The sequence below is a fragment of the Sus scrofa genome, chromosome 4 (assembly GCF_000003025.6).
Source record: "Sus scrofa isolate TJ Tabasco breed Duroc chromosome 4, Sscrofa11.1, whole genome shotgun sequence".
Lineage (NCBI taxonomy): Eukaryota > Metazoa > Chordata > Mammalia > Artiodactyla > Suidae > Sus > Sus scrofa.
The window spans coordinates 17,902,414-18,146,206 of record NC_010446.5 but is presented as its reverse complement, the minus strand read 5'-3'; the positions used below and the strand labels follow the sequence as shown (position 1 = coordinate 18,146,206).

Sequence of the window (243,793 nt, the reverse complement as noted above, 5' to 3'; positions counted from 1 at the left end):
AAAAGTGTATATATATATATATATATATATATATATATATACATATTTCCTTTTCAGGGCTGCACCTACAGCATGTGGAGGTTCCCAGGCTAGGGGTCAAATCAGAGGTGTAGCCTCTGGCCTACACCACAGTCACAGCAATGCCAGATCTGCAATCTATACACCACAGCTCAGGGCAATGCCGGATCCTTAACCCACTGAGTGAGGCTGGGGATCAAACCCGAAACCTCATAGTTCCTAGTCGGATTTGTTTCCGCTGCGCCGCAACGGGAACTCCAAGGTTGGGAAATTAGAGAGGAAAGGAAGAGGATGGTTAAGAGAGGCTGGGGAGAAAGCAGGTATGAGAATGGGTCAAATTCTAGGAACTTGGAGAGTCCTGACCATTTCCAGGACTGCTCGATTGAACATAAATATATTCATTATTTCTTGTAAGAAGCAAGGCATTTCCCCGTTCCTCCGTGGCCTCGGCAGTGAAGGGCTGAGCGTTGCAGTATTTTGTCCCACGCGCCGACCCATCCTCTGGCGGACGGAGGCTGCGGCAGCGGCCCTGGAGGTGGTGGCAGCCTGACAGCCGGAGCGTTGGAGGAGGCCCGGGATAGTTCGGGGTCCCTGGAAGCCTGCAGAGACGGAGGCTCCGCCGCCCTTCCAGAAGCAGAGGGAAAGAGCGGATGCCCAAGAGCTCCGCCGGGCCACCGGGGGAAAAAAAAAGTACCCACCTTTTAAAGTGCGTTTTTGGGTAGATACATAGTTTAAGGTAGGGCTAAGTACAGTATCTCTGGGTGCACAGGGGATTGATTTCAGGACCTTCTGCAGGTCCCAACATCAGGGATGCTCAAGTCTCTTATACACTATGACAGTACAGAAGGTGCTTTGCATCCGTGTGTTCTGTGACCTCAGATCCGAGGGCGAACTGTACCTTGACCAAGGCCATTTAACTAGGAAGTGGCAGAACTGGGTTTTGATCTTTCGTCTCTGGCTCCAAAGCTCATAGTCTTTCTACTCACTCCTCAGATGCCTGGATTTAAGCCAGTGTTATTTTATTGTAGTCCTTGCACTTAATCACTTCTCTATTTATACCCACACAACCACAAAACAGATTTGTGCAGCCTCCATTTCTACCCGAATCAGTAAAGCCTGTCAAGTTAATTGGTTGTGACACTCAGCTTCCAGAATGTGTAATCATCAGTTGCATTGAGTGGGAAGCTCAGATGACAGTTAATAGTACATGTAGACAGAAATCTGTGTGTTGCAGCAACTGAAGAACAAGCCAAGAATGTAACATTAATCAAAATGTCAATGTAGTGTACCAGAAAATTTCTGTGTGGAAATGCAAGCCAGAGATATCTATAAGCATTCCTATTTAAAATGCATGATTAATCTCTGTGCATCTTCTTCTCCTTTTAACCTTAGATATGAAAGACCAGGCTATCTTCCTGGGCACAGATGGAAAAATACCCCTACCCCAGCTTCGAAATGAAACCAAAGTTTCAGTGCCTGATGCCTGCAGCAGCTGATCGGTGAGTGTGGCTGATCAGTCAGCCAAGCAAATTTTCAAATATGAGCAGCCACAGCTCTGGAAATAGCTTCAGGCACCTGATAATGTGTGAGGAGTTCCTATACCACATGCAGTGGAAGGAATTTTGCAGCTTAGACAACCTAGTTTGTGTTCTGATTTTGCCACTTGAAACCTGTATGATCGTGAGCAAGTGGCCTCCCTGAAGTCTATATTCTCATTGGTAAGAATAAGTAAAATAGCTCATAGTCTTTAATCCTGGCTGCTCCTTAGAAGTTTTTAAGAAATCACCAATACAATGAATAGTTTCATCTGCTCTGGGCCAGTTATCCATTTGGGGTTGGGGAGAAGAGGAGGGTCCTGGATATTGGCATTTTTGGAAAGCTTAATACATTTTATAAAGTGGGTCAGAACTACTGCTTTGTGGATAGTTGTGTGACTCCTGTACTGGAAGAGAGGACCTTACAAAAGCATCTGTGTTGATTCTCTCTTTTATGATGGGAAAATGATAAAATCATGGGAAGTGCAGTGACTCAGCCAATGTCCAACAGCCAGTTAAGCAGCGGAACGGACTCAAGACCAAAGGGGTCCTCACCTCTAGCCTTATACTCATTAGAGAAACACTGAATATTCAAACTAAAAAAAAATAAAATAAAATGACTTTTTGGAAGAAATAGTATACCTTCTCACTTTTGAAAGTACCTGGTTTGGATGATAAATTATACGTTACTTATATGTTTTTGTCTTTTTAGGGCCACACCTGAGGCAGATGGGGGTTCCCAGGCTAGGAGGTCTGTAGCCGCCAGCCTATGCCAGAGCCACAGCAACGCCAGATCTGAGCCGCATCTAAGACCTACACCACACTCACGGCAATGCCGGATCCTTAACCCACCGTGGGTGGCCAGGGATTGAACCCACGACCTCATGGTTCCTAGTCGGATTCGTTTCTGCTGCGCCATGACAGGAACTCTAAAAAGTAAGCTTTCTGATGACACTTATAAGGGTAGTAATCCCATCATGGAGGCCCCACTTTCATTTCCTCATCTAACCCTAATTACCATCCAAAGACCTCATCTAGCAAATACCGTTATGGTGGGAGTTAGGACTCCAACATACGAATTTTAGGCAGACACAAACATTCATTCCATAACAAATAGTATGTGAATATCCTTATTAGAGCGGTTTGCTGGATCACAAATTAGGTCTGTTATCCTGTCGCATTGAATATTATAATACAATCCTATGTTAGTGATTCTCAATCCTGGATGTAAATTAGACTAACCTAGGAGCTTTTACTTAGTGCTAATCCTTAGCACCTGTTCTCCCAACAACTGAATCAGAATCTTGAAGAGGAGTGGGAACTAGGGCTGAGGGTTGCAGCTGAGGTTGAGAGCCACTGATCTCCAGGCAGCTGAGCCTTGGAGCAGAAGGAGGTAGTCAATGACTTGTCACCTAGTGACAAGAAGGAGTGAGACTTATATGCCATAAATGGTTGAATGTAAGGGGAGAACTTTCTCCAAGATTTCCCTCATAAAAGAGGAGGGATTTTGTTCCAGTCCTTTTAAAGTTTCTCATGTTATTAGACACTCTCATTTGCTATGTTTTGTGCCACACTGATTTTACATCTGTCTTAATGCTGTGCAAATCCTAAAGCTTGGGACTGCTTTATGTATATACATATATAATTTACATTATCACCAAACTTCTTTTCTCCCCATCATACTCTTCAGCTTGCATATTAACGAGTTATGGACTGGTCCACAGACTTCTAGGACCTTGGGCAAGTTACTTCTCCCTGTTTTTTTCATCTCATAAAATAAGGGTGTTGAGCAAGACTTGGAAATTGATAAAATGATAGAAGGCCCAATCTTAGTGATTCTAACTCTGTCCCTTTATCCCTTCCACACACATGCCTTGGGCAAACCATTTATATCATTTTATTTTCCCTTTCTGTTTGCTATTGTTTGGTGTGGCAGGTTGTATTTTATTCTGAGTACTTGCTACCCCTCCTTGAAGGCTGCTATATGTTCTCACCCTGCTGAATTCAGGAGTGGATATGGGGCTTGCTGTAGCCAATGAAATATGGGCGGAAGTGACTTGCATTATTTCTAAGCAGACTTTTAAGAGCCAGCTTGTATTTTTGCAACATCTCTTTTTCCTTTGCCAGGAAATCATCAGTAGCCCAGATAAGGAAAGTGTCATATAAGTTATTGTCCGAAACAAGCATTTTTAAAATCGAGAAGATGCACTATTGAAAGTGAAAAGATATGCTATTGATAATTATTCTGGGGCAATAGACATAAACTAGGACCATGTTGGGTAACTTGGGTGTGCAGTTCAGATAGAGGCTGCTTTGTCATCTTGGTTTCTGCAGAGAAGAGGACCTGGTACAGAACCAGCTCCAACCCGTATTGAACACACACGAGAGATAAATCATCCTTTGTAGGTCACTAAGATTTTGGGGTCCATTGTTATTACAGCACAGCTTAGCCAACTAATAACAGAAGTTTTTATCAATATAGCTGATTGATGAGAAAACTCACTGAAAAGTGGCCTTCTGTTGGCTTAAGTAACTGGGTCGTTCAAGTGACTGCTGAATGCTGAAGATATGTTTAGAGGTGGAGTTGCCAGCAGCTTCTTCCAATTTAAAACAAAGAAAGCTTTCCCTTACTAAGTGGGTCTTGTGGTTATGTCCTGGAGAGACCAAATTGGAGAGTACCTGCCTCACCCAAAATAATTATTCCAGTGGGTTTATTTTATAAATATCAATGTTGATTCATTTGACCATTTTACTCTGGCCAAAGCTAATAGAATCAGGGTGGAGACTCAAGTGTGAGCCATCTGCAGGCTGGCCAGCAACCTCCCTCATGGCATTGAGTATACATTCTGATAATCAGAGAGGGTGTTACCACGGGGTATGTTAAGATCCTTGCTAGAAAATATCTGATCTAGATATATAAGTAGATAACACATGAGTTTGCAGAAGTTGAAAGTCACACGGAAAAGGGGCAGAGGACATAATTGGATCATACTAACAGTGGATAATAGAGCATGGTTTAGCATGCTTGGGCTGCTGAAGATACAAGCAATTTATGTGACTGCCAGAGATGTTGCTAAGTGAAATCTGTGTACATCCTGATCTTGGTGAGGCCATCATGGTGTTTGTCTCTGGGTTTCCATGAAACTTGACTTTCCCTCTTCCTTGCCCTCCCTAATGCTGACAGCACAGATAAGATCCTCATCAGCCTTCCTTTTATGTGTCCTTTCAATGCCACCCCTTCCCCTTTCCAAAATATGAGCCAGTTTATCCCTGTTCTTGAAATCACAAAATGTTCTAACATTGGCCAAAAGATAACAAAGGCTAATTACAAATACCATAATTGACAATAGCAAAACCACACATGCAAAGTTAAAATTCCAGTCCATTTTGAGTGTGGAGCTTCTGTGTCCAGCTCAGTATGAACCTTGTACCATTTGCCTTCCCCTAAGTGAAACTGCTTTGCCTTGGAACGGACTCTTAATTTGTTGGAGTTTTGTTTTGTTTGGGGGGGATTGGCTTGAATCGGCTCATAAAAAAAGTATTTCCTCTTACTTCATGTGGTTTGTCCCACATCCAGAGTGTCCTTAGTATTTTGCTTCTGAGCCAGTGTTCCTTTTTCTTGTTTTAAAGCTGTTGCTTAGAAGTGCTGTGGCCTTTCCGCCTGGCCTCAGTTAGGAAAAGGATTCTTGTGCCCTAGAGCTTCATTAGCATGAATTAACTCTTACAATATGCAGAGAAAGACTTAGGTCATTGGTTAGCCTGTTTGTCTCTTTCAAGTCCTGTATTATCTTCAAATAGGGACTGTATATGAGAGATCCCTAAGGAAGGAGAGAGGAGAGGTAGAAGCAGAGGGTCTGGTTGTGAAGATGGTACATATAAAAAAGGGTGAAAAGTTCCAGCTGTCCAAAACTACCAGTGGTTGGTAAAGTTTGAGGCCTGGGCTGAACTTGCTCTGTCTAGAAACTCTGTCTTGAATCAATGTGTTGTGGGTTGAAGGGGAGAAGAGAACAAAGGATAACTCTGAGGATACTAATTTTAGGCAACTGGGTAAATGGTGGCAGCAGATTGTGAAAAAAAGGAATAGAAAGAGCAATTCGATCTGGGGCAAAAATAATCAGAGGTTTAGACGTGTGCCAAAGAATATGATGCTGAAGTGGTAGCTATAGTCATTTGATTCCTATTTGCTGAAAAGGGTCAAGATAAGATCTGGAAGGAAGGAAGCAGAAATTTAGCATTTTAGCATTAGTGCTAACTTTAAAAGGAGAGAAATAGACACTAGAGTGTTCTTCCTAATTGTCCCTGTTAGGTCACATAAGGAGGAAGGCATAAAGGAATTTCGGGTAATTGGTATGACGGCTAAGAGCATGAAGGATCTTAACTTAAAGACTGCATGATCTTTAAGTTAATCACCTCTCCACAAAATATTCCAGGACTGTTGTGAGCATTAGTAGAGAAATCAAAAAGGAAAATGTATTAGACGAAGTAGGCCTTGCGCCACTGTGGTAAACAAATAAAACTCCCCAAACTGTAGTGGTTTACGACAACCAGTGTTGCCTTTGACTCAAAAACTTTATTATTTTTTTCTTTTTAGGGCATATGTAGATTTCCAGGCTAGGGGTCAAATCGGAGCTGTAGCTTCTGGTCTATGCCATAGGCACAGCAACGCCAGATCTGAGCCATGTCTGCAACCTAGACCACAGCTCACGGCAACGCTGGGTCCTTAACCCACCTGATCAAGGCCAGGAATCGAACCTGTGACCTCATGGATACTAGTCAGATTGGTTTCCGCTGAGCCACGATGGAAACTCCTTTTGACTCAATAACTTTATGGAAAAGATAGTTTAGGAGTTCCCTTCATGGCTCAGTGGTTAACGAATCCAACCAGTAACCATGAGGTTGCAGGTTCAATCCCTGGCCTTGCTCAGTGGGTTAAGGATCTGGTGTTTCCATGAGCTGTGGTGTAGGTCACAGAGGCAGCTCGGATCCTGTGTTGCTGTGGCTCTGGCATAGGCCGGTGACTACAGCTCTGATTAGACCCCTAGCCTGGGAACCTCATATGCTGAGGGTGCAGCCTAGAAAAGATAAAAAAAAAACAAAAAAAAACAGATTATCTTCATCTTCTGGATAAAGAAACAGTTGTTCAGGGGCATATATAAGAGGGAGAGCTCTGAGATCTCTCATTCTCCAAAATCTGCATGTTCCCTTTGCATTGCATCATTCAATAATACCTCTCAGAAGGAGGACACCCCCCAGTCTCAGACTATGTGCTCCTGGCCAGCATGGAGCCCTGAGACAGGAATGTCTGCACTATTTCTGTCTATCTCCTAATTGTGAAGTTCTTCCTTGGAGAGAAAGGAAGGAGATAATTTGTCTCCCACTTCCTATGTCTCATTGCCTCCCAGGGAAGAGAGTAGGTTATGCCAGTATCCACAGAGTTGATGTGTTCAGTTGACATATATGGGTTTTAATCCTGATTCTAGCCACTTGTCAGCCATGTGGACCTAGACACAATACTAGAAACAAACCATTACCAGAGAAAGCCGAATTGCAGACAATAAAAGTTTTTTTTTTTTTTTTTTTAAAAAGTTGTCTTGTGGGTATGGAGTATGAAAATGTTCTGTGTTGGTGGATGAATTCCAATCCTACTTACCAGTTTATCCTAAAGTCATGGAGTTCGTAATTCATGAGTCATAATTAGTGGTATGAAGAAGGATGTGGATGTCTGTGTATTTTTTTATGGATGTATGGACTATATTTGATAAACTGACCAAATCTTCAGTTACAACTTGGTAAATTTTACAAGAAATGAACATACTTGTGTGACACAGAAGTGGTGTCCAGATAAAAATAGAGACCATCACCAGCACCAGCACCCCCCATGCTGTAACCACTCTGTTGGCTTCCATTACCCTAGATTAGATTTTCACCCTTTGAACTGTATAAAAAGGGAATCATAGAATGTGTATTTTTGATCAGTACTATATTTTTGAAATTCACCTGGGCCATTGTGATTAGCTGTAGTTTATTCCTTTTTTATTACTGTTTGGTATTTTATCATATGAATCAATTTTATTTTCCACCATTTATGAACTTTTGCATTGTTTTCATTCTTTTTTGGCTATGACAATGACTACTTTGAACATTCTTAATACATCTTTTCCTCTTATATGGATACATATACATTTCTGTATATATACCCAGGAGAGGAATTGCTGGGCTGTAGACTATATCTATTCAGGTTTAGTAGATACCATCAAATAGTTTCTAAAGTAGTGCCAATTTTTTTTCCCACCAGCAGGATATGAGAGTTCCAGTTCCGCATACTCTTTAACATTGATACATTATTTAAAAATTTTACCATTCTAATGGGTATACAGAACTTTTTCACTGTGATTGGAATCAGTGGTTCTCTGATACCTTGTGATGTTGAGTATCTTTTCATGTTCTTATTGCCATTAAAAGTGCCTCCTTTGGAGTTCCCATAGTGGCTCAGTGGTTAACGAACCTGACTAGTAACCATGAGGTTACAGGTTCGATACCTGGCCTCACTCAGTAGGTTAAGGCTCTGGCGTCGCCCTGAGCTGTGGTGTAGGTCACAGATGCAGCTTGAATCCCATGTTGCTGTGGCTCTGGCGTAGGCTGGCAGTGTAGCTCCGACTCGACCCCTAGCCTGGGAACTTCCATATGCCGCGGGTGTCGCCCTAAAAAGACAAAAGACCAAAAAAAAAAAAAAAAAAAGTGCCTCCTTTGTGAACCATTTATTGAGTTATTGAATTTTTTGCTTATTTGAAAAAATTGGGTTGTCCTTTCTTAAATGTAAAGTAGATTTTAGGAGTTCCCGTCGTGGTGCAGTGGTTAATGAATCCGACTAGGAACCATGGGGTTGCGGGTTCGGTCCCTGCCCTTGCTCAGTGGGTTAACGATCTGGCGTTGCTGTGAGCTGTGGTGTAGGTTGCAGACGTGGCTCGGATCCCGCGTTGCTGTGGCCCTGGCGTAGGCCGGTGGCTACAGCTCCGATTCGACCCCTAGCCTGGGAACCTCCATATGCCGCAGGAGCGGCCCAAGAAATAGCAAAAAGACAAAAAAAAAAAAAAAAAAAAGTAGATTTTAAAACAATTCTGAATGTAAGTTCTTTGTCGTATTTATGTAATGCAAGTATATATTCATAGATTTTTTTACTGTCTTGGTATCTTTTGGTGAACAGAAGTTCTTCTTACTAAAGTTCAATTTATTAATATTCACCTTTGTAATAGTGTTAGCTGTCCAGTTTCGTACACTGGATAGCAGATTCTTGTGAAACAGCTATGGCTGTAGATGGGTGATGAGAATAAAAGGGAAGTGATGGAAATGTTTGATTAAACTGAAGGGAGTGAAGATATACTTTTGAAGTCAGGGAAGGAGACCATCACAGAGACCAGAGGGGTCGTGGTTTGCAGGGAGTTTATATTAGAACAGGACAACCTTGAAGAGATTGCAGAGGTCTGATCTGGGCCAGGATGTGATTACTCCTTTATTTCGTAGAAGAGAGGCATTTTCTCACACTTTAACTTCAAGACAAGACCCTTGATTTTTCTCTTTATTTTTATACTGGTGCCCAATCTGTGGCAAGGTGGGTACACTGCGGATTCAAAGCTTCTGAAGTCTGAGAGGTTGCAGATGGTGTAAAACCAAATCTAAATTGCTCTCAGGATCCAGGGAGTTCGCAGAGGCTCTCCATGCTTTCATGCATTCTATGCTTAGTAAATGCCTCTTCCTTTCCTTGTACATAATTATGTTAAATAGCAGCAGGAGTGATTTAGAATTGTGATCGGATGGGGTTCGCTTGTGATGCAGTGCATGAAGGATCTCATGTTGTCACTGCAATGGAGTGGGTTCAGTCCCTGGCCTGGGTGGCTCCAAAAAACCAACCAAAGAAAAAAAGGAGTTGTGATTGGGCGAAAGCCCAAATAAGATATTTGTATGTTTATGTGTTCTTTTGTTTTGTTCTATTTAAAGCATGGACCATAGTTTCCCTTTTATTTTAAAAAAGAATCTCACATTTATTTAATTAGAATTACATTATTTATTTAATTTTACATGTATCACTTAGGTGCTTTCACATAGGTTACCTCATGTAATCTCCACAATAAAGGGCATGTTATTATCACTGTTGTACAGATGGGGAAATAGAGGCTAAGCAAGATGAGATAATTTACCCCAAAACTGTTGGCTGGTAAAAGATTTAAGAGTTAAGATATAAGCTATAATTTTATTATGAAAGTCCTTGTCACAGTTTTGAATTTTAGGATTAAGAATTATGCACTGTGGAGTTCCCGCCGTGGCGCAGTGGTTAACGAATCCGACTAGGAACCATGAGGTTGCGGGTTCGGTCCCTGCCCTTGCTCAGTGGGTTAACGATCCGGCGTTGCCGTGAGCTGTGGTGTAGGTTGCAGACGCGGCTCGGATCCCGCGTTGCTGTGGCTCTGGCTTGGGCCGGTGGCTACAGCTCCGATTCAACCCCTAGCCTGGGAACCTCCATATGCCGCAGGAGCGGCCCAAGAAATAGCAACAACAACAACAAAGACAAAAAGACCAAAAAAAAAAAAAAAAAGAATTATGCACTGTAATGAGCTTCTATATTATTTTATTTATGAATAAAACTTATAATTTCAATTATTTTAATATTCTAATACTGTTAATACATTATTTTTCTGTTTCATAGGCTCCAGAGTATAAGCATGAATGTTAAATAAAGCTTCACTATATAAAATATAGCAAGAACAACTTTTAAACATATTCTGAGCTCAATGGTAGCCATATATATACATGGACCGGTAACTTTGTAGGAAGATAGATGATTATAGGGGAAATTTTGGAAGGGTTCTTGTGCTTTACTTGGGACAATAGGGATAAATGTAATAAACTAGTGTGATTAAGGTCAGGCGTGGTTCTGTAATTATAGGGACACATATAGTCCCAATGGTCGCAGGGCTGACTTTCCTCTAAGTAAAGTAGTCATGCTGGATTTTGGTTGTCAACTTTCCACTGCTGTCACTAACTTCTAAGGTTTTCTCTGTGTTCAAGAAGTGTATTTGAACAGGATTTCTTTATAAGGTAGTTTTAAGCTTTTCCAGTGATAGGTATTTAAACAGTATTTGGAAGGCGGAGAGGGACAAAGGCTTTTATTCTCAGGAGATCATCAATACTTCATATTCATGATGGTATCTCAGACATCTTTTTCAACTCCTGGTTTGTGGCTTGGGTGATCAGGCACAGTACCTCTATAGACTTCTCTCTTCAAGCTACCGTTTTGCTCTTTGGTGGCCAGATGTGGAGGCATCTCCAATTTTCCTATGAGCCCCCACTTCAAGGACACTGTAGGCAAACACAGCAGCTATTCTGATCCGGGCATTGGCATGTCTACCTGTGCCTATGCATTAGTAATTCTCTCTCCACTACTTTGAGGAAGTCTCTATTTTAATGCACCCCATTTTTTATAATTTTTTAATTGTTATTTCCCCATTGCAATTGTTTTCCTACTGTACAGCATGGTGACCCAGTTACACATACATGTATACATCTTTTTTCTCCCGTTATCATGCTCCGTCATAAGTGACTAGACATAGTTCTCAATGCTACACAGCAGGATCTCATTGCTAATCCATTCCAAGAGCAATAGTTTTCATCTATTAACTCCAAGCTCCCAATTCATCCCACTCCTCCCCTTCCCCCTTGGCAACCACAAGTCTCTTCTCTAAGTCCATGATTTTCTTTTCTGTGGAAAGGTTCATTTGTGCCATATATTAGATTCCAGATATAAGTGATATCATGTGGTATTTGTCTTTCTCTTTCTGACTTACTTCACTCAGGATGAGTCTCTAGTTCCATCCATGTTGTGGCAGATGGCGTTATTTTGTTCTTTTTTATGGCTGAGTAGTGTTGCATTGTGTATATATACCACATCTTCCTAATCCAATCATCTGTTGATGGACATTTGGGTTGTTTCCATGTGTTGGCTATTGTGAATAGTGCTGCAATGAACATGCAAGTGCATATGTCTTTTTTAAGGAGAGTTTTGTCGGGATATATGCCCAAGAGTGGGGTTATTGGGTCATATGGTAGTTCTATGTATAGTTTGCTAAGGTGCCTCCATATTGTTCTCCATAGTGGTTGTACCAGCTTACATTCCCAACAGTGCAGGAGGGTTCCCTTTTCTCCACATCCCTTCCAGCATTTGTTATTTGTGGACTTATTAATGATGGCCATTCTGACTGGTGTGAGGTGGTATCTCATGGTAGTTTTGGTTTGCATTTCTCTAATAATCAGTGATGTTGAGCATTTTTTCATGTGCTTGTTGGCCATCTGTATATCTTCCTGGGAGAAATGTCTATTCAGGCCTTTTGCCCGTTTTTCCATTGGGTTTTTGGCTTTTTTGCTGTTGAGTTGTATAAGTTGCTTGTATATTCTAGAGATTAAGCCCTTGTCCATTGCATCATTTGAAACTATTTTCTCCCATTCTGTAAGTTGTCCTTTTGTTTTTGTTTTGGTTTCCTTTGCTGTGCAAAAGCTTGTCAGTTTGATTAGGTCCCATTGGTTTATTTTTGCTTTTATTTCTGTTGCTTTGGGAGACTGACCTGAGAAAACATTTGTAAGGTTGATGTAAAGCGTATAGGAATGGTGACCAAGAGTTTGAGTCCTCAGCTAAAATTCTCAGTTGCTGACTTGCACTGACTTAACTAAGCTCTTAAGGCACTGCATTTTCCTTAATTATTGAAAGATAAAATAATACCTACCTTATAAAGCCATTCTATGTTTGTTTATTCTTTCATTTCTTTTTTATGCATATGGATGTGCATATGGATGTGCTTTCACGGCATTGCCATTGAGTTACAACTTGGTCAGACTCCTCCTTAATGTAATGCTTTGTGGTCTAACAGGTTTAAGGTCCCCTTTTCTCTCCCATTTCCATCTCTCCACTCAATCAGTCAGGAGTCAGTCTTAGGTCACATTTAACATGCTTTTCCATATTTTCAGCTTCTGTCATTCATATCCTTTTTTCTATTATCGTGTATTTTTTAAAACCCACAATTTTTTGTTCTGTTTTATTTAGAGAATCAGTCCTCTTCAACTCTTAGTCTGTATCATTTGGGCAGAGATGACCCCATCCTTGAACTCCAGCTGTAAGTACACGTCTAAGCCCTGACCAGTCAGAGCAATGGCTGCATGATCTTGGGCACAGTGATTGGTTCAGGGATGGGCAAGTGACACAGTGGGACCAGGTAGAGGACATCCAAGGATTTATTAGCAGGAATGATTGGAAACGAAGTTTCTTTTTCCACTGGGCTTGCTAAGCTAATAGAATAAGTTTGAAGCTACTGGAAACCCCTTTGCTGGCTATGAGAACCAATCTGAGATTATAGCCAAGTGCCAAGGAATGCTGAAGCAAGGCTGGAGAGACAAGGCTGGAGAGACAATGTCTTGATCCCATTTTTTGTTTGATTTTTTGAGGCATTAGGTCCAGTACTTCTTAAAGTGATTCTTAAAAATCTCTTAAATGTATCACTTATAAGAGCAATCTTTGTTTTAGCCAATTTAAAAGAAAGCTTTCTGTTTTGAAACCGAATGTATTCTATTTGAACTCTAAACTGGTGTGCTGCTCTTCATGAACTCTGAGATGTCCCATTTCAAGGCCTTTATTCTCTTCATATAACATTTAGGAACCCAGTGCCCACTGATGTTACTATGCTTTGCTCAGTGGGTGGGAAAACTCTATCTGAATGATTATAAGCAAAGGATGCATTTATAATGCATGTCCCTGGCTAAAGTTGGTGGGAGGCATGGTTATAAAGTTAGACTTAAAATGAACAAGACTTACCCAAACTATAATTGGATTTAGCCAATTCCAGTTCCTTGCTCAATTGCTTGTTTAATACTCAAATCTTTGAAAATAAAAGGCGTCAACTGTTGGGTACCACGTACAATCTGTTGTGCAATCTGTTGTCCTACAATGGCACTTCTTACCTTTTAGTTTGTAACTGGGTGTTAAAAATGCAGTCAGAGTCTCAGTTCATCTGTTCATTTAGTCAGCATTCACTAAATGCCAAGTTGGTGCCCTGGAGGCACAATGGTGATACGACATAGTGCCTGCCCATATGGGGCTCATGTTCTGGTTATCACCTCTTACAGAGTTTCATGCAGCAATTGTATCTCTGTGTATGTAGGTCAGTTTGCATTGTCAAAAATTTATGTTGAGACAGGGATTTTCAAGTCACTGACTTAAATAATCACAGTCATCCTAAAGCTCCCAGACTCTGGCCAGTGAAAGACCTACAGAATAGATATGGGGAATCCTCTTGCTGCTGCAGTAGCTTTGTCACCAGGATCTGTCTCTGCCTTTCATAGAGGGAGTATTGCCTAGTTCTTAAGATTGAAAGCTCCCGGAATAGGCTGGATTTAGCTCTTAGATCTACTGCTGACTAGATGTGTATACCGAGGCAAATTTACCCAATCCCTGTTAACTCTCAGTTTCTGCCTTTGCAAACTGAGATAAAGTGTCTAGTTATTTGTTGGTCGTAAGGATTAAGTGAAGTCATGCACCTGACCACTTTGCACTGTGACTGGTGTAGTCAGTCCTCTATAGATGACAGTTACTGCGTTATTCTCGCTATTCTTTCTTTCTTTCTTTTTAGGGCCTCACCTGAGGCATATGGAAGTTCCCGGGCTAGAAACTGATCAGAGCTGTAGCCGCAGGCCTACAGTGATACTGGATCCAAGCCACATCTGTGACCTACACCACAGCTTGCGGCAAAGTAAGATCCTTAACCCACTGAGTGAGGCCAGAGGTCAAACCCACATCCTCATGGGTACTAGTCAGGTTTGTAACATTTTGAGCTGCAAGGGGAAGTCCTGTTCTTACTATTCTTATCATTTGACTAGAAAGATGCTAGTCTACTTCCTTCAAGAAGCCGCTTAAATGCACTATCATTTTAAAAAGAAATTTAGTTGTAAATTTAGTTGTTTAATCATCATTCATCCTGGTCTTACTTTTAGTATAGTGGATATATATAAGGATTTTTCCATAGCTCTTCTTTCTTCACAAAATGGGTACAGTGTCTTTGTTGTCACTTTAATACCAGTACTTGAACTCATGTATAATTGTGGTAGACATTCATTCATTTTTAAATTTAATGGACACGTAATTTACTTGGAGAGGTGAGAAATAAAATATTGCCTGCCATATCAGTGAACAAAGGATGTTACAGACATCAGCAATTGCAGCTCCTCTCTACAGTGAGAGCTGAGGGAATTCAGGAAGGAAACAAAGAATACCTGCCATCCAGCAGCCATCAGACTGCATCCACCCCCAATGGACGTTAGCCCTCAGGATGTGAAAACACAAGATATAGGCACCAGATAGCTGGGGTGCGTATGAAAGGCATGATTTCAGTGAGCCCTGACTCTTGCATCTTCCCATACATAGAAAAGTGCTAAATTCCTTAACTTGAGATATCTAGTGTTCTTTATTAGTAGTAATCTTTTGTTCTACCTGCCTGCTCTTTATTGCAAAACTCCTATATAGCCTAGCTTCCCCCTTTCCTCCTCAGAGCAGCCTCCAAGAATTATCTGTGATGCTGCGTACTGGGCTTAAGTGCTGTTTTCTCTACCAGATAAAACATAACTCTTAACTTTTATTTATTTATTTATTTTTTTGTCTTTTTGCCGTTTCTTGGGCCACTCTTGTGGCACATGGAGGTTCCCAGGCCAGGGGTCCAGTCGGAGCCGCAGCCATTGGCCCATACCAGAGCCACAGCAATGTGGGATCCGATCCACGTCTTCACCTATACCACAGCCCACAGCAACGCTGGATCCCCAACCCACGGAGCAAGACCAGGGACCCAACCCGCAATTCTGTGGCCCCCAGTCGGATCCACCAACCACCAAGCCACGACGGGAGCTCCCAACTCTTAACTTTTAGGTTGTGAATATTTTTTTTAGTCCACAAAGGATTGCTCTGACTGTTGTGCATGGATTTCAGTGGGTCAAAGGCTGAAGCTTTGAGGGGACTAGGTAGATTACTGCACTGGTCCAGGGAGACGTGACTGTAGCACCAGGGGCGGTGGAGATAGTAAATGCTGATCATGTACTGGATATGCTTCGGAACTAGAGCCATGTATTTGGAAGAAAAAGAAGAATGAGAATAATAAAAAAATAAAAGAATAAAAGTAATGAGAAATAAAAGAAAAAAAAGCCTTCCTGTTCTATGATGACTACTTCCCAGAGTGAGTTTTGTTTGAAGGTAAATTGATTTGGCCTGTAGATGGCTCCATTTTCCTAAAGAAACTTAAGGATTCTTTTTGCGTGCGTGCGTGTGTGTGTGTGTGTGTGTGTGTGTGTTCTAGGAAATTTCAGTGCTGTTGCATATTTGGTTTTCCCAGACTGATATTATGGCTTCACTGTAAATTAATAAGCACTTTTGACTTTCTTTGTTCATATAGGATTATGTGCATCGGCTCACATTTCTAACATGAATTCTTCATTTTTGAACAGTATTTTAAGAACCACTAAGAAACTTGAGATGCCAGGGAAACCTTATGTAGGTTGGTTATTTTAATGGGTTTCAAAATATTTTCATTTACTTATTCATTCATTTATTTATTGAATGACTTCTGTGCTCCAGGCACAATGTTAGAGGCAGTGAAAATATTACTATGAATAAAAACATTTTTTTTCTGTCCTTCATACCATTATTACTTAAATAAAAACACCAAGATACATGTTTTTAGGTAATATTTACCAGATGTAAGATACAGTGTCTTAGCATTTTAGACACATCCTTTCACTGAAATGTTCAGAACAGTCCTATGAAGTAAATGTTGTCTGCATTTTACAGATGAAAAAAAAAAAAAACCCAAGGAAGAGATAAGTTAAGTAGCTTGTTCAAATTGAACCTAGGATTTTTATTGTGGAAACCAGTCCTAATTTATCTTTCTCTGAGTCTTTCTCTCTGAGGTTGTGCAGACCTGCAAAGTCTCAGTAGCAGGGATAGCTCCTCTGATCAATCCTCACAGAAGCTTGACTCCCTTCATCTGTCCTTCTGTATTCCTTTTGCATTCAAGTCCTACTTCTTTTGTGAAACTATTCCAGATTATGTGACTTATTCTCCCCTCTCTGAGCTCCTCTGAGCTACTACTGCACATGTGCAGAAAAGCCTCCTTATCTGTGGTTTGCAGGTCTAACTAAACAATGGAGAATGAATCTAATCATTGAGACCTCCAAGTGGCAGATGGGCTTCTCTACAGTTTGGGGAAGTGTCCTCTTAGAAGGCAAAAGGGAGGACTTGGTATAGAGGGAACTCTTCCTAAGGAACTTGCAGAGCATCAGCCTGAAAATCAGCTCAGGAGCAGGTCCCTACCTAATCAGTTACACTGCTTCTCTCTGCGAGTTCTTTACTCCCGTTTCCTCTCTTGGCTCCTGTTCTGACCTGATGGGTAATGATAAAAGAGACTGCTGATTCGCTGTCACTACACATCCCCTCTTCTTCTTTAGTAATAGAGCATGCTAGACACATGGCTACACAAGTAGCATCGACATTTTCTTACTGTCCTCGCAGCCTCGTGTGGCCATGTAATAAGTCCAGTCCAGTTCGATGAAAATAGAAAGTACATATTTCTGTACTTTATCATTAAAATGAGTGAGCCTGTGCTGCCTTTGCCCATTTCCTTCTTTTGGTCACTTGAGTGATGATAAGAAGTGTAACTTTTCATCAGTTTTAGACTTGGAGTTGAGGAGCTCCTGTGTGGCTCAATGGGTTAAGTATCTATTGTTGTCACTGCAGTGGCTTGGATTGCTGCTGTGGCTCAGGTTCGATCCTTGGCCAGGGAACTTCTGCATGTTGTGGGTGTGGCCAAAAAAATAGACATAGAGTTGGAAGTTACACATTGAAAATGCCAAAGCTACTCAGTTGAAGGACTGAACTGCTATGTAAGAGAAATGAGCTTGACTTTTGCTTAAGCACTGTATTTTGGATCTCATGTAATTGAATTTGTTTTCTACAGTTAATATGGAAATCGATACTTAGAATTCACCCACTGCCTAATATTTAGTTTAGCATTTGGTCTTAAGCCAGCAGGGGTGGTGGGGTGGGTAGGGAGGCACACAGTAAGTAGGCTAGAGAGCTGTTGATCCGTGTTATGCTTTAATAAGATGTTTGATTAAACTCTTATATGCAATACCTTGGAAGGCAGACTGTATGCCAGCAGAGTCTTTATCTAGCTAAACTTGTAAAAATTTACACTGTTGATGTGTCCTGGCTTCTTTTTGCCACATTTGGCAAAATTCTATAACAGGGAGTTGAAGTTGGGCTAGTTATTAGGGGTTGTGCTGAGGAAATCATTTTTGTAGGGATGGGTCTCAAGCCTTTAACACTTCTCTACCATTGCATGTCATTGAGAAATTGACAGACAACCCAGTGTCAGAGATCAGGTAAATAGTATTGACTACCCAGATAAACCCATTGTTTTAGATCCTTTTAAGGTAGATACAATTATACTGAGAGAAAGAGAAAAGGGAGCTAAACTTCTGGCTGTGGCTACTTATATAGGAACCACCTGGAAACAAATAGGTCAGATGCCTACAGAGATTATGAGGGAGTATTCCTACCAAAGAAACCAGAAGCCTGGCCTAAAAAGCCCTGTGATCCTCTCATGATGAGGCTCCCAAAGATGCACGATCTGTAGTTAGATTGGGACTGATATAGAAATGGAAGTTCTTATAATACATGCCATTTAAAAATTATAAATCTAGATGACAAAAATATTAAATGGTGCTTTTTCTATTCTCCTACCTTGAAAAATTTATCTTCATAACGATCCGGATATCCAAGTCAGAATTTAGAATCCTGAAGCTCATTTAGAGTTCCACTGCAGCAGCACATGGATAGCCAGCCCATGGCCCACAGCGCATACCCCTACTCTTCCCAGTCTTATTTCTATCCTGTGTCAAAAGGCCTTGCAAGCACATGTGTCCAAGATCCATACACAGTCCTTGTCCCTTCTACCACCACAAATAGCTTAAGTGCTTATTAGCAAATTACTGTTAATGGTACTTGTATGGCACACATTTCTGAATAATGTCTCAGGGCTACTTATTACACTTGGGTTCTTCCTCTTTCTTCCATTCTACTTCTTCCTTCTTGCTGTTACCACCACAGCTATCAGCATCAAAAAAAAATGCATTTGTTCTCCAAGGGGCTGTACACGTTTATCATACAAAGTTTTGTTTACACATCTTCGTATCAAAAACATTTGTTTTACATATCTCTAAAATCTGTGAGTTACCCGAAAACAGGGATAACAGGCATATTCATGCCATAATTTTGCAGGCTCCACTCTCTTGTCTTACGCAAAGTGGTCAGTGAGTACTAGTTGAGAATACATGAGTAAGTGAATGAATGTGTGAATGAATGAATATGTCTCGATACTGATGACTCTATGCAGTAAATTGGAAATGTACCAAGATGTTTGGGGTTTCCCATCCAAGAGAGACCACACTAAAATTTGGATAACTAGATTATATAGAAGGTTTAGAAATGTGTCATCCATGCAAAGACCTGAAAAATGGGCAGCCCTGTTTATATTTCAAATTGCCCAGAAATATTTGGTTTTGCTTCAGTTCTAGGAAGGGCTCAGGTTTGGAGTGAGGTCACATTTTTTATCAGCAACAGTTGACTTAATATTGCTTATACAAACTTTCTAAAGCAATGACTAGAGCATATGTTTAGACTTGCCCAAGTGTTTGGGCTAAAGAAACCATATATATGTTAGTGCAGTGATTCTCAGTAGTTCTTCCAGAGGCTTCTAAGGTAAGAGGATCACATTATATGGTTTAGTAACACTGAACCTTTTCCATGCCTGCTTGTCATTTTATCTTTGTTCTCTTAGAAAAACTCAGAATGGTACGAAACATATCTTTATTTTCACATTTCCAACATTACTTTCTTTATACACATATACTGAAACCATCTGTCTAAATTGTGGCAAAATCTGCCAGTTCCAGATTGGCCTCATTAGTCATTTGAGAACACATAAACAGAGGGATTATGGAAAAATAAATAGATCTTGGATAAATCATCCTGGTCTGGGAAGGTTTTTCTCATCATCAGCATCATTGCCAGACATGAAAAAAACACAGGTTTACATCTTTAAAACACTTAGAGGGGTTTTTGCTCTCAAAAATGAATAAAAAGGTTTCCTGGTGACCCACATGATATCCTTGGTCATATGATCGAGTCCCTTCAACCAAAGGGAAAAACAGGCATCTTAAGGAACTGGCAAGGTCTTTCAGAGTGAAATTTTATGAGTGTTTTTCTAACAGAGAGGAATATATCTAAGTGGTGAGATGAGAGAGAAGGAGAGTGTGAAAGTGCAGGAAAATACATTTGGAACATTATCATCAGAGATAGTGTTTTTCTAGCTAGTTATAAGCTCATCTCCCTAGATGTCTGCATGTGCTTCTACTAACCATCTCTTCTCTGTGAATAGTAGTAGTTTGATTGTGAAATTGAATTCTAAGAAATATATACTGTAGAGCAAATCTCGGCCACAACAGAAAGTCCATTCATCTGTATTTTCCTTGGAACTGACGGAACCCAAGGGAGTGATACGATATCATCAGGAAGATTTTCTAGTACGTAGGGAGAAGACTGGTAACATGGTTTAAAATGAGGGGGAATTTTCTCCTCAATCCCCAGCACAACGGCAGCAAAAACCTCTGTCATTAGACTTCTGTCATGTCCTGTATTTCATTATTTGAGAGTCATTCTTTTTGTTCTCTAAGGGTTTATTAGTCAGGATATTTTCTATTACAATGTTTAAATCTCAGTGACTTAATAGAATACAGGTTTGCTTTTCATTTGTTTTCAGAGTTCAATGAAAATCAAATAGTTTTCCTTCAAAACCCCCTAAGGAGTTCATGGACCTTCCCTTCTGTGATACTGCCGCCTTTAGCACATGCTGTTGCTGGGGCAGAGGAAGACAAATGACAGAGTATATGCTGCACCTAGAAGTGCCATGCATCCAAGCCCTTAGATTCCATACCTAAAATGAGGCTAGGAAATGTAGTTTTTTTTTTATGTGCAGAAAGTGAAAGTAGGATTGGCGAATATCTAGCTGGTTTCTGCTACAAAGACAATTGGATTTATGGTCAATTGGAAGTATAGGCATAATACTTTTCAGCCCTTTCCATTAAGAGATGAAGGCTATAACTCTTCAATGCAGGCTACTATTCCTTCAGTGCAGGCTAACCTTGGTGTCTTGTCTTTACCAATAGAATGGAGTTGAACTAGTGTTTGCTAGTTCTAGAACCTAGCTTTCCAGAGGCTTTGTGGCTTTTGTCTGTGTTCTCTTGGAATGCTGACCTGGAACTTCCATGTAAGGAAGTAGTCTCCTGGATGATGAAAGAACAAGGGCAGGATAATCAAATCACTCCAGCCAACATCAAGCATCAGTTTTCATGGGTGAGGCCAACTTGGACCTTCAAGCCCAACTGACTCTCCTTCTGAAGGCAACTTAGTGAGTAATTAAGGTGAGTAATTAAGCAGAAGAATTGCACAGCAAATGAGCAGAATTGTGATAAATAATCATCATTTCAAGTCATTTGAGTTGTGTGTGATTTGTTATGCAGCAATAGGCAACTGATACAGGTTTTACATTTTTTAGATTAAAATGGAAGTGTCCATTTTATAAACCTGGATCCTACTTCAGTGTCATTTCTGGATTTTTATTTTTTTCTATTATAGGTGATTTTCAGTATAATGTATTTCTGGCATTTCTTTTTTTTTTTTTTTTTTTTTGTCTTTTGTTTTTTTGTCTTTTGTTGTTGTTGTTGCTATTTCTTGGGCCGCTCCCACTGCATATGGAGGTTCCCAGGCTAGAGGCTGAATCGGAGCTGTAGCCACCGGCCTACGCCAGAGCCACAGCAACGCGGGATCCGAGCCGCGTCTGCAACCTACACCACAGCTCACGGCAACGCCGGATGGTTAACCCACTGAGCAAGGGCAGGGACCGAACCCGCAACCTCATGGTTCCTAGTCGGATTCGTTAACTACTGCGCCACGATGGGAAATCCTATTTCTGGCATTTCTAATGTGTGTGCAGTCCCCTGATTGTGTACATGTTAGGTTGGGCTTCCCCAGAAGTCTACCCTGAGGAAAGGATGTGGGAGTGGGTGGTTTATTTGGGTGCACTATTGCGTGACTGGGAGGCAATATGAGGAAAAGAAGGAAGCTGATGTAGGTATATTATTGAGCTTGTTATTATGCAGTTAGGTCTCAATTCTGCTGCAGAACTCTGGTGGATGGAGTAGATCTTACTTCAGAGTTGCCCCAACAGAGGGGTGAGTTGCTGAGCTATCCATCCACCAAATCCCATTGATTTTTGATCAAGGGCATCTGAAGGGTGAAGAGGGTGTCTTAACTGCTCAGTCCGTCTGGTCTACCATGTGTACGGGCTGAGTGGGTGCCTATGATTAGAGAAAGCCTTCATGGGAAGAGTTCTAGGTCTCAGGTTTGGAAAAATTCCAGTTGGCCTTTTTAAAAGTATGAGTGATTATGGCATTTAGGTGGGATGCCAGCACTGACATTTGAATTTATTGTTCATATCTGAATATTCTGAATATCTAAATATGTAAAGTTTTTATCTCAGTAAATTGTCAAGATAGACATAACTTGTAGCGAAAAATTTCCTTAAAGTGCTCTACTTGTTGAAATTTTAAAAGTCCAGTGAAATATTAATGTATTTAATTATTGCAAAACTAAAATGCTACAGATAAATTATAATGATTTTAAGGTGTGTTAATTTTAGGTCAAAAATAATTATTGAGGACTTTAAGATAATTAAAAATAAAATACTGGAATTTAATATGAACATTGAGAGTATTTTGGCTGGGTAACTTGGAAAATACTATTTTTTAGTCAAAATGTATGCGAAACTTAATACAAAACCAAATAATAGATTATATAATATCTTAATCTGAACTTCTAAAATTATTGGGTCTATTAGTATTCTGAATGTTAAACAGTAAACTATTGAGAACTTCAATTTTGTTAATGGGATTTTTCCTTTTTTTTTTTTTTTGGTCTTTTTAGGGCCGCACCCACAGTTTATAGAGGTTCCCAGCTAGGGGTCAAATTGGAGCCACAGCTGCTGGCCTGCAGCACAGCCACAGTAATACCAGTTCCAAGTTCTTCTGCATCCTAGACCACAGCTCATGGAAGCTGGATCCTTAACCCACTGAGCAAGGCCAGGGATCAGACCTGCATCCTCATGGACACTAGTCAGATAGGTTTCCACTGAGCCACGACAAGAACTCCTAATGAATTTTTTTAATTAAAAAAAAATCTTGGAATTATTCACAATGAAAACAGACTATCAACTTAGCTATCTAAAATTTTTGAGTTGGAAAGACCTTAAATTCATTTGTAAGAACATCTAGGATATACATCTTTTATCCCCAGATAATAAAAATTGCAAAGGAAGGAAGAAAAAGTTCTTTATTTCTTGAAATTGTAACAGTTCCTTGATACATAAATGTGTATTCATTGTTATAAAAGTAAAACCTGCAAGTTTTAGAGGAAAGGTTTATAATAAAACACACACTAAAACACTTTTTGTTCACTCAACTCAAACTTCAGAACAAGTTTCACACGAATGCTTTTAGAAGGAAATTTCTTACTGTTTTGAGTCTGTGGAGGCTTTATTTTGGTTATGATGGAGAGACAGAAAAACCTAATCACTTTGTGGCAACCTACCATTAGCAGCACTCTGTACCATAGAGCCAGCCAAGCTGCTCCCTCTCCAAGGCAACGGAAACTGCACTTCTGTTTTGTCTTGTTAAAGTGCAATTCAGTAAGCATGGGTGCAGTCAGGCAGCTGACAGGGCTGAGAAATCATTGTTCCTGCACCACAGTGTCAAATCCATAACCTTGACCACCACTACAATTTGTAGTAATCAAATAATCATAATGACAATGAAATTTTATATCAAATTCCAGATTTATTTCTGTACTCCAGAGGTTCCTTCTGTGATGGTGGTTCAACTCTGGTTAGGCTGTGGTCCAATACTGACTTTAACTCTTTGCCCTTTGGCACTCAGGCAGAAAGTGTATTCAACACAGCTTTACTTTATGTATGCATGTGTGTACATGTGTTTTATAACAATAAGCTTTTATTCTCTCGGTACAAATTGGCAACTATAAGTTAACTGATGTGGCTTCATCTAGCTTCCAGGTTTAATGTTACCCTCAGGTTAATGCAGTAGTTCTGATGTTGGACATGGAGGGTCTTGTCCTTGTCCTCCGAGTTCTGAAGACTGCAGTTCACCATCAAAGTATTGGCAGGTTGGGCTTCTTCTGAGGCCATTCTCCTTGGTTTGTAGATGGCTACCTTCTCACTGTATCCTCAATGGTTTCTTCTCTGTGAGAGCATGTTCACAAAAAGAACGCTTTTTTGTACGTCCAATGCCCTCTTCTTGTAAGGACACTATAGTCAGATTGGATTAGGGCCTGCCCTCACCACCTCATTTTAACTTAATCACCTCTTTAAAGGCCCACAGCATTCTTATAGTTTCCCCTCAGACATGGCATAGGTCACATCTACTCAAATGCCGTTGGTCAGAGCCAGTCACATGAGAACGACTGGGGATGTAATCCTCTGAGGAATGTTATAATTTCCAGAATCACCTCGGAATTAATGGGATGGATCTGCAGATTTGTTGCAAAGGGTCTCTGACTTGGTGTTTGAAGAAATATTTTCTGTGTAGCGCATTAGTAATAATACATGTTCGTGCAAATTATTAGTAATTATAAAATATTTCAAACATACAGAAAAATATAAGCATATAGAAAATAATGCAAGACACCATCTGATACCTACCATCCAGGCCTAACACTCTCTCATATTCGCTCTAGATCCCTCTCGCATATCTTAATGCTTTGCTGTATTTGCTTTATCAAGTATCTGTTTACCTGTCCATCCCTCAGTACATCCATCATGCCACCTTTTTTTTTTTTTTTCTTTTTCGGCTGCCCCAAGGCATATGGAGTTCCTGGGCCAGGGAACAGATCTGAGCCGCAGTTGTGACCTGTGCCCCACCGTGGCAATACCGGATCCTTAACCCACTGTGCTGAGCTGGGAATCGAACCTGCATCCCAGTGCTCCAGAGATGCCACCAAAGCTGTTGTACCACAGTGGGAACTCTATGCCATCATTCTTCAAAATAAATTTAAGACATCAGTAAAAACATAGCAAAATAGTTCAGCATACATATCATTACTAATATTAGATACTTGTTTATGGTTGTTTTTCTGACATAAGATTATTTTTTTAAAAAAAGGAGTTCCCTAGTGGCTCAGTGGGTTAAGGATCCAGTATTGTTACTGCTGTGGCTCTGGTTATATCCATGGCATGGGTTTGATCCCTGACCTGGGAGCTTCCACAGGCCATGGGCATAGCCCCCATTTTTCTTTTTAATACAGTGAAATGTATAGACCTTAAATATACTACTAGCCAGTGAATTTTGACCATCACATAAAACACTGTACCCCAAACCCTTTCAAAATATAATCATCACCCCAGAAAGTGCCTTTGTACCCTTCATAGCCAGTCTTTACCTCATCCACCCAAGAGGTAACTGTTGTTCTGAATTTTTCATTATAGATTTTTATTTGGCTATTCTAGAATTTATAAATGGGATCATATAGTATTTACTCTTATTTCAGGCTTTTTTACTTAACATAACATTTCTGAGATTCAGCTATTAGTTGTTCATTTCTTATAGTTGTCTAAGTAGCATTCCATTATTTGAGTGTACTGCAGTTTATTTTTCCATTGTCTTATTAATGGATACATGTGCTATTTCCAGTTCTTGGCCATTTTGAATTAAGATTTTGGTAGATACATGTTTCCATTATCTCTTGGATAAATACCTAGAAGTTGATACCTAGAGTCACAGAGGGAGCATGTAGGTTTTCAAAGAAACTGCCAGAAATTTTCCCTGAGTGGCAGTACCATTTGATATTCCTACCAACAATGAGAATTCTGGTTGCTCCATATTCTTGCCAACATTAGAATTGCCAGTCTTTTCAGATCATTTTGGTAGTTATATGTGCTATCTAATTTTTTCTTTTAATTTTTATTTTCCTGATGTCTAATGATGTTTAACAGTTTTCTATGTGCTTCTTGTCCATTCATGTATCTCCCTTTTTGAAGAAACCATTTAAAACTTTTGCCCATTTGCACCTCTCCATTTTTTGTTTTGGCTGCACCCACAGAATGCAGAAGTTCCCTGACCAGGGATTGAACCTGTGTCAAGCTGTAACCAGAGCCACAGCAGTGACAACTTGGGATCTTTAACCTGCTGAGCCGTGAGGGAACCCCTTGCACCTCTACTTTTAATAGAGGAATTGAATGTTTTATTGAATATTGATGAACTGATTGAGATTTATTTCTTCCCCAGTTTCTACTCTCCATGTTTTGAAAGTTATGTATCCTATTTTTAAAACACTGAGGTTGTAATATTGTAATATTGGCTTTATGTATTTTCAGATCACTGGTAGAGAAAACTATTTTAAAATAACAAAATACTGGTATTTTTGTTATTGTTGCACCATTTTTTTTATATTTAAAAACCTATATGGTGGAGTTCCCGTCGTGGCGCAGTGGTTAACGAATCCGACTAGGAACCATGAGGTTGTGGGTTCGGTCTCTGCCCTTGCTCAGTGGGTTAAGGATCCAGCGTTGCCGTGAGCTGTGGTGTAGGTTGCAGACGCGGCTTGGATCCCATGTTGCTGTGGCTGTGGTGTAGGCCGGTGGCTACAGCTACAGTTGGACCCCTGGCCTGGGAACCTCCATATGCCGCGGGAGCGGCCCAAGAAATAGCAAAAAGACAAAAAAAAAAAAAAAAAACTATATGGTAAATCATGTATATCTTGAGATGTAATTGAGAGTTGTATATTGAATTAAATTTTTTTTTTTTTTTTTTTTTTTTGCCATTTCTTGGGCCGCTCCCGCGGCACATGGAGGTTCCCAGGCTAGGGGTTGAATCGGAGCTGTAGCCGCAGGCCTACACCACAGCCACAGCAATGCCAGATCCTTAACCCACTGAGCAAGGCCAGGGATCCAACCTGCAACCTCATGGTTCCTAGTCAGATTTGTTAACCACTGAGCCACGACAGGAACTCCTGAATTAGATTTTTGAATCAACTCTTTCTATTTACACTTTTGGTCAGAAGTATTCTGACTCATATCTCTCTTCTGTTGAAATCTTTTCAAGATACATTATTACCATTGGTGTTTCAATTACCATTTATATAAATATGCTTGAGATTCATATTTGTCTGTTCGAGTTGCTGTGAGAAAATACCATAGACTTGGTGGCTAAAACAATGGGGATTTATCTTCTCACCATTCTAGAGGCTAACATCTAGGATCAAGTTCAACTCATTTAGTTTCTAGTGAGATTTTTTTTTTTCCTGGCCGGCAGATGTCTGGCCTTCTTTTTGGCTCTCTTCTCACATGGCCTTTACTTGGTGTGTGTTTGTCAGTGCAGGGGTTGGGAAGGGGGCATGTAGAGTTGGAAAGCTAGCCCTCTGGTGTCTTTTCTTTAAGGACACTAATCCTGTAGTATCAGAGCCCCATTCTTATGACCTCATTGAACCTTGATTTTGTTCTTAGAAAGTCCCACCTTCAAATACAGCCACACTGGGAGTTAGAACTTCGATATATGAAATTGGTGGGCAGGGGTCAGAGGATAAGAGTGGCGAGGAGGACAAACATTCAGTTCATGACAAGGCTTATTAGTCCTTCTTACTTACCAGATAGGTCCTGGACCAAGTCTTTTTGGTGTGAGATATCTATGAAAGGAAGTCAAAGATGTGACAAGGGATTAGGAGATGAGAGAAGAGGAGGGAGGGAGATTCCTTGGCCCAATTCTTAGTCTTTCCTGTAGAGCCTGATCACTTTCAGTTATCAAGGGCTAGATTTTCTCTATTTAACTCACCCTTCTTTAAAATTCTAAGACCAAATTAATTCTTTTAAGAGCTGACTTTTCCTTCCCATTGGATAATTTATTTTGCCCTAGAACTTCTTTCCCAATCATTCTGCCTGGAAAAGCTCAAGGAGGAACAAAATATTACCCTTAAGTGTGGGTATGGGTCCTATTTCAGGTGGAGAGGTATGTGAAAGCAGAGGGTGAATGATAACCATATCATATATTTATAAAATATAAAAAAATAAATTGCAGTGCAACAATTCTGATGTGTTTAATGTCTGTCACCGCATGTGTGTTTCTGCAAAATATGTATCCTCTAATTTTAATTATGTTATTGGGTATTTTTAATTTCCATAAATATTGTAACATTTATCTATTCTTCTTCTTCCTCTCCTCCTCCTTCCTCTTTCTCCTCCTTCTCTTTCTTCTTTAAGCAGCACAGTGATGTTAACATCCATCCATTGGATGGTGCCCTTTCCCACCTTATATCTATTATTCTGACAGACAACCTGATAATCTCCAACTCCCTGCCTCCACTACAGTTTTACAATGATCATCCTCATAGGTCGTCCCATTTAGGTGACGGTGTCTTTGGGATGTAGATCTGAGAGTGGAAATTCTGAGTAACAGGGAAATGTCTATCCAGTTTGACCAAGTTGCACTAGCTTTCCTCCAGAGTGGCTGCACTAGCATTTCATCTGCACCAGCAGGGCTCAAGCACATCTATATCCCACCATCCCTCAGCATTAGTCAGCTTTCTAATATTTGTTAGTTTACTGTGTGCCTGGTTATTGTCAAAAACTGATGGTTCTTAAGGGAGAGTTTCATGAGCATAAAGCAAAAGGAAAGTCATTAAACAGGAAAAGCATGGCAAAGTGCCATGGTTTGTTTAAGTATTTATCTAAAAAATACAATTTATAAGTTAGCCCATGGTCATAGGGATGCAAATTAATAAATTTCTTTGAAGAATGCCTGAAGTGAAACATTTTCTTACAGAAAGTAAATATGGGATCAATAAATTGGTTAGACAAGGAGGACTGACTTTTCCAGTTAGGTTATATAGTGGATAGTTTCCATAAACTGAATGGGTTCAATTTGTAGTGCCAAGGGTTTGAGGAAAATATATGTAAGCCACATGATAAGACAACATTATTTTATTCAAAATCAGCAGTGCCGAAAGTATATTGAAAATAGCAACATTTTGATTTTCTCAAACCTTTCTGAGGATATTGGGTTAAGCAAGGTGCCGCCGTCTGAAAGACCAAGAGTCATTTAATAAGACTTGGTAAATCCTTTTTGGTATGTTTCCCAGAAACTGAGAAAGTGAATGACTTTCATGACTGGATAACAAATCATTTCACAGGTCAGGTACTTTCCAATTCTTGGCTTTCAACAAAATTGAAGAAGGAAATAACTAAGTTGTCAGTTGAGAGACTATTAAAAATAATTTTAGATGATAGATCACTATATGAATTTTGGCATATAACTTGGGGAAAATTCAAAGAAATGGGTGATATGTAATAGAAAAGCTCTTGCATGCCATTCAGTTTATTGTAAGAACAGATTTTCTCAGAATTTACATCTATAAAAATGAAAAGTAAGACTAGACATGGTAATGAAAACTGACTCAGTTTAGAAGCATCCATGAACACATGAGCTAATTGCAAAAAACAATTGTTTTTAGAGATAAATTTAAAAAATTTATTGTTTTAATGAATTTCAAAATTTTAATTTTTTTTTAACTGTAGACTAATGACAATTATGACAGGACTCAAATAAGATTTAATAGTTCAAACCTAAAATCTTTGCTTTAAATTTATATAAATTTTTTTGTTGTAGAGTATGAAAAATATGACAAATGTGATAAAGTGAACTTTTAAGCTTAAAAGTATATTATGCTGGAGTACTCTGTGTGTGTGTGTGTGTGTGTGTGTGTGTGTGTGTGTGTGTGTGGAGTGGAATGGGAAATAAGTTCAAGGAGAAAAGAAATGAGATAAAATTCCTGTTACAGAAGATTTTTTTCACATATGTTTTAAACATGGAGTTCCCTGGTGGTGCAGTGGGTTAAGGATCTGACATTGTTGTTGTTGTGGCTTGGGTTGCAGCTGTGGTGCAGGTTCGATCCCTGGCCTGGGAACTTCTGCGTGCTGCATGTGTGGCCAAAAATTTTAAAAAATAAATAAAATAAACATCTGATGGCAAGTATCTACCATTATTATTAGATTTACTGGACACATTTAAAAAGGTGATGTAACCATATTATTCTAAAATATCAATGTTTACAGTTTACCAAATATCACAGACCTTGTGCCTATTTAAATTTTTGATATCAAAGAATTGAGATACCAACTTAAATTTCATGCATTTTGGGGTGAATATAAGTAACATATTTTGAAGACCACTAGACTAGTTTGCACAAGTGGCAGTAAGCAGAAAGGGTATTTAAAGCCAGATTTTTTACTCCAGATTGCAACATTTCATACCTCTATAATTAAATGTCAGTAGTAGAAAGCAACTTTATTTATTTGTTTCATTAACCAATCAGAACTTGAAGACAGGCAAGCATGGAATCAGCAGGTAGAGAGATCTGGGGAAAGATTGTCAGAGTCACACATTACATGCATGCTTCTGCTTAGCACAGCGCCTGCCACATATTACCAAGTATTAATAACAGTTTGTTGAGTGCATCAGTACCTGTAGAATCTCGGCTTTTTCCATTAATTAAGAAAGTTTCCTTAAGGACAAGCATTTCAGCTTATGATTATGTTTTTAGATCTAAGACCAATTCAAGGATTACTACAGAACTTGTTGTATTACAATAATGACAAAAAATAACCCAAACAAATAACAACACCAACAAAATCCCTGACACTTTTCTTTCCAGACTGGTGCCTATTTTTAAACCCAATCTTTATCAGAATTAAAGGTAGTACCTTTAGTGAATAATACTAAATTACTAAATGAAAGCCATATCCGCCCTATATTCAGAACAGGGTCAACTCTGTCCTTAAATAATGAAGACAGAGTATATCTAATTGACAAGAGGACTTTGCTACCAACTCTTGTTTGTTTGTTGTAAGTGGAAAAGGGCTAGAAGTGATTGCAATCAATCCGTAATCTCAAAATAATTTAAACCATATGCCTGTGTATAAACAATTCCTTATCCTTCACTTCTTATTTTATTTTATTTTTATATTTCTCCAACTTTTATTTTTTTAATTGTTATTTCCCCAATACAATTTTTTTCTACTGTACAGCATGGTGACCCAGTTACACATACATGTACACATTCTATTTTTGTGCATTATCATGTTCCATCATAAATGACTAGACATAGTTCCCAGTTCTACACAGCAGGATCTCATTGCTAATCCATTCCAAAGGCAATAGTCTGCATCTATTAACCCCAAGCACCCCATCCATCCCACTCCCTCTCCCTCCCCCTTGGCAACCACAAGTCTGTGCTCCAAGTCCATGATTTTCTTTTCTGTGGAAAGGTTCATTTGTGCCATATATTAGATTACAAATATAAGTGGTATCATGTGGTATTTGTCTTTCTCTTTCTGACTTACTTCACTCAGTATGAGAGTTTCTAGTTCCATCCATGTTGCTGCAAATGACATTATTTCATTCTTTTTTATGGCTGAGTAGTATTCTATTGCTTCACGTCTTTTTATTCTTCCTCTTTTTCTTTTCAAAGCCAAACATATTAGGTTGAATTTTAACTATTCTAATTTATCAGAACCATTTTTGGAATTAGAAAGTTTTCAGACAAAAATGGATTTACTATGAAGATACTGACTCTTAAGCTTTAGCCTCCCTCACTTAAATGAGATCTTTTCCAGATCCTGGGAGGGTTCCTGGCAATATCTTCATATGTATATTAAATATATCTACACACACATAATCTGAAAAAAGTAGGATATATTTAATTGGAGTTTTTAGTTTAATGGGCTATATTTATGTGATTTGCAATCTCTTCTAGGTATTGTTAAATTATTGCCAAATATCTCATTATAGGAGTGAATGGTTTTCTCCACATTTGACAACATAAATGTTTATATATAAAATTACTAATAATATGTGGAGAAACTGAAATAAATTTTTTAAAATAATAAACCATAAACAATACAAATTTTGATCAGTGCTGGAGGAAGGACTGAATTGTCTTTCTCTTCTCTCTGTAGATAATAGTATTACAAAATTATGGTCAAATGAATAGTCCAATCAAGACTGTGCAACAAAAATTAGTATTATAGAGATTGTGCAGGCAATTAATAAAAATATTTTCAATTTTTTCTATTTTTGTGATGTCTGTAGTATTTGTCAACATTTTAAAATTAGTAATTTGTTGTTATTTCTTACTATAAATAAATGTTTTTATTTATATCTAAATTTGTGTTCATAATTTTGAATTTATTTTTATTGTAAGGAGCCCCTAAGTTGTATACACTTCAGTCCTCATAAAACCCAGATTTGTCTCTGGACTTAGATATTATTTGGTACAAGATTCTTATTATACAGATGAAAAAAAAGCCTAGAAATAATTTTTTACTTCTTGGAATCACTTGTTAAGGATTTAAAGAGAGGATTTAACAATAATCTAGGTCCCCGGGCAGTGAGTCAAATTTTTCACTATTCATTTATGGATAGAATAATTTAAGTTTTCTGTATGTATGAATCTACACCTAGAATTTTAGCTGAGGAAATAGCTAACCCTAACCCTAACCCTAACCCTAACCCCTTATAGAGCTCTAGGACTCAAAGTCTGCTATAGATACAGAGATGGTGCAGAGAAAAATGTGAGCTCTTGTGCATGGATTTCTTAGAGAAAAAGGCGTTTGTCAAAATTGCTAGAAATAAGGAGGGTATCACTTTATGGTTCTGCCAATTATTACCAGCCAGAAGGTCCCAGAAATCTTGGCTATGAAACTCTGAAATTTAGAGATGCAGATTCAAATGGGGTGCAACAGTATTGTTGAATAAGGCAGAAAAGAACCAGATAATATGAGACTCATTTGTTACTGATTAAAATGACATGGACTGTGTTTGTATTCCCTGAGGCTGAATTCTCTCCGAATCATAAACAAGGGAAACCAGAGGCCGTTTCTGAGCTTGGAGAGTGAGAGGGAATTTCATTAATGCAGGTCTGTCATTACCATCTCACTACAAATGTGGTCTAGAAATCCCTTTTAATTATATTCTGTAACTGTCTCTGCACAGCTAAACTGAACGTGTATTTGGGGACCTCCAATTACTAACGTTGTACAGAGGGCAAACAAAATGTTGGTTTTGTTTTCTAACAAGGCAGACACTTTGAATGTGAAAAGCAAATAAATCAGACTTTCTTATGGTGATGAAGACTAACTGGACCATAATAGAATTTAAACCTATAAGCAGTAGTGATTTACTAAGAAGGCTTACAGTGGCCGTCCAGAGGATATTAGATTGCCATTAAAGACCTGATTTCCAGCCTAAGCAAAGACTTTATAGCAAGAGTACTATACGACCTTCTCAAATTTCAGAGGCAATTTGAAAGCACATTTAAATGCTAGGTCAGACACAGCCCCTGATGGAGGCAGAGCTGTCTAACGTTTATTCCTTGTCTTCGAATTCAGGGAAAGAACTGGGTGTTCACTCTGTTTCTGTTGCTTTAAAGACAACTGGTCCCTCCAAACATCTCCATGTCTCAGGTGTTCTCTTGGTACCGAGACGTCACCTCTCCCTGCCTCAGCTCAAGGTTTTGTAAGAACTCTTGCCTTTGCTTGCCTTCCTAGAATCCTCTGTTATCACTGGGGAAATCAGAGCAGTGAAAAGGAAAATAAAGCAAATCTTAGTAGAGGTAGTTAAAAAATTATAGTGGTAAGGATTTATACCATGGAGTAGAAGCCACAAACTGGTTGGCTGTGGGTGAGTCAAGATGGTGGATGTATTGTTTGGTTTGCATATGATTTTTAAGAAAAATTTGAACTGATCTTTTAAAATCCCAAATTGGACATAAAAAAGTAGATTTTCATTTTCTCTAGAAATGTTTGGGCCATAGCCTGGGCACACACTTATTAGTACTCTGGTTTCTTAGAGCTACGGTTGGTAATTCAGATTAGATTTGCAAGAGTGACAGGGAGAGTGAGCTCCGGGAAGTTGAAGGAATGTGATTAGGACACTGATTTGACCCTTTGAAGGAAAGAGGGAAGGAAGAAAGTTTGCTTGGGAGGAAGAGCCTAAGACAACAATGCAGTTCTAAGAAAGCTCAGCAAGGCTGATTAAAAGTCTTAGAAAGTTGCCTGCCCCAAAGTCCTATGACTCCCACTAAAGGGGCTTCTGTGGTATTCATGCAGCAGCCAAGGCTGGGAGCAAACCTTGGGAGACCGCTGATGGATTTGCTTTGGGGGTGCTCAGTTCATTAGCTATCCATCAGCAGGGATATGAGCTGGGCGTTCTCATAGCCCCCATACCTTTGTTTACTGCAGTCCTCCCCCCTGCTCACTCACTGTAAAGAAAGTTTGATTAGGATCCTAGCAGTTTAAGTTTCCCTTGTCCAACTGTTTCCTTATTCCCCAAGCCATTGCTGGCATTGTATTTGCTTCTTTTGTTTCAAGCCTGAGAATTTTAAGGCCATGGTAACTATGTTCTTTTGTTCCTTAAGCTATGAGAAGGTAGAAGGGGAAAAAAAAGCAACAATTAAACAATAAACATTTAAACAAAAATCCAGGTGTTATATTTATACTGTGATTATTATCATCGTTGATAGATTTAGACTCATTCATTCATTCAACAAATTTTGAATATTTAGTATGTATTAGGCACATAGAACACACATGAGGACTTTCAGTTTACCCCTTGAAGTAAGTACCGTTAGCCTGTTGGTTTAGAGAAATACCAAGGTAATAGAATTCACCAAGTTAATAGAATAATGCTGTAGTATTTTTTTTTCAAATATATCAATACCTAAGAAATTTTGCTACCAGAACATTTTCCATGCATGTGGACAGCTTTTTCTTTCCTCTCAGTTGAGAGGTGACCCAGAAAACTCCAATAGCGCATTTTTGTGCTGGGCACTTCCAGAGCTAGTAATGATGTGTAGTTTTATTTCCTCTTCCTGTTTCTCTGGGAACAGTTTCCCTCATTGTATCACTTCACATTGTTTTACCTCCCCTCTTTGGTACTGGTTTTGTTTTCAGCACTCCCACATCTTTCCACGTTATACCCAATAATTGGCAGTTGGTGGGAGCCAGGCTGTATTAAGATTTGTGGGTGATCCCAGGTCAGGGGGTGGGCATAGGCCCGGGGGGGGCGTGTCCCTGGACATCCTGCTATTTACAACTGTGGCATCAGTCAGTCCACACACTGCCAGCATCATGGGAAACAGAGAAGAAAGATGTCATTGCTCTGCCCCTGAATCCAGAGAGGGGGAAAAGAAAATTACCTAGCATGTCCTAAGATCACTTCAGATTGTAAATGAATTTCGACTTCTAAATATGAATTTTAAGTCCAGAAAATATTTAAAATACAAAGTTTCATTTACTGTTCCCGTTTTTCTTTCTTCCCAGCTGGAGGCCGCTTGCATCTGTCAGCTTGCATTGGGAATGAACGCATGGTCATTCTCTCTTTCACCTTTACCCCCACTAACTAGCTACTGCTCTTGCCCATCTAAATAAGGAATGTAAGGAGGGAGTGGAAGACAGGGAAACTGAACTAATTCTTGAATTGCGCTGTCAGAATATCGCTTTGCCCTCTCTGGCCTTGCAGATGTGTGAAGCTCACTTTCTCCCCTCCACCCCCTCTCCTTTTGTGGGCTCCCATGTGGTAGTTCTCCTGAGAGCTTCCAGCTGCAGCTCCTCTGTTTCAAGTGCAATGCCCATTCTTTGGATGCATCCTTAAAGTCCTCAGTTCTTCAGGGGACCTTGCCTCAGCTATTATTATTTTGGAAACCCAATGTTCCTTCTAGAAGGCCTTCTTGGGTAGAACTTTAAAAAGGCTGTAGGCTCATTTTCTCTTCCTTAAGGTTGTGGTCCTTGGGAAGCATGCCATGCTTTCAGACCACCTCTCAAAGGGAAGTGCAGTTTTTTTGCAGATGCACCTGATCAGAGCTTAGCTTAGCTAGTAATGTAGCTTGCTCACCCACATAAACTGCCCTCCAGCCTCCAGGACAGGAGTCAGACTTCAGCCTGTCATACCTACCAAACTCATCTGAGGCACTACAGGAAGACCTGGTGAGGTTTCTCTTGCTAGGTCAAAGGTGAAATGGTGACCCCTATGTGAATCAGAGATGGTGGCAACTCTTTTTAAAGCCTCTTTCTTAATTCTCTTTAACTTTTACATAGTCATTTTGGGGCAAATGTCATCTATTCATGCAGGGGCCAAGGTTTGAGAAACCAGTCTAGAACACTAATCTTGAACATTTCCATTTTGGCCTGGCATTTTGGAATGTTGTATCTGCTTATCTTGGTGTTTCCATTGAAACATCAGTGCTGTTATTCTTTTATGCTACCTGTAAAGTTTTTGGTGAGCTAGTGATCTTTTCTCAGTTTCCTCATTTATAATCTTGGTATAATAATACCAGCCATGTGAGGAATAGATAAATAATATAAGGGAAGCACCAACTAGAGTACCTGGGACAGAGGAGGGATTTATAAAAGTTAATTTCCTTCCTCTCATTCTTCTACCCTCCCCCACTTAAATAAAGAGACATAATATTTTGTTAGACCAAGACAAGTTTGGGGTCAAAGTTATTTTATAAAAATAGTCAAAATTGGCCTTTGCTCATGATTCAGGGATACCTTTTCAACAGATTTGTCCTTTAAAAATATTCAGTGTGTGGCTATATAGTGTCAGGTATAGTGATGGGTGTCTTTTCTAAAAGCAGTGTTGCTTAGTAATTGGCAACAGGATGCAATGAAGATTTCAGCAAAGAAGTGAGAATTTGTGCTCAACAGACTTAACTTTCTGCAATCTAATTTGCTTTTAATCAGATGATAGTCACAACACTACTCAGCTGATGGTCAGCTAAAGTAGATTTCTATTTTATACAGATTGGAAAAGTTAATATTCCTAAATATTTATGAAGAGTAGTGGGAGCTTTTTTTTCCATTTCCATTATATCTGGGTCTATTTTTCCTTGTACTACTTGGGATGAATATTTTCATGACAATTAATCTCTTTCATGATCTAAAACTGAATAATAGCACATGAATTGCTACTTTTTTTTCATTTTGTATAACTGCAAACATAGATTCTGTTGACTCTAGGGAAGGCAAGAATTATTCTGTTTTGTAGGAGTGTACATACACTTTATATCTATATCCAGAACATGCAAAATAAAAGATGAAACAGCTGTTTCATTGAATTATTTCCTTCTCAATCATTTACTGTATTAATCTTGGCTTTTTCAATATATCTGTTACTTTCCAAAAGCATATAACCTCCTTATTTGACTGTTTCCTTATGCTAAAATTTGATGTGGCCAAGCTGATGAATTACAAATGAAGTTCACAAAAAATTTATTGCCCCCAAAGAGTATTACTTTATTTCGGATTGAAACACATCAGTAAATACCCTTGCGGATGTCTATGAACTCATTGTTTCTTTTCCATTGCATTTAATTTTAGTATAAAGAATAATGGCCTGTCTTCTATGACTCTGAAGGCTTTTCCAACTTCTTGGTTCTAGATAGTTTTTCAGTTTAATTTAAGGACAGTTTAATCCTTGTAGTTCATCACCGCAGAAATAAAGAACTTGTAGGCTGACTGATTTGGAAAAGGTAGATTTCAAAATGTTTTGAGGATACATATCCTTACTTGACTAGAAAACCAAAAAAATTGAAGAAATTTAAAAAGAGAAAATCAGAGTTCCCTTGTGGTGGGGAAGGGTCGCTGCTGCGGTGTGGGTTCAGTCTCTGGCCTAGAACTTCCACATGCTGCAGGTGTGGCCAGAAAGGAAAAAACTACAGCAACAAAAAAAAGAGAGATCAACAAAAGGGAGCATGGAACATGTCTGTATGTCAGTAAAATATAGTCAATTTAGCCAATAATTTGAGTCAAGCCAGATGATTGACTGATTGACTAAAATAAAATATTTTTTGTATCATAAAAACATAAAGTTTGACTTGAGATATAAAAAGACAGTTCAATATTATTATACTTGTAGAATAATCAGAGCAGCAAGTTGTTTATTTTTTTAGTCTTATGGCCAAACCCACGGCATATGGAAGTTCCTGGGCCAGGGCTTGAATCCAAGCTGCAGCTGTGATCCATGCTCCAGGTGTGGCAACACCAGATCCTTTAACTAACTATGTGGAATTGGGAATTGAACCTGCACCTCCACAGTGACCTGAGCCACTGCAGTTGGATTCTTAACCTATTGCGCCACAGTGGGCACTTCTAATATATGTATTGTGTGTACACACACACACACACACACACACACACACATGCACACACGCACGCACACACACACACATCGTGGTGGTGGGTAGAAGAGGAGGGTAAAGAGACATTAATTCATTTGCAATTCAGTACAGTGTGACAATTTTTAAAGTAAACACCTATTGCATTCTATACCTTTTGCTAATCTCAGGAGTTGAGTAATGTTTAAATCAAATAATTTGTGACTGGATTTTATAGTTTCAAACAAATTGATTTTGTTTGAAGAGAGCAAAGGAATTCTGTCCTGGGACAAAGATATCAAGTATGAAATCACACTATGACCCACTTTACTCCATTAAACTCATGTGCCTGTTCTCACACAATCCAAATTCACTGAGCAACTAGAATCCATTACATCAGCTTTTCCTCCCTGTTGAGAGAAATGCTGGCCTGAGTGTATTCTTGCTGGATAGTCCAATATGAGATGACATTGTGTAGGAGAGTTTATTATTTTAGGATGATGCCAATAGTGAAATTCATAAATAAAGTTGATGGAAGTACACTTAAAAGAGGAAGATGGACTTTGCTCCTTTTCTGTTTCCAAACATTCAATGTCATTTAATGGTCTACTGTGTAAATATGCACATCAAAATTGATTCTTTTCTCCCCTAAAGACATCACAGTTATCTGATCTTTCCTGAGAAAATTTTTCATTCATCGCTTTCAATGGATTCCCCTGCCACATTGGAACAAAATTTGCTGCTGTTGTTGTGGCCAAGACAGAATTATTTGAACTTTAAGAATATGCATATCCTGTTCTGTGTCATCGGTTCTGCTCCATACTGATCTATTTTCTTCTATATGTACACACTCTTGGAGTATTTATTAGAGACAAAGATATTAGTGCTGTTTGGGATTTACAGAGATGATTTAATATGACCTCTGCTCTGTAAGAGCTTACTATGTAATATGTATGTGAAGCCCTGCAAACAAACCTGTTTAAGCAAATAGAGAGGCTCACAGTGCTTTGAGAGTGATGAATTCCCACGAGAGTGAGAAAATCTTCCTACACAAGCAGCATTTGCGTTTCTTTTGAAGGATGGCAGTTTCTTTTTTATACTCTCCAGTTTTCTATATGTGCAGATGTGGAAGACATTGACTAGGTGGATGATATTTCTGGTGGAGCGCTGAACAAAAGCGTTCAGGTGTGAGATGCCACTGAGGACACTTTTCAGAAGTCTTACGTGGCTGAAAGGCAGGAGGCATGGGACAGGTTAGTTGGGAAATCTGTCTAGAAAGGTAGATTGGAACCACATTATCATCGATTTTTCTGGAGTCGATGGATAGTTCCTAAATATCGAAGGAAAACATCTGCCTTGGCAGCAATGTAAAAACTGGATTAGATTGTTGCGGAACTAGAGACAGGAAAACCATGGCATTAGTCCTTGGAAGGGATAATGAGGGCTTTAATTAGGGGAGGATGAACAAAAGCAAGAAAAGAGAGGTGTGAGCCAAAGGTATGTAAGTTTGTGTGTAAAGTAGTGTTTTCCAGAAACAGTGAAGAAACGGAGATGATCCAATTCCGTAAAGACGTTCTTCTTGAATCTCCACCCATGAAAGTGGAGAGGAGTGTCTTTTCCAGGAGACCTTGGTTTACACTGGAAATATGAATCATTCTCCACTCATGTACAAATTACAGCCAAAAGCAGTATTTTTCTGCTCACATGTGTATTGTTTGGGTACCTGCCTGCAACCAACAGTTATCTCTAGCTAGTTTAATTGAAACAAAAGGAATTTGTTGAAGGCCATTTAGAAGGTATGGAGACATGGACTCTGAAGCTATGAAATCAGGCACAATATAGGACAAGGTGGCTGGATCTTCTTGAGATCATGGCTGTCCGTCTCCTTTCACCTGGGACAGAATGCAGGACATCCCACCAACTGCCATTTCTGAAGAACTAAATATTTCTGTTCCAAGTTTGCTAAAAATCAGTGTCCCTGAATGAAGCTTCTCTAGATCATTGTTTCAATCTAAATTCAAGAATGTCTCATATGGTTGCATCACGTTGGAAGGACCAAGTGCATCAGGTTTGCACTTGTACTGAAAGGATAGGTTTTGAATTCTACACAGGAAGAACAGAATTCATAATGTGGAGAATGATTAAAATACAGGAAGGCTGTTCAATATATAATCCACAAATGAAATATTATTATGTATTAGTAACTCACAAGTGAAATATATCTATTACACCCACCAGAATTAATCATTGTCATGCAATGGTCTTTTTCACTTTTGGAAAAATTGAAGTGGCATTTCTCTGCATATTTTATTAAATATAACACTTCTCCTATACATTACTGATCAATTTTTCTTTTTTGGTCTTTTTAGGGTCTTGCCTGTGGCATATGGAAGTTCCCAGGCTAGGGGTCTAATTGCCAGCCTACACCACAGCTACAGCAACACCAGATTGGAGCCACATCTGTGACCTACAGAAGGTAGAAGTGGCAAACTTCATTTTAAGCCTCAAATGGCTAGTCTTTTTTAATCTAGGTTGTTGGCTCTCTTAAAGTGATAAGCTATTTTTATTTATTTTATTTCAAGAAGGCACACACAAGATTCTTTTTGAAACATATTTCTGTACCTCTCTAGATTTAGTTATAGGTAGCTCAAGCTTATTACATCTCTGTGGGAGAGCCACATCTTTTTTTTTTTTTTTTTTTTTTTTTGCCTTTTCGTGAGCCACTCCCGCGGCATATGGAGGTTCCCAGGCTAGGGGTCTCATCGGAGCCGTAGCCACTGGCCTACACCACAGCTCACGGCAACGCTGGATCCTTAACCCACTGAGCAAGGCCAGGAATCGAACCCGCAACCTCATGGTTCCTAGTCGGATTCGTTAACCACTGCACCACGACGGGAACTCCTGAGAGCCACATCTTTTATCTCTTTTTCTGAGCTGTTTTATCCACCTGAAATGTCTTAATAGGAATTATTTTAATGAATTGATGGGTTGCAAATACAGGCATGTTTTTCTCACTCTTGTATTAGACATTACCATGAGGTTGAGTCTTCATTAGTCTTTGTTTCTCATAGTATTTCTCAAATTGATCTTATTCTAGTAGGTGAGAAACAGTTTCACATTGCAACTCTGCTTTCCAGCTGGCCAGTTCCTGCCTTCCTTCCTTCCATACTTCTTTCTTAAATGCAACTTAAAACAATTAAGTAAATCTAGTAACATTCTCTTTTTTAATCTCTTTTCTTAAAGCCACAGATTTTTTGATACATTATCTTCCATTTTTACAGACAGCGGTTCAGTTTATCACTATGTAATGAGTTATCATTTTTCTAGTCTTCAGTCAGTTTCTTTTTCATGTATTCCTTAAAGAACTAATACCCTTGTGAGTTCCCGTCATGGCTCAGTGGAATCAAATCCAGCTAGTATCCATGAAGATGTGGGTTCAATCCCTGGCCTAGCTCAGTGGGTTAAGGATCCTTTGTTTCTGTGAGCTGTGGTATAGGTCTTAGGCATGGCTCTGATCCTGCATTGCTGTGTCATAGGCTGGCAGTTGTAGCTCTAATTTGACACCTAGCCTGAGAACTTCCATATGCCCTGGGTGCTGCCCTAAAAAGACAAAAAAAGAACTAATGCCCTCTATTTTAGCTTTCCTATCATAGAAGTACCTTGCTTCAGGCTTTTTTTATTGGTCAGCTTTTTGTAGGTTATGCTGCTATAACAGATAAGCCCCATATGTCAGTGTCAGACGTAGATGCTTCACCAGTCTTTCCTTCAGAGCTCCTGAACTGAAGGGGAAATTCCATACTAATCTTAAGGAGGTGGAAAAAAGAACAATGACAAAATGACCTCATAGCTCTTCAAGTTTCTGCTTACATGCAGCTTATGTTGCTTCCACACTTCTTTTGCCAAAGGAAGTAAAATGACCAAGTCTGATGGTCATGAGGTTGAAACATATAGTTCTTTTAAGAGGAGACAGCGCATACATAAAAATATTACCCACCATGTATATCAGCTTTCTAAAACTGACTTTTTATTTTTCTATTTGTTTGGGAATAATATCTTTTTTTTTTTTACAAAAGATCAGTTGAGATAGGAGGGCTAATTTATTTGTGTAAATGTATATATCAGGATCTCTCTGGAAAAAAAAAAGTGCCTGTGCTTAATACGGATGTATAATGTAACAAAAACCATGAATTTGATTCACACAAACCTTATAAGATTATTCAGAGGAGATAAATCAACAAGCAGTGTCAAACTTTTTGAGAAATATGGTTATTTTAAAAATGAATTCTCTCCAAGTTGAACTACATTAAAGTATTAATAATAACCATGATGCAATTATAATAGTATCTCTTGAGTGTTTACTGTTCCAGATGATGTCTTTAATTTCATATCAACTTTATTTTAAATAAGAAAATTAAAGTTTGACTCATGTCCTGCAGCCAGAAGGCAAAGAACAATAATATGATGTCAGTCCTCTCTGACTTAAGAGACCAGGTCCTAATCATTGAATTTGGATATGCAAGTTGTACATATGTATTCTTATTTAATAATATATTTCAAATCTAAATTTAAAAGTATATATTAAGTGGAGTTCCTGATGTGGATCAATGGGATTGGTGGCATCTCTGGCAGCACTAGGATGCAGGTTCGATCCCTAGCGCAGCAGAGTTGGGTTAAAGGATCTGAAGTTGCTCCACCTGCAGCATAGTTCGCAACTGTGGCTTGGATCTGATCCTTGGCGTGAGAATTCCATATGCTGTGGGGTGGCCAAAAGAGGAAAAAAAATGTATATTAAATGGAATGATCAGTAATGGATTCTGCTTGGTTAGGTTGTCATTCATCTAGTGGGAGACTTTTGAACCCATTCTAGTAGCTGAAATTCTTAGATACTCTGAGTAAGCAAGGAACTAAAAATAGAGGCAAACATTAAAATAAGACTTCAGACTTTACCTAAAAATTATCAGCCAAAGAACTGAATATGAAAATTCTTCCTACTGCTAAGAGGTACTATAGGATCAAAATATGATGGTCTCAGAACCAAAGCTACACTCTCATGGTCACACCTAATGCTGCTCTAGAGACTACACGTGGAACATTTGGCAGTGTTATGGAGTCTGGGACTCCTGCTTTGTTCAAACTGAACCTTCTGTTACCAGAAGATGAGTTATTTTTGCTTACAGATGCTATTGCACAATCATTTGCATCTGTAACACTCTGGTTTATGATGTTTGAATAGAAAATGCAATCCTGGGGATTCTACTTAATATCTGTTCTTAGCTAGGTAGAAATGCCTCCAGGAAAAGCTTAGCTCCCTCTAATCCTTAACTGATTCTGAGACCCCAAAGAGGAAAACGCAAGAGGCAGGCAACATGAAAAGGGCCCTGCGAAAAAGTTTTACTGGGCCTTTTTGTTATTTCTTACTTGGATGTTTTGCTGGAGTCAATTGAAATTTCCAGCCCAGGTACAGTTTATCATTTGCTTGCCAATCCAGGCATATGAACCTGGAACTCTTTCTAAGCTTGAGAGGGAATGAATTGGTGGAGATTTCTTTCTCCTATTCCCTAGCTTTATTGAAATGTAATTGACAAATAAAATTTAACATATTTAAAGTGTACAAGAGGCTGCTTTGATATAAGAACATGTTATGAAATGATTCCCACAATCAAGTTAGTCAACACATCCGTCACCTCACATAGTTATCATTTTTTGTTTTTGTTTCTGATGGGAATGTTTAAGATCTACTCTCTTAGCAAATTTCAAGTATACAGAACAAGATTATCAATATAGTCACCATGTTATACATTAGATTCTCAGAACTTGTTCACCTTATAACTGAAAGTCTGTCCCTTTGACTATCCTCTCCCCACTTCTGCTACCCCAAAGCCCCTGGCCATTTTACTATTTCTATGAGTTTGACTTTTTTTTTTAATGATTCCATATATAAGTGATAACTTACAATATTTGTCTCCATCTGGCTTATTTCAATTAAAATAATACCCTCAAGATTCATCCATGTTATCACAAATAGCAGAATTTCCTTCTTTTTGAAGGCTAAATAATATTCCATTTATATATAGGCTCATATATATATGTGTGTGTGTATATATGTGTGTGTGTATATGTGTGTGTGTGTGTGTATAAAATCTCCTATCTATCTATATGTGTCTATGTTTACCTTTAAAAAATCCATTCATCCATCAGTTGACATTTAGGTTGTTTCCATATCTTGGCTATTGTGACTAATGCTGCAATGAATGTGGGCATGCAGGTATATATTTATGATAGAGATTTTTGTGTCTTTTGGATAAATGTTCAGAAGTAGTATTGCTGGATCATATGGTAGTTATATTTTAAATTTTTTGAGGAACCGCCATTCTATTTTCTAGTTTCAGTAAAGTAGAAATTCCTTTTGGTTAGCTGCCAGAGTCAGTAGGATCAGGCAAAAGCCCACTAAATTATACTAAAAAAAATCTGTAGTCACTTTTAGCTACCTCTGTGTGTGTGTCAGTGTATGAGTGTATGTTTGAGAGACAGAGTATTCTTTGACATTTTGAAGACATAGTGAGCTTGACATTTGGTCTCTGAGGCCACTTAGATTATTTGGTTGGACATCAGTAGCCTTAACTTGACCTCTTCTGTCAGCCATTTAATTTGAATATGACATACCCATAGACTCTATAATATTTTATGGATTTCCAAAGCAAAATATTGGAATACATACATTTCTTTGCATTGACTCCTGCTTTCTGCCTGCATGTGCTAGGAAAAAGAATAGGCAATCAAGTTCAACCCACAGCATGGTTGACATAGCAGCTAGGAAGATGTTGAAACATGGATTCAATATTTGGGATCCAGATAGTGGTTTGTCTCTTTCCAGCATGGTGAGTATGGGTTCTGCCAACTGGGCTAGAATGCAAGATTTTGTTGCATTGATTTCTGAGTTTTGGTCTGGTGGAAGTGCTTTCCTTTTTTGGTACTTCAGGTTGTTAGCAGATGCTCTAGAGCTTTGTAGCTTTTAATTTTTCTTGTTTTAATATCTCATTATACTTACAACTTAAAAAGTCAAATTGGGCCTGAGAAAGAGTACTTACTCATTGATATGAAAGTCAGTGTTCCCTTTCTGCCTCTTTCCCCATTTTGTCCTATCCAAACACAACAGCGTTCAAGTATTTTTTACTAATTCTTTTGTACTTATCTTTGTATCTCTGTATAGTTTGTTTATACTGCTTTTTGAAGTTTTAGTTTTAGGAATTGGTAACTGGTTTTCCTATCATGGAAGATGGGGATTTAGCTTTATTTCCTTCTCCTTTGTTTTTTATACATTTTCTTTCTCTGCCTTCCTATCTACCTGCCTCTTAATATAATTATGTTTCATTTTAGTCAATTCAGTAGTTAATGCTTACATTTTATGACATGAAAGTAATATTCAGACTGAATTTGGGTTTGATAGCCTTTGTGTGTTCCATAACATGTACATAACTTCAGGAACCATCTGGAGTGAGAAATCAAGACAAAATTTTCTGCATTATAGTCTTTGGTAACGTATTTCCTCCTCTGAACATTTTTTTTGTTTTTCCCGAAGTTTTTCATTTATGCATTTTTTTAGTTTTCTGTCTATCCAGTATAATATAACCCTGCATTAAACGCTGGTATTCTACCATTTTGAACTGTTAATGGAATTTTTTCCCGAGCATTCGTTCTGCCTTAGTGAAGACTGGTCTGGCCCTCAGCCTAATTCACAGCTCTCTTCACTCTTCACTGTCCCTCACTGGTTTCCTTCATTTCCTTCCTGTGTTGAATCTTTCACCTATAGGGTCATCTTGACTGATTCTGTGTCCCTAAATTGATTACTCCCAGATGTGTCTCTGACCCAATTTCCCAGTCTCTCAGAATTGACTCCAAGATTAGAAAAGCCTATTTGTTTATTGGAGATCTCTGGATTTCCCTAAGACTTTTTTTTTGATGGAGTTAACATATACTTCACTTAATCCTCCTCTATTTAGAATGATACCTCTGTTCACAAATGTACCCTATGTTCTTCACAGAAAGGCTATTTATCCTTGCTTGAAAATAAATCTCCAAATTTGGGCCAGTTCCCATCTTTGTGAAATTACGGACAAGATCTGGATATCTTTTCCTCAAACTGACTTTCTATCAGCTGTCCTCATTATGTCGTTCTCTTTCTTCTCACCTTGAAAACTGTTAGCAATTTCTATCTTTTAGGGAATTGTGAACAAATTGCAAGGAACTTTTTCCCAGTTCTTTGTTAATGTTTAGTTTTCTTGAATTCACTAAGGCATTTACTACCAATCTATACACTTTCCATCTTATTTTATTATCATTTTCTCCTCTGTTGTTTCTCCTCACATTTGTGGATTTATGCATTAAAAATCCTTTACTGGCATTTTATTGGAGTTATGGAGAAGAGCAAAAGTAGATAAGTATATTCATTTTCAATCTTTTCTTAGAGACTCATCATATTTACATATTTTAAATGCACTCTTTTCAATCAAAACAACTAAAGCAAAAAATTTAAATCTATCTTCCTTCTCTCTCTTCAAACAGCCAACTTCAAATCTGAATTGCTGCATAACCACAAAGAAAGTCCTTTCCGAAGATATTTTTTTAGACTTGAAATATTTCTTGTGTCAATACAAGATATTAATCATTTCAAACTACGTGTTCTTAATTATAAAGATTATTAAATGACCTCTCCAAATAATCACTTGGGGAGGCATTACAAAATATTCTGCCTGGGGCATACTGGTCCTTTTTATTTATTTTTATTTTTATTTTTTTTTTTTTGTCTTTTGTCTTTTGTTGTTGTTGTTGTTGTTATTGTTGCTATTTCTTGGGCCGCTCCCGCGGCATATGGAGGTTCCCAGGCTAGGGGTTGAATCGGAGCTGTAGCCACCGGCCTATGCCAGAGCCACAGCAACGCGGGATCCGAGCCGCGTCTGCAACCTACACCACAGCTCACAGCAACGCCACAGCTCACGGCAACGCCGGATGGTTAACCCACTGAGCAAGGGCAGGGACCGAACCCGCAACCTCATGGTTCCTAGTCGGATTCGTTAACCACTGCGCCACGACGGGAACTCCCATACTAGTCCTTTTTAAAAGGGATTTAAAATTTTTTTTATTCTTTGGAGAGAAGGAATGTCATATGTCATATATTATATAATGCTGAAGATGTAGAATGGATTTTTCAGTGGGAAAGTGAGTGCCACATCACTGCAAGTGCTGAAAGAGAAGTTGAGTGACATTTATCAGATACCACAATTTGGTTTCATGTGAGGTTAGAATAGTAAAAGTCTAAAATCCCTTTGAGCATCTGCGCATCTGTAAAATCATGACTTTTGGTGAAAATTTCCCTCAAATTTGCATCCTTAAACATTATGGTGAGATGGCCTTATGTTATGGTTGGAGGAACCAGCTGTTCTTAGATACTTGGTTCCATGGGACAGTTCTGTGTCCATTTTATGTATCACTCTGTCCCTAGTGGCTAGCATTTGTGATTGCATGTATAGGATGCTTAAGAAATATTTAAAGGAAGAAGAAACAAAAAAGAAAGAGAAAGAGAAGAGGGGAAGTGAAGGATAAAAAAGTGAGAAGAGAAAAGAATTAAAAATTAAAGAATGTATATATATATATATATATATATGTGTGACTGGGCCACCTTGCTGTACAGCAGAAATTGACAGAACACTATAAACCACCTATAGTGGAAAAAATAAAAATTGCTGAAAAAAAAGAATGCTAATGCATTCCAGAAAAATAGCAGCAGTGACAATAGTGTTGGTGAACTATAGCATTTTATTATAATTTTGGCTGAAGGTAGGGTCATTCCAAGAGAGAAGGTCATGAGGTCCAGCATCAGTTTTAGAGCGTCTGGTGACGGCTTTTTTCCTAGTTCTCCTTCTCCCATGTAAAATATTTTAATATGCGTAGAGATAGAATAGCAGTCAAATCTCAGTATTGACATTGTGCTTATTAACTTTTAGAGCCTCTTCACCTAGCCTTCTATTTTATAGATGAGATCATTGAAGCTCACAGAGTTTAAGTGATTTGGTCAGATAAAACTAGAGCTCAGAAGTTGAGTATTATCATATTTGTTTCCTCATCATGAGATTTTTCTACAGTCTTGTCTTCATTGTCTTTTAAAGTCAGTTTTGCAGGGGAAAAGAAGAAAAGAATTCTTAAGATAGTCTGAGGGCGGTATGGGATATTGACTTAATGATTATGGTGGTAGTGATGGGAATCAAGCTGAGGTGAGTTGACTTTGTGTTCTGTTGTGATGTGATTATTTTTTAAAGCACTATCGGGTAGGTAGCCAACACTGCCTCTTCCTCTGCCTGCAACTGTGGAATGCCTTTATAAACCGTGGCCTCTTCTCCATGGAGAAGTTACAGTTGGGACTTTTAGGCCCACAAGCTGGTGACATATTCTAGTTTTGAAGGGAGATTCTGTGAGGAGGAAGTAGGAAATCCTTTTCATTGTCAGAATAAATCAGTACATGCCAATGACATATTTTAGACAACTTCTTCCCTTGTGAAGGATAAGTCATTGTGTACCTATGTATTCATATAGGAGTGAAAGAAGAAGTGAGAAGGATTGAGAAAAAGGTGATTTGGGCTTTTAAGGATAACTTTTATAATGATATCTATCTTCATAGGAGACTTTATAGTTAATATACCTGGGGATGTTGTTATCCCATAATATTCCCTATAACATTTTATAGGGTGTGTTAATCAATAAAAGAACCCCAGATTTTTGAGAATTTTGAAGTCTCTTCAATAGCCTAAATTTGATGAAACTTTGAGTGTTATTCGTTAAGAACTGGATCTTCAAAATCTTAAGCAATTATATTTGGGTTTCCCCTAATTTTCCCAAAGACTTGCAAAACTTGTCTGAATGCAAGTTAGGGCAAAAAGACTTTGGCTTGGATAAGCCGAACCAGGAAATCCCCATGATACATTATTTCCTTTTGTTTTTATTGTGTTGTCTTCATGTGAAAGTTCCCTTTATTTATAAAGTATTAATTGAGAAGATTTTTATTTCTGTTAAATTGTCCACAACCCATAGTAAATGTTAAACATAATGTTACTCTTGACTTTTTTTTAGCTTATCCAGTTTGGCCAATTTGGACAAAGCTTCCTTCAAGGCTCTTTTTTCCTTTCTGCCTTCCATATTTTTGCCAAGAACATCATCTCTTTCTCGTTTCTCAGGCTCAGAAATTGGACTCTTCTTTTGTCTACACATGGGTGCTTTTTTAATCTTTTTATTTTTCTCCTAAATAAAGGTGCCATATTAATTCCCTCCCTTTTTAACTCCTTTGTTTCTGTTCTTGTCTAAATCCTCATCTACTCAAGCCTAGGCTATATGACAGTATCTTTTTTTAATTGTTTTTTTTTTCCCACTGTACATCATGGGTACCCAGTTACACATACATGTATTCATAATTTTTCCTCTCATTGTTGTGCTGCGTTGTAAGTATCTAGACATAGTTCTCAGTGCTACACAGCAGGATATCGTAAATCCATTCCAAGAGCAATAGTTTGCATCTGTTAACCCCAAGCTCCCAATCCCTCCCACTCCTTCCCCCTCTCCTCGGGCAACCACAAGTCTGTTATCCAAGTCCATGATTTTCTTTTCCGTGGAAAGGTTCATTTGTGCTGTATATTAAATACCAGATATAAGTGATATAATATGGTATTTGTTTTTCTCTTTCTGACTTACTTCACTCAGGATGAGAGTCTCTAGTTCCATCCATGTTTCTGCAAATGGCGTTATTTCGTTCTTTTTTATGGCTGAGTAGTATTTCATTGTGTATATATACACCACATCTTCCTAATCTAATCATCTGTTGATGGACATTTGGGTTGTTTCCATGTATTGGCTATTGTGAATAGTGCGGCAAAGAACATGCGGGTGCATGTGTCTTTTTAAAGGAAAGTTTTGTCTGGATATATGCCCAAGAGTGGGATTTCTGGGTCATGTGGTAGTTCTACATATAGCTTTCTAAGGTGCCTCCATACTGTTCTCCATAGTGGCTGTGCCAGTTTACATTCCCACCAGCAGTGCAGGAGGGTTCCCTTTTCTCCACACCCCCTCCAGCACTTGTTCTTTGTGGACTTATTAATGACGGCCATTCTGACTGATGTGAGGTGGTATCTCATGGTAATTTTGATTTGCATTTCTCTATGTGCAATTTTCCATGTGCTTGTTGGCCATCTGTATATCTTCCTGGGAGAAATGTCTATTCAGGCCTTTTGCCCGTTTTTCCATTGGGTTGTTGGCTTTTTTGCTGTTGAGTTGTATAAGTTGCTTGTATATTCTAGAGATTAAGCCCTTGTCCGTTGCATCATTTGAAACTATTTTCTCCCATTCTGTAAGTTGTCCTTTTGTTTTTGTTTTGGTTTCCTTTGCTGTGCAAAAACTTGTCAGTTTGATTAGGTCCCATTGGTTTATTTTTGCTTTTATTTCTGTTGCTTTGGGAGACTGACCTGAGAAAATATTTGTAAGGTTGATGTCAGAGAGTGTTTTGCTGATATTCTCTTCCAGGAGTTTGACGGTCCCACTCTTTGGCATATATACAGAGAAAACTTTCCTTTAAAAAGACACATGCACCTGCATGTTCACTGCAGCACTATTCACAATAGCCAACACATGGAAACAACCTAAGTGTCCATCAACAGATGATTGGATTAGGAAGATGTGGTGTATTTACACAATGGAGTACTACTCAGCCATAAAGAGAATGACATAATGCCATTTGCAGCAACACGGATGGAATCAAAGACTCTCACACTGAGTGAAGTAAGTCAGAAAGAGAAAGACAAATACCATATGATATCACTTATATCTGGAATCTAATATAGGGCACAAAGGAGCCTTTCCACAGAAAAGAAAAGAAAATGATGGACTTGGAGACTTGTGGTTGCCAAGGGGAAGGGGAGGGAGTGGAATGGATTGGGAGCTTGGGGTTAATAGATGCAGACTATTGCCTTTGGAATGGATTAGCAATGAGATCCTGCTGTGTAGCACTGGGAACTATGTCTGGTCACTTATGATGGAGCATGATAATGTGAGAAAAAAGAATGTATGCATGTATGTGTAACTGGGTCACTATACTCTAAAGTAGGAAAAAAAATAATGTATTGGGGCAAAATAAAATAAAATAAAACAAAATATTTTATGACATTATATAATTTCCACACAATCCTCTGTTGAAGACAATCTTATAACCATTTTACAAACAGCTAGGTTAAGTCACTGGCCAGAGCTCACATGTAGAGGTAGAGCAGCCTGTTAGGTAGCTGTATGGGCTCTGGAGTCAAGGAAATCTGAATTCCAATCTTAAACATATTCCTTGTTAGCTCTGGGGCTTTGAGCTTGGGATTTAACTTCCAGAAACATCAATTCCTAATTTGCCACTTGAGGATAATAATAGCCTTATTAAAAGAGCAATATATGAGTGAAACAACATCTACATGCTTACCAGAGTTCCCTGCCACATAACTGGTGCTCATTAAGTGCTAGCTTAAAAATGCTGAAAAAAAAAATAGTGGGACAGGTATTGAAATGCAATAAATAATAGCTTATATACAGTGTGCATTTACAGCATTCTGCTTAGTGCTTTGCATGTAAATTCATGTTTATGATCCTAAAAACACTGTAGGCAGTCAGTATTATTTCCTCCATTTTAGAGATTATGAAACAGGGGTAGAGAGAGATTAAATACTTTGCCAAGGGCACACAGCTGAACTGAGGCACAAGTGATGCCCTTAGGTACTCCAGTCTATGGCACTTTCTCACATATAATCAACACTGATATGAGACATAGAGATGATGAAAAAGGAAAAGCCTAAATACAGGCTATGGTTAGGATACTGTTATATACAGCTGCATGGAAATCAGTGAAACTAGAACACATCCCACACCATGCATGAAAATAAACTCAAAATGGCTGAAAGACTTAAATATACGACAGGACACCATCAAACTCCTAGAAAAAAACAGGCAAAACACTCTCTGACATCAACATTATGAATATTTTCTCAGGTCAGTCTCCCAAAGCAATAGAAATTAGAGCTAAAATAAACCCATGGGACCTAACCAAACTGACAAGCTTTTGCACAGCAAAGGAAACCAAAACAAAAACAAAAGGACAACTTACAGAATGGGAGAAAATAGTTTCAAATGATGCAACGGACAAGGGCTTAATCTCTAGAATATACAAGCAACTTATACAACTCAACAGCAAAAAAGCCAACAACCCAATGGAAAAACGGGCAAAAGGCCTGAATAGACATTTCTCCCAGGAAGATATACAGATGGCCAACAAGCACATGGAAAATTGCACATAGAGAAATGCAAATCAAAATTACCATGAGATACCACCTCACATCAGTCAGAATGGCCGTCATTAATAAGTCCACAGGAGTTCCCGTCGTGGCGCAGTGGTTAACGAATCCGACTAGGAACCATGAGGTTGCGGGTTCGGTCTCTGCCCTTGCTCAGTGGGTTAACCATCCGGCGTTGCCGTGAGCTGTGGTGTAGGTTGCAGACGCGGCTCGGATCCCTCGTTGCTGTGGCTCTGGCGTAGGCCAGTGGCTACAGCTCCGATTCAACCCCTAGCCTGGGAACCTCCATATGCTGCGGGAGCGGCCCAAGAAATAGCAACAACAACAACAACAACAAAAAGACAAAAAAAAAAAAATAAGTCCACAAAGAACAAGTGCTGGAGGGGGTGTGGAGAAAAGGGAACCCTCCTGCACTGCTGGTGGGAATGTAAACTGGCACAGCCACTATGGAGAACAGTATGGAGGCACCTTAGAAAGCTATACGTAGAACTACCACATGACCCAACATATTTGTTTTAAAACCTGTAAAATAATAGCTCCTCAATAAATATTGTTATTACTGTTATGCATTGTTACTATTGTTACCTCAATATTTTCAGTAATAGAAAGAAGTAAACTATCTTTAATGTTAAATATTATTATTATTAGTATTACTTCTTTTTAGGGCTGCATCTGTGGCGTATGAAAGTTCCCTGGCTAGTGACTGAATCAGAGCTGCAGCTGTGAGCCTACACCACAGTCACAGCAATGCTGGATCCTAGCTACATCTGTGACCTACAGCAGAGCTCGCGGCAGTGTCAGATCCTTAACCCACTGAGAAAGGCCAGAGATTGAACCTGCATCCTCATGGATACTATGTCGAGTTCTTAACCCACTGAGCCACAATGGGACTCCTATATTAAATATTATATTAATTACTCTTTTGTATTTTCCCTATTCACATCAATTTATTCTTCTAGCTTAACTTTAAAATAATTTCAACAATCTCTTACCCCCTCTCAAAAAATGTATTGTTAGTTTGTTCAGAATTGTGTTAAGAACAAACTAATTTTAGAATAGGTGACATCTTTATAACAGTTTTTTTTTAAATCAAGGAACATGGAATGCATTAAAATAATAAGAAATATTTCTAATTATTTTATTCTTTTATGACTGCAATAAAATTTCAGAGATCTCTTCATTACAGGTTCTCCATCTTTTCTTAATATATTGATAAGTATTTTATGTTTTGATTCATATTTTAAGTGCTATATTTGCTTCATTTTTTTTTTTTTTAGGTTCTGTCATCTTTACTGTTTTTGTGTACATTACTTCAATAGCCTATGATTTCTTCTGCTCTGGAACTGCACAGGTAAGGAGTCAAATGATTCAAAGGTTTCACTCTACTTGTATAGGGTGCTTCATTTATTTTTAACAGATATGTTATATATCACATTTTTCAGACATTTATGTGCATTTGTCCACTGGCTCACATGCTCTTTTCTCCGTTTGGTTGATAAGGTTGTATATGTTTGAGCATGAGATTGAAAGTCAAACTTTTGCATACTTGGGCTTTGCTAATAATAAATTTAGGAAATGGAAATTTTCTTTTGCTGGATGTTGAGGAGGCTCTGTGGAAGCGGTACATTTTGAAACTGGTCAGAAGAAACCGATAGACTTTAATGAAGAAGAAATGTCTTGAGGTTAAGGCACAGAGAGAGGGAGAGGGAGGGAGAGAAAGGAAGTGAGAGATAGTAATGAAGCATATGATTATGAGTAGTTAAGGAGGCATAAGCTAGAAATATAAGTATTTTATGTGGTTAAACTCATGCCTTAGGGAAAAGATGGAAAATAAGTTCTTGTGTCGTTCTAGAATGACCCATAGAGAAGGGTTGTGTTGTGAAGGATCCTGAAACGAAGTCTGGGTTCTATGGAAAAGATGCCAAACTTGGACTTTAGTGGTATAAGTCTTGTCTTATTTGCCACATAGTAATTTCAGTAATTTCTAGGAATTTATTGAAAATCATAAGCAAGTTCCCTGGGGATAAACCAAATTATGGGGGTCCAGAAGAAGGAAGAGGTGGTCATAAAAAGGGAAGCTACGTTAACCACATATCAGGAAAAAAATTTCCCTATGGAACTATTTTGCCTAAATTAGCAAATATATTTCTAATATTGGTGGTATCTGTTGAGAGTATGATCAGTTTTGCCCTTCAGATGCTGTTCTTCTCTTGTGGCTAATATTCTATTGCTAAGCATATGTTCTCCTCCCCCTCTGTATCTCTTAGTCCTGTCTTGTAACAGAGCACTGCTGGAAGTGGAATGTTCTGCATGTGGTATGGGGAAGGGACTCTGGGCCATTTTAAATTAACTTGTTCTTCAGGGCTTGCCCCAGCTTTAGATCTCTTAAACGAGAGATCTCTTTCACATAAACTTGGTGACATTGTTCTTTTCTTAAATCTGAAAATTAGACTTTTATTTTTCCCTTTAGAGTTAAAATTTGTTGACTGAGAGGAAGTCATAGGTCTATGAGACATCTAGGAATTGAGTTAGTAACTCAAACTTTGGGTGTTTTTTAAGAGTATATGTAGTAAGGAGATAATTTTCAAATGCATATTTTCCATGGGAAAATATTTCCCTCTCACATAACTTTTCAAAATCATTGCCACATAAATTTTTAATGTTACATATGAGATTTTTGTTTGTTTTGTGCTTTTAAAATATAGCTTGTTCATGATGAGATTAGTGTATGGAAGATATTCCAGGATATGTTGAGATGGAAAATTACATGTTTGGTTTCTTCTAAAAACTGTATTTGAAAAAAAATATTTTTAAGGAAATGAGTATTTTTCAGTTTGTTTTATATAGCAGTCTCTGTGATTATATAATTGAAGAGTATATAATAGGTTCCCAATAAAATTTTTTTTAAATCATTGAATAAAGAATGAATTGCTTTTTTGTTAGGATTAGCCATTCAAATGTTGGGACTTTTTCTAGTATTTTCATCACAGCAGAGATTTTTTTTTCTTTCTTGATTTTCATGATGGAGAAGATGAGCTAATAGAAGGAGAGAGAAAATGTGGCTAAAACACTACCATAGACCTGAGAAAAATTTTAAGATTTTCTGCTGGCTGGGGTTGGTCTTAGGTAAGCCTAAGAGGACATGCCTAGCTTGACTTTTAAGGAAAGGTGGAAAACCTGTAGAGGAGACACTCATCACACAGTCAAGGCTTAGGGATAGGCTCAGGGAGGGTAATTGTCCTGTTTTGGCAGCCATTTTGAGACAAATGGACATTTTCTGGCATCAACATGTAGTTTAAAATTAAATACTATATTTCTATTTTGCATCCTAAGATATTTGTATATTTCTATTTGGTATCCTAAGATATTTGAAAATTTGAGGTTTAAGGAATTTTTCTGCGACAGGGAGTAAAAAGTAAAAAGAGATAGTGGCATAGTCTTGTTAGTTCTATAATAATCTAAGTAACAATATAATTTATTGCAGAAGTATATGTTTATATATCAAAACCTCATGGTAACGACAAACCAAAAGTCTACAATAGACACACAAATTAGAAAAAGCAATCCAAACACAACACTAAATATTGTCATCAAACTACAAGAGAAGAGAACAAGAAGGGAGGAAAAAAGACCAACAAAAACAAATCCAAAACAATTAATAGAATGGCAATACGAACATACATATCAATAATTATCTTACATATAAATGGACTAAATGCTCCAACCAAAAGACATAGACTGGCTGAATGGACATAGAATTAAGGCCCATATATATGCTGTCTTCAAGAGACCCATTTCAGTTCTAGGGACGCATACAAATTGAAACTGAGAGGATGGAGGAAAATGTTCCATGCAGATGGAAGTCCAAAGAAAGCTGGAGTAGCAATACTCATATCAGACAAAATAGACCTTAAGATAATGTTATGTGAGACAAAGAAGGACATTACATTTGTGATTAAAGGATCAATCTAAGAAGAATAACAATTGTAAATATATATGCACCCAACCTAGGAGCACCTCAGTATATAAGGCAAGTGCTAACAGTCTTAAATGGAGAAATCGGCAGAAATCAATTGCATTTCTATGTACTAATAATCAAAGATCAGAAAGAAAAATTAGTAAAACCATCCCTTCAAAAAGAGTAAAATACCTAGGAATAAACCTACCTAAAGAGACAAAAGACCTGTACTCTGAAAACTACAAGACACTGATGAAAGAAATCAAAGATGACATGAACAGATTAAAAGATATACCATGCTCTTGAACTGGGAGAATCCATATTGTCAAAATGACTATACTCCCCAAGACAATATACATATTCAACACAATCCCTATCAGATTACCAATGGCATTTTTCAAAGAAGTAGAATAAAATATTTTAAAATTTGTATGGAAGCACAGAAGACCTGAATAGCCAAAGAAATACTCAGAAAGAAAAATGGAGCTGAAGGAATCAGGCTCCCTGACTTCAGACTATACTACAAAGCTACAGTCATCAAAACAGTATGATACTGGCATAAAAACAGAAATACAGGTCAATGGAACCAGGTGCAAGGCCCCAAATAAACCCACACACATATGGTCAACTAATCTTTGACAAAGGAGGCAAGAATATAACAATGGAGAAAAGATAGTTTCTTCAGTAAGTGGTGCTGGAATAAATGGACAGCTACATGTAAAAGAATGAAATTAGAACACTCTCTAACACCATACACAAAATAAACTCAAAATAGGTTAAAGACCTAAATATAAGAACAGATACAATAAAATTCTTAGAGAAAAACAGGCTGAACAGTCTCTGACATAAACTGCAGCAATATCTTTTCAGACTCACTTCCTAGAGTAATAACAATAAAAAAAAAGTAAACAAGTGGGACCTAAGTAAACTTAAACATTTTTGCACTGCAGATGAAACCATAAACAAAACGAAAATATAACCCACAGAGTGGGAAAAAATATTTGCAAATGAAGTGACTGATAAGGGATTGGTCTGCAAAATATATGAACACCTCCTGCAGCTCAATATCAAAAAAACAAACACCCCATCAAAACATGGGCAGAAGAACTAAAGAGACATCCGAAGAAGACATACAGATCACAAAAAAAACAAAACAAAACAAAAAAAAAACAATTGAAAAGATGCCTAACATCACTAATTATTAGGGAAATGCAAATCAACACTACTATGAGGTACCACCTTACACCAACCAGAATGGCCATCATCAAAAAGTCTACAAACAGTAAATGCCAGGGAGGGTGTGGAGAAAAGGGAACCCTCCTACACTATTGGTGGGAATGTAAACTGGTGCATATGATCCAGCAGTCCCACTCCTGGGCATCTATCTGGAGAAAACCATGACTTGAAAAGATACATGTACCCAATGTTCATTGCAGCACTTTATACAGTAGCAAAGACGTGGAAACAACCTAAATGTCCATTGACAGAGGAGTGGATAAAGAAGATGTGTTTCATATATACAATGGAATATTATTCATCCATAAGAAAGAATGAAATAATGGCATTTGCAGCAACATGGATGGACCTAGAAATTATCATACTAAATGAAGTCAGTCAGACAGCAAGAGACAAATATCACATGCTTTCACTTATATGTGGAATCAAAAAAAAAAAAAAAAGATACAAGTGAACTTATTTGCAGAACAGAAACAGACTTACAGACTTTAAAAAACTTATGGTTCCAAAAGGGGAAGGTAGTAGGGGGAGAGAAGGGTGGATTGGGGATTTGGAATGGAAATTCCCTAAAATTAGGGGTTTTTTTTCCTTTTTTTTTCTTTTTGCCATTTCTTGGGTGGCACCCGCTGCATATGGAGGTTCCCAGACTAGGGGTCGAATTGGAGCTGTAGCTGCCGTCCTACCCCAGAGCCACAGCAACGTGGGATCCGAGCCACATCTGCAACCTACACCACAGCTCGCGGCAACGCCGGATCCTTAACCCACTGAGCGAGGCCAGGATTCGAACCCGCAACCTCATGGTTCCTAGTCGGATTCGTTAACCACTTAGCCACAATGGGAACTCCAGGTTTTGACAACTATGAATAAAATAAAACTCATTGGGGAAAAGTTAATTGCAACAGTGATTCCTTAGTTTTACGGTATTAGGATCTTTTTACACTTTAAATTTTTTTGAGGACTTTGAAAAACTTTTATGTATGTGGGTTATATATATTTATGTTATAATATTAGAAATTAAAACAAACTTAAACATATTTATTCTTACATTTTAAAATAACAATTAGACCTCCCCTTTTGTAAAGATGGAGTACAAATACTTTGCCCTATTTCTTCATCTAAGTACAACTGAAAACCCTGCCCATTATATATAAACTGCACACATTATATATATTATATACTGGCAGAAAGTTGAAGAGAAGTATGACTAGGTTGGTACCTCAGAATCCAAGGAAAAGTATGGTGGTGCATTTCCTGTGATTTCCTTTTGCCTCATATATCCACATTCTGGTTACCTGAAATGCCAGTGGACACTGATAAACCAGAAATGCCAGTGGACATTCACACACACACACACACACACACACCCCTCAATGCTAATAGAAACTTATTCTCTTTAGCCACAAGAAAAGGGGTGACCTAACAAAAATGGACAATGCTCTATAGACAATAACTACTCTATTCCAACCAAACACCATAGGAAAAAAATCTGCCTCCAATCTATCTGCCAGTAAAGGTCAAATGAAAAGCCCAGACTTCTACATAAGGATGCATCTCAACCTGCCCTTTTCCCCACCATGGCAGTGGGGTCAAAGAAGACTGAGTGTGGAGCAAGTCCTGACTTTCTTTCACTACTGCTCACCTTTAATGAGGGTCTTCTATCAGTACAGACTACATGTAGAGATAAGACTTCTCCTCTGACATAAAGTAACAGAGCACCCCTCCAGTCCTCATGAGGGTGATGTCAGAGTTTTCATGGAATGTCAGGACTTGCACAACTGTTCAGCAGTAGTCAGGCTATTCTCTCACCTTCTCCTTGCTAGTGAACGTGGAGGTCACTAATGGAGTAGTACCGTGGAGACCCTCTCCCTGCCCCTTAGGATCCACAGAGACCTAGTGGGGATCCTGGAGAAGTGATCCACACAAATAGACTTGGAATAGTTATGGATATAAATATCTGGAGCAACCACTAAAAAAGCCATGCAAAGAGATACAATGTTAAGAGAAGTTAAAATGGAATTCTAAAATATGTTCGATTAATGTAGAAGAAAAAAAAATAGAGAAAAGACAGAAGAAAAAATTAAAAAAACCAAAATGGCAGACTTAAGCCATATTATATCAATATGTTAAATGTGGATGGTCAAAATATACAAGTTAAAAGAGAGAGGTTGGCCAAGTGAATAAAAAAAGACCTAATTGTATGCTGTCTATTAGAAACTCACTTCCAATGTAATAATATAGGTAGATTGAAAATATAAGGATGGAAAAGATACAGCATGCAAACCCTAATCAAAAGAAAACAGGAGTGACTATATTTGACTTCAGAGCAAAGAAATTACTAAGGACAGAAAGGGACAGTGCATAATAATAGAATCCCACAAAGATGATATAGAAATCCTAAATGTGTATGTACATGTGAAATATGTGTAAAATATGTGAAGCAAAACCTGGTAGAACTGAAAGGCAGAATAGACAAGTCCACAATTATGGTTGGAGACAATACTTCTCCCTCCACAGATGATAACTTTTAGATAGAAAATTAGTGAGAATGTAGAACTCAGTAATACCACCAACCAACAGGATTTACTTGACAATTTTAGACCACTGCAATGACACTAGCAGAATACACATTCAGATAGAATGAGATAGAACATATTCTGAGCCATTAAAAAACTCAACAAATTTAAAAAAATTTGTGGAGTTATCCTGTGGTATAGCGGGTTGGGGATCTGGCGTTGTCACTGCAGTAGCTTGGGTTGCTGCTGGGGCATGGGTTCCGTCTCTGGCCTGAGAAGTTCCACATGCTGTGGGGTGCAGCCAAAAAAATTGTATAAATTATATGGAGTGTTTCTGTGACCACAATGGAATCAAAGTAGGAAACAGTAATAGAGAGGTAACAGGTAAATCTACAGACATTTGAAAATTAAATAGCACATTTAATCATAATTCATGGGCAAAGGAGAACGTCTCAAAAAGTTTTAAAAAATGAAGTGAATTAAAATCAAAATCAAGCACATTAGAATTTGTAGGACATAGCTAAAACAGGACTGAGAGGAAAATTGACACCACTAATTAGTTGTGTTACCAAAGATGAAAAGTCTTCAATCAATAATCTAAGCTTCCACCTCAAGAAACTAGAATAAAAAAGGACAAAATAAACCCAAAGGAGGGAAATAAATATAAAAGCAAAAATCAATTTAGTTGTAAACAAGGAAACAATAGAGAATGCCAAAGAAACAAAAAACTGGTCCTTTGAAAATAGCAAAGGTCGACAAAGTTCTAGCAAGACTGGCAAAGAAAAGAATATATGACATATATATAGAATGAAACAGGAGCTATCACTACAGATTCTTCAGTGAGGGGGGATAATATGAACAACTCCATGCACATAAATTTGACACCTTCAATGAAATGAAACAACTCCTTGAAAACTACAAACTATCACAACTAATTCAATATAAATAAATGATTTAAATAGCCCTGTAACTACTAAGGAAATTGAATTCATAATTTAAAAACTCCCGGGATAAAAATTTCAAGGTCTGAATGGTTTCACTGGAGTAAATGGATGTCCTTTGCAGGAAAATGAAATGAATCTCAACCTATACCTCACACCTGATACAAAAATTTCCTTAAAATGGATTATATTTAAATATGAAATATAAATTATAAAACTTTTAGAAGATAACATAGGAAAAATAGTTGGGATCTAAGGTTTGGTGAAGAATTTTTAGATATAAACATCTAAAGCATGATCCATAAAAGAAAAAAAAATCAATAAATTGGCTTCATCATCTGCTTTGAGAAAACCCATATTAAGAGAATAAAAAGACAAGCCACAGATCTAGAGAAAATATTTAGCCAAACAAGAACTCTAAACTCAACCTTAAAAAAAATCTCATTAGAAAATGGGGAAAAGATATGGAGAGATATTTCACAAAGGGGACATTGAGATGGCAATAGTGTGTATTAGGGAGAGAAGGTTAAATTGCAGACAATGGCATGTTCCTCCCATTCTCACTCAAGATGATGAGGAGGAAAATTGTGCCTTTGTCATTCTACTACTTCTTTTAATTAATTAATTAGTTAATTTTTATGTAATGATTTTTATTTTTTTCCATTATTGCTGGTTTACAGTGTTCTGTCAATTTTCTACTGTACAGCATGGTGACCCAGTTACACATGCATATATACATTCTTTTTTCTCACATTATCATGCTCCATCATAAGTGACCAGACATAGTACCCAGTGCTACACAGCAGGATCTCATAGCTAATCCAGTCTGCATCTATTAACCTCAAGCTCCCAATCCATCGCACTCCCTCCCCCTTGGCAACCACAAGTCTCTTCTCCAAGTCCATGATTTTCTTTTCTGTGGAAAGGTTCCTTTGTGCCCTATATTAGATTCCAGATATAAGTGATATCATATGGTATTTGTCTTTCTTTTTCTGACTTACTTCACTCAGTATGAGAGTCTTTGGTTCCATCCATGTTGCTGCAAATGGCATTATTTCATTCTTTTTATGGCTGAGTAGTATCCCATTGTGTATATGTGTATATCACATCTTCCTAATCCAATCATCTGATGAACATTTTGGGTTACCACAAATAACAAATGCTGGAGAGGGTATGGAGAAAAGGGAACCCTCCTACACTGTTGGTGGGAATGTAAGCTGGTACAACCACTATGGAGAACAGTATGGAGGTTCCTCAGAAGGCTGAATATAGAACTACCATATGACCCAGCAATCCCACTCTTGGGCATATATCCAGACAAAATTTCCCTTGAAAAAGACACATGCACCCACATGTTCATTGCAGCACTATTCACAATAGCCAAGATATGGAAACAATCTACTACTTCTTTTAATATCTTTCTTTTCTACTGCTTATGTTCCTGCTCCAAACTAGTTATACAACCTGTATTCCATTTCCCTTAAGGGGCCAGCTGATAAAGCCTGAGAGTGCTTCAGGAGGTGTATATATTTCAGTAAGGGTTCTCTAAAAAATGGAAAGCTATAAGACTCATGCAAATGAATTAGTGATGGTGAAATTTCAAGCTAATGGAGAAGATTTGAAACAAGAGTTATCCAACCAACCCATACTAGAATAGTGTGTAGTCGATCCATTCCTCCTAAAAATACTTTTGCTCTTGCTCCCACCTCAGGGATCCTACATACTTGCCTATCTGGCAAGAAATAATGCTTCTGGAGGGAGAAGAGATCTCCTTGGGCCAGAAATCAGGTTAAGTGAAATAAAATTCTTTGACCCTCACAAGAATGGCAACAGTTTGAAAGTAGAATGTAATTTCAACACTGAGTCAAGTTAGTTTAGGATCAGTATACTGTTGTAGTGGGCACTCTAAGCCATGTAAGTTTTGAGAAGTATGTCCATGTTCAAGTTTATTATCTTGCAGGTCTCCTCCATTTGGCAGACTATTCACTCACACAGAGAGGAGAAAAAGCGATTCAGCATGGGAAGCATGGTTACCTGTTTGCAGGGTTGTGGGGAATCAGCAGCCCAGTAACAGTTTTACTTCAACATTGGCTAAGTAGGTGTGCTGACCCTTTGCTTTGAGCTTTGATGACCACTAATTAAATCTTTTCTCCTCCAGACTCAGTAAGAATACTCAGCATTTTGTTGCCAAGTTTTCTGAGACCTCTGGTCATTAAGCCTTCACTAGCAATCTGTTCTAACCCTGAAAGTTTACCCATATTACAAATGGATTGTGACATTAAAAGTCAACATGCCTGGATGAAGAATGGGCCATGTCCATTCTTATTGGAAAGATTTGGGAAATTTCCCTGAAAATTGTGTATCCTTTGGTCTTAATTTTTCTAACTCTGAATGGTTGTTTTCTCAAATGTTGCCAAATCTTTCAGTAATGCCTTCCCCTGTGTAATTAGGGAAATTAAAAGTGACAGCACTTTTCTTGTTGAATTAATGATGGGTTTTAATTTGTTCACTTTTAAAAAATATAATAACCACCTTCTTCTGCAGGAACAATATCAGAAACAATTGTATGGTTAAATCAAGCAGAAAATACAAGAGAATAGGCAGGAAAATATCAGTATGGTATTATGATTATAATGATTTATGTTTTTATTGTCTTAGAGTCTTAATTTGGCATTCAAGACTCACATAAATCCAGCTATAGTTTATTTTTCTGAGGTCATCTCTTCCTGTTTCATAACACATATTTTTTTTTACTTTAAACTAATTTGCTGAGTTTCTTTGAACTTTTCCAATGTTTTCTTTTCCTTATCTTTCCATATGCTCTGCCCTTTCTACATTTATAATACCTCCTCCTTCCTGACCAGGTCTAGGAAATCCTTCCCATTTCTAAGTGCTCAGCAACAATGTTCCTGTTTGGATTCCACCATTGGACACAGCCTCTTTCTTCTTTGAACTCCTTTATTTATTTTATTTTATTTTTTTAGGGCTGCACCCTATAATGGCATATGGAAGTTTCCAGGGTAGGGGTTGGAATAAGAGCTGCAGCTGTTGTGCTGTGCCACAGCCATAGCAACCCAGGATCTAAGCCATGTCTCAATCTACACTGCAGCTCAGGGCAATGTTGGATCCTTAACCCACTGAGCAAGGTGAGGGATCAAACCCAAGTCTCATGGATACTAGTTTGGTTCGTTGCTGCTGAGCCACGGTGGGAAACCCTAAACTCCTTTATTCTTGCTACATATATTGAAGTGGATTATGTGGAGGTTCCTAGACCAGGGATCAAGTCCCAGCTGCAGCTGATACTTAACTTGCTGCACTGGGCTGGGAACTGAATCCTTGCTTCAGCAGCAGCCTGAGCCACTGCAGAGACAATGCTGAATCCTTAACCTGCTGTACCAAAGCAGGAACTTCTCAATGAAAGCATTTAGAATTAGCTTACATGTTCCCTTTCACTACTTGTTCTTTTTTTTCTGTTTAGTGTGTGAACAAATATTCACCTTTCTTTTGTCTGTCTCAGCGGACCACTTGAGCTAGTTTTTATGTACTAATCTTGTCTGTGTCCCTAAAGCAAGGACATTCTACAAGTGAACCCCAAACTGGTGGCTAATAGGATGGTTCTATTTCTGAAAAACTGACTTGTTTTCCAAATGTGCTTTTCTTTAAAATACAAATATATAATACATCCAGACACATGCATGCACTGACCATGTCCACTCATACCACTGGCCAGTTGATTAATGAAATAAGATAGCATATCATCCATTTTTATATAAACGGCTTCATGTTTTTTTTTTCTTTTAATTTCTTCTTCTTTCCCTTTACCTTCTTTTCTTTCATAGACTAGTCAAGGAAAAAGTATTTTATAACAGGAATTTCTCTTTTAGAGTCACTATGGCCTCAACTGGGGATAATCTGGTTCAGTCATTCCACATATTATAATCCCCATATCCACCTGGATGGACTCAACCCTTGGGGTGGGGTTGGTGGATTTTAGTGTGTAATTTCCCTTTTTGCAGATTTTCAAACTTTTTTTTTTCTGTTTTATGGATGTCTGGTGTATTACCTCACAGAATTTCTTCAGAATTAAGTGGGCAAGCAGTTGACTTCTCATTTGTGTCCCCATCTATAGGCCTTAGTTTTGACCTTTCTCTGCTCATCCAAGTCCTTGGCCATATATCCCCCTCACCTCAGCCATTAAGAGTTCATCAGAGAAGAAACTCGTGTTTTTCTTTGTTGTTCTTTTTGTTTTGCACTGATGGATAGAAGGATATGATGTTTAGAAATGTGTTTATTCTGCTACCTTTAGACCAGAAGTCCTATTGAAGCAGGGTATAGATGGGTCCCAGGCTGAGCAACTGTAATCTGTTCCCTGTGGACAATAACTTCAAGATAAAAGCTTCATCCTGCTTGGATAAAACTGACACCACCTATTTCTCATTCCTGAGGTCAAGGAGACCTCCAGAACTACACACTCACAGAACATTTCCTTAGGGGTCCGAGAAAAGAGGGGCCCCAGATCATAGTGCATCTGGTCAACTTCCCACAGACCCTTGTGCTAGAATCAGACCTGACTAGTATCACGTAACTAGCAACTGACCACAGCAGAGAGCAGAGAACAACTCTTGTTGGCTTATATCCAGTGAGAAAATGGGGATCCCAAACCTGCAGCCACAAGGAACTGGATTCTGTTAACAACCAGAATGAGCCAGGAAGAAGCCCCAGATGAAAACTCAACCTAGTCAATAACTTTATTTCAACCTTGTGAGACTGAGCAGAGAACCCAGTTACACTGTGCCCCGCCTTCTGATCTATTCAAATTACAAGATAGTAAATGCATGATGTTTTTAACTATTTGCGTTCATTAGTTTTACAGCAATAGAACATTAAAACACCAGCTAAATGCTTGAGATGGACAATTTTTGACTATTGCTGCTAGTGAACTTTTTATTCTTAATTCATGTAGGGAAAGAAAAAGCGAGCTTCATTAGGTACAAAAAATTTGCTCCAGAAATGTGGGCAGATAAGCTCAGACTTAATTTTGAAGGTCAAATTTGGGAAGATGCTGAATTAAATTGCTTCAAATAATAAGGAAACAATATTAGCTCTAGAAGTCCTGGGTTATAGAATTGGAGGACTCAAGAAGGAAGAAGAGATTTCTGAAAGTAGAGCAAGCAGTGACTTCTACACATGGCAGAGGATTCAGGCATAGGAGAGATGAGCTGTGAAAGGTGCCTGGGTGGGAAATGCTCAGTGGACTTTAGGAATAGCAAAGTCTGATACCAGTTATTTCACTGTTTCCCGTTTAGTGTTGTAATTTGTCTGTTATTCTTAATATTTGGCAAATTCTGTTTTACATTTAAACATTTTAAAAAAGAAATGTGGTCTAGATTTGAATTCATACATGCATTTCATATATATATATGAGAGTAGACCACCATGATGTGTTAGAAGTTTGGCCTCCAAGTCAAACACATTTCCAGCTCTCCTCAAATATCCTATAGTCATGATCATCTGAACACATCTGGTTGGGAATATAAAAGTCATCTTATTGAAAACAGCCTCCTTGCAAACCACATTGCGTAGAATGAGCCCTGATATTAGCTGACCCCCCTCCCTTTATATAGATGGCTTGCATACAATAAAACTTCATTAACTTCAAATACTAGGCACCGCAACATTAAGGCACTCTGAATAAAAAGAGAATGACTGTATCTGGCCATGGGGGGAGTAACAAATTGTTGCTTTGAATTAGACATAACTTGCCATAAATTACCATTTGATTAATGAGATTTAAGGCCAGCCGTGTGGCTATGTTTGTGTGTGTGGACAGAGCATGAAAAATAAGCAGATTTTTCTGTCTGTCTGGGGCAAGAGGAATGAGGCTGATCACAGCAGGGTCTGATAACTGTTTAACTTGCTAGAGTTGTACTTTCAAGGCCAGCCAGTCAGGCTTGACTGTCCTCTGCGGACCCAGTGCATGCAGCTTCATGGCAGGATATAAATGGAGATCAGCTCCTAGAAAAAAATGCAAATCTAAAATCCTCCTATGAGGTTGACTCTGCAAGCAAGGTATTTAACAGATTAAAAGCAAGATATAAGGATGAGGTAATATCACCTGCAAGAGTTTAATATTAGCACCAAATATTTAGAAAAGGTTAGGAGACATGAGTCTTTCATCCAGTCATTTATAGGATGTAGAAAAATGCCAGAACTGTCAGAGATTGATTTCATTTAAATATATTCTTTTGAGAGTGATTGATAAGGAGTAAAATGGGAATAATATATTCAGGGGAATAGAAACATAAGAAAGGCTTGTGCATTTTTGAATGATGAGGTCAAGTAAAGGATATTTGCCCAAGAAACACATGTTTTTAGCACCTGTAAACAAACTACAGTGTTTTCCCATGACATGAAATCAAGACTTGTGATTTCAAGGAAAATCTCCAATATTTCTAAGAACCTCCTCTAAAAGCCAGCATTTAGTGAATGCTTTCTATATACTATGCATTTTATATTCCTTATTCCACTTAATCCTAACAACAGCCATCTGAGATGGGAACTTTAACCATCCCCATTTTGAGCAGGAGTCAACTGAGTGTTATAGTTGTACATCATTAGATAAAAGTGTGAATCAAATTTCAATAGTGAAGTCAAGTGCACTGTTTTTGACCACTACTTCTTGCTATCTCCCAAGAAAGTATGTGGCAATTTGCAAACACCCTGTTGATTGAAAACAAACAAACAAAATAACCTAAGAGTTGAAAATTATGTTTTATTTAGAGGATTTTCTGAGGATTTAAGACTGGAAGGCAGCCTGTCAGATTGCTCTGAGAGACCTTTCTGAAGAGGTAAGGGAGGATCCAGAATATACAGGGTTTTTTTGCAACAAAAACCAAGTAGTCAAAATATCAGAAGATTATTATCAATGAAGTTAATGGATGTAGTGTTTTTCTATGTATGGGAAGGTGCAAGAGTCTGGGCTCATTGAAGTCATTCCTTTGATATGCACCTTAACTGTCTAGGTCCAGCAGTATCCTGTTCTTTCCCATCCTGAGTCCCCTCAGGGTACACTCCTGGGGTCAGTTGCAGTGGTTGATGGCTCATGGCCACAAACATCCTTTGTTTGCTGGAGACGTCTTTAGTCCACAACCCTTTGCTGACCTTCCATGTGATCTTGTTAGGTTAAAATTGCTCTAGCATCTCAGAGTTTCCTTGCAGTGAAAATGGAATGGGGTGATTATTGGCTTGGCGACTGATTTTGTGTCTGTGATTTAAAAAAAGGCATAGTACACGCCGTCTTATTTCACATGATTGGTACACTAAGTGCAGTTGTCTTAGTGCCCTTGTCCAGTTGCCCATGGTCATTTTTTTTTTTTTTGTCTTTTTGCCATTTCTTGGGCCGCTCCCGCAGCATATGGAGGTTCCCAGGCTAGGGGTCTAATCGGAGCTGTAGCTGCCAGCCTACGCCAGAGCCACAGCAAGGCGGGATCCGAGCCGCGTGTGCAACCTACACCACAGCTCACGGCAACGCCGGATCCTCAACCCACTGAGCAAGGGCAGGGACCGAACCCGCAACTTCATGGTTCCTAGTCAGATTCGTTAACCACTGCGCCACAACAGGAACTCCCCCATGGTCATCTTTTTAACCCAACTGTGTTCAAAAACCCAATCCACCTTCAGAGCTGCTCTTGAATGATAATGGATTGAACAACACCTCTTCTATTGGGAGCAGTAAATGAGACAGCAACCTCGTTGTCACATGACTTTGCCTCTTTCTCTTGGTACTGCCTTCTTTCGACAGTCTTTTAATGACAGATTTTTCTGTCAAGGCTTGCATTCCCTAATTATTTGACATTCTGGAAAAATTGGTCTAATTCTTTGTCAGATAGAGTCTTAATGGAAAGGTGTGGTGGAGCCGATCATTGGTAGAGCTGTCTATTGTGAAAAGAATTTGACTATTCAATCAGCTCCTCAGTCAGCTTTCAGAAAGTCATTGAAGGACATCTACATCTCTAAGGTAAGTAGAAGTGAGCAGAGACCAAATACTAGGTATCATAGTGCAAATAGGAACATTTGCATTAAAATTTCTCATTCCTATTTGAGTCAGTTGAGCAGGGTAAGGCATCTAATAGGATCTACACACATAAGATCTAGGAATAAAATTTGAAGGACACCAAACATCATTTAAATTTAGGGTAAACTCACTGCCATCTCCATCTAATCTTCCATATCATTCTGACAGTTTCAATCTTGCCAAGTGGCCTTACCAACAATCTCTTAAAATCATAGCTCCCTGGCATTATTCATAGATTTGGGCCTCCCCATGTCGCCAAAAAGCGGCCTCTGCTCACTGGTGCTAAACTGAAACGCAGAGGCAGAGTTTTGGGTGAAGTAGAAAAGAGCGATTTTTGCTTTGCCAGGCAAAGGAGGTCACAGTGGGCCTATGCCTTAAAGACTGTGTTCTCCTTTGGGAAGGAACTGAGGGATGTTCTATAGTCTTAAATGAGAAAAGCAAGGCTTTGCATAAGAACCGGGGTTGGGGCAGGCACACATTCTTCTTTCTTCTGGAGAACTCTGGTCATTGCAGTTGGTGTCAAGAGATTTGGGCTTAGCCCTGGTGGTCTTCTAGGTTATCAAGTCCTGACCTTCCCTAGAACAGGTATACTTGCAAAAGAGTATGGTTTTTCAGGGATTATGAAAAACAGGAAAGGATCAGAAAAATATCAAGTGCTCAGTGCAATCTTTAACTCTCAAGCAGTTGTGTTCAGGGTGCAGTCAAGTGAGAGAAAGGTACAGGGGAGAGCTCTGAGCTATTTATGTCTAAAAGGCATAACGGTTGTGCATACATGGTCTGCATCACTTGTTGGAAGAAAACTTGGAGATCTCAAGAGTGGAGAACTATGAATAAAAAGTCCCAAATCAAAAAGTAGAAACATTTATAGTCGTGAATACTTTTAAGTAATCCATAAAGCAGCCTTTCCATTATACGTATTGCTTAATTCGAACATCCTGTTTTGGATCCTATAAGGAGTCTGTGGGTTAAATGGGATGTGAATATTGGCAGTTGCAGTAGAACTGGAGGGCAACTTGTAGTGGTGCAAAGAGTCCTTCTGGAGCACAAAGCAGAAAACATAAAGTAATTTTGAAACTACACATTTGATATACTAGAACCTATTGGGCCATTAGCAAATGCCCTTATAAGCTACCATTTTTTTGGTTCATTTTTACTATTTTATGGAATTGTGACCCAGTGAAAATGAAGAAAAATGTGATAGAGTAAAACAGTTCATTTTAGGAGATGAAATTTCTCAGTTTTCTCAGTATATTACGTATTCATTTGTTCATTCATTCATTTATCTAATAAACATATATTGAGTATCTATAAATGTGGTAGACATTTCAAGTGTTGCTTTGTTGTAAATGCCTAGGAAAGGCATTTGAATTCTGAGAGTTAATTTTCTCTTCTCTATAGTAGAAAAAAAAATGACATATTTCTCATAATGGAGAAAATACCTGAAAGATTATGTGTATGTCTATGTATGTTTGTATAGTAATAAATTTAGATACTATTGAGAATAGTAATTTATAAAATGCCATATTATAAAATATACACTAGTAGCATAACTATCTTAAAAGAAATGAAAACACTGTATCCCCCAGACTACTTCCCTAAAGAGACATTTATTAGGATGATACTCAATAATAGGTCTTTGTATTGTTTGGGTTGTTTTGCACTTGAAGTCAGTGAGAGTTTCCACTGGTGCCAGTGTAGAAGAAAGGTCCTCTTGTGAACTGGGTTCTGACTGCTTGGACCAGGGGTTCCCATCGCTGCCCCTTTCCTTGCCCTTCGCCATAACAGCGCTCTAATTCACAGTCGGAAACTTTGACTAAAATGGCATTACTGAGGCTGGGATTATGGTTACTATTGCTAAGTGGATCCCTTATATTTATAGATCCATTTATACTTAATTTTTGGCTGAACAGTTTCCTACTTAAATCTGGGAGATTAGGTCAGGTATTAATATCCCATCTTACAGATGCCAGAACTGAGGCTAACAGTGTCATAAACCAGTAAATGTTAATTTCGGGAAAGGAGTTCAACACTAAACATTTTCGGTATTTATTTCACTCTCATCAAGGTGCTGTACCTCATTGTGGAAGCGCATTCAAATTTCAGAGTACGAAGGCATATTAACCGTTTAATACTTAATTATGAAAATACTTAATTATGAAAATACTTAACTGTAACTCATTTGCTTTTAGCCGTATTTAATATATGTGGAACTATCAATAAAGAGAGAATGAAGATTTTAAGTTCATCAAACAGGTATAGATTAAGTCATTTGAATACCACCTTCATAATTTTTGTCTTGTAAATCTCATGTCTACAATATAATTTACTTGTTATTTTTCTTTAAATATGATTCTCTGCTTTTGGTTAAATATATTTTTAAAGGAAACTTTACATCATTGTTGTAGATGAAAAGCTGGGATAGCTTGCCATAATAATAAGGTAGCCAGTAAATAAAGGAATAATTATGAAAATGTGATATAGATGTATCCAAAGACATCATACAGTTGCCACCTGTTCACTTTACCCAGAGTGAACCATATTTTCTTAAAGTTCTTAAAGGGGTTTAAAAGATACTGAGAAACACTGTATACCCCTATACTTCTAATACCCCTCAGTATTTCTATATCATTAAAACTGACAGAAACTTACAGAACCCAGGATTTTTTTTAATTTGTGAAAATTGTTTCTTTATTTCTATGTATTGTGTAGTGTGATGTCTCATAATTGTCTTCGAAAAATCCATTTTCTTACTGTTTTCAGTATTAAGTCCTCCTCATGTCACCAAATTTTAACTGCATTTCCTAGTCTTCACTGCAATTAGATGTTGCTATCTAACTAAGTTATAGCCAGTGAGATTTGAGCAGAAGTGATATGTAGCCTTCACATTATCAGCTTAAAAGAAAACTATTTGTGTTCTGTTTTTCCGTCCTCTTTCCCACAAAATGCCCTAATAAATTTAGTATTCAGATTTTTTTTAGTGGAGAGATATTTATTAATGAGAAAATATTTGCAAGAGAAATATCTGATAAAGGACTATTATACAAAATACACAAAAGTCAAACTCTACAATAAAAAAATAAACAATACAATTTAAAAAAATCAGCCAAAGACCTAAACAGACTCCTCATCAAGAAGATATTCAGGGGGACAAATAAATGTATGAAAAGATGCTCTGCCATTACATGTCATCAGGAAAATGAAAATTAAAACAACAATGAGCTATCGCTAAACCCCTCTTGGAATAGTTGAATTCCATCCAGTCACTTGTGATGGAACACGTTGGAGGATAATGTGAGAAAAAGAACGTGTGTGTGTGTGGATGCGTGTATGACTGGGTTACTTTTCTGTACCGTAGAAATTGATAGAACACTGTAAATCAACTATAATGGAAAAAATGAAAATCATAAAATAATAAAATAAGACAAAAATAAAACTAAAAAGCAAACAAACAAAAATCCCAAAATACTGATAGCACCAACATCTAATGCTGTAGACAAACAGGAGCTCTCCTTCACAGCTCGTGGGAATGTGAAGTGATACCACCCCCTTGGAAGATGATTTGACAGTTTCTTACAAAACTAAATACACTCTTACCATACAATATAGCAATTGCACACCTTGGTACTTGGTAATTGAATGAGTATAAAAGTGTATAAGAGTATAAGAGAAGAAGAGTCAAGAGTGACTTTAAGATGGTTAGTGTGAGCAACTGGATGAATAAAAGATGCTTATGGAGATATAAATTTGGGAGTCATCGGTGTACAGATGACCTTTAAAACCATAAGATTCAATGATACCAACTAGGAAATAACTGAAGATAGGTAAATAATAAATGATAGCTGTTATGGATAAATGTGTATTTTACTTCTTGAGGAAAGTGTTGACTCTGAAAATTCCCCAGAGTTAACATGTCTCAACGTCCTTGTGAAACACAGACACTTAACATCTAAGTCATGTAGCTTTTCTCAAAGTAGCAAGTGAAAAAATTTAGTCTGATCTTAAGGTTCTATTAGAACCATGATTGAGAGCATTGGGATTAGAAAAAAGATACACATAGATATAGGATCCCTGCCTACAGCTATGGGAAATTTAAACAATAAAATTGTATCATGTTAGGTAAACATTAATTCTTTTTCTAGTTCATTTATTTAACCAATGTTGAAAATCCTTATCCTAATATAGGGACTTGGGATATAAAAATGAATAAAGCTCATTCCTTGCCCTCAACAAGCAATGGCTCTAACAGCAGGAAAATTATGGTTCCATACTATAATAAAGGCATGTACTTGTGATGGAAATAAATAGAGGTGCCATGTAGTATACAGAAAAACACCTAAATGATCCCAGGGGATAAAAAGATAATTAAGGCAAGCATTGAGAAGGAGGCAACACTCAATTCAAATATAAACAGATGAGTGAAAATTAACTATGTGCAGGAGGTGGGTGTAACATTGGAGTCCAAGACACGTGCCGAGATCACATATCTTAGCCTTCTAAAAGAGGCCTTATCTAAATAAGGCTGCAATATTAGACTTTGATTTTCAAACTTATGGTTTTTACAGGAAGTATTTCTATAAAGAATGCTTCTGCATCTGTTTCAAGGTTGCCCTTTTATATGTTTTATTTTCTTTTGAGTAAATATATGATAAATTCCTTCCCGGGAAAATTTTTTGTTTCTCTTGGTAAATTTGCATTTTCCATTATTTAGACTTTGAGTACCCTCTTGGATGCCAAGAAGCCCAGAGCCATATTTAATGCTCAGTCATGATAGCTAAAACCCACATTTCTGTTCAGTTTATTTTCCCTTAGAGTCTATGATGTTTTCTGTTTCTACTGTTAAATAATCTGATTATGTGCTTGTCTTTCATGGTAAGCCAACACAAAACCTTTTTGAAGTAGGTCGAGGATAAACTATATATATAAATACACACATAAATACTACATAGCCCAGACGGAAAGCAGGCATCATTTGATGCTTTTGGAGCTGCAAAATTCATGTACGTGTAGATTGTAATGCTTTCTATAGGTCATATTATACAGCTGTTGAACCATGCAAAAGCCCATTTGGCGTTGTTCCTTCTAGTTTATGGAATAGTTTTGTTATTTTGCTACATTTAATCTCCTTTTCCTCTTTCATTGAATCACTCAGTGTTTATCCTGCTCAGAGTACTTGGTATTTTTCCCCCTCTGGCCATCACCTGTGCTGTTTCTAAAGCATTTCTCTGGTAACAGTCCCTTCCCAGTCTCTCCCTATACTATCCCATCTCTATGGTTACTCTGAGAGCCATCCTGTCAGTACAACCTGACTCCCTGGCTACAAGTCATGGGTGTGTGGGTAGCTTTATTTCCCAAGATTGGAAAATAAAAATCTTTATCATTTTGGAAATGAGAGGTTCTAGTTTAGTATGCTCTTTAGAGTAGAATAAATGAAAATTCAGGAATTATTGGCTGTATTGGCTATGGGGCAGAAAAAGTTGGTCAGTGAAAGAAGTGTAATAGGCATATAGGATGGGATAAGAGTTGAAAGTGTATGAGATTGCCAGTTAGGCTCGTTGACCTCAAAATTGGGGATGGTACGTACCACAGTGAAACCTGTAACTCACACAGAAACATGCAACTGGAAACTACTTTTTACATGCCAGGTTGTCGAAAGCCATTTTCTCATTCCTGGCAGAGTCCTCAGAAGTGCAACTCCTGCAGTCAGAATCTGGAAAGTCTGCTTAAGTCAGAGAGATTCTGACCTGTGCCATGGAAATACACTCAAATCACAATATTATGCTGTGTGAACACTCAGTTTCTAATGTAGAAACATTACCAAACTTTGGCAGGGCACTAAGACATAAGAGTGAAATAGTAAACTTTACAGAAGCCCTAGCTCCTCATCAAACAAATTAAAGGTAGAAAGTGAAAGGAACTGTAAAAATAGGTATAAATAATCATCGTAGAAGTATTGGAGAGAGTAACTCATTCTTACAAATGAACACAAATGTATTTCTGCAAAAAGAATATCCAGGCTTTATAATTAAAAACATAAATGATGAAATAAAAACAATAGGCTAGTGGAGTAGCATATAGGACAAAAGAAGATAAAACTGATGAATTCAAGATTTTTGTATCAGGTAAACAACTGTCAAATTCAGTTTTATTCTTTTTACGAAACATATATGCAAAAGAAAAGTAAAACAATAGGAAGCAAAAAAGTGATTGAGACTTTGTGAAGAGGTTAACAAAAAGAATGGTAGCATATGTGATAAAATATAATTCAAGGTGAAAAGTATTACACAGAAAAAAGCAATTATTTTTATAGATAAAATTATAATGCATTAAAAAGCACTATTGCTTATTTGGAAGAAATATATATGAGGAATATGAGTGATAAAAGAAGATACCCACACACATAATGTATATAGAAAAAGCTATTAGAAGGTGGCTCCGTGGTGCAGTGGATAGTGCATTGGACTTCTAGAGGCTGTATATACAAAAAGCTATTAGAAATATAAGCAATGAAAAAGAATCCAATTAATTATATATTTGTCTCAGAAACCAGTTAATTATATATTTTTAAATGTAAATATATATAAAAGATGGATGAAGCATGCTAGAAAGTTAATTTATTTAATTTTATTCAATAAGGAGAGAATATACTTGGTTTTTAAATACCAAAGGAATAGTTTTAAAGTTATCTATCGTAAAGCTACAAAGAATATTAAAGGATATTTTAAAAACATGAAGTTATCCATATTTCATTATAGAAATGTAATGAAATTATATATTAGCAACTCAAGAAAATAAGTCAATAAATAAATTACTTTGAAATTAAGGAAAAAACACATCAACTTCTAAACTTTTGAGTTTAAGATGAAGTTAAAACCAATATCATAGACTACTTAGAAATGAATAACAATGCAAATTAATGATATAGTCAAAGTGATTTTGAGAAAATATCTTTAATAAAGACAAATTAAATTAAGCTTTAATCTTAGAAGCAAATAAAATAATAAGTAAAAGAAAAGGAACTATATGAAAAGAATTATTAAATATAACAGCATAAATTAATCATTTGAAAACACAATCATTCTTTGAAAAATAAAGTAAAATGATAAAAATTTGGCCTGTGTGGGAGAAACAGAAAGAGAACAAGAAAGAAGAGGCAGACAAAGGTAGAAGAAGAGGCATAAGTATATTTATGGAGAACATTTTTTAAAAGAAGAAAATTCGTTGATGCTTCAGATCTCAGTTGAAACTGGCAGCCTTCTAGGGAGTCTAATACATGGATCTAGGTTTGCATAGTCCTAAATGTCTATCTTTCTTAGTGGTACAAAGTGTAAGATGCAACAATTTGAGCTGTATTTTAGTTGGGATTTAGTTCACTAGTGCGGTATTCTTTGAACTGTGAGGATAAGGTTACTGTGAACTATTTTGGGGTAGAGCACAGTGTAGTTAGTATAGTCCATAACAAAACAGTGAATAATTTTCTTTCCATGTAAAAGCAAGCTGCTTTTATTCTTCCAGTTTGGGGGTTTTAAGAGAATGCATTCACCAGGTCTTTAGGTGCATACCAGTTACTAAATCTGGCATTGCAAGACAGGTGAATTGAATGGAGTTACAACAGGCACTATCACCCCTCCATCCTGTGTAATTCTCTATATAAGTCTTTGATGGCATCATGGGAATTTCCTCCCAGGATGACTTAATTCTTTCTGAACTAAGAGGGTTAATTCAGTAGCTTCCACTTAGTCCTTCCTACGGTAATGACTTTCATCTCAGAGCAGTGAACTGAAACGAAGGTTCTACGTGTTGAATGTGTCTGAACCTAAGTATATACTTGACCAGGGTAATAACCACAGGGTGGTTCAATGGACACATTAGAGTAGTAAGAGGAAACTTTTTTAGGATGACTTTGTGTCTTGAGTATGGTAATAGTTGCATGAGTGTAAATCTGTCAGAACTTACTGCCTTTTACACTTAAAAGAGGCAAATTTATTGTATTTCAGTTATGTGTCAATAAATCCAATCTTACAAAAAAAGAAAAACTCTTCTCAGAATCCAGAACTATGAGAAATAAAATTTCTGTTGTTTATAAGCCACTAGGTCTATGGCGCTTTATTTTAGTACTCTGAACTAAGACAGGTGGCCTGTAGCTGGATGCTATCACTTGTACAACATGAAGTTAGTAGGAATCTAGGCAGAGCTGGTTGCTATGGTTGTGATGAAATACTGGACAGAAGAGATGAAGAGAATGTGAAATGGTGATTGAAAGTGTCCAATGTACTATCTGATAGAGTTGTTGAAAGGATTATGTGAGTTAATATGTGCAAAACAATTAAATATTGCTCAGTGTGTTGCATGTATAGCCAATAAATCTTCATTTCTGTTCAGTGTCATGGTGGACCTAATCAAGATGTCGAAATTTGCTGATCTTATTTGATCTTTCTCCTAATCACTTATGCTAAAATATGTTCTACGTTTTGATTTGAATCGAGAAAATACTTAAAGTATATAGATCAAAACCAGGGAAAAATAATGAAAGCCTTCCTGCCTGAGGGTTTTCTTCACGTGGTCTGAGCTTGGGTAAAGCCTGTTAAATTTACCACAACCTTTTCTTATAAATAACTATTTTTTAAGACCTATGAATCTTTAACTTAATTTACTTCTAGCGAGAATCTCACTGCCAGTTATGGCTCTTAGTGTTGTGGGCAAAAGAATAATGTTTCCCAATCATGCCAGCCTTAGGGATTACTTTCTAGATATTTATTTCAAGAGAATAATTTCTTCATTGTGTGAAATTATCAAAAAGTAAAGAAATGGAAGCTCTGACACTATGAACATATTCCTGTATGGGAAATATAGTGCATTTTAACAAAAAAAGGTGGAAAGTCATTTTTAAGGGAGAAGAGAAAGAATTTTGTCACTGTAATGATAGCAAAAATTATGAAGCACTTAATGTTTTAGACTCTGTGCTGAGCATATGACACACAGTTTGTCATTTAGTCCCCACACAATTTGTGAATAAGTCTGGCTTGTATGGCTTACTTTCTGTTCAATATACTTTCTGATCAATGCCTTCACTACATTGGTCATTACATGTCTTGAGTATCAGCCTTGGAAGTATCTATGTATTACAATTTCTGTTTCACAGAGAAGAAACTGAAGACTTGGTAGATTAAGTCACTTATAGATTAGGCCTCTTAATTGTTTAGTGGCAGAATAAATCCTTAAGTTTCTCTTTCTTATCTGGCAAAGCTTTGGCCATGTCCTGTTGCTACTGTGCAGGTGGTTGGAGCATAAAAAACATTGTACCATGGGTTAGCCAAGCATATGGGTGAAAATTAGGCTAATAAAAATTCATTGAAAGTGTTTTGCCCTGAAGAAAGCAAGGTGCTTGCCATTTTTTGGAGTTTATGTGTTGACAATGTAAAAAACTGGTACAAAGAAGGTTGCCTTGCTTCTGACTTTATAGTCTCCATCTGGTCAGGAAAGGAGTAAATTGACCACATCTGCTGCAAATCTGTGCCTCTGCTATTGGGCCTTGCAGCTTTGTCACTAGCTCTCACAGTCTTTCCTCCCAGAACCAGGATATTATATCCTGCTCACAAGTTTGCCAATTTTCACACCTTTTTTACTCTTCTCTAGCATTTTTCAAACTCAGATTCTCTTGAGCATCCATTATAGTAGTGGTTGGAAAATCTCTCTCTCTCTCTCTTTCTTTTTTTTGCTTTTAGGGCCACACCCATGGCATATGGAGGTTCCCAGGCTAGGGGTCGAATTGGAGCTACAGCTGCTTGCCTACACCACAGCCACAGCACTGTGGGATCTGAGCTGCATCTGCGACCCACACCACAGCTCATGGCAATGCCGGATCCTTAGCCTGCTGAGTGAGGCCAGGGATTGAACCTGCATCCTCATGGATCCTACTTGGGTTCATTAACCACTGAGCCATGAAGAGAACTCTGGAAAATCTTTTTCTTTAGAGACAGAGAGTAAGTATGTGAGCATTTGCCAACCAATGGGACAAATGGAAGATGATGTAAATGATACTATATGACGAGAAAGAAAGCACATACATACAAAATTTTTAATGGTAAAATACAAAATATAATAAGTACAGAGTTTTTGTAATGTAACTCTATTAGTGTAGTGAAAAAAATAGAATTATTTTAGGGGATAACATTTCGCTTAACTAGCACTCAAAAGTTAGCATTCTCTATTATCGAACTGATTATACATATTCATCTGTAAAAGCCATTTTTAACACATGGACTGTAACAGGTGGTAGGCAAGATTTGATCCATAGATCATAGTTTACCAATGCTTGCTTTAAGAAAAACTTCAGTTTCTGTTGAGAGGCAGGCAAAAATATGTATATTCAGTAAACTAATGCAGGAAGTCATCATAAGCAGATTACTGTAAAGAGTTTTATTAGGGTTTTTGTTGTGCAGAGGCAAAGAAGGAGGAATTAATATTTTGAGGAGGCAGTGATATTTGTTTCAATGATTGGTTTTTCAGCTCCAGATCCATGGAGTCAGGTCTGTGCACATGGAAAGTGGGGCATCAAATAGATTTTGGAGGCGTATTGTTGAGGGGCTTTGTGTTACCCATGGGTACAGATATCTTTCCTTCATTGCTTAGAGTGAGGAAGGAGGGATTTTCCACACTTTTTCATAAACACTGGGTGTCCAAGAATAGTTGAAGATGCAGAAAATATGAGTTCAAAGGCAGTGAGAGACAGTGGCCTTAGCACAAATATCTGTGTTTCTACAGAGGGCACCAGCTCTGTAGGCAAAGTGAGACTTCATCCTCAAGGAGCTGTAGGATAATTAACATTTTAAAAGTCACAGAAGCGCTATTGCATTCTGCAGAGTCAACTGGGAATCTTTTTGATACAATGCTACTATGCAAGCATTCTGGGCTGGTCACTGAGGTTCTCTTAGATATCTTAGAATGGTTAACACATTGGCAAATTCCATTTCTACATGATACAATGAGGAGCTCTATTGACTCACTTCCATGAGAAACAAGAAAAGCTTGCAAAAACTATTTTAAAAAACCCTCCAACAACCATTTAAAGTCTTTGCAAATTGTCCTAAGGTAGTAGACTTATTCAAGAAAATCTCCTAACTCCTAGTAAGAACCATGAGAGTCTATGGCATTAGTGCCACAGCTTGCTCCCTTCCCACCCACCCTCCTCTGAGTCCACCTTGAGGGAAGCTCCACTCTGGGCAGATGAAGCCTCCCGTTCCCTCAGCTCTCAATCAAGGCTTACGGTTTCTGAACAGGGGAGGCAGATGGGCAGCATTTCTTTCTCATCATCTGCTCCTCCAAATCGAAGAGACTAAATTCCTGGTGAGTGAAGCTATGAGGTTGGGCATTCCTTTCCTCCACTCACATCCTGTTCTTCGTACAAAGGCCCTTATCTAGGTTGTTTTCAGGACTCCCTTTGTCCTTGACTTTTGGCAGTTTGATTATAATGTGTCTCAGTGTGGATCTGTTTTGAAGTTATACTTCTTGGAATATGTATATAACATGTAGTGTCTTAAATATGTAGAATAGTGTCTTTTGTGAAATTTGGAGGTTTTCAGCCATTATTTCTTCGAATATTCTTTCTGTCCTTTTCTCTCTCGCCTTTGCTCAGGGATTCCTGTTATGTTTTTGTTGGTGTGCCTGATGGTTTCCCAATGTCTCTTAGACTCTGTTTTCTTCATAATTTTTTATTTATTCTTCTTAGACTAGATAATATCTTTCTTTTAAGTTTGCTAATTCTTTTCTTCTCCTTGTTCAAAGCTGGTGTTAAACACCTCCATTTAATTTTTCATTTCAGTTATTTTACTTTTCAGCTCCAGAGTTTCTCTTTGGTTCCTTTCTATGATTTCCATTAATTGATAGCCTCTATTTGTTCATACAGCATTCTCTTAGTTTACATTAGTCCTTGATTATGGTTTTCTTTAGATGTTAGAGCATATTTGAACTTCCAGATTCTCCAGAGTCTTTTGGGATGGCAGAGTGACTCTTTGCTTATTGGATGCACATAGATATTATGCAACAGTTGGAAGCAACAGATAAGTTGTTCTTACAGCAACGTGGAGAGATCATCAGCATATATACCTTAGTGAAAAATTAAGAAATGAAATAAATAACATAGAATAAAATGAGTGACATAAATTATGTAGTTTAAAAATACACGCACACAAAATGTACACATTTTGTATAAAATTTTTTTAAAAGAGAAGATAATAAAGCATATAATCATTGCTTTGGTAGGGAGAGACTTAGAAAAGAGGATAAAAGTACTATGGCCATTATTTTGTAATAACTTTTAATGGAGTATAATCCATAAAAACATTGAGTCACTATGCTATACACCTGAACAATGTACTATTGAAAATCAACCTTACTTCAGGAATTCCCATTGTGGCACAGCAGAAACGAATCTGACTGGAACCATGAGGTTGTGGGTTCGATCTCTGGCCTTGCTCAGTGGGTTAAGGGTCTGGTGTTGCCATGAGCTATGGTGTAGGTCGCAGACACGGCTCAGATCTGACATTGCTGTGGCTGTGGTGTAGGCTGGCAGCTGTAGCTCCGATTAGACCCCTAGCCCGGGAACCTCCATATGCTGCAGGTGCAGCCCCAAAAAGCAAAAAATAAAAAAAATTAAAAAAAAAGAAAATCAACTTTACTTCAGTTAAAAAAGTACATACATAGCAATTGAATTAATGAACAAATAAATAAATGAATGAATGGGACTTGCTTGAACCAAAGATAATAAAATATTATGAACTGGGGAAAATGATTAACTCAACTTTCTGCACCTGAGGTCCATTAAGAAAAAGAATGCCCTACAGAAAACTCTTGAAACATGTGACAAGTTTAGACTGTCCAAAAATGGAATAGGAAATTTGGAAAGTGCCAGTTGGCTGACTAACATTGAGTGTCTGGGGGCTGGTCTCTCATTTCCAAGGGAAGATATTCCAAGGAACAATTGGCAATGGTTCCTTAATAGAAGTTCCCAGATCCTTTTGGGGCCTTCTTTGCACCTGGATATGCATGACCTTCACAAGATGTGGACTGCATGTATTAAGAGACTATTTGATTTCTTCAAACTGTGAGGGATAGTGTGCCCTTTTAGAAGTAACATCCTGTTCTCCCCACTGACATTTCAGAGTTCTTCATTATCACTTGGGAGCATGAGATGCGAAGGAAACTGAATATAGGAGCCTAGAAGTCACTTTTAACCCAATTTCTCCGTGAACAAACAGAGTTGCTCACATATGATCTGTCTGAGCCACAGTATGGAGAGAGGAGGAAGATGGATCTGGGGTGTATAGTACTCTTTTGTACCTCTTAACAGCTGCTTATTCACTTGAACCCAGAGGGAAGGAGATGCTAGCAATGTAAGCCAGAATATTTATAGCTCTGCCTCCATAGAGTGCTGTCCTGAGGATAAAGCGATGATGCAAAATCTAACATGATTTTGGGCTGAATTCCTGAAGCTCTGCATTTAAGGGAGGTTTTCCTTAGCCAGGGCAGGGAGAACATATGGGAGTGGGGAGTGGTACGGGCCAAATCAAATGCCAGAAGTATTGCTTTTCCAAAAGAAGAAGCTGGAGAATGAAAACCTGAAGAGGAAATGGGGATATTCATTTCTGCAGGTTGTTTCATTTTCCACTTTTGTCCTGGTAGGAAGTCCTAGCATCTAAATCTGTATAGTGCAAATCTGCCATCACACTTACTGTCTTGACCTCACAGCAAGATCAACTCATTTTATATTTCATCTCAAATTTTATTGTTTTTTTATTTATCTGGAGCTTCATCGTCCACTGTGGGAATCACAAGCTACATGTGGCAGCAGAGTGCTTAAAATGGTGTTCGTGTGACACAGGAAGAAAAAGTTTATTGTTATTTAATTATAAGGAATATATTTTTAAATTTAAAAATGAAAGTGGTATAAAATTTGTCTCTTAAACACAAATTTATTGTTTTTGTAGGACTAGGTTCCATGTTAACCATTGGAAATCTAACTTCCAAATTGAGGTTTGCTGTTAAGTGTAAATATGTGCCAGATTTTGAATACATGGTTCAATTAAAATAATGTAAATTATTTCATTAATAACTTTATATCTATCACATATTAAAATAATATTATTTTGCATAATTGGGTTAAATAAAATGTTATTAAAATCACTTTTCTTTTTACTTTTTTAATATGGCTACTAGGAAACGTAAAAATGTATATGGGGCACTCATTATATTTCTATTGCACAGTGCTAATCTAGAACACAGATTTCTCTAAACTTGCATTGTCCAGTGCCAGAGCCACTAGCCATAAGTGTGTTTATATTTAAGTTAATTAAAATAAAATTAAATTAAAAATTCAGTTCCTTAGCACTATTTCAAGTGCTCAATAGCCGTATGTGGCTAGTGGCTGCCCTGCTGGATACTACAATCTAGGACTTAAAGGTAGATAAAATTGTTAGCTCTTATTCATAACCTCTTCCTGAGCCATGCTCTCTACTAGGTAATTTTTCAGTTTCCTTAACAAAAGATAGATTACACATCATTTCTATTATAGTAGAAAGTTCATTGGAAAGTACTACTCAAGTCAATGAAATTCCTCTTACTGTGAAAATTCATTTCAGAATTATACCAATATACAAACAACGACCAAGTTGCCAGCTCCAAAGTGAACTATAGCTCTTGAAGAACTGTCCATTGACCATAGATCCTTTAGTCTGTCCCTTACAATATTGTCCCAATTACATTTTTATCCTCGAGGTCTACTCTTCGTCTCTTTGTGGCCCACCAGTGTCCACAAAGAAGCCTTCTCACCTGCATGAAAAAGGTTATCCTTCTCTCCAACAAACAGAAATAGGGAACATAAAAAATTACAAGTAAATCCCCAGGAAGTTGGGGAAGAAGGGATCTACATGAAGGCAGGTCTGTCCCCACTAGTACCTGTGTTCTTTCACCTTCAGTTTTCCTAAACAATATCCAACAAACTGTGCTTGCTCTTCTCTGTAATAATTGGAAGGGAAAAAAAAAAAAAACCACCTTAAATTAATAATTTTTTTAAAAGCTTTAAAAAAAGATTATTAATGTCATGGTCTTATTTGAGGATAGCAGTGCAGAGGAGTTGGGTAGGGATTTTTTTTTTTTTCTGTTCATGCTTTATCCCTGTTCTGAAAACAGTACCTGCACATAAGTAAGAACTTAACATGTATTGCTGCTTTTCTTTTGCAGATAGATAAAATTCAGGAATCTGCAAAAAAGAAATAAGTAACAAATACCTGGCTCAAGATGAAGAAATAGTTTTTAGACCTCAAGAAGTTTCTCTTTATGACAATATTTATTGCATTAGTTTATTAATACACTATTGACAAATTACTATATTTCAGGCATTTAAGATTAAAGGTAAATAAGCCATGACCCCTCCTGTTAAGAAGCTTATGCCCTAGAGCAGGGTCTCAATTCAGAGTTACTGACATTTGGGGCCAGATAATTTTTTTGTCGCGGGGGCCTATCCTGTGCATTGTATGATGTTTAGCAGCATCTTTGGCATCTGCCTACTAGATGCCAGCATTATGCATATGCCTGCTCCCCCACCCCACTGCACACTCACATCACTTGTGACAACCAGAAGTCTCCAGTCATTGCTAAATGTCTCTTGGTTGAGAATCACTATTCTAGAAAGAGAGTGAAATATATAAATAGGGAGGGGTTATGATATAAAAAGGTCATGGTAGAAATACCAACAGGGTAAAATAGCAGCATTAAGAAAGACTTTTCCTTGGAGTTCCTGTTGTGGTGCAGTGGTTAATGAATCCGACTAGGAACCATGAGGTTGCAGGTTCGGTCCCTGCCCTTGCTCAGTGGGTTGAGGATCCGGCGTTGCTGTGAGCTGTGGTGTAGGTTGCAGATGTGGCTTGGATCCCGCATTGCTGTGGCTCTGGTGTAGGCTGGTGGCTACAGCTCCAATTAGACCCCTAGCCTGGGAACCTCCATATGCTGCAGGATGGGCCCAAGAAATGGCAAAAAGACAAAAAGACAAAAAAAAAAAAAAAAAGAAAGACTTTTCCTCCCTTTGAATGTAGTTTGTCAAGAAAGACTTCATAAAGGTGTTATTCCAAAGATTCCTAGCCCCTGGTGTTTTTTCCTATTTACTTGTAACTGTGATCTTGGGATAAATGTTATGGACAAAAATGCATGTGCATGTTTTTTTAAAGTTATAATAATTCCAGTGGTATAAAATGTGTGTAATATTTACTAAAACTTAACTTATTCAGGAATTAATGTGGGCTTTATGAGAAACTACTCTAAAAAGGCCAGAAATCCTAAACTTAAAATTTGATACTGTAAATCTATTACTATACAAATGACTTTGAAAAACTTATCTTATTGATCAATATTTTTATGTATCTAGTTTCTGTAAGTGCTTTGGAGATAACAAAAATATGATTAGTCTTAAGCAAAAAAAAGTATTTCATACTCCAGTTGTAGACTGCAGACATAAGTAGACAAAAATTTAATAACCATATGGAATTTAAAAACTAATGGGAATGGATTTCACCATTCTCCAGTCCCACCCCATTTCTAGACCTGAACTTTATATTACATAACCCTCCACATCACCTCCTGGGAGTTAAGGTTGAAAAAAATCTTTTTTTTTTTCTCTTCATTTGGTTGAATGAAGGGAGGCTGTCCTTCCTACTGGGCCAGTTTCACAGCATCATGCGACTCCAGGGTGCAGCTTTCATATTGTCTTAAACCCTTGGCAAAGGGTGATGGTTAGTTCTAGTGGAGTTCAGGAAAGCCCCGGACCGTGGTGGATTTCCTTCTTTGAATGAATGATATATTGATAGCTAAACTGGGCAGTTGACAGATGGTCCATACCCTACCACAATGAAGCTACTCTAATTTGGCTTCTTCTTATGGTACTTTATTGAATGACCAATATGGTACTTTATTGAATGACCGAAAATAATCCACAAGTCACCTTAGTCCTGGCCACTCATGTTGGTTAGCAATCCCAAGATGCTGGCTTTACTGATATCTCTACATGGTTCACCAGCAGTTTCCTTTGAGTACTCAATTTTTTTTAATGATTTTTATTCAGATGTGGGAATTAAGGAACAGATTATCTGGTTCCTTTTCATTCCATTTTCAATTTTATTTTTTATAGCCTATATGTTATTTGGTACTTTCTTTAGGTGCAAAAGCCTATTTTGAAGAATAAAATATGAACAAACATTAAATCTTTTTTTATTCTTGCTCTAAAATCCTGCTTTCATTCAAGGTAATATTGAGGCCTCTGAATGACCAGAGGATAAGTATTAGGAATCAAGTAAAGGAAAAGAAAGCTCAAAGGGTAATATAAGAATCTGGTCTTACTACTTAAAAGTATAGGAAGATGCTCAGAGCTGAGGCAGCAAAGGAGGCTTCTCAGATGAGGAAGGACTTAAGTTTTACATCTTTTCTGGAGATAAGATTTTGGGTAGATTGAAAGTCTTGAAGAAGGGGTTATTCTAGGTAGGAGGAGGATCTGTGTGAGAGAAGGTCCAGAGGCAAACTGTGTTTAGGAAGAGGGAATAGGCCAGCCCAGTTCTAATCTGACAAAAGATCCAGAAGAGTTTTTTCTGAAGAGGCCTGATAGGTTTCTGATCTCAAGTCCAAAGATACCGATTTGAGTTTGGTCTGCCACTTAGTAGCTATGACATCTTGAGCAAATCATAGAGTCATCTGCTCAGCGTCAGGGTCTTCAGAAACAAGTTATAATATATTCTGTTCTTCCCACCCCACAGAATCAAATGAGCTTCCGGCAAGAAAGAGCTCTGTAACTTTTCAGGCCCACTAGGTGGGGAAGGCATCAGTTTTCTGTGGAAATTCCATATCGTTAGAAGTGTTGAACCTATTAGCACATTTAAGATGCTGTCATCTGGAGAATGAAATGAAGAAATGATTTTCTTTCTCAGTGGCAACTAATAAAATTTATAGAGAAATTTCATTTCAAGTATTCTTCACCCTACTTTCATTTTTTTTTTTTTTTAATCTGGGGGACTAAGTTCTATGTCATGCCCATCTGAGATCTCTATTCAAGGCCATTCAAAGCCCAGCTCTGCTTTATAGCTCCAGCTGTGTCTGATTTCACTTTTTCATGAATACCTGCCGTCCAGTTTTGGAAAACTATTTTAGATTCCTAGAAAATAACATACTAGTGTGTTTTTGTGTCTGTTGTTCCCTTTGCTTCGAATTCAGTTCCATTCTTTACCTATTTGAATAGTAAATCTTGAAGAGTCAGCTTAGGTATTGCATCTACTGTAAAGCTTTATGAGTCAGATATAGTTAAGAATAGTATTATCCTATTTTTAATTCAGTAACATTAATGGCAGTAAGATCTACCGTTTATTAGACACCTATTATGGACTAGACAGTGAGTAAGGTACTTTATAAATGCTTTCAATTATCTCACGTCTCCTGAGGCATTGCTTATATTTCTTTTATATTTATATTAATATTTATCACATTTTTAATATATTAGTGATTATGGTGATTTATAGCCATGTATACATTTAATTTAGTGTTTTTTTCTCTCCTTACAACCAATTATTAAACGAGGTATTTCAAAATCAATGATTCTTTATTTACATATTTATTAATGTATTTATTTATTTATGTGTTTATTTATTTACCTTTTTAGGGCCTCACCCATGGCATATGGAGGTTCCCAGCTATGGGTCCAGTCGGAGCTGTAGCCGCTGGCCCACACTGCATCCACAGCAAGGCCAGATCCAAGCCGTGTCTGTGACCTACACCACAGCTCACAGCAACGCTGGATCCTTAACCCACTGAGCAAGGTCAGGGGTCGAACCTGCATCCTCATGGATACTAGTTGGGTTCATTAACCGCTGAGCCATGACGGGAACTCTCAAAATCAATGATAGTTTAAAATCAAGGTACTCTAGTCATATCCTTATTTCCCAGATTTGAAAACTGAGACACACAGAGGATACAGAGATGAACAAAATAGAGCATGGACTTGGGAGTGTGATGTTACTGGGTTCAAGTTCTTGGTTTGTCACTTTTAAGAATAAGGGATTTGGGCAAGTTACCTACCTCTATGCTCAAGTCACATATATTTCTTTTAAGCAGTTAATCTTATTGTTTTGAAAATAACTTGCTTATTTGTCTATTATCCCAACAAAATTGTGAACTTGTCAAGTGAAGAAAGTAGCCTGCTTATCTCTGTTCCCTCTGTACCAGCCTCTGAACTCATGATAGGCCTTGGACAAGCATCATTGGCGTGAAAGAAGTGATTGTTTTCTGTCATTGCTTATGTCACATAATTATAGTAAAGCTTGAATATAATAGAAACTATTCCTTAGCATTTATTTCCCTCAGGAGATATGAGTAGCCAAAAAAAAAAAAAAAAAAAAAAGTGGTTGCTGAGTGTTTAAACTGCCTAGATAGAGGAAAAAAGATGGAGGAAAGAATTTTCTTAAGGACAAAGCTACTTATCATTTTGTTTAGCCTATTCCAGGAAGAGAAAAGGCAGGAAATGGTGGAAGACAGAACTTTCTCATACTCTGCCCACCTTCTCCTGGGGCTGGGAGACTCCAGATCATTTCTGGAACACCACCATATGAAAAACAGCTGCAGTTTAAATGTGGAAAAGCTAAGTTCAGTCTCGTTGGGAAGTAGTTTTGATTAACTACAGAAAGAAACACCCTACCTAACTACTATTATTAAAACCTGCAGCAGGGAGCAGAATGAGTCCAGAGCTGCTTACTCAAAGAGGGGGAAATATAGTCACATTTAAGCTACAGTTCCTAGATTACTGCTGATTTTTAGTTTTCATAATCCTTAGCTCTATTTTAACTTTATGGTGAAAACTAATGAGTCAGGTAAGCAGGAAATAAAAATTACAAATAAGTGAGTCTCAATGAACTAAGGTTTAGCTATTTTTATTAAAGAATAACAAGGCATTTTAAGGAAGTAGCAGTTGCTTTGAATTATCCACTAGTAGGAACAAACTCATATCAGAATAATGAGATGTAAGTCCATTACCCAAGGCTCGTGAAGCTATTTGTAGCTTCTTTCCCAGCGTAAGATTTTTTTTTTAATATAATTCACTTTAAATAGAATTCAAACACCAACATCTGCCAGCAAAATCAAGGACTTCCTGTTTTGTTTTTAAAGTGCAACTACTTTAAATAAAGTTGTTAATGTCTTCATCATCCTTGTTCACACACTGTAGCCCAAACTGCAAAGGCTGGAGGACACCTGAAATTGTTTCCTGGAAAAATTGGAATCATTGACAAAAGTGACTTGAGAGAGGCTATAAATAATGTTGCACCTGTCAAACATTTTTTCTTTCTGAAATTACAAATAAGGATGTGGTGGTCCTGTGACATACATGTGGAGAACATGAGGCCTACACATTTAGAAACAGGTGAATATCTCGCCTCGTCGATGAGTGAACAGGATTCAGGCTGCAAACTATTATGCGTCCCATGATTGCTGCCACGCAGTGTATATATGCACAAAATTGATTCTCTAGCAGAGAATATATCTAACACATATATGACCAATACAATATATGTGCCATAGATATTGATGTCTCAAGGCCGTGGGGAAGAAGGCAGGGCCTAGGATGGGCTAGTTTGCTTCAAAGAGCAAGCATCCTCCTCTAGTGTATATACCTGAGACAAGAATTTGTGTGTAAGTGATTTAATAAGGGAGTACTCCCTGGAGACACCTGCAAAAGAGTTGGGGAAGCAGGATATAGAAGGGACAGAAGTTGAGTGGTGGAAATTTCATAATAAAGGTTCCTGACTCAGCCTGATTCTTCAGGGAGCTCTGGAGCATAAAGTACTCGGATTTCATCCCACCTTGAATTAAGGAGGCTGAGCTTTCCTGCTCCCACAATAGTCAGTCATTGGCTACAGGCCTCCTGAGAGAGACACAGTCTACCAAGCACTCCTGGTTCTTGGTACGTGAGGGAAGTGCAAGTGAAGTTGCACCAGTAGCTCAGAGGTAATCCTCTGAATAAATCTGCAGGTGTGAAGCCCTAAGAAGCAAAGCCCATAGGAGGATGGGGACAGAGTGATAAAAGAGATCTAAGAGTTTCAATGTAAGAAACTATAGTCTCTCCTATATCCTCAGATTATAGTCTTGAGAAGTGGGGTCTGACTGTTCCAGTGGCAGCACAAAAGATGATGGCAATATATACTCTTTAGTATTCAACCTTGTATAGAGAGCTGCTACCCACGAGCATCAGCATCACCTGGAAACTTGTATAGAAAAGTAGAACCTCAGGCCTCATTCTGTACTTTATCAGAATCTGGGTTTCAACAAGTTTCCTGGGTGATTTGTATGAAAGTAAAGTTAGAGGAAAAAAGTGTAGAACATTCTCAAATAAGTAGTTTGCCTCCTGGCCATATTCCAGCAACAAGCTGCAGAATGGCTACTGACCACCGTAAGTGAGAGATGCTGGAGGTGCTAGAGAATTTTATGTCCCGTGTGCCCAGGGAATATGGTGCACTGATCGTAGTATGGCTGGCTGAATGGGATGTGAATTCAGGCAGGAGCTCCTGATGGGTGAGGCTCCATGAGGCAGCCACAAATATTTGCTTTCTCATATTTTGGCTCCTGTTGTGTGTTGTTTTTTCTTGAAAAACATCATAAGGAAAAAATGCTAAAAATATACACTGGGGAAATAAATGCCAATTTCCATGACTGCTCATTATGACACCTATTAGGGACTGAATTGTATCCTCTACAAAATTTATGTATTGCTGGTTCTAACTCTCAGCACCCCAGAATGTGACCTTATAAGGAGACAGGGTAGTTGTAGATGTAATTAGTTAAGTTATAAAGAGGTCATAGGGGTGTGTCTTTAATCCAGTATGATTAGTGTTCTTATAAAAGGGGGAAATCTGGTCATAGGCGCTGCAGGGAGAATGTCACTTGACATGAAGACAGCCAACTGTAAGCCAGGGAGAGAGGCCTGGAACAGATCATTCACTCATGGCCCTCAGAGAGAACCAAGCCTGCTGACACCTTGATTTCAGACAATTTTTGTTGTTTAAGCCACCTGCTTTAGAACTTTGTGATAAAAGCCATAGCAAACTAATATATCACCTCCTTAATTATAGATTAATAATGTAACATCAAAACCAAAAAATTATAAAGCATATTACAGAAAGAAGTCCAAAATGAGGTATATTTGCCATCCAGTTATTTATTTATACATGATTTTAACAAGCATTTATGAAGGTCTGGTGTGTTCCAAAGGGTATGACACAATGAGGGTTTCAAAAGATGATGGATTCCCCAATATCCATTCATCCTGACGTGATTGGCGTAAACCAATCAGAGCAGTCTCATTCTGCTTGTCAAGGATTAGATCAGGAATGATTACAAGACCCAGTGGAACTTGAGGGAAAATCTGGGGCTTCATGATTTCCTGACTCTAAAGGAGACATGGGAAGAGATCATCTTGCTTTTTTCATTTGCACACGTTCTTGCCTCAGTGTGTAGTTTGTGAAGAACTGAATCTATATTGAGACTCAGAGAGGAGCCAACTTGAAGGCAAACCCCATTTATGGAAGATAATAGATCAGAGAAATGGAAATAATCTGGGTCCTGGATGACATTGTCAAACCATTAAATCAGTCCACAATGGAGTCTGCACTATTATTAAACTTCTTCTTATGTGGGAAAGTGAATGTCCTTACTATTTCAGACAGCTTGAGTTTGGTTTTCTGTTACTTATCATCAAAGCATCCAAATAGACAGTTGGAGATATGGTCCCTTCTTGTGGTGTTTGTTAGAGCTCTTCACAAGCTTTGCCTTTCTCCTCCTTCTGGTGTGTGGTAGGATTGCATTTCCTTTACCGCTCTGCACTGCCCCACCTTGTAGTTTGGTGTGACCATATGACATTCATTGACCAATGAAATCTGAGCAGAAGAGATGTGAATCAGTTTTAGGGGAAAATATTTAGAGCCAGAGTGTGATTCACTATTCTCTCTTTCCCTTTGCTGCAAAGACAAGAACCATGCATCATGATGGCCGCTCTGTTAGCCTAAGTCCCCAAAGAGAGAATGTTGAAGAGCAGATCCCTAGCCAGTCCACTCCAGAGCTATAATTAGAAGGACAAGTAAGACTTTGTTGCTTTAAACCTAATATTTTATTTTGGTGGTTGTTTATTCTTCCTGCAACAGAAGCTAGGCCATCCTATAAGGGACTAATATATTTCATTTATGTATCTGGCTTACTTGTTACCATTAGTCTTTGACATTGAACTGTAAGTAGTACTAGCATGGGAAGGATTATGTCTGTTTTGCTCCACTAGCAACAACTTGTGCCCAGTGTGGCACATGACGTGTGCCAGATTTTCAATAAATGTTTGTTGATGAAATAAATCTAATGGGAGAAAGAGGGATAAAAATAAATATAATTTTACCCAATTTGAGCACATGACCTGTTTCTGCTAAACCAACTCATGCTACCGCAGATTTGCTACATATAGTAAGTAGATTTCACTTATGTAGAATCTTAGAAATCTCTGTAGAGGCTTAGAAATCTACATGCATATATTTGCAAGAGAAAAGCCTTCATCATAAGAAAGGGTGGAGCCAGTGTTGGCTACACTGAAAATACATTGACAAAGGAAGTGGACTGGATTGTACTTTAAAAACAGCTAATGTAAAACAGCTTTCGAGATTTATGAATGAGAAGATGAAAGGAAATAAAGTGTAAGCTGAAGAGAATATTTTGAAGTTGATGATTGACAAAAGGAAACCTATTGAAAACAGAAGGCTTTACACTATACAAAGCAAAAATGGAATTCATTTAAAAAGGAAAAAAAGCCCCTACATGTCAAAATAAAAGATGGCCCAATGCAACAGGTGCGGCATTTGGAAGCAGGAGGAAATGTGGCTGGATGGGGCTCTGATGGGAGTTCTGGGGAGCACCCTTGCTCCAACAGGGTTTGAAGAATTCATGTGTTCAGAAATGGGCTGAGCTGGGATGAAGTTGGCTAGGCTAAACGACTGCACGTTAGAAGAGGTGTTCTTTTTGTTGTGTGACCTGTTATCATCATTATCATGAGAATTAACAATCATAGCAACTGTTAAGTGGGTGTAATTTAGTAAAAGGCAAAAGTACTGAATTTCAGCGCAAATGACACCCAGGGCAGAACCACAGGCATTTGTTAAAGCGAGCTTCAAATGCCCATCCTATGTCTCCAAGCTGAGCTTTGTTTTCCAGGTCTTCCAGAATACAATATAGGGTAGAGGTGTCTGGAAACTTTAGGCTGCTGGGATGATTGGAGGAGGATATGTTACATACATGTTTACAAAAAAGAAAAGAAAAAAAAGAGTTCTCTGACAATCTTGTGAAAGGGAAGAAGGATGAACTGAGGTCCTGGGAGAAGATGTTAGAAGATGATTCTGGAGTTCTTATTGTGACTCAGGAGGTTAAGAACCTGACATAGCATCTGTGAGGATGTGGGTTTGATCCCTGGCCTCTCTCCGTTGGGCAAGGTTACTGAATTGTCACAAACTGCAGCATAGGTTGCAAATGCGGATTGAACTGAGTGTGGCTGTGGCCGTAGCATAGGCCTCAGCTGCAGTTCCTGCAGCCAGGAACTTCCATATGCTGCAGGTGCAGCCATAAAAAGAAAAAAAAAGAAAAGAAAAGAAAACAAAACAAACAAAAAAGAAGATGGTTCTGACAACAAAGGCTTGGGGTCCTAAAAGGAAATGAAAAGTATGCCAGTAATTACTGTATGGGAAAGGGTATTAAAGCAAGATTAAGGAAAAGGAAGAAAAGTGTGGGGTGGGTCACTGAGAACCAGGATGTTGATAGTGAAAGTTCCCGTTGTGGCTCAGTGGGTTGTAAACCTGACTAGTACCCATGAAGATGCAGGTTCGATCCCTGGTCTTGCTCAGTGGGTTAAGGATCTGGTGTTGCCATGAGCTGTGGTGTAGGTCGCAGATGTGGCTTGGATCCCGCATTGTTATGGTTGTGGCACAGGCCGGCAGCTGTAGCTTGATTCGACCCCTAGCCTGGGAACTTCCATATGCCTCAGGTGCAGCCCTAAAAAAAAAAAAGTTGATAGCATCATTCCTATTATAGATCATGAAAACTAGAATTATAGAAATTTAACAGTTTGTCCATGATGACTTAGCATGTTAGTAGACCTGTTGGGCTGTGTGACCTACAGTACTTCAGACCTTGCAAGTGCCCAGCAGTGAGCCCAAAGAAAGAATCTCAAGTTAACAAGAGGCATCAGTAATTTATTGGACAGAATCACCATAGATCTGCATGAACCTAGTACAGGATTTGGAGAAGCTGTAGGAGGAGATGCAATAGGATCTGGGGGAGCTGCAGTTCTGGCTGCTGTCCTGTCCATCAAAGTGAGCCAAGACAGCTAATGAGCTGCAATAGTGCTTGATCCAAAACCTTTAAAATGTAAACATAGATTCTGGGTATTTCAGCCTTCTGAATCTTAGGAAAATTTCTCTATTGCCAAACCCTAACTCTGAAACATGTAGAAAAATGAATTCTGGGAATTGTAGTTCCAATTTAGCTAAATAGACATGCAAAGCTCCCACAATAGACTTATAGCAAAGGTAGAAAAATCAGATGCCTATAAGGGTCAAGTCATTAAAACTAATGAGTGAAGCAGGCTGAATTTAAGAACGAAAGCACATGCTCTCTCTAAAGGAGATAGACCTTTGAGGGGGCAGGGCTTAATGATTGATATTTTTCTTGTTTTGTGGAAACCTCATGTGTTTTGGTTTGCAAATTAACCTCTTGCAAATGCATACTTTTTTTCTCCTTTGCAAATCTGTACTTGCTTTTGATTTGTGTGTGTGTGTGTGTGTGTATGCTAATTTTTTAATATGGAAGTTTTGGTTTTCCAGTCATCTTTTTCAGTATTTTCTCATATGTCTTATGTTTCTGTGTTATACTGGAGAATAACTTTTCCATTCCAAGATAAACTTACTGAGTTTATTCAGGCTTATTGAGCATGATGTTTTGACTTCTTCTTTTTTTTTTTTTTTTAATTGAGAAAATAGATTTTCATGTGAAGAATTCCAGTTGTTAAATATTGACAACTAATTTAAGTCCACTTTTGAAACTAGGTTAGACAGACAGACTTCTGTGCTTCCGTCCTATGCACATCCCCTTATCATCCTCTTAATGTTTGTTATGTGTAATGTAATGCCATGTGTGGGGCTAATGTAATGTAATGCTAATGCGATGCTCTGGGTGAGGCTTCAGCTAGTAGCCATGCATTCAGAGATTAAAAAAAAATCTGATTCTTGTCCTAAAGAACTTCACAAATGAATGGACAGATATTCACACAAATAATTAGAAAGTGGTAAATGCGTACAGCACTATAGGAGTAGAGAAGGTAAACAGGCTTCAGTGGGATACAGCGAAAGCATCTCATATGAGGCAGTATTTGAGGTTCTTCTGGAGGAGAAGCAGAGGGGAAAAGAATAAGGGAACTTCAAGCACTGGGTACAATATAGATATTTTGAAGTGCTTTACATGTTTCGGGGCTTACTTTATTCTTTATTGTGTCAGCTTAATATTTATTTTAAGAAATCTTCCATGAGGTAGCAGAGAGTAAAATAGTTTGGGGCCATATAACATAAATGTGATTTCAGATCCATTAGTCAGAAATCCATCACCCTGGTATTCGTATTACTTACTGCTTTAGCTGATGATTCTCTAGTAGCAGCTATGTTTTTCTCATTAACATGTAAATTTCTCTGAGAGAGAGACAGTACTATGAAAATTATTTAAATAATTTTCCTCTCAGGGAGTCAATTTGTGAAATCCTTTCTTGAGAACAGGTCTAGATAGAAATAAGGGAAGGAGTATGAGAACCCTGGGTGCCTGTCTGTAGGGGAAGAAGATTAGGATAACATGAATCATGGAGCATGGGGAGAAGTATAGGACTTAGAACAGAGTCCATTCCATTCTTGAAGTCACAATGGTGAAACATTTTCTCAAATAGAGATTTTAGACTAAGCTAGACTTTGCCAAAATTCTCTTTGCCATTGTCCCTAGTTTGTTTCAACATGGTGGTTTGAAATCTGTGGTCAGCATGAGCTCATTGCCTCCTATCCTGTTTCAAGGTCCAAGACTTTCCATGCTGTCCATCTTTTTCCAGATGGGAAGCCGACCTGGTGGGGTAAACATATGGGATCAATGCTTAAGGCTGCTTTGCTTCCTATTAGGTCCATTGATGTTGCCAGATGAGCCCTTCTTCCAGCACACCTTGACCAGAGAGAATCTTACCATGTCCTGGAAAATGGCTGTAACATGTTTTGTCATCAGAGAAATACAGGAATTGGAAAATTTGATCAAAAACATTTGTGTGTCCTGGTGTTGTTAAAAAAGCTATCACATGTTTTAGGAGGATGACATAAGGCATATATAATCCATGGACCAAGAAACTATATTTTTTAAATTTAATTTTAATACTTTTTGGGAGGTCGGGATCAGATTTTTAAAAAGATACTGTTAGCTGGCAACTAAGGACATAACCGTGATTACCTTTGCCCAAACGCTTGTGTTATTAGTTCTTGAAAGTAAAATTGTAGGAACATCTTGCTCTTCTTAATATGTCTTTTAATGTTCTACTAAGAAGTTGAATCCTAGGGTTAGAGGGATCTTAGATTAAGCCCTATTTCTGCCAAAACCCACTTATATGAACTTGAGTAAGATACTCTTCATCTCTAAAGTAGAAATGTTCAATGAAACTAGAACACATCCCCACACCATGCATGAAAATAAACTCAAAATGGCTTAAAGACTTAAATATGACAAGACACCATCAAACTCCTGGAAGCGAACATAGGCAAAACAGTCTCTGACATCAATCTTACAAAAGTTTTCTCAGGTCAGTCTCCCAAAGCAACAGAAATAAAAGCAAAAATAAACCAATGGGACCTAATCAAAACCAATGGGACCTAATCAAACTGGCACATTTTGCACAGCAAAGGAAACCATAAAAAAAACAAACAAACAAAAAGACAACTTACAGAATGGGAGAAAATAGTTTCAAATGATGCAACAGACAAGGGCTTAATCTCTAGAATATACAAGCAACTTATACAACTCAACAGCAAAAAAGCCAGCAACCCAATGGAAAACAGGCAAAAGACCTGAATAGACATTTCTCCAAGGAAGATGTACAGATGACCAACAAGCACTTGAAACAATGCTCAACATCACTGATTATTAAAGAAATACAAATCAAAACTACTGTGAGATACCACCTCACATCAGTCAGAATGGCCATCATTAATAAGTCCACAAAGAACAATTGCTGGAGGGGGTGTGGAGAAAAGGGAACCCTCTTGCACTGTTGGTGGGAATGTAAGCTGGTACAGGCACTATGGAGAACAGTATGGAGGTACCTTATAAAACTATACGTAGAACTACCATATGACCCACCAATCCAACTCTTGGGCATATATCCTGACAAAACTCTCCTTAAAAAAGACACATACACCCGCATGTTCATTGCCACACTATTCACAATAGCCAAGACATGTAATCAACCCAAATGTTCTTTGACAGATGATTGGATTAGGAAGATGTGGTATATTTAAACAATGGAATACTACTCAGCCATAAAAAGAATGAAATAATGCCATTTGTAGCAACATGGATGGAACTAGAGACTCTCATCCTGAGTGAAGTAAGTCAGAAAGAGAAAGACACCATATGACATCACTTATATCTGGAATCTAATATACAGCACAAATGAATCTTTCCACAGATAAGAAAATCATGGACTTGGAGAATAGACTTGTGGTTGCCAAGGGGGAGGGAGAGGGTATGAGATGGATGGGGTGCTTGGAGTTAATAGATGCAAACTATTGCCTTTGGAATGGATTAGCAATGAGATCCTACTGTGTAGCACTGAGAACTATGTCTAGTCACTTATGATGGAGCATGATAATGTGAGAAAAAAGAATGTATATATGTGTGTGTAACTGGGTCACCATGCTGTACAGTAGAAAAAAAAATAAAAGGTAAAAAAACAAACAAACAAACATAAAGCAGGAATGTTAATCATTTCTCTCAAATAGCAGTAGGAGAAAAAAATCACATAAGAATATAAAATACTTTGTAGAATTTCTGGTACATAATACAGCTCCTACATGGTGTTTATTATTATGATTGACATAAAGTCTCTTATACCAAACTTACTTGATTGTCATTTCAGCCTTAAGAGATAGGCAGAACAATGTTGTTGCCATTTTCAATCTTTTTTTTTTTTTTTTTTTTACAAAAAGAAATAGAAGTTAGGGGTTTGCCAAGTATTGGATACCAAATGGTGGCAGAACTGAGGCTTAAACTTAGATCATCTCACTACACCACTGCTCCAACTTGACCATGAACACTAAGGCTTCAACTTGGGGGTTAATTTCAAAATGTTTATCAACAGGAAGAGGTTCAGGGCATGGGCTTTTCACTAACAGATATGAAAGCTTCTCACAATTTTAATTGCTGGCTTGAGTAGTTAAAATATCAGTGTAGCCATCTAAATATATCAGTTCTACTCATACCATTTCATGTGACGAAGAACTTAAGGAATTTTAGATTAGTTGCATTGTCAATTTCTGAGTCTCTTGTTCTGTCTAGCAAAAGGTTAATCTAAAGAAAGTAACCTTTAGTTCCAGTGTGTTGCTGGAAAGTGGAAAATAAGACAAAAATGGAAGACTCTGTTTTTGTTTTTGTTTTTTTTTTTGAGACAAGTTTAATCACATAATATAAAATTCACATCCAACACTATTGTCCTGTGTGTCTCTAAGAAACCAACATGCAAATAGGTATCTGTCCGCCTCTACATCTTAATGCAAAATATATTTATGGAGGGTTTTTAACAACCTTTAAATTTCTGTGCATTATGGGTGTTTGCTTATTTTCTACTTTCAACATTTCCAGTTTTAAAACTTATAATACTTAGCCCTTAGCTGTTGTGAAATGGTTAATGAGCACCTATGTTTTTCTTATGGTCAAAACAGGGCCCTGCTACTAATGAGAGGGGTGTACAGAGCAGTGATTCTAAAAAGAAGCAGAAAAAGTAAAAAGGAGAAGGCTGCCTATATTGGTGTTAAAATGGTTCACATTTAACCACATGTTCTTCATGCTATCACCAGGACAAAGGATATGATTCTTTTGCTTTCCTTTGTGTCTCTACTGTAAGCAAGCCTTCCTTGGCTTTAGTCCCCTGTCATTCTCTCCTTTCTATGGTATTGTGACTTATAAAAGAACTATGTATTTGGTCTTTGACCCTATTCCAGGCACAGCACTCTTAAAACCCTTAGAAACTCTGGACAGTAACAGTGATAGAAGTGTCTTGGTATTCATAACTAACCCCTTTCCACCACACCTGAATTTATATTAATGAGGTGACTTTTGGAAAGCATCTAAGGAAGGAAGTTGGTTGCCAGGGGAACTAACCATGTGATTAGTGGGTTGGAACTTCCAGTCCAATCCCCTTGACCTCCAGAGAGGAGAGAAAGCCTGAGATTGAATCGGTCACCAATGGCCAAAGATTTAATCAATCATACCTATATAATGAACCTTCATAAAACCCTAGAAGGACAAGATTGGAGAACTTCTGGCTGGGGAGTGGGAAAAACTGGAGATGAGAGGAATACAGAGAGAGCTGGAAGCACTGAGATCCTACCCACATATCTTGCCCTCTTCACCTTCATGTAAACCTGTATCTTGTATAATACTCTTTATAATATACTGGTAAACATATATGAATGTTTCTCTGAGATCTGTGAGCTGCTGTAGCAAATTAGTTCAACCCGAGGAGGAAGTCATGGGACCCTCCAATTTATAGCCAATGGGTCAATCGCAATTGGCATTTGAAGTGGGGGCAGTTTTATGGAACTGAGCCCCTAACTTGTGAGATTTGATGCTCTCTCCAGTTAGATATTATCAGAGTGGAATTAATTGGTGGGTTGGAAGAAAAACACATATATAAGTTTTTCACATAGGAGTTTTTGAGGTTAAGCATAAAGTAATATAGGTTTAAGAGCAAAGAGGAAATAGATATAGAATCTTGGCTATAGCAATGCTCAATAATTATTTGTTCAATAACTATATGGATCACATTTAAAGAAACTCCTCTTAAAATTCTGATAATAAACCCTTCATAAATCTTTTTTTTTTTTTTTTTTTTTTTTTTTTTTTTTTTTGTCTTTTCGCATTTTTCTTGAGCCGCTCCCGTGGCATATGGAGGTTCCCAGGCAAGGGGTTGAATCAGAGCTGTAGCCACTGGCCTACACCAGAGCCACAGCAATGCGGGATCTGAGCCGCGTCTGCAACCTACACCACAGCTCACGGCAACGTCGGATCCTTAACCCACTGAGCAAGGCCAGGGATAGAACCTGAAACTTCATGGTTCCTAGTCGAATTCGTTAACCACTGCGCCACGACGGGAACTCCAAACCCTTCGTAAATCTTGATATTTCAATAGCCATTGAATTATACTAAATTCAAATGAGAATGATTTTGAATGTCTTTGTTCAGTACATTTTGCAGATCATACTGTTGATCTGTATATTTGCTATACCTCCCTGGGAGAAGATACACATCCCACCAATTTCAACCTCATTGATGTTGAACTTGGCCATAAAATTTATTTTGGCAGACTACTCTTTCTTGTATGAATGGAAGTGATATGAGACTCTTCTTTTTGGAACTTTTAAGAACCGTTGCATAGTTCTGCCCTCACTCAGCCTAATCTGTGGGGTGAACAGAGCTGCAACCGAATCATCACCAAAATGTAAGGCAAGCAAGGAACAAAATTTTGTTTTGGTAAACACTGTAGTTTTGGAGTAATTTGTTATTTCATCATAACCTGGTGAATGCTGGCTATGGAAACATAAAATAAAATAAAAATTGGAAATATCTCAATTTTTCCTGGATAGTTTTCTAAAGGAGACCTGGGCTTTCATATCATCCCCCTTCCAGCCTGATGCATAGATGGCAAGACTGGTTTAGATTTGTGACCCTTTGAGACAGGGCAGCTGCTGAGCTAAATCTCATGAGCAAACGGCTGGCCACTTGTATTATTTTCCCTTCCATGTGGGATCCACAACACGGTGTGATATAATGATGAGAGCCATGTAAATCGGGAAAATGAGCTGTGACCTAGACTTTGATGGGGCTTAGCATTTAACAATGGGCAAATCACTTAACCTCCATTAGCCTCAATTTCATCCCCTGTAAGAATGCTATAGTCACACATTTCCTACCTCAGTCTTTGCAGAGATTGTTTCTTTTGCCTGGAATGCTCTTATTTGTGTGCCTCCCCAGCTGGCCTCTCACCATTCAGGTGTTAATTTAAAGGTGGCATCCTTTTCTGATTCTGACCATCTTATTGAAACCAGCTCCCCAATCCTCTTCCAACTGAGAGCCCTGTTTGGCTCCTTTATAGCGCTTATTTCAATTTGTAACTGTTTATTTATTTGCTGTTTCTTTGCATATTGTCTGTTTTTCCAAGCTGTATGCTTCTTGAGAATAGATATGCATTTTATCATGTGTCACTAATCTCAGCATAGACTACAGTGCGTGGCATAGGGTGACACTCAGGTATTTTCAGTGCATAAATAAGTAAAAGTAGCCATTTTTTGTAATAACTTTAAATGGAGTACAATCTATAAAATATTGAATCACTATATTGTACACTTGAAACTAATTTGATATTGTAAATCAACTAAACTTCAACTTTTTAAAAAAGTTACCCATACATATATCATGCTGAATGAGAAGAGGCACTGGTCTAAGCATCTCACATTCATTTATCTCATGAAGACGTTTATTCTCAAAACATCTCTGTGAGGCAGAAACTATTCTATCCTAATTTTATAGATGGGAAATAGAAGCTCAAATATGTAACTTTCCCAAGATCACCCAGCAGGTGTCCAAGTCAGGAATTAAAACTAGTGAGTTGGGTTTTGAAGTTTGTGTGTACCTCTCACATGTATACAGCTTGTCTCACAGGGTGATAGAGAATGAACATTAAAAGACATGGTATGTGAAAGTGGTTTGCATAAAAGGGAATGCAAATATCATAAAATAAATATTATTTGTAGCCGACTTATTTTACCTCCTTTACTGTACCTCAGCTAAAATCAGAAAGGGTACTGTCTGGAACTCCTCTTTCAGCAATTCTATTCCAAAAAGTTTAAAAGAAAAATGAAAAAGCCAAGATATATTTTGAACAAAGTCTTTCAGTTGTATTGATGTTAACACAAGGTAGTTTCTGGTAGCTCTGTTCAACATTTAGAAAAATAATAATATTAGATAATGACATTTTCCTCAAGTTCCCACGTTACCTAGATGCTGCTGCTCAAAATATTAGAAAGGGCCGATTCATTTAAAATGTTTCGCATATTCACATGTGTGTTGGATTCTAAAAATTCAAAGATGGATAAGTCACAGTTTCTAGTGTTAAGGAGTTAACAGTGGAGAAATGAAATATACAGGGAATTATAATTTTTTTTCTTTTTTCTTTGTCTTTTTAGGGCTGCACCCATGGCATATGGAAGTTCTCAGGCTAGGGGTTGAATCTGAGCTGTAGCTGCAAGCCTACACCACATCCACGCAAGATCCGAGCAGCATCTGCGACCTTTACCACAGCTCACAGCAATGTCAGATCCTTAACCCACTGAGCGAGGCCAGGGATCAAACCCACGTCCTCATGGATACTAGTTGCGTTCATTAACCACTGAGCCATGACGGGAATTCCAGAATTATATTTTTATTAGTCAAAGTGTGGTCCATGAGCAGCAGCATCTAGGTAACTTGGGAACTTGAGAAAAATGCAGATTTTCAGATCTCACCATCCCTGACCAGGTTAAGTCAGAATCTGCATTTTACCAAGACTCCTAGGTGATTTGTATGAACATTAGAGTTTGATGAGCTCTGAGTTTTAATTGATATCAGAAGTGGCCTATTAGCGTGTGTGTGTGTGTGTGTGTGTGTTTGTGTATTATCATAAAGGCCTAGAAATTGGAACAAGCTTGAGACGGGGGGTATTTGTTGGGGTTTGTCTAGAGGAGCTCCAGTGTGGCTGAGACTTGAAGGATGAATGGTAAATTTCAAGGGTCGAGAGGAAACATGCCACCCTAAAAGGAAGAGTTGAGCTGGGTAGATAGGCAGCGGTTGTACATTGATTTCTGGGAACTTGTGAATAGTTTAATACATTCGGAGGTAAAGGAGAGCTTGTGTCTGGAGTTGAAGAAGAAACGAATAAGGGGCAAAGTGTAAATGTCCTTGAGTTCTATGCCAGGCTATTTGTCAGAGTGAGGAGCCCTGTTTAAATTGTGGGCGGATGGAGAATAACAAAATCAGATTTTTATTTGAGAAAGATCTCTCTGGTTGCCATGTGGTAGATGGATTGAATAGAAGTAAAGAGAAAAAGGAGGTATTTGTGATATTTTCAGATGACATAAAGCTGGGTGGAGAAGTTACAATAATAGATGACAGAAGCAAAATTCATAATGATTTTACCAGATTTGGGGATTGAATCCAACCAACCGGATGAACTTCAATGGGAAAAAGTGATCAAGTTAAGCATTTGTGCAAGAGAAAAGCAGAGGGTTCTACCACGGTTTGTAAAAAATCCCCTAAAACTTGTGGTAGTGGCTGTGGGCATGATTTAGTTGACCACAAGCTAAATCTGTGCCAACAGCGTGCTAAAGAGCTGAGTCTTTGGGTTTATAGATAGAAACAAAATGGCCCCAGGGAAGTAACACTTTCTCTTGTCTGATAGTCTCCTTTCAGCCATGCCTTTTCCCACGCTCTGCTCCACCATTTTATCAAAAGGCATTTCTTTAAGTCTCTGATAGAGAGGCCATCTAAGGACCAGCACATATGTATCCTTGGAATGGGAGTCAGGGAGAATGGAAATTTTTCCATAAAAACTTTTTATATATTGAACCTCCAAAAAATCCCTTGAAAGTACATTCTAATGATATGCTTGCTATTGTCTGGCACCACTGGACAGAGTACAAAGAACTCCTTGAAGAAATAGTTTCCATTCCTTCTTGTGTTCCCAATCCCTAGCATAGTGCCTGATACAGTCCAGGCATTTAGTATTAATGAGGGAATGAATGAATAGATGAATGAATCAATGAATGAATGAGGACAGTTAAACAGAGCATCAGTGTGAAAGAGTTAAAGGGACACATGTGGATATATTAGTTCCACATAAGGGATGGAGAGCAGTTGTAACAGGTCTTAAAAAGAAAATATACACTCCTGTTATTGTCTTCTCTGAGAAGTAAATGGTCCATTAGCTTTATTCTTTCTACAACTCCAAATCATACGTGCACACCCAGCAAAACTTTTCATACTGAGCTCCCTTGCAGCCTCAATTGCCTTTCCCTGGAGTTTCCCTTTTCTATGATCTGGGAGGGATTTGTGTCCCTCCCTGGAATTGTTCCCTGGGAGAAGTCACTGGAGCGATGCCTCTGGAGTCCATTCTTCTGGCGTAATCACAGCTGGGCATCAGATGTCAGAACCCCAGGATGGATAAACATGCGGTCTCTTGTCGGTTCAGCTTAAAAAGCTGTGAGTGCCCGGTCTGGCAGCCAGAATAAGGGATTGTAAACCAAGAGCACATGATGAGAGCTCTAGGTAAGGGATGAGCCCTGACCTCTATCCTGAGAGTCAGTGGTGTTGGGCTCTGAAAGCCCTTCTCTGCACAGCTTGGTGTGGGTGACCAACGAGGCCTGGAGTGGGTGTCTGCTCTCCAGGGTCAGGGCTGCTGTTTCTAGAAACTGCTTTAATACCATTCAGTCTAATTGTCCTGTGTTTAACTAGATAACACAAAATGAGAGCGTGGAAGCTAAATACATTTATGTGACATTTAAAATGCCATGCAAACAAAATCATAGCCAAACAAGGGTTATTTTCCTTGGATATGCAGTGAATTCTTATTGGTACCAAGATCTGGTATGAAATTCATCAGTGCTTAAAATGATACTCAACCTTTGCTTTATTGAGGGTTTGACAGTAGGTGTTCCCTGTCTTTTTTTTACATAGCAAGAGTTTTGGTGTAGGAGTAAGGGTGAGGCAGTTCTTTCCTTTTAGAATAAGCCAAATCAATAATCACAATTTTACCAGGAAGATAGGTTTTCCTTCCTCTCTGAGAGGGGCTAGAAATGCCTAGATCTGCATTCTGGGAGGATGAATGTGAATAGTTACAAAATATATTCTCTGTCCTTTGAAACTGGAGAAGTCAAGTAGTGAATTAGCTTTTTCCACTTGGCCTCAATTTCATTATTTTCTTACAGCTTGCTTTTGTTTGTCAGAAAAAAAGCAACCATTATTATTGTTAATGGTGCTAGCAGTACTAGTCATTTCCTTTGTTGGATAGTTGTTTAGTGAAGGCGAAGTGCTATGGACATTATGTATAATAATAATAAAAATCTAACTTCATCTCACAAAAATCCTATACTCAGAGTCTGGTTTACTCCTGTTCAGCGTTTCATCATCATAAGAGCTCAGTTTGAATCAATAAGTCTTTTCTATCAGCGTGTTCAATTGCAGCATAGCAACTGGAGTTCCAAATAATGGGTTATGCTCATATCTGAGTAGAGTGACATTTTGGTTCTGAGTCGTCTGTAATTTTCTTTAAAGGGATTATATCAGATAACTTCTGCTGGTACTCAGCCTCAGAGAAACTTTTCTTTACTCTCCTTAGTAATGCTCAGGCTGGACATCTGAAAACTACATTTCCGAGATCCCCTTGCTAACTGGGTATCAATAGGCCCTGTTTGCCTGGCACTGAAGGTTTCCAGGCACGTGGGACTTTCACTGCTAAAACTTGGAAAACCCTTGGCAGACACAGATGAGTTGTCACTTGATTTGATAGCTGTATTTCTGTTAGTTTGTGGCAAACACTCACATGGGATTAGGAGACCAGAGGAAGATAGATGCCATTTCTACTACTGGTGGCAGCATTGTTGTGTGTGGGTGTATGGTGCCACAGTCTCCTGATTAGCATTGGGAGGGGAACCTGTTACTGTGCCATAGGGAATGCTGGCTTCTGCAATCTGTAATGAAGGCAGAGGCTCCCTGCAGGTACAGATGTCTGGGCCACATGAACTTTCCTCTTTTGTTCCTTGTTTTTCTAATATTTTGTAAAAATCCCCACCCCACTTTTTTTTTGGCTTTTTAGGGCTGCATCTGAGGCATATGGAAGTTCCCAGGCTAGGGGTCGAATAGGAGCCATAGCTGCCAGCCTATGCGACAGGCACAGCAACGCAGGATCCGAGCCGCATCTATGACCTACACCACAGCTCACAACAGCGCCAGATCGCTGACCCACTGAGCGAGGCCAGGGATTGAACCCGCATCCTCATGGATACTAGTCGGATTTGTTTCCGCTGTGCCATGGCAGGAACTCCCAATAAATCTCTATATTAATGTCCCTCTGCCTAAAACACCTACAGTGGTTTTTGTTTCCCTGATCGAATATTGACTGATGGACAGTCCCAGTGAATAACAGGAGAGACAAGAGTTAGCAGGAAAGTGAAGTGCTATTCAGAAGAACTGTAGACAATGCCCAACCAACTGGATTTTTTTCCAAGATGGCAGAGATCAGGAAATAGGAATGATATAGCTTGGAGAACACATGAACAATCAGGTTACTATCATTGTAATAGCAGTATTTTCTAAGTCTTCCCAGGTCTCTATGAAATAAGCTTTGGATGTCCTTCCAAGCTGACAATACAGCTAGAAGGGCCCTCGTCCAATTGCTAGGAACCATTAATAATTAGAACTGTGAGGAAAAAAGAAAGATGAGATGGATTCCACATCTTCACTTCCTCCTCAGTTTAGATGAAATCTTCCTTGGATGGAGTAGGTATTGCTCCCTCGAAATATCCTTTGCATGGTACTTCATCATGTACAATAATATTTTGACTATATGCCTGTCTTCAGTATTGGATTGTCAGCTCCTTAAGAATGTAATGTTACATCTTCATCCCTAAACAGTGCTTGACATGTGGTATGGTGTTTAATCATTTCCAGTTTCATCTGAGTAAAATTCCAAACTCTTACCAAAGCCCGCATCAGATGAGTTCTGGCCACTGCTCTAAACTCATGTACTGTTTTTTCCCTTAATCACTTTTTTTCAGCTGTACTGATCTCCTTGGTATTCCTCAACTATGCCAAACTTGCTTCTATTTCATGGTCTTTGCACTTGTTTTTTAAAAAATAATTTTAATTTGCCCGAGAGTCTTTTAAACCAATGTCCACATTGCTAGCTCCTTACTTCCTTCTGGCCTCACAATATAAGAACTAACTTACTACTAACTAGCTAAACAACAAGAAAACTTGCTCTCTAGCACTCTTGTTCTCCTTGTGCTGTTTCATTCTTTCCCAGAGCACATTTTTAGTATTGCATAGAATATGTATTTATCAGTTAGTTATTATTTTCATTTCTTTTAATAGCATATGTTTTGCTTATTAAAGGGAGGTAGGTAATAATTACATGAGTATAGCATTTGAGGTAACAACAAAAATTAAAGACAGCTAATTTCCAACATAATCTTGTCATAGATTTAAAAGTTATAACTAATGACTTCTAAGTAATTTAGCACTCAAATACAGATTCCTAGAGAACACAATTTAAACCTGAATTCTAAAGAAATAGTAAGAACTCTTGATTGCAACACAGCTTTCCTTGGCTTACTAATACTCCTGGCCCCGAGATGTTACAGAAATGATGTACCATATTGATGAATACATTCTTTCATTCATTCCACAGATGTGTAATGAATGGCTATCATGTCACAGGCTATAGATGCTGAAGAAAAGTAGATGTGCTTTCTGTCTTTAAGTCTAGTTGGAGAGACAACCAATCAAATCATCACACAGATAAATAAGAAATTGATGTTCATAATAGAGCAGCAATGAAGTAAGCAATGATGCAGAGTCTAGGAAAGGTGTTCTTAAAAGAGTGATAATCCAAGAGATTAGTCAGAGATAACAAATTGAAACCAAGCTGACCGTGATTCATTAAGATAGCAAACACTAAAAGACCAGCTTGTGTGGAATGATCATAAGTTTCACATATTTTATACATGTGAGGCAAGTTCTGAGCTATACCACTGGGGGTGGGAATTTACACTCAAATATACTTAAAAATATAGATACACCATTAAAAAGAACATAATGCTATGAAAAAGAAGAAAAAATATCCTAATGAATTAGACTATGTTGGTTGAAAAAACCTAATCAGAAGAATGTAAAATAAGATCAATGAAATTTTCAAGAATATGGAGCAAAAAGTAGATAAGAAATATATACAAAATATTCAAATGAATAAGAATAATTCTAATAGACAATATCCTAGAAGGTACAGAAATGGCAATGAACAAGAAGAAAATTATTAAATTATGGAAGAATTTCCCAGAGTTAACATAGGATACTAGGACACACTTCCATTTCGGCACCTACCCGAGGTCTATTAGGAGGAAACATTTAATCCCCATTTGTGATATTCTTTCCGGGCAAAGAAAAATTCTTTATGTTACTTAAAGCCCCTTTCTACCCTTCTTTTCAGAGGACATGAAGTGATTCATTGGTAACTTTGTAATGAGAAAACTTGCACTATTCAGCTGTGTCCTTTTACTTAAGAACAAGGTAAAGCAGCATTCCTCCTGGTTCCTCTGGGAGCAGATGCTAACACTGTGGGGGTGGGATAGGCTGTCCCGAGACAGTACTGCTATGACTAGGTTTCCCTAACTGTAGCGATAGTATTGGAAAGCCATGTGATTTTGATATTTGGTGATATTCAGGTACATTCTCTAATGAAGCCATAATACTGTGGCCTCTACCTGGACTTAAATTCTGTTTACTGAGACTCAGACTAAGGAGATGTGTTATTAATTGTTTACCTAAGAGATCAAAACAGTGCCTGGTAAAGTAAATTGAAAAAGACAAACATGCCGAGGCATATTCTGATTATTTACCAGAACACCAAAAGTGAAGAGAAGCTCCTAATGTTTTCCAGACTAAAATAAAAGATCACTCCCAAAGAGACGTTAGACTAATTTTGTGGTCCTTATCAATAACATTAGATGTGGAGGTCAATGAAGTAATTTATTCAAATTTATGAAAAAAATATTTTCAATCTTGTGAGTGTAATAAAGGCATTTGAATTTCACATGGTTTACCTTTCATATATCGTTGTTTTAGGAGATTACTTGACTAAAAAAATCAAGATTATTAAAAACAATTAAAATATAGAATATCTAAGTTATAAGTCTACTTTAGGTGAACTTTGAAGTGACATAGGTGTCAGGATGATTTTTGTCAGATCAAATAGTTTGGATTGGAGCATAAAAATTGATTTTCTGCAAAAAGGAAATGTTTTAAGAAAAATATTCAACTAATTAGAAAGTGCATTTAAAGGTTTGGAACAGCTGAAGACATGGTGAAGAAAAAAAATGTTTTTAAAAAACAGTGTGGGGGGTACCCACTGTGGCTCAGTGGGTTAAGAACTCTGACATAGTGGGTTAAGGATCTGGTGTTGCATCAAGCTGCAGCTGCAGCTCTGATTTGACTCCTAGCTGGGGAACTTCCATATGCCGCAGGTGCAGCTGAATTAAAACAAAACAAAACAAACAAAACAATGGGAAGCTCCAGGATGAAGTAAAATCTATTTTAAAATTTGCTTTCCAAATACAAAATGTAAATTTCAAGCAAAAGTTGGATATAAGGAGAAAGAAATAATATTGATGGTAAATTGTCTCTTGGATGAATCAAGAATTATAACATTGAATATGCAAGGAAAGAAATAATATTCTAGCCATAAATAGTACTCAGGTATATGTGAGTATAATAATAATATAATATATATATTATATGTATTATATGTATACACTTTATTGATATTTTAATATTTATAGTAACTTCTGAATGAAATTGAAAACTTGGTTGTAGTTGCAAGATAAAGTAAGTGACAACCAAGTATAAGTGTAGGTGACAGAGAATAGAATAGAATGTGTGTGTGTGTGTGTGTGTGTGTGTGTGTGTGTGTGTGTGTGTGGGAACAAGAGAAGAAGGGTGGAGGGTGGAGGGTAGGATAGGCACTCTAATATTTTCACCTTACAGGGCTAGCTTTGGTTGAAAACCCAAGTTTTACACCAGCCAGCGTTTCTGAACTTCAGTTACTTCATCTGCCAAATGGACATGGTATTAACGTCTTCCTCCAGATTTGTTATGAGATCGAATCATGAGCATGATTGTGTGTGTTTCACTGTGTGGTTTATAATATGCTATAGAATTATAGCTATTATTTACCTAAAGGCAATTGTCCTTTTTATATTATGTAATTTTTCATGCCTTTGCTTTTATAAAGGCATTGTTGTAAGCTCGATAGGAGGTACAGGGATGAAAAAGTCCCCACATTTAAGAACCTTTTTTTCTCTAGGAGATATATGGTCACAAACATGAGAGGGGAAAAAAGCATGAGATAAATGCAGAAAATCAGAATTCTGTGAAAAAGGGAAACATCTTACTTTTAGTAGAGGGCATCAGAGAAAGTGTCAGGGACAGGGCAGGAACACTTGAACTATACCTTGAAAGATGAGCAGACATTTTAGAGGTTGAATGGTGGCCAGACATTCTGAGTGTGGACAACAGTGTGGCAAAGAGGACACATAGGATACTTGAAAAGGAATAGAGAGAAACAAGAATTTGAAAATCAGGCTCTACTCAGGGCTGAACTCAAGTTACAGGTAACGTTGGTGCTGTCAAAAGTTTCTACCATCAGAGATGGATTTTCTAAAACTAAATTCACTGAGATGTGTAAGAAAGATTTTAGTAGGAAAGCTAGTAGCAGGGGAAAGAAATTATCAGATAGGCTATTGGTGTACCATTATCAAAGTATAGATTAAGTGAACAGAAAGGATTTTCCAGAAATATTTAATTATTTATGTAGGAAAATACTAAAAAATAATAAACTGTTGAGAGACAGAGTACAGAAAATTCCCTTGAAAACCATTGAAAGTAGTCATTCTAGAGGACTAGTTGATGAACTTAAAATTCTTTTGGTCATCAGCCTTAGTAATTGGTAAATCACCTTGGAACTTCTCAGAAAGGCTTCAGCAGAAAGGTAGATGGGAGCATATCTAGGGTCACAGAGTAATATTACTCACTGGTATGTATTGGATTCTATTTCTTCTTTTTGTGTGTGTGTGCACCTATGTGTATCTAAAAAAAAAAAAAATGGCTAGATTCCAGAAATACAAGGGAGGGCTACAGGCAGGTAAAGGTAGAGAGTAAAGGAATAATGGTTTGAGCCTATACAAGCTATTCTAACAAAAAGACCCCAAAATATGATTGGCCGGGTATCAGTAGGTATCTCTCTGGGTTAGGTAAACATCTCTGCTCCAAGAGATCGTTCAGGAGCCTAGAATTCTTCAAACATGCTGCTATACCATCTCCTATGATATCTTCACCATCTACATGATAGAAATTGGCGCACCATCATTGCATGGTCTAACCCAAGAGAAATAGGAAGGAGAGGAAATAAGAGAACAAAATATGTCCTTTTCAGACAGTGATGCACAAGTTCCCAGTATCACTTGTGCTCACATTCCGTTGGTGAGAAGTAAGTCACATGGCCACACAAAACTGCAAAAAAGAGTAGAAAATAGGCTTTCTGGCTGGACACTTCTACACTTAGAAATCTCGTTCTCTGATACAACAGGGACCATGGCAAGTCTTTGAGTTCTTCAAGTGAGAGGCTTCTCTTGACACCATATTCCTGGTTAAATGCTGTCCAAAAGAGTCAAGACCAATGGATTAAGCAGAGGACAGCTCTGAACAGGTGCTGTGCTAGTATCTGGAACAAGTTAAGGGATAAAGAAATGAGTTAGCACTATGTTTCAACATTCAGTGTTCTCTGGTTAACTGCTTTCTGTAATTCCACCTTGGTTCTTTCTGTTTGGAGACACTGCTTACTAGCATTCCAGCAGTTAGTTGTTGCAACATAGCATACCTCAGCAAAACATAGGTGACCCTTATACACTCAAGCTCTATGCATTTGGAACACTAAAGGTGGGTAAACATAGGCTGGAGATGAATGGGACTAAGTTGAGATACTTCAGGTAATGACAGCAAGAATCGTGTCTTCCTTTTACATAGGAAATATTTGTATATGAAAGAGCAATAACCAAAAAACAATAGGAACCAGAAGAGTTATATACTGATGAAGAAATTACAAACCACAAATCTGGGGGAAAAATGAGCCAAACCTTGTTTTGTGCTCTATTATTTATCTACTGTTTTGCAACTTGCAACTATTCTTAATTAGGTAATATATTATAATAAATAATAATTGTATTTGTTATATATTATAATCATAAACAATAACATATTTATTATACACACTTATATTCATTTATTAATATACATTTCAATCTCAAAACCTACAAAATGTAGATCACTAGTTGGTTCTGCCCATTTTTGTTCAGAAAAAAACATGTGATTCTCTGAACTTGTGGAATATAACCACAGAACAAACATACCCCAAGAAGCTTCCAAATGGATTAAAGTAAAATGAAGTCACGTGGCAACTAGCAGAAGGTAAATTTGCATAGTTATGACATCCCGAGTGGGGCAACATTGTAAGTGATGAAGTAAAAATTTTTAGAAAATCAATTGGTTCAGTCATAAAACTTTTTAGCTGATGAATAATGAAAAGGATTAAATAATACCATATAAAATGATAAAGGTTTTGATTCTACATTACATACAACTCATACAAATTGATCAGAATAAAAAATAGGACCTTGATGGCTAAATTAAAAAAATAGGTGAAAAGATTTATGAGCAATTTACAAAGAATATATGTAATTTTAAAATTGCATTGAAAATATTTCCTCTTATTAATTTTTATTTTTATTTGTTTTATTATTTATTTATTTTGTCTTTTTGCCTTTTCTAGGGCTGCTCCTGCAGCATATGGAGATCCCCAGGCTAGGCGTCTAATTGGAGCTGTAGCTGCTGGCCTATGCCAGAGCCACAGCAACACCAGATCTGAGCCCTGTCTGTGACCTACACCACAGCTCATGGCAATGCCTGATCCTCAACCCACTGAGCAAGACCTGGGATCGAACCCGCAACTTCATGGGTCCTAGTCAGATTCGTTTCCGCTGCTCCACAATGGGAACTCTATCCATCATCGTGTTAATTTTAAAAATGTAGCTCATATACTCTTACATTACTTGAAATTCACATATTTATGCAACAAGTCTGACGTGCAATATCATGATCCTGTTCTTTAATGTAGTATTGCAAAGGGAGGAAGAGTGTTGAGATGTTTGGATAGATTGAGATAAACTTTGCTCCTTAAGCCATTTCCTTTATATTTGTTATCATGGTATTACAAAGCTGGAAAAATAGTAAGTAAATAACCAGAGACGTTTGTTCAGTAGTGAACATTCATATCTCTAATCTAAGCTTCTTTTAAAAAAACGCAAAAAAGTCTGTTGAAAACTATAATGAAGTCTTAATTCTGGAGCAGGAAGAGGGAACAAGACCAACAAAAGGAGACTGAATAAGACTTATGGTAAATGTCTATGGAGAAGTAGAAGAGTCGAAAGATGATTGAAGATTTGAGCATGAATGACTGGAGAATAGAAGTGCCATTTTCTAGGAATAGGATTTCTTAAGGCAAATCTCGGAATAGAGGTAGTTGCAGTCTATGTTGTGATTTGATGGGAGTTTTTACCTTTCACCATATAAGCAAGTAACTAGAGGTATGGTTGCTGTGTAAGTTCTTCACTAACCACAAGACTAAATGTCTCTGCTTTGAAATTTGGACAGAAATCATATGATACATCTGCCAGCACTTACTATGGGTGTTACTGAAGTACACACAGCCCATTGGCCCTCAATAACATGTTCTCAGACAATAATGTTAGAAAGAGGCTCTTTCTGAAACTTTCAAGTGACTTACAGTCTCCCACACTATGTTCATAATTGACTTCTCCCTCTTTCTTTCTTTCTTTCTTTCTTTCTTTCTTTCTTTCTTTCTTTCTTTCTTTCCTTCCTTCCTTCCTTCCTTCCTTCTTTCCTTCCTTCCTTCCTTCCTTCCTTCTTTCTTTCTTTCTTTCTTTCTTTTCTTTCTTTCTCTCTCTTCCTTCCTTCCCTCCCTCTTTCCTTTCTTTTTATTCTTCCTCTTCCTCTTCTCCTTTTCCTTCTTCTTCTCCTCCTCCTTCTCCTCCTTCTTTTTTTTGGGTTAAATATGTTATTTCAATTTTGGCCACTGATTGAAAGGCAGGACATTGCTTGTTGCTGAATTTCTAGCTCTTCAATTTTACATAAAGTAATATCTGAGAAGTGAGTTCACTTTTTCATTTCCATCTTTGACACTGAGATGCAAAATATCATCTTTAGTTACCCAGAAAAGCAACTGGTTTGTAGTTTTGCAGTGTCTCAGTGGCTTGATTTCTTCTGCTAATGCATAAGAAAATGCAAGGGCAACCTCCTGTATGACTAGGGGGAAAATGCACCTCATTAAGTCCTTATTCATAATCAGACATGCTCTTTTACTCAGAAAATTTTAAAATAAGAAAACCAAAATCTGAGATCATTTGCTTTAAATGTCTCAGATATTGATTTCCAAAACATATTTAGTTTCTAAAGAATAGAAACTGTGTAGTCCATAGACTGGATATTAAATTGCATTTATCTTAGCCAGTGATGCTATTAAAACAATGCTAGTTGGATGTCACAGATTCCCAATTTAGTTGCACTTACAAATCCATTTTCCTTGGTTCATTGTGTTCCAGCTGGCACATCACAAAAGTGCAACCCAAGCCTGCTTAACATCATCCTTTGGCCATCCTATAACATCATGGAGAAAATAATACTACATTAAAAGGGAGATCCTCAAATTTTACTCTAACAAGAAAGCTTATATTTTTTCCTTAGATTGTAGGAAGCATTTATTATGGAAATAACAAAATATTTATAGGCATAACTCTGTAATCCCAAATTTCCTGTGACATTTAAGTAATAATTCCTATCTCATGACGTTGCTTTAATAATGAAATGAAATGCCTTGCTAACATCAGAGTTCAAAAAAAGTTTGTCAGTCTTGTGACTTTGGATAAGTTACTTAAACACCCTCTGCCTCAGTGTTCTCATCTATAAAGTGGCTATTCGTACTTCTTACCCCAGAGGCTTGAGTGAGTATTAAATGACTCAACAAATGACAAGCTCTTAGAATTGTTCCTGGTAATAGTAACTGCTCAGTAAATGTAGTTGTTGCTTTCATTATTATTCAGTGTCTGCATGCTAAAAAGGTATTTCACATAAATAGAATGCCATGAGGTCAGAAGGATTTAAGGTATCATGCACATTTTTGTTCACGGGATAGTTGGTGAACAGGAATATAGCTGAAGGGGAAGCTGCAGAGTAGTGCAGGACTGATAAAGAGTACCAATGAAAATAGTCGTGAGGAGTACTACTAACGCAAATGAGGTTTCAATTCTGAAGGTTGGCCAAAGCCTTGGGCCTTTTTTCAAGAAGATGGAAAGCCAGCAAAGGTATTAGTTGTTGTTACTTTCATTATTCAGATACCGCAAGGACTTCATAAACTTCCTTTCCTTCTTTAGTTGCCTTTCAGCCCTCCAGTTCCTGGATGGTAGGCAGATGATCTAAAGATTATCAAGGGGAGCACTAAAATAAGATGTGGGCGATAAATGTGTATCTAGGTCCAGTGATCCCTGCCGCAGTGATTCAGGACAGATTTCTACCTTGTTGTATTGTATATTTAGACAAAAATTTAAAAATGCAGGGTGTTCCCGTCCTGGCTCAGCAGGTATCCATGAGGATGAGGATTTGATCCCTGTCCTCACTCAGTGGGTGAAGGATCTGGCATTGCCGTGAGCTGTGGTGTAGGTTGCAGACTCGGCCTGGATCTGGCATTGCTATGGCTGTGGTGTAGGCTGGCAGCTACAGCTTTGATTTGACCCCTAGCCTGGGAACCTCTGTATGCCTCAGGTGTGGCCCTAAAAAGACTAAATAAATAAATTAATTAAATAAAGCAGCCCTGTGTCTAGAAATGTTTTTTCTGTTTTATAAGTGATTCTTATTTTTAAAATACTTGAATTAATCATTTTTTTTTTCTACTTGAAGATTGGAGTCATATAAATGTAATCCTCAGAATAAACTCCCAAATGGGCGAAAGAAACAAATCTTGCACGGTCAGTTGAGTGTAGTAAAGGCTTGGTACAATTTTATGCCTAGGAGTGCTAGTCTCATAATTTGTCTTTTATCCAACTGGCTTAAAAAACTCCCTGTTTTTAGTTACTTCAAATAATATAGTAAGTCCACTGTAAATTGCAACATATCATGTACCTCAAATGTCCTTGCCCTTTCCAGTTTTTGGACATGATGTCACATTGACATCAGTAGCCGTGTTTTCTACTAAATGTCCTATATTTGCATGTAGGCATTTACTTATTCCTTTGCACGTGGGCAGCAGGCAGGATCCACTTAATCTTCTTCTTTTATTCAGGTTTGATGTGGGCTGCTTATCTTATTGTCATTGCTTCTAGTACTCACCTGAAGAGAACAGTGTGCATGTCTGAAGTACTGTCTCCCATTTAAGAGGCCACCAGTTCTCAGGATGCCAAAGTGATCCTAAGTTCTAGGCAGAGATGAGAGTCTTTTTTCCCCACTCCAACTTCATCACCTTGCCCCAGGTGAACATTGTTTGTGTACAGGGTTTCCAACAAAACATTTCCATTTTTTGTTGGTTAACACTCTTTAAGTAGTAGGAAAGAAGGATAGTAGAACAAGGGGTTAGAATGAGACAGAAACTATTCCATATTCTTTATATTTGTGCAAGTATAATAGGACATTTACTATGTCCTATTTACTCTTTACTATCCTTATCACTCTTACTTTTCTTTCAGTCTTCCATAGCCCTCAAATTTTTCCTCTTTCCTTTTCTTTTTTTCCCCCCTTTCCTTTCCTTTTCTTTTTTTTTTCTTTTTTTTTTTTTTAGGGCTGCTCCCATGGCATATGGAGGGTCCTAGGCTAGGGGTCTAATCAGAGCTGTAGCCACCAGCCTATGCCAGAGCCACAGCAACGCCAGATCCAAGCCATCTTTGCAACCTACACCACAGCTCACGGCAACGCCTGATCCTTAACCCACTGAACAAGGCCAGGGATCGAACCCGCAACCTCATGATTCCTAGTCAGATTCGTTAACCACTGCGCCACAATGGGAACTCCCCCCTCTTTCCTTTTCTATAAAACAAAAGGTTTGTATATTTCAGTAGACTCAAAAAAAACAAACTTGGGGTGGGGCTCTCTATACTAGAAATGAATATGTCCAGTTTGTTTAAATATCCTACTAGCACAGATATAAAGAATTTTACTATAAAATGTAGATATGGATATATCTCAATTTCCATTGAGACACCCAAGACCAAATTTAATTCAGTAGGTATCAAGAGGCATCCCCTAAGGTTGAGTGCTTGTCTGCCTGTTCATTACATAATAAGAGATTGCAAAACAAGTTCTGCTCAGTCTTATCTCACTATCTAGTTCTATGCTGAGTATGAAGAAGCAAGCAGCAGTTTCCTGGTAGCTCAGCAGGTTAAAGATACAGCATTGTCACTACTCTGGCATGGGTTCAATCCCTGATGCGGGAATTTCCTCATGTCTCCAGGACAGCACAAAAAAAAAAAAAAAAAAAAAAGAAGAAGAAGAAGAAGCAAGCCTAAGGGACTAATTTGAGAAGTGTTAAGTCTGTGCTTTATTTCTTATTGCTCCATATCTCCCAAGGGTGGAGGCTTCTTCTCTCTTGACATAAGCCAATGAAAAAAAGATTTACCAAGGCACACACTGGATTCAGAGACTTGGCACAAAAAAATCAGAATGTAGGAGTTCCCGTCATGGCTCAGTGTTTAATGAATATGACTAGGAACCATGAGGTTGTGGGTTTGATCCCTTGCCTTTCTCAGTGGGTTAAGGATCCAGAGTTGCCGTGAGCTGAGGTGTAGGTTGCAGACCCGGCTCGAATCCCGAGTTGCTGCGGCTCTGGCTCCGATTGGACCCCTAGCCTGGGAACCTCCATATGCCGCGGGTGTGGACCTAGAAAATACAAAAAAAAAAAAAAAAAAAAAGTTCAGACTGTAAAACATCTCATTATTCTTAAGTTGATTATATTGCTTAGTTTATATTGATATTTTACATGTATTGGGTTAAATAAAATATACTGATAGAATTCATTTTACTTCTTTATCTTTTTTGTTTTTTAAATGTCGTCACTTGAAAGTTAAAATTACATTCGTGGCTCACATTATATCTCTGTTGGATAATATGGATAATGAGAAAATCCTTCTGGAATTCTCAAATTATGCTTTACATTTGTATAATTTGTACCACTTTGTAATTTCTCTAATATACCCTTAATTCTCATTGCTGTCATGTGTGAGAAGCATAGTATGTCTTATCACTCCTGGTTTTTAAAATGTGAAAACTGAGGGTCAAGTTTAAAAAAAAAAAAAAAAAAAAAAAAAAAAGACCTACCCCAAAATCACATGAATAGCAAGGGACAGATCTAAAGCAAAATCTTGAAACATCTTTCAATCCAACACTTTTTTTTCCTACTATCCCATTCTATAGGTAGTGGAGATTCCTGTGCCTAATCTAGAGTTTTTGTTTTTTCCAGGGTAGTTACTTGAAGGAAAGGGTCAGGAAACTTGAGCTGATGAGAAAGGAGTCTTTATCTTTCTCCCTATCTCTATCTATCGATCGATCAATTGATCGATCAATCCATCCATCCTTCCATCAGCCTAAGTTTTTAGATGGGCATACACAGAACTGAACTTTGTAACCCACTCTTTCTCACGACTTATTAAATGTGCTATTTTATAAAAGCATTCTACAGTCACATGGGTTTGAGGAGCAATGGATTTATAGGTGATTTCTTTTAACCACAGGGTATTAGATGCATTATTAATCTCTCAGAGGGAGTAGACTGCAGTTTCCAAAACTCATTTTCATAGATTGTGGTGTTCTGAGAAAAGCAATTTAGATGATCTGCCCTACAACCAGTGGAAGATTCAAGGACAGGTCCGACTTTTAGCTCCTTGCCACGTGTGAGCCAATCTCCAGTGTTGAAAAAGGATCTAAAGGAAGAAGTGGCAGCTTGTTTCCCAGCCGAGCTACATTTGCTAGCTTTGGCCACTGTCCAGGACAGAGATGGATGTTTAAAAATGATTTTTAAACTCTAGAAAGTTAGAATCAGTTAAATAAATAATTTGTTTAGCATCTTAATAAGATTTAAATACAGAGCCAGATATCTGCTCTTTTAAACCACAATAATACGTTTGAGTGCTTGAAAGTATTCCCTGACATTCTAGTGATTTTCTAATTGAAATTCTAGTAAAATGGGAAAGGGACATGGAGTGACCAAAAGTTCAGGGAGAGAGCTTGATATTTGAAACTGTTCAGTGTTCCCATGTTAATGACTATCGGTTGGTAATAAGAAGTATGAATTTCATTTTCCAAAGCAACTTTTCATTTATTTAAGTGATAAAAATATGCCAGAAACGTGTATTAATTTACTTTTGTATTTCCTTCAGACTAAGCAGAACCAGATACAGAGAACAGAAATATCAGTAGGAAGTACAGAACAAGCAGCTAGTTGTGTAGTCAATATTTGTGCTGACTTTTGTTTCAGATGTTGGTTATTCAGTGGTAACAAAATAAGTCTATGGCCTTAGTGGTGCTTATTTACAGCACTAAATTCAAGAAATACAAGTATTATATGTTTCCAGGTAATTCATTTATTCATCAAACATGAAGAAAATGACTGAGCACCTCCTTTGTGTCAAACACTGTACTAGGTATCGTGGCCACGAAGAGAAAGATGACACTCCTGTCATGGGGAAGTCCACAAAATAGTGCAGGAAGTAGATAAGAAAACAATTACCAAAGAGTGTTTCCTCCTACCTAAACCTCTTCCAGCTACGTTCTTCCCCGGCTCAGTAATTGAGACTCCATTCAACAATCTGCGCAGACTATCCTGGGATCCTTGACCACTTTCTTTTTCTTATAACCCATATCCAAATCATCAGCAGATCCGTTTTGATGAGTTGTCTTTCCATCAAAATGTATTTTTTAAAAATCCAACCACTTCTCACTGTGGCCACTATTGCCGATGTTGTCTAAACTCTCATTATCTTTGGTAGTAGTTTCCTAAGCGATCTGTCAGCTTTCAAACTTTCCCCCTAGCCTCTGTTCTCAGTAGGGCATCCAGAGAGGTCACAGGATATTATTTATCTGTTACAAATCTTCCTATAGTCTGCCTCAAAGCGTTTGTAATTACCTGCTATGTTTTATATGCTCATCTGCTTATTGGTGTATTTTCTGTCTCCTTTCTTTTTCTTTCTAGGACCATACCCATGGCATACAGAAGTCCCCAGGCTAGGGGTTGCATCAGAGCTTCAGTTGCTGGCCTACACCACAGCCACAGCAACACCAGATCTGAGCCACATCTGCGACCTGCACTGCAGCTTGTGGCTATGCTGGATCCTTAGTCTACTGAGCGAGGCCAGGGATCGAACCTACATCCTCATGGATACTAGTAGGTTAGCAACCACTGAGCCACAACAGGAACTCCCTGTCTCCTTCTTGAATGTAATTTTTTTTTAATTTTTAAAGTTTCATTGAAGTATAGTTGATTTACAATGTTGTGATAACTTCTCCTGTACAACAAAGTGATTTAGTGATACGTATACACATATCCATGCTCTTTCAGATTCTTTGCCCACATAGATCATCACAGAATATTGGGTGGAGTTCTCTGTGCTGTACAGCAGGTCCCCATTGGCCAATTACATGTAATTTTTAAAGAGGAGTAAGTCTATTTTTAATAATGTAAATCACCACTTCATTTATTATATATAGTAAGTTATATAGTTTGATAAATATTTATGCAGTGTAAGCAACAATGATATCATAGATGAGGGTTGGATCAGTTTGCTTCTGATTCAGGTGGCGGGAATATCAGGGAAGGTTTTGCAAGGGAATCAAAGCTGGTTTAACATGCCATCGTCTGAGTTCTACCTCTACCCTCTCTGTTCAAGATCAACAGTAACCTCCTATTTGATAAAATATTTCCTCTTCACTTATCCTGAACAGCTTCTTCTCTAAGCCATCTTTCTTGGTTTGTTCTTCCTGCATTTAATAAAAGTTTACAGTGCACTCTTTGTATGCAGGCCGTAAAGAATACAGTCATCGATGAGACAAACATGGAGGCGTTAGAATGCAGCAGAGTAAGGGCCATGAGAAAGCGAGTCAGGAGGGCGATGCGTCCGAGTCTTCCATTTATTTTATTCCTCCCCTCCTTCTCATCTACATCCTACTTTGTGCTTAAGCTTTGTTGGTTCCCCCAGGTACTCGCAGCCCCCAATTCCAGCAAAGTCAGTTATTACATGGAGTTTTATGTGGACCCACTAGCAAGAGGTTGGCACTGGAACCATTTTGGTTCCCCAGACAATTGTGTGGTGTGGTGATCACAGTGACAACACCCAACAACAGTTATGGTTGCAAACAAATACTAGAAGGGCAAGCAGGTAATGTCAATGAGTGGAGCAGGGGGCTATGATAGGAGCAAGAAATAGGGAGCAGGGACTTCAGTGACCTGGGAACTGGTACTTAGTGACCACAGATCCAAGAGCTGTTGCTGCCACATGAAGAATGTGAGTAAGTCCAAGGGTAAAGAGGAAACCTGTTTCATCCTTCTCTAAGTGGATCCTGACTTCCCTCCATGCTCTCATGTACTCCCACATAGAGAGAAGTGACTGATCAAGTTAGTGAAATTTGGAGGAGGACCTGGACTTCAAAGCTCAGCCTCTTTCTTGCTTTTTCTCTCTGGCACTTGCCTGTCTGAGAGGGTGCATGCATTAGTCTGCTCCTCCACGTGGTAAGTCTTAAAGAGTGAGCTTCCCCCACGGGAAGGCCTGTAGTCATCCAGTGCTACCTGTGGCTGGGTGAACAAGAGTAACTTTCTCTGGGGTTCGGCATTAAGAAGCCCATTGTTTCTGGTCACCTAAACCACATCTTCTGTCTTAGACTTTGTTAGCACTGAATCAGATATTTTAACCTTCACCTTCCTTAATTTTTTGTTCTCTCATTTTCCAATTTATTTATAAACTCAAGTGAGAAAAACAAGGGTGAAATTTGTGGAGCCTCCACAAATCATGAGACTGCTGTGGCTTAATTTTATAATTTTAAAAGAGAAACCAAAAGATCATATTTTTGGGGGGGGGTATGAAAAACTCCTGATTCTGAAGTGTTGGCAAAGGACTCACATATTTTAAAACTTCTGCGTGCCAAATGAAATAGTTTATCTGTAGGCCAGTTTGCACCCGATGCCACCAGCTTGCAGTTTTACTCTAAACCCTATGGTTTGGGGTCAGTATAAGTATCCATATTTCTGTCCCAGCCCCTCGTGAGAAATCCAGTTGTCATGTAAAGTGTGGATTTATAATATCTGAACTACCCAACCATCCCTCTCTAGCAGCGTCTCCTGGAGGCTAGACCCTATTCTCTTCACCCTCCTTCTCTTCCCAGCTACAGACTCTAGCTCTTTTTCAAGCTAGCTGTAGCACCCACCAGCACCCAGAATTACCACTCCTTGGAGATCTCTGCAGACTTGCCTCATCTACCAGCTCTGATCTCTTGGATAAATGATGATGCACTATGAATCCTTAATCATAAAGACTTATGTAACTGGCCATCACCACTCCTTTTCTGTAGGAGGGAAAAGTCTAAATAACCCATATTCGTCTCCATCTCCAGATTGTTCCTCTCTCCCAGCCTACCTCTTACTGGGGTCCCCAAATGCAAGGTATTAACATGGACCCTGTAAAATTTGGGTAAATTCTATTTCTTTTCTTCTCTCTCTTTCCCACTTGCTATGTGGCCACTGATAGGATTTTTTTCCTCTTTCTTTTATCAAACAGGAATCACTGATATTAATGTGTTGTAGATTCCTTGTTTCCATCTCTTTTGGCCCATAGTTTATTCTTGCTTTCCTTCAAGTCACGTGCTCCACTGACCTTCTCTTTCCCTGGATCTTTATTCAGCCAGTCTGAGAGCAGCCTCCAGGAAGGGCAGTCTTAATTAATTTGGTTTAATTGTGGGTTATTTTCCAAAGCTTAGACAAATCAGTACGACAACATCTCAACCTCCCCTGGGACCACCCATTTAGTCTTTGACCCAGCTTCTTTGACTTTTTTCCAGCCATCTGTTTTCCTTGGGTAAAGAGAGTCAGTTTTAATGTCTACATGTTTTTTCTTTCATCTGCGTTTTTGGCACCTCTAGTTCATTCGCAGTTAACTCCAGAAGGGAAACATTTACCATCCCTCAGCAGCTGTTCAGTCCTGGAGGAGGAAGTGGAGAGTCTTGTTTCTCTTCCACTGGCCTGTTCTCCCTTATCCTGGCTATAGCTATTCCATCATCCTCACACTCCAGCCTGCTTGACACCTGGGTGCATTGATTTGTGCCTTGGAATAAGAACAATAGCTTCGGAGCTCAACTCTTGTTGATTCATCTCATAATGTATAAGGATTCTGAATCCCAGTATATGGTCCAAGACTCAGAGTACAGAGGTTGGAATTCCACCTTTGACTCCACCAGTCATCATATAAACCACCTCATCAAGTTGGACCTCACTTTCTGCATCTGTGAGATGAGAGAACCAATCTGTAACAGAGATCCTGAATTCAAATGTCTTTAGATTTATACAGAAAAAAGGAAAGCAGAAGCTGCTAACCAGAGAAACTCTGCTCTGATGAAGCTGGGCATGACAGGGGCTTAAAACTGGGAAGACATGCCCTACCTAAAGATGTTGCTGGCTCAGCTAAGTCTATCTGCAAGCTCCTTGGCTGAAGATTAACTTCGGCTGACCATTTGTGAGTACAGTACCTTAAGACCTGACATACTGTAAACCCTAAGGCTCCCATGTTACAAGTGCTTTCTTCTGAATTATTTGCCATTAAATAATATTTAAAATAGAATATTAGATGTAATGTGATGAAAGATTTGATATAATTTTAATAATCACACTAGCCAGCTCTTTGCTCATAGTTGGAGATAACACCATAGTATGGAGCTGATTTACTAGTGTGGAGCCATCACTGGAGTGGGAGCAGATATGCATTGCAAAAAGGGTGTAGCACAAATTTTGTGGCCTGAGAAAATATAAACTCTCAAAATACTGTTTGCTTATACAGAGCTGGAATTTGGAGAAGGCTGGATAAAATGTGCAAAGATGACAATGACTTCAAGGAAGATGGATATGAGCATCCCCTATATCTTGATTTTCCCATTATTAGAAATTCCCTGATGGTTTGGAATGGGCTTAGCTGCCTGAATAAGTGCAAAGAAGCATACGGAGTCTTATCTGTACACTTTGTCTCAAACATGGGCCCAAAAGTTCTTGGAAGAGGGCCAGTTATAGCACAATATGCTGAAGTTGTAGCCATATTGACATGGAGGTATGCTTGGAGGCCAGTGGCTAAGGAAGTATATATGAATAAAGATTAATACAAAGCCAAATCTCAAGAATTGTATGGCTAGTATAGGAATCTACACCAGTGATGTTATCACAAATATTTGTAAGGTCATGCTGGACAGACTTCAGTAGAGACATGTAATGGCAGCAGTAACGGTGGTGGACTGCTCTCACTCTCCAGTTCTCTCACTACCTTGCATTTGGAAGGATAGCTCATCAGTCACCATTTAAAATACATAAGTCCAGATGTGCTTGGAAAATTCAGAGTGGAGAATGCCTCCAGAGAGGGGGAAAAAACAGATTTTGTGATAATACGAGAATGTTAGTTCTTAAGCAAAAATTTTAGAAGCAAAATATATTGTATCCATTAGCAATTGCCACAATAATAGTGTATGACAAGTAATCATGGCATTTCAGTAGCATTCAGCAATAAGCATTCTCTTGGATTTATGAGTTCACTAGAGTTTGGCTGATCTAAGCTGAGCATAGCCACCTTGCTTCTCATTGTGAATCTCTGGGTCAGCTGCATCAGCTCTGTTCTACTGTCTCTCATCCTTCTTGGACCATCAGGATAGCTGTGGCATGTTCTTCCAATGGTGTGGTAGAGGTGCCAGAGAGAATATTCAAATGTACAAGTACATTTTAAGCCCTTGCTTGTGTCATGTTTTCTAACATCCCATTAGCCAAAGACGTTACATAGCTAAGCTCAAAGTGAAGGGACAGGAAAGTATATTTCTCCAATAGAGGAACAAAAAGTTATATGGCAGAGGCATGAAGAATCAAGGCCAATAATTGAATCTACAACAGATGTGAACATATTTTGTATCCTGAATGGAGAGGAAAAGGGTTTATCAGATAATTATAGATTTGGATGAGCTTCAAGGATTTATAAGTTGCTTGTAAAATAAAACACATTGCATTTTGCTATAGTGATATGAGGTTGACAAATATATAAAACCTCCTATGTGTGATGTGTATTTATGTGCATATACACACATGCTCCTATCAATTCTAAGTTGAATTCTGTGGTAGACACTCTAACGGATCATCAAAGATTCATGCTTTCCCTTTAATATTTAGGATTTTGCTAAAAAGTGGCTGCACACCCAGGAACTAGATTTTTTCCTAGTCTCCCTTACTTCTAGATGGTGCCGAGTGACATTCTTGCCTATGAAAGGGAAAAGAAGAGGGTTAATCAAAAGCACAGGTACATTTGCTCAGGCCAGGTTAATTAAGACGTGGATATCCCTTCTCCACCTGCTTGTCCCCACCTTCCCAGTGGATGCAGAAGATTCTGAACCCCTATCTAACAACTTAGTCTCCAGTTGAAACAACTGTAGGTCTCTGAATCTTGTGGAAGACCATGTGCTCACCAGGAATGCTTACACACTGTTACCATCATGAAAAAATGAACCTCCATTGGGCTTGTGTTATCCACTAAATTGGGGTAAACATTTCTTACACAAACTAAAAAAGTCATATAGAGAAGTTGTGGAAGACCCTCTTCTCACTTGAAAGAATTTATAGAGAAGAATAAAATAACTGAAGAACACATTTATTGCACATCTACCATGTACATGACTCACAGCCTATACATTAAACAGTTAAATGTTTCAGATCTGTGATATGGTCCAATGAGTTATAAGACTGGAGTAGAAGGAGAAGCGGATTCTTCTATCATCTGCTACACTGAGCTGTGCAAATGGTAGATGAAGAAAATACCAAAAATCTTCTATTTTGACAAGGTGAGACATACATGAAAACTACAGAGCCTTGTTATACAGGTCAGAGACAGAACAAATCTAGGACCCTTTACAACAGACTAGAATACAATAGAATAGAATATGTGAATGAATTTAAACAAAGGAAGTGCCCAGTTATCTCAGGGGCAGTTCAGATGCAAACATATATTATAAAAATTAAGTAAGAGGAGTGAGCAACCAGACCCCTGAGACACTGCCTTAGGGAACCCACTCTTATTTGAGACACCTCAACCCTAGACAACAGATAGGGATGACTGTAGTATAGAGGGAAAATTGTGGGTTATTGGGCTGCTGAGGAAGGTGTTAGGAGGGAGGCAGATATTTGCAAAAGAGGAGTGATGGTGTAAAAATTTGGTATAAGCAGTGGTGTTGATAGCCACATATGCTGGGAAGGAACTGGGCTAAAACTACATCTATAGCAAGATAAGATCTTAAAATATTCTTTTTGTGTCTTTCTTTTCTTCCCCACACTTCCTGACTTGTCCAAAAAGTACACTTCAAGGGGAATTAGCATTTTTATAGGAGGAATGCAAAAAGAAAATAAGTTATCCTTTCTTGTTTTTCTTAGCCAAAATAGATGAAGTCAAAAGGCAGGGACTAAGTGGGTGGACCCTACAAATAAATGAAAGACGTGTGTTTATGTGTAAAGGGCGTACACGGGCAGGTTCAGGAAAGGTCTGTCTCAGGCTGAGAGTTTGGACTCAAATAGGAGAAGACTCGGTGTGTTACTTCATATAAATATTTTTCCAAGAACACAATGGAAGAAGTATCTCTGTTTATTCTTTTGGTAGCAACTTCAAGCTGAGACTGCCAGAGGGAGAGCTGGGGATTATCTTCTGTTTTCAACCAAATAAACAGCTATCTCAGGCATTCTGATGTTAACCATTGCTTTTATGCTTTCCCTCCAGAAGAAAACCAGTTTGTAAATTAATGAAATGTTTCTCCACTGAAGCTGACTCAGAGGGTTGCTTGTCTTGAGTTCCCAGGATTCAGATGGTTTTATCATTTTGCTTGATGGATAAGAAATCAGCCAACTTCGTAAAAAGGGATGATGTCATTCCAGAAACAGTTTAGTAGAGCCAGTCTCATTTCTCCCTGGTCATGCCTTTGGCTTGGAAACTGTTTTGGAGCCTTCAACATAGTGAGGCTGACTGTCAGGAGTGGTCCTCTTCTCTAGTAGCAGTTTAAATTTTAAAGCAAATAGTCCAACCCATTTTGCAAGAATTGGGAGATACAGTAGGTTCACCAAATGCTAAAACGCTGTATGTGATATCCCTTGCTAGGAGAATTTTCCTTCATACATAATTGTCATAGGCCATTTGGTTTCCTTAACACATATGCAAATTAGATAGAATAGAGAGTAGCCGTAACCAACTCCATATTTCTCTTCATTCCTTGTATTAGTTTCCTATGGTCATTATAGCTTATTGACACTAGCTTAGTGCCTTAAAACACATAAATTTATTATTTTACATTCTGAAGGTCAGAAGTCCTAAATAGGTCTCATTCATATTTATAAAAATAGGAGGCAGGCTGGATTTGCCCTGTGAGCCATAGTTTGCTAATTGGATAAGCTGATAAATTAGTGACCATGTCATAGTTATTGTGTTACTTGAGCAAAAAATAACGTGCACAGATTGAGGACTTAATAAATGTTATTTTGTTTAAATGATCTAAGATGTCTCCTCTAGAATATACCTGGAGTTTGGTACAACCTCTCTGGAGGGCAGTTTGGCAATTGCTCTTAAAATTGGAACAAGCAATTGACTTCTAGGAATTTATGGTCCAGCTGTATTCTGTTGGGTCTTGGAAGAAATGCAAAGGTTTTAATTGCACCATTGTAATAGCACACAGTTGGGGATCACCTTTGTTTCTTTCAATAAGAAATTGCTTAAGTCTTTTCTTATGGCTTTAATGTGAAGACTGTATATATCATATCTTTTGGGGAGGGGTTGAAAGGATATTGTGTGTATATTTCCATGAACATTAAATTTCCTGTGAAGCTGTTCAGTACATGGTTAGGACTTAACATCTTTGGGTTATGACTAGTAATTGGGAGTGAGGAATACTTTTACTTTTCATTTTATTTTTTTTTTTTGTACTTTCCTCTCATGTCCATGTATCATTTATAATGAAAAAAAAAGAAAAAGCTAAATTTCCCTGTGGCAGAATTCCATACCACATACTTATCTGGTATGGAATACTGGTTCATATGACCTTAAAATATTCATACCCTCAGTTTCAATAATTCTACAGATAAGACTTTACTTTTAACTATTAAAGACAATATGAAAATACATACCAGTATATTTGTTACAAATTAATGATAATTGATGAAAACTTTAATTTCTAGAAAAAGAAAAATGGTAAGTAAACAACTGTATACCCACCTAAGAACATTACAATATTTTAAATTATATAGTGAAAAGCTTATAATATGTGAAATACTTGTTAGTGGGGAAAAGTATACAAAATTATATATATAGTATGTATCATCACAGATATATTAAAGAAAAATATACCCAGAAAAAAAGACTACAGAAATATGTAACAGTATATTTAATGTAATATTTTTGAGGCATAAAAGCAGGGATTCCTTTATTCAGAGATGTATAATTGTGTGATATGTTTCTTCATACTCCTTTCACTTTGCTTATCCTTTCTCTAATGAATAGTCTCTCTAGTATGAGTTACATAAATTGTCAGGTGCAGATCAATGGCTATTTTTATGATAAATGAGAGAGTGAACACTTACTGCATTTTATCTTGTTAATCCATGGTCATAATGAAACAGGGCAGTGGGGAGGGGGCAGGGGGAAGGAATGGGATGGATTGGGAATCTGGGGTTAATAGATGCAAACTATTGCATTTGGAATGGATAAGCAATGAGATCCCGCTGTATAGCGCTGGGAACTATATCTAGTCACTTATGATGGAGCATCGTGGAGGATAATGTGAGAGAAAGAATGTATGTGTGACTGGATCTCTTTGCTGTACTGTAGAAAATTGACAGAACACTGTAAACAAGCTCTAATGGAAAAAATAAAAATCATTAAAAAAAAGAAAGAAACAGCATTTTAGGTTGAAAGAAATGAGTGCCATTGTGTAATCATACTAATGAATAGCTTGTTTAAGAAAAGAAGGAAATCTAACAGTCATTTCCTACATACCCCCTCTTACAAGGCCTTTGTAAAATTGGACACGTTTCATTCTCTTTCTTCAAGATGCACTTAAGACTTCCCAACTGCAAGGACAGTAGTAACTTGTTTTCAAGTATAAGATCCAAGAGATAGATATTCTAGACCAAGTGTAGCCCACACCTGGCTCACTGCTTGTTTTTGTAAATAAGGTTTTATTGGGTCAGTGTCTACCCATCTATTTACATATTTTCCATGGCTTATTTTGTGCCACACTGGCAGAGATGAGTAGCTCTAAGATAGATTGCATGGACAACAAAAACCTAAAATATTTCCTACTTGCCCTTGATAGAAAAGGTTTTTCCAACCCTGGTTCTAGAAATTTGGTGGGGATGTGGTTGAGGGTGGGGGTGGTGGGGATGGTAAATCGATTTATAGCAAATTGAATTCAATAATATATTGAAACAGAGTGACCCCGAACTCTTCTTTGCTACATATACTTCCCCTTTTGTCTTGTTACATTTTATCCAGATATTATAAAATCTGTGGAGTTCCAATCAAAGTCAATCTTACATAGTTCAAATTGAAGTCAATCTTATATAGTAGTAATGAGAGATGCAAATCGACACCCACTGTTAAAGGCTATTTTTTTAATGGTAAAATAATGAACTCATATAAAAAAAGATGAGTCACAGATTTTAATTAACTCATTAATTAACAGGACCCCAGTTCAAAGATGACTCCAAAGAATAGATATAGATCAAGAATACTGAAAAAATTTTAAATAGATACAAAACTGGCAAAATTACTTACTACCCATGGGGCAGTGATCAATTGCATTCTGCTGGACATAATTTCTATTCGACTTATTATCAGTTCTCTAAAATTTAGAAGATTATAAAAAAAGCTTGAAGACAATGAATGATTGAGGTAATTTGAAAGCTGAGTCAGACAGTATACTTAGTAATCTTTTTGATTGTTTTCAAAGTTTTTCACAATTTTTCCTTTATAACATAAAACTGAATATAAAGAAGTTCCCTAGTGGCTCAGTAGGTTAAGGATTGGCTGTTGTCACTAGTATGGCGTGAGTTCAGTGCGTGGCCTGGGAATTTCTGTGTGCTGCAGGTGCAGCCAAAAAAACCTGACTGAATATAAAATGCAACACTCAGCCTGACTATATAAATGTGATGTCTTTCTTCAGGTTTATGTGTTACAGGTGGATAAAGCTTCTGACTGTCACACATTTGAATAGTGGGGGTTTAGCTTGAGACCACCTTGTGGTCCCTGCTAAAGATTAGAAGTGAATAGGCAGGACGCAGTGTTATGAAAAATCTTCTATTTGTGAACAAGTGAGGGCTTTCTTGGGAATGAACTAATCCTAAAAAAGGACTAAGCTACACATGTCTTTGTAATAGAGAGGTTGGCATTGAAGAGAAAAAGTGATTCTGATTATGTTTCTCTAATTTATCTCCAGGATTTCCCCAAAATTATATTCACATATGTCTGTAATGCTAGTGTTGTAAGTAAATTAAAATACAGAAATCATTATAGAACTCTGTAATATTGGACCTGAGATATTGATGTTGAACCAAGTTTAACACAAAAAGGAAAGAGATACTCTCTTTACTTCAATTTTTCACATCAGGGGTCCAGTAAATTTGTAGCTGGGGAGGTAAAAAATGAAGGGAAGAAAATATCATTATATATAGAATAATAGGTTGAATAAGCTTTCAGATGTTAATATCCATAATCAGAGAATCCACTAATTTGTCTAATATTCCATGAGAGGGGAAATTTTATATTGAAAATGTGTAAGAATGTGGAATTTGATAGTACACAAAATCAGGCAACCAAAATTGTAAAACACATGCTCTGGTTTAGATTGGTCTATGCTAATACAAAAATTGCAAATTTAAATAGTTCTCAAAATTACTTACTTCTGTACATTTTCATGTAATTATCCTAGACCCAACCACTTTCTTTTCCCCTTGGGACTCTAAAGAAAGTCTCCTCAGAGTAAGAGGAACAAATCATAAACTAAAAACTGTTTAAAACCTTTAGTGGCTCTCCTTGGACTTTATATATATATAATTATATCCACTCTTCTTCAGATTCTTTTCCAGTATAGGCCATCACAGAGTATTGAGTAGATTTCCCTGTGCTATACAGTAGGTCATTGTTACTTTCTGATTTTGTTTAAAATAGTGTGTATATGACAATCCCAACCTCCCAGGTTATCTCTCCTCCCCCACAACGTTTCCCCTTTGGTAACCATAAGTTTATTATTATTATTAAAGTATAGTTAATTTACAATGTTTCATCAAGTTCTTTTGTACAGCAAAGTGTCCCAATCACACACATTTCCCTGTGCTGTACAGTAGCGTCCCATTGCCCATCCATTCCAAATATATTTGCCCTAGAAGACTACGTGCTATCTTGTCCACACTCACCTCTGTTCTTAGTTTATGCACGTTCTCTCTTCCTTAGTCCACTGTCTGTCTCTCTATTCCTCAGTAACTGGACCTGCCTTCCTTTCTCCACTCTCTGGACAGCTGGTTTCTCTGTTTAGTAATAGGTAGGAGATAGCCAACAAAAAGAAGGGGAAAGAATGTTCTAAAGTAAATCCCGGAGTTCCCGTCGTGGCGCAGTGGTTAACGAATCCAACTAGGAACCATGAGGTTGCGGGTTCGGTCCCTGCCCTTGCTCAGTGGGTTAACGATCCGGCGTTGCCGTGAGCTGTGGTGCAGGTTGCAGACGCGGCTCGGATCCCGCGTTGCTGTGGCTCTGGCGTAGGCCAGTGGCTACAGCTCCGATTCAACCCCTAGCCTGGGAACCTCCATGTGCCGTGGGAGCGGCCCAAGAAATAGCAACAACAACAACAACAAAAGACAAAAAGACAAAAAAGACAAAAAAAATAAATAAATAAATAAAGTAAATCCCTACACCCAAACCAGGTGACATGGTCTCGTGAAACTATGCCTTTCCCCTGAGGTTAGGTATTCTATTACTTAAATATTTTTTAATAATTCATTTTGCAATGTCTCTCTCTAGACTTTAAGTGTGTAAAGGCAGACATTAAGTGTGTAAGTGTTATGGCATTTAATAGGAAGGAATCAAGTGAAATATACATTGATTTAAGTCAAAAGAAGAATTTGAGCACTATCTTTTGGAGGGATCGTCCACTCTCAAATGTCTCATTATACTCATACCCACTCATTCTCTTCGTGACAATGTTCTGCTTGCTCTTACTTATCTTAGACATGGTTTCCCTGCATTAGGTTGTGTGAGGGATTCCTGAATCGCAAGGAGAGGTGGATACTCTATAGTGATAATTCTCTTTCTTCATTTTTTCAATACTGGTACACAAAAAGTTTAGATTTTCTGGGATCTGAGTGCTGCTGAGTCTCTTCTAGGTTCTTGAACTTTGCCTGTAAAAGCAAATGTAGCCTCCAGAACTAAAGCCTTCAATGGTTGTATGTGGGTATAGAGTCTGAGACTTGGAGAGAAGACTCACTGGCCAGCTCAGAGGTCCTTCTGTAAATTCTAGGCAGTGCTGCTGCCCTCTGTAGAGCTGTGAATGCCATGAGACAGCCTAGAGATTCCTCTGGACTTGGAGGTAGGCAGTTTTGCTTCAGAAGAGCTTTTGACTAAAGAGTAAGTGACCTTTTGATAGCTCCAGTTCTGGGACCAACGATTCACAGGCACAGTTTCTACCAGCAGCAGGAAATCTCTTGGGACACTCTTGGGACAGCTATGCCATACACTCACCATTTTTTTTTTTTAATTAAAAGAAGCATTATAAGTCATCCAGTCCTAAGATTGCAAACTGGTAGCATGCAGGCAAGAATTGGGCTTCCAGATGTGTTTTGTTCATCTTATGCAGTATTTTAAGAATTGTTCAGTCTCCTATAAGAATACAGATAGCCACTCTTCCTTAAAAAATTAGATCAGGCCACACTGTCACAGGCAGCAGTGGGACAATGGTAGAGAGTAGCTGCTTTCCTCATACAGGGACCTCACTCTCCCTCTTGGAAAACTTAGAACCAACGCAGTTCTTTTATAGGTAATTATTTTGTGACCCTTTTCTAATCCAGTCGTCTCACTTCACAATAAAGAAATCCTCTCTTTCTGGAGACAGTTTTGGGGAAGGAGATGTGGATTGAGAGGACTTGGCCACAGTAACACAGTGTAGATTTGGGGCTGGAGTCCCAGCCTGTCGCTCTCTCTACCATAGCATATGGTGGGTATCTCTGTTAGGGCTCTGATGTTTTAGAGGGCAAAATAGTGGCATGCTCCTGCTCAAAGTTATCTCACCAGAGAGGTTAATTAAATACCTTTCCCAGAGTTCACACTGCTTATAAATGGATGAGAGTGACTGGTCTTGCAGTTATTCCTATATCCTGCATAGTACCTAACAGTACAAATGCGTAGCACCTGGGGATTGAATTGAATTAGATTGGAGAATGTACAAATGGCTACTTAGGAATTGAATTGGGTTAGGTTGAATACCTTTTGTGACGTTTGTCTTATCACTAAATTTTCTTCCTACTCCTCCTTTTCATTTGGTTACATTGAACCCAGCCAAGCACATTGACCAAATGAGCAGGGTTACACATTGTTTTCACAGGAAATCCTTCCTTCCTCTTTCAGTTTACCTAAAAGGATGGGAAGTGGGGAGGGGGTTTGCCAGTGTATACAGACACATGCCGATGTATATATTTATACACCACACATATCCACACACACACATGTCTGTAAAACAATATGTGCTCACTGCAGCATCTGGCTTTCTGTGAAGTCGTGACCTCTGCTCCCTCACAGCTGTGTTGGCTCAGAGTTTAGAGCAAGGCTTACAAGACACCCTGAAGAACATATGTTTCTAAGCAATCCCCTAGTTCTCTATCTTTTTTTTTTTTTTTTTTTTTTTTTTTTTTTTTTTTTTTTGCAGAGGGAATCATAAAAGGTTACCACCTAGGACCTTGTACTGGTAGCCCTACTTCCCCGGAAGAATTTCTCATGATTGAAAAAAATCATCCCCAAAAGTCTGAGTTGGTGTGAAAAAGCAGGCTCTGTATTCCCCCACCTCCCCTGCCCTCCCCAGCCTGCCCACAAAAGAGTTAGCAAGGCTTTACTTTCTAATTGCTTATGCTCTTCTGATTGACTGCTTTGTCAGGAAAAAGGGCTTGGTAACTTTTGTCAAAAGTGAATTTCTTAGCCTCAATGTTTCAAAGCAGTAGATAAAAGACTTGATCTGTCTTAACACCTTGGCTCTCACTTCCACAAGTGCTGTCTTTATAGAACTGTGTCTGGCTTGGTGGGTTTTGAGAGATCTACTTTTATTTAAAATGACCTTCCAGTGTTACTTGACACAACACCTGCACTGGTGGGAATCAAATACAATTAAAAAACAGATGCTTCGACTCCTGCTGTGCTTTTGTTTAGGAGAAGCATCATGTATTTGATGTTATAAATATACATGAGAATATAATTTTAACAAATTAAGAATATATTTAAGATACTGTGTTTAGGAAGGCACTGCTGGGCCTCCCAGGATTTATAAATTAAGTGATATCTTAACATTACCTGAGACCTTCAGATTCTACTAGCTGAGAGCCACGGAATGACTGCTGGGGAAGGGAAGGAAATTTGATAGTTCTCTCTTCACAGCTTGCTAGATTTCACATATTTAATCCACCTTTCTTCTCCACTCTCAACATCTTCTCTGGTCTTTCCTAGTCATTAAAATACTTGGCGTGTTCCTTAATTTCTCATTCTCTTAGAAGCCACATAGATTCACTTTTAGCCCTGGGAACTATATCTAGTCACTTGTGATGGAGCATGAGGAGGATAATGTGAGAAAAAGAAAGCATATATGTATGTGTAACTGGGTCACTTTGCTGTACAGTAGAAAATTGACAGAACACTGTAAAGCAACTATAGTGGAAAAAACAAAAATCGTTTAAAAAATCTAGTTGGCTTTATCTGCAAAATATAAACAGATTCTAGCAACTTCTTATTAATGCTTCCATTTCCACCTTCTTTTTACCATAGCTCTGGAGGAAGTGAAAAATAAGAGAGCAATCACATTTAGTATGGACTTTGTGCAGTCCCACCCTAACTGATCTTGCTTCCAAGTTACCATCTTAAAACCTATTCTTCAAAGAGTAGATAGAGGAATCCTTTTAAAATTTAGGGAAGGAGTTCCAGTTGTGGCTCAGTGGGTTAAGAACCTGACATAGTCTTCATAAGGATGCGAGTTTGATCCCTGGCCTTGCTCAGCAGGTTAAGGATCTGGTGTTGCTGTGAGCTGTGGTATAGGTCACAGATGTGGCTTGGATCTGGTGTTGCCAAAGCAGTGCTGTAGGCCTCAGCTGCAGCTCCAGTTGGACCTTTAGCCCTGGAACTTCCATATGCCACAATTGTGGTCGTTAAATAAATAAATAAATAAATAAATAAGGCAGCTCATACTCTTCTCTAGTAGGAATTATACTGTGATTTTTTTTTTTAATGTCATTCATTGCAAAAGCCCAAGTCCAAGTTATGGTTTATAAGATTGCAGGTGTCTGACCCCCATTTCTTCTTTCATTTCAGCCTCCCAGGTGTCAGAGTGACTTCCTTCCTTTTGTATTTAAGTTACTATTAAAATATCACCATGTTGGAGAGACCTTCCTTGACACACTGATATGTACCCTGTCGCAGCTCTCCATTCCCCCAGCCTGCCTTTTTTTCCCTATAGCATTAAAAACCATCCAACAGATTGTATATTCACTTGCCTACTTGTTGATCTTTTTTCTCCTCTCATCAGAAAGCATATTTTATGAGAAGAGGGTCTTTGTTTCTTTTGCTGCTTTCCACTTGGTTTCTCATACACTGACAGGTTCACAGTAAATGGTGAGTTAATATGTATGGGATGGATGAGTGAGGTGGATGGGCTGGTTCAGGGAAGGCAGACTTGACAGAGCTGCCAGGAGAATATACAGGTTGCTCCTTAGCCCAGGTATGGAGAATAAGGAAGGTGGCTAAATGGCTGGAACTGAGACCTGAAGGAGTCAAAGCTGGTATTGTAGGACCAAATTAAGTTGCCAGTCTAAGGGTGCAAAGATAGCCGGAAAGAATATAGAGTAAAATCTACATGATCCTGAGCTGACTTTCATTGAACACTTGCTCTAAACTTGTGTTGGTGTCCTAGGGCTGCTGTAGCAAATTACCGCAAACTTGGTGGCTTAGAACAACACAAAGTATACTCTCTCATAGTTCTGGAGGCTAGAAGTCTAAAATCAAAGTGTTGATAGGGCCGTGGTCCCTGTGAAGACTCCAGGGAAGAATCCTTTGCCTTGTCTAGCTTCTGGCCCCAGGTGTGGCTTCACCTGTGTCAGCAGAATCCCAATTTCCACCTCTGTCTTCCCTGGGTCTCTACATTTCTTCTTCTCTTATAAGGATACCAGTCATTGGATTTAGGGGCCACTCTAATCTAGCATAACGTCATTTTAACTTAATGATATCTGCAAAGACCCTGTTTCCAAATAATAGCACCTTCTGAGGTCATGGATGGACATGAATTTTGGAAGGACATTGTTCAAGTCACTGTAATGCTCAAACCCTGTATATGGTTTATATCCTCAAATCAACCCTTTGTTGATAAAGTAAAATTCATATTTTAAGGTAAGGCAAGAAAGACTTATTTATTTATTTATTTATTATTTTTTTTATTTTTTTTTGACATGGTAAGTAGCATTTTAAATTATATCTCATAATCACAAAATACAATTTAAAACTACATTGGGCCCAAGAAAGTTTCTACCTCTGATTATATACTTTGGGTTTAATGTTTACAAAATAATTTATGGCCTAATAATGAAGTCTATATATGAAACCTCTTCATTTTTCTTTTTTAAGTTTTTTTTTGTTTGTTTGTTTTTTGTTTTTTTGTTTGTTTGTTTGTTTGTTTTCCCACTGTACAGCAAGGGGGTCAGGTTATCCTTACATGTATACATTACATTTTTCCCCCAGCCAAGAAAGATTTAAATATAAAATTTTTCTCTGCCCACCCTCCCCTCTAGAGTGCATTGTGTATCTGCATTATGCATTAACCAGGGCTGCCTAATGGCAGAAATACTTGCTCAACCATAAAGATCCATTCTTCTTCTTTTGACACCAACCATGTAACTTTCTCAATCCCATAAGGGCTCACAGTGACCCATCACTGACCTTGTGTATACAGACATCTTTGGTGAAATTTATGTACAGTGCAATATATCATTTCCCTTAAGGATAGTGATTGGTGTAGGACTGACTGGTCAGGTGACCTAGAGAGATGCTGGCTGTGCCTGATGAAAATTCTTAGCCTAAATACCCACTTATGAACTGATTAATATTACTAGCTATATTACTTGTATTCTGCCTGTTTTACAAGATTATTGTTTCTTACATTCCCAAGTGTGCGATTGAACCTCTGATAGAAATAATGATAACCAGATGGCTTGAAATGATTGACCAAATATATAGTTCTGTAATATCAATGATTGTAATAGCGTAACTCCAGATATGGGAAGAATCAACAAGAGGGCACCATGTCCTAGGCCATAACAGACTAGGAAGACAGGTGGTCCAGAGGCTTGTGGCTGCTATTAACAGAGCATAGTCCAGTAACAGCACGTCAGGTGGCCCTACCAACAAAATCCTCGTGCCACCTAGGGAATGAGCATTCCTAGCTCAGACAAACTGGTCGTGAAATGCCTCCCAAAACCTGGTCAAAATTAAGACCAAAGGGAAAGGAATCACAAAATGTTGATTATTGCCCATCATCCAGTTCTACAAGTGTGAAGTCATTAACCACTGCAGTCTCTGACCCGCAACATACCCTAAAAGAGATTCAGGGTGAAGATCAGCTTGAGGCACTTTGTGCTCTAGGAAAACAGACTGAACTGGCTCTTAGATAGTTACATATTTTTAGGGGAAAATTTGATGAATCCAATTTTTTTGCATCTTCTTAACTTAGAAAAGCAGTACAGTTATTACCAAAGATATCTGTTCTTCTTGAATAGCAGTTACCCTCTACCAAGATATGCGCTTGATTATACATACCCCTTCTCTAAAGTTCTATATATATATATATATATATATATACACTTGTCTCCCCCCCTTACCTGTATAGCTTTCTGAAAGACTGTCTCTTAGGTTGTAATCTTCAGGTTGGCTCAAATAAAATTTTCCATTTCTTTCTTAGATTGACTGTTGATTAATTTTTTGTCAACCTTGCTATAGATACTGTTATGGACAACATTTTACAGACACAGAAACTAGGACCCAGAGAACTCCAGTAAATTGCCTAAGGCCATATAGCTAGAAAGGGGATTCAAATCTAAATATATCTGACTCCACAACCCGTCTAGTTTGATCCTTTAACTATACCACATTGACTCCAATCCTTACCACAATAATATGTTCAAAATATATTTGATGGTTAGGAAAGTACTTATTTTAATAACCCTATATTTAAAACCGTGGAGCTCTGCCACTTTGCAAATGGAACCAACACTTGTAACTGCTCATAGTACTTTTACAAGTCACTGAACAGAAGTCCAAATGTCACAACAGTGGGAGAGACCCAAGCTGAGGATTCTCTAGCCTAAGATCACTGTCCAGGGAAGCTCTCACTAGGGGTCTGGGAAAGAGGAGGAACATTAAAGTAGTTCTCCACAGGGGCACTGAGGAACCAGTGCAAGGACAACCTTATGAAACCAAAGGCAATTGTCAAGTGAGCTAGGATCACTTCGGGATCTGTTTTAGGCTACAGTGCCCTCAAAGGGAAACACAAATCATCATAGCACAGCAGTTGCCTCGTATCTACTCAGAGTGACGTATTCTCTGTGCATGGGTTTATTTGTAGTAAGACGACAAAAAAAAATTATACCTTATCATGTTTTTTTTTTTCTCCTGACCTTTATAAATAATGTGCTCCGCAACCACAAGCAAAATTTTTCATGATTTCCCTTGTGAAATACTCCGCAACTGTTCAGCCTGGGAATATATTTACTTCTGTGATCTAAATTCTCTCCCTGGTTTGTATTAGCTTTTACCAAACCTCTGGCCTAGAATTTATCATTGGTTGAAAGCCAGCTGGTTAACAAGAGCGTTTAAGCGTTTGTCTTTGTTTCATTTCCCCTTTCTAGGAATTTAAGCACAAAATGAGACAGTTCAGTATTCTGGGATGGCATCTGTTTCTCTCTTTCCGCAGCTTCTCTGTCTTCCACTCCTTTTATCTCTTGTTCCCCGACCCTCCTCTCCTTTGCTCTCTCTCTCTCTTTCCTCATCTCTTTTCCTCTCTCCTGCCTTTCCCACTCATCCTTGCCCCAACTACCTCTCTTTATCTCTCCTCTCTCTCCAGACTTTCTTAATCATTTTGATATTTGTCAGATCCTTGTGGCCTTATTAAGCCAGGCAGTTAGTTTTTTTTGGTCTAATGTCTTAAAAAATAATTTCCTCCAACTCCCCAGCTTCCAGTGGGTGCTGGTGCCAAGAACGTCCAGAATGTTTACTCTGCTGAGAAAATTAATTGTGTCCTTCAGGCACAAACCCTTTCAACTTGCCTCCCAACTCCTCTAGGCTTTTGGATGGTCCACATCCATCCTTTCTTTCCTCGCCGCTATTTCAGAGATGTTTGTCTCTTTCTCGCTTCCTCAGTCACCTCCTCCATAAGGGTTTCTTTTCCTTCTCTGCCCCAGAACATTAGTATCTCTTACATTAAAAGTCTCTCCCTTCCCTTCCTGTTCTTCCTTCCCTTCACCACCATAATTCTCAAAATAGTAGACTTGACTCTTCTCTTTCTCATTTCTCTTTTACTGCTTTATATGCGAAGTACTAATTTCTGCCACCCCCATCCCAACTCACCATTCTTCAGAAATTGCCTTTGCAGGACTAATCAAGTATCTGCTGTCCATAAATCTGATAGTCTTTTTTTCTTCTGAAAGTAATACCACTTGAATTTGGGGCAATTTAATGCTTTTATTGACTAATCATTCCAGCTCTTTTAAAGCTACTTCATCCTTAGCTTATATAACAAACTTTCTCCTAATTCTTTGAAATCTGCATCCTTTATAATTCCTCGTCAGGTTCTTATAGTGCTTCATTTAATTTCTTCCATTCCTTAAGCTTTATTTGTGATGATGCCATCCTTGATTGCTTTCCTCTCCCTTCCCACTGTTTTATCTCAAGTGCTTCCAGATCTTCAGTTATCATCTGAACCCATGTTCCCTAAAAACAAATCTGCACCAAAGGCACCTAGAGGGTTTACAAGTCTGGTGACTTTGGGAAACAGAATTTTCATAGACGTAATCTGCCACAGTGGCAATAGATATGGGTTGAGGTGGGAGAGTGGCAAAACAGAGGAAGGTATATACATTTCAGATGCACATGTGAATTTCTAGACATAACCAATGAGAGGTGGGCAGGGAGAGTAGGCAATTTGCAGGTGGCTGTATGTGTTGCAGAATGGGGTGAGAAATTTAGGATTTTTTTTACAGCATGATTTCATATGGACCTACAATTTGGTAAAGCTTAGGTAGAATCATGTCACATTGCTATTTTAACAGATCTATAAATCAAGTGCTCTTGGAAGACTCCAGTGTCAGGGTGGCTCAAAAGTGTCCTGGCTGCAAGCATAGTGGACAGCTCATGAACTCTTATGAAGAGGGCTGCTGATTTTCCAGCTGAAACTGCTCCTTCTAGGAAGGTTTGTGATAATCTCACATCTTGGATTGTAGGGTGGTATTTTTCAAGACTGGTGGGGGGTTGTCTACTGCTGCCAAGAAGAGAATGACAAAACTTCCAAAACTTCATAGGAAGACCGTTGGAAATGAGTCTATGCCCAGGTGAATTTATCTGTGATGGTCCTGGACAGATCTTTGATGTTTGATCTTGTTTTCTTGTCAGTTATTTGTTTTTGTTAAGATAGTGATTGTTCCTTTGGTTCCTAGTTTTTGTTTTATTCTAATTAGAGTTTGCTCACTGACAATGTGCTTCTACCATTAACCCCATTCAGACTTGGCATCGTCTATAGTTTTCTAAGTACCTGCATTTTATTTTGCTTGTGCCTCAATGACTGGAGATATTCTGCTGAAAAATGTTATTTGAACACAAGAATCAGGATTTTTCAATGGTCCTTGTTAACATCTAGGATATATAATGCTCCTTATGATCTTATAACTATATCTGAAAGTTCTCTAGTTTGTGTGGGTTTCAAACACTAGGGTACATCACAATGTGTTTGGAAAAACATGTTCTTGCGTTCTACCCCTGGAGTTTCCTACTGTATGGTTTGTGTACAGAGGAACCTGTGTCCATTCACTCTTGGCCTTTGGACCCATGAACAGAAGAACTCAGATAAATGATGGATCCAACTGAAACTTTTGAGGTTTTAGATCCCAAACAACTAGTCTGATTTTCAAAGTCAGAGTTACCGCATAGTGTTTAGAAGGATTTTTGCTATCGAGAGCAAATTTTCTCTGAGCTTTTGAAACAACTTAATTCAAGGCTAGGAATCTGAACATGCTAAAATTTAAAACAAGATCCTCCAAGTTAAAAGACAGTGTCAATGAAGCATTTCTTAAAATGTTACTCTCTGGCTTCTGTATGTTCAGTACAGTAAAGTCTTGATTAAACATATGAAACCAACCAAACTGAGCCATTAATTGCCTGGATTTTTTTTTTCATAGCATCTGAAGAAAGTCCACTTGAGCAAAATAAGCTAATTGTAGAGATTTATTTTAAAAAAATCATAAGATGGACCATGAGGACTGTTCGTTCACACTAAGAGCTCAAGCTCATATCTTCATATATAATTTTAGGCAACAGGATTCAGAGTTACTAATAATCAGAAACACCAAACTAAAGCTTCAAGCTTTAAAGAAAAATATTAACTGGAATTGACTGCTTATGGCAGAAAGGTAGGTGATTCACTATTAAAACAAATAAAAATAAGTGAGAAGCGCTGGCATAGGGGCAACATAGTAGCGTGAAAAACATCCTTGGGACTAGAGTCATACCTTCCCAAGGCCAAGTCCTCCTGCCATGACCGAAAAGTGTGGCCTTGGACATATTGCTGAATCATCTTCCTGGATTTGTATTTAACATCATTTAGAACAGCATTATGAATATGACAAAAAGTGTTATTATTGATGACCCTTTGTAAAATGTAAAGCACTGTGGAAATTCTGAAAGGGCTCCCAGGGACCTCCCCTACCGGTATTATGTCTTTGTTTAATCATCTTTTCGCCTCTGCTAGCTAGACATAGTGACTTGCTTCTAACAGAATATGGCAAAAGTGATAGGCTATCACCTTTTAACTAAGTTATAAGACTGTGCCCTCTTTCTCTCTTTCTTGGCTTTTTTCAGTTTTTCTTCCTTATTTTTTATTTTATTTTTTTTGTCATTTTTTTTTTTGTCTTTTGAAGGCTACACCTGCGGCATATGGAAGTTCCCAGGCTAGGGGGCAAATCACACAGCCTGTGCCACAGCCACAGCAACGCGGGATCCAGCCTGCATCTGAGACCTACGCCATGGCTCACGGCAATGCCAGATCCTTAACCTGCTGAACGAGTCCAGGGATCGAACCTGTGTCTTCATGGATACTAGCTGGCTTCGTTAACCGCTGAGCCATGATGGAAACTCCCTCAGTTTTTCTTCTTTTCTTGCTCTGTTGAAACAAGCTGCCATGTTGTGAGTTACACGATGAAAGACCCTATGTGGCTTCCTCCAGCCAAGGTACTGAGGTCCTCAGTCAAATAACCCATGACATAGTGAATCCTGCCAACAACCACATGAGGGAGCTTGAAGGTTGACCTTTCCCTAGTTGAGTCTGGAGATGTCTACAGCCATAGTCACAACTTGATTGTAGTTTTAGGAGAGACTTGAGGCAAGGGACCCACAAAATTTACTCCCATGTTCCTGATCCACAGAAATAGTGAGATAGTAAAATGTATGTTGTTTTAAACAACCGTGGTTTAAAGTAATTTATTATGTAGTGATACATAACCAGTACAGAAATGAAAGGTATTATAATTTGAAAATTTCAGTCTTTTGTGGGGAATAATGATAGCCACTTGGTTAAATTATTGTAAGTTTTAAATATAAGAGCAATAATTACACATCAGAAATGATTAGCATAGTGCCAACTTACAATAAATGTTTAGCTCTTGATATACTTAGTAGAAATTCTCTCTCTGAAATCTTTCCTATTCTAATGGTGGTCCTATTATATATCTATGCAGATTCTAATTTGTATTTGACACAGATCAGGGAAGATTTTGCTTTAAGTGGAGTGAAGAGTTTTGGGTGGAGACAAATTGCTGAATGAAATAGCACCTCTGATGCTTTGAGCTTCCACTTGTGACTCTTTTTCAAAATGGGAGTACACACCAGCTATACTTGTTAAAATGAAGATTCTTGGAGTTCCCATTGTAGCACAGTGGGTTAAGAATCCGATTGCAGTGGCTCAGGTCACTGTGGAGGTACGGGTTTGATCCCTGGCCTGGTGCAGTGGGTTAAAGGATAAATTGCTTCCTCAGCTGTGGTGTAGGTTGCAGCTATGGCTCAGATTCCATCCCTGACCCAGGAATTTCCATGTGCAGCAGGTGTGGCCATTAAAAAAATGAAGATCCTTTAACTGTGCACCTCTGTATATACCTCTTACAGTGATTGGTGTATAGCTTTGCAGAAGATTTGAAGGCTTGAACAGGCATATCACAGATATTACATATGTAGCTAATAAACACATGAAAAATACTTGATATCCATATTTAACAGAGAATCACAAAATTACAATAAGAAGGAGTTCCTTGGTGGCCTAGTGGGTTAAGGATCCATTGTTGTCACTGCTATGGCATGCGTTTGATCCCTGGCCTGGAAACATTTGCATTCTCTGGATGTGGCCAAAACCTTTTATGTGATGTACACCCACTGGAAAGGCTAAAACCCACACTAATACTGTCATGGAACTCTCATATATAGGGAAAGGAAAAATAGGACAACCACTTTGAAAAACTTTGTAGCAGTTTCTTAAAAGAAGTAGTTAATGTCAGTAGTTAAACTATGAGCAGTTAATTCATATTGTAACTGGAGGATAGCATATCAACTTCTAAGTGTTTATCTAAGACAAATAAAACTGTATGTATACTGTTTGGTAAAAACTGTTCATAACGGTTTTATTCATAATAGGTAATCAGTCCATCATCGGGAAAATGAGTAAACAAACTATAGAATATTAATATAATGGAAAACTACATAGCATTAAAAAAGAAGTCCTGATACACCTAACAACATGAATCTCCATAACTTTGGGGTTAGTGAAAAAAGCAAGATGCAAAAAGAGTTGTTACTTACATGCTTACTGTGTGTTTACATTTAGATGATATCCTAGAAGAGGTAAAACTAATCCGTAGTGATAGAGACCAGGACAGTGGCTGCTTTTGCCTGTGAATGTGAGGAACAATGGAATTGATTGGGAAGGGGCATGAGGAAACCTTCTGCGATGGTGGGAACTTTCTGTATCTTGATAGAGGTTTGGGATATATGGATGTCTGCCTTTACCAAAACTGATGGAACTATATCTTTAAGACCTGCTTATTTCACTTTATGTAAGTTATATATAAATACTAGAGATATTGACTTTGAGTAAATACAGGCTTGTGCTGGGTTTTGTAATGTGTGCATATGTGACTTATCTTGCAATCATGAGAGAAACATTATGGTGATTAAATAGCCGTGCCCACTTGAGGAAAAGAATGAAAAAAAAAATAGAAGGCACTAAATATAACATTTTCTTACTTAAAAATTTTCCTAAAAATCCCTTAAAAGCCTAAACTGTTTTTATTAGGAACACATAAAGATAACAGTATCATTTTTTGCTTTGATCCAGAGTCTTCCTTGGCAAGTATCTGAGTGTCAGGTGGAGTAAACATGACCAGGTTTCTCTACATTATGGGAACTGACAACTCGACAATCATTTAAAAGTTTTAAACAACCCAAATGTTACTATTGTAGTTAAGCCCAAAATGTCAATGTCATCTTTCTCTCCTGTAACAACAACAAAAATCATAATTTTTTTTTTTTTTGCCTTTGACATTAATTTGGTCACAATCTTGTAGGGGGTGCAAAAAAAAAAAAAGAGTTTTGCTTAATCATGTTGCTTTAGTGTTCCAAATGAACGTAGCACTGTTGGTTATAATGCCATGTGTGAAAAGTTATGTTTTGAAGACATTGAGTTCTTCTCTTTGTAGTCCTACGATCCAGTGCTGGCTGTGGAATTATTGCTGTGCTTGCATTGGTGCTGGTGGTTTACCATTAATGGAAGCATTCGAACGTGGGTGGATTCAGGAGAGGAGATGGCAACACAGAGCATGTGGTTAGTAAAACAAAGCCAAACATTGTGCAGTAGAAACCCAAGCCCAACCAAAATAGATCTTTCCATGGAGAAAGCGGGTTTTTCAAGCCTCAGCTGTTATGTTTAGTCTGATTCTGCAAGATATCAAGGAACAGTGCTTGGATATATTCAACTGTGGTGGGCATCTGTGGTGTTTTTTTCATTGCTAAAGAAATAATTTTGGGGTACTTGCTTACTATTATTATAGGCTCAATTAACTGTGGGTTCTGGTGGTAGAAACAGAATCTTGGTAGGACAGGAACTTTAAATGGAAAACAATCATGACAAATATTAGAGTTCATTAAGCAAGTTTATATATGAATACTTTGATTAATACTTTCTTTTAAGTAACCACAAGACTGTGATGCTTATTTTCACTGTTGGATGATCATCCATTCATATTATGGCAATTGGGCAAAGAGTGTACTGGGAAGTTGAAGAAAATAGAATTAGAGGTAGTTCTGAGTGTAAGAATACCTCATTTTCTTGCACTCTGTTTTATTGTTCTAGTGTTTTCTCTTCACAGGGATGGAGAATGATAGTATTGATAATCCCCACATTACTTCAGTTTAAGTAGCTCTAATGAACTCTAATCCCCAAGAAATGTTCTTTTCTCATTGTCTGTTGCCATTAGCGGTGACAGGAAATGTAGGACTTTCTTATTACATTCTTGAATTTTCAGCAGAGGATTATGAGGAGAAAAATCTTTTTAGTTTAATGTTGTTTGGATATAATTATCTCAGAAAACAACCAGACATTTCACAAGTCTGGACTTTTTTTTTGAGGAAATTAAGATGAGTTTATAGCTGTATTTTACAGAGTGTCAAGGTAGTAAACATCCAAATATTGAAAATATTTAATTGGAGAGATGTTCCCCGCACTGGAAATTATATGTAAAGCTATTTTCATCCTGCCATTTCATTTGGTGTATCTCTATTGAGTGAATCAAAACTGTCAGAGTTTTTGTGAAACCCACTAGGGACAGCCTTTAAAGACCTCTTAATTCTGTCAATTGTAGATCTCTATAGATTGCCAGATAACACAGTGATTATTTTTTTTAAAAAAGTCCTCCATCTAGAGCACCCAAAATGTGAAATCTTTTTCTCTTCACTGCAAGAACTAGAATTTTTGCCAGCCTCATCGTTTATAAAGGTCCCTTAGTTATCAATCACCAGATGAATGAATTAAGCTTTTTTTTTTTCATCACACAGACCAAATCAACCTCTTCCAAAATAAAGGTCTTATTTTTTTCTCTGATTATTTCTTCACTTTGTCCCATCTTGAAGTGCATTTCATTATCCTTGTCATTATCAAAAACATGTATTGCCGATGGGCAATATAGTTACAAAGAAAGGGAAATAGGGAACAGATTACTTGGAATGTAAACAACATTGGTTGACTAAGACTCTAATTGATTTTCCATGAACCCTCCACCCACCTTTTGGTTTCATATATACTGATTTGTTGATTATGTTATTTCCCCAAGGAAGAACAATTGGTACCAGAGACTCATTAAAGATGGGGTAGCACTAGAAACCTCTAAGGATGAGAGGTTTCTTCAGTCCTTCAATCAAAGAAATTGGGGGCATAGTGAGAACTAGGAAAGAGGAAGGGCATTGCTGATTAATATAATGTTTCACGAAAGACCCAGGATAACAGATCCATTAAACACATTGATCATATACTAGTGGGCACATTGCTGAGAAAGAATTTAAAATCTTCATAACTTTAATGGCAATCACTATCTTGATTCCTCTTTTTCTCTTCAGGAGTAAATGAACTGATTCTAAATACAAGGATTAATTCCTCTAAATAATGCCACTCACTTTTTGGAAATCACAGTGTGCTGTCTGCTTCCTCTAAAACCAGGCTTTCTCTATTTTGGCCCTATTGACATTTTAAAGCAGATAACTCTTTGTTGCGGGACTCATCCTCTGCATTGTAGAAAGTTTAACAGCATCCCTGCTTCTACTTACTGGACGCCTATGTAACACCTCCCCAGCTGTCTCAACCAAAAATGTGTCTAGACATTGCCAGATACCCCCTTGGAACGCAAATTCACCCCCTACAGAGATATAGAGGAAGAAAATACAAATTACACATTACGCCAGCCATCTATTTTATGTGTAAAACTGTGCATTCTAAATGGAATACACAACTGATAATAATGTATTGGGTCCCTACAATTCCTACAGTAACTGGACAGATATATATTGTTTGGGAATATATGATTAAAAGCACAAAACTTAATCTTATGGCAAACATAAGTGAAATGAAAACTTATAAGAAATTCAGTTCCATGAAACGAATCATAGGATTGAAGACAAAGCTAAAGAACCAGACATCAAAATGAGCAGGGACCAATGAAGCTCCTCTTCTCTGTAAAGTTTGTCTTCTAGGTGACAGGATGTGATCAGTTATCTCAGGGTTCATGCGTTAGCAAGTCATCATGAACATTATTTTCAGTCTTAATTGTCGCTGGTTTTAAGATTTAAATTCTAAGAAGAAAAGCCTGACATCCTGGCCTAGGCCACATGACCATTCATTTACCAGGAACAGATGGTCCCTTGACTATCATGACCACAAGACTTTATAGGGCAAAATGAGGTGCTATCACCGCAGTAAGCTGTGAATGTATTGTGGGAAGAACAATGACATTGTTGCTATTCCTTTTAACAAGTTTGGAGAATAAGTATTATCATTTTTTTACAGATGAGGAAATTTCAGTTCAGTGTGAAAGTAACTCATACCAGGTCATAAAGTTAGTAAATGGTTGAAACAAGATTGAAACTTAGGACAACTTAACTTTGGAATTTCTAGTCTTCATCCCTCCCTCCTTCTTTCCTTCTTTCACTATTTTGCTGCACCTGTGACATGTAGAAGTTCCAGGGACAGAGAGGAACTAGAGCTGTAGCAGTGAAGTCTCTAGTCTTTCCTGCATATCCTCTTGATTTTATGGAAGTTCTTAATCTCCCATTTATTTGATTAATCACAATCCACCAATAAATAGGTGTTTACTGAGGGCCAGTGAGGTCCACCTTCATGATATAAAGTAAATGTACTATAAACAAATTACTAAGTGGTTCTAGCTCAGGAGAACCTGTGTCCTATTTGGAGACACAAAGGTAACCATGAAGAAATGGAAACATAAGATTGAGTGCCAAATTATGTGGTTTATATGGATAAAAATCAGGGAACATATATATTAAACTACTAATTATATACAGAAAAGAAGCTGGAGAAAAATAAAGCTGATGTAAATTAGCTTTATTAGTCAAGATGATAAAGGAAGTAGGAATTTGGGTAATGAATAAATATTTGAAGAAAAAAGGAGTAGAGAATGTGGGGCTCACTTCAGTATATCTCCCTTTGCTTCAGGGTTTGTACCCTCTAAGTTCTGACTGTCTTGGTTTTTTTATGATGTCTGCAGTGAATATTTTAATATTCTATCCATATTTTGTAGTTGTTTTCTGGTAGAAAGATGAGCTTTATATAAACAACTCCATTTTGCAGAAAGGGGAACTGAAGCTCTGAGTAATTATCTAAGGTGAGGCAGCTAGCAAGCATCACATCTAATGCTATAATGCAGAACTCTCAAATTCCAGTAACTATACTTTTAGCCCATTGTTTTCCCTGAATTCACTGGTCCACTCGCAAGCCTCAAAATATAGTGTACATTTTAAGTTTTAATTGGATATTTTTATAAAAGAAAGGAATTAGCAGTTGATTCAATTCTCCCATAAAACAAATACCACTGCAAAAATAGCATCCAATGTTAAAAGACCTTTCCCTTAAGCTATTATCTTTTAGTTACTTGTTCTATTTTTAAATTTCATCAGCATAAAAATAAAGCATATTCATTCAACAAAGTAACCTGTACTTAGTGATAAACATTAGGCAATTCCTAAACAAACACAGGGAATTACTAGGACAACTGAAATAACATAAGCTTCCAACATGCCAAGCGGTCACATGCATTGAAAAAAGAATGGGGAAAATGAGTCTGTCTGTATTGTTTACTGTCACTTTTGTTGAAATAAACTCTGGATAGGCAGTTTTTCCTATGAGGGACTGTGGTTTTGCTGGTGGTTTTTATGAATCTGTGTAGTATACAATTGATGGTTTTTCAGTTATGAAGAGAATTACTAACATGTACCCAAACACATTTTATGAGGGTGAGAACATTCAAGAACTGACTAGAAAATTGGTAAATTTCAAATATAATAAAGACACTAAGAAGAATAATTTGTCTTTTTACATTTAATTTAGGTACAGTTTGTATTATCATATAATTTTTAATGCTTTATTTTTGTGAGCAGTGTTAAGTTCACAGCAAAAGTAAGGGTGAGGTACAGAATTTTCCTATCTGTCTCCTGCTGAGGACAAATTTATAGCCTTCCCCATTTTCAACAACCCTCACCAGAATTGTTCATTTGTTACAACTAATTGTTATGATCGTTCGTTACATGGACACGTCTTATCACCCAAAGTCCATAGTTTACATTAGAGCTGACTTTTGGTGTTGTACATCATGTAGGTTTGAGCAAATGTATAGTAACACTTATCTGTTATTACAATGTCATAGACTTTTTTCATTGCCCTAGAAATCCTCTGTACCCCACCTATTCCTCCCTCCACGAGCCCTTAAAATAGCTGATAATTTTGTTGTGTCCATAGTTTTGCCTTTTCCAGAATGTCCTGTAGTTGGAATCAAGGAACATCTGTTATAGAACTTAGCAAACAGCATTAGACTTGGGCATAAGGTTAAGCCATCCCCATGAATGCTACTTAGAAGTTCTAAAATATGATTGCAAATGTTTTGACACCTTCAATTAAGAAGGTGAGACCTGTGACCCCTTCCTTTCTATTTGGGGATGGTATAACTTACTCATTTGTCACTAGCAGAATTTAGTAGCATTGACACTATGTGACTTCCAAAGCTAGGTCAATTTCCACTTGGTTCTCTTGTAATACTTATCTTTGGAGCCCTGACACCCTGTGGAAGAAGTCTACCACTTTGCAGCTACCATGCTATGAGGAAGCTCAAGCAAGAAAGGCCACTTGTAGGTGTTCAAACTGATGGCCGCAGCTGAGGTCCCAGCTAATGGTCAGCATCAACCACTGGGTATGTGAATTAATATACCTCCTGATGATTCCAGTCACACCTGTCCTGTCACACCCAGCCATTGAGTTTTTTTCAGCTAAGGACTCAGACATTGTGGTGCTCTTGGTGAATTGCTGAACTTCAGAATGATGAATTTAATGAAATGGTTGTTTTAATGGTTTGTTTATGTCAGAAAGTTTTGGAGTAGTTTGCTACAGAACAACACTAATGGAAACAGTTACTGATCTCTTCTGTTCCTAACTCTTGTGTTAGTAATAAGTTAGCTGTTTAGGGAAGTGCCTGAGTTATTACAACGCATGAAGGGAACATTTATTTCAGGGATTGGCAAACTCTTAGCAGTAGATATTCAGTTGGAATTTAGCAAACTCCAGGTATGCTACAATGAATCAGTAGCTAATTTAGAAGCTGGCAAGGGAAAAGCAAATTTTTAATTTTTCTCTCTCATATCCTGCAGTACCCTCAGTGACTCAAGAATCAATGCAAATAACCCACTCACCTCTACTCTAAAGCATCTTTACTATCACAGCATTCCATTATCTGTATCCATACTTTTATCATCTAGGATTAGTCCACATGAGTCTCATCCAGCTTTCACAGCTACGTGCTCTTCCACCTCAAGGAACCATCCATTCCTTGTCTTTCTATTTGTGTCTCTCTGTGGCCCCTCCTGGCTTCATTTTACTTCACTACTTAGCCTAAAATTCATGGTTAATCATTGCCACAACTCAAACACCGACACCAACTCTTGCTCCCTTTTGTTTCTAAAGCATCTGCCTTGCAAACTAAGACCCCAGATCAGCTCACCATCTGCCTCCTCACCTCCTAAAATTGAGCTATAAAGAAAATTGCCAGAAAAGAATTACTATCATATATGATTGGCACCACTATAAATGTATGATTTTTCAATTTCATGCAGACATTACGTTGGCCAGTTAACCCATCTTTTCAATTATCCTTAGTCATGATCCCTTTCCTCCTATCAGCAAATATTCCACAGTTCTCTCCTTTCCTAAACGCAGTGCACGTATTCCCTTCCTCAGATGCTTCTTAAGAGGGTCTTCTACCATCACTATCTCTTATTTTGCTTCCCGTGCATTCCTTCACCTATGCCCATCAGCATATAAACATGCTGTTTTTCCCATCTTAAAATACAAACAAACTTCTCCTTACCTTTCTCCTGTAAGGTTTCTCAATTTCTTTATATCCATTATAAACATTTATATATAAATACTTCTTAAAAGTGTTGTTTTCAATGAGATTCTCGTCACCACTATTCCACTGAAATTTCTTTTTTTCAGGTCCATTAATCACTTCCATGTTGTTAAAGTCAGATGCCAGTTTTCACGCCACATCCTGACCTGTTGGTAGCATCTGATGGACCATTCTCTCCTTCCTTCTATATATACTTTATATACTCAGCTTGTGGGCTTCTACATTTTCTTGGTTTTCCTTTTTCTTCCCCTGTCTCCATTCTGGTTCCTCTTCTTCTCCACAAATCTGTAGTCAGTTGTCCTCTTCTGATCTATTCTTGCTGTCTTGTTAATCTCAGCTAATTATAGAGCTTAAGTTTCTTCTATATGCCAGAGACCTTTAAGTTTATAGCTTCAGCCTTTATCTGTCTCTCAAACATCAGACTCACATAACAACTACCTTTTTGAAATTTCCTTTTGAGTATGTAAGATTTATCAGTCTTAACATGTCCATAACTGAATTCTGTACTTCTACCTAAAATCTGCTCTACTTACAGTCTTTACCGTCTCAGATGATGGCCATTCCATCCTTGAAGTTTTTCTGGTAAAAGCACTTAGAGTAATCTTTGATGTCTTTCTGTTACTCTCACATAGACTTTTGAAGGAGATCGTATTGGTTCTGTGTTTAAAATATATTCTCAATTGAACCAGTTCTTACTTCCTCCACTCTCACTACCTCAGTCTGAGCCATCATTATCTCTTGCTTTAATAGTGTACTCACTAGAAACTCTCTGTTTTTGCCTGTCCTATATAGCCTGTTCCAAACATAGTGGCCAGAGTGCCTCATTCCTCTGCTTAAACCCTGCAGTGGCACTCCAGTTCATTCAGAGTAAGAGCCAGAGATAAGACAATGACCTTTAAGGATCTCCACGATCCTCTATCATCCCATCTTTGATCTCATCTCTTTCATGCCCCTTGCTTGTCCACTCTATTCCAGTTGCACTAACCTTTCTGTCATTCCTCAAACATTCCAGGCACTTTTCAGGGACTTTTCACAAGCTCTTTCTTAAGCCTGGAAAAATCTTCTATCTATGGCTAACTTTAAAAATTCTTCAAGTTTTTGTTCAAATGTCATCTCAGTGTGGCCTTATCTGACGACACTCTTAAAAAGAATCTTAATAGATGACACTATTAAGTGTTGGAATTTTCCAGGATTTCATTTTTGTCCTGTTTCTTTTTCTCTCCTCATGCAATTTCTGTTGACCCCCAGATAAGCATCTCTAGCCTTAATTTCTTTCCTGTGTTTTAATTTATGTGCTAAACTTATAGAAAGATCTTTAAGGGGAGGTTTGCATTAAATGTCCTTCTACATCTCCCTCCCTTTAATTTCTGTTTTCTGGTGCTGGACCACTAATTGTCAATATTCTTTCTTCCAGTCAATTTGTATCTATCTTATCTAGCTAAGATCATCTTCCTTAATATGGAATGTCTCTCTTGAAGAGCACTTGAGGCTGTGCAAATCAAATGGGAAACCCTTATTCTTGTGTATTAAGGCTACAAAAATAGCATAACTTTGACAAATATTCACAGAGCATAAATTATTCTCAGGTGTTAGTGGAAATGTCATTAAAATATTATTTCTATACTAACACTAACATCGGCAGGAAATATGAGAAAATATTCATTTAATTTCTTTTTCTTAAGAGTGCTTCTCTGAAGCGTTAAGCATAGTGGGCTTGGGAATTCCCCTTTGGGCTCAGTGGTAGCGAACCCGACTAGTGTCCATGAGAATGTAGGTTCGATTCCTGGCCTTGCTTAGTGGGTTAAGGGATCTGGCGTTGCCCTGAGCTGTGCTGTAGGTCACAGACTGCCTCAGATCCCACATTGCTGTGGCTGTGGTCTAAGCTGGTGTCTGCAGCTCCAATTCTACCCCTAGCCTGGGAACTTCCATATGCCTCGGATGTGACCATAAAAGAGACAAAAAAAGGAGAGGGAGGGGAAGAAGAGGCAGAGGAAGAAGAAGGAGGAGAAGAGGAAGAAGAAGGAGAGGAGAAGAGGTTTATGCTATTAGTCCTATTTGGAGTAATGTGCATGGTAATTTGGGATTCTGATGGTTCAATACACAAACACATCTTTTGTTTTGGTTTTTGTTTGCTTTAACCACACCTGTGCCATGTGAAAGTTCCTGGGGCTAGGGATTGAACCTGCACCACAGCAGCAACCCGAGCCACTGCAGTAACAACACTGATCATATTAACCTGCTGAGCCACTTGTGAACTCCTGAGCAACACATGTTTGAAACAATAGGACTAAATCGCCATGGTTAAAGAATTTCAAGTACTGCAATTACAGATAGGAGAGAACATTTGAGTCAGCGTTTTTTATCACAAAACATAGAACTCAATTCCTTCTGTAAGCATGCATAATTGAGACCTGGCAAACATAAATAGCAAAAAAAATGAAGTTTTAGGAGTAATCCTAGACCCCTCTTTTCCTTTCCTTTGCACCCTTGAATTCAATTCCATTTCTTTGGCAGGTCACATCCATCTTCTCCTGTCTGTTCTAGTTGCTGTCATCTTAACCCAAATGCTCCTAGATCTTCCCTGAAACACAGCAGGGGTCTTTAACATTTTCCCCCTCTTTTGCCAGTGTCATCTGTCCTAATGTATTATCTACACTGACCACAACATAATTTTTCTAAAAATATAAAGCTACCTTCAGAGGTTTTTCATTATGTGCAGAGCAGATCCCAACACTGGTGTCTCATGAATTTGCTCCGTGATCTCACCTCTGCTGTTTTCCTCATCTTCTCTGTCATTGTTCCTTCACACACCTTCTGTTTCAGCCTCAGTGCTCTGCTTCGTAGATTCGGGCTCTTCACTTTCTCCTCATTCTGTCTCGAGGACTCTTTCTTCCTTCTCTTCCCCGTCACGTCACTCTCACTGATCTTTCATGATTCATATCAAGCATGTCCCCTTTCATGGTGCTAACTTCCCATCTTGGCTTGCTTTGTACTCGTATAGAATCTTGTATATATTTTTATTATATTAAATATAATTCAATTCTATTATTGTATGTTATTTGATTTTGACTCTTCTACCTGAATTCAGAGGCTGTGTTTTGTTTTGTTTTTTAAATCTCTGTTCAAGTAGTGGTTGGTACTATAATAGCCTAGTGAATAGAGAGGCCATATATATTTTTAAGCAGAAAAGATAGGAAGGCAGGAAAGAATAAAGGAAGAAAAAAAGGGGAAAAGAAAGAAAAGAAAGAAGGAGGGAAGCAGGGAAGAAAGGGATCAGAAAAATGTTTATTATAGAGTTAATCATGGGGATGAAATCTGTCTTTTCCGATCTGTGCTTTCCCTCAGATATTTTAGGCTCCTGTCAATTTATTACTCAGGAATGAGGATATTGATCTGGATAGTAGGGAAGCTGCAAACATTCTTCAGCTTCCGTGGTTTTAGTTATTTCTTTCTAAACGCATAGGAGAGAAACTTCAGCCAGCTGCTGCCTGTGGTGTCAGCTACACTGTTTGAAGTCCCTGGTGAGGAGACAGCTGGATGCCACAGTGGCAATTTGGGGCCACAGAGAATTGTTAGCTGAACTTGAGGTTCTAGTTGGCATGTTTAACGCATACTCTACTCCCACACACTTGGATAGCGAAGTGATCACGTCATCCCCCCAGCCCTGTCGTTATTATAGAGGGGCTTCTTCATGGTAAGAAGGCATGGGTAGCTTCATAATTATAATTTTGGCTAGACCAGCTTCCCTTCCTCTTAGGCTTAAAGTAAGTTGGCTGTAGAAGTACTGACATGTTTGAGAAATTCATTTCACTTTGATTTATTTCTAATATTGATATAACTGGTTTCGTATCCCCAATTTCAGCTTCTTGCTGTTGGAAATATAGTAGGTTTATTATTCTTGCAGTGTCAGAAATATCTTAGTGATCTTACATTTGTAGAGCTAAGACTATTACTTTTATTTAGAGTAAGAAACATTGCCTCATTCAAAACAGTTGCTCATTTTACTTTTAAGGGAGCTCGAAAGCAGAGTGGTTCGGTAATCTGCCCACCGCCACAGTAATTGGTTAGCAGAAGAACTAGGATTAAGTTTCCAACCGGTCCTCTTTTCAGGTCATTAGCCAAAACTTGTCTAAAGCATTAAACGTTTTCTTTTTTCCTCAAAACGAAAATACCATTATCTGATGATAAGCAGTACTACACGTCCATTGTAGAGAGATAACTACGTACCTCATGAATGTTGACAAAAAGGAGCGAAGCTGGTTTTGAAGATGGGTTCTAATGATGTGAAACAGGGTTTTGTCCTTCGCCTTGTTCTGTGTAACATTACGGGCATTATCGTGAGTGAAGGGATACAATGTGAACTTGTCAAATATGTAGAAGGTATTAAGCTGGGAGAGAGAGGTAATGCTGTGGTTTGCGCTAAGTGAAGAATCAAATAATAGCTAAGGAGAACCTACTGTGAACCAAGTATAAATTAATCTCCATACCTGTCCTACAAGGTAGCTATTCTGTAGCCATCATACCCCAGTCAGGAAACCAGAATCACACTAGGTTTTTTGATGAGAAGAATATTTAGAATTAGCTGATCTGAAATTTGACGTCTGAAATAACAAAAAAAGGAAACACTGATACAGCACATTAAAGCAGCTTCTATGGAAATGAAGGGAAGAATTTGGAGTTTTCAGAATCTAGGGGCTGCAGAACCAAAAATCTCTAAGGAGAATAAGTGGATACTACCTGTACTCAGGAACTTGCAGGTGTCCCTGTGGGAACTAAGGACTCAGGCCTCTGGGGAGAGAGTGTCACCTGGCTGATGTTGATCCCTGGAGAGTTTGGAAGAAAACCCTTGTAGGGCCAGGGCTCAGACCTTGGTGCAGCAACACCATCAGCTGCTGCTGGTAGCTCTGAGAAGATGCAGCAGGCTGTTCTGGGAATACCAAGGAAGCTAAAGACCAGAACCAACAGCTGGGAGAATGGTACGGCTGATTTGATGCTGAATAGAATGGCAAGCTAAAGGAGGAAGCTCCCCTTCCCTCCTCTGATTCCCTCTAGTAGGCCCTACTGACAAAACCTAATAGAAACCCAACTAACAAAGGAAAATGAAGTTTTCGAGTCTCAGCCTCATAAGGGAAATGTTTTTGTCATTCACTTAACTTTCAGCAAATGTTTGTTGGAAGTTTTCTGAGTCTCAGCCTCAGAAGGAAATATTTTTGTCATTCACTTAAATTTCAGCAAATGTTTGTTGGGAACCTACTCTGTGCCAGGAATTATCCTAGGTCTGAGGTCTGTAACCGCAGTTTCCTCTTCTGTGAAATGAGGATATTCATGCCTACCTCAGAGAGATAAAGATTAAATGATATAAAATTTTAAGACTTTGCACAGTGCCTGATAAAGATTAGCTCCTGTAGCACAATGAAACATGGCAAATCCTCCATATTCATCAAATATTGCTGATATTGGAATTCCCACTGTGGTGCATGGGTTAACGATCCTGCTTGTCTCTGTGGTAGTGCTGATTCAACCCCTGGCTTGGTGCAATGGGTTAAGAATCTGGCATTGCCACAGCTGTGGCATAGGTCATATATGCAGCTTAGATTTTATCTCTGGCCTGGAAACTTCCATATGCTATGTGTGTGGCCATAAAATAATAATAATAATTATAAAGTTAAAAAAAATTTGCTGATATTCAAGGTAGAGTAGACCTTTTCCCTAATCCACCATGGTGTTTTAAATAGTGTGATGCTGAGTTTCACTGGCTGGAGAATACTCTCTTCCGTCTCCACCTCTACACATTGCCTACATCTTGCTATTGCATGTCTTTAATCCTAGCTCCCATCGGCTTTTGAGTTTTGAAGATCTGTTCTAGAATGAAATTCCATGTTTCATCTTGTCCCTCTCGGGTAACTAATTCCATATTTTAGCAGGTTTGGTTATCAGTTTTTAAAATTTCTTCTAGCTCTGTGTTTATCCTCTTAAAGCACTGAAAAGCTCATAAGTGGTTTCTACTCTCTTTAGTAGAATAAACCAAAATCCATGAGAAAAAATCCTTTTGGCATTTTTTGGGGAAGTTTAGCTATAAAGGAGACCAAGGATGACTACTACATTAAAAAATATTTCTGAATATGAATTTTACATGATCAGGTTGAGTATGGTGGTAACTTGGGGGAATTAAATCCATTTCAATGATGTTTTTAGATGTACTCTATGGACAGACTCTTCCTAATCTTTGCCATATTGCCAATTAGTATTCAAATACCCTTTGGCCCAAATACGTCATTTCTATGTTGATTTATTTGGGAGCTGATCTCTCTAAATTCTTGGTCACTGAAATCATGCTAATAAAGGACTGTATTGAAGTGTTCTGTTCTTGTATTTATGTGGTTTTTTGTTAGTTATTTTTATTTAGGAAACATTTTCTAGAGCAGTGAACCATAGAATAATCAAGTGACCTGCTATTTTTTTTATGAAAAATAAAATGCTTCCAGATGGTGTTAGACCCATGGAAAAGGATGTGTTTTTCATTCTACCCAGAATGTTCCTAAATAGCCAATTCTGGTTTTTGTGAGGCAGTGTTTCCAAAGTTGCTACCTGTTTCAACATGAACAGGGCAGGTTTATGGGGTATGAAGGAGCTAAGTTTTCAGAATAGCTGGGACTAACTTGGTTTTTGGAACAGCTGAGACTAAGTTGGTGCTGTTAACATAACAGATTAAGGAGAACTACGTGAGAAGAATCCTGCTGTAAGAGAAGGTTAACCAGTTCATAAATCCAGTTTTGGGGGAATGGGATGTAAACAGTTCTGAGAGGCTCTTGCCATAAATTGTCTCCATTTACCTTATAGAGGTGTCTACAATCTTGAGTTGCCTCTTAGATACGTATAATGATCCCTCTTCTACAGCTGTAATGGCCACAACATGCAAAAATAACTTTTCGTGAAAACAAAACTCAGAGTAAATGTTTGCAATCCTTGCTCTAGTTCAACTCTTTTGGGAAGGGAATCCTCATGAATTCCATCATTACACCCTTCTTTCAGAAACCCTAGTGCATTAGAACAGAATTTGGACCACTTATAATACCCAATCCTAATACCCATCCTAACATAGTAATTGGCCCAAGGATTATACCTGAGACCCAAGCAAGTCAACTCAGGATTCTTCTATAAGATTGTTAAATAACTTTTGGGGAAAACTTTCCTTCTGCTGATATTGCTATAGATAGTAGAGGTTATGAAGTTGGGTGCTGTTACCATTTTCAATAATATTCAAATAAAGCCAAGCAGAGGCAGTCAGAGATTAAAAATAAATGGAGTCCATGAGAAAGTCTCTTGAAACCGTGCCCTGTACCCTGTAGTTCTATGGTTCTCTATGCAAATTTAGTATTGCATATGAGTTCCCAGGCATATGAGTCAGTAGGCCCCCATGCTGAATTTAATTTTGTTTGAATGGAGTCTCTGGCACATGAAATTGAATATTTCTCCCATCATGAGATGATTTTTTTTTTTTTTTTTTGCCTTACCTGTAGCATGCAGAAGTTCTGGGGCCAGAGGTCGAAACCGTGCCAACAGCTACAGCCTAAATTACAGCAGTGACAATGCTGGATAATTTTAAGTGTGTCAGTATTAGTGGAAATGGTAAGTCTCTCCTTCTGCAGAGGGTAGGGCAGGAATTTTCAATCTCTTCTCTGTTACAGTTCAAATGATGGATTATGTGCCTTGGAGAGACACACTCCTAAGTTTAGGTTCCAGGTTAATTGTAGTTATCATTCCATCCCTTGCTCTACCATTCTTGAATGCATATTAAAATGCTGGTGGTCTGGTTATCTGATACTCCATAACAAACCACCCCAAAGCCAAGTATCATAAAACAACAGGTATTTTATTAGTGTGCACCTGGAGGACTTGTCTCTGTGCCATAATGACTAGGACCTCAGCACTGGACTCAGTTGGCTGGGAGTGACTTGAATGGCTGGAGCCTGGAATCATTTGATGGCTTCTTCTCTCATGCCTTGGCAGGTATGGCAGCAAGACTATTAACCAGACTGCTAGACTTCTTCATGGTGGTTTTAGGGTAGTCAGACCTCTTACATGACAGTTCAAGTATCCCAGAGAAAATGTTCCAGTAAGCAAGAAAGAAGTTGTATGGCCTTTTAAGACCTAGTTTCAGAAGTTACACAGTGATATTTCTGCCATGTTCCATAGATGGATGTAGTCACAAGCCCTTCCTGATGCAAGGAGAGTATACATAAACCTCACTTCTCAATAGAAGAACTGTCAGAGATTTACAGCCATTGAGTTTGAAAACTGCCACAGCCTTTGAGTAGAAAGGGCACTATTATAAATATGACTTTGAAGGAATTCTAATGTGTATTTTCATGTGTATTTACATGATAGTATTAATAGCAAGATGAACATATCTTATGATTTTGTAAAACTCATTACATTTCTTGGATTGCAGAACCCCTGGACAAGGAGTGGGATTCAGGGTTCTATCTATATGGATAGGATGAGAATGGGAGAAAAAGACTAAAGCAGAAATAACTGAAAGTGATTAGAATAAGAGATTGGCAAATACACCAAGATTGGCTGACAATGTAATTTTTCCAGAGTTATCTCTAGTAAAGTATTCTTTTTCCATAGTCTTGATTTATTTTGTCTCTTTTGGAATAGAGAGAGATGATATCCATGGGCAGAAAGCACTGCCATGTGTCCCAACAAGCTAGAGATGATCTGAGATTCTCTGGGCAAGGTCAGCCACTTTGCCTTGAAAAATAAATGAAGGAAATGGTAGAACAGCTTACTTTAATCATCCTTTTGCAATACTGGTATATGCTGCTTGATTCACTCCTATGTACTAAATAACACCCCATTACTTTGTACAGACTATTTGGGGAAAAGACTTTGTGTCAGACTCATGCTATAGCCAGCTTCTCCACTTTCATCAGGTTGCTGCTTGTCACTAATCACTCAGTCTCAGATATTGAAGTGCATTGTAGAAAACTCTTCCCAAGCTACTTTTTAAAAAATATGCTGCTTTATCAGGGAGAAATGTGGGAATGGCTGCATCCCTGTCATTGAAAGTGGTTTAGAATGACGACTCAGGTTCAAATCCAAGCTCCAGCTTTTGCTAGCTATGTAATTGTAGACCTGTTCCTTGTGTGGACATAGCTTCTAAAGCCCATTTGACACAAAGTTTCTATATGTATTAGACTTTCTTGAGTTAGCATTTGAGGATTAATAAATAATAAATTAATAAACAAGAAAGTAATAAAATAGAAAAAACTCTTAAAATCAATTTTCAAAACTTGGAGAGAAAACTATTCACCTTTTCCTAGCCTTGATAGATTATTATGAGCTTTGGTGTTTGAGAGGCCAGAATTTGCATAACTGGTTCAGTTGTTTATGAATTATGTGTTTGGGGGAAATCCCTTCCTCTTGCCCTGCCTCAGTTTCTACTTTGGGGAATGATAATTCTGTGTTCACTAGTTTGTTTTCAGAACTAAACAATGTAATATGTATAAATAACTATCATCCAATAAATGCTCATGTTGATCTTCCTTTTCCCCTGAAAGAATTGATTTTCTACCCCTTAAATCTACATGTTAATCTACACATCATACTTTGATGTGTGTCAAATTTAAATTACAGTTACAGCTGGTGTGACTGTGCACAATTAACACAATGATTATTTCTTCCATTAAGAATATGTTAAAAAGAGAAAGGCTTCAGGGGATCAGACCCAAAATTTGTCCAAAAAAGACTTCCGAATATTTGACAGGGGATTTCAATATGAAAATATTAAGAATACCTAAGAATATTCTTATGCTCTTTAAAACTCTTTGTAGGTGGTTTGCTGTTCTTTGACCACAATAAAATTAAAGAGAAATGTCCTATATGCAGGTAATAATTGTTAACTGGAATATTCAGTACCTTCCATCTGTATACTTTAACTTGCCTCTCAGTATCCAGAAATTTTCTCTCATTCTAGTTATGTGAAATTTAACATAAGTTCTTGAGATCATAAATGGTTATAGAGTGAATTAAACTTATTTGTTTAGACACTTGTACAGTGTTAGAGCCTAGTGGCTATGAATGGAGCTCTTGGAACAAAGAGACTTGAGTTGGCATTCACCCCTACTACTCATTGTAACGATGAAACAATTATGTAGCCTTTCCAAGCTTTCATTTTTTGTGTCTGTCAACTGGAGAGTGTACTAGTGCCTGCTCCTTAGGGTTGTCAGTATTATGTGAGATTTTGTACTAAGAACTTGGGAGTAGTAAGAACATCTCCTACTCCTCTTCTTCCTTCTTCTTCATTCATCTTGCTGATGGCAAGTACTTCATTTATTTATTTTGACCCATGCAATGGGTCCTTTATGTTTTTGATCATTTAATTTCTGATTTTTTCTTTCTTGAGAGAAGCTGAGAAGAGAATACATATGGTATTCAGGAAGGAGTCCCAAGGTGAGAAAATTTTATACAAGAAGTAGATAATTTCTAATGCTCTGTTATGGTCAGTTTCTCTGTTAAAATGCATAATTCAGCCATTCCTTTAAGGAGGGTGATAATGTCATGTTGCTTTGATTTTAATGAGATCTTTCCTGAAGGTAGAACTGTTTGACAGCTCCTTTATGAAACACCAACCCCAGCTGTTTTATATTCTGCAGGTGTTATGTAAATGTCAAATATTAATGTTTTACTATCTAGTAAAAGAGATGAAATGAGATTTTTGTTGCTGCTTGTTTCATAGGCTGCAAATAAGACTGGGTCATTGTCCTTTTGATTATTCAGCTGCAAGGTTTCTTTGCTTTAAATAATCACAGTGAAAATAACCTCCAGGAATGCTGTTGTATTAATAATAAGAGTTTTAGCATTTAGAGAGTGCTTATTAGGAGCCAAGAATTGTGCTGAGCTCTCTTCATGTATTGTCTCTTGTAATGTTCACAAAACCCTATGAAATGAGTAACAGTCTTAGTTTCATATTGCAGGTAAAGAAACTTGACATTTTAAAATATCAAGGACTTCAACTTGGTAGTACAAAGCCAGTGGGTGGCTGAGTGGAGAACTGATAATTGGTTGATAACAAAATCTCTGCTCTTCGTCATCTGTGCAGTGCTGTCTAACCCAGGAAAGATCAAAAAACCATTTTCTAATTAAGCATATTTTGGGAAGGACAAAGAGAATTCTGTAAGATAAATTATAAGATATTATGAAGATGTAAAAATATATAGGACATGTCTGATAAGGTACATTAAAAAGTATTTATGAAGACATTGGCTGTTGATAGGAGAGAGGATGTGGCAAGGTCCCATATCTAGAGGGGACAATTGCAATAATGGATTGGGGTAAGATAATTAGACTAGCAACCAGCTGTTCTTTATGGCTAGACTAGGGGCCTCAAATTCAGATGTCTGCAGAGGTTTGACAAGGAATGAAAATAAATAAGGCTAGTGTGTGCAAGAGTCATAGGGAGTCTGTGGAGAGCTGGAGAGGGTGTGACTCTCTAAACGGAACAGCTGCTCCTTGGTGGTACCTGTGAATGTTGTCACACAGGAATGAAAACCCAAAGAGTTCCCTTCGTGGCTCAGTGATAATGAACCCAGCTAATCTCCATGAGGATGCAGGCTCGATCCCTGGCCCCGTTAAGTGGGTTAAGGATCTGGCATTGCTGGGGCTGTGGTGTAGGTAGGCAGCTGTAGATCTGATTTGACCCCTAGCCTCAGAGCTTCCATATGCTGCACATGTGGCCCTAAAAAGCCAAAAAAAAAAAGAATGAGGGCCCAGAGTTGCCAGAGATGCTGAATTTTTTAAGAAAGACAGAAATCCAGTTTTTAATCTGCTCTATTGTAATTTTCTGAATGTTGACAACTCATACACTATTTTCAGTGGTGCTACATCAAAATAGTTTAGAAACAACCCAGTCTAGAGACTGTTTGCTTTTTTGAACTTGAATATGAATAACTGAAAAGTCAGTTGGGTTCAAACTTTAAAGTCACTAAAAGCCAAGCTAAGTACTGCTCTTAAAATGTTAGGCAAAGAGAAGCAGCAATTGAAGGCTTTTCAGCAGAAGAGTGGGACGGAGTGTACTGAGTCGGAGATGGATTAATTTGGTAATAATCCACCATTGATGTGTGGATGAGAGAGAGCAGGCAAGATGGTCATGTTGCCAGCAGCTCCATTCCTTAGGGTAGCTGAATGGAATGGAGACAAATATGTGTGATTCATACTAATAGCAGTTACCTGCCATTATTATCAACTACTCAGTTCTACTCTTCAGAGTACATTAGCAAAAGAAAACTATCTAAGAACAGGGGCATTTCTAAACTTAAACTGCATGGATGTCCTTGATCTCCAAGGCCCCGTATTACATCCCCACCTCTTCATCTTCCTTGGGCCTGATGTACCTTCATAGTTAGACCTCACTCTCAAGCCATCTCCTAGCATTGCTCCCCCAGCCAGACTGTGAAAAGTCACTAAAAAAGAGGTCCATTCTCTCTACTTAGAACTGTCTGTGAGAAACTGAGATATAAGAAAGAAAAATATCACCCACACCGAAGTATCCCCCACAGAGGGGGGGATGGGGTTGACATTTTAATGTCAGACTCAGACATTTAAGCATTTCTTTAAAATAGAATATGCCAGCCAGTTCCCATTATGGCTCAGCGGTAAGGAACCTGACTAGTATTCATGAGGATGCAGGTTCGATCCCTGGCCTCGCTCAGTGGGTTAAGGGATCCAGCGTTGCTGTGAGCTGTGGTATAGGTCACAGAAGGCTCACATCCCACATTGCTGTGACTGTGGTGTAGGCTGGCAGCTGCAGCTCCATTCAACCTCTAGCCTGGGAATTTCCATATGCCACAGGTGCGGCCCTAAAAAGCAAAAAAAAAAAAAAAAAAAAAAATGCATTGATATGATAGAGGGTAGACCTTACGACAGTTAACCCCATACTAACTCAGAGTGGTGTAAATGTCATTAGTGTCATTAGGATGATCTCAGGTGGTTTCTGAACAAATCTTTCCCTAATAGATCCATATCTATTTTAATGTGTTAAATATACATAGTTACGGAGGTATTTATATGTAAAAATAAGAATTGAGAAAGCACAGGATCCCAGCAATTAGAATGTCTGGATCAAAGAGGTTTTGCAAATGTGGAGAACATTGAAATTCAGCCTCCGCTCCCCATACTGACTCACATTTATGTCACCCTACCTGTCACCCAAATTGCCTCTCTCTTTCCAGAAAAATATACAGTTTTCCCTTATGTCCCACCCCTTATTGTTGCTTGACCTGTGATTAGAATCCAAATTTCTACTATTTATCCGGTATCAAGCTAGATGCTGGTGTGAGCAAAAGCTGACCTGCTTTTTTGGAATTTCCAGTCTCTTAAGGAAGATATTCATTAAACAAATGCAAAATTGCCACAGAGTAAAGCATACAAAGGAAAGGTACATAGTGATTTCAGATATAGGAAAATTCGTCTTAGTCACAAAGACAGGGCAGTTTTTCCTGAAGAAATGACCTTTAGCTGGGTCTAAAATGTGTGTGTTGAACAGAAATATGGTAAGGGGAATCTGGAAGAGAATTACATGTAGAGAAAACTGCTTGTGAATGAATGCCCAGATGAAGAAGAGCCCGGATAATGAAAAAGTAAAAGATGCTCATGGCTGGAGTCCATAGCCAGGGCAGTGTGTTGGGAAGGCCAAAGAGGTCAACTGGTAGAGTGTGTCCACACAGGTTTTAAGGACTATGTTAAAGAACTTTTCAATGTTCATGTTAAAAATTAATTTTTGGTTAATTTTAATTAAAAAAAATTGAGTCAATGTTTTGTTTATTCTTTATTGCATGGCTTCTAATTGTGGCTTTCTCTTTATAATAGTGCAAAAGTTGTTTTAAATAAACTAATGACATTAAAATAATGAATCTATTACATAGAAATGTGGATTCTCTGAATTTCTGCAGGTGATATATGAATGATGTTTGGGAAACATGAAACTGACTTAACTGCCTTCTCAGTGATGACAGGTCATAACTATAGTACCCAAATGAGGTGACCAAAGTCTGGAGAATAGATCTTCCCAGGCCTCTTGTAATACGGAAGACTGTTTATTCTAGTCAAACTCTGTTACGGTCTTTTCCAAATAACGTTATCCGCTGTTGACTGGGGGGTGGGGGGTGGGGATAAAAAAGCACAATGTGAGAGCGGTGAGTTAAGTTTTATTTGGAGTAAAATGAGGACCATAGCTCAGAAGGGAGCCGCTCAGAAGGGAGCCTCTCAGAAAGCTCTGAGGAACTTCTCTGAAGAGGTCAGGGGGCAGGTCAGAATATATATGCTATTGGTGAAGGGGGGTACATGCAACGAGGCATACATTTTGGCAGAGACTCACTGCTAGTCACTGGAAGGTTGCTCCTGGTCACGAGGAGCAGGTATCTCTGTTGATGATTTTAGTGCTTTTCTCAATATGAGAAGGTGAGAGATATTGGGCTCATAAAATCTTGTGAAAATATTTAGCTATCCGAAGGCCTATTTATTCTGCTAGTTTTTCCCAGAGCACAGAGTGCCTCACTCCTGGTCTCCACCTTGAGGGGCTTTCAGGGTGCTGAAGGTCAGCGACTTCAGTGGCTCGTGACCCAATCCTTGTAGAAGCAGATGACAAGTAACACTTGCTAGGTGGAAGCCCCCTTGGCCAAATGAATTTATAGTAAAACTTTGTTTTCCAAGTACATTGGTCTATCTTATTTTGTTTTAGATGCAATGGCCAAACTTCACCACGGGTGGTCGTCAATATCTCAGCTCTTTCCAAGTATGAACTTTGGCCACTGCTACTCATGGAACAAGACGTGAAATCAGAGGCCAGAATGACAGTGCTCCAGACATCACATTGATAACAATTACATTCCAAACTAAGAAATTCTGATGTTTACACTGGCAGATCAAAATTCCCTCTGAAGACATTGTTTTTCCAGGAGGAAGAAATTGATGAAAAGTATTGCTTTTTAGTGTGTGGAATATTAAGAGTTCGAGAAACACATGGTTTATCTAATCTTAGTCCATCCCGTTTACAAAGGAAACACCTGAGATTTACGGAGAGGACTCACCCAAAGTCACATAAATAGCTCCTATGCTGAATCACACCATGTCAGGCGGGAAGAGCACTCTCAGAACCTAAGAAGAAGGGTTGGAATGGGTATTATGCTAGGACTTGTAGAGAACATTCATCACCAACCTTTTATTGCTCATGGGATTCAGCACTGCATAAAACATGCACAACCAGTGTGTTTATGCCATGCTTGAATCCATAAAACACTGGGGTGAGTTCCTAGCTCCCAATCAAGTGAATGAAAACAAGAGTACGGAAGTTAAAGGCTAACTTCTCTTCTGTTTCTGAATCACATGCACGGTTGACCATCTCCACCTTCTGCTCCCATTCAAGCCAAATTTCATCTTGCGAAAGGATGGCTGGTAGAAAGACTTTTGGTTTACTCATGTCAAGTATGGAGAGCTTCTTTAAGAAATCATATTCAGCTTTGAGAAGAAACTTTATTTGCTTCCCAAGATGCAAATGATGTGGCTATTTTGGCTAAAAAAGCAAAATATGTTTCCTGCTTAAAAAGTGGCACAGAAGAGAGGATCCTTTGAGATTTTTTTCTTCTAAAGAATTTAGGTCAGTTATCACTCAAATTATAATGCAAACATAACCAGACTCTTGTGACAGGAAGGGACCAGCAATTGGTTTTTCCCAGGAGCCTTTTTTTTTTTTTCTTTGAACAGCAGGGGGGAAGAAAAAGATGGCACTAGCTTTATCACAGTATCAATGATTTAATTCTATTTTAGGCTCCTTTTATTAAACAGGAAAATTGCTCTCCAATATAGTATGTAACCAGGAAAAGACATGCTAGTAATGTGTAATAATAAGAAATAAACACTTCTTTGAAACATCTTGGAATAAGATTAATCAAGCAAATGATTAATAATATTTTATATACTTATTTTTATTTAATGATTTTAATTTTTTCCATTATAGCTGGTTTACAGTGTTCTGTCAATTTTCTACTGTACAGCAAGGTGACCCAGTCACACATACACATATACATTTCTTTTTCTCACATTATCATGCTCCATAAGTGACTAGATATAGTTTCTAGTGCTGTACAGCAGGATCTCATTGCTTATCCAGTCCAAAGGCAATAGTTTGCATCTATTAACACCAAATTCCCAGTCCATCCCACTCCTTCCCCCCTCCCCCTTGGCAACCACAAGTCTATTCTCCAAGTCTATGATTTTCTTTTCTGTGGAAACGTTCATTTGTGCCATACATTAGATTTCAGATGTAAGTGATATCATATGGTATTTGTCTTTCTGACTTCCTTCACTTAGTATGAGAGTGTCTAGTTCCATCCATGTTGCTGCAAATGGCATTATTTTGTTATCTTTTATGGCTGGGTAGTATTCCATTGTGTATATATACCACATCTTCTTAATGCACTCATCTGTCAACGGACATTTAGGTTGTTTCCGTGTCTTGGTGATTGTGAATAGTGCTGTAATGAACATACAGGTGCATATGTCTTTTTCAAGGAGAGTTTTGTCTGTATATATGCCCAGGAGTGGGATTGCTGGATCATATAGTAGTTCTATATATGGATTTCTAAGGTACTGCCATACTGTTCTCCACAGTGGTTCTACCAGCTTACATTCCCACCAACAGTGCAGGAGGGTTCCCTTTTCTCCACACCCCCTCCAGCATTTGTTATTTGTGGACTTATGAATGATGGTCATTCTGACTGGTGTGAGGTGGTACCTCATAGTAGTTTTGATTTGCGTTTCTCTAATTATCAATGATGTTGAGCATTTTTTCATATGCTTGTTGGCCATCTGTACATCTTCTTTGGAGGAATGTCTATTCAGGTCTTTTGCCCATTTTTTAATTGGGTTGTTGGCTTTTCTGCCATTGAGTTGTATAAGTTGTTTGCATATTTTAGAGATTAAGCCTTTGTCAGTTGCATCATTTGAAACTATTTTCTCCCAGTCTGTAAATTGTCTTTTAGTTTTTTTTTAAATGGTTTCCTTTGCTATGCAAAAACTTGTGCTTAACAATATTTAAAAAAGGATTCTTTGTCTAATTGAAGAAATCACTACATTTTCCCTTAATTCATTGGTCCTCTTAGTGCATTAAAAATTTTGTCTACCGGCCAACTATGTATCCAATGAGACTGAAGAATAGGGAGATTTTTATGCTTTTCCATGTGGATGAAAGCATCCTGTATTTTCTCCAGGCTTCACTTCATTTGGCCATGTGTGAGAGCCAGTCTCTCATGTGATTGTTGGGCAGACTCAACCCAGGAGGAGACATGCTCCCTGACCTTCCCAACCTTTTCATCCTGACTCACCTTACAGGAATCAATACAGTCAGCCCTCCTTATAGGTGAGGTTTGAATTTGGATCTACAGTTAGTTGAATGGAACCTGCAGCAGCAGACAGCTTACAGTACTACAAGCATGTTTTATATAAGGGACTTGAGCATCAGCAGAGTTTGGTATCCCAGCAGGGATTCTGGAACCAGTCCCCCTCAGAAACCAAAATTGTACACATTCATGGTATAATTTTGCTTGTGTTGTGTCTGCTGCTCAAGGGGAGAAGGTTAAGATTTGATGAGCAGTTGACGTTTTGGAAGATCATTTTACTCAACTATTTTGAACCCAGAATAAAATTAGTGCCATTTTCTAGGGTGACAGTGATGAACATGGGCTTTGGCACCAGGCTCACCTGGATCAATGCATCCAAATTCTGGATCCAAATCCCAAATTTCCCACTTATTAGCTATGTGATTGTGGGTAACATACTTAACATCTCTGGTCCTCTTGTTTTTCATTCATAAAAGTAACTGCTACCTTGGAAGAATTTTCTGAAACTTAAATGGAATGAAACAATGGATAAATAGCTAGTAAATTTTTGGAACATAAAGCTATGTTAACAATTAATAGTCACCCTTTCAATTTAAAACTCTTTCCTAAATTCCTGATAGCAATAATTTAGTTCTGTATTTGCAACAGCACCTAACAAAGTGCTCTTGCACAAAATTGTGGCTCAATAACCATTTGTTGCATTCAATTCAATTCCCTAGTCTGAATGAGCAATAAAACTGACACATGCTGTGTCTGCCAGGAAACACACTGGCAGGGCTCAGATTGTTCACATGTGTTAGTTGGAAATGGTCTGAAAGAGGAGAGAGAAGCCAGACCTTTAAAACAGCACTTTGGAAGCTATCCAGCAATCAGCTTCACTTATCTTTCAGGAAAGCACAGTACAGGAGACTCTCCTTTTGAGCTTTTCAGTAGCCTTCACTAAAACCAATGTCCAGAGAGTCTGGTCAAGACTCTGTTCTGTAGAGCAACTGCATCCTGTAAGTCTAATTTATTCCTTATCACGAATAACCTTTATTCATGAAAGTCAAGAAAGACACTTTCTTTGAATGAAATAATGAAAATTAAGTGTTACTATAAATAATTGAAAATAATGTTTCTTACATATTAAAAAATAAACAGATTATGTATATCTAAACAAGTGTAATTAGGACAGGTTTGTCTGAGTAGGTACTTGGATCCTTTTGAGGCTTGGTAGGAAACAAATGTTTTCTCATAGTGGATTATTTGGTGAGGATTTAATAAGGTGTAGGGAAACCACAAGTTGATAGCAAAATGTCCCTGGCTAGTAACATCACAGTGCTGTCCTCACCTTAAATCAGATGCTAGAAACCCAAATTGAGTCACGTGGAAAGGGCTTCTTTGACCTGAATTGTGACTTTCAGTTGAAGGATAATCAATTCCTCCAAAACCATTCAAGAAAATGGTTCAATCAGGGGGGACATACTCTAATCTCACTTCCTTTCCTCCAGTCTCTTCCAGTGCTTCCATTTGAAGCCAGAGGGCAAAGACACCCATTCATGGAATCCATGCAAGGGCACAGAGTAGGGAGGAGAAAACAGGGTGTAGGTTTGGAGGGGAAAATTAATTGAATCTTCTTTGAAACTAGTCCTACTACAACTGAGTATGGAGGAGCTTAAGAGGATGCTGTAGAGTAAATATTTGTGTTTCCCCTCCCCCAAATTTATATATGTTGCACCTAATGCCCAGTGCGATGGTATTTGAAAGTAGGGCTTTAGAGAGGTGATTAGATCATGAGGGTAGAGACCACATGAATGGGATTAATGCTCTTATTAAAAAAGATCTCAGAGAGTATTCCTGCTCCTTCTGCCATGTGAGGTTACAGTGAGAAGCCAGCTGCCTAGGAACCAAGGATGTGGGCTCTCACCTGATACTGAATCTGCTGGCACCTTGATCTTGAACTTCCAGCCTCTAGAACTGTGAGAAATAAATATTTATAGGTTATAAGCCATTTATTCTATGATATTTTGTGATGGCAGCATGAATGGACAGACAGGGAGTTAAAAGCTCCCCTTTAAAGTGAAAATGCACTTACTAGGAGTTCTGGTTTATTTTTTTCTTTTCTGTCTAGTATGGAGATCCAGAATAGTGACATGTTGCTTTTCCTTCTATTACCCTAACTCCTCTCCATCACCCATACTGCCCCCTACACTGCCAAATGTGCATTTCTAATCATTATTGCCCATATTTTGTTGATCAAGTTGGAATCCCTTCCTGGTATAAGTTGACATCATGTCCATATTTGTGGATATAGGGTAGATAAGACCTGCCCATTCTTCTTTTGCTACAATAGATATGGGTTGGGGTAAAGGAAAATGGCCATTAAATTAAAAAAAAATGCTTTGGGAAATGAATAGGATATGTTTATGTGGTCAGTCTTTATAAATGCACTACAAAGTAAATACTATGTTAAGCTTTAACAAATTAGACTTACAGGATGCAGAGTTTGTAAAAGTGTTTCCGTTTTATTTTTGCTCCATTTCTAAAGCATGAGGACCCAAACTCAAAGAGGTTAAGTGGCGACTGCAAGGTCACAGAATTGTTAGGTAGAGGAGTGGGGACTTGAAGCTATGTCTGATAAATGCAAATCCAGAATTGTGTTCACTACACCACATCAATCTGCATGGTATGGACTGAAGATCATTGCGCATCTTCTTGCAATCTCCAAAAATCTCTCACCTTCCTGTTTCCACTTATGTATTTCTTTGAGATGAGGTCTTAAAAATGCTTATTAAATTGACAATGCTGTCAGAGAGGGGAGACCTTGTATGGATTATTATAGGTTTATCAGATTTATTCTCTATTAAGCTTTTATAGGAGGAAATGGAACCCAGAAATGTTATGTTTGCATGGAAGCAGATAAAAATGGGATTGGGCAAGAGATCCTGAACAGCCATGGGACAGCATTATATCAGGCACCCTGGGGGAGCTCTTACCGTGAAAAACAAAGGTGAACAACTCATCCCAGTTTGGGTTTTAATACTGAAATTTCCACATTCTGGGAAACCTCTCAGACCTGGATAAACAAGAATGGTTGGTCATCCTATAGGTAAGCCCTACATTATTCACCATTTGGAAAGCATTGCTCTCCTGAAGGAATCAGAGCTACTTCTGTTTACGTTTTCTCGACCAAAGACTATCACACATGGACACTCTGGAGATAACATCATCATTATACAGGAAAGAACAAAACTGGACCATTTGGCTAAGGGTAATACAACCCACCAAGACTGGTAATTAGTATATCTCATGATCCAACCTAGAGGGAGTGTGGAGGAAACCTGGGAAAATCTTCAGAGCTCTAGCTTCTACTTGTTATGGAGGCCCAGGTTATTAGTCACCTATATATTTTTCCCAGAATTTAGATTCAGGTTTTATAACTAAAAAGGACCCCAGGGAACATCTGGGTCAGCCCTCTGTCCTTGGACTGGTAAGGTGTGACTATCATTGTCTTAAACATGAAGCATCTGATGCCCAGGCTGGTGGATCCCTAAGGGGTCCTGGATAGGAGATGGTAGAGGAAAGGCTAAGGCCCAGCATTTCTATTTTATACTCCTTCTTCCTTCTCTCTTTACTGTCCTATCAGACTGGAATTTGCCTCAAGGTCCTTTTGTTACATCTCCAATTCAATAGTCTTCACTTTTATAGTGAGGCCAGCAACACCAAATCTCATAAAAGTAAATACCCCAAATTATAGCATTCCAAGTAGAGGTTTGTTTTCTTGGCTGACTTTTCTCCATTATCCTAGTAATTTTACATGCAAAACATGATTACATTATTGGGTTCGTCTTCTAGTTAGTCTATAAAACATTTCCCCAAAAGAAATGATATCAGCTGTTATCTTGATTCCATAATTTGTCTTGGACATAAAATCGATTATTGGACATTGCATGAAAGTTTGTTTAGGTGTTTCCACTTTTTTATTGAAGAAATCTCCAAATTATATTGTCTTAAACTAGATCCAAAGTAGTAATAAGAAACTCAGAGGTGGTCATGACATATGGTACAGAAAGCTATTGTGAATTCATACATTTAAAAGGTGAAGGCCAGAGGATAGAGGCCACTCTTCCATTTTCTTGGTAGATCTTTAAGCCAAAGAAAAATGACATGCTTACATATTTGGCCTTTAGTGTTATCCAAATGCATAAAAGATATTTTAAACAATAGCTAAGGGTCGTGTTATTCTTAAACTATTTCTTTTTTGATAAATTTGGAAGCCAGAGTGAGCCAACAGGAATAAGTGACAAGCCATGTTCTTATATGACAAATCATGTAGCACCCTCCAAAGTCTTCTGTATATTTACACATTACTAATTCCCACACTCTTCTACTTGCTCCAATTCCAATTCATTCTTTGTATTAGTATTCTGAAAAAACATTCTCTTGCCAAAGGACCTAATTGGTTCTTGATTTCATTGTACAATACAAATATCTATTCTGTGTGGGTTTTGAAACTCTCACAGCATAATCCCACTCCACTTATTTATTCTTAGCCTTAGTGTGGGTAGGTAAGTGTATGTGTGTGTGTGTACATGCGTGTATGTGTGCATGCATGCTTGCTTCCGTGCTTCTTATGTTTCCATAGATGAGGATGTACTGGAGCATTAATGCCCCGGTGACTCTCTGTGTCCACCTCATCATTGTTACTCTTCCACATTAGAAAAACACTGACTTATTTAATAATATTATAGAGGTTCTGGCATATATGGGACCAGTAGCTGGATTATTACACTGAAATATAAGGGTAGGGGTCTCTCTGTTTTTTTCTTATCTTCCACTCCTCAGACATACTGCCCTATTCTCCTTCATTTCCTACCCTCTTATAGTAAGTCCAAAGATTTAGTTTTCAGAGAAACTCTGCCATTCCGTAAATTCACATTGATATGGGAAGCAAGAGATTCCAGCATGTTCTCCAATCCGGCCATTTCCAGAAATCCTATACAAACCAGGATATATGCGTAACACTTAGTTCTGGAGAAAGACAGGAAACACTGAAAATCCAAAGCCACAACTTATGGCTGGAAATAGAAGGAATGGCGTAGATCAAATAGATCCTTTGTCTGTTTTGGAAATAAGCACTAAGACACTGCAATCTTAAAAAAGAGAAATGGAGTTCCCCTCATGGCTCAGTGGTTAATGAACCTAACTAGGATCCATGAGGTTGCAGGTTTGATCCCAGGCCTCACTCAGTGGGTTAAGGATCTGGTGTTGCCGTGAGCTGTGGTGTAGGTCACAGACGTGACTCGGATCCTGCGTTGCTGTGGCCTGTGGTGTAGGCTGGCAGCTGTAGCTCCTGTGTGACCCCTAGCCTGGGAACTTCCATATACCACAGGTGTGGTCCTAAAAAGCAAACAAACAAACAAACAAAAATTAATTAAAAAATAAATAAATAAAGAGAAGTAAGAGCCAGAGTTGAGTTCTCTGTAGTTCTTGGGACCAGATGGAGGATGATGAAGTGATTGTGCTGGTTGGAAGCCTTCAGATATAAAGTTCTGAAAAGGTATATCTCAAAGGTGCTTTTGTCAGTAGTAAAAACAAAACAAAACAAAATAAAAAAAAAACCCGGTGTATTGGAGTTCCTGCCATAGTGAAGTGGGTTAAGAATCTCTATTTTATGACTGTCATAAAAGGATATTTTTAATCATTATTAGAATAATAGTTTTCCCCAATCATTAGAAAAAAGGCAAGTGGCTTGGGTCACTGTGGAGGTGTGGGTTCAATCCCCAGCCTTGTGCAGTGGGTTAAAGGATCCAGTATTGCCACATCTGCAGCATAGGTAGGTTGCAACTGTGGCATGAATTCAGTCCCTGGGCTGGAACCTCCATATGTTGCGCTATGGCCATAAAATGAAAAAACAAAAAAAACAACCCCCCGAAAAAAACCCAGCATATTATCTGTGTTTTGTTTATTTTTAAACATGATTCTTGGTCACCAGTGCCATCGTGATTCTTTAGGTGGACTTGCAATGAATTTTAGTTTCATTATTTTTCTCTTTTTCTTTCTCTGCAGGAATCTTTTTCTGTGTTTTATTGGATTATCCAGTTTCTTTTCTCTAACTCTTCCCTATTTTAAAGTGAGTTCTTACTTCCCTTCCCACAGTAGGCTTCATGACTGTAGCACTGTTTGAATCTTCAATAACCAGCACAGTTCCTATAACATAGTAGATGCTCAATAATATTTGCCCAGTCACTGTTTGCATGAATTAATGAATTAATAAAAGAAACTGGAATTGCACGATTAGCTCTTTCTCAGTAACTTATGATCTTAAGAAATATATAAGATGGCGAAAAAAGAAACAAAGTACCGGTTGAGTTTTTGATTTTTGAATGACTTTCAATCATTCTCATTTTATCTCCTTTTCTATTTTCTCATCTATAGAATAAAATCGGTGGGTTTCAAATTGTGCTCAAATGTGTTAAAGATGTTCTATTATACTTCTCAGGGGTAACAGTGGGAGAGGATAGGAACAGAGGTAAAGTAGATTAGAATCGGGACTCCTCCCTTCTAAGCAGAACAAAAATAAAATTTGAATATGAATAAATTGGGTAATTTTTAGGTCTCTTCTAGCTTTACAATCATGTAACTGCTTCATATTATTATTTTCTCTCTATTTTATGACTGTCATAAAAGGATATTTTTAATCATTATTAGAATAATAGTTTTCCCCAATCATTAGAAAAAAGGCAAGGCACTGTATAATCCTGAATGAGATTACACTAACAAGCTGGGTGATTTTGCCTTACTCATTAAATATATATCTCAAATTATAGTTACATACATAATATTAATCATTATTTTTTTCTTTTTAAGGGATCAATATTTTGAATGAATTCTTTTTCTTATTGCATTGACCAACTTTAAGTTTCTGAAATTTGATCTCTTAGAGACAACATGGCCTCCAGTTTCCAAGGAACTTTGAAAAATATAGTACATTTTTCTGAGGAGGAATATATGAGAAATCACCTATCTCCTTAGATTAAGCAAGCTTGTCATTGCCACTGTCAGGGATTTTAACGTGTGTGTGTGTGTGTGTGTGTGTGTGTGTGAGAGAGAGAGAGAGAGAGAAGAACTATAGTTCATTCACTCAAATACTTGAGATCATCTAAGACAAATTTTTTCTGTACAGACATAAACTATAACAAGTTGGTATTTGACATTACAGGTTTTTTTTCTGACTCATCGACTTATTTTTTTGTTTTAATTTTTCTCATCTGCGATATTAGATTAGGAATAGCTAAAATAAGCATACTGTCTTACCGAAGGACAGTAAGAACTTCATGAAAGGTAGTATGAAATAGGAACTGGAAGAGTGGTAGGTAGAGCAGCAGCAGCAATAGTGATTAGTGGTGATGATTCCTAAATGAAGCAGCAAGGCCGGCCTCATCAGCTCTTTTCCTCACCTCAGAGAAGGCTCTGTGGGACATGGCAGAGATTGCCAGTTGATCACCAAAATTACACATTCCACTCTTTTCCCTCATGCCCAACTAGAACGTATTTCCCATTCTCCTTTGTAGTCGGTGTGGCTGTACAAAGAAGTTTTAGCTAATAAAATAAGAACATAAATGAAATATATCACTTCCAAGCTTGCATCATAAAATCTTCCAATACATTCTCCATATTCTTAACTTCTGGCCTCGATGAAATGAAGATGATTCTCTGAACAACTTTTTAAAAACTTTTTAAAACCAACCAACCTCAACTTGCTTGCCTGCCCTGTCCTACTGAAGAGGTTTGAACTCTCATTCATTTTGAGGTCTCTTTGTGGAAGCAGGTCACCCTCACTTAGTAATCCTACTAAGTTTGAGTTTTTATCTTGAACATGTAACGTATCAAACCCCTGTGCCATTTTCTTCTTGTCAGTAGGCAACTGAGAGAAAGGAAGTAGGTACTGAGGACTGTACAGGCGAAGATCCTTTTGTGCAAAGAGTGTCATCAGTTAGGAATGGCTGTATGACAAACTGCTTCAAACCAAGCAGCTTTGACAACAGTCGTTTTTCTCTCACTCACATGCCTGGGGTTAGCTGTGGTCGCGGTGTAAAACCCGCCCTGTCTTGAGATGTTAGAGCATGAAATGCATATCAGGGTTGGAAAAGGAGTTCCTTGTTAGTGCGAGTCAAGGATGGAGAAATGAGATAACAGAGCCTCTGAATACAGGGATCACCTGGCCACATCATCTGACATTTAGATCTTCGATGTAAAGAAATTATACAGAAATTTCACAGTTTTTACAACTAACCAGGAATCTCTCCATGTTTATAAACCACCAGGTTTATAAACTACCATCTGTTTATATAAACAGATATATCATTCTTAAGCCTAAAAGTCTGACACAAAATTAAGTTGATCTAAGAAATTATTTTTGTTCACACATTTTTTTGCCCTTTTCCATAAATTTGGACAGTGAGAGTCAGCAAAGATCAGAGGGGAAAGAAAGGCACCAACATTAACTATCTTTTAGGAATTATAATTAGATAGGCCCTTTACATATGCTTTCCCAATTAATCTCTAAAGCAGCACTGAAGGAGTATTATTTATTTCCCCCATTCCAGGATGTGGAAACTGAGCACTTAATTCACTTGAGAGTGGCAAGGCTAGTACTTGAATTGTAAACCTGAAATTTCATATTTCATGCTCATTTCAGTACATTGTGCAGCCGATATCCTGTAATAGCTTTAATATCAATTAGATTGGTGTGATACATATGTTTCTTCCTTTGCAGAGTGATGAAAGAGGTAAAAAGAGCCAAAGGTTGCCTGCAGTACCCATTTCTATACATTTTACCATGTTTCCATTGCTTTAGAAGACTTCTACGGGTGTATTCAGGGGTCATAATTAAGTTCACTTTGGGTCCAGTTAGGGTTACCAGGTTCCATGTCCACTTATTGCATGGTTAACCCCACCTAACTGAGAATCCTTAACCACTGGAGAGAGAGGTTTCGAAAGTGTAGAAATTTATTACTGAATTATCTCTCATTAGTGGGTCAGGACCTTTAGTCTTTGTAGGTCATTAGGTAGCTGGCAGATTTTTCCACTGGTTTGATTTTTTTTTATTTAAATGATTTCATTTCAAAATATATTTGCAAGGACATGCTTTTCATTCTAGATATGAGAAAAATAGAGACACATAGAAGCAAAATAACTCTTTCAGATCCCCTGTCCTGTAACGGCATTATGACTACAGCCCAAGTATTTGACTTTAATGTAGAAATAATTTCACATCAACATACCACCTCTTAAAAATCAAAAGAAGTTGCAAACTACCAGTAAGGGAGTTAGGATTACCCTGTCCATAGAACACTGTAGTTTGTATGTCAGACAGGAAAAGCATTATCAACTAGAATCCACTCAGCTGATTTAATATAATATGTAGTGTTTACTCTGTGCTGGGCATTACTGAGTGCTTACATCATTATTCCACCTAATCTTCACGAACCCTGGAATTAAGTATTAATGTATCCCTCTTTTGCAGCCAAGGAAACAGAGAAGTTAGATATCTTTCTCCAGGTAACTCATCTGAACCTAGGGATTCATGCTCTATCCATGGGTAGGGAATACTAGGATCTTGTTGGATGGAACTTTCTGGAAACCCATTTATTTTAGACATTCACAACCAAATTTTCCCTGAAAGGATTAGGAAATGCTGAAACAAGGAAGCAATGATTCCAAGCCACAGGAATTTCTCTCTGCATTTGATTCAACAATTTATTGTATCCCAAACTGAGGATACATTGTTGGAAAACTTAAAAATAAATAAAAAGATGGGTGAATATATTCAAAGAATCTGCAAAAAAGATCTGTAAGGGCTTAATTTCATACCTATTGAATCAATTGCCTCTTGTATTTTTTGGTGAAAGTGCAATTCTATGTAACACTCTGTACACGTTCCATGAAAACAGCTGCAGTGCATATTCAGTTTATTCTCCAAGGTGTGGACATGGCTTGATGCTGTAATTTGTGTCCTTTCACAGATAGGACATTGTCATTTTAATCAATTCAGACTCAGCCTGTATAACAGTGGCCCTGATCCAACGTCTGGCTCTAGGCACATTTTCTTAGCAGATTCTGCTATGCTATACTTTTCTTCTATACGTTCCAACAATATTCTATAGAGAGCAATTCCACTTTGGCCAAGTACAAGGTGACCTGACCAAGCTAGTCTTTTTTTCCATATCTTTGATGCTCAGTAATATATCAGAGACTTCATAAATGGAATAGGAACACGGTGACTTCTTATGTGCAACCAGAGTCAATTATTATCATTGCTATTCTTTTTTTTTTTTTTTTTTTTTTTTTTTTGTCTTTTGTCTTTTGTTGTTGTTGTTGTTGTTGCTATTTCTTGGGCCGCTCCCACGGCACATGGAGGTTCCCAGGCTAGGGGTTGAATCGGAGCTGTAGCCACTGGCCTACGCCAGAGCCACAGCAACGCGGGATCCGAGCCGCGTCTGCAACCTACACCACAGCTCACGGCAACGCCGGATCGTTAACCCACTGAGCAAGGGCAGGGACCGAACCCGCAACCTCATGGTTCCTAGTCGGATTCGTTAACCACTGCGCCACGACGGGAACTCCTATCATTGCTATTCTTATTGCTATTTGCACACAAGTGAATCCTGCAATTGCTTTTGAAGTATGCTAATTCCTTTGAAGTTGTACCAGCCTGGTAAGGGGAACTCACAGTTTAAAGGAGACCCTTCCTTGTCTTTAAGATGATCTGTTTCAATGAGATGATCATAAAATTTCCCACAGCAGTAAATTCTTACTTTCATTAAATATTTTGTATTCTCTATAATATTCATTTGGAAAGGAGGATCTTAATGAAAACCGTTGCTCAGGTAATCTCATTTAGAAATGTGCCATTCTTTTCTCCTCTTTTCCCGTATCTCTAATTATCTTGAAAATTATGTGCCGTATAACCTACTGGTTAAGGCAGTTACTCTGGAGCCAGAATGTCCAATCCAGTGTTGGCTCCGCCACTTACAAGATGTGTGAAATAGACCAACCACATAATCTTTATGGACCATAAACTCTCCTCTGTAAATAGGTAATAATATCATTAACGATCTCAAGGAGTTGCTATACAGATTACATGAGTTCATATAAATAAAGTACCTAATAAACATAGAAAAGAACAGTTTTCGATGTCACTTATCATCTATTCGAAATAAAAGCTTGGGTTGATAAACTACTTGAAACCCAACTCAAACATATCTGAAAGTAAATACTTTGCACTTGATTTGGGTTGGTTCTGTTCAGTAGTCATTTATTTGAATATTCATTCATGAAATTGATGATAACTTAGCCATGTGTCCAATCCTTATTTCTCCTGTTCTCACCATTCTCTCAGTGTCTCTCCACTGGGAAATGGAAGCTTCAAGCTTGCTTGTTCTACAAAATAATATTTCTTCCAAAAATAATGATGTATGAATTGGAGAGGAGGGAAGATTTGTCTGTTTTTTGGATGAAGAATACCCCCTCACCTGTTCTATCCAGATAGGAGCCAAATGTGTTCTCTGAGTTCTGCTGAGTAAATGAGAATTTCACTGCAGAGTCACATTTCAGCACTAAGTCCATAATAATGCTGCATGTGATTTATTGAGAGTTTATTCTGCTCAAGAGACACAACTGAACTAGGCAACTAACTTATTTATCTCATATCACCCTCTAAACAAATTTATAAGGATAGACTTATTAATCCAATTTCACAAATTATGTAAACAGAAAACAAGAGAAGTAAAGAGAATGCCCAAGCTCACAGAGTGAGGTAGCGGTAAAAATTAAATCAGAACTCAGAACCCTGGTTCCCAGAATCCTCCCTCCCTCCATCCATCTCCCTCTCTTCCTCCTTTCCTTCCTTCCTTCTTATTTTTTATTTTCTTCCATTTCTTTTTTTAAAAAATTTAAAAAAAAGTATTGAAGTAGAGTTGATTTACTACATTGTGTTAGTTTTGGTTATATAGCAAGCACAGTGATTCAGTTATGCAGACACACACAAATATTGTGTGTATACATATTCCTCAGATTCTATTCCCTTATCAGTTATTACAAAATATGAGTATAGTTCCCTGTGCTATATGGCAGGTCCTTATTGTATATTTTATGCGGCGTGTGCATCTATTAATCCCGACTCCTAATTTATCCCTCCCTCCCCACCTTTCCCCTTCAGTAACCATAAGTTTGTTTTCTGTATCCGTAAATCTATTTCTTTTCTGTAAATAAGTTCATTTGTATTTTCTTCCATGTCTAAATCATATAACATATCGGTATGTCACAGAGGGTAGTGTTGGTTGATATGTTTCTCTTGGGTCAGAAAACTTTGAGCCGCATGCCCAGGTTTTTAAGGGAACTCACTACCAAGTTTTGGCAGGATTTTCCTGAAGGAATGCAATTTTGGGAGCTGGAGGGTACATGACACAGCTCTGGGGAGTCCTCTCTAAAGGCAAACAACAGGAAATAAATGTAAACTGACTCTCAACTACCTACCTGCCCAAGGCTAAGTGAAGGCAATTGAAGGCACAATTTGCTTGTTAACCAAATTAGGTTGGAGAAATGGTCAGAGAGCACAGAAAGGGAGGAAAATTGCCATTACAAAAATTGGCCCCAAAACTAGCTATTAAACTCCCACTTGCAGTTAATGCTTAGAGTGTGTATAATATGGCTCTTTGTAATTCTATCTTTTATACTTCTAAGGAAAAAAAGGAGTATTACTCTAGAGGGTAATGCCATACATTGGCTGTATTGAGGCAAATATGTCTGTAGTTTTAATTCCCCTGGAGTTTCTGACCTTTTTGTGATCTCCATTTTAGACTTGAGTACTGAAAGTTAAGATAAGGGAAAAAAATACTGAAACTAGTTGATTGAGTACCAGACACTTACCAGTCTTGACATGTTTTAAGGCAATATGGTAAGAAGGGAAGCTGGAGGCTTTGCAGCCAGCAAACCTATGCTATTTCAAACCTAATATCCTCTACTTTATAGTGGCATGATCATCCATAGGTCTCTTAACTTCTTTGATACTTATTTTTTTCATCATTGTACGAGAATAATTGGCACTTTGGAGCCTTCTCTTATATTTTGTTCTCCTGGAACCCTGCCCTCAGGAGCTCTCCATTTTTCAATTGCCCTTTTGTTTAATATTCCAGAGGATTTTGCATCCCCAGGTAGTGCATCCAAGAAAGATATCAAAAAAGGGTGAGATATACTTCATTTTGTAAGCCAAGCAAAGGCTGATTGTGAAAGATAATTAGGGAAGGTAAACTCCGAGATCTCCAGTGTTTCCTTGGGCAAGTCAGGTAAGCATTAGGAGACAGTACAGAGTGATTGACCAGTTGGAATGTAAGTCCATTAAAACTTGCCTTTCTGTAGTCCTCTTCAGGAAGTCTTTGAATTCCTGAAGTGGCTGCAATAAGGAGACAGTGACTTGGATGCTCTCCAAGGTGCCTCAGAGATATGACACTCTTTGGCCTCAAGAATTGAAGATAAAGTGCAAGAGAAAAAAGGGATAGATGATTCTTCCTAGGCTCCAAAATCTCTGGGGTATTGCAGATGTGAATCAAGTGCTAAGTTTCAGGATATCAGTGTGTTATCACAGAATACTCTTAGGTTTGCAAATATGAGTCAGCCACTTTCTCAGCAAAACCCAGAAGAAAATTCAGACATCCCAAGAGGATAAGTGAGTGGAGAAGCAGAGTTGTCATTTCTTTGCTCCTTTTGGGGAGCAGGAAATGCCAGGTCTCTTGTGATTTCTAGGAAGCCAACTAGCCATCTAATGGTTATAGACGCTTGAAAAGGTTTCAAGGACCTCCAAAACTCCAAATGAGCAAGGCTTGTACCTTCTTTCTTTTCTTTTCCCTTCCCTTCCCTTTCCTCTTTTAAAAAATCTTGTCCAAAAAAGGAAAGCGATTATCTGAGAGTTAACCTAGTTAACCATTTAGGGGATGTATAATTGAGGTCTAGTTTCCTGGCTCCTAGGATGTGGATTTCAATATGCTCAAAATCATAACACAGACTTGATTCTTTTTTAGCTTTTCATTCAAGAATATTTGGAGTTAACTAGACTTAAGTTTTTGATCTTGCAGATACTTTGGAGTACAAGCTCTAGATCATTATATGATTTGTGTAATTCTCACTTTCCTAAACTGGGAAATAGGAGTAATAATAGCAACCCAGATTCCCTGGGGTCGTTGTGGGTATTAAAAGCAATAATGCAAAAGGAGGATTAAACATACTCCTGGCATATAGGAACAAGTCAAAACATTGTTGTTATCTTTCTTTCTAAGGCTCGCATCTGCAGCACATGGAAGTTCCCAGGCTAGGGGTCGAATCAGTGCTGCAGCTGCCTACACCACAGTCACAGCATCATGGGATCTGAGCTTTACCTGTGACATGTGGCAGCTTGTGGCAATGTTAGATCCTTAACCCAGTGAGGGAGGCCAGGGATTGAACCGGAATCCTCATGAATACTAGTCAAGTTCTTAACTCCCAGAGACACTGATGGGAACTCCTAAACGTTATTTTTAGCCTAACTCTGAAAGGAGAAAAATTAGACTCAACATCTCAGAATTTCAGGAGAAATATAAAAGAGAATTTTGTAAATCAGCTTAAAATTTCTGCGGAGTCCTTTCCCGCCATCCGCTCTCTCTCCCATTCTCACTTCTTTTGAGGCAGGAATAATCTAACAGTAAAAACGCTAGAGAAACTCTAACCTAACTGTGAAACACTGAGGCAGTTAGGCACACAGAAAATATTTTAGGGCTGCCATAAAATAATTTTTGCTTCTGATAATGGGATTAATTCTGCAGTGAAAGGATACTGTTCACTTCTAGCCCTATGTACATCAATGTACTCACAAAGATTCTCAAAAATATATTTTGAGATATTTCATGGATAGCAAGAAAACATGTCGCCGTGATGAAATAATCCAAATACCTGCTCCATTGTTTTCGGCCTCATAAATGTAAAAAATGTACTTTTAAAAGGGCTTGTTGGAGTTCCTGTTGTGGCACAGCGGAAATGAATCAGACTAGTATCCATGAACATGCAGGTTCCATCCCTGGCCTCACTCAGTGGGTTAAAGGATCTGGCGTTGCCTTGAGCTGTGGTGTAGGTCGAAGATGCAGCTCAGATTCCACATTGCTGTGACTGTGGTGTAGGCCGGCAGCTGCAGCTCTGATTTGCCCCTAGCCTAGGAACTTCCATATGCTGTGGGTATAGCCCTAAAAAGAAAAAAATAAAAGTGCCTGTTGAAAATGTTGATGTAATGGAATTCCTCCCATTGTGTGGTCATCTTTACATGCCCTTCTGTAAATCTGAAACTTGGTTGGTGAATCTACTCCTTTTGCATGAAGCCTATGACTAACAAAGTATTAGCACCATTTCAAAATAAATATTTATTAAATCAAACAATAAATGTAAATAAATAGCACATGTGATAAAATAAATGAACAGACAGGAACTACCTTGCTGTACTTTAGCACCATGATTCTACAGCAATGTATCATTTTAGGCTAGATGTTCAGCATAAATTATGCATTAAAAATTCATCTGCACTTGAAAACTTTCACAATTGGATCCTATCGTTTCCTTGGAATGTGTGAAGTGTTACAAATGCCGCCTAATTCTTTTTGAAGCTCAAGGCAAAGGCAAAAAGTCTTGTAACATACTGGAATGATTTGAATGATTGTACCATAAAATGGCTTGGATTTGCTCATCTGGCTTCAAGTTCAGAGGAATGACCAACCAACTGACATGTTCTCAGCAGTGTAGACTCTGAAGGGTCTGAGCAGATGTTGAAGGCTTACTCCAGGCCAATGCATGAGGTTTTTTGTGGTTTCTCTTAAGTGTTTGCTAATATCTACCACATTGCAAACTCAATGTCCCTTTTCAACTGGCCTGACTGCTCATAATATAATACAGATGATTTCATCTTCGCAGAACCTTTTTGCTGCAGTGAACTGAAGTCTGCGGGGCTCAGAATTCTCTAATAACATACATGTTTCTTTAAGAACAGGAAAATCCCTTCCCCTTAAACGTTTTGCTGCTTAGTCTTGGGTTCTGCAGTACAATATCATATGTAATTCCTGTTTAAATAATGCCCTACTTTTCCTCCAAGTGTTCATTTAGGCTTGTGCTATTTTATGATTTTTCTAGACAGGCTATACTTCGGTAAACACAAAATACCTCTCCTATTAGCAGACAATGCCATCACTCAGATGGGTTAGGAATGCTTCATTTTAAAGTAAACAGAATAGAAAGGCTCCCCTTATTCTGTGTTCAATGCAAAGTAAACAGTCCCTTCACAGACAATGAAGAAACTGTATGCTTTTATACCCTCAGAAAGAGGATAGAAAAGTCATGGACAGTCCACCCCAGTTCTGATTTTGACCTGATTTTCATTGTCTTTCACCTTTTCTCATGTTGAGTAGAATCACTTGATTGATTCCTGTGTTCCTACCAGCTTCCTTTAAAGGCTTAGTTGAAGTAGACATTGTCTTTAATTTTCACATATGGAAGCGTCTTAGAGCATACTGATAATACTTACTAAACGTTTTCTTTTAGATGATTACAATAATTAGAAGAAAAAGGCCATTGAAATCTATAAATGTTCCCTCTGTTCCTTTTAGCTCGTACTCCTGTAAGCTTTGATAAGTTGTTAGCTATGCTAAGGAGTGTTCCCAAGATCTATCCCTCTGCCTTATGAGGTCAAGAATGTACATGTAACGAGATGTCAAATCTGTCTTTTCATTTTGTTTAGGAGTGTTTACAGAAGCCGTAAAGGCTGAATAATACACCCCAGGTGCCAGGTAACCCTTCATCCTGTAGTGGAGTGCTAGTGTTGTATAGTAAGACCATGCCATCTAGATCAAAGAATTATTATTACCTGTCCAAAAAACACCTCCCCCTGTGCCACTGGGTCCTGATAAAGGAGATCATGCCTGACCATGAGGCATTCAGTGGCAACACAACTAGAGTGTTCTCTGTGACCAGGCAAACTCGCCCTGTCGTAATGTTGGCCTGGCCAGCAGCAATCCATTGAAAAAGAAAGTAATGTAGCTGGGATCAGATAAGAATAGGGCTAAAAGTCCTTAGTGGGATTTACTAGCAGGAGGGCCCAGATCTAGACCCTCATGGCAGCCACCACTCTTGCACAAATTCTCGCCCTCAGCTCATACCTATAGACATATGGGAGGCTTCTCATGACCAACTGACAGAGGAGGGAATAAACCAAGCCTAGGTCATGAATGGGTCTGCTAAGGATATAGCTATAAACTGAAGTTGAAATGAGATAGCAATAGCCCATTCAGGACTGGCACTGAAAGACATTGTGAGGGAAAATCATCCCAATGGCTAGAACTTTGAGCAGTACACCTAGCCATCTACCTTGTGTGGAAAGAGAAGTGGCCTGAGGTAGTAATAATACAGACACATGGCCCCTAGGAAATAGCTTAGCTAGTTAGTGAGAATCCTGGAAGAAGGAAAAGTAGAGATTGGGGATGAAAATTTCTGGGGATAACAAACAACACGATTGAGAAATGGGCAGAACACCTAAATGGATATTTCTACAAAGAAGACACACAGATGGCCAGCAGGCACATGAAAAAAATGTTCAATATCACTAATTATTAGAGAAATGCAAATCAAAACTACTATGAGGTACCACCTCACAGCAGTCAGAATGGCCGTCATTAGTAAGTCCACAAATAACAAATGCTGGAGAGGGTGTGGAGAATATGAAACCCTCCTGCACAGTTGGTGGGAATGTAAATTGGTACAACCACTATGGAAAACAGTATGGAGATTCCTCAGAAAACTAAATATAGAACTCCCATATAATCCAGCAATCCCACTCCTGGGCATATATCCAGACAAAACTATCATTCAAAAAGATACATGTCCCTGTATATTCATAGCAGCACTGTTCACAATAGCCAAGACATGGAAACAACCTAAATGTCCATCAACAGATGAATGAATTAAGAAGATGTGGTACATATATGCAATGGAATACTATTCATCCATAAAAAAGAATGAAATAGTGCCATTTGTAGCAACATGGATGCAACTAGAGTGTCTTATACTAAGTGAAATAAGAAAAAGACAAATACCAGATGATATCACTTATATGTGGAATCTAAAATATGGCACAAATGAACCTATCTACAAATCAGAACCAGACTCACAGACATGGGGATTAGGTTTATAGTTGCTAGGGGGGAGAGGGAGGGAGTGGGATGGACTGGGAGTTTAGGGTTAGTTGTTTCAAACTGTTACATTTATAATGGATAAGCAATGAAGTTCTGTTGTATAGCACAGGAAACTATATCCAACCACATGTGATAGAACATGATACAAGATAATATGAGAAAAAGAATGTATATATATATATATATATATATATATATATATATATATATATATATATACTGGATCACTTTGCCATATAGCAGAAACTGACAGAACATTGTAAGTCAACTATACTTTAATAAAAAAAAGAAAAAAAATTTCTGGGGAAGAGGCATTTGGAAAACTGATTGGGAATAGTCAGAAGTATAATGGACTTTCTTCAGCTTACTAATGCCGATTAGAGAACATCCAACGTAGAAGAGACACTAAACAACCAAAGTGGACCCAGTGACTCAATCAGTTGACATCAGCCATTCTAATACTGGCACATTGGGCATATGAACAGAGTAGGCCTGGTAGCAGGGATGAGGGCTCTGTATGGATTTTCATTTACCAATGTGGATCTAGCAATTGGCTTTACCGGATTCCAACCTGCTGACAATTCTGAGCCCTTAATACGGCACCATCCTTTGAGGAGACCAACAAGCCCTTGAGATGGCAAATTGGTTAGATAGGGCCCCTTCCACCCTGGGAAAGGCTGCCATTCAGTTAACTGGAATTCACACCATTTTGGGATATGAGTTTGGTTTTTCTGCCAGTAGGACTCAGCCAACATCACAGTTGAAGAACTTACAGAGTATTTGATCCATTGACATGGGAGAACTTATACAGTAACATCAGAACAAGAGACCTACCTCAGAGCTAAATAGACCTGGTGTCAGCCTGTCCTCATGAGATTTCTTGGTCCTATCACAAGCCACATTTCCCAGGTTCTGTCAGTCGTTTTAGTAGCAGTATATCCTACTGAACAAACATCTAAGGCTTGGAGAAGACACCTTGGGAAATGCTGTATAGACCTCAAGTGAAGAACCGCATATGATGCTATGTCCCCCAAAGAGATCAAATCTGTCCTAGAACCAAGCAGTGAAGGTAGACGTAACCTGTTTGTCATTCCCAGTGATCCAACTAGAGAATTTGTGTTTCCTATTCTGATGACTCTGGGCCTTGGTTATCAGAGGGAGAAAACGTCTGCCAGGGAGCACAGCAAGAATCCTATTGAAGCCCAAGCTTTGACAATTGTTCAGTCATTTTAATCTTCTTGTGCCATGAAAATAGCATGCAAGGAAAGGAGTCAACAACTTGGCAAATGATTCTAATTATCTAGAGGGGGTAAGGCTGCTTTTACATGGTCAGTAAATAATATGCTTGGCACTCAGGTGATCCACTTCTATTAATCTTGTTATTTCTATTAATGTTTTATGCTTGCGTAATTTAAATATCTTGGGGGGGGTGTGTCTGCTTACACACATGCATGTATGTTTTTTTTAAGTCCAAGGACATTTCTCTCCCTTAGTAGAAGGTATCTTTAATTTTATTTCAGTGTCACTTGGAAAACAAGATTAATTAGGTAGAAATTAAATTTCCATGAAAACTTCCTTGAAAGGCCTGTTGGAAAGAGATACGTGGAGACCCATGATCAGCACTGAATCTGGTGGTGACTTCAAGGCCACACATCTATGACATGTGAGTCTTTCTCACAATGATGGAAAACTCAGGTTTGACCCTCTAGCTTCAAAATTTCCTGAACAAACAACTTGGATTACTGGAAAATTACCCTTGAAAGTTGACTATATGTCTCTGTAACAATCCCATTATGCATCAGTGAAGAGTAAGAAGGACCCCTTACCTCTCTGGTATGTTTTTGACTTACATAGAAGATTGCACAACAACCCAGGGACTTAGGCAAGGTGCGTATTATTATTCTCCTCTCCTTGTGATAAATAAAACTGGGCTGCAGAGAAGCTAAGTATGTTTCCCAAGTGTCAATGGCTAATAAGTGGCACCCAGGCATCTCAGGATTCTGAAATGGTCTGGCCTCCTTTTGATATTTTTAGACACCACCTCATTAAAAAATGAAAGAAAGGGAAAGCCAAGTCATTGTTAGACAACCCTGCTACATTTTGAATGTTTGCGTTTAACTCGTAAGGTATTTTCCACAACAAAACCAAAAGAAAAAATTTAACACCAAATGATATAGCAATTAATTTGTAGGTATTGCCTCTGTAAAACCTTCTATGTCTATAGCACACAAATAACAAAGTGTTGGCAAAACACCTTTTACAGTCCTGGTCAAAAAGATTTCCTTTGCTCTGCCCTCCTGCTACTGCTTCATTTAATCCCAAGCTCTGATCTAAGCCCAGTGCCTTTCTGTAACATTCCATGGCATTCTTCTCTGAATTAAATATGGGTTTTCATTTTTGACCTCTAGTTTTCCTTTATACGTAAGCTTATTTTCTTAAAAGAGGATTTATTTATTATTGGGGTTGTGTTTTCTTTCATCCTGTGAAATACCCATTTTTTTTTTCTACCTTGTAAAGGAATAAATCCTTCACCTTCTTTTTCTCCCTCACCTCCCCCACTGTTTCTACACACACACTTTGCTATTTTGGTAGATTTATTCCTTTGAATGGCTTTAGCTATGATGAACTTTACTTAAGACATTAATAATTCTTGACAAGGGCTTCTTTTGTGTTTTAGCTTTGAAAGGAAAACTTACTATGCATAATTGCCCCATTCTTAACTTTGTTATAGATTGAAAGCAGCAGAAACTGATAACAAACAGCTTTGCCCCAAATATACAAACTTCATGTCTGTGAGTTCTCCCTGAAGAATCTAGCTTTTACCTATACATGAAGATATTTTGAGTAAATTAATTTCAAAATTTAATTGATGAGAGAAAAAGGAACAAATACACTTTGGTATTGATGAGAGAAAAAGGAACAAATACAATTTGGAATTGAATTTGAATTCTCAGGAATCACATCCAGTACTCTTTATACTTTAAGAACAATATAGATAATATTAAATAAATATGACTTTTTTTAGTAAAAAAATAGTATAAAAAACAAAGCAAAATTTGCATTTTGTCTTTTTGGGTACTGTAGGAGTCAAAGATAGGGTAAAAAAACTATTATTTTGACTTGTAGGAGAAAGTTTATTTCATAAAGACAATTGTCTTTCTTTAAAAAATAATTTAATAGAAGTGTTTATAAAGATAAAGCCTTCTGGAGGTGGCAGAAATGATTCAACAATGGAGATAAAGTTATAAATTCATTAATTAATCAATTAAACCTGTCCAAAAAAAGCTATAAAGCTTTTGAAATTGAAGGATATAGAATAAAGAATGGAAGGAAGAATGAAGGAGAGATGAGGGCTAAGCACCTGGGTTGAAGACTTGAACTAAAATGTCAGTTAGTAATTTCAGTCAAGAATGACTGATTTTTTTTTTCATTTTTTTAAATCAGCCATTTAAAAAATCTTTTAAGCAAAGTACTACAAAGCAAAGTGCTTTTTAATTATTTTTCCTCCATACATATTTTAATACAATTTTAAAGGTTACGCTCTATTTACAGTTATTACAAAATGTTGGCTACATTTGCCGTGTTGTTATACCCAGCAGTTTGTACCTCCCTTGCCCTCCCCCTATGTTGCACCCCTGTACACACTGGTAACCACTAGTTTGTTTATTCTGTACATCTGTGACTATTTCATTTATGTAGAGTAACTGACAAATTTTTCAGTACGAATGCCTATGTGGCAGATTGGATTTTCCTATCATAGCTGCAGTAATATCACTTCTGTCATTTGCTCATCAGCACAGTGACTGTCAGTCCTGTGACTGAAGTGATGCTGGACCAATTCCCACATAACCCTTAGTGGTCTTGTGGTGTCTATTTCCTGTCTCTTGAAAATTCTGGCAGAGGGGTGGCAAACAGAAGCCAGGCCAGAGAGGAACGTGTTAATTCATAAATAGAGAATTACCTGATTTAATCACTGAGCAAAACAATTACTACAAATGCTTGTTGGTTACCAGCATAGTTCCTATGTAATGATTTTTTGAATTGTAGAGTTCAAAAGCATCAACTCTTTCTGTGTCACATCATGATTTTAATATTTTATTTTCTCAAAACATCTTTTAGGCTTTACTCATTTTCTACTAATATGCACAAAATCTTGGTTTAGGGGTGACTCCTGAAGTCATTAATTTCCAATAACACTTTGTTTAGGTTAGCACATTCACGAACAGAGACACTGTATGAAGAAAATAAAAAATTACTGAGAAGGTAAATACAAGGTGTTAATGGATACATTTTTCTTATTTTATTTCTTGGAATTGAATGATATATCATTAAAACATTCTGGTGCATAAATAGGTGTCAATAAATGTTCATTCATTCTATTTCTAAAAATCTTCCTTGTTTACTTGTCAGGTCAGTAATGGAAGGAGAGACTGCATTAGGAAGTCAGTAAGGCTCTCCAGTCTCTCACATAAATAATGAAATCATCTGTGTGCTTTACTTCCCTTCTAGAATAGCAGTACCTCAGAGGATACGCTGTATCTGTTTCATTTTTGGACTTTCTACTAAGCATGATGCCTGGCAGGTAGTAAGTGCTCAGTAAATGTTCGTTCAGTTAACCCAAACTTGGGTACCCAACACCAAAGTGCAATTTTGAAATGGTGTGAAGTGGGAGAGGGATCACTAGTTCTACAAATGAGATGCCAGGGGAAGCTGAGGATGGGCCCATGCCCAGGAAGAAATACAGAAATAGTGAGGGGGTTCACTCCTGCCATTTGATTTTATTCTGGTGGCTCAACTACTCTAGATTTAACATATTGTCATAACATGGACATTAGGGTAGAATTTTTATTGCTGCTGAGATAAAAATCTTCTGCTCCAAACATGCATTTCAAAAAGTGTCATTCTTTTGATTGAAATAAAATAAAAATATTCTCTGAGATAAAATGTCAGTAACAAAAAAAATGATCAGTGTTTGAAAATCTCTGCCAGTTTCCAAGAGGGGATTGGCTTAGCTTGGACATTCACTTTGTCACATTTTTTTCCTTTTCCTTTTTTAGAACTCCATTTTTATCTGTCGTCTTTTCTTTTCAGTGGATGGTGATGAAGTGTATATATTCTTAAATTTCTTCTATATTGAAGTGCCAATTTTAACCTGTTAACATGTTTCTACTTAATTTAGCAAACATAGGCTTTCTGGTTCATTGACTTCAAATTATTAACCCATTTTCATAGCTTTGATTTAATGCATTTTGAAACTAGTTTAAAATATATTTTTCAAATTGAGATATGACATACTTTAAGTTCACAAAATATACTTAAATGTATTTAACACATAGTTATAAAATGAACACCAATATAGTAATCACCAAAGTTAAATAGTATAGTGTCTATACTTTTAGAAGCTAACACACCCTCCCTGGTCATTTCTTCCAAGCATTGCTCTCTTTCTCTTTCATCTCAAACTTCCACACTTTGTTCATTTTCTAATGCTGTAGGAAATTACCACAAACATAGCAGCTCAAAACAATATAAATTTATTATCTCACAGTTTCCATGCGTCAGGGGCCTGGGCATGGGTTAGCTGTGTCTTCTGCTCAGGGTCTCACAAGACTGAAATCAGCTGAGCTGCATTCATTTTTGAAGGTAAAGGTTCCCTTTCAAGCTTATGTGATTTCAGGCAGTTTCTTGCAATTTTAGGACAGAGGCATCCATCTTATTGAGGATGCTTTCATTCATCTTTATTTGGCTTTGTCTTTTGACTGATAGTAATGTGTCTAGGTTTTAATCTCTTTTAGTTTGTTCTATTTGAAGTTTGTTGAGCTTCTTAGATGTATTGATTAACATTTTTTTTCCCCTCAAATTTGGGAAGTTTTTGACAATCTTTTCTCCAAAATCTGTTTCTGCCCTTTTCTTGCTGTCTTCTTCTAGGATTCATATTATGCATATGTTGGCATGCTTGATGATGTTCCATAGGTCTACGATTCCGTTAGCATTTCTTCATTCTTTTCCTTTTTGCACCTCAGACTGATGGTCTCAATTAGTTAATTAAGATCGTCCAGTTCTCTGAATCTTTATTCTTCCAGCTCAAACCTGCTGTCGATCCCCTCAAGTGAATTTCTGTTATACTTGCATTTTTCAACTTCTTAATTCTGCTTAGTTATTTTCTATAATTTCTATCTCATTTATTGGCATTCTCTGATGAGACATAATTCACATTTTTTTGTTTTATCTCTTTGGACATTGTTTCCATTATTTCTTTGAATATATTTAAAATAGCTGATTTGGAGTGACAGTGATGGCGGCCACCAGTCTGTGGTGAGCTAGGGGGTTCTCTGCTGGTTTTGCATAGACCCTTGCACCTCCTGCAGACCTTGAGGCTGGCACCAGGTGCATGAAGAAGCATGACAGGGAGGAATGCTGCAGTCGCGGAGGCAGCAGTGCCGTCCAGGGCCAGAGCTGAGAAAGAGGCCACTCTGCAGGGTGAATGTGACAAGCCCCCACCCCCACTGCCTTCCTCCTTTGATTGCCTGAGGAGCGTGGGCAACCTCAGGGCCCTGCCAGGCCACAGACCCCACCCAGTGGCCAGCACCCCCCAAACAGTCCCGGTAGCAGAGCTGCATGGGGGCACCATGCAGATCACTCTGAAGACCCTCCAGCAGCAGACCTTCAAGATAGACATCAACTCTGAGGAGACAGTGAAAGCACTGAAAGAGACAACTGAATCCGAAGAAGGGGAAGATGCCTTTCCTGTAGCAGATCAAAAATTAGGAGGTCCCATCATGGTGCAGTGGAAACGAATCCAACTAGGAACCATGAGGTTGTAGGTTCAATCACTGGCCTCGCTCAGTGGGTTAAGGATCTGGCGTTGCCATGAGCTGTGGTGTAGGTTGCAGATGCGGCTCGGATCTGGCATTGCTGTGGCTCTGGCACAGGCCAGCAGCAACAGCTCCAATTAGACCCGTAGCCTGGGAACCTCCATATGCCACAGGTGCGGCCCTAAAAAGACCAAAAAAAAAAATTAATTTTTGCAGGCAAAATCCTCAATGACGATACTGCTCTAAAAGAATATAAAATTGATGAGAAAAATTTCGTGGTTGTTATGGTGACAAAACCCAAAGGAGTGACAACAGAAGCACCAGCTACACCTCAGCAGTCAAATTCTTCCACCACTACCACAGTTAGTTAGTTCCTCCACAGCACCAACTGTGGCTAAGGCCCCAAACCTGCCCCTGTTTTGGCTCCTACTCCCATACCTTCATCCATCATCCCAGCATCAACGACAGCATCTTCTGAACTTGCACCTGCTAGTGCAATGAAACAGGAGAAACCTGAGGAAAGGCCGGTGGAAACACCAGCGACTACTAGCCCATGACAGTACATCAGGAGATTCTTCCCAATCAAATCTTTTTGAAGATGCAAAAAGTGCTCTTGTGACAGGTCAGTCGTACGAGAATATGGTAACTGAGATCATGTCAATGGGTTATGAACGAGAGCAAGTAATTGCAGCCCTGAGAGCCAATTTCAACAACCCTGAACAAAGCAGTGGAATATCTTTTAATGGGAATTCCTGGATATTGAGAAAGTCGGGCCGTGGTTGACCCCCTCCAGCAGCTAGTACTGGGGTTCCTCAGTCTTCAGTGACTGCAGCTGCAGCAACTGTGACAGCAATGACAATAACAAAAAGTTCCAGAGGACAGCCTCTTGAATTTTTACAGAATCAGCCCCAGTTTCAACAGATGAGACAAATTATTCAACAGAATCCCTGCCTGCTTCCAGCAATGCTACAACAGATAGGTGAGAAAATCCTCAGTTGCTGCAGCAAATTATCCAACACCAGCAACATTTTATTCAGATGTTAAGTGAACCAGTTCAAAAAGCTGGTGGTCAAGGAGGAGGGGGTGGAGGTGGTAATGGAGGAATTGCAGAAGCTGAAAGTGGTCATAAGAACGACATTCAAGTAACACCTCAGGAAAAAGAAGCTATGGAAAGGTTAAAGGCGTTAGGATTTCCTGAAGGACTTGTGATGCAAGCATATTTTGCTTGTGAGAGAATGAGAACTTGGCTGCCAATTTAATTCTACAGCAAAACTTTGTTGAAGACTGAAGGGACTTTTTTTTTAAACACACACTTTGCACGAGAGCATTACACTAACTTTGTTCACTGGAGTGTCTGGGATGACTTGGGCTCATATCCACAATACTTGGTGTAAGGTAGTAGGTTGTTAGGGGTGAGGAGGGAGGGATCTAGGATGCAGGGCAGGGATAAATACAGTGTACATCTGCTTCAATTAGCAGAATGCTACAAATCCACAGTGTATAAAATATTATATAACCAAAAATCAGCTTTTGCTGGTCTTTATTTCTTTTATAAAGCAGTAGGTAACTTTTCCTAGGTTTCACTCTTTTTAGTGTACTAGATCCAGAAATTTAGTGTAATGCCCTGCTTTATATGTCTTTGATTTAGCATTGGTTTCAGAAAGAATCTTTGCTACCTAGAATCTGCAGTCTCTATTTCATGGCAACACTGGATAATGGCTTTGTGAAAATGAAAAAAAAAAAAATGGAGCAACAGTAAACAGAAATGCCAAATTATTGATGGTTATTGTTGCTACTTCAAATAAGTATAAAATTAATGTGTATGAGAATTAAATAAAATAGCTGATTTAAAAATCTTTGTCTAGTAAGGCCAATGTCTGGGCTTCCTTAATGACAGTTTCTACTGTGTATAGGCCATACCTTTCTTTGTATGGCTCGTGATTATTTTACGTGATATAATGTTGCAGTTGTGGAAATAGATTCACTCATCCCTAGAGCTTGTTGCCTTTGCTATTTATTATTGTTATCACTGTTATTGTTGCAGCATTTAACAACTTTCCTGAATTAATATTGTAAAGTTTTTTTTTTTTTTTGGGCCATACCCACAGCATATAGAAGTTCCCAGGCTATGGGGAATATCAGAGCTACAGCTGCCAACCTACGCCACAGCCACAGCAATGCCAGATCTATATCTATGATCTATACCACAGCTCACAGCAATGCCAGATCCATAACCTGCTGAGCGAGGCCAGGGATCGAAGCCCATTTTCATGGATCTTAGTCAGGCTCACTACTGCTGAGCCAGGATGGGAAACCCAATATTGTAAAGCCTTTATTCTTTGTTACACATGGACAATAAAGTCTCTGCTTAGGGTCTGGTAATTACTGAACAGAGATTTCCCTAAATGCCCAGAACCAATAAATGCCCAGAACCAATAAATCTCCCTGCTTTTTCCAAGAGGCTCTCTGTGCATATTGGAGCATGTCTTCAATACTCAGGCTTAGCTTTTACTTCTTGTGTGTGTAAAGCCTTGTGGAAGTGACAGCCATCACTTTTTTTGGTCTATGCTGGGCATGAGCACAGGGCACACACACAGCTTCAATGTTAAACAATGTGACAAAGACTTCCATGGGAAAGGTTTCTCACACTTCATGAGCTCTGGGTGAAGATTCTGTGAGTGAGGATTTCTAGAGAACTGTCAGAATGGTCAAATAATGACAGTTCTCTGAGAGTGGTGCTTTTGCAGTGATTCAAGTCTGTTCTGCTCATTCTGGTGACTGCTAAGGTACTGGTTTTCCCCATGTCTGTGAGGCTACTTTTTTTTAAGGCTTCTGTGAACCTGGGGAATGGAGTAGTGGAATAGGGCAAGTTAAAATGCCACAGGGTTTATTTTTTACCAAGACTTGGCCATTTTTCTTAAATAAATGCTCTCTTGATTACTGCTAGTCTTTGGTTAATATCCAGAGTTCTGAAAAAGTTGATTTTGGCAATTTTTACCTGTGTTCTCATTGCTTTTAAGGAGGAACAAATTTTTGGATTTCCTTACTCTGGCATTCCTATTGATGTCCGTTTCATGGCATCTTGATGAATAAAAGATTTTAGAGTATCCTATTTTATCAAATTTTCCTCTATGATTTTGGGAACTTCTTTCTTACCATGAGCTCATAATCTTATCTGCATATCATAGTGCTTCTTTTTCACCATACTCTTGGGTTCAAGCTAGTAATATTTGGTAAATTGACATATTAACTCATATTAGAGACTGTTGTAGTATTATTATCAAGTTGATTGGTGACAGGTGGTAAATCATCTTACCATAATTTATGTACCAAATACATCTTCTAAAATTTATATGTTCTTCTCCTCATTTCTAGTTTTAAATCTTGGATTCATGGAACCAGAGGGTCCTTGAAGATCATCTAATCATTATGTTTTAGTAGGCCAGGAACTGTTGAAATATCCTGCCTGGTGACACAGCCTTTTGATCATTTGTCACTTGACAATCTTTTCAAAATTATCACTAGAGAGCATAGTTCATCAAATGTTTGGAACATTTGTTTCCTAAGATAATTTATATAAATTATAAAAAAGAGAAAGGGGGACAAAAAAGGATGTGATATTCTGAAGTCTTTACATGTTGTGAATATCCTGGTATGCTTATTTCTTTGAAATATCTGTGTTTGAGAGTAAAAGAAGCCAGCCTCTGATGGGAAAAGTTGTGATTGAATATCGTATCATCAATTATTATGAGAATAAAAAGGGCACAATCAAATTCCCAACCCCTGTCTCCCTCAGTGAAGAAATGATCATGTGTGTCCACTAAGTTGCGCCATAGACGAACTCCCTTTGTTTGCTCCTAAACACACACACACATGGGGATTCTTTCGACTTGTATCTTTAAGATAAGAAATCGTAACTTTAACCTAGGATGAGAAATCATACAGGATGAACACCTCCTGTAAAAATTTTAACTGCCGTATATCCCAAACATCCGAGACCCTAGTCAAAAAAAATACCTACATTTTAGAGGAAATGCCCATGATCCTATTGATGAAGGCATTAAAGCCAACCTTTTGTTTTAATTTTGTTTTTATTTTAAGAAATAAATAGCCTCTCAGCGATTTGATGGATGTTCATGAACACAGACCAGCACACACTTTCTGATGCGGGCCACCTGCTCGCCTCTTCCCGAGGAGGGTTCCTAGGAGGGTCCCCACATCCCTTCTTCTGTTGTTCATTATGTGGCCCCTGTACTCAGGAACACCAGTGGAGATCTTCCCCAGCTGGTGCTTCCTGTTTTAATTGTCTGGGTCTTTTCCTTTACTAGCTTGGAAGAGTTTTATAAGCTTCTCTCAGGGTGGTCAAATGTGACTGTTTTTCCTAGCGAAGCACAGTTCCTCCTGCATGAGGCCCTCCTTTACCAGTTGCTTTTTGCTAACACTGGAAAAGAAAACTCTCAAATATGCTGTATATTAGTTCTTTTCTTGTTCACCCTCCTTAGCTAGAAATAGTTTATAATTTCTGTGTCTTGTTCACTCCAACGTCTCTCTTCTTTTTATAGGTTGAAAAACACGGAAGTTTTACTTGGTGCATTATTAATAGCTGATTTTAGCTGATTTGAAAATCTTACACTCTCACTCCAGGCTCAATTTCAGTATGAGTCATTAAACACTCCTGTGATATCTAAATGATAGCCATATCTAAATAATTATTAAGATAAATAACGGTATGGTTCCTTTTGTCCTATGGTAATTATACAGCAAATCATGGATCTTTCTTTGCTATAATTTTGGGGACGTGTAGGGCTATTTTTCCTTTTCAAAGACTTGGCCAGAATTGTGGTACAATAATCATTCAGTGTATTCTTTAGCCATGACTCTTAACATTTTATGTATCACAGAAATGTTTGAGAATTTAAACATGCACATGACTCCCAGAATCATGCACATATGAACACAAATTTTCACTTAACTCAGGAACTTCTGATATTCTCCCATGGAATCCTAGGTTCTATATGTTCTCTGATTTTTCTGATTACACATTTTTTTTTTGTATTGAGTAGGAAAATGCTTTAACATTCTGAATTTATAAAGGCAGTATTATAAAATTCACATTTCTTAGTGACATAGAAAGAAACTTAGAATAAATGGGAGTGTTTGAATGTAAAAATAAATCAACATTTTGAAGAATGAATTTTAAAATTAAAGCTAGATAAACTGCTCTGGACAAATGAATTGATAGAACCACTTTGAAAATCAATTTGGCATTATGTTATGAAGTCTTTTTTTTCCCCACACTATTTATTTATTTGTTTATTTTATTTATTTATTATTTTTATTTTTTGTCTTTTTAGAACCACACCTGCGGCATGTGTAAGTTCCCAGGCTAGGGGTCACATTGGGGGTATAGCTGCTGGCCTACACCACAGGCACAGCAATGTGGCATCCGAGCCTCGTCTGCAAACTACACTGCAAACTCATGGCAACACCAGATCCTTAACCCATTGAGTGAGGCCAGGGATCAAGCTGCATTCTCATGGATACTAGTCAGATTCATTACACTGAACCACAATGGGAACTCCAAATTTTCACACACTTTATGAGCTGACAATTCTAGTTTAGAGTATAAACCCAAGAGAAAGAATCTCTGCAGCTCTTCACACCTATAGAAAGGTATTTAATGTGTGTGCATGTATGAATATTGAACCAATACTGAATGGTTCATATTCATATGTATTTATGGATGCTGAACCATTACTCCTGGGGAAAATACAGAGCTAAGTTTCTGTGAGCCTCTACTCATAATATTTTCATCAACTGATCGTTACATACCTTGTTTAATGTGTGTTTGTTTCTATTCAGGACACCCAAATTTAATAAGTGATGTCTTAGTTACGGATCTTCTGAAGCAGTCCCTGAGACATGGGCTTGGTAAAAGTAGTTTATTTGGGCAGTTATCTCAAGAAACAGGAGGAAGGCAGAGGTAGGGCAAGAGCAACAAGAAAGAAGAAAAAACAAAATGAGAGAGTATTACTAAGGTTTCTGCTATAGGTACCAAGGGCTTAATTCTACTTAACCTTCTGAGAAGTATACAGAATTGGCCTTGAATTATCTACTCAAAGATGGGAAGCTGGAGAACTTATCCACTGCTTCTAGTTCCCCACAGGTTGAGGGATGTTCCCAGGGTTCTTAACTTTTCCATATTTCTGGATGCACTTGTGGGGGTACCTGCTGGGCTCTTATGGATCAGAGAAGACACTTCAGCAGAAAGCAGGGGAAAGGGAGGCGTGTGCTTATGGGAGTATGAACTCCCATAGAAATAGCCTTCAGAGCTGCAGCTGAAACCAGCGATGGCTGACGGGCTATGACAGAGGGGCAACAAAGGCACATGCTAAAGGTACAAAGGATGTTCTAAGGTGTTTAGGATTGGAAGCTGGAGACCACTTAGAATATTAAAGTAATAAAGGGTGCATCCTTGTGTGTCTTTCCAGCCTTTTCTCTCTACCTGGAACACTTTTTCCTCCTCATTGTTTGCCTCACCTCTAATTTTTTCTTCAAAGTCCAAGTAATACATGAGCCTGGAATGGTATTCAGTAGGTATACCTGGCACTCAGTAGGTGTTTAGTACTATTAGCTGAATTAACAGCTAGGAGATTTATTGTGATCTAAAATCTGCAAAGTCATTGAATTTAATGCCCACAAAACCTTTATTACATATGCCTTAGTGCCTCCATTTTATAGTCATATTCATGTGTCAGTCCAAGGAAGCTTACAGAATGTCAAATACTGTTCAGGGTTATAGAAGATGGTAAAGACATCAATCCCCCAAAAGTTAACTCTTTGGCTGAAGAACTCACAGTGGAAAGGACGTGAACTCAATGGCGTTTTCCTACATCCCTCCTTGTTCTTCAATTTATAATCCTTCCAATTAAAGCTTAAAGTTTCTGGCCATCTCATCAATCTTTAATTCCTAACACCACAGTGAGTTTTTTGTCACAGAGTTACAATACTCTACATTTTTACCTTTTGGGTTTATTTTTGTTTTTTCAAATGAGTCCCTTGAGATCAAGAATTATGATCCTATGATTTTCCATAACTTTAGACCTTTGATGATGATCGAGATTTTTAATAATAAATCTGTTAGTACATTCATTTTCCTATTAAAGTATCACAGATTGAATAATAAAATGTCATCTGATTTCATGGAGAGTTGACATCTGAATCATAACTTTTGAAGGTGACATTAGACCTTTACTGAAAATAAATAAGTAATAGCAGTGAAAATATACAGACTTGTAGACAAATAATCTTTTGTAGCAATTTTTGGAGGAGTGAAGTTAGAACTCAGAAATTTGGAAGTGGCTAGAGGGAACCATGTTTAGGGAAAGATTTACAACCAGTTCAGACATATCCAGACTCATTCTCATCCACCTGTTGTCACTCCACTCAATGCAATGGTCTCTAAATGCTTCCAGCAGATATGTCCAATCAGAATATGTGATTCTAAGAATGTAATTCACCTGAGTGATTTCAATTTTTGAAGTAGCCTTAGTAAAAATTAAAAAGAAACAGGTGAAATTAATTTAAAAAATATGTTTTATTTAACCCAATATATCTAAGATATTGACATTTCTGCTTGCAATAAATATGAAAATTATTAAGGAGATATTTTACATTTTTATCATACTAAGTCATCAAAATCTGGTGAATATTTCATACTTTTTCACATTTCAATTTGGACTACACATTTTAAAGGCTCAATAGCCACATGTAGTTAGTGGCTACCATTTGGACAGCTGTGATCAGTCTAGATTTCTAAATTGATTTATACAGCTTATATTTCCCGTGTGTGTGTGTGTGTGTGTGTGTGTGTGTATGTGTGTGACATATATTTTTTATGGCAGCTTCCCTATGGTTGAATTCTTTTTCATGTTAAACTCCCAGAATAGTAACAGGGGCCTTGGCTACAGCATGTGTGTATATTCTAATGGCATCATATACAATTTTCTGCTCAGAATGGGCTTTCAGTTAAGTGTTACTTGACTGATAACTGGCTGTGTGTGCCCAGGCAGAAATGTATGGGATCTTTTGCATTCAAAAACAACTAAAAATATGTATCTTTTCACACAGTGCAAGCCTTCTAGGAAATGACATTTTGATAAAAATTGCACTTTATCCTTGAGGTAGTAGTAAATGTTTGAAGACTTCTTATTTCTTTCTTAACTCATGGCCTGGACAGAGTGTGTGAGCTGATGTGGACTTTTGTGTCCTCTTTGCTATGACAGAGTTGCAGTTGTGTACAGGGTAAGATTAAGGTCTTAGAAACAGAAGGGCTAGAGGTTAAATCCTGAATCTTCACTTTACTAGTTGTGTGACTTTGGGTCTTTCATCTCTGTATGTCTCAATTTCCACATTTGTAAAGCTGAAATATTCCTGTAGAATTTTACTCTTAAAAGTGTCTTGAATCCCATTATTTTTCTGAAATTCTAGCTCTGCCACCTAGTTAAGCAACTGTCAACTCTTTTCCTAATTTTCTGAAACTATAGACTTTCCTATATTTGCTCATGCCCCCTACAATATATTCCTTCACAGTGTCAAACATCTGTTTTTCACATTGCTTATTAATGACTTTTTTGTACAGTCCACTTGTTTCTATTGAGAATGGATTTTCATTTCAGCCACCAGGAGGTGCAAGTGATCTATACATCAGTTAAACCCAACTGGCTGCTCTTCACTGACATTTTCCTTTACCTTTGATTACATTATCAGTCTCAAGAGAAGCGAGATTTTTTAACTCTAACTTTGAGTAGTTAAATATCCTTTAAAATAATTTAAAAACCAGACAACTTATTTAACTAGTCATAAGAATAGCTAGTACTACTATTCCTTTATCAGATATTAGAAGACTCTAGATAGATGATTAAGGCCAAAAATCACACTATTTCATTTGCTGAAAACACACAATGGTCACTCATGCACAAGTTTACCTCCTTTGATCTAATTCTTTTCCTATTCAACTCATCACTCCTGCAACTGGATACAAGTTCCGTATCCCTCTGACCTCATCTCTTGCTCTTTCCCAGCCAAGTTGCAATGTTTACCTATGTTTTCAATCAATTCTCCCTTGACTACATGATTTTACCCTGATTTCTTCCATTTTAGATGGACTATTTAACTTAATCATTTTGTGCTCATTTGCCTCACAGAGTCTGATTCAATCTTCCATTCATGAAACCATCACTGAATTAAGTTCTATGACTGTTACGCTACTACCAAACTCTTGTCATTCATCTCTAATCACTCAAACTCTTTTGATTCACTGATTGGAATATTACGCTGCTGTATTCTTAAGTCTTTTTATGTGCTTAATATCTTTCCTAGTGAATGGTAGATTCTTAAATAGCGTAGAACTTATCTCTTTTTTTCCCTTTTTTTTTTGTGATCTAAGCAATTCCTTGAAGACTACTTTACTCATCAGAAGAACTCAATATTTTGGGAATAAATGAGTACGTCATATTTTTGAATATACATTATTTCAGGCAAATAAATATAGAATCCCTTTCTTCCTTCCTTCCCTCCCTGCCCTCCAACTTCCTTTTCTTTTTCCACATTGTGCTAATGTCTTAGGTTAATGAAAGAACATGTGTTTCTTTCCACATAGGGTTTGACAAGCGAAGCAGTAAGAAATAAGTAGCTAAGTAATTATTAAGAAGACAGATTTTTACTGAAATAGAAAGATAAGCGTGATAAGCAGAGTAACGGTTCCTTAAAGATATCCTCTCCTGTGAATACGCTACCTTCCATGGCAAAAGAGACTGCAGGCTTAAATTAAGGATCTTGAGATGGAGAGATTACTCTGGATTATCTGTGTGATCCCAGTGTAATCACATGGATCTTTATAAAAGGAAGACAGAAGGACGTGATGGCAGAAACAGAGACTGGAGGGGTCATGAGCCAAGGAAAGCAGGCACCCTCTGAAAGGTGGAAAAAAGCGAGAAATTAATTCTGCCCTAAAGAAGGAATACAGCTCAACTGACATCTTGGTTCTAGCCTAGAGACCCATTTCAGACTCCTGTTCTCTAGAACTGTCCTAAGTCACACAGTTTGTACAGGAGCAGTAGGAAATAATCTACACATAATGTTTAAGTTTAGTTTCTGATTTGCGAAAAAATTAAAAATTTCCTGTCTTATTTCGGCCCATTATTACCATTCCCCAGGAAACATAGCTAATTCGGAAAATTATAATATACTCACATAACGTACATTATGAAATTTATATATATTCTCCTACACAAATTATATGAAATCATTCATAGTGTGGCCTTTTTTTTCTGTTTCAGTAATATATTGAATTATCTTCTTTACCCTTAAGACTTGCATCTTACTCTATAATATGGATACAACATAACATTACTAGACAATTTTTCTGTTGATCATTTAGATGGCTTTCAGTTTTTCAAATGATTAACATAATACTTCAGTGTCCATTCTATGTCATTGAGAGTTTGCGCAACAATAGTCAAGGAAAAACTGTTTAGATGTTTAGAAGTGCAAGATGGAGATATTTATTAAGCATTTAAGTGGTTTTGGAATGTTCGTGCCATGCTAGTTTAGATTAATTTCTCCTTCTTTTTACTGAAAAATACAAAGACTAGTCAGAAAAAAATACAACTTGATAACTAGGGGGATCATATACTAAAAGAAATGGCTGGATAAGGACGCAGAAGGTACAACTTGGTTATGTTAAGATAGGATATGCATGGACCGTTTGCTCAAACTGCTGATACTTCTGTGACACTCTCTTAGATACTTCATACATCTATGTGTAAATGTGTGTCTATAAAACCTTACTTAATATGACGAATTTTTACGTACATACAGTAAACCTACAAGGCTTTTAAAGATGAAGATGCTGCGCAGGAGAATACACAGCTGGTTAAGGGATAACAGTTGAGAGCTAAACCCAGGTTCAAATTGACACCATAGCACACCGTCTTTGGGTCTTTCTTTAGAAGTTCTAGACAGGTTTAAATTTGGGCCTATCTATCAAGTGATGAGTAGGTTCTTTCCCCAGTAGAACAAAATGATGAAGAACCTAGATGTTGGGATCAGAAGACATTTGGTGTTGGGAGTGTGTGTGTGTGTGTGTGTGTGTGTGTGTGTGTGTGTGTGTGTGTAAATGAGCCTTCATGGCAATTTTGATACTGTTTATGTGTAGCTTCTATTGACCTATAATTCCTTACACCTCCCTTTTCTTTTGCTCATGCGTTCCTTCTTTCTCTCTCTTTTTTTTATCCTTCTTGCCTCTCTCCCTCCCTCTTCTCTCTTGAGTATTACCATATCTTCATTGTTGTAACCAACCACATTTTCTTGCTAGTAAGAGTCAAATGGAGGGGAATACATGGCTCTTACTTTTTTCTTCCATTTTTGGCATTAGCTGTAGCAACCAGAGTTTTTGTTTTGTTTTGCTTTGTTTTTGTTTTTAGCAACCTGAGTTTTAATGGCCTATTTTATAATGATCTATTACATGCTGAATTACTTTATCAAGTGATACCTTAGAAATATCTGCAAACCTGCAATCTCTTCAGAATAAATGTAATAAACACTATATAGTACAAAGTAAAATAAAGCCAATATAGATGATAGAAATTAAGTGTGTTTATTCTGAATCAAATATCCTCCTCCAATATTTCAACTTTTAAAAGGATCTCAGAAGATAGAATGTTCCATCTTTGCCTTGCACCATAGGGTAGAATAGATCATTCAAAATATATCTTACTGTATGCTTGTTTTTGCTGAAAACGTATTGATTCTCAGCCCGATAATCAGATGTACCTGTGAAATACCCAGGGTGGTCAGCTGACCAGACAGACATCTCCTTACAGGCCCGTTCTTTCAAACAATCCTTCCTATTCTCTCACCAAACAACTCACCCTCTATCGTTTCCCTTTGTGTTGTAATCCTAAAGGCTGGCATTCTGGTTTCAGACATATCTGGACTTAATCCTGCTTCTGACATTTGCTGGATGTTCAATGGCCGTTTATTCATCCTCACTAAACTTCAATTTCCATTTAAGTAACTGAGGAATGTTAGCCTTATGTTAGACAAGCTAAGCTCCCAGCAATTTCAAGAAGGGTGGAGGAAGTGTCTCTGAGTATGTTAGAGTTACTCTTAGCTATCTCTTATGCAAAATAGGTCATTGAATCATGTCTAAAATATGACCAAATAAGGACTGTACAAAATCTTTGCCATTTTCAGCCAAGGTCTACCCATGACTGGGTGTATATTGATACTTTCCTTCTTTCCCCACCCCCTACGCTGATCTCATACCAAAGGGTCTATAAAGACTGTAATACAGAGAACCAACCCTTAATTAGCTCAACATTTATAACAATGATGTTTTCATTGCCAGCTGTTATTAAATTCTCCTCATCTGTGGGACTGGCCTTCCACAAAGAGCCAGCCTGGATACTTTTAGGGATCACCATTTGGGATAAACTATCCTGTAATTGCACTTGGCCTGCCATACACATTCTTTCATATCCCAGATCTTACATCTTCTCTACCTCTTGGGAGTAGCATCTTTCTCTTAGGAAGCAAGCACTTGAAAGAAAAATTGAACTTATGATGCATGAATAAAACCTCAAAAAATCCTATGTTTGAGTTGTGGACATATATATGAATATGTCAATAATTACAAGCCTCATTTATTACGAATCATTTTATAGATGTGGGCAGAGGGAAATTTTGAAGGTAAAGAAAAAGCATACGGAAAGCAGATGCTGAGTAGTCAGGATTTCTGGGTCCTGATAAAAGCTTGTGAATTATTAACTACAGTGACCTATTCATGAACCTAAAATGAAGGTAATGAGAGCAACAATATTTATTGTACATTTAGTATACAATAAATACTGGGCCACACAACTGAAATGTATCTGATTCCCACAGTGATTCCAAAAGGAAGGCTTACTCATCATTATACACATCCCCACTTTGTGAATAGGTAAATTAAGACTCAGTAAATTGATCACAGTCACAAAGATGCTGTCACTGTGATTCAAATGCTCAAGACTTTATGACTGACACTGAATTCAAAAGGAAAAAGAAAAAGTATAACAGCTAGGAAGTTGAGTGGGAGAGGACAGAAACCTGTAACATCAAGCTTTTAATTTTTCTTCAAGATGGGATCTAATTCAAGGTGAAATGTTTCCATAACAGGTATGAAGTCCAATTATAAAGACAAAGGCAATGTAGGATTAAGGAGATTTATTCAGTAGAGGAACTGGGATTCAGCAACATCAAGAAACTGGCCATGTCGTATAGATAACAGTATAGGGCATTTACCCCAAACACAAGAGTTAAACAATAGATGCTAAAGAACTGTGAGCTGGGATGTGCATGAGTGGGAAAGGCAGTAGTTTCGGGGGAGCACACGCATGGAGCTGGCTGCAGTCAGGAGGATGACAGTGACTAGAGCGGATTTCACTGTGTACTAGAAAAAGTCTTCACTCTTTCCAGCAGGAGGGAACAGCAGAGCCAGCTCTTGCTTAGGTTGGGACCAGTGGTGTCTTTAGTGGATTATTCAAGTCTGTTGCACTTCATTTTTGTTGTTTGTTGTTGTTAACTACTTTCTTTGCCTTTCCTCTAACAAAGGGTCTGACAAAAGAAGAAACATCTAAGTTGCAAGTTAATAGCTTTTTAGAAAGCACACATCATTGTTAAGTGAACGAGGTCACATTAGCCATCTATCTATTATGAGCCAGCCATGGGAATGTGGGGTTGAAGTTTCAAATGTACACAGTTAATACAACACAGATTTGCAGAATGAAGAAGAAGAAGAAAGAGAAGAATAACCTCATACTTCTCTATAGTCAAAATAAACTTCCTTGATTTCCTTTAAAACCTTATTTCAAAAAAAAAAAATAACTTTAACATACCAATTCAGGGAAATGGTCTCTTCCACTTTGTAACACTTTCATTTTATGTAAGTATTCTTTCAATTTAAAGTTCAAATTTTCTATCAGAGCTGATTTTCTCCTTCTCAAGAAGTTGTCTTGTTGCAGTGGGTAAATTACTTTATCGATGCCTTGGTGTCCTCACTGGTAAAATGGAGAAACAATTATTTACCTCATTGGGACTCACCGCATAGTTTCAGTTAAATATACATGAGTATTTCCAGGACTCAGAAAACTTAAGTAATTAGCATGTCTTTTCTATACATTTTTAGAATTAAGTAGGACTGGGAGACTGTAGTGAATAACCAAGTCAGTGAATGCTATTTGTCTTTCTTCTTTTCTTTTCCTGGAATTAAGTCTTTCATCTCTCCCTTTTTTTTTTTAATTAAAGTATAGTTGATTTACAATGTTCCTTCAATCTCACTTGTTTTTGAAGACGATTGAGAAGAGGATATGTGGTAGAGTCAGGTTGAAGGAGCAGCAAGAAATAGAAATATAGAATTTAGTTGACCAATCTGATAATCAGGATGGAGCTCCATATCAACAGTCTACTGGTCAGAACTTCTGTAAGTGTGGTTTTCCAAGGACTGTGATTGATGCTTTACTTAGAGGTGTCTGTAAAAAAGGAGGGGCATGTTGCCCTCAAAACACCATCTGCTACCCACAGATAGTACTTCGCAATTTGGGAAGAAAATCCGATGATCTAACTAACCAGTGGCGGGGAAGTTACATACATGGAAGAGATGCCAGAAAGGGGGTTGTCAATGATTAGAGTGGATCCCAGAAGTGTATGAGAAAAAGCTTTCACTCTTTGCAGCAGGAGGGGTATAATAGAGACAGCTCTTGATTAGCCAGGGGCAAGTGGTTTCCCCACAGCTGGGAAAACATTTCAATTTCCTCTGGCATAATGGGTCATGGCTAACATTTCCATGAATCGGTTTCTCTATTAGTTAGCTAATGCCATGTGATATCAAGCCACCTCAAAAGTTGATGGCTTAAAAAGTCAACCATTTATTTGGTTCGTGATTTGAGTCAGGCATCTGGGTTATGTTATTGGACTTGGCTGGGCTTCCGCATGTGTCCAAAGTCACCCTCTAGGTCATCTGGGAACTGGTTGGTCTAGGGGAAGCTCAGCCGAGGAAACTTTGTTCCTCAAACTCTCTCACCCTAAAGCAGGCTGGCCTGGGCAATTTCACCTGGTGGCAGAAGGGAAGATTTAGAAGAGTCAGAGATTCTCTTTCTTCAAAGAACACAAAAATATCTCATAAACAAATGCAGCCTTCTTATCTATTTTGCTCTACTCCACTCCTAATTAATAATTGCTCAGCTATTACTAATTTGAAAGGTGTATGTTACTGACTTCAGTCCCAGGTTTGTATGTATGTATTTGCACACACGTGAGCACAGACTAGGGCTGCCTCAATCTCCTTAGCATATATGGACTGCTAACTGCTTGCTCAGAAAATTCTTCTTACATGGATAAAAGATCTGTAAAAAATGAATAAATAGAAACCTCAATTAAATAGTTGGGAGACCAGAAGGGGGAGCTCTCTTGCCTTGCTGATAGCATCAAGAAAAAAGACTTCTTTCCTGACAAGGGCTCAGCCAATGAAAAGCCACGGACTCTGTTCATTATAGCCCTCCGGATTTCCTTTTCTTCTCTATAAAAGCATCCTTCTTCCCTTGGCAAGGGGAGACCTACCTGCATGTGGCTCGCCATGGTTGCAGACCATGGCTAGTCATTCCCTGCTCTTCTTAAAAAAACCGATCTTTGCTGGAGAAGTATCTGGCAGTCCATTTACTTGAGGTCAACAGATGAAATATATAGTTACCAGGAGTGTAAAATATTTAAAAGGAAGACATCTTCCTTAGACCCCACAAAGGGAAAAAACAAACCTCTTGGAACAAAGACAACAACTCTGGTACTGTTTTTGAGACATCTGGTGATGCTAAAATCTCCCTTGACTTGATTGGTGGAAGGGCCTCTTCACAGCACAGTAAGGTTTGGATCATTGGGTCTGTAAACTGTAAGGCACAAATAAAGGGACTTCAAAGCAGGGAAAGGAATAGAAGAGACAAAAAAAAAATAGTGAGAATGGGGAAGGTAATAGAAAGGGGGAGGGGAAGAAAGAGAAGGAGAAAACAAAAAAAGGGGGAGAGGAGGGAAAGAAGAGGAGGGAGGGCTAGCACAATTACTCTTATCCAGTAGGGAAAAAAAAGTAACATTTAGGTTTTGTCCTCAGACTTTCATATATCTACAGTGTTTGGAAACAAACAAGAAAAGATGGGAGCCAGGTGAGTGTGGCATACCTCCTAGGTATGAAATTTAAGGGGGCACAAAAACATCCCGGAAGTTGAGATAAGTAACACTATAATGACAGGTTTTAAAATATCAAAATGTATGTGAAACTCCATGATGAATATAAAATTTTGAATAAAGGGTGCATCAGTAGTACTAAATTTTCCTTTTGTCTCAGGTTTCTCCTATGGCTTAACATGGAATTATTTTATCCAAAAATCAAATATTTGTACATCATGATTTTTATATTATTTTTTATTTAAAAAACATTATGTTAAAATATAATTTTTCTTGATTACAGAGTTTTTTGTGCCCTTTTAAATTTTGCTTACGATGTAAGTGCCTCACTTGCCTCATCTTATGCTTGGTCCAGGATGTGGGGAATGAAGTAACTTGATCTGGAAGTGAATAAGCATGAGTGTCTTAGACTGTCTGGATTGAATCTCATTTCTCTGTATTGTAGCTCTCCTTGTTCATGCTATCAAGCTTTGAACAAATTACTTAATCCTGGCCTCTCCGATTTCCCCTATATAAAGTGGGGGATTATAGGGATCAAATGGCTAATGCATGGGCAATGCAGAATGACTAGAAAGGTCCCTGGAACACAGCACATACTTAAAAACTGTTAGTGCTGAGGATTAGCTCTGATTCCAACCTAAGGCAGGTGTGAAGAGTACCTCGGTATTAGGCACTGATCTCCCTAGTACCTCAGTATTCAGTTCTGTTCTGTCTAGTGCTGCAGTATCCAGTACCGGTATACGTAATGCTTTAGTGTCAGTTATTGATCTTCTTAGTACCTCAGTATCATTAAATGTCAAATACCTTCTTCCCGCATATGTCGCTTCTACCCCCAAATGCCTCTATGAAAGACAGTCTCATTTCTGATTCTGTGATTTGTAACCTCCATGTGAACCTTTAAAACAGTGCTTCTAAACTTTGACTAAACGTTAGAAACATCTAGATGAGTTTAAAAATCCTGATGCCCAGACTGCACCCTAAAAATTAACTAGAATCTTTGGGGAAGAGCCCTAAGCATCAGTGTTTTTTTCAGCTTCCAGGGTGATTTCATTGTAGAGGCTAATTTGAAACTCGCTGCCTTGGGGGGCAGCATGTTATCCATAGGGTGCACTGTGGGGCTCAGGCAGACAGGGGTTCAGGCAGACGGGAGCTTCGTTTCAAGTTGTACCTCTTGCTGACTGAGTGAACTTAAGCTTAAGAGTCTGAACCTCTTTCCTCTACAGTAATAAGAAAAAAATTGGGGGAGTAAGGATGTGGTATACAGCAGGTGCACATTAAATGTTACTTTTCTCTATATTCTCCACATTTTCTATTCTCCCTTCCTTTGTACCTCCCTCCCTCCTACTCAATCCCTTTCTACTTCTTTTTCTCTTCCTCCCTCAGTCCTCAACTGTTTATTAAACACCTACAATGGAACAGGATTTGTATTACACCTTGAGAATGCAAAGATGAATGGCTCATACTGTACGAACTCAACAAATGAGAGAGGGGAAATGCATTAACAATGAATGCCAATGATATTTCAGAACCTCTTAATGTAGACTTTTGTGGGAAGTCAGAACATTAAGATTTTTCTTAGCCTGGGCAAAACTCTCTTTGAAATAAGTACTGATAAGTAGCCCAAAGAACCTGTTTCCATTTGAGGATAAACCAATACGGCAGCACAAAACAAGGATAACTTCTCCTACTCTTTGTGTGACAGAGAAAACACCCAGTCAAAAGAAAATGCAAGAAAGTACAAGCATGGCTCTGTTATTTATTTCTACTGATAGATTGTGATGTTATCATCCAAATTACAAACTATGTGTGTAACTTTGGTGAGAATGTCCGGTGAGACTCTGAACACAGTGAGTTACATTTTAGTATGGAATTGACTAAGGAAAATTGGTCATAGAGAAGTGGCTACAAATATAAGAAATAGAATTTAGAAACTGCTAAGGCATCAAAAGCCATTATAAATGTGCCTGCTAAACATATTTATGCCAGTTGACCATATTTGCCCAAAGAGAATCTAAAAAAATCCTTTTGTATATTCTGTTTTTACTTGGTAAAAATTCATTGTAATTTTTATATTTTAGATGAGAAACTATCTTTCTTTTGAATGTGGAAGAAGGGATCATTGAGAGATGCAACATTCTCTATCGACAGTTGAAAGTGATGATAATAGCTCATATTTATTACATGTTTACTATGTAGAAGGTACAGTGCCAACCACATATTTTCATAAATGTTATATGATTGGTCCAAAAGCCTATGAAGTAAGTACTCGCATTTTCTTCATTCTCAGATGTGGAATGGACAAAGAAAAGTGAAATCCTTTGCCTGAGATCACACAGTAAGGGAATGAAATTGAGATGGAATAGCAGGATTCTGACCCACACAGTCTAAATTCAGAGTCTGATCCCCAATTCTTTTTTTTTTTTTTTTTTTCCTGGCCACACCTGCATGTGGAAGCTCCCGGGCCAGGAATTGAACCCGAGCCACAGCTGTAACCAGAGCCATAGTGGTGACAACACCATATTCTTAACCCACTGAGCCACAAGGGACCTCCATGACCCCTAATTCTAAGTCTAAAAGCTATATTACATCATCCACTGGAGTCTTGCTATTCAAAGTGCAGCCCATGTGTCAGTATTGTCACCATCAATTGACAGCTTGGTAAAATGCAGAGCCTCAGACCCCAGCTTGGACCTAGTGTACTGGAACCTACATTTTAACAAGATTGCGTGGTCCCATTGAAGTTTGAGAAGCACAGCTACAGAGCATTTCAGACCACTCATAATTTTGTACTAGATTGTAAAATATCTCTGCTGAGAGGTAACAGTCTTTGTTGAAAAAATTCCAAAGTTCTTTTCAAGTCTAATTTTCTTTTTCTTTTTCTTTCTTTTTTTAATTGTTATTTCCCTTATACAATTTTTTTTCTACTCTACAGCATGGTGACCCAGTTATGTATACATGTACACATTCTATTTTCTCACATTATCATGTTCCATCCTAAGTGACTAGACGTAGTTCCCAGTGTCAAGTCTAATTTTCTGCTTCCAAAGCACGTCAGGTTGATCATGCACAATGGTCTTAAATCCCTCTAGGAATCATAATTCTTCTCTCAGTTTTTAAAGTGTTGCCTGAAGGTGGTCCTGTCTCTATTCCTAAATGGATTTCAGGGAAACAACCATCCTAGTACACTCTGATACTCTCAGAGTTCCAGAGAATGAATGGACCCAAAGCAACAAAAAGCCAAAGTCACGTGGCAGACTTCACTAGCTGTTTGACCCTTTCCTCCTTAAACATCTCTAGCAAATATTTGCACAGTGCTTTACAGTTTACAATAACAATTTTACACACACGCACAGAGAAAAATACATATTTGACTAACTTGAGGTTGAAATGCTTCAAATTGGAATATTTACTCAGGATTATGAAGTCTCTTAGGTATCTGTAAAGTCCCACGTTTGCTTATGAATCGCTTCATTACCCTTACATAAATGACTTGGCACTGAGCTGTTGAAGGGAATTTACGTGGCTGTGGACTTCAAGGAACAATTTCAGATGGCAAAAGAAAGCAGGCTAAAATCAAAGAAAAGAAAGTTGTATCTGCCAGCTGGGTATCTCAAAGTTTATAGCCACTATATATTTCCAGCTTTCAGGGTTTAGAATCTTAGATCAAAATTTTGACAAACTATAGTCCATACTCTGAATAGGCAGATACATTAAATAACATAAATATTGGCACATTCAAAGAAGTAAGTAAGTGTTTTAGGCTACCTCCAGAGGGTAATTCAGGGAATATGTAGTAGACAAAGAGGGCCCAGAGGAATTTTCTTGCCAATTAGTGAGGCAACTTCTTAGAGATGGTATTTGGGTACTTCTTTATATGGTGTAATGGGACATGCTTCTTGGGAAGTGAGGTCCATATTCAACAAGTCCATCTTGAGTGAGCCTTATAAGACCAGAGATTATCGGATGAGACAAACTTATTCTTTCTGTTTTTCTGCTTTTTAGAGCTTCACCTTCTGCATATGGAAGTTCCCGGACTAGGGGTAGAATCAGAGCCACAGCTGCTGGCAACAGTGGAATCTGAGCTGCATCTGCAACCCACGCCACAGCTCATGGCAATGCTGGCTTCTTAACCAACTGAGCAAGGTCGGGGGTTGAACCTGCATCCTCATGGATACTAGTTGGGTTGGTAACCCACTGAGCCACAACAGGAACTCCAAGACAAACTTAATCTTGAATCTTAGTTCCACCTCTTATAAACTTCATGGCTTTAGTAAGCTGCTTCATGTTTTAAGCTTCCATCTTACAATCTGTAAAAATGGGAATCCTCAGAGCACATGCCTCCTAGGTTTATTGTGAGCAGTAAATGGAATTTTATGCACCCTGATTGGCATATAGTAAGGCCTCATTAAATTGACAAAGTAAGTATTTTTTTAATAGTTATTTCCCCAATACAAATTTTTTTTTCTATTGTACAGCATGGTGACCCAGTTACACATACATGTACACATTCTATTTTCGCACATTATCATGCTCCATCATAAGTGACTAGACATAGTTCCCAGTGCTACACAGTAGGATCTCACTGCTAATCCATTTCAAAGGCAAGAGTCTGTATCTATTAACCCCATGCTCCCCAACCACCCCACTCCCTCCCCCTCCCCCTTGGCAACCACAAGTTTATTCTGCAAGTACATGATTTTCTTTTCTGTGGAAAGGTTCATTTGTGCCTTATGTTAGATTCCAGATATAAGTGATACCCTATGGTATTTGTCTTTCTCTTTCTGACTTGTTTTACTCAGTATGAGAGTCTCTAGTTTCATCCATGTTGCTGCAAATGGCATTATTTCATTCTTTTTTATGGCTGAGTAGTATTCCATTGTGTATATATACCACCTCTTCCTAATGCAATCATCTGTTGATGGCCATTTGGGTTGTTTCCATGTCTTGGCTATTGTGAGTAGAGCTGCAAAGAACATGGCAGGTGCATGTGTTTTTTTTTTTTAAGGAAAGTTTTGTCCGGATATATGCCCAAGAGTGGGAAGACACGGTTAAGTATTTTTTAGAACCTACGTTGTGGCAGATCCCGGCATTATAATAATAAGACTAAATATCTATAGAGACCTTTGCCCTTTTTGACGTTATCACACAAGCAAATATAAAATTGTTCTGAGCACCTATTACAGGATTTGACCTATTAACCAAGACTTGTTAGAATTAAGCTAAATAATCTAAATCATCTCAAATACTGAAGATATTGCAGAATATACTGCAGATGGAGAAACAACACAGGTTAAAAAGCAGAAGGATTTACCTTGAACTCAGCATTCGCATGTGAGCTCTGGCAGTTTCTTTGTAGAAACTTGCCTTGTATGTGAGCTAGGCATCTGTGCTATTATCACATAATAAAGAAGGCAGCAGTGGTTTTTGCCAAGACATTTGTGCAATTTGAAGATGGGGTGTGTCTGCTTATAACTGCACTGCAGACGTGTGGGAAGGGGGAAGTGAGTGATCACTAACGGTCCCCTGGCCCACTCAAAGAGAAGAACCTTTTTATTATGTCTGCTCTTTCTGAGCATGTAATATGGTGGCTACCCTCGGGTTTTTTTGTTGTTGTTTTCTTTTATTTATGTGATTTTTTTCCCCCCAATGAAATGAGGACAGGAAGACTGTCCTTCTGAACCTCCTCTCTGTCAAAGGACTTCTAGGGATTTTCAGCATGTGGAGGAAGATCAGAAAGTCGCTGTGGAACCTCTGCCAAGCTGCTGAAGTCACAGACTTCCCACACTCCCCCTGGGGCTCGTCAATTCTTATCAAGGATTCAGGGGTGGCGGCAGCAGCCTTTCCACTTCAGCAAAAGAAGCAAACGAGCACAGGAAAAGGAAACTAATACTGAGAAGCACCGGGCTGCTATCAAATGTCAGTTATTCTGTCTGACCATCAACGAGGCTTAGGTTTATGTGGAAGTGGATGTCGAGGCCAGCAGCTCTCAGCCAGATAGGTGTTACAGAGAATTATTTCTGTGTATGCTTTGCAGAAGTTGGGTGGCTGGGACCCAGAAGTCAAGGGGAATATCTGGGGTCAAATTTTCAAACCACTCGATCTTCCTTAGTTTTGTTTTTAAAACCTAGTCCCATTCGTTAGGTATATTAGGTCCCTGCATGGCTAACAAAGCCTGACCTCCTGGCTCAGTACACTGAAGCCTTCTTGGAGGGCTTACAAAGCGTTTTGAAGAGTTAAATGTAAGTGAATCAGGAACACATGGATTCAATTTCCCTGGAAATTCACATGTGCTTGGAAATAAGGGGGGGGGGCAGTGTCTGGCCAAATGTGCTTTGATTTATCTGACCCCAAAATATAGCCCTCCCCTCTCCCTTCCTCCTCTCAAAATCATTCAGAACTTTGGTTAATGTCAAATCATGGCTGGGTTCTTGAGACCCTCGAAACCTGGAGTGGTTTGAGTCCCTGGAATGCCCCGCTGAGTTAAAAAGCGCATTCAGGGAGCCTCTTTCCACTCCACTCCCAACTAAAGGATCTCTCATGGTTTTCTTCTATTTAATGGGGTTAAATTAAGGCAAAGATGTGATGATGTTAGTTCAGTCCAATGGAAGACTTCGCTTTCTTCAGTAAACATTCTTGTTCACAGGACATGGCCCTGCAAATCATTTCTGCCAGTAAAGATCAGGTTCACCTTATCAAGGAAACCACCACTTGGATAAAGAAGTAGAATTATCCAACTATCATCATCATCACTGTCGTTATCATTCATACACCTAACATTTGTTGAGTGTTTTAGGAGTTTCAGAACGCCTTTTAAAATAATTATCACATTTAATAGCCGTAACTAACCCTTGCATAGAATGTTAAAGATGGAATTGTTTAAGCCTATTTAGGGCTGCCAGGCAGAGAGATCCCTTGGTAGAGGAGTAGGGCCCTGGATAACAGAAAGAAGCCCTTTGAGTCTCAGAAGTTTGACTAATGGTGCTTTGGACTCAACTATTCTGGTTCCCCTCTTTCTCAGGAATTTCTGCTATGGTAGAACAGGGAAAATTTAACTTTTAATCTAAGAGTCTCATCACAGACAAGAATCAGCTGTTGTTTGTCAGTGGGATAATATTGACTGCAGTTAATTATTTGTGTAATCATGAAGAAGTGGGATAGAGCATCCCCGCTTTTGGTCCTTTGTCAGCATTAATTAGTTTTGCCCTGTCTTTTTGCTCCTTCTTTCACCAGTTGGAGACCATACTTATTTCGGATCACACTCCTTCGTGGCTCACTTTCTCTACTCACCTGCCCAACATTGTTTTCTTGGTGTGTTCATCAAGATGTCTTCCAGTGGTTGTGATTTTTGTCCCAGAGCATGCCTGTTTGTGGTGACCACCAGAGGGAGATGTTTAATGAGGGCAGAGCAGGAAGATGGTATGGGTGCCTGCTGGCCAACTCCCAGGGCATCATGGACCAGACTCAGCTGTTCCTGCTCTGCATCAGCCATCACTCACCCCCTTCTTTCCCTGCCTTTTTTTTCTCTTCTGCCTAGACTTGCTGTTCCCAACACATTGGATAACTGGCTTCTCCTGGAATCCTTAAAATTCTGGCTTAACTGTCACCTTCTCAGAGGTCTTTCTAGATCGAGGAAATGGAAGGTCCCATATTCTCCAAACTTTTGCCTATAACATATAACCTGTTAGTTCCTTTATAGTAGATCACACTCTGCAGTGATATTGTTTATTTACATTTTTTTTTTTCTGTCTTTCTCTCCTGCTAGGACTGAAATCTCTTGTGGCTAAGGATAGCTTCGACATGTGCATCACTGCTTCCCCAACGCCTAGAAAAAACATGGCATAGAGAAGCTACACAGTAAAAAGTTACTGATAGATGGATTATTCTAGTGAGCAGTCAAAATGCTGAGGGCAGTATCTTTTTGGAGGATGCTGGGGCCAGCAACCAATCACCATAGTGAGCCGTGAATTTTAAAAAGACAGAGTACCTTAGTGGTCATCTTTCCTCATATAAAGTGAGTGGCCATCAAGTTGTAAGAAGGTATCATTTATAAGGTGACTACCCTTTAGCCATGTACACTGTGAGATGCTGAGCTAAAGCTTGGGACATGACAGATTCCTTTTTTGGTGTCACCATTGAATGTTCTAGCCAATGAATAAGTTAGCTCACAAGTCTGATGAGTGTGACAAGACAGGAAATATGAAAACCACACCGACTGCAATGATGGTAAATTCTATTTTTTTGTCTTTTTGCCTTTTCTGGGGCCGCACCGGCAGCATATGGAAGTTCCCAGGCTAGGGGTCGAATCAGAGCTGTAGCCACAGGCCTACACCAGAGCCACAGCAACGCGGGATCCGAGCCACGTCTGCAACCTATACCACAGCTCATGGCAATGCCGGATCCTTAACTCACTGAGCAAGGTCAGGGATCGAACCCGCAACCTCATGGTTCCTAGTTGGAGTCGTTAACCACTGCACCACGATGGGAAGTAAATGATCACGAGTTATGTCAAACCTTCATTGAGTTCTCTAAGAGGCTGTTAAGTACTTAATTAGTTTGTTGTTTATTTAGTGACTATTTCTACCCTAGATGGTTGTACATGAAAAGGATTAAATATTTCAAAGTGGAAAATAAGATTTTTCCTCTGGGTAAATAAAGGGAAACAAAAGTCAAGAAAAATAAGAAAATAGATGGGTGGAAGGTTATTTCACTACTCAAAACTTACGCCATAAATTCTTTGATACTTTGCTAAAGTTGGTTATAAGTTTTGTTCGACTTTCCTAGCAGCCAGCATAATGAGTAAAATATGATTTGGTATGTGATTTATAGGCAGGGCCAGCTACATAATTTGCTGGCCCCAGTGCAAAATGAAAATGTGGGGCCCCTTATTCAAAAAGTAGGAAAAATGCCATTAAATGTAATAAAATATGAAACTTTTTTCCTTTCTTCCATGCTCTCATTGTAGACCTGTAGTGGTAGTTTTTTAAATTATTGTTTGTTATTTAATGCTTGCCCCAGGGGCTGGTAAAGAAGACCCTCAGTCTGGCACTGGGAACCTCACCCCTGACTTGGCTCAGGTGGCCCACCTGCTGCTAGGCTCTCCTTCCTGCAACCACCAGACCTGCACGCGGTGCCCTTTCTCAGGGTGAGAAGCCAGTCTGCTCTTCCTATTGCCTGGCTGCCCCAACCTGTTGAAAATAGGCAGGCTCCCAAGAATTCAAAATCTTTGGCCTAGGTGTGATCATACCTGGATTGGGGATGAGCCAGAGGCATGCCCTCCTGATCATGTGAGGCTGCAGCACAGAGCAGAGGCCACCACTGCCATTCCCCAGCCTAAGATGCCACAGGGTCTGCGCCCACAGAGTCTGACCCTCCCTATGGCCCAAGCCGGTGCACAAATTCTCCTCTGATGCAAAGCAGTCACTGAGCTTGCAGAGGTAGTAACTGAGGTGCAAAAGGGCGGGGCTGGGAAAGGGGAGATCAGGTGGACTGGGGCCAATGAAGGCAAAGCAGTGGGAAGCCAAAAACCCATCCCAGCCAGGTGGGAAGACTGCAAGAGGTGGGGGTGCACGTGAGCTGAAGCTTCAAACCTGGTGCATCCTCCATTGTCCCAAGGTAGTTGAAGTACAAAATGCAAATTTAAAAATAAAATTATTAAGAATTTCAAATCAGTGAACAAAGAGTATTAAACCCGAGCAAGGGACCTTTTTGAGAGTGGAGCCCTGTGAACTGAACTAGTCACTGGTAGTCAAGCCCATGTATAGGGCCTATAAATTAAAACGAGAACAACACAAAGCACCTGAGTTGCTGTGGAGGCATGCATCTAACCTTGACACTCAACTGAATGAAAACTCAAAGAAATTTCTCCTAGAGATAAATGTAGAGAGAACACTGCTTGACGTACTTGTTGATGTTTGTAGAGTCATTCGTGAATGCAGTAAAACCACCGTTTTAAAGTATCCACTGTAATCATAGTGGTACTTGCTTTTCAGTAAGAAAAGCAGAATAAACACACATAAATAAATAAACTAAACATCATCGGTTAGTGATTCTACAAACTGTGGAACATGCTGGGCTCTGAATATGCCTTTCTTATCCTGCACCTACCTAACCATCACTTAGTCTTCCTATGTTTTAACCTTCAGCTCAGAGTCTCCTCTCTAAGGCTTTTCTATTCTCCAGGCTGGACAAGGTAGCTTTGGCGCTTTTCATATCCCCTTCTACTTTAACTGCATAGCACTGTTCAGAGTTTGTAATTATGAATCTGTTTGTATTGTCATTTGATTACTGTTACTTGTCCTCAGACCATAGGCTCAAAAGAGCAGAGCATGCTTTTTTCTTCCTCCACCATTCGTTCTCAGTGGCTGGCACAGTTATCCTAGCATTTGTGGAAGCTACATCTCCCTGCAGTGGGGGAATTCAATAACAACTGTACTGAATATGCACTTACTTTGTGTCAGACATATCACTGAATCCCGAGGATAACATAATGAACAAAACTCATGATCCATGTCCTCTCTAAACTTACCTGTCAATATTTGCCCACCATTGTCTCTGCTCTAACCACGTATGTTGCTTATTGTTTCTTGAATATTTCCATCTATCCCTGCTACAATGCTTCTTTTTTTATATAATGATTTTTATTTCTTTCTGTTATCGCTGATTTACAGTGTTCTGTCAATTTCCTACTGTATAGCATGGTGACCCAGTTACGCATACATGTATACATTCTTTTTCTCACATTATCATGCTCCATCGTAAGTGACCAGATGTAGTTCCCAGTGCTACACAGCAGGATCTCATTGCTAATCCATTTCAAAGGCAATAGTTTGCATCTGTTAATCCCAAGCTCCCAATCCATCCCACTCCCTCCTCCTCCCCCTTGGCAACCACAAGTCTCTTCTCCAAGTCCATGATTTTCTTTTCTGTGGAAAGGTTCCTTTGTGCCCTATATTAGATTCCAGATATAAGTGATATCATATGGTATTTGTCTTTCTCTGTCTGACTTACGTCACTCAGTATGAGAGTCTCTTCTGATCAAAACGTCATCCTTCCGGATGTTTCCTTTTTTTTTCCGTTTCCTATTTTCCTAAAGTTGATTAAAGTCCGTGTTTTCTAAAAGTTTCTCAAACAAATTCTTTTAAAATTACAGATTTTAACAGAGGACACAACACCCACTCTACGTTTCTCAGCCTCCCTTGCAGTTGGGTGTGGTCATTCCCATCCTCTCCAGTGAGTGGGAGAGGTGGCTACAGCGCCTGTACCATGTCCTTCAAAAGTAAATTGTTTGCTGACCACGTCAAATTTGTTTGTGTCTTACCTTGACCAGGAATGTGAACAATTATGGTGGAAACCTGGCTTCAATAATGCAGGCAAAAACAAGTCTCCAAGAGAGCAGAGAAACAAGATAAAGTTAGCACTTGGTCTTCCTCTAGCCTTCTACCTCTCTGGTGAGGTAGAAGTAAACTTACATCTTATTTAAGATGCTATATTTCAGTGTCCCTTTGTTCACATAGCTAAATTTGTACCTCAAAACATGCAAATGTTTTCATAGAACTTTGAACTGGAAATGACCGATTGTAATCCCCTTGTCATAGGCCAAATGCTTCCTCCCTCCCAAAAAGATGACAGTTTTGTTGCAAAAACTGTTGACAGTTTTGTTGTAGAACTTGTCAGCTCTACTTATCACAACTTACTGTTTGCTTGTGAACTTCTAAGCAATGTTTATGGATCGTATTTATGTAACGCAAATAAATCCGGATTTCCTTGGAGGTAGTTTCAACCCATAATGTTCACTAGAAACAGATTCAATTGCAAAAGCACTGAATGACAAGGCAGATTTACAAAAAGCACTGAATGACAAGGCAGATTTACAAAAAGAACAACAACTGGCGGTATAACTGTAAGCCCCCCACCAACATCTTAGCTCATTATCTCCCCCAAAGTCCTTGCAGCATGACCACTGGTTCGCTCTTTCCTCCTCTTTTCTCCAAACTCCAGCTTGTCTCATTCTGATCCCTTCTCCTTCTCTCTCACGGATTTTTTTCTTCTTCAGAAGCTCTTTGGTTTTTATATGATGTGAGTCAGTTTAATATCCCTTGGACCAAGATCAGCATTTCAATGGGCTGAGCAAAGCAAATGAATAATTCTTTAGAAGACAGACAAGTCAAAATTACTACGTGTCCTGTATTGTTCTTGTCGTAGCATAGTCTCATGTCTTAAAACCCAGAAGGTGAGAAATTAAAACTCAAGCTATTAATATTAACATAGTGATTATTGAACTGCAAACAATCTGAATACACGTTAGGGGGAGGGTGTGTGTTTTGTCCTGGGGAAAGAAATGGCCTCAAGAAAATAATTATTTTGTTGTTTTTTCCTGAAATCCTGGAATGTATGAGATGCCTGATAAATCCATCAGAATCCTATAGAGCTTGAATACTGGAATAACTCTATGTAAATTCTCCTTCATATTAACAAAATTATGTACTCATTCAGGAAGTTAAAAACCAGTACTGTTCAGGTCATGGTAGAATCTCATGTGTGGTTATGCAGTCTGGAAGAAGTGAGGGTAAGGTAGGCAGAGTAATGACTTCCCAGAGGTGTCTACATCTTAATCCCTGGAACCTGTGAACACATGTCAGAGAGGAAATAAAGTTGCTTATTGAAGTAAGGTTGCTAAGCAGCAGATAGGGAGATCACACCGATAATGCAGTGGGCCCAGTATAATCAGAAGGGTCTCAAAAGGCAAAAGAAGGGGACAGAAGAGAAGCAGAAGATGTGAATACAGAATGGTCAGAAAATGCAATGTTCTTGGTTTTGAAGATGGAGGAAGGGGCTCTGACCAAAAGAGTGTGAATGGCCTCCAGAAGCTGGAAAAGGCAAGGAAATGGATTTGCCTCTTCCAGAAAGAAATACACATTGCCAGCACCTTGATTCTAGCCTAGTGAGACCTGTGTCTGACTTCTAATCTACAGAAATTTATGATAACAAGCTTATGTTGTTTTCTCAACAAGTATGTGGGAATTGTTTATGGCAGTCCTGGAAATCTGTGACTGAGGACCTAGTCTAAATTGTGTAATTTAACTTAAGTGTCCTCATGTGCTGCTTTATTTGTGGATATCCTATCTTTAGATATACAGTGTTTCTCTCTCATGCTAAACTCTGTCCCTAATTATCCATTTTTCTATGTATGACTTATTGGACCAATGTCAAGTATAACACATTCTATTTTTTTTTTGAGAAAACATGATAATTAATCAGCATATACTTGCAATAAAAAAAAAACAAAGCCGTTGAAATGATGGAGACAGAGGAAAACGTCTTTGATTTAGTGCAAACCTGGCAATTTTCTTTCTTTCTTTGTTTCTTTCTTTCTTTGTTTCTTTCTTTCTTTCTTTCTTTTTCTTTCTTTCTTTTTTTTTGTTTTTTGTTTTTTGTTTTTGGTTATGCCTTCAGCATGTGAGAGTTCCCAGCTCATGGATCAAACCTGAGCCATAGCAGCAACCTGAGCTGCTGCAGTGACAATACAAGATCCTTAACTTACTGTGCCACAAGGTTACTCCTGACCTATCAATCTTACTGTAAAATAACTACCAGCTTTACTATTCTAGAGCAGGACAACCAAAAATAAATCTATAATTGTTTCCATCAAAGGGACAGACTCCTTTGAACCAGTTGGCTGAGAAATTACTATTTATCAGTGCAGAACGCTATAAATTTTAAGATGTTATTTGAAAGAAATAAAAGTATAATGGTACTTTCAAAGAATTATTCCCACTGAAGGAGCTTTTTCCAGCACCTCTCTCTAGAAAATTCTTATTTGTTCTCCAGATCTTGGTTTTTATTTCCTGACATTGTCTCTGTCCTCCTTCCTTGTCACAGATCCTTCCTATATGTTCTGTACCTGGACAGTTTAACCTATATGCTCTCCTGTCATATTAAATTACAGTTGTTTGTTTACTGCCTGAGGCCTTTTATAGACCCTGAGTAACTTGACAGCTTGCTTACTGTAAATCCATCTTTTTTTTTTAATCACCAAAGCTTTAAACCCTGCCTTTACATATAGTAGATGTTCAATAAATGTTGAATTAGTAGATGAACACATAAAATAAAAGCTGACTTAATATTTTTACGTTTTTCTAATTATAGGCTTAATCCATGTTGTTAGTAAATGTCAATCTGTGGAAGAAAAATCAGGATCAAGCCTATTACAGCCAAGTACTTATCTTCCTCTGTAGTTTCAAAGTTCCTTTAAAAGAGGCATTAGCAGTTCTTTAATACATCAGCACTATAATCCCCTTTCCAAAAATGCCAGAGGTCACCTGGAAATTGAATGGCTGAGCAAGGATTAAAATGTAAGAATAGGGGGGCTTTGGTTAAGTTAACTGGATCACTGCTTCCATGTCCTTGTTAAATATGCTTTCTGGACCATGACAAGAGAGCATCATGGGGGGTCATGGGCTGAAGAGGTTAAGGGGGGGAAGAAGGTTTATTGCTTGATAGTAATCAATTCATCTTATACTATGTCTCTCGTCTTCTGATCGCGCTGCGTATATTCTTTACCCCAGTAGCCTTCATTAGTGATAGACAAGAGTCCCACATCCCCAGATTTTGTGGTGCTTATCTTTGTTACACAGATGCCCTGCCCAGATCTCTAAATACTGGCAATCCCCACATAAATAAAAAATCCCCAGGGTGTTTGAAAAGAGCAGAAAGAACTTTACATGTTCTTAAAGAATAAGAGATGACAAGAAATATCTGATTCTTCTTTGGAATTAACCGTTTGCCCCTGCCAAAAGAGATGTTTACCTACAGCCCATAAATTTTCCCTTCACTTTTAGGTTGATTTCTCCTGTAAAAGCCACCAAAATGATTTCTCTAGTTTATTGGCTTGTACGATGGACTGGGGGTGGGGTGGGGACATGATGGAATTTTGTGTAGACAATAACCTAGGCTTATGTCTTGCTGAATCTCGGTAGCTTTTAAAGAAGAGAACTAAATGATAGGCCTGAGTACTTTATGTAACATATTCTTCTGGTCATCTGAACTAAAACTGGGAGATGCAGAGACAGGCAGTAGCTGACTGATGACTAACTTTTTATTTACGTTTAGTCTAGTCATCCTTCTTGGGTTCCACGAAGTCCCCTGCAGCATCAAATAGAACTTCTATTTTCTTAAACTTCCTCGAGTGAGTGGTTATAAACAAATAGCAAAAGAATGTAGTATGCCAAACAATCTTCTTATGGTCCGAAGAGAGAATGAATATGCACTAGGCCTTTTCAATGTGCCAGGTACTATGCTTGGAGCTTTATACTTTATAACAGAGAAGATAAACATTAAAATATATATAATGTATTCCAGAAAGTTTGCTGATAAAGCAGGCATTTTTAAAGTCCATTTAACAGAGAAAGGAACTGAAACTAAAAGATACTAAGCCACTTTCTCAAGGTCTTCCAGCTAACAATTACAGGAGGGGGAATTGAAGTCTTGTTTTAATCTCACAAAAATTTTTCTCAGAATTGCCACCCACCATTGTCAAAATGGGAATTCTTGCAAGAAATAAAGACCATGAAAAAATAGAGATAATGGAAAGGAGTAGTGAAATTAAAAAAAAAAAAAAATGAGTGTTGAAAAAAATTAAGCCCATTCTAGACATAAAACAGACAATAATTGTGTAATTGGGGGTGGGGGTGGGGAGAATATGAGGAAGAGGAAGAGAAAGGAGAAATATGGCGAGACAAGAATGGTCCCACGATGGAAACTTTTCTTACTTCAAGTACTGAGGGGATTACCAAAACTGAATTTTTTTAAAGTACTTTGTGAACAAAGAGAACAAAAATTCTTCTCTCATTTAAAATTAAATAACAAAGTGTAGTCAACAAAACCAACTGATTCTTTAATGTCCACTTTTTCCTCACTACACTTTATAGAGCAAAACAGGATCCTTACACTAATGATTTAAACATAGCCAATTCTATGGTGGGTATTACATCTAACGTCCTTCATATCCTTTCCTTATTGTCTGGTCCACAGCTTCCAAGTTGAGATTCTTAAGATGTTCCTTTCTTGCCTTGAACTTTCATGTACTTTGCCTCAAGATCAGTGTCACCAAATTTAGTTTCACTGATATAATTTGGTAGGGTATTAACAAATATACAGGCTCTACAATTATCTGTACTTGGAAAATAGAAGAACAGTTTTTATTTAACCTTGATTTTTAAGTTATAGAACTTTTCAGAACCTGCTCTGAATTTTGACATGCAAGACAAATATTTTTCATCCTGGTCTCTTTTTTTTTTTAAAGGAAAAACTCATGATACCAGTGTTTTGGGGAACATAATGGAAACTCGGGCTCTTGATTAAAAGTCCACAATACACAGACCTGGAAATATCAGTTGATCCTCAAACCTTGCCTAGATACCTACTGCTGCCTCTCTCCTGTGCTTCTTTTTAGGGTCGATTTCCGCTAGAGAAGGAAGTAGACCAACCATGATCCCTTCTCAAATATAGCAGCTTGCTCTCTGAGAACCCCTGTTTCTGCTCCAAGGATCTAAAAGACCAAAAATATTAAAAGTAGCTTCTCTTCAGTGGAAGTGTGAGAACTCCTCTTTTAAACTCAAGGAGATACAATAGAAAGACTTTTATTTGAAATCTGTTAGCATTAGTTGGTAACATTGTGACATCTGACCTGTCACCTAACCTTTTTGAGACTCAGTTTCCCCACCTGTCAAGAAAAACTATATTTAAGACATAGGGGTATAGTTGGATGTATGTAGTGGGTTCGTTCTTTCTTTCTTTTCTTCTTCTTCTTCTTTTTTTTTTTTTAAAGGGCCTCATCCATGGGATATGGAAATTCCTAGGCTATGGATCCAATCAGAGCTGCAGCTGCAGGCCTACTCCACAGCCACAGCAACCCAGGATCCAAGCCTTATCTGCAAACTACCCCACAACTCATGCAACGCTGGATCCTTAACCCACAGAGCAAGGCCAGGGATCGAATCTGCATCCTCATAGCTACTACTTGGGTTTGTTAGTGCTAAGCCACAATGGGAACTCCTGGTGGATTTTTTCTTAATATTTCTAGACACAGCCAGATGATAAAGAATGTAGTTCCTGCCTCTCTTTTTTTTCTTTTCTTTTCTTTTTTCTCAGTCTCCTGAGTGTCTCAGGGTATTATATCTTGCTGGATTGATCCTCTAGGAATCTGGAACAAACTTGCAACATGGATTTCTCATTGGCTAATGTCTCTCTTGGCCAGTTTTACTGTATCAAATTGCATGTGAAAAAAAAATCTAGTCGACTGGACAATGAAAACTAAATGAAGAATTCAGACATTCAAAACAAGGTCTTTGTTCCCAAGGAACTCATAGTAGAGTTGAAAACGCTTGACAAATTCATGAATGAAGAATATTAATAGCAAAAGCAGCTTATGACACTCAAAGCAGGAGTAGAAATAAAAAGGAAAGGCTGAAAATTTCAGAGGAGGGAGAAAATGATGAGATGGGCCTGGAGTTGTGTGTTCTTGAAAGGGTAGGGTTTTTCATGGAATCTGCAAAGCTGTTGAGGAGTTTGAGGGTGTGGATTGAGGATTATTTTATCTCCAGTGTGCTTCCTCAGTGTGCACGCTTTGGGTGGAGATTTCTGCCCCTGAAGCTTAGTGAGCTTCTGGGTGGTCTGTACATGAGTTCTTAGCAGGGACACTGTTATAGGTTTCAGGGAGAGAGTGGTTGTGGGGGCCAGGGCAGAGAAACAATAGTATGCCTGAGGCACCTCTAAGATTATAACTGTATACTTGCCCCTCTACTAAAAAAGAACGTGGCCTAAAAGATCCTAACCACTCCTTCCATGTCAGTTATTTTTCTTCATTATCTGGTTTCCCAAAAATGGGGTATATAAGGTCACAGGGAAATGTTTGGCTAAAGCCAGCAACTGGGATATTTCCTAGATTTAGTTGAAAATATAGAACCAAAACAAAAACTTGGAAAGCAAGAATTAAAAGACCCAAAACAATGAAGTTTTATAAGTCCACTCAGAAAAAGTCGTGCTAATTTAATATAACAATATTATGCTTTTAGAGTTAAGAGCCATGACATATGGTAGTGAGAGTTGATGCCAAAGGAAATGATGAAAAGCTCTGCTATTCATCAGATGGTCACTAGAGGGGGTGATAGCACACAGATCGGCTTCAGTTCCTCAGCAAGTAGCTCGTCCTTCAATAGCGCAAATTTCCCATCTCCTCTAGTGGGTCAGAGCTTTTCGTTGCCATGGGAATCCCTAAACAAGGGGTAAATATGTCGACAATAGCCATAGACAATTTTATTTTTCATCCTTTTTTTTTTTTTTTTTGGTGCATGGCAGTCTCAGAGCACTCCATCTGCAGCCTGATGTTGCTCACTGGCCTGTTAAGTCTGGGCAGCACAAGCTATCCATTATTGCTAAATGGTATCACAGCACGTAGCTCTGTTCACACACTGTGGTGCATTGTAAAGGTCCCTGCTCCATGGAGAGGAGGAGAAAAAAAAAAACCCTCTTTTTTCCCCTCCCTCTTTTTCCTTGCTCCCCTTCCAAGTGCAGCTGAATCTTCAAATGTGGGTAACTCCCAAGTCTGTCTGTATCAGGCTAGAAGACATTCACAGTGATTCAACATGGAGAGAGTCGGTTTAATTTGGGGCAAAGAAGAACTGGATTTATTAGATTTATTCTTTGGCGCTCAAAGGTAGATGTTTGAGGTGACTAGGTTATATTTAAAATAAATTGATTGATTAAAAGATATTCTTTTAAATGGAGTCTGTGTTAGAATTAAGGACAGGAGTAGCAATGCCCAGTGCCTTAACTGAGGGTGTATCAGGACAGACCAGTTTATAAGAAATAGCTGTAAGCCATTCTGAAGCCCACTAGCCGAGGATGTAAATTATGCAGAGAATGTGGCTGTATTACCAATAGCAAGTTACCTTCTTATCTCTGCCTTGGTTTCCTCAGTTGTACTCATCCTTTACTATGTATCTAGTAGGTGTTAGGCCCTCTTCTGGATATAATTATTAATAAAGATGACTTGCACTTGAAATGCTTACACTCAAGGGAAATTTTACCCCTGAGAATTAGACCTGATCCAAGGGGGAACTAAGGTTGCTATGACAGTAACACAGATTACTCACAATTAGATCCCTCCTTTTCTCCAGTTCCCCCTCCTAATGTTAAATGAAGGAAGAGCTCCCTCACAGAATGACTGGGAGGAGAAACAGGGCTTTGGACCCAAGGTCAGCATCCAAGTCAGATGATTCACAGAAGCGCTAAGTGTGGACCTGCCTGTGTGTGGCACGTGAAAGACCAAGACATTTGTGCTCACCAAATGAAAACACAGATGGAAGGATAGAGGTGTCAACAAATAAAATGGGTGGAGCACTTTGAGGATTCTTGGTGGATGTATTTAAAGTAGAAAAATGTTGAACACTCCCTGCACCATAGAATACCGAACCTGCATATAAAAGAAAAAACAGTCCACATGCAGTCTTTAATTTTAGCTTCATCTCCCAAATTTTATCTGTCACTGAGACAAAATGTCTTTTATCACTCTCAACATTAGAATACTTAAATCACAGCACATCAAATATCCATTTTTAGGGTGGTAAAAAATCATGTGTAAATTATTAGGAAGGAGAAAGGAAATGAAGTAATCAGCTGTCCGGTTTCTGGGAGGGGTGTTCCAAATGCCATTCCTGTAGAGAACTGTTGACCTTTCCTTGAAACTTTCATTGACAAGTTGGGTTCCCAGCACATGGGAAATTCCCGCCTCCATCTGAGATTTCCCGGAGGACATATCCCTGAGAGCTTCAGAGACATAAAACTCAGATGAGCGGATGGCTTGTGAGGCACAATCATCCAGCCATTGGGGATGCTCCTCTGATGATGTTGGCCAGCGTTGGCTTCTTCCCCAAAAGGCCTGAGGGTGTCTCCTTAACTGGAAACACACTTTGCAGTTATAGACCTTTCCCCAAATGGTTCTTGTTTTGTGATTCAGCATGTGACTCACTCAGTTAATAACAACTTCTCTTCTGTCCCAGACACCCCCTGGGAAATTTGGATCTCTTCTGATTTGGGGAGGAATCCTTGGGTCATTCACCAAGGCTGCAGGTTTGAAGGTTACTTGTCAGTGAAGCAGAGATAAGGGAGACTGGCTGTTAACCTACTGAACTGCCGAGGAGCTAGTAGTATAGCAGTAGAAAATGAGGTCTTGGCATCAGAAGATGCTTGTCTTATAGACAATGTTGAAATGCTTGCAGAAGAACTTATCTAATGAAAATGAGCATGTGTGATTGTTCAGAGTGGGAAAATCCATTCATAGGTCACACACTTTGCCCCCCAGCATCCACTCCACACTGTCTTTGTTAGGTAGTAACCATAGACCTGAGGTAGGACTCACCTCTAGTTCTGGGGGTGGGTCTTAAGTGCCTAATCTAATCCCCCTCTATTATGCTGCAATGATCAGATTAGGAATGGACACTTAACCAGGCTTAAATTAATCAGGACAACTTTCTTTGTCCTGGGAAACCTAGATCATTTTCAACAGGGTGAAGCTGGCAGGTGTTCCATGGGTTGAGGAAAGATACTATTTTTTATTTTCTGGATACAAGAAAGCATATGTGTGGCTCTAGAAACTGGAGACAGCCATCCTGTGACTACCTGGGAAGCTCGGCCTTAGGACAAGCTCACAGGAAGAAAAGGGAGCTGGAAAGAAACTGGTAATAGCAACAAGCTCCTGGATGAAACCAAAGGGCATTCTTCTGCTCTACTTTTTATATTAGCTGAAATAGTTCTTTTATTACTTAAACTACTTTGAGTTGGATTTCCTATTACTACTGACAGAAAGAATGCCTACTGATGTAATTAATTAATTGCTCATTCAGTCGCTTATTCTATAAATAGTTATCAGCTGTCAACTATATGCAAGGCATAAAGACGAAGGTAATCCTTTCCTTCCAGGAGGACAGAGTATGTCAGAAAGGCAGACAAACAAGTGGAAAGTAAATGTATAGCCTGGCAAGTGCTAAATTCAGGCAAATGTATATGCGGTATTGTTGGAAGAAGGAAGAAGGAACTCCCAAATTTGCCTTTGAAGGCAGTGAGGGGAGCTCTGGGGTGGAGATGGCATGGGAAATAACTGTTAGGATGAGATCTGGAAATAAGGCAGGTGAGGGCATCCGGGAAGAGGGAAATACATCTTCAAGGAAACTTAGGCACAAGAAGACATGGCTTATTTGACGTGGGTGGAGCATAAAAACCAAGGTAGGGGAATGGCCATTGATAAGGCTGGACAAATGGCCGGGGTTAAACATTAAAGAGTCTTTCATTTAAGGTAGGAGGTTTTGTTTGATTTTGTTTTTTGTTGTTGTAATTGAGGCCAAAAAAGAATGTTGACCAGAGTTTCCATTTTGAAACCATGTATTTTATGAGTTCTTGGCCTCTGGATGATGGAAAGCAGTAAAGTATTGTGGTAGAGAATATGGACTTTAGAGTAAAACTGCTTGTCTCAAATCCTGGTTCTTCTATCTCCCTGTGCCTCAGTTTTCATACCTGAAAAATGGATCCAATGAAGTTGTTGTAAGGTTTAAAGAAGAAGAAGTTTTTAGTACAGAGGCAGGCACGTGGTGTGCTTAAAATATGTAATTTTTTACTCCAGACTTCCCCTTGTTGATTTCAGTTCCTAACAAAGGGAACAAATAAGTTCTCTTTGTCATGATGAACAAATAAAGGTATGGAAAAAGCTGTTTCCAGCTGCTTCATTATACAGTGTATAGTCTCAAACCTGAGACTTTTTTTAAAAAGTTGGTCATCCATTGTTTCATGCAGTTTAAGTGAACTTTTTTGTTCAGGTGGCTTATTTGCAGTGTGGCTTATTTTTGTATTTCTGGAGCAATGTGTGCATACTCCTAGGTAGAGTAGCCCATGTAAAGATGCATGTACCAGACCCTCTCCCCCCAAATAAAACATCGCCATATGTTAAAGATAAGGTAAACGATAAAGATCTAGTCCGAGGTGTGCGGTAGGAGATTAGGAGGTCCACAGTAGCTCATGATAGGTCCAGACAAAATGGGCTGTCCATGTAAGATTTTGTCTAGATGGAAATGCCAGACCTTGATGTAGGCAAGAGCCAGGCAGGGTTGATACTCTGCAGGTGTCCACACCTGTATGGCCACACTGGTTGTTTATTACTAGTACCGTTTTGGAGGTTCGGCATTCTTCTGGTAAACCCAGGGTTGAGCCATAGTACCTCTTAAGTCTTTGGAATAGCCATCCTTGCAACTGATGTTCCCACTCTTCATACCTAAAACTCATGGATAAGAGAGTATGACTGGCAAGCAAAAACAGTGGGCTAAGTCAATCATAGTTGTGTGGGAATTGAGTTCAAAGGAATAAAACTTAACAAATCCCAGATGAAGTGAATGAAAGAAGGACTGGGGTAACAACAGCATGGTTCTGTAGGGGTGCGACATCAGGCCACCGAGGAACCAGACAGGCACAGCTTTTGCGTCCCACTATCTCTTTCTAGCCATACGGATTTTTGCAAGTTATTTAACTTCCCTGGGTCTCAGCTTAAATGGAGAAGGCTGGCAGTGATTCTTACCACAAAGAGTTTCTGCGAAATTAAAAGAAAGTATCATCCAGGATGGAATGTGGCACAAAGAATGAGTAAAAATGGTATCTGTTATTGTTATTGGTTTCTGACCAGTCATAATGGAAAGAACAGTCACTTTTCATATTTATGACCTCTTTTGGCAGTTATAGATTACAGATATCTACTAAAATTTACCTGCTGCCCAAGTTTTTAAAATTTTCTAGGAAATATTTCTGGAATAGCTCATCCCACCCTTGTATAATATAACATTCAGGGGTGATATATCGCAATTTCAAAAAACCGTTGAGATTAAATTTTGCCCAGATGAGAGCAAACACCAGTTCCAGCACATTTCACTTTACTTGTCATTGTATCTCCAGACCTAGCACAGTGCCCTGGATATACTCAGTGCTCAGTGAGTGTGTGTTGACTGCATGAATATCTGGGTAGCCTGTAACTGATTACTGCTAGATTTCAAGCATTGCCTGGAAGAATGTTCTTTTCTTGGGATGCTTTCACCCTCATTTTAACTCTTTTACTCTTATAATTTTCTCATCCAGTCCTGCCTTGTGATATGAATATTTTGTTCTTGTCTTATATCTCTTACTGAGTTATAAGCTCCTGAAATCAGATCCCGTGTCTTACTTTCTCTTTTCTAAAAATTCGAATGGACAGTTGACTCTCAACAAATATCTGTTGCATGTGGAAGTAATCTATGAACTATTGTATTCAGTTTTAAGATGACTTGACCTTCGATGGGTCTGTACTCTAAGACCCTATCATCTCTTTATTTGAGACGTGATACCTACTTGGCTCTCTAGTAGGTCACAAGGGCTTTGCTTCCTGGACCAGCATGGAGAGTGAAAGACTGGATTCTCCATTCTACATCTCAAACTTCTCATCATAGTAGTCATCTGTTCTGAATCACACTAGCCTTGGCCACCTCCCCATAGTCTGCCAGTGCCAGCAGCGGGATAGTCTTCATGGCTTGCCAGGTAATACCTTGCCCAATATTTGCCTGCTGTGAATTATACTCTCTGAATCATAAAGAACATCCTGCCCGGTTCCACTTACATTGCTGGAGGTTTGCTATGGAGTACTAGCTATAGCAAAATATATGGTTAGGGCAAAGGGCATGCAGAGATGTAGAGCTGTCAGAAGGTAAGAAAGAAAGCACTTCACTTGGCTGAAATGACATCCAGAATCACATCTGAAACTTTACCATATTCTTGAGCTTTCTTCCTCCTGGTATGTCCATTTGATAAAGCACATTCACTCAGAGGTGCATTGGATGAAAAGGGTGCTACACCCCAGCACAGCAGAATCTTGTGAATTGCTAACACTTAGTTCACAGCAGGCACCAGTTGCCCGGTAGTTAGTTAATGTAAGGTCTCAGAAGAGAAAAGGAGGTAAGCCAAAGGAACTTGACCTTATGTCCCTGCTTGCTGAGGCTCTTGTTTTCTATAGCTCTGCTTTTTGACTTTTCTTTCTCAGGTACTGCTCCTGTCAGTTTCTTTTCATCTCAGAATTAGATTCCCTGCTTCTTGCTATGTCTTTGGATAAGAAAATGTCTATTTTGGAAGTTCCACAAGCATATCAAGGCAGTTTCTAACACTTTTATGTATTCTCTTGGCCAACCAGGAAGATTCCACCATGCAAAAAAGAACTTGGATCATAGCTCTAAACAAGTTGTGGAGAAAGAGGGTTTCATCCTGCCATTTGCTCATTAAGAAAATCAGTGGGTAAATTATTACCCATTCTAACCAGATTCAGAGAGACTTGGGTATTTTTCATTTTCCATTTCATCTAGGAACAGTATGTTTACAGTTAATGTGAGTTATGTACATAAGGAGAAATTAAAATAGTTTTAAAGGATGTAAACCAGAAAAAAATGTGATGCCTAATAAGTTGTCTATATTTTTATAAAACGTTTTATTGAACTAAAATTGTATCATCTTTTCCCTGTAACCTTATCTTGCTTTCCTCATCATATTTATTCCCACAGATAAAGTACTTGGTTATTGTGAAATATGTTTTATGATGTAAGGTGAAGCAGGAAGATCAGCAAAAGACTATTAAGTTTTTGTGACTTTGAATAGTATTTTCAGCATTTCTGTCAATAAGTAGTTTTGAACCCTGGGTTAAAAGTAGAGAATTTCAGGCTATAATACTTCTTAACCATCAAATTATCATAAACAGGAAGACTAGTTTGAGGAGAGAAAGCTGTGCCAAGAAAGCTGTGCTTTTAAATAGTGTAAATTCTTCAGGATATTTTATTTTTATACAGGACAATTCTTTTTCTTGATGCATATGAGGAATTCGGGGGTAGAGGGCAGAACCTGATAAGACAAAACTGAGAAAATGTAGTTGAATAATATGTTTCTCAGACCAGATGGTGAAAGATCTCATTGTTAATAATAGAAGAAAGCACAGGGGTCAGTGTGACTGGTGGGACACTTGGACTACGTTTAGAGCAACAATTCAAATAGTTGTGATGCAAAATATTATTTAATGCTAACTTTTTTTTTTTTCTTTTTATGGCTGCACCCATAGCACATGGAAGTTCCCAGGCTAGGGGTTGAATTGGAGCGTCAGCAGAGGCCTACACCACACCCAGGGCAACACTGGATCCCCAAGCTGCATCTGTGACCTACGCCAAACCTTGTGGCAACGCCAGGTCTTTAACCTACTGAGCAAGGTCAGGGATCAAACCCACCTTTAACCTACTGAGCGAGGTCAGGGATCAAACCAAGCCACAATGGGAACTTCTTGATGCTGTCTTTTAATGGATTCCACTGAAACAGATTCTGAGATTTGGAGTTTTGTGCAAAAGTTTATTGGAGGATGGTCTAGGGAGACATACTTGTTAAGAAAGTGAATAATGTAGGAATAAGCAGGGGGAGGGGGGAGTGGAAACTGGCCCACAGTGCAGTTGAAACTGAGACCTCAGTGGATCCTATGGTAGCTCAACTGGGGTGACCCTTCAGATGATCTAAAATTAAAGCAAGTTGGGAAAGCTTTTCTTTCCTCCTTCAGCAAGTAATTTGCTTCATGCCAAGTTCTTGGAGGGGTCAAAAAATTGGGTCTAAGAGCAATTTCCAACAAACATATCAACTGTACATGGTCAGTAGCCAATAGCACTACTTGAGGGTTGGGAGCTGGGTGCACTGGCCTTGAAGAAGGAATTTGGGGCACTAGTATATTGACACTAGAGCAGTGGTTCTTAGAGTTTGGCACCCAAACAAGTAACATTAACATTACTATCTAGAAACTTTTTAGGAATGCAGATTCTCAAGATCTATCCCAGGTCTATTGAATCAGATATTCTGGGAGTGGGACAGAGCAATTTATGGCATTAAAAAGCCCTCCAGGTGATTTTGATGTTCATTAAAGTTTGAGAATCACTGAACTGACATGTCTGTTATGGGAACCTAAGCAGCGAGCATCAGCAAAAGTATTTCATTATCAGAATAATTCGTGTATGTATTTAGATATCACTTTATGATAAAAGTGATCTGATTTCTGCATCTGGTCATCTGTGCCATGTTATAGACTGAAAAGTCAGACACGATTTAAGACTTCAGTCCGTTTGGTTATGATGGCCAATCGGATGACAATATCCCAGTGTCAGGGAAATGCGGGATGCTAGTCTCCATCATGCTGTGAGAGCTCAACCAAAGGAAGTAGCTAAGAGGAGTGAGTGAAAAACAAAAACAGGGATGCAGACATCATCTGTGTTCTTTTTTGTAGGAGATTGTGAAAGTTCGACATCATGAAAACCTCTAACTTGCATTGGGATGAATTTAGATAGGTACCAAATGTCTGCCGTTTTGCTTTGGAGAAGAAAACAAATACAGTTTTCCTGTTCTTATAGAAAATTTATACAAACACTGATTGGCCATGAAGATAACACCAATAGCCAAGGGGAAAAAAAAAAAAAACACTGCCAAATGGTAAATGATATGGTATTTACAAAGTGTGGATTGTCTATAGACCATGAAAATCAGAACATATTTTTTAAATGAACAAAACAGGAAACTAGAGATGAAAGTGCTTATTCATTAAATCTTGTATCTGAGTTCAGTTACAAGTTCATTGCAAAGATGGTATCATTGCCTCCAAATATGATTCAGAAAGCCCATGTTTTAAAAGGCTCTGGGATTTACTATGGTACATCCTTAGACACTGCTTCAGTTTATCCAATCTGGGTTTCTGTATCTGCTTCTAAGAACTATTAGAAAAAACAAAAAAAAAACAGACTCAAGGGACAAAGGCTGTCTTCAGCTTCTCCCATCCCATCTTGATCACCAGTTTGCCATTCATAGTCATGCCACCTGGGTTGTTCACCTCATTCACCTTCTTTGAAATGCCGAATGTCTCAAGCATACAAACTCAACAATAAAAGGCTTAATCCTCTCTTCTTTTCAAATAGCATTTGGACTTCATTTTCTTTTCCAACTGCAGCTCAGTCATTGACTGGGCTGTGGCAGCTTCCAAAAACCACTTTTATTTTGTGAGTGGGAGGTTTAGATAACCAGGAATGCTTAATTAAATGCAATATATTTTTCCAATGAATCCCCTATGGTCCACTCATTTTTAATAGCATCTTAAACTTCTTTAATTCCAGGACAACTGGTCTTGAATTTACTAACATGCAGAGTCATCATGGAGACGCTTTAACTCTGGTAAGTCCAAAGATACCCTTGAATGGCTCTTCACATCTGTTATGATATTTTCCCCCGAGTCTCCAATCAGTTGGGGAAAATTAAAACATTCTCACTGCATGGAGGCCGTGTTATAAACATCGGTCTTAGGAGTTACTCATGTCACAGAAATCCCCTTAAAATACGAAATTCTGGAATCCTCTGTTATGGAGAAAACTAATAACAATTCCACGGCAGTTTTTTTTTTTTTTTTTCCCTGAGATTTTTAAATAAAAAGATTAAACTGCCAGTGTATTTAAAGGACTTCTTAAAAGATAGGCCATTTACATTTATCTTAAGGAGAAATTGTTTGAGTATCAGTTCAGGCAATGGCTCACATTCCATTGGCTGAAAGAAAACTAGCCTTTCATTATTGCCCATATAAACAGAATAATGATAATTAATTATTTCAAAATTATTGTTAATTGACATTTGTCCATTGCCAACAATGTTCTGGATATTCTCAAAAACACTAAATGATAGCCCCATTTGTTTCTTTATGAAGTAAAATGGTGTAAGTTATAGAGTGAAGAAATGTATGCTAATTTAACTTGGTGCCTTCAAAAGTTGCTTAAGAAGCGAATTCAATACAGCTTATATAAAATTTTGAGTACAAAGATATATTAAATACTCTTATTAATATAATTTATAAAGAGCTTCGATCTGTTGTTGTTTTGTGATTATTAGGAGGAATGCCATGCCTGTGAAATCTGCACTGTAATTTTTCCCTTCATTTACCTAAGACAGTACAGCTTAGAGATTAAAAGCACAGACTCATCTGTGTCCTTTCTTATGTGGAATTGTGAGGTTACACCACTTATGACTGAATGACCTTGAGAAAAATCACCTAATCTCTCTGTTTTGTTTATTCTTCTGAAAAATGGATAATAAAATGCCTACCTCATTGAGTTATTGTGAGAATTAAATGTATTAGAATATGTAAAGGAGTTAGACTAGTGCCTGGCATCTTGTGAGTGTTATATAGATATTAGATTTTATTGTTTTATTATTTTCATATTGTGGCAGAAGCAATGCTATGTGCTCTCTATACCACTTGTTCTTCCACGACACGAGGAAGGTAATATTTTCCAGTTTCTTCTGTAGGAAAGTTATTACCATATGAATGAATTCTGGCAAATGCAATGTGAGTGAAAATGATATATCACTTCCAGTCTGATACATGTATAAGGTCAGTTTACCTTCTCGATTCTTCCCTTTTCTCAGCATGGAAGCAATGTACTATGATGGTTCTGCTGAAAAACTGACTCCCCATGCATCACCAACACACTTGCTGATAAGATAAAGCAGAGTTCATTGCTTACCCCCATAAAAGAGACGAACCTTACAACCATAATTCAGTAGTCCAGGATCGATGAAAACAGCTAGGTAGGAATTTTGAGGCAAAGGAGACAAAATATCTTAGGTCATGGTCTGTGGATACTTTCTATTGAATAGTTGATGGGATTTGGGAAAATTCCTGTAATGAACAGTCAAACCATTTGCTTTCTCAAGATAGTAGTGGAAGAATAAAGAAATGCTAATGATAAGAGTGAAATATCAAAGTCTTGGTAACTTAACAGTGAGGTGTGGTGCAGTTCTCAGTGTCCAGGCTAAGTGCATGGGTAGATGACTGGTTCTCAGTGGCATCACAAATTGAGCAAACCTGGATCCCTGAGCCACTAGATGGAAGAGAGCTTGTACTCATGGGCATCAGACTTAAGGTGAGCAAGAAGTAAGTTTTTGTTTATTAAAATGATAGATTTGGAATTATCACAAGCCTAGCCTAGATTAAATTATCTTAATGAATACATATCATATAAAAGAGTACATTTGAGTGCTATGAAAACAAAATGAAAGCAAAATGGAAGCTATTGTTATGTGATGGAGAGTACGTTTTCCTCCCTGGCACGTAGGAGAGGATTGTACCATAATAAAACTTCAGCATACCCATAAAAAAGGCTGCATTCACACAACCCAAAGATCTCTACCTACAAAATTTTTGAAGGCACATTTAAAGAAGAAATCAGATTTATGTGATTTTTTTTTTTTTTGCTTCTTAATTTATAGTTTTGGCTTTCCAAAGACAAAGCTTTTAAATTAAAGAAGAAAAAAACAACAAAGATTGAAAATAAAAACCTAGGGGAATGTCAGTGAACCTAAGTTCTGCCATTGTTTATGAAAATGCAACCCTATCAACCTCTTGTATTGGCATAAGGGCCTCCACTTCTTATGTTAGCCAGGTTCATAGGGGGAGCTATGACAATAGATGCTTTGAATAGCTGTATTCATTACCTTTCCCTAAAAGATTCAATCAAGCCAAATGGTGGCAAATCCAGATGACTATAGGTGAATCCAGAAAAATTCAATTTATAATCAATCCAAGGATTTAGCTATATAGAGTGTTACAGTGTCAGTAATTAAAACACAGCAGTTGTTTCCTGGAGGATGAATGCATTAAATATGTACAAATAGGTAACATACATCCTGTGAACATTTCTGGAGCATTCAAGAATATTTGACAAGACTGGTCACTCTTCAGTCAAATTCCATGTGTTAATGCTAACTCCATGACCAATTCACAAATGTAGGTCATAGGCTCACCTACAGAGTTACTGCAAGGAGTTTCTAACTCAAAGAATTAGCAACAGCTTGCATAACTTTAAAATATAGTTGCTGCCTGTGATTTATAGCATACAAATTTATTTTTTTTAACATTATTGAAACCAAAGGAGCTCTTACAGACTTTCCCAACTGACTGATAATAAAGCATTTCTTACTACTGTGTCTGAAAGGAGTGTGTGAAAAGATTATACTGAGAAGATATTCAGATACTTTAAAGAAATTCGTCTGTAAATTTAGGGCTGGGCATGTGTTTCCTTTGTACCCAAGCACCCAGAAAATGTACCCTGTTCCCCAGGACTGGTCATAAAGGGTCAGTGTCATAGCTCAGTGTTTAAGATAAAGATAAAAGTGTCTAAAGACACTTCTTAGAGATTTTGTGAGTAACGAAGTAACGGAGGTTAAGAGGCAATACCTGAAGTAAAGATAGCCATCATTTTTACCAGAGTTCAGTAAACGCATATTGAGTAAAAGAAAAACTCATTCATGCTAGTGTGTCATTGTGTGAGCCCTGCTCTATTTGCAGGTGCTCTGAGTTTAATGATGACTAAGGAGACAAAATTCTGGATGAGATCCGTGGACCTAAGCCCAAATGCTTTTTATTTGTTTTCTGCTTACTGTTTCAATATGTTTGATGAACTCACATTACTGTACTCCTGAAAAAACAGGAGGATGGCAGTAAAAACACTGATAAAATAGAAGGTTTTCCACGAGATCTCAAATTTTCCAAATCTGAATGAGATCAGGCGTCCTAGATAATACTTGGTTCATTCTTTTGACATAGATGGCTTCTTAAGCAGTTAAACCTGAGTGTAACAGGAGTGAACTCAAATCTTTCTGACATGGTTGCCTTGTGTGTCTGACCTGGGTGTTAGACTAGAAAAGCCTGGGGGAGAAGCATCTCCTCTTCTTTGTCTTCTGTTTCCCCAGAGTCCAGTCCCATTTAGGGTCTAAGTACATAGTTGCTGAATTGTACTGCAGAGCTGAATGTGGCAGGCAGCTGTTACTGGGCTGGCATTGTCATACCTTTCTCTAACCTGCTCTACATACCAAGGGAAAAGTCTAGGGTTGCATTCTCCAAGTCTCTTTCTGCCCATAGAATTTGCCAATTGAGGGGTGTGCTTATGAAATCTATAAGGTGAATTAGAAGAAGCCATTATTGCTGGCTGCAGCTGCAAAGAGATGTGTGGGCAGAGCGCATACCAGAGGGGCACAGTGGTGCTTTGTCGCTGCAGGAGGCTGGTATTGAGGGGCAGGCTCTCCGGGGTTCCTGAAATGCACAGCGGATTTTCAGCAGACTCCTGGGAATCACAGACATGGATTCCACAGACCACCTGAGACCATTATTTTTCCTTAGATCTGATCATGATCATTCTTGATGTCAGGACCTCAGCAGCAGCTTTCCCGTCCCCTTCAATATTTGCATAAGCTTCAGTTTCCTGTGTCGTGTATTGCTACTTGGAAATACAATGAATGAATTTTGTTCTATTTATAAAACTCTGGTGTATGGAGGGATAGAGAACCAACAGAACAACTAACGTGGGGATTCTTCAAGTCTATATGCTCACATATCATTATAAGATTAAAAACAACATTCTCGGTAGTTTCCTGCCTTCTAACAGCAATGGATAATTGGTGGCTACCAACTACTGTTAGTGTGATTAGGTAATATGTGGAACAGACCAAAAGAAGTACAGAGTTAAAGGCCGTGAAACATGCCTTTTCACCAGCACCTCACACAATGATCTCTATGCCTGCCATTTAAATTCTTTCTGGATTGCCAGTTCATGGAGGAAGGTCTCACAGAGAGAAAAAGGACATTATGTCACTTTGCTAGATTTTGTCACTGGCATCCCCTGGGTACTTGTTAGAAGTGCAGAACCTTGGGGTTTTTACCAGGGTCCTGAGATGATTAGTATGAGTCTGAATGTTGAGAACCACTGCTAGGAAGGATTTGTTAAAACAGAGATTGCTGGCCCCACCCCCAGTTTCAAATTTAATTTGTTTAGGGTGTGGAGGCATTGGGATATTTAAAATCTCCTCAGGGATTATTTCACTGTGCAGCCAAGTTGCAAAGTCTCTAGTAGACCTCTTCTGGTATGGTCTGAATACCTGCAGGAGATTTGGCATGGCTGGTGAGTTAACTGTAATGGAATTTGTTTCCATTAGTTTCCAGGTGCATTTTATCCTAAAGAGCTGCACCGAATCCAAGTCCTGGGCTCTTCTACAATGACTGGGATGTTTGGACTTTGGCCAGCATTTTATAGGGTTTCCTGGCTAAGCTAGCCCTCCACCGTCTATTTCCTCCTGAGCACTATAGCTGCAATTCAGTTACTAGCTTCAAGGTAAATGGATGCTTTTTGGAGGTGGGGAGATAACTCTGTGGTCTACAGAGCGAGGCTTTCTAAAAACATGGGTTTTTTGTTTCCTGTTACTGTTGTAAGAGATCACCACCAATTTAGTGGCTTCAAACAGCATGAACTTGTTACAGTTTTCGGAGGTCAGAAGTCCAAAACGAGGCTTTCAAGGTGGCGTCAGGGCTGTACTCCTTCCGAAGACTCCAGAAGAGAATCCATACCCTTGGCTTTTTCAGCATTTAGAGGCTGCAGGCATTTCTTGGTTCATGGTTCTTCTTTCACCTTCAGAAAGTATCACCCTAATCTCTGCTTCCTTCATCACATCTCCGTTTTCTGACTTTGACCTCCTTGCCTTCTTACAAAGACCCTCTGATTACATTTGACCCACCCACGTAATCCTGGACAATCTTCCTATTGTAAGATCCTTAACTGAATCCCATGGGCAACGTTCCTTTTGC

General features: G+C 38.3%; 1 long non-coding RNA gene and 1 pseudogene across 1 annotated transcript; both read left to right on the top strand.

The window, feature by feature from the left end:
* LOC102159324 lies at positions 544-142,234 on the top strand. The gene is made up of 4 exons (XR_002343760.1): positions 544-754; positions 1,411-1,517; positions 53,600-53,673; positions 141,160-142,234. It is a non-coding gene; the product is annotated as an uncharacterized LOC102159324 (long non-coding RNA).
* Positions 194,590-196,063, top strand: LOC100156172 (annotated as a pseudogene).